The sequence below is a fragment of the Bradysia coprophila genome, unplaced genomic scaffold, assembly GCF_014529535.1.
Source record: "Bradysia coprophila strain Holo2 unplaced genomic scaffold, BU_Bcop_v1 contig_476, whole genome shotgun sequence".
In the NCBI taxonomy this organism is placed as follows: domain Eukaryota; kingdom Metazoa; phylum Arthropoda; class Insecta; order Diptera; family Sciaridae; genus Bradysia; species Bradysia coprophila.
This window is the reverse complement of record NW_023503727.1, coordinates 1,304,907-1,566,767: the sequence shown is the minus strand read 5'-3', so window position 1 is coordinate 1,566,767 and position 261,861 is coordinate 1,304,907. Positions and strand designations below refer to the sequence as shown.

Genomic DNA, 261,861 nt, shown 5'->3' with positions numbered 1-261,861 from the left:
GTTGTATTTAATCGATGATGCGAAGATCTTTACAGCAAATTGGAATGCATTTTGGGATCGGCAAAATATTTAGGCAAAGTTTCAGAAAACTATGTAGTTTATGTGGAAAATCAAATAGGAAAAGATTTCTTTTGAAGGTTGTTTTGAAGATTGTACTTAAAAAGGTGAGGCAACCATGCTGTTTTCGGTCAGTGAATTCAAGGCTGTATACTTTGGGTAGGTCACGGTCACGCAGATCGCCATTTTATTAGATACGCGGGAACACACCTTTTCCATACAAACAAATTCACCAAAATTGAATTTGTATGGCGTGGTGAATTTTTTGTATGAAACGTGGTGTGTAACCCGCGTATCTGCATCTGCGTGACCTCCCCAAAGTATACAGCCTTGAGTGAATTAGCTTGGCCACACTACAAACCACTTATGCCTCGGAATAGGTAGGTTTTTGACATGAAAATCAAAAACCTGATCTGACCTGACATGTTTTAAATTTAACCTGAAATAACCAAGATTGACCTGATTCATTTGCATATTTCTTGTTAGTTTCCTTTGCCGCTGAGTTCTAAAATCGTAATTTTCGTTTCGTAGTTTCACGGAGGATATTTGCATAATAGAAGTAACAAATTTCTCAAGATATTGTTAAAATAATTTGCGAAATAGGTCTGATAGAATTCACTTCAGGTCAGTGTCTGTATTTTCAGGTTCAACTCAAATCAGGTCAAGTCAAAATCTATCAGATCTGATCCAGATCATATCAGGTTTCAGGCTATTCCTATTCCAATGATTTTCGATTACACTCGTGGTGTCCTTCAAATTACTAACGAAAATACAATGAAGATGTGTCTGATGTTTATTGACACATGTTGGATTTTGTTTCTTCGCCGTTGGCTAAATTAAAGTCAAAGCTACAAAACATTTGTAATGTGCATGTGGAGAGGAGTTAGTAGTCTTAGCTTCATATTTTTGTTGATTTTCAGTAATGTAATTAGTAGTCAAAAGAGCCTGATGAAGAGCAAAGCCGAAGCTCGAAATATTGCGTAAACTAACGTCTTTTATTTACAAACCACCGCTATAGTCCAAGAAATCAACCAACTTTAGTTTATTGTCACGTAGCACATAATTCTGACAGAAAAACCAAAGAATATATTTAACGAAAAAAAGTTGAGCTACGGTTAGAGCTTAGAATTTTATTAAGATTTGAGATAAGCCTACGAGGTGTAGTAGTCAAGCCATTTTCTACACTCACATTTTCTGATATTTTTCAATTGTCCAAATTTGTTAATGTTTGACATTTACGCAGCATTTCGGAGATAGAAATATGAGATTTATTACATAATGCCATAGGTGAGGGATATTATTACCCACTGGATTAATAAATTATCAAGCAGCACTGCAAGGTATTTTTCTAAAAAAAGCAACGAAAAACCAAATAAAGAATGAATTAACTGAAGTAACGTACTTATTTCAAGAAGTTCAATACAAAGCGCTAAGAGTGCAATAAATTTATCAGATTTATCTTTTCGACTAATGGATTTTTTAAATCTTATTAAGAAGGGGTTGCTGAAATAATTCCTCCAAAGTGACTTGATAAGAATTTCTGTAGATACTTAAAAAGAGATTAGGTCAAAATTCAAAGATATTCAGTGAGCCCGGCTAACAGAACCCTTCTATTATTCAATATTAAAATAAAGATCCATTGAAATAGAGGAAAAAAACTTTTGAATCGAAAACATCTGCAACTTATTAGGAATTCCTAATATTTCTTTATTTTCGAGTAGATAAGTAGTCAAAACACATTTTAAATGAGAATGAATTAAAAACAGTATCGAACAAGCGAAGAACAATTTATATAAGTTCTTTAACTGTTTTTGATCAATAAATGTAAGTTTTATTAAAAAAAATCGATATCCGACACTTGCGGAGCATAACTTTTCTGAAAATAACTCCAGGAATAAAAAACATTGTTTTTTGTTTTCGATTTGTTGATTTTAAGAGCACTTTCCTTATTCGAAATTTATAAAAATTATCAATTGAAGCATCTTGTAAACAATTTATTGAATTGAATCGAAACAATTTCGGAAATATTGAGAGCTCTGGTTTAATAGGTAGGCAAACAACATTTTCACAAAAAAATCTAATGAGACAATGAAAACCGTTTGACGTTTGTTGATTGCGGATGTGAATGCGAACGAGCAGTGTATTTTTAGATTGACGAATTATCAGGATTGAATTATGAATTAAAAGTTGTGACGAATTAATGGAAAATTATTAATTTAGATACTTTGCCTACTGTCTTATCAATTTAATTAAATTTTTCTTTTAAAAAAGACAAGAACACAATAAGTTCTGTACGGAAACAAATCACTCAAACACAAAGCAAAATTCACGATTTAACGGCCTAATTAGGGCTTATTATATACGAACACATCTGAAACCTATAAAATTTAGAAGAGTTTGAAACAATTTTAACACAAAAGTAGAAGCTGTTTCAGTCCTTGTTACACCAAACCGAAAGAAAATGTTAAAATTGAAAAGCACTCGACAAAACCAACAAATCAACAAAAAAAACAATCAGATGTCAATTGCGTAGCAGTCGCTGTTTCTCCAAGCACTCGCGTTCCACGCATTCCACATGACATTTGGTATTTGTGTTAAATAAATTAACTACGATCATGACCATATTTGCATGTTACACATAGTATGAACCAAGTTTGTATCTGAATGAGAAAGTTACACAGACCGCCATTTTTCACACCATAAGTACGCTTCACAGTTCGAATTTTGCGTGAATCAGTGGACGCAACAGGTTAGGTTAACTTGAACCTGTACTGAAAATATCTGAACCTGTTTTGACCTGAAGCTGATTTAATTTGAGATTTTCTCGATGAGGTCTCACCCGACCGACTGAACTCAAATTTTATATGAAACAGGGATTCCACGCACTCACTTTTTCCAACTAATTTCAACATGTGAAAAAGTGAGAAACTATTTGCTCGATTTCTCACTTTTTTCAACAATTTTCAGTCCATTCACTCACTGTTTTCAAAACCACTTGAAACAGGTTGGCAAAATTTCGACTGCGGCGCTCGATACTCTCCTATTTTTCTAGTCTTATACATTAGCATTTATCAAAGTTACCTCTAGACTGCCGCAATTTGTAAGAAAAACAATTTCCAGTGGAAATAACAAAAGAATTTCCAGTATTTCTTTTGTTATTTTATTGGAAATGGTTTTTCTTCCGAATTACGGCAGTAAAGTTAGTGTACGCAGAAACGGCAGACGCAAGAACAAGAGGTACAAGAGTTTAGAAAAATGTTGAGATCTGAAATTGTTTGTTTATTGAAATCCTGATGATTGACCATAAAAATTACAGCAAAGTTCCTCACACGTAACCTTCATTAAAGTATTGCTGATTTCTCTTGAACGTTAAAAATTTGTGTCAAGCCTTCCCGACTGAGTCACAACAAATGTAAGATGGAGGTAACAGATTTCTCTAGCTCTCTCTATTTCCTTAGCCAGAATCATTAAATTCTCAATGTCTTCCACCTGGACACCTGGATGCTTTCTGAATTTACATCCATTTTCTCACAAAGACATTCATTCTAAAAGTGCTGTGACATAACAAAGTTATAGTTGAAAACTCACTTTTTTACCTACTTTTGATAAGAAAATCAACTATTTCTAAGTAACTAATTTCGTTACTTTTGCTCACTTTTCGACTATTTCACTTTATATTCTCCGTGGAATCCCTGACAGAAATTCCACGCACTCACTTTTCTCACTTTTTCCAACTAATTTCAACATGTGAAAAAGTGAGCAACTATTTGCTCGATTTCTCTCTTTTATCAACTATTTTAGGTCCATTTACTCACTTTTTTCAAAACCACTTAAAACAGGTTGGAAACCTTGATCGATTTGTGAAATTTCGAATGCGGCGCTCCTAAATCACCTATTTAACTAGTCTTGAACATTTAGCATTTAGAAATGTTCCTTCTAGAGTTGGTGTACGCAGAAACTTTGGGTCGATTCCAATCTACTTTTTTATCCCCACCACGAGCTTGTACTATCACTTGAATCATTTAAACATAAGTCACGCTTATTATAATGGAGGAATCTGATCAGAGGTTCAAACCTGTCAGGTGAGTTACAGGTAACCTGCAACTTTCACACAAACTTTCCTGGCAACTATCCGTGTTTCAGATCAGGTACGGATTAAGTTTTAGAGTTAAGCTCTAAAACAGTTAGTTTATGGAAATCCTGATGAAGGACGATAAAAGTCTGTTTGATTGACCATACAAATTACAGTAAAGTTCCACACGCAACCTCTATTAAAGTTCTGTGTAGCGCTTTAGTTGTTCTATCAATTTCCAACAGAAATGGTTTTCTTCTATGTATATCGGATCGGGTCCATAGTCTCAACAGAAATCGGAGCAAAAATAAAGTTCTGCTTTTTAGTCAATTCTATCAGCCGATTTCTGAGTTACACGAAATTTAAGATTGAGGTATCGGATTTTTTTAGCTCTCTGTTTCCGAAGCCTCAATCATTAAATTCTCAATGTCTTCCACCCAACAACATGCCGAATCCTAGATTCTTTCTGAATTTACAACCCTTTTCTTAAAATCACATTCATGATGATTAGAAAAGTGCTGTTACGCAACAAAGTTCTATTTGGGTTTGACGATTTTATAATTCTATAATTTCTAGCAACTTACTCACGGGTTGCTGAACTCAATCGTACTTTGCACATAGGTTTGGCCTTCATTAATAGGAGTTCTTTGTTAGAACCAACCGGTTTATTCCGAGATGACGGCAATAAACGTCCGAACGGCATTACATACACCGCTTGGGAGATGGGCAAGGCTCTAGTGGGGGATGCGACGTGTGCCGATTCATTGGCCGCATCGAATCTTACTGGCAGAACGAAGACAACGGGTATGGCGTCCGTAAAGGTCGCAATTCGAAAGCATACGAAATATTCCAAACTGAAACGAAACTACCATTTTGTCGCATTTGCGGTAGAAACACTGGGTCCTTGGGCGAAATAATCAGTGGATTTATTGAACAAGATTGTCGCTAATCTGATTCGCATAACTGGTGAACCGAAGTCTAGGACTTACCTGTTTCAGAGGGTTTCACTAGCCATCCAACATGGGAACGTAATGTGCATTATATCCAGCATACCGAAAAGCTTCAATCCCAACAAAAATCTCTTCGAGAAAAGTGTGACACAGTCTTTGAAGTACAATTTCTAAAATGACTGATATCGCTAGAGTTGACGCTTTCAGCTTCGTTACGCAAAAATTTAATTTTTGCGTAACGAAGCTGAAAGCGTCAACTCTAGCGATATCATTCATTTTAGAAATTGTACTTCAAAGACTGCGTCACACTTTTGTCGAAGAGATTTTTGTTGGGATATCAGTCGTTTTAGAAGTTTTAGAACACTGCTTTTTATAACAGTTTATAAAATAAATTCGGAAATTTGACGAAAATCGAAAATTTGACGAAAATCGAAAATTTGACGAAAATCGAAAATTTGACGAAAATTGAAAATTTGACGAAAATCGAAAATTTGACGAAAATCGAAAATTTGACGAAAATTGAAAATTTGACGAAAATCGAAAATTTGATGAAAATCGAAAATTTGACGAAAATCGAAAATTTGACGAAAATCGAAAATTTGACGAAAATCGAAAATTTGACAAAATTCGAAAATATGACGAAAATAGAAAATTTGACGAAATTCGAAAATTTGACGAAGAAAGTCTCTATCTGCCACCATTCAAGAAATATCTACAAAACCCCAATTGACCCACCCATTTCCAACTTTCGACATTTTTCACATATGCCCCTCTGTTCTACTCGTAAAACTCTGAGACTTTGCCGAAGAAAGTAATTCTCTATCTTTCATAACCCAAAAAAATATTAGTCCTTTCATCCTACGCTCGAGTAGCTCAAAATTTGGTCACTCTAATCACTCTAGCTCAAACGAATCTGCCCCGATTTTTTAAATTATTTTTTATTCGAATCGTGTTACGAATACCTTTCATTTGATGGGTCGCACGCCTCTGTAGGTTTCAATACAGCTAAGCTACAGCCGAAAACGCGTTCCCGACCCTCGAAAACCACACTCAGAAACCACTTCGAGGCCAATAAAACAAAATTCTGGTTTTTCCTGGGGTAGTGGCGTATCACATTTTCATTTTTATGCCCACCCTGAGGTTCCTGCAAAATTTCATGGAGATTGGCTGACTAGTTTCCGAGATCGACCGTCGATAGATAGACAGATAGAAACATACAGAGTAAGTTGAAAGATTTTGATTGTTTGGAAAACGTTAATTTGGTGCATTTTCTATCAAAATGACCAACTTCAAAACGATGTATCTCCGGCAATTTTAAACCTACATAGTCGAGTGATAGCTCGTTTTGCTCGTATTTGAAGCGAGAATTAGATAGATAATGTTTTGTGGTGATACAGGCCAAAGGAAAGAAACTTAAATTCTCGCCTATATATAGTTGCCGCGTCTCAAAAAAATTTCTTCGTTCTTTTTTTGGAAGTTAGACTGCGTCAAGTCCTCCGCTATCGCTCCGGACATGATCCTCCATTGGGGAAAAGTGTATTTCGTTCCGTAATTTTCTTTGCTTTTGTTTTTGTGTTTTTTTTTTCACAATTTAATTTTGATTGTTTGTACGTTAGCATGTTTACTGTAGAATGAATTGAAATAATGTTTTACATTTAGATGATATGTTCAATAATCTACTATTTATAGACAAAAAAACTCCGACACTTAATGTTGTACCCTAATTGACACACAATTCTGAATTGAAAAATAGTTTCTCTATGCTTTATGATCACTGATTGCCAATTATATTTTTAAAATACCTAAGCCACAAATTACGAACATACGGGTCCAGAATGATGAAGTACAAGAAAAGAACCAGCCCCTGTACGGTAGATGTTATGCAAAACAGATATGTGAACGTCAAGTAGCAATTCGGCAGTACATTCGACAAGAAACCAAAGATCCAGGTTAAACCTAGCGCGAAAAATAGAAAGGCGAATAATCTCATTTGAGACAATCTTCTTCTATACTTTGCTATGGTAGACGTGCATGTAGAATTACTGACTTCTTTATTAAGGCTAACTACCACTCTAAGGTAGACAATTGTATTTGCCAAAAAAATGAGACCAATTGGAGCCCACACTCCGTAATGCAGAGCCCATCCAGTTGGATAACAAAACTTTAGTTCGTCGTTTTCAATGGGAAGATACAGGGAATAATTGGTGGCCAGAACTACAATTACCGGTACCAATGGAACAACCCAGCCAAAAACTGTAGATTTAACTAACGTGTCGCTGACAACGGAATTGAAGACGACAACGTAGCGTTTGAATTGAAAGTAACCGATGATAAGCATCCAAAAGTGCATGACCAGAATGGAGTAGTGTTGCAACGACCCCATTGCAACGCATGCAATAACATTGTTTGCTACGACATCAACATTAGATACAATCACGAGACACATCTGCAAGGCAATGGAAGCGGAAAACTGAATTAAGGTTTGCGAACTGAGTCTCTGACGCCAGTTGGAAAACGTCGTTGCGGTTACAAATATCCCAAAAGATCCGAACAATGAAATTAATGAACCGATTATGGTGATGCTTGTCAACGCACGCTCATTTTTTTCAGTAATCTCATGCCTGTAGCTATCGACTAGGTAACCGAAATGTGTCAGATGGGTGCATTCGCACAAAGCCAGGTGATGGAAGTCGTTGAGCTGTCTTAAAGTACATCCTTTGGAGGACCAGACATCGGAAATCAGACTCCAATATCCACAGGTTGAACTGTCGATCTTACTTGCTTCAAAAAATATGGGAACTTTACCGGGAAGATCGTTTTCGAAAATTGTTATCGAAACGACCTTTCCGTTCGTCTTAAATAACGTTTTGCCTTGTGTTGTATCGGAGTTGGACTGGAATAATTTGTCATTGAAGAATATGATAATTGCAACGGTGATATTACGAAGACTGTTCAGCAAATCAGCGGGCAAATATGACCCCACAACCAAATCACCATCCGTTTCCCAATCAGAAAAAACTTCTTCGATTGATTCATTCGGATAGATGTAGCGAGTGGAATAATTTGTAAAATTGGCATCGAAATGCCTAAAATTTTGTGGTCTGTACAAAGCGACACCAGAAACGCCACCAACGAATGGACATAAAATAAACGTTTCCATTAACGGTGACTGGATGGCGACAATACCATCGGTAAATTGTGAATTTATGTAGCCTGAGAGAAGGATGCGGTCCAAAGAATCCAACAAAATATTGGTTGAGTTCAAGGATGCGGCAATGTTCAAAATTTGTTCGTCTACTTGCATAATACTGTTGAAAATCGAAGAAATCAATTCGAAACCCTGCATTGATACATTAGAGACTTTAGCAACTATTCGACTAGTTAGAAAGACGTCTATGGGCAGCAGAGCTTCAATGTTATCGTGAAGACTGCTATTCAAGTCTTCCAGATCTTGATGAGTATCATTAAAACGGATGGACAATTCGAGCAGAGATTTCGATACCTTTGAGTAGCAAAGGGGGTCATTCACTAAATCATTCCAATACGATCCATACACCGTGTCTGCGGAACAAGTTCGTGTCTTTATCTGACTGTCACGTCGTTTACATAACGAAGACGTTGGAATCGTTTCATTGATGTTTGATATCCCCCAAATTATTGCTCCCAACGACAATGTTGTTTCGTGCAGACAATACTCCATGGATGTTATCGATTCGATCTCCAATCCGTAAGCTTCATCATGTACCCACACTTCGTTCATACGTTCATGTATGAAAACCGTTTCTAACTGGCGCTGGGTCAGTGGACTGATTAAATTCGTATCCAAATTGACGATTACTTCGTCGTTTAGCACTACACGAACGTGCGCTACAAAGTGATATTCTGTATCGGATTCGATCGTGCCGTTATGAACAACTGCAGAGTTGAGAATTTTCACAAAATTGTAGCTCTGTTCGAGGACCATTTTTAAGTCTCTCGAATCATATTCACTGAAGGAGCAAGGGTACGAACATTTTCGAACAACCACAAAGACAAACATCATTCCATATACGTCGCACATATTCGAAACCAGCAAATCAGTGTATATTGTGTGACCGAAGCACCAGTACCGACCATCCCCTACATTTGTTATCAAATAATTGCTCTCAGCAACCGGATATACAGTCAAATTGAACAAGTATGTCTGGTTTACAAGCGCAAAGCAAATGAAACCGTGATCGGAACTCTCTTCTCTAAACAAATTGTCCTGATACGTGACTTCCAATTCAATTTCTTTACCCAAAAAGTCGTACGTGAGCGAAAGTGTCGGATATTCAAAACGATGATTTTCGAACATACAGACCACACACGATACTGCGATTGTGGCCCAAGTCCACAGGCCTTCTGAATTTACCGCTAGGTAACTATCGTTGCTCAGCAAACTGTAATCCATGGATTCATCCCATTTGAAATTGTTGACAGCAATATACGTCAGATCAATGTCATCCCAGTCTGAGTATTTAACCAAGTCATTTGTCGTGAGACCAAACAAACAGTGATGCCCATCGTTGAGACTGATTTCCCGGCTCATTTCCATGAACAAGAACATACTGTATTCGTCTGTCATTTGCATAATTTTCCCCTTGCAATAGGTTTCTATAATAGCTTTCGTTTCCACCTCTTGAACTGGGATCGCTTGGTCAAACATCTGAATTGAATAGCATGCGTCACGAGGATGTGGTGCTGAAATACGGTAACTGAATTCCATACGGTAATAGCCAAGAGGGCACTGATATTGGGCTATCAATGGACGAAAAATGTTCAACACAAATTCACCACATTTTTCTACTGTTACGACTCCGGATGCGGATGGTGGATCCGTGGTCAGGTCTTTCGTTATGTTCAACGATAAACACATGTCGCTGCATTCGTTAGTGGTGCAATGGACTGTTACCGCTTTTGTGTTAACATTTAATAGCAGTCCATATCTACCACATTTCGAATTTTGAAGATGAACTTCGCCACTATTGTAGTCCATTAACGAAAACATTTCACCAAACCACCAATAGATACTATCTCCATGAGCAAGCGACCATTGACTCCCGAAAAGAGAGAACATGTGTTCAAGGAGTAGTTGCTTTTCGTCAGTATTTAGATCAGTAAATGAAATGTGTCCCACATCGCAATATCCATCGGGAAGGTGAGGCAAAAGTTCGTAACAAAAAGTTTCTATCGTGGGCCCCTGAAGTTAAAATTTAATCAAAAAATCAGAAGAAAATTTTACGTATCCATCCAGCCACACTCAAACAATCGAGAGGTTAATTTTTGTACACACACCTTTATGTCGAAACTATAATAGGGTGGGCACGCGCTAAAGTCGGCTTTGTTCATCTTTCGCGTGCAGGATGACTGAAACTCTGTGTTGTCTGGTACCCATTCATCGCCTACACATTTTCTAAAAATTAGTTGATATTTGTCGTTCAAGCAGTTAGTTGGAATCCAAACTTCACTGCTCGGAGCTGGTGGCCAATTGAATGTTTCACCTGCGAGCATTTTAATTTTATTTTCACTCCGTTTAGTTATGCTGACATTGTCTTCAGCACCGTTTAACCTGTCTATTACTTCCATCGATCAAAGTATTTTCAATCAGTTGATTTCAAATCTTGTACTTCATTTTTTTTAACTTGTATTTTTCTATTATAAAGGTCCATATTAACCAGAGCTTGTCCTCGTTATCGATAACAGATGAATAGCAGTATGTGACAGGTTTAAACGGATTGCAAGACAGATTATTGTATCAATTTACAATCATTTCTAATAATTATTACTCACCGTCCACGGTGTAATCGTGATCTCCGCAGAACTAAAAATGTTAGTCAGTCCATCATATTATCAGAAAAAAGGATTAGAAAATACCGTTTCTCCTAGCATAAATGTCGTGGTTGCATGCAAAATAAGATGCAAAATTCGTTTCGTATTCCAGTCCATTTTTAGTGACAAATTTGATTTTTTACATATGACAATTCGACGAACTCGTTCCCACCTCTTCATCAAACGTATCGTGAAACTAAATTGAAAGCCCTATCACGAAATGGAACTCTAACAGCAAAATGAATCCCGCAAAAGATTTATGTGTCACAAGTCACTCCTTCGCATCCCAAATCCGTTAAGACATCAAATAGTTTGGACGTCATATATGATATAGTCTCGTCAAGGTTAGTGGTAAGAGAGTTTAGAAGGACATCCAATTAAATTTTCACTTTTTTTCGTTTCGTGCTTTAGTTCTTCCACATTCTCTTTCAGAGCGACCTACTAAATTCCTAACAATATTGTTGAATAGACAGTCGACTTGGATTCGGCACTAAAACATCGACGGTATCCTTTGAAAAAAATGTAAATTATTTTGTTCTATTTTTGGTCGTTCGGAACTTGCGTCACATCAGCTGTACTTCGGTATAGAAAAAGAGGCAAGATTTAGACAAAAATGTGGGCATTAAACATATATACACGCTGGTGTTTCATATATTGGTGACAATAACAGTATATTGCATAATAAAATCAATTAATTTTTTTTTGTCAAGTGTTCATCGACACAATTAGTTTTGATAAGACTTTGAGGAGATTTTCGTAAATTTACCACAATTGATGCCAGATCATATATACTTCGAACACCAAACAGTTTCTATGAATTAGTTTCCAATTTATTTTCTACACTTTCAACGTAACTTTCTCAGTAAACTACAGTTACTAGCTATGAACTTAGCGTTAGTGGAGTCCTTGACGCAGTTCCTACTTCCTAAAAGGAAGGAAGTGTCCAGTGCCAGGAACAAGCAGGGATCCCACTCAAAATTCGACCTCCTTTTTAAGGAATAAAGGAGGATATTTCGATAATTTAAGGAGCATTTCAGGAGTTTTAAAATATAAGATTTTGGATTGAATTTGATGAATTCGAAATTTTTTTGACTTTCCAAAGTCATATTAAGGATATGAAGTAGATTTTTTGGTATTTCCAAGATAATATTCTTTGGAAAATATTTTCCGAATTTTTCACAAATATTTTATCGAAGATTTTTCCAAAAAATGTTTATTCTAGATAAGATACCCAACGAACCCTAAGTTTCCGTAGTTAGATTTTTAAAAAAATTAGCCTAATTACTTAATTTTTTGTCTTTTTAGACCCGTACGAAGTACTGGGGTCTTATAGGTTTACGCATACGTTTGTAACACGTCGAATTGGACTCCCTGAGTAAGGGGAAACCTATTGTGGTTGTCTAGAGATGCCAAATCCGCGAAAAAAAAATGTCCGTCTGTCCGTCTGTCCGTCTGTCCGTCTGCACGATAACTTGAGTAAAACGCATCCGATTTTGAAAATTCTTTTTTTTCCCGTTTGGTAATGTCAAAAGACAGGCTAAGTTCGAAGATGAGTGATTTTGGATCGACCCCTCCCGAGCTGTGGCCCAATAAGTGCTTTACGGTTTTTCGAAGATATCTCCGGACATTTAAACGATAAACTTGTAAGTGATACGTCAAATAAAAGGTATTTACAATACCGATCGACAAAAAAAAAGTTTATGGCAATCGGATGACCGACTCGTGAGTTAGACCCCTTGGTGTGGAACAGGCACAGGGCGGCAAGCAGTTTTTGCTTCTAGGTCGGCCACATTTGAACATATTTCGTCTGTTTTAGCTTTATTAGATAGGTATTGACCGTACCAATCAGGGAAAATTTTATGAAATTATGTTCTCCGGAGCGTGAGCTAGGTCTCTTGGAGTGAGCTCTTATCTGGCTACTCGGCCGTACAGTGAACGTGGAGTATTTTGTCAATATCTCGAGTAAATTTTGACCGAATTTCATGAATTTTTTTTTTGTTTGAAAGATATTAACGAATGTAAAGCGTCGGTACTATTTCCGGTCTTCTAACAAAATGGCTGCCGGCGGCCATATTGGATTTTATTAAAAGTGATATAAAGTGGGAAAAATGATACATAGAGAGTTTCTGTTAACATGGAAATAATGTGTTAAGTGTGTGGGGTTTCAGGGATTCCATATATGGACATCTATATTTACCTATATACAGCTATATTGAGCTATATACAGGCATATAGAGCTATATAATAGCATATTCCTCTGTGAAATGTTTATTTACAGTGAAATATAGGTAAATATAGCGGTATATAGCTGTTTAAATAGGAATTTATGAAATTTGACTTCGTACGGGGCTGTCTATATTGCCTCCGGCAATTTAGTTGTATATGATAACAAGGCAAAGAGTGGATAATGTAAGTGATTTAAAAGGAAGAATAGTTTTTCAGCAGAGAAGAAAATGAAGTAAGAGAAATGAAGAGTTTCACATTAAAGGCTTTTGATACGAATAGGTGTTTCGTACGGGTCGGCGTTAGCTATGTTTTTATTTTTATTTTTTTTTGATTTTATCTTCTTGCTACTTGTAATGCCAGCATTTAAAATAATCTGTGCCTTGGCCACTGATGATTTATCTAATTTACGTTCGCTAACTACAGCTACAGAATTTTGGCAACGCACTGTCAGTGCGTTGATTTTGGCCTCTTTCTTATGCTTTTCGTTTTTGTCTTACTCGTTTTGTTTCGATTTTGCTAATAACGCCTTTCGCTCTTTTTCTGGTGTTAAAGAATCTCGCGCCACGTCATTCACAATAATTCACAAAGTGACATCTTCCTTATACAAAATGTGTCAAAATGTGAATTATTGTGAATGACGCGGCGCGAGATTCCTAGCAACCCTTTACATCTAAATGTAAAAAATATCTTTTAACAATTTTCGAATAATTGGAAAATCTTCCACTTAATCGTAGAAATACAAAGTAACTATCCGAATAGCCGCAATCGTTTCTTCTAAGAGCTGCTCCTTGAAATTTCGGGAAACACAAATTTATTTACGCTAAATCCTCGCTCAGGATCAGCATTCGTATGATTGAGGAATAAATACGCATTGGCTAACTTAACGCATTCAATTGGAAGGGCTGACATTTGGGGTTTAGCAAAATGTCAGGATTTCGCCCATTTCAAGGTAATCCGTTAACCAGATGGCCAAAATTTTCTCAAACACGATACACACCAGACGAAAGTTAACAATTGATTGACAATAAATGATTAAGTTGCCAGCAGCATCAACACAATCGATGAAAAGAACAATTGAAGCATTTGGGTTTTGCAAGTACCTATCGATCTCATTTGTTGAATTATGTAGGTTTCATGAGCTTTTTATGGTGAAGTAAGCGAGGAACGGTTTTGAATATTATATGGTTCCACAGTTAGAATTAAAATGTTAGATGTTTTAACTAAAGTGAAGCTAGAAATAAGGATTTTGAGGAGATTAAGGAGGTTTCAGGAGGATTTTTGAAAATCAAGGAGGTTTAAGGAATCAAGGAGGAGTGGGCTCCCTGAACAAGGCAATCATCATGAACTTAGCGTTAGCGGAGTCCTTGACACAGTTCCTACTTTCTAAAAAGAAGGAAGCGACCAGCGCCAGGAACAAGGAACATTTCAACTTTTCCAAATAGTCAAAATCGAGAAAAATTCCTTTTGATAATGATAAAAGGCTTCATTGCGAGTTCAACTAACTATAGATCACTAAAAACGGTGCATTAGAACTGGAGAAAACTCACTTCCAATTCGGTTGATTGCCACACGTTTCCGTACATTTTTCCTTCATCGAGTTAATATAAATGTTCCATGAAGATAATGTTGGTCACTTGGAAGAAAGTGTTTCAATTTTGGCCATAAGGGGTACGTAACACATAAGTAGTTATTACGATTAAACCGAACTCAGCAGATGTTGAAAGACTAATAAGTAAGATGTAGACCTCTGCCGAACGAAAGATAAGGATTTAGCTATTTGTTTGTTAAAGGTTTCTGCAACATATTCAACCTGTCACATACGGCTATTCATCTGTTATCGATAACGACGACAAAAATACTGACAAGCCCTGGGTTGAAATATGGTCCTTTATATAGTAAAATGCATGTTTAAAAAATTGAAGTACAAGATTTGAAATCAATCGATTAAAAATATTTTGATCGATGGAAGTAATAGACCTGATAATAATACTCTGTATTAAAGCTTTCTTCGGGAAGTTTGTAGCCAATTCCAATTCCTATACTTTACGCGATTAAAAAATTTAAATCGGTCAAAAACTTCAAGAGATACCCCGCATAGAGTGCACTTTTTCATAGGGTATTTCAAAAGTGTCAAAAATAATTTGTCAATTTTTTTGGTTATTTCGTTTTTAAATGACGTGTAATGGTAAAATAAGTAAATCGGTAAATCCTGCACATTTTTTAATTTTCGAAAAATGTCTAGAATGTCCAGAATACGAAAAAACCGAAATATCTCGTCGAACTTTGAACCACCCTGTAGCGCACTCAATTTATTTTACTGTCCAAAATTTAATTTTATCTGAAACTGTATTTCATCACCTTTGCAACGATACCCCACATAACGTATTTGAACTTAAATTACATTTTTGGCTGAGCCTGAAACGACCCAGAGTCGTGCTACTCGAATGGAGAAAGCATCTCAATAGTAATCCTTGCGGAAAACGCAATAGACCGTGTGCGATTTTGAGAAAAAAGTTTCATATTTCAATAAAAAGAAGATTTACTATGAAAACCATTGAAAAAAATATTAAATTATTTTTATAGAAATTATTGAAAAATATTGTTTCCATCCCACTTATTAGAATCTTAATAAGAATCCAATTAGAATGAATTAGAATGGTTCGGATATCCTTTTAGTTTCATACAAATTACAGCTTTTAAAGTGAGATATAAAATCAAGCAGACATTTTTCAAATATTCTGTTTACACTTTTGTTCTACAGAATAATAATCTACATCAATTAAAAATAAATTATTTATACTGCACACGGTCTATTCCTGTTCAAAAAAGTGTAGTTTTGTATTGTTTTGAAGGAAGTGGATTAGGCTGTAAGGAAAAAGATTGATCAATTCAGGGCGGCACAGGACCCTCAAAACGGAGGGACAAAGGTATAATTTTGATTTCATGAATCCTCCGAAAGAATTTGCCTGAGCTGTGGAAAATACAGGACATACGGAATCGAGTTTGTAGTGAATATGCAGTAGGGAATGCAATCCCGGTACCAATCCCGGTACCAGTACCGGAAAATCCGAGTCCCGAATCCCGGTATTGATCAAAAAATCCCGAGATTAGTACCGAAATTTAAAATCCAGTTTTCACTGACAAAAAAGTTTCGAAAAACTCACCTGTTGGAGGTAACTTTGTCTACAGGTAATCTAGATTATCTGCCACAGCTGTATTTTTTGCATGGGGCGCTACAGTTGTGGCAGCTATTGTATATTACCTGGAGACAAAGTTACCTGCAACAGGTGAGTTCGAATCTTTTTTGTCAGTGTTTTTTTTATAAAATTTTGAAATCGATCAACTTGTATGATTCAAACTACTATGGCAATATAAGATAAACATTGAAACATAGGATTAATTAACGTTTTTCTCTTATGTCGTATTATTTGCAAACACAGAAAAAGACGTTTTTAAAACTACGATGGCTAGCAACGCACTTCACGCATGCATGATCATAGTGGTCGGCTGCAGAAAGTACTCTATTTTACATGGAAATATTTTTATAGTGTTCTACGTTTGTATAATACACTGTCCAGTTTCAGTACTCTATTTAGAGTATCATCCATGCTCGAAGTGTTTAAAATCTTTCTGGTGAGTGTCTGCTGCTCATCAAACCAACTAGCGTTGAATCTGAACGTGCATTTCCGGCTTGCCGTTACTTGCGTAGTAAAGTATATTGTGGATTTAGGCGATATTTCACAAAACTGCCACTAATTGACGCTGTCGGAAAGTCGGTCTTCTGTCACTTCACACGATTTATATTTTCAAAGGCAGCGTGCTTGAAAATTTACATTACCTAACAAATCAATTAATTTTTAAATCACAAAGCACAAAAATTTGCGATTGTGACGACAACAAGTCCCACAACTTATACGTTCAAGATTGAACGATGATACGTTAAGTGCATTGTGAGCATTTTTCCAAAGAGAAAATTGAATTTACAATGTGACATCTACGCTGTTGCAAACATAAGTTAAAGTTACCCGGCCTTCACACAGCGACGTAAGTATCGAATTTCTTTTGTCGTAGTGTCAAATTTGATATTTAGAACAAAATAAATTCGATACGTGTTTCACTGTGAGTAAGCACACTTAACTGTACCATTAAAAAACTTAAAAAAATGAGAATAAAATGAAAATAATTTCTTTTACTGATAATTAATCCATATCTTTTCAGTACCGGAAATCCCGGTACTGGTACCGGTACTGAGTTTCTCAATCCCGAATCCCGGGATTCAAAAATCGGTACGGGATTGCATTCCCTAATATGCAGGACCAGACTGGGCAATAGGGAAAAAATACAGTCGCCCTGTTTTAGAAAGAGTGACATTTGTTATTTAATCATAAAAATATTTTTTTCTTTTGTACGCACCTAACATTTTACTATGGCGGTATTTATTGGACTATTCGTACGTTCATAGTATCAGACCTCCTTTTCTTTAATTCCAATATAAGATTGTGCCAGCATCAACCAACAGTTCTCTTGATACTCACCAACTATTAACCATTTTCCGGCTCAAGGTCTGATTTGCTTAAAATAGGGGCTTGGCTAATGTAAACGTCCGCAGCATTTTCATTTTATTTCATTTTTTTTTATTTATTTGTTTTCTTTCATTGGCAATACAATTTATTTAAATATATTTTTTATTGTTTGTGGTTGTGTATATATTCAATAAATTATAAATAAAATTCAATTTACATTTTACACAAAGAAATTTTTTTTTTTTTTTAAATTTTAAAACAATTTTTTTTCTCCCATCCTGTGTAGCGGTTTACGTTTGGCGCAATTGTTTAAAATTCCGTCTCTTCAAATTTTCTCTCTTGATTTACTTTCATAAAAGTTTAAAAAGAAATAATAATAAAATCACACTCCGCCCAGCACATGTTATAAATTAAAATTAATGACCAGAATTAATCAATAAAATTGCGTTAGGAAAAGTGAATTTGAAATTGAACAAAAAAAAATATTTTATAAAAATTTACCGACAACGCTTCAGAATCTATCACATTTACAATAGGGGAAACTAAAATTATTTCCGCAAATGCGATTTTAACAACAAAATCTGAGAATAATTTATTTTGGCTTCGTACATGTCTCGCACTGTTCTTCCATAATTTGTTTTTTCAAATTTTAATTTTAAAATTTTTTTCATTTTAAATATTTTCAAGTTAATTTTCCTCACAGTCAACGCTGTGCACTATAAAATGTGTAGTTTATTGATGTTAGCAATTTTTGTTTTGTAAGTTTTGTTGCATTTATAGGTATTGGTTGGTGTTTCCTTAATATTGACAGTTGGGATCAAACGTCGGTCTATTCCATCTGTCAAAGTGACGTTTTAAACGTCAAACCAACATTTTTATGTCAAATAGTTACGAAGTTAGTTATTTTTCCTCAATTATATCAATGGAATAGACGATTTTGTGACTATTCGGCTAAAAATTTTGGTTTGACGTTTTAAACGTCACTTTGATAGATGGAATAGACCGACGTTTGATCGCAACTGTCACAATTGATTCATTTAAAAAGTTTTTTCTTTCGTTTAAGTTTTTATGTTAACATTATTTTGTGTGTTTCATTTCAGAATGCACTATACGCTTTCAAGACCAATCTGCGACGTTTTTGCACACCTTTTCTAGTTATAGTTATTTGTTACCCAAGGGAAGAAAAGTAGGAATTTCGATGGTTTTGTTGAAAATATGATAGCACTGTTGATAAAACACTCTTCACTTGTTTTCCTATGAAATTATGTTCATTACAACGAGGCAATGTAATATAATACCCAAGACAATGGGCCACACAAAGAGTTTCGGTCGATTTTCAATGTTTTTAACGAGTAAGGAATGAATTCGTTTAAATGAGTGGCCAGGACGGATTTTTTTTTTGAAAAATAGGATATCGAAATCTACCAAATCCACTTTCAAAAAAACAGTTTCTCCAGTTACATGAAACGCAGAGTGTCGCAAAATCACACGAAGTCCAAAATGATTCAAACTATACAGGGGAATATCTGTTATCGACAGCTACGAAACATGTAAACGATGTGATTTGGGTGAATCGGCCTTTTATGGTAAAATTTCCATTAGCAGCTGACGAAGTAAAGATTTTTCGTGTCAATCAGGTAAAAAATACTTAGATCAAACGAAGTAACAGATTCGACAATTTCACTCATGGTATGATCGCGTCATTGAAATAGTTATCAACACAGCACATTCGATCCGTAATCGTTTCAACACAATTGTCCCTGGATTTGAATCGCTCGAAAAAAAAGGGTTACAAAAATCATCCAACATTCCGACGAGTCAGGGGCCTATTTTTGAGAAAATGTTTTCTCGAAATTTTCTCGAATTTTCTTGAATTTTCAAAAGTTACAAGCAAATCGATTTTTTTCCCTAATTTTCTCAAATTTCTCGATTTTCCTGAATTTATGCGAATTCGTAAAAATCAAAATTGATTTGATTTTCTCGAATTCGTTGAATTTTCTCGGAACTTAAAAATGGGCCATATATTTGTCAACTGGTCTAAATATCTCTGTACAATGATCTCTTCGGCAAAGTTTCATTCTATCTATTCTCTAATGTCTTGTGCAAGAGGACATCCTCTTCTGATTACGCTAAATCTAAATTTTGCTTTGTTTCATTTATTGGTTTTGATTTTGGTGTATACGTAACGTAGGTGAAAATTGCTAACATCGGTTAATTCATCATGTTTCTTGTTTGATATACATTTGTGTTTGTTTTGTTTGTGGGTGTGTGTTGTGTTTACAGTTGTAATAATGCACTTTAAATTTATAATACAAAGCGAACGAACGAACATTTATGGTGTAATTATAGCAGGGCCTTTTATTGGTAAATTTATTTACCGAAGCAAAGTTAGCAACATTCATCGACAGATAAATTTCCGGCAAACTTTTCGTAAGATTTCCGGTAAATGTCGAATAAACTGGCAAATTTTTGGAAAATTTTCGTTAAATTTCCTACAAATTGTCGGTAAGTTGACTGTAAACTTTTCGGTAAATTTCCGGTAAATTTTCGTTAAATTTCCGGTAAATTTTCGTTAAATTTCCGGTAAATTTCCGGTAAATTTTCGTTACATTTCCGTAAATTTTCGTTAAATTTCCGGTAACTTTTCGTTAAATTTCCGGTAAATTGTCGGTAAGTTGACTGTAAACTTTTCGTTAAATTTCCGGTAAATTTTCGTTAAATTTCCGGTAAATTTTCCATTAAATTTCCGGTAAATTTTCCATTAAATTTCCGGTAAATTTTCCATAAAATTTCCGGTAATTTTTCCATTAAATTTCCGGTAAATTTTCCATTAAATTTCCGGTAAATTTTCGTTAAATTTCTGGTAAATAAACTTGTCAATAATAGACCCTGAATTATAGTAGAAAAAGGGTCGAAAAATGAGTTTTAACTATAGATGATGATGACGAAAATGAACTTACCACTTAGTTTTCCTAACTGTTCTTCTTTTCATTTTTACAAACACGTATCCATCCATCATTCATTTACGTACAATAACTCCTCTATCATTCATTTATAAAAATGTCTATCAAAATGTTAATTTTTATATACTTGAAAATATCCTCGATTCGATACGAAAAAGACAACGAGAAAAAACATTTTTCTGTCTTTGTTCACTGTGTGTTTGTTATTACGCACATTTAATGAAACTTTTCAAAAAAGAAATGAAAAAGAAAATCAAAAATAATTGCGCATATATCAATTATAGGCACAAACGAAGCAGTTTTGTGTGTTTACTTTACTTTACTTTAGCAATTTATAATTTTCGATCGCCTTACACATTCGAACCGGCATCCGGCCACACACTCTATTCCGCTCCAGCCGAACTATCTTGCGTTATATTTGAATCAAGACTGGCACAGTCGGACTCTTGCTCTTGATTACCACTATAATTGGCGGCCTCTTGTAGTCGCATCAACATATTCAACTGTTGGGAACACAAATTTTGTTTTACTCATTTTCGTGACTTAATTCACTCAATTCACTTACCAAAGGATCCTGAGAATCCAAATTACCCGTAACACCACCTTCTAATCCAACATCTTCGGCATTTATTAATCTCAACGGAGGAATTGATCCGGAACCACTAGTTGTCCATGGATACGTTTCTGGTTGGAAAAAGAATTTATAAAAAATAGAATCGAAGCGCTGTGGCTAACTCTCAATGAATTATAGAATGTGTGTGTGTGCAGGGTCGGACTGGCTATCAAAACGAAGGCTTGGGCAAAATACTTGTGGGGGCCAATGTTACACCTTTCCATTTTTATTGGACTCAACAAAGAAGAAGCGCAAAATACAGAGGGTTGAATGCAGACACCCTCGATTCCACTGAATGACCATTCCGGCCTTATATATATGTGTGACATAGTGAAAGTCAACTTACCACGAATATAAGTAGACGGATCAACCCAAGCACCAACTCGTCTTCCGTATAACTGAACACCCTCTCTGACCGCTTCCACCAAGTACGGTTCCAAATGATAGTTCCAAATGTCGGTGAACCAAACCTGCGAATCGATAAGGTCTAGCGGACACGAGAGGAACAGTCGCGGTCCTATTGTAACGTCAGACGAACTGTGCGTTTCCAGAAAGCGATTAATGTGTTGCCACACAGTCGGAAGCCAGGCCAAAACGGCAGCCAATTGCGGCTGAACATTGTGTGTCGACAGTTCGAGAGAGTACAGACGACGACGCAAAAATCTAGCTAGAAAACCTTTGACTGGTTCCATGTGATTTGCTGTTAGAACCTGTTGCGCATGAGTTGAATGTTAAAATTGCGACTAAGTTTATGGAAGCGGGATGTTGCATACCCATCGAAAATTGTGATGCAACTGTAGATTGGTTGTATTGCACGTTGCTTGGGACATTGTTCCAATGATACAAGGCAGTTTAGCGGCTGGTCCAGCGCTTAATAGTACTTGAAACACGTCACCGAGTGCAGACGCATGATGTAAATTATCTAAAATTATTACTGACGGCAATTCTGAAGCACCATTGGACATTGAAGCCTGCTCTGCTATATGACCCAAATATTGTCGAAGTTCTTTTGATGACTTATGATCGACGCTGAAAATCAAAAATGGAAATTCATTTCCAACTCATCCACAGCTACTTCGGATGCTTCAAACGTTAGGAAGACTCACTTAAATGTAGCGATTGCCTCCGATGGATTTCCTCGTTGCGATCGAGCCACTAAAAATTCTGCCAATTTTCTAGCTAAATAAGACTTGCCGGTTCCACCTGTAAGAATCAGTTTCGTATACAAAAACTCGAAATTTTCGCTCTCGCTCTCGCCACTGTAACTTACTAGGTCCGCATAGTATTAGCCTCCGATGCTCCGTCAACAAACTAATGTAACGATGAACGATGCTCCTGGGAATCAATGAGTCAAAGGCCAAACTTCCAACACCTTGCAGACAAATGTACAATGACTTAACGTTGCCAACGATGTAACCGCACGGCAACAGTTCGGGAAAACCCATCTCTGGTCCTCGTTTCGCCTCACCCAAGTGATACGATGTGATGGAGTCTGTATTTAGTCCCAAATTCGTACCGGGATCAATGCGAGCAACATAGTCCTTGAACGTTTTTCGAACGATGTAGTCCAAATTTTGCCATGTTGTCTTGCCGGAGATGTAGGTGTAGGCTATCACAAATTCATTTCGATTCGAACCATTGAGTGACTTAATTTTGCTGTCAAACTCATCGTCTTGTCCATCATTTGCGTAATATTCGTCTGATTCGTGGACTTCTTCAGCGTATTTTGCAAACGATTCTGGTTGAGCGAGATAGACGGAAATGGCGATTTTCTTTCCATCCGTATGATCGGCAATGTCGTCAGCTGGCGTTGAAATGTGATCGGCTGCAGGCATATGATCGAGTGTGGGTGGTGGGGTGAGTTCAGAATGTGTTGACGGTGATTGTATCAAAGGTGGAGGTTCGGGCGCTGGGGCGGGTGGAATGTTCTCTTCTTCTGTTTCTTCTAGACTCTTTGGCAATTCTAGTGGCGGTCGTAAATTGCCGTCAGCTAAACTATATCTTCGTGGTTCTCCCATGGAACCACTTGGACTAATCGGCCCGCCAAGGGACACTTCACTTCCGGCAAGCGATCGACTTGTTACTAATTTTTGGAGCCTTTCGTTATTTTGCTTTAGGTTCATCATTTCTTGTCTCATCTTTGACACGGTATCCTTTAGGCTTTCCAACTGCGAAGCCGAACTCAATGCTTCCAGACGTATGTCAGTTAATACCAAATCTTTTTCGCGCAACTGCTTCTTCAGATCTTCAACAATTGGATTTCCATCCAAATCGACTGCATCGGCAGGTTTAGCGTTTTCTACTACCGTCACCATTTTCAGCGGACTTCTAGATGGTGATGGAGGTGGTAATGCTGACGTATCTAATCCTGATGAATTTGCCGACGACAAATGATCTAAATTACTTGCAGTACTGTGATGGCGATTAGTTTTGGATATTTTGGCGTTTCGTGAGAATGCTTTGGTAAAAGAGCTTCGTAACTAAATCAAGGAACGATCGGAATTCATTAGCACCGAAAATCAAACAAAGTTAACTGTTAACCGGTACTTACCCAACCCTTCTTCTTCTTTTTATCCTGTGCAGAACATCCCGAACTAACCGAATTCAAGGAGCACATCGAATCCGAACTCAAATGTCTCTGCATGGCTATTGTTCCCGTCGATGGTGGAGCATTTTCTGTAGATGTTGGCGGTGGTTGCGCTGGGATCGTTTCAGCAGGCCGAATCGGTTGTTCATTCATACTATGCATATGAGCACTAGTCAGTCCAGCTTGAATCGATTGCTTGCGAAGTAGTTCGATGGTTTGACGCATCTCAGTCAATTCACCATCCTTTCGGTCGGCTGTCGCAGATAGCTGTTGTAGACGCTGAGTCATGTTCGTTAGACTTTGCTCAAATGCCGCCACAACGTGAGCCTGAAATTTAAAAATACAAAATTTAGTAAACCAAAAACAAGTGTTAGTGAAGCAACACATTTAGACGACGTCGCTAAAAAAATGTAATGACATAGGAAAGTAGCGGAAATGAAGATTCGTCATGAATTCAATTTCCAATTACCAATTTGTAGTAATCGGTTATGAAGAATGTGTTACTATCGAGTGTTCAAAGGTCTAAAGGATTTGTCGAGGATAAAGAAGTTTTTGGAAAGTTTCCATAAAATTGCTTCTTATCCAGACAAGTGCCTTGGCTAACGTTTTCAACCTATAGCGGAACACAAATTGAAATTTCTGATATCAAAAACAAAACACTCAACGAAACATTATACAAGTGAAGTAGCAGATTTGATCACATTGCAGACGCAGCTGTAGCACATCTCAACGACATATCAAATTATTATAAATTTTGTTTGTAAAACATCCTTTAGTTGTTGGTTTAGCCAACGAGCCAAATTGAAGTAATTACCACTGTTACGTTGAAATACGTTTACCGTTGTTGTAAAGGGGTAAACAATGTTCAGTGGGCTGATTATAATGAATTGTAATTCTGAATAGTCCTGAAAACTCCTTAAAAAGTCTGAAGAATACGCTATTTTATCTACTGACGTCAAAATAATAACTTTTTCACTGCTATTATTTCACCTAGGGAAATAAAATCTTTTACTTCATTAGTTCAGACATCACATTTTTCTATAAAAGGTAACACTATCGATAGCTCATGGTTTATTTTTATTGTCGTTATCGATAACAGATGACGAAACGCATGAATTAATGAATTAATGACGCAAGTTCTCTACTACCAAATTTTCAAAAAAAAAAAATTAGGAACTTCACGGCAACTTTTTGACTGAGCCCTCGGCTTGGCTCCAATAACACCCAAACTTGGATATTTGGAATTTAGGCATCCATACGACAACAACGAGGATTTTGAGGAAGCTACTGTTAAGAAAATTGTTAAAATAGGGAAAAATATGTCCTGAAAGAATGGAGTTCAAACAGAACGCAATTTTTTCTAAATAAAAATTTGGGTCAATTTTTTATTGATAAAACTTTTGCGTACAGGCGTAGAATTAGCGATGTTAGCGATATTAGTCATTTTGTAAGTAGACAACAAGTACTTGCGTCACTTTCACCATTTAGGGTTTTTTGACTGATCTGACTTAACAATTCCTGTTGTCGAATTCTCATCGAAAATACAGGATATAACTAGAAATCATAAATTGATAACGCACGCTTCTACCAACTTTGGTACTGAAAATTACGAAAAATTCCAAATAATTCTAATAATAAGCCCTGCTGTCATTCGTCTGAATGTCTTGCAATGAACTTGCCAAAGTTAACTGAAGAAGACTTCACTTCATTAAACAAAAATTATGATCATATTAGAACACCCGATGAATGTCGTAAAAATGGTAATTGAATTTAACGAGCTTTAACTCCATCGTTCCATAAATTTACGATAAACTTTACAATTGACAGAATTCACCCTTTCCCATTCAGATAACATAAAAATAGTGATGCGACTGACCATAAGTCTATTTGTTAAATGAATTCCTAGTTCAACATTTTCAAGTTCAATATCAAATTCCAGGTAAAACGTGACAATTTTTAAAAAAATGTCATTTAGATAATCGTCTTAAAATTTAACGATTTTTTTTATGCATTTCTCAAGCTGTGCCATACATTTGAATTTTATGTTGAATTTATGGAAAACTTCCATCTACTGAATTTGAATTTCAATGTGTAAATAGTCAACGCTAATAAAGGGAATTAACTCGAATTATAAAATAAATTCTGTATTTTTGAACATAAAAAAAAAACGTTGGACATAAAAAACGCTACAAACACACACCTTCCTCCAATAAATCTTAAAGTCATCATTGACGGTATAAAGTCATAAAAAAAAATTAATTATTCTGATGGATATATTTGGTCATACGTAACCAACAATCAAAAACTAACATTCATTCGATGGTAAGTAACCAAAAAATTACTTCTTACAACAGAGTTAGAGTGACTGTGCAGAATATTCATTTCAATTTTCTATATTATTACAATGTTGAACATGTTTTCTCTCCTACACCGCAATTTTCAAAACACAAACCGGGTTGGTAATCTATACTATAGTAAATGCTATATACAACAACAACAAACGCGGCGGTCGGTATGCTGATTTCTGATCGAAAAAAGTGTTGTTTCCATTTAAATTAACAAATAACGAAAAGCCCGTAACGAATTCTCCTCGTCTTAATTAAATTATCGTAAAATATTCATGAGGCTGAATGTCGCTGAAAGGTCGATGTTATCAAACAATGAAATCAATCCATTGTTAGGGTTATATGTGTGCGCACAGTTACATAACGAAAGCAACGAAGAATAGAAGTGTGATAATCATGACATTTTATTTAGAGAAAAGAAATTTATATTTACGCTAAAATGGACCGGTTTCACGCCGAAATGTACAGAACAATTTCAGATGGGAGCACCAACACCATATCCCTAATTGGCAAAGCAGAAAATTGCCATTATACCGTGGTGTTGTTTAATAAAACGGATGGATGTCATTTGAACCGATCTCGGAATGAACATGACGGAAACAGTGGGAAGTGGGGGGTCTATAAACTTTAATTGATAAAATCGGAACAGCTTTGAACTTTACTTCTCATGCAGGATATGCTGATGCCGAGCACACCAACTAGCATGAACAATAAGAATTTTTGTCTCTATATTATGCATGTGAGAAACTACGGACCTCATTTTGCCTCAGTAAAATTTGTGTTACAACAAGTGAAGTACAAGATTTTGTATCTAGCAAAATCCGATATTTTAAACAAACGAGGTGGCAGATTTAATGAATTTACTAAGCCTAACAACACTACTGTTTGTATCTAACGGCAAGACAGGAAATAATACATTACGTCCGAACAAACCATACTTTACCTGCTCGTCGGTAAATGACATAATCGACATAAAAAAGTTCATTTACCGAGAAGAAGCACGTTAAATGTATGTTACAACAAATGAAGTACAAGATGTTGTATCGAACAAAGGCCGATTTTAAACACAATAGGTGGAAGATTTCAATTTAAAAGCCTAACAACACCACTGCTTGCCTCTCACGCCAAGACGGGACAATATACATTCAGTTTTCATCGAACCGAACCGAAAATTAAGTTCAATTACTTTGAATGATATGTGTCCTCTCTCCTATTCTTTAGTTCGGCATTAGAAAGGTCACAATTTCACTGAATTTTGCATAAATTTTATGTTATTGAGTCAAATGACAATTGATGCGAAAAGCAATTTAACAGATAAATTCATTCAAATTCATTGAGATGTATCGTTTATATTGTTTCAGCGAACATGCATATAATTTTGAACGAATAGATTAATTTCATTCCGTAGGTGTAAGCAATTTTGAATTTTATAGTTCAAGAAGAACTGGGTGAATTAAAACTTTTGATTGCGTTTGCTTCTTTGTTTGCTTCACAGTGGGAATAGTAACAAAGTTTCATGAGAATGAAATGCGATACGATTTGAAATTTGCCATTTTATGAGTGTTACCGGTGGCAACATCGACAAAAGTTGAAGGAACAATCAACAATATCAACAAAAACGAGCCATTGTAGTTAATGGTATAAGAAAGTAGAGCGGTAGTTTCTTCACAAACTGTTGAATTTTCCATTTTAATGTTATCAGAACCAGCTTTGAAGTTGTCAGTCTCGAGAGCTCAACTCTAAAGGAATTAGTCTGAAGTACTCAAAACAGTTGATGAGTTGTAACTACCGAGAAGGGTTGCTAGGAATCTCGCGCCGCGTCATTCACAATAATTCACATTTTGACACATTTTGTATAAGGAAAATGTCACTTTGTGAGTAATTGTGAATGACGCGGCGCGAGATTCCTTAACACCCCGAGAAGCCATAGGTCTAGTGTCTTGAAAGGTTGTGAAGCTTGCGTTAAACAATTTTGTTCGCCATGTTTTCTGTTAACAAATGTCGTCGAACCTAATTAGCTGAAAGACCTTTAATAAGGTGAATATTTCCCTACACAGATACCGGGGGTAATAACTGGCAACATTGTACGAAGTATAAAATGTAATGCCACATGTGTTACATCAAATATTAAATTTTACCATTACCAGGTAGCATAACATGACTCTTACAAAAGTTAATGAATTTTGGAATAATAAAGAGATTTCTCTAATGGTAAATGCACTTTTCGCTGGCGAAAATTAAGAGCACCGCTCAGAACGGTTCGTTTAACTCCAGTGCAAGCGAATGTTCGATTAATAAAAGTGTTGTGCTGATATCAAAGTAGAAAATGGTAATATAGAAGCAAAAGGTATATAACCAGCAGCGAATATCGTTTTGTTTCTAAAACAAAGAAGCAGTCTCTGCAATGCATAGTGGAACTCTTTTAAATAATTTTATCGAATTCATTGATGTAGAAAAACATCAGGTGCTGTGACCCACAAATTTTCCTTATTTTATCGGCTAACTTTTGGAGACTGTTAGCAGTGCATGTGAACATTTTCTCTATCTCAGGTCTTTACCACTCAAAAAAACCAACGAAAGAACGAAAACTGTTACTAACCATTATGCATTACGATTCGAAGGTCTGATTTGCTTCGGAATAAATTTGAATCAACATTAAAATGAAATGGTAAAATGCTAAATGAGTGGTCCCCTTGAGGCGCTTTGCATTTTTTCTCTCTCTCAACATGTCACAAAAACTAACTAACATTTTTTAATGATATTGAAGATACTGAAAAACCTTAAAATAATGAATGCAATGTTTATCTAAAATTACATGGTGGGCGAATGTAACAGCAAATATTTAATCGAACGATGAAAAAAATATAAATTGTACATCGAACTACAGAAAGTATAACAATTCTGTATATCTAATACGAACGTACGAACTTGATTATGATTTCGGAGTAAATATTTAATGTTGAATTATTTAAGACGATAGAGAACCACAAAAAACAACAACTCTTAAATGCACAACTGTGTCACATTTTCTGTGTGAGCACACCTACAATTTCGTATAGACAAAAAAATAATAATTGAATTCAATTAGTAATCTAAACATTATGCAGATGGAATGTAAAACATTTGAAATTAATTGAAACTTTATTCAGGTTTTTTTGGTCAACTGAAACTGAAAATGGGTCCGCTCCTTTATTGATTGGATGTAAACAAATCACACAGCAAAATGTTACAAGTATAAAATGAGAGTAAAGGAATAGTCCGTTACAATGGATGCTGCGAAAGTAGTTCATTACATGGGGCAGTGCCTATATTCGCGAAAATATTTTTACGAATTTTCTCAAATTTTCGCGATTTTCTCAAATTTGCACAAAAAACTTTTTTTAAACATAGCTAACGCCGACCCGTACGAAACACCTATTCGTATCAAAAGCCTTTAATGTGAAACTCTTCATTTCTCTTACTTCATTTTCTTCTCTGCTGAAAAACTATTCGCCCTTTAAAATCACTTACATTATCCACTCTTTGCCTTGTTATCATATACAACTAAATTTCCGGAGGCAATATAGACAGCCCCGTACGAAGTCAACTTTCATAAATTCCTATTTAAACAGCTATATACCGCTATATTTACCTATATTTCACTGTAAATAAACATTTCACAGATAAATATATGCTATTATATAGCTCTATATGCCTGTATATAGCTCAATATAGCTGTATATAGGTATATATAGATGTCCATATATGGAATCCCTGAAACCCCTCACACTTAACACATTATTTCCATGTTAACAGAAACTCTCTAAGCATCATTTTTCCCACTTTATATCACTTTTAATAAAATCCAATATGGCCGCCGGCAGCCATTTTGTTAGGAGACCGGAAATAGTACCGACGCTTTACATTCGTTAATACCTTTCAAACAAAAAAGAATTCATGAAATTCGGTCAAAATTTACTCGAGATATTGTCAAAATACTCCACGTTCACTGTACGGCCGAGTAGCCAGATAAGAGCTCACTCCAAGAGACCTAGCTCACGCTCCGGAGAACATAATTTCATAAACTTTTTTTTCCCTGATTGGTACGGTCAATACCTATCTAATAAAGCTAAAACAGACGAAATATGTTCAAATGTGGCCGACCTACAAGCAAAAACTGCTTGCCGCCCTGTGCCTGTTCCACACCAAGGGGTCTAACTCACGAGTCGGTCATCCGATTTCCATAAACTTTTTTTTTGTCGATCGGTATTGTAAATACCTTTTATTTGACGTATCACTTACAAGTTTAACGTTTAAATGTCCGGAGATATCTTCGAAAAACCGTAAAGCACTTATTGGGCCCCAGCTCAGGAGGGGTCGATCCAAAATCACTCATCTTCGAACTTAGCCTGTCTTTTGACATTACCAAACGAAGAAAAAAAAATTTTCAAAATCGGATGCGTTTTACTCAAGTTATCGTGCAGACAGACAGACGGACGGACGGACGGACATTTTTTTTCTTGCTGATTTGGCATCTCTGGACAACCACAATAGGTTTCCCCTTACTCAGGGAGTCCAATTCGACGTGTTACAAACGTATGCGTAAAACGATAAGACCCCAGTACTTCGTACGGGTCTAAAAATTTGAGAAAATTCGCGAAAATATTTTCGCGAATATAGGTTTCTTCAATCGTACGGTAAAAACGAATTTTGACAGGCCGAAAACAAACGACCGTCATCCATAGACGCAAACATATCTAAATCAAATTTGTTCGTTAAAACTTCAAAGTGAGGTTGTGTTGGCTTCTCTGTGGATGACGATTGACATTTTGAACGGCCTTGGAAGAGACCTATAGGCACTGACATGAAGTAATAATGCTGTGATAAAAGGAAACTCCCACGTGTGTTTTTGAGCAACAAGTTTCGATAACTGCCCTTCCGGCAAGTGTATAGTTTGAATATTCGAGCCGACGGGGAGCCATAAGTGCGGTCGAAATATAAAATATTTCTCACGCAAGCGTCATTTTCATACAAGGAAGCGTTGAAATGTATTTTTCGGTTCACTTTTTCATCAACTCGTTCACTTAAAATTCAAATTTTAGTCACACTTACGCCGTGAATTACAGCCGTCGAAAAATAGTTGCTCAAAAATACACGAGAGAGTTCGCGAACATCACAAAATTGTTTCCGAATTAATGATTTACGTCATAACATCCAATGTATTCAGTATTACTATCTACCACATGCGACAGTTCAATTTCACATAAAAATTAAAGAAAAATGAACCGAAAACTTTCCGGAATCAGTCATTTTCGCAAGGGGGAAATTGCTATGTAATGTTCAACTTTCGCATGGAACAGGCAGTAAATTGTTTACGTTCCGTGGTCATCGCTAGTTTCCTTCAGTAAATAAATTAACTGCCGCAGATCAATCATATTTTCTTAACCATATGATGAGCAACTAATGTGACATTGTCAGCCTAATATGGTAAGAGGTACAAAAAATAGTTCCACAACCATCACCATAAAAACATTCAGTTGCTGCTATTGGTCTCAGTCATAAAATGTATTAATCGCTACGCCATATCAACTCATCAAATCGTTGTGTCCAATTCACTGCGAATTGAGTCAACTTACGGACAATTTTATCGTCATTTATCTTAAAATTGTTAATTTGCTGTCGTTGTTATCATACAAATTCATTAATATCTGCCTATTAATTCAGCTAAGTAGCATCTCTGCAACAGCGTAATATTTATTGACTTCATCTTCAACATCTTGATTAATCTACATACAATTAAAAATTACAAATGAATTTATTTATAAGATTATTTATTGCGTGACGCGATCTCGACACTGAAATGCCGACACATACAGGAGAATTCAGGTTTTATGGAAATTAAAAAAAATATATTTTTTACGGTGTTGTGTAGCACAGAAAGTACAACATATAGGTAATTGTTTGCAACCAGTCAATGGTAGAGGAGTGCGTCACCAATCTATTATTTCTAACCATATCCTGTATTTCTGATGAAAACTTGACACTAGCATTTGTTCAATAGCGTCAGGTTCAGTTGTAACAAGGAAACTGAACCTTTTAAGAACGTTTTGTCATCTGTTGTCGATAACGGCCAATGAGCCATGAGGCCTCGATAGTGTTCTCTTTTATAGAAGACTGTCATGTCTGAACAAATGAAGTAAAAGATTTTGTGACCAATACTATTAATCTAAAGATTTACGATTGACACTTGTGAAAGACACTGTGTTTTAATGACAATTTAGAGTCTTTCGGTTTTTTACTTTCGTGAATCAATTTCCGGATATTTGACACTGCACCAACATTTTTCATGTATAACTAAGGGCGTATCAGCGACTGGTGCGACATGGACGAGCTGACAATAAATCCGGTAAAAACTAAAATGATCGTATTCACTAGGAAACATAAAGTGGACGGCATTAGAATTCCAAAAATTAAGGGAGTACCCATCCAATTTGTGCACATGGTGAAATACCTGGGCATTATTCTCGACAGCAGACTGCTCTGGATCGATAACCTCGACGTAAGATTACATAAGGCGACTGTAGCGCTATGGCAATGTAGGAATGCCTATGGCAAATCATGGGGCTTCTCTCCTAAAATTTTATTCTGGATTTATACCACAGTCATAAGACCCATGCTAACATATGCTTGCTTCCTTTGGAACCACAAATGTGACAGTCCACAGGTAATAAAAAAACTGGAGAAATTTCAGAGAATTGCATGTAAAGCGATAACAGGTTCGTGGAAATCGACACCAACAGCCGCTATGGAAGCTCTACTAAATCTCCCACCACTTCACATCTTTATTAAAACTGAAGCTATTAACGCATTACATACAATAACGGGTCAAGCGGATCACAATCTCAGAGAAACAGACCACTCCAAAGTTTGGTTCAAGACAATCAAAGATATACCGGCCTTAGGAATGCCTTCAGACAAGATTTTACCCAAGTACAAATTTGACAGGAAATTCAATGTTCATATACCACCGAGAGAAGACTGGGTGACCGGCAAACTTCCACCAACGGGTCAGGTAGTCTACACGGACGGATCACTGATAGAAAATCTGGCTGGTGCGGGTGTTCCAACACAGAGACTGAAGTATCCCTCTCCCTCGGGGAGTGCTCTTCGATTTTCCTAGCAGAGATTAGAGCTATCATGGAGGGCTGCCGCCTTGATTGGGAGGGAATCGCTATGGATTATACTTTATCAATATGCACTGACAGCCAAGCAGCTTTAAAGGCCCTATCGTCATTCAAAATCAGCTCGAAACTTACTTTGGAATGCTGGGAAGAGCTAAACAAAGTAGCATATAACAGACAGGCTAACTTAATCTGGGTCCCAGGTCACATTGGGATTAGCGGTAACGAAAGAGCGGACAAACTAGGCAGGATCGGCGCTAGTAGCAGACCGATTGGGCCGGAGCTAATCATGGGGAGTCCTCACTCGGCTACTAAACAGATAGTATATAAACTGAGAGACTATGCTTTCAAGAACTATTGGCACAAACTACCTAGTTGTCGTCAAGCAAAGTGCTGCATTAGTATCAGCAAGAAAAATTCAAAATTCCTACTAAACATCAGCCGCACAAGACTGAAGATTTTCACCGGTGTTACTACAGGACACTACGGCTTTAATAAACACTTAACTACCATCGGAAAAAGAACGGATCCAGGCTGTGACTTTTGTGGATCTGACATTGACACAGCTGAACATTACCTCTGCACCTGCCCAGCTTTTATCAACAGCAGGCGAACACACTTGGGCGGATACACTGTCAGGTATGACCTGATAAGAAATTTGCATCCTGAACTATATCTCTAGTATAGGTAGATTCCAATAAAATAAGATAAAGCGTTTCAAGCTAGCACAATGGGCCCACCGGAGGCCCCCGTGCGTGTTTCCTACTTAGGTAGAAACGGCTAACCATTAAAAAAAAGGGCGTATTCGAAGGAATTTTTAAAAATTAAATTCTTAAGAATAAGCCCTGTAGACAACATGAAAAAGCTGTAATTGACCTTATATCAAAAGGACTTAGAATTTATGAGTATGAGTATGACTGGATTTTCGAAAGCTTTTATTCGAACATACAAAAACATCCGCTTCGAAGGAATTTCGAATCGCCGCGCCGCCCATCTCTACCTGGCGACAAGTGGACAAAACATATTTTTTTAGCAGTTATATAAGCTGATCAACGTAAAGAATTCGAGTTATTTTTTGTGTAAGTTGAAATGAAAACTCTACATAGTGTAGAGTCTACACGTTATTAATTAAGTGTTTAACAGGAGCCGATAAGTAGGTGTTTTAATTGCATATTACAACCAAAACTACTTTTTTTTCCAATATTCCAATTGCATTCCATTAAAACAAAAATTATTTATTCTTTTGATTGATATTAATTTCCGAACTGACATAAGGTGGAAAGAGAAACAAGGTTAGCTAATTGAACAATCTCAGATTGATGTAAACCATAAAGACCTTTTAGTGATATTACAAGCAAGACAAAGAACAAAAGACATCATTTCTTCTATATAAAAATACGAAAAATCCGACTGACAACACAGCATTATAGACTTTTCTTCCAATTAGTTCAATTAACTCGGTAAAGATTTTCAATAAAAATAAATGATCCCGAAATTAAGCCATAAAAACGTTGTGTGTGTCGTCGTCGGTCGTCGGGTTTTATCTCGATAAAATTAAATGTGATGTCTGGGTGATGGTGAATGGGTTTAAAGAAAGGGATTAATTAATTCATCAAAGTCATTTCCAACAAGAATGCCTAAATCACCGACACAAAACGGTTATCGTTAGATAAGTGAGTGGAAGTGTTGTAAGATATTTGAAGAGTCTCTCAGAAAGTATTAACATTAATTTGCTGACCCGATGATCAATGGCGTTTTGAAATATCGACCTTATGTGTTTACAAGAGTGTATTGAGATAAACGCACGTTTTGATAATGGGACGGATACTTGGTGCCATGCGGCCATTGACAATTTTATGATTTTTTTTTTAATGATTTCGTAAAATTCATAGGTTTGGTGGATCATTAAAAATTGAAGAAAAAAAGGTAAAATGAATCATCAAACCTCAATGGGTGGACAGCTCTGGCGCCGATTATTTTTTCGAATAGCTAGCTCATACCACGGAATCTTCGGTTTACTCCTCAGCGTCGTCTGGCATCCAATTTTGCAATCCAGTGGATCCAGGTATTCGATATCACTTCGGTTGCTTTCATTTACTTTCGCTTGCTTCAATCTTTGCGCCTCTTTCGGATAGCTTAACGTAGCGTATCTCCTTTCGAAATTATTTAAGCGATGATTTTGTTCCAAACTCAAACCATCCAGTTCTTCAACGGCACTGCGATGCGAACCAGTGCTATCACTTATTTCGCTTGGATTGTAGTAGTTGGATGAATTGTAATATCGATCGGCTGGCGGTTTGTTGAATTTGGCCGGTAGAGTGGAATCTTCGTAAATTGTGTGACTCGGATGACTGTAGGATTTACGGTAGTACGAAGTATTTGATTTGATTGGTGGTTTTGAGGCAACTTTCAGCAAGGCATAGTCGCACGTGTCCACATCCTTACGATAGTAGGTAGGGGAAAAAAGTTTAGGTGAAGATTGGTACAAATCAACACTCTCCTGGCTGTTAGCCTTTCGACCAATTCTCCCATAAGGACTTTCCGGACGGGTGTACAAAAAATTTTCATTTTGCAATGAATCAGGTGATTTTGGTGTGTGAAATCCATTCGAGTGGGTTTCATACGATGAACTGGGCGTTGAGAAATTTGTGCTCAGCGCCGATGGTTCAATGTAGTCGAGTTTAAAGCTGTTGCACGTTGGCGATAGATTCATAAAATGTCTGTCGAATTCGTTGATTTCGTTTTGGATGCATAACTCTTTCAGGTCATGCGGAGGCGTCCGGGGATTGTACAGTAAATCATTATTGTTTTCGTACAAAGGCACTGAATCGCTTTTCGTTGAAATTGGTTTCAGTTTTTCCAATTGTTCGGCACGACTTCGACTACGATGTAGGCCGCGCGTTCGAATCGTGGCAAATCCATCATGGATTTGAGACTTTATCACAGACATAGTTTCTTCAGCAGGATTTTTTTTTCACTTTCTTCTGATTTCAATAGTTAGATGGTCTTCAGACACTTTCACATTATTGGTCATTTTGTTACACAAGGTTAACTATATCAGAACATAATGAACTGAGGTGATATTGTTCGCTTCATACTGTAAAGTAAATCATTTGGTTTAAGATGTGGTTGATTTACGAGTATTGTGTTTGGATAGGCGTAAATTAGTGATACAATTGGCGTAATTTAGTCATGTAAGGCGAATGGTTCCTGCCATTCTTTCGATTTAAGTGACAAGTGTTCATTTTATTTAGACATATAACTTCATACTACGCCATGGTGCCAATGGGATTCATACCTTAAGTGCCTATTTTTCAGATATTCTTTTCTTGAATTTTCAGATTTTCTTTTGAAACTCTTTTTCGAGAAAAAAAAAATTCATTCGAAAATAGGTACGGCATGAACATTTGTACAACTTTGGCGAATTTTAAACAAAATGAAAATTTCCTACATTTGTTGTTTTTTCACTTGAACACTTGTTCTATGTTCTATTTGACTTAATCATGTCCGGAGCGATAGCGGAGGACTTGACGCAGTCTAACTTCCAAAAAAAGAACGAAGATTTTTTTTTTAAACGCGGCAACTCTATATAGGCGAGAATTTAAGTTTCTTTCCTTTGGCCTGTATCACCACAAATCCTATTCTATCTTATTCGCGCTTCAAATACGAGCAAAACGAGCTATCACTCGACTATGTAACTTTAAAATTGCCGGAGATACATCGTTTTGAAGTTGGTCATTTTTCATACAAAATGCACCAAATTAACGTTTTCCAAACAATCAAAATCTTTCAACTTACTCTGTATGTTTCTACCTATCTGTCTATCTATCTGTCTATCTGTCTATCTATCGACGGTCGATCTCGGAAACTAGTCAGCCAATCTCCATGAAATTTTGCAGGAACCTCAGGGTGGGCATAAAAATGAATATGTGATACGCCATTACCCCAGGAAAAACCAGAATTTTGTTTTATTGGCCTCGAAGTGGTTTCTGAGTGTGGTTTTCGAGGGTCGGGAACGCGTTTTCGGCTGTAGTTTAGCTGTATTGAAACCTACAGAGGCGTGCGACCCATCAAATGAAAGGTATTCGTAACACGATTCGAACAAAAAAATAATTAAAAAAATCGGGGCAGATTCGTTTGAGCTAGAGTGATTAGAGTGACCAAATTTTGAGCTACTCGAGCGTAGGATGAAAGGACTAATATTTTTTTGGGTTATGAGAGATAGAGAATTACTTTCTTCGGCAAAGTCTCAGAGTTTTACGAGTAGAACAGAGGGGCATAGGTGAAAAATGTCGAAAGTTGGAAATGGGTGGGTCAATTATGTTTTTAGAGGTATTTCTTGAATGGTGGCAGATAGAGAGTTACTTTCTTCGGCAAAGTCTCAGAGTTTTACGAGTAGAAAAGAAGGGCATTTGTGAAAAATGTCGAAAGTTGGAAATGGGTGGGTCAATTGGGGTTTTAGAGATATTTCTTGAATGGTGGCAGATAGAGAATTACTTTCGATTTTCGTCAAATTTTCGATTTTCGTCGAATTTCGTCAAATTTTCGAATTTCGTCAAATTTTCGAATTTCGTCAAATTTTTGATTTTCGTCAAATTTTCGATTTTCGTCAAATTTCGAATTTAGTCAAATTTTCGATTTTCGTCAAATTTTCGAATTTCGTCAAATTTTCGAGTTTCGTCAAATTTTCAATTTTCGTCAAATTTTCGAATTTCGTCAAATTTTCGAATTTATGTTATAAACTGTTATAAAAAGTGTTCTAAAACTTCTAAAACGACTGATATCCCAACAAAAATCTCTTCGAGAAAAGTGTGACGCAGTCTTTGAAGTACAATTTCTAAAATGAATGATATCGCTAGAGCTGACGCTTTCAGCTTCGTTACGCAAAAATTAAATTTTTCACCCAATTAGTTCAAACAAGCTGGCTTAGTTTTTCTCATCATCTGCCAAATAATTTTTACCAAAAAAAATTTGACTGGAAACAACCAAAATTTTACCAAAAACGTCTGCGTCGCATGGGGCAGATAAATTTTCTTGCTGGTCTGTTCCTGAACATCTGCCACTTTGCGACGCAGATTTTTTTGGTAAAATTTTGGTTGTTTCCAGTCAAATTTTTTTTGGTAAAAATTATTTGGCAGATGATGAGAAAAACTAAGCCAGCTTGTTTGAACTAAAATTGGGTGTAAAATTTAATTTTTGCGTAACGAAGCTGAAAGCGCCAACTCTAGCGATATCATTCATTTTAGAAATTGTACTTCAAAGACTGCGTCACACTTTTCTCGAAGAGATTTTTGTTGGGATTTAACTCTTAATAGCCCCTGCCCTTTCGCTTATAATTTCGATTAAATTTGAGTAATTCAACAAAATTTCTAGCTCTCGTTAATTAGAAAGCAAAAAAAAACAAATTTTCTCTAGAACTAAACACATCCGATCCCATAAATAACAACGTCGTCGTACTTTAAAAACAAAAAATTGGAAAATTAAAAGGATTAACTAGATTTGTGTTACTCTCGAAACACAAGTGTTCCGTATGATGGTATATTACGAAGAGTGCACCATAAACGGATTATGTTGCAACTCGATATTTTATCTAAATGAAATTGCATTTTTTTTGCTGTTGTAAAGTCCGAAATTGCATTATAAAACTAATTTGCTGGAAAGCACAAATGTGATATATACACAATCGACAATGGATAGTGCTGATATGGAAAGAGTCTGTCTGTGTGCATGGAACGATGTGGCGCGACCGCAATCATAAATCAAATTACAGTCGATTCTTTCATCGAAAAAATAAAAAAAATTTAATTTTAATAAGCCATGCAATGGGTCATTAAAATCATTTAAACAAATTAATTATTGTGTTTATCAAGTCCGAACCGTTTCGATGCACATACAGACAGAACTCTATCCAATAAATAATAAACTGATTTTTGATTAATATAAATTACGGGGACCCATATACTATCTGCCTTGTTAACCATTTTGATTTCAATAATATTAACGTTTTCGACCTGAATCAAATTAACTTAAAACCCATCCCAATTATCTTTCGGAATCAAATTTATATCGTTAATTGATCTTAGAGTTTACGTTTCGTCTCCTACTCGCCATCAACTTTCTAATTCTAATTTCTTCCCAAATCAAATCAAAAAACCCAAAACTGTGGCCGTAAAAAATTTTCATTGAAATAACGAGTTTCGAAAGGAAATTGTAATATTATAAGCTCCGTCGTAGACTTACACGACAGAGAAGAAGAAAAAATAGATTATCATACCGCATAAAGAAATAGCTGTTTCATACATATAAATGCTAGTCGTCGACACTTTTTTAAGTACTTTAAATGCACAAACTTAGAAGATAGAAAAAACTGTAATAAAAAGAACGAATACGATGAGTAATGTAACTGCTTAACGCTCATAAAAGACCATAAGTTGTACAAAACGGCAATAAGAAAAAAATTAACAAAACAACAAACTATAAAACCATCATGAGTGGCTACAATGAGAAATAATTATGAGGCACATGAATCATTTTTTTTTTTCTATTTTGACAGTTTAACCGAAGAACTGTGATACGAAACACTTTTTTCCTACCAAGAATTTGTTGACCTTTTCAAAATGTTATCAATAGCGAAACATATTGACGAACACAGAAATGTTTTGGCCTTTTTTTCGTCTTTCTCTCAAACTATTTTTCCATACGAGATCGATTCACATTGATATGCTGAATTAATAGTTATTTGTTTACCGAGTGGAGTAGAAAACTCCAACAAGAATTATTCTGACGGCCAGAGTACTACAATTTCGCTCTAGCTGGATGTTGCTATTTCTCCCAGAGATGCGTTGTGTAGTAGGGCTGCTCTGACTCCGGGGAGTGTGGGATATTGGGCTCAATGAGGTGTTTTTCTGGTCCGAAAGGCTTAAATATTGGACCCATATCTTTTTTTAGAATTTTAAAAAATAGTTTAGGCATGGGGAGCGAGGCGTTTGTACAAATGTACGAAAGCGTTGTACAAACGCCTCGCTCCCCATGCCTAAACTATTTTTTAAAATTCTAAAAAAAGATATGGGTCCAATATTTAAGCCTTTCGGACCAGAAAAACACCTCATTGAGCCCAATATCCCACACTCCCCGGAGTCAGAGCAGGCCTAGGTGTAGTTAACCATGTCTCTATTCGTTTTTCGCCACGAAAAGAAAACGTCAAGTCGCCAAAGCATTTTTTTAAACATAAGTGACAGTTCAGATGAGAAAAGTTCTATTTTCTGCCCAATGGGAGAAAAAGTACTGCACTTTTCTCACTAGAAATGCCATTCGACTAATCGTAAACAAAACGCAATTTTCTCACTGTCTATTGAGGGTAGAAAATTAGGTTGAGCACACCACACGCATGATTTTTTTTGTTGTTTCAAATTGAATCGAATGTTCAATAAAAACTGTTTGTAGAGCGTGTTGTGTGATTGATAATGCAATTCAGCAACAACAACAACAAAATATAAATGAAAACAGAAAAAAGTGCATTATATGAGCGCCATCAAGTGTACTTATCGATTCGAATGTAATAAGTGATAGGAATTGAATAAATTGTTTCGATAAATGGATATTTCCGCGTTGGATGCATTCTGTACATAACTCAAATATTATTTATCGAGGAATTTTCTTAGCTAATTGGGATAAAAGTGGTGTTTGCTTTTAAGAGATGTGTGGTTCTGTTTCTAGGAATTTGAGAAGAAAAACTCAGTTAATTAAAATCAATTTAAAAGAACGAAGAGCAGGGTATCTGTATCACTACAAACAGTTGAGAATCGAAAAAAAAATGAAAAAGAAAAAATAACTAACGGAACTATTGCGGCGAGATCCATACATTAGACAGATTGTGGTTTTGTTCAACGTTAACATTTCGTAATATGGAAAAGTTTGAAAGTTACGCCTATTAAACTACCATCTGTGGCCGATAACGACGACAAAAGCAATCGACAAGAGTTGGCTGGTGTTCAATTATGTAGCAAAATGTTATGGTAAAACAAACGAAGTAAAAGATTTTGTGTCGAACATGAGACCATAATTTCATCGAAGGAAGTAACTTTCTTGACTACTACATGACGATATACGTTTACCAAACGGTTCACCAGATTATCCTTAACCTGTCACAGACAACAAGCATATTGACAGTTTTACTGTCTGATCTTTTACTTCATTTGATCGAAGATTTTCATAGGTTGATTTCATAAATCTTTTACTTCTTTTGTTTTGAACATGGTTTTTGCTATATAAGACCGTATCAGTCAGAGCTTGTCGTTTATTATTGCTGTCGTTGTCGATAACAGATGACAGCCGTCTGCAACAGGTTAACAAATCTGGCACACCGGAGGATAGTCGGCGTATGTCCAACATAGGGTTGTATAACTCTTCTATTGTGATTTTGGAAAGCGAATAATTTGTAATTTGTAATTTTCACAAACAAATTTTTAATAATGACAGACCCGAAAAACATTAAAATATTAATGAAATATCTGAAGGGAAAACGTTTGGGACAATATCCAGAAAAGTCACTATAGAAATACACATAAAGTCAAAGTCATTGGCTTGGCTTGACAGTGTTTTTAGAAGTAGTTCCACCTCGAAAATACCCTTCATTTCATTTCATTTATTTCTGATAAAATTATCTAAATACATGAATTGCGTTCATAATGTATTCACAATTCAAAGGAGCTACAAACCTTGAAGCCTATTGAGCAACTCTTCAGTATGATCGGTAGTATGAGGTCTATAACCCATTTTGATCTAATTATTTTCAAAAAATCTTTAAAAAATCTTTTACTTCATTTGTTGCAACCGTCATTTGGCCTCGTATTTTGCTGTATAAGATTGATCTAGCTAAAAATTGTCCGCTTATTTGTCTCCCTGCGGTCGATAACAGATGAAAAACTGCCTAAAGACACTATTACAAGACTATTTGAAAGAATATTGATTTTGTAAAATGATAGTGAATATGCCCAATGAGACCATAATTATATTTGTTCGCTTTTTTAACCTGTTAGAGACAGCAGGCACATGACCAGTATTATTATCGGGTCTATTACCTCCATCGATCAAAGTATTTTTAATCTGTTGATTTCAAATCTTGTACTTCAATTTTTTTAACATGCATTTTACTATATAAAGGACCGTATCACCCAGAGCTTGTCATTATTTTGTCGTCGTTATCGATAGCAGATGAATAGCCGTACGTGACAGGTTAAATATGATGTGTGATATCGTTACTTACATTCCACACATCATTCAAAAAACGAACTTCAAAAATCAAGGCGTCACCCTACGATCGCATATCTTTATCAGATACAATTTTACAATGTAGCTACTTGACGCTAACTAAACAAATCTCTGGACTATTTAACGATGTTAAACAAACCATAAACCTAGTTTACTTATCAACCGAACGAATTACAAACGAATTTCGTCAACACGATTAGTCTTAATCAAAAAAAAAAAGTTTCAAATAAAAGACAAAGAAATTTCCAAGCGATTAGTTGCTCAATTAGAATTGTATGTGTTTTCGTTCCGTATAGGTACAATCATCGCTCAAAATTGCCGTAGGTAATAACATACACTAAACTGAGTGCACGTGAATGACTAAGATAACGAACGTTACTATGTGGATTCGGTGGATTGTAGCAATAATTAATACCGAGAAATATCCAACTTGAGATAAAAATGAAATTACTTTTCGAGTGCCTTTGCGCAGACAGAAATGCTCTTATTTGGAGTCAATTTGTTTACCATTTAAAAATTGATAAAGTAAATGTTGGCTTAGCAATTCTTTATAAGCTTTAATACTGTTGACAAAACCAATAAATTTTTGTTGACGTTAGACATTTCCGAAAAGTTTGTTTCTTTAAATATTTACGGTTACGTGTAACTAAAGCTAAATTTGTGCAAATATTGCGATTTGTGGTCGAGTCGCCATATCCAGTTCAAATTTCAATCAATCAAACAATTTTCAATGATTTAGGTAGAGGTTAACCATAACCATTTAACCATTTATGGGGGGTCCTTGAACTATGAAACGAGACACTAATAGCATTCCTGTTAGGAACAAATAAAAGAAATGGTGGCGTTGATAAAATGCCATGCGAAACCTTCACGACGTTGCCATATGAAACATTAATAAGATTCCTGTAAATTCTTCTGATTCCTTCAACTCCATCCAATTCGTTTTCGCTTTGTTTCGAACAGTTGAGATCACCGGATAGCTTTACGACTATCCCCTCAACATATATTTTAGTGAAGGCGACATTCAAACGGCGATGCGATAATATTTATCGATCGACGTTTCCGTTAGTCATTTTTTTTTAAACTAAAAATATTTTCCTCCACGAATGGACGTCATACAATTCTGCCCTATTTTGAACGAAATCTATCGGTATGCATGCTGTGTGCCATACCTCTTCTATAGCATGTTCCAACCTTTTATACTGCCTAGCCTAACAGCATTATTGTTTTCTCTCATCTTTTTAGCCCCGTACGAAGTACGAAGGGGCTTATAGGATTACGATGCCGTGTGTAATTGATGGAATTCGAAGCAGACGGTAAGGGCAAAGTGTTTGCCTATGTTCATAGATGACGAATCTGCAATAAAAATTTGGGCCGTCTGTCCGTCTGTCCGTCTGTCTGTCACGTCGATATCTTGAGTAAATCAAATCCGATTTCAAAAAAAAAAAAATCCCTGAAAGATAGTCAAAATAGTGAGGCTAGGTTCGAAGATGGGCATATTCGGGTCGGCCCTTCGTGAGTTAGGGCCACCTAAGTGATTTAAGGTCTTTTGGTGATATTTATGGCAAAATAAACGATGGAAATGTAAATGACACGGCAAATGATAGGTATTGTCAATACCAATCCAGGAAAAAAAAGTTTTTTAAAATCGGGTGAGTGGACCGTGAGTTAGGGCCTTAGAAGTGAAAAGCTACTAGGGCCCTATGTGTATTTTACATAGAACTCAAGTAAATTTCATCCGTTTTTCGTAATTTTTGTTTCATTTGAAAGGTAATCGAACACCGAATAGAATGTTGTTGAAAAAAAATTAAATTTGGGTCCTTGGACTAAGGCCACTACTAGGGCCCTATGCGTATTTTACATACAACTCGAGTAAATTTCATTCGTTTTTCGTAATTTTTGTTTCATTTGAAAGATAATCGAACACCGAATAGAATGTTGTTGAAAAAAAAATTAAATTTAGGTCCTCGGACTAAGGCCGCTACTAGGGCCCTATGCGTATTTTACATATAACTCGAGCAAATTTCATCCGTTTTTCGTAATTTTTGTTTCATTTGGAAGGTAATCAAAGGCCCAATAGAATGTTGTTGAAAAAAAAATTAAATTTGGGTCCTCGGACAAAGGCCGCTACTAGGGCCCTATGTGTATTTTACATAGAACTCGAGCAAATTTCATCCGTTTTCCGTATTTTTTGTTTCATTTGGAGGGTAATCAAAGGCCGAATAGAATGTAGTTGAAAAAAAAAAATTTGGGTCCTCGGACTAAGGCTGGTACTAGGGCCCTATATGTATTTTACATACAACTCGCGTAAATTTCATCCGTTTGTCGTAATTTTTGTTTCATTTGGAAGGTAATCAAAGGCCGAATAGAATGTTGTTGAAAAAAATTTTTAATTTGGGTCCTCGGACTGAGGCCGATACTAGGCCCTTCAAAAAAATAAAATTTTTAGGGCGATTTGAAATTTTTGTTTCATTTGAAAGGAACGTCGTACGGGGCTTCGTAATTGCGCTATGCGCAATTTCTAAGATGTACACATTACATAATAATTTTACTTTAACTACATTAACCGGCGCAATAGGTTTACGGTCAAAGTAGGGTGAGAGACGCAATAGGGTCACGTACGCAATAGATATACGGGTTTGTACGGGGCTCAGTCGCAGCAAACGCTCCGACTGTTCTGACGGCTCGTTTTTTGTTTGTTTTGCGCAAAAATTGAAATAACTTTAAAGGAATGTATGTAACATTTAGCCCACATCACCACTGAATGCGAACATCTTTCAATGGTCGCGAAAAAAAAACCTGCTTAGCAGAACTAAATTGATATAATGAGAAGAAGAAAAAAAATTTTTTTTTTTCATTTATAGATAACGAAGTTCTCAAGGTTACAAATGACAGCAATCAAACAGGTCTCTCTATATCTCTCTACATTTGTTTGATTAAAGACGTTAAAAGAATGCTAAAAACGAGCGACTGCGATAAGATATGTCTTGTTCTGGTATTGGAAGAAAAGAGTTTTAATTGTGATTTCTCTACGAGTGTTGTTGAAATCTCCCGTGGTTGATTTAAATCATTCCAACCGCCAAAATCAGACAACAATTAGAGATTCTCTACTCGAATCGGTTGCGACATAGATGTCCTCAATACACACCGATGTCTGACTGGATGTTGTGAATGATGTCACAGATTTATTTATTTTATTTTATTTTATTTTTCGTCCGAATTATGTATACACCTCGAATGAATGGAGTCGAGCGAACAGGTATATAATTTTATAACAAAAAAAAGTCAGGTGATTTATGACATGTAATTTGAAAGAATTTTATTTTGTTCAAAAAAAAAGTTTACTTTTAGGACATTTAACAAATCTATCGACTTTTTCCGTCTCTCGACACTATTGAAACATGTCTATTGTACGGCTTAATTTTTTGAGGAAATCAATCTTAATTTGGTGTGACGTTAATTTCGAGACTTTTTTTTCGAGCTACCATAAATTTGTGGCGTAAATAATGAATGATTAGGGACAGGGATTCTCATTCGATTTTATTTAACATCCTCTCTTCAAAATGTATACACTCGTAACCATAGGTGGTAGGTGCAGATTATACATACTAGTATGATGGTGTATAGGAAATGCGATCAGGGGATTAAGAAACCGTGTAATTAAATTTTATTTAAAACGTTTCATCTACGTCCGATGCACTGAAATATTTGAAAGTACGAAATCAACCTTTGGTGTGGTACAATCAATGTCAGTCAATGAAATCCGTGAGAAATCATTAATTGTGTCAAATAGTGTTACATCTTAAATGGGACATCCACAAAGGACCTCCGTAGTTCAGTGTTGCCATACGGGTTTTAAATCATTGATAACTCCATAAATATGACTGTCTGATGTGTTAAATGTATGACCGACCCCAAAAAAAGCTGCGTAAATTTAACTGCCGGAAATGCGTATTTCTCGAGTTATTACTTTATGTGACAACTCTGAATAGCGGACGCCCTTCATGGATGATCCGTTATAATTTTAATTTTAAGAATTTTGAAGAATTTAATGAATTTAGTCTTGATTCAAGAGAGTTATCAAGTTTCAATCTCACGAAAATACCTACTGGTACAAATCTACTACTTCAACTGTTTGAACTGAATTTCTGGTACTTGATACGAAATCGTAACAAACAAAAGTTTAATTGAAAGGATATCACTGAAAGTTTTTTCAGACTCTTATGCAGTAGTTTCCTCAACCCACCACATGAGAATTTGTTTGTTTATAGCTTCGGCCGAAGTAATTGGTTGGGTAGATCCCTTTAGGTGTAATGTTTCATACAGAATGTTTTGGAACCGAACCAAAAATAAATTGAAAGCACTAAAAATGGGCTGTAAATCAACGAGAAATGCTATTAAGAGAAAGAGTAATGAAGGAGGAAGTAAAGGAGTTACCGAAGTTTCCTTTAGGTCTTTCGTTCATATTTTAGTTCAACTCTTTCTGACCGTCAGCAATTTTCTGGAAAATATTTTATTTATTTGAGTCGATTAGAGGGATTCTTTTGAAAAACAGCCGACCGAAATCGGACGCATTTTTATGGGAATTTCTTATATGTGCCTAGAAAGGTATTCGACCCTAGAAGACAAAACCACTTTCAACAAAATTCTTCGAAGTTTGTGTGGCTGGTGAAAGGTGATCAAAAACCGAAAACTTGCACTTTTCTTACCAAAAATGCTCCAGTTACACGAGCCGTACAGGGTCGTGTGGGGTGTCATTAGAAAGATAATCACATGTACTATTGAGCCGAATAGGGACTTATTGAGTTTAAAAGTCATTGACACTGAAATATGTGCAGTTGAAGTTTTCAACCGAAGACTTACACTGTTCTTACTGAAATTTCTCGAGGTACACAAAACGTACATGGTCGTGTGGGGTATCATTTGAAAGGTAATTTAATGTGCTTTTGGGCCAAATTGGGTCTTATGAAATTGAGATGCATCTACGATGAAAATCGGCACTTTAACATTTCAACTTCTATTTCATCGTAGATGCATCCAAACCACATAAAACCCTAATTGTCCCAAAAGCACATACAATTACCTTTCAAATGATACCCAACACGACCATGTACGTTTTGTGTACCTCGAGAAATTTCTGTAAGAACAGTTTAAGTCTTCGGTTGAAAACTTCAACTGCACACATTTCAGCGTGGATGAATTTTAAACTCAATAAGTCCCTATTCGGCTCAATAGTACATGTGATTATCTTTCTAATGACACCCCACACGACCCTGTACGGCTCGTGTAACTGGAACATTTTTTGTAAGAAAATTGAAATTTTTCGGTTTTTGCTCACCTTTCATCAGCCACACAAGCTTCAAAGAATTTTTTTGAAAGTGGTTTTGGCTTCTAGGGTCGAAGTCCTTTTTAGGCACATATAAAAAAGTCCACTGGAAAATGCGTCCGATTTCGGTAGGCTGTTTTTCAAAAGAATCCCTCTTACAACAATTCAACCGTCCTCGGTTCCAATAAATCTTTTGTGGTTCAAGTTTTATAGCCGATCATGCTTTATTGAGCGCCCGTTTATAATAATATTGAAATTTTGCCGGCAACGAGGACAATTTGCATTTATATTAATCCTCACGGTTTCTCTAAGAATTTCGAAAATTCATTTGAAAATTCCAACCGACAATATCCCATACAACACACTCTATTACACACAAAAGACATTTTGAATTTATTTATTCGAAATAAATTAACGTAAATAAAAACAAACAATTCTCGTCTCCTCAAACCGATGAAAAAAAATCGTTTCAAGGCGTGTTCAATAAATCGATAAATAATCGTTTTTGTTAAAGAAGAATCTCAAAAGTCATCGCACATTTTATTAATGCGACGATTCGTATGATAATAATAATTCTCCAGACGTTCAGTCTTTGTAACACATAGCATATTGACGGATATATACTCGTAATATATGTTTACAATAAATGCGATGTGACATCACTCCCAATTTGTCTCAATAAAACTTCTTCGATTTCAAATGCAATTACGGCAATGATGGAGAGAACTTCTCTTAATAAAAATATTTATTAACTTCAATTGAATGATTTGATATTTTTTCTTTCACAGCAGAAGCAAGACGACAACCACTCAGAGTTTATTTCGTTTGCGATTTCGTTGCATTATTTTAATTAGGTGTTAGATGTATCACGCCCAATTGCATCACTAAAAGTGCGTTCTATCCATATACTAAGTTCTTTTAAAATCCATTGTCTCGTCCATATAATGCATGATCGTCAATGAATAAGACTTGATATTATGTTAAGTTAACACTAAATTACACACGAGCTTGTAAACACTTGTTATTCATATCTTTATTACAGAATAACATGATTCTATTTTCTCAGTATAATAACAAACTCTACAATAAACACGCGTAATTGACGAGAATTACGCTTGTTGAGACGTCTCTCTTGTTCATTTCTTATCCATTTGATATATTACATAAAGGATGAGGGTAATTTAATACCAAAAACCATTTACAGATTATTAATAAGAGCATATGCTTTATTGAACCACATCTTAAAATGGGTTTTTCTTTTCGGAATAAAAACCACTTGAGAAAACACGCGCACAAAACGCACACAATGTTAAATGTTTCTTCTTTTCTTTTAATTTTTGTTTTCTCTCTATTTTTCCCGTATATTGAATTTAATAAACGAATATTGCGATAGTTCATAAATAAACAACAGCGCCGAAACGAACTATCAATAACAATAAGATTTTCTTCTATTCATCGGCATCGGTACTCGGAAATCATAGATACTATAAAACACAAACCGCTCGGTACGACGTCTAAAACAAAACTAAAGTTTATCTTGTCGTTTAATTTGGAAAATATAAAGAAACGGCCTTTTTATGACAAACTCGGTATGCTGCCAAGTATAAACGTTTTTTTTCTTCTCTCGGTTCCACTGTGTACACATCCATAGAACCAGCATAACATTACGTATTACATATATAGGTATATTCTGCATCAACCATACAGTCGAATCGTCGTAATAGTATTTTGTTTGGTGGACAGATACAGTCATAGGATGTTAAGTTAAGAGTAGCGAATGAATACAATGTAAGGAGGAAAATAAAACAACAAAAAACTATGAATCGAATGTCGTTCAGTTTGAAAACATTGTTTATTTGTAGTGATATTTTACGTTTGAAATGAAAATGAGTTGTGAATACACTCAAAGAAAAATCTGGCATCTTCAGTTGAATAATTTGATTTTTTTTTTAAATGTTAATTTTTTGCGGGTTTTGGAAGTGCGGAGTCTACAATGGAGGAGGGATGGACTTTAGCAATGCTAGTCATCTGTTGTTGAAAGCGTCGACGAAAATAAGCAAAGAGTAAGAGCAAGTGTGTTCTTATTTATAGAAAAATGGATGTTAAGGCCAATGAAGTAGTAGATTGACTTTCAAACATTAGAAAATATGTTAAATATCAGAAGTAGCAGATTCAAATATGCACAATTTGCAGAAAGAAAAACGTTATTTGAAAAATTTTAAAAATGTATTTCGGAAGCTATGTAGTACTGTAGGACAACAACAATAACAACAATCTGTCTGGTTTTTATTGAAAAACGAGCCATCAGAACAGTCGGAGCGTTTGCTGTCCGAGGACCCAAATTTATTTTTTTTTCAACTACATTCTATTCGGCCTTTGATTACATTCCAAATGAAACAAAAATTACGAAAAACGGATGAAATTTGCTCGAGTTCTATGTCAAATACACATAGGGCCCTAGTAGCATTTCACTTCTAAGGCCCTAACTCACGGTCCACTCACCCGATTTTAAAAAACTTTTTTTTCCTGGATTGGTATTGACCTATCATTTGCCGTGTCATTTACATTTCCATCGTTTATTTTGCCATAAATATCACCAAAAGACCTTAAATCACTTAGGTGGCCCTAACTCACGAAGGGTCGACCCAAAATCGCCCATCTTCGAGCTTAGCCTCACTATTTTGACTATCTTTCAGGGAAAAAAAAATTTTTGAAATCGGATTTGATTTACTCAAGATATCGACGTGACAGACGGACAGACGGACAGACAAAATTTTTATTGCAGATTCGTCATCTATGAGCATAGGTAAACACTTTGCCCTTACCGTCTGCTTCGAATTCCATCAATTACACACGGCATCGTAATCCTATAAGCCCCTTTGTACTTCGTACGGGGCTAAAAACGTGATGAAGAGAATGCACACAGAGAAAAGTGATATGTTGTCTGTTTTGGGAGTTGTTGTGGTTTGTAAATGATTCCACACAAAATTTGTTTAACAAATGAAAATCTAGATTTCTTTATTTCAGTATTTTGTTTGTATTGCGAGCGAGCGCCTAGCAAAAATTCGGATAATTAAAATCTAGATTTTATTTGCTAAACAGATTTTGTGTGGAATATTCCTTTGAATTTAATGGCTTAGGAAACGTGATGCTTGACATATGAAGAGTAAACAAGTCTGTCATGAGCACCGCTCCAATTTTTCGTGAGCCTTGTGAGTAACAGTGGAAACAACCAATGAAGTGCAGCACATTACATTGGGTCAGAATAGTTAATCCCTCTCCTTCGAAGAGAGTTAAAAATTCTAATTCGTCCATTTAGGTCGAACATTGTGTCAACTCTCACTTGTCTCTTGAAATTAGAAAACAAATTGCCATTAACCCACGAACCCACTAACGTAAGCAATTTTCACAGCCGACTAATAACAGCCGACAACTTTCGCGATCTGGTTTCTATTTTCGTTTAAAAGCAATGTACAACGCCCGATAAATCATTTCTGCTGGATAAAAGTTTCGTTCTTCTTTCTTTGAGTGTTTGCCGTACAATAACAATTCGACTGCATTGCGCTGCACTTTTCTAAATAACAAAACGCACACAACTTTAACGAATTGCAGAACTAAGTTTACAATTCAATTTAACATTTCAATGTACGATGGGTCCACTAATATCTTTGGCTATCTTGAACAATACAATTTTATGCGTTCGGTTGAACACAACGTCAACGTTTCGGTTCAAAATATTTACGTCATTATGTTGCATCTGTAACACTACATCGGCCATACATAAGTGGAATATACACCATGTGTGATTTAGTCTTCAATAACTCTTCTCATTTCGTACGATATTTTGGTCTTGTATTGCACATACAGATATATGGTTAATTGAAGACATTTTGTTTCGGACATATGGTTGAGGCTGAATCAAGACCATATTTTTATGATATTGTTGATGTATACAAATAATGATATACGTGCACGTCTTGGCGAAGAATTAACAACGTTGTGTTGTGTATAAAGTTGTATTGTATAATCGAAGTTAAAGACAAGGAACAAATTTATGTTTTTTGTTAAAAGACGTTGGTTGACAGTATATTGAATGTTTGGACTGACGACTGTTTAATCAATTGGTTTAGCTTTCGAACGTTTCTTACTAGTTCTGTTATCGAAACTATGGATGGATCCGTCTGAATTGTACATCAATTTACAGTTTATTGAAACAGATACCTAAACTTCAGTTGGTGGGTTTTTCATTGGAATTTCGAATAAAATTGGAAATTGACTGTAAGCGAGACTGTAAGTAGACGAAGAGTTAAACGGTTCGCAGTGAGTGCTACAAAGGATTTTGTGCCACCGAGAATTGAAATACGACTCTTTTCAGCACTCATTTTAGTGTTGTAAAGTGACTTATTTCCGCACCCGTTTGATGTGATATTACAACACTCAAAGCAGTGTTGAAATGGAATTTGCATGAGTTGTTACAGCATTCGTTTGAGAAAATGCAAAGCAATGTGATCGATCAAATTTGAAGAGTTTACAATGAAAATTATGATTTTTTGTGCTCTTGTCTATTTCAATTCTCGGTTGGCACAAAGCATGATGTGTTACACGTATTGTAATGAGATTTTTTCAGCACACGACCCAATTTTCCTTACTCGCTCCGCTCGTAAGGAAAACTTGGGTCTAGTGCTGAAAAAATCAACATTACAATACTTGTAACACAACATACTATTAAAAACTGTAAAAGAATTGCACAGATCTCGGCAAAGATAAATTAATAACTGGCGCAGCGTAGATGCAGATTTCTATTTAATTGGAATATTTCTGATGTCACGAGTCACGAGCCCGATCGGTTAACGTGTAATTACAATACGTTTCTTAAATGCAAATTTATTGTACGATCGGTTATTATTTATGCCGAAATTTGAATTTTTGTCGCTTCTAGGCACGGTAAAATTCAACCAGCAATAATTACCGATGGAAATAGAATTAAGTCTAAATAGCCTCCAACGCGAAACGAAAATTGAAATAAATAAATTTTCGTTTCCACTGGTTTTTACTAAACTGCTCGTTTAATATGACCGAATATGGGCGTGTTAATTGAGAACTAGACGAAAAATATCGCCAGATAAATATTTCAAAATCTTCTCATGATTTTAATGATTCTATCCCATGCGATAGATGGACACAGACTGGTTGGATGACTTATATCTTGTTATAGTTTGACAAGAACAACGGAAAAAATGCGACGACAGATTGCTGTTGATGGAATTTCAACGATTCCGTAAAAGATTAAGATAAAAACTCGTTTCCCATTATTTCCGATCGATAGTAATATATATGGCTCTGTGCCGGAGATTTTTCTTATTGTGCGATATAGGGAGTGGAGAGAGACATGTTGCATCGATTACTTCAATCATTATAAACCAACTTATTATTCCATTGTATATTGTTAACGAAATGCGTATACCTATTGGAACGAATTCTATTAAATTTATGGAATTATGAAATCACCAGCCTACACACACGCTGTTAGAAATACAAATTGCAAATAATTGTTTGACCGACGTTTACACTCCGTGTGGTGGAAGCAGATAAATAAATTAGAATGGAAATTGGCTGGGCAGCAGAGTGCGCTTCCTCAACTACAGTGAAGATATAAATTGCAAAATTGGATGCAAAAGAGATTTTCCGTCCAATGAAATAAAATTTCAATCAGTTGGAAGCAACAGATTTGACAATTATTCGTGATAAACACTGGTTGACATTGGATGCTGCGAAAGTAATTCATTACATGAGATGACAACTTTATGACAAAAGCATACTTAAAAGTGTGTTTTTGAACAAAAAACTGTCTTTTCGACAAGTGTAGAATTTGTTTATCCGAGCCGAAGGTGCATTGCTCAAAAATACACGGATAGGTTTGCGAGTATCAAAAAGTTGTTTCCAAATTAATGAAGTACACAGCAGCATCCAATGTATTCTGATTTACTGCGAAAGTTGATTTCCACATAGGAAAATGAAAAAATGGGGAACAAATTTACAAATTGCTGTGTAATGATCAACTTTCGCAAGTGGCAGACGGTAAAAGATTTTATTGCCTGTCCCATGCGAAAGTAGACCATTACATAGCATTTTGTCCCTGAGAAAATGATATATATTTTCAGTTCATTTTTGGTGACGTTTTGGCATGAGGCAGGCGATTAACCAGAACATATTGGATGCTAACCCGTAGATTATTAATTCAAAAAGACGTTCTGATATTCACAAACTCACTCGTGTGTGTTTGAATATCTCGCCTTCGGCTTGAACATATTTGTCGAAAAGACACTTATTGCTCAAAAAACACATTTTCGACTTTGCTTTTATCACAAAATTGTTATCCCATGTAATGAATAACTTTCGCAGCATCCAATGTAATTTACTAATCTTTCCAATACTTTATCACACTTTAAACAAAAGAAGTAATAGATTTACGCTAGTCGTTTCTAACAGATTTACGCTTAATTCTTACACGATCTCTGTAACTAGTGTATATAGCTCTACTTCAACAACAAAACGTCAAAAGAGCGATTCTGTGCTGTCTTTTCAAAATAATTTTTTTGCTCAAATTCAAAATCGTAAAACAGCCGTTACAGTGAGAGGAAAGTGAAATTTCACATGTACATATCTAATTTAAGGGCTGGCGATGCTTCATACCCCACTTTTATATATAAAATAGTCCAAATAGATCAAAATTTGGGTTCCAAGAACAACGTGAATACATCAATAAAAATTCTTTATTTTAGTTGATCTCACTCTTATCAGCAATAAATAATGAAGAGCCGCACAAAAAACCTCGAAAAAGCGAAAAACAAACGAAATAAAGGGATTAAATTTCGTCGACTTGGGGTGGACATCCACTAAAGTCGCTCCAACCCTTTGCAGTGAGACTTATCCAAAGAAGTTTTTGCATGTTATGGTACTACAGAGGCTAGGCTCTCTCACCATACATACCATGTCTCGGACCTATGCCAATGCAGCCGGTCAGGGACTTAGGAAAATCACCTATTTTTTCACCTAAAATGATTGATATCACCTACAGGTCAACATGGACCTCGGGTTGTGTATACTCAAAATGTGCGTCTCTTCAAGGCCTACAAGGCTAGCTAAAAATTTTTTTTCCCAAAATGGTTTTACTCGAATAATCGCGAGAAAACGATTTTGGGCCCCTTTTGGAAGACCCTTACTTCATGACCTCGAGCGTCGACAACAAAATAAAGTTCACCAAACGTAGTACTACGTTTTACTCGCAAAAGTTCAACGAATTGAATGAGCTATAAGTCAATAATATCTGTGACCCCTTGTCCCAAAATGTCTGATTTTGTTCGATGTTTTGGTGATATCACTCTTAAGTCATCAGATTACAATTTTAATACCGTAATATGAATACGTCTATAATTGATCAAGAAATAAAAGCACAGTCAGTAACTCAACATACGAAACTTTGACAATAGACCAATTAGTAACACCCAACGCGTGTGTCGTGTGATATACACAATAAAAACTTGGCTGTTTATTTGCACGACATAGAAAAACGTCTTTCTACACAGTCTGTCACGAAAATAACACAATTAGGATATGATATATACCGACTGGATAAACCATCTCTACGCTATAATTTGCATCCAAAACGAAATCATAAGATTAAGTTCCACCATTTTACTTATAAGAAATCTTTGAAAACCGTGTAAGATTAATGGAATCTAAATTCGTAAGCTGAATAACGAAAAATCCAAATAATGAGCTGGAAATGTAAAATGTTAACTTTATGTTTAAATACACACAAATTTGAATCAACATTTTCTGCCATTTATTCGCCAGCCCAACAAAAAGATTTTTTTTTCTTCATGAGTTCATGGTGGCATATAAAATGAAATTGAAAATGATCACAAGAGAAGGAAATGTTTGTATGGCGGACGCCACTTTTATGAATTTATTGTGGCTGCCTTGTGTGTAGCAAATCAAGTAATAAGCAATTTCTGTTTGGTTGTTATTTCATTTTCAATTGTTCGAAACGGTTTTCTGTTCGGTGAGCATAAAGACCGAGGACAGTTTATGTGATTGATATGACGGAAAAATTATTATATTCAATTAAACACAAAAACCGATTGCATTGTACAGTCAATGATCTGTCGTGATTGGTAATAAAGATTGAGTCTGTCACGAAACTCTGTCAGTTTTAGGGAAATTATGTGAAATTGTAGTTGCGCTTGTGGAGAACAAAATATTGCTGAATGTATCAGACAAACGATTGACAAAATGCTGGCGCATTTCAACATATTACGAATGACATAAATATCATCCAGTAACGACAGCTACGACGCAAATAAGTGTGGAAATTTACCTAATGTCCTCTTATAAGTGAAATGAGTGTTAAAACTGATGAAAAATCCTATTGAAAATACTATCCAGCAATCTCTAGAAAATATACTTAGCTACTGCTTATGGTATGCTTGTTGTGTGTGAAATCTATTTTAAGGAAACGGTATGTCTATCTGTGCCTAGCAACAGTTTCCATTGCAGCAATTTATGCAGAGTTGCTTTTTCTGTATAGTTACCCATTCTGCAGACTTGCCCATTCTGCAGATTTGCCTATTATGCCGAGTTGCCAATTCTGTAGAGTTGCCAATTCTGCAAAGTTGCCAATTCTGCAGAGTTGCCAATTCTGCCGATTTGTCTATTCTGCAGAGTTGCCAATTCTGCAGAGTTGGCCATTCTGCATGGTTGCCCATTATGCAGTGTTGCCCATTATGCAGTGTTGCCCATTCTGCAGTGTTGCCCATTCTGCAGTGTTGCCCATTCTGCAGTGTTGCCCATTATGCAGAGTTACGCATTCTGCAGAGTTACACATTCTGCAGAGTTACGCATTCTGCAGAGTTACGCATTCTGCAGAGTTACGCATTCTGCAGAGTTACGCATTCTGCAGAGTTACGCATTTTGCAGAGTTACGCATTCTGCAGAGTTACCCATTCTGCAGAGTTACCCATTCTGCAGATCTGCCTATTATGCCGAGTTGCCAATTCTGTAGAGTTGCCAATTATGTAGAGTTGCCAATTCTGCAAAGTTGCCAATTATGTAGAGTTGCCAATTCTGCAAAGTTGCCAATTCTGCAGAGTTGTCAATTCTGCAAAGTTGCCAATTCTGCAGAGTTGCCAATTCTGCAGAGTTATCCATTCTGCAGAGTTACCCATTCTGCAGAGTTACCCATTCTGCAGACTTGCCCATTCTGCAGATCTGCCTATTATGCCGAGTTGCCAATTCTGTAGAGTTGCCAATTCTGCAAAGTTGCCAATTCTGCCGAGTTGTCAATTCTGCAGAGTTTCCAATTCTGCAGAGTTGGCCATTCTGCAGTGTTGCCCATTCTGCAGTGTTGCTCATTCTGCAGAGTTACGCATTCTGCAGAGTTACCCATTCTGCAGAGTTACCCATTCTGCAGAGTTACCCATTCTGCAGAGTTACTCATTCTGCAGACTTGCCCATTCTGCAGATCTGCCTATTATGCCGAGTTGCCAATTCTGTAGAGTTGCCAATTCTGCAAAGTTGCCAATTCTGCAGAGTTGTCAATTCTGCAAAGTTGCCAATTCTGCAGAGTTGCCAATTCTGCAGAGTTACCCATTCTGCAGAGTTACCCATTCTGCAGAGTTACTCATTCTGCAGACCTGCCCATTCTGCAGATCTGCCTATTATGCCGAGTTGCCAATTCTGCAAAGTTGCCAATTCTGCCGAGTTGTCAATTCTGCAGAGTTTCCAATTCTGCAGAGTTGGCCATTCTGCATGGTTGCCCATTATGCAGTGTTGCCCATTCTGCAGTGTTGCCCATTATGCAGTGTTGTCCATTCTGCAGTGTTGCCCATTCTGCAGAGTTACCCATTCTGCAGAGTTACCCATTCTGCAGAGCTACCCATTCTGCAGACTTGCCCATTCTGCAGATCTGCCTATTATGCCGAGTTGCCAATTCTGTAAAGTTGCCAATTCTGTAAAGTTCCCAATTCTGCAGAGTTGTCAATTCTGCAAAGTTGCCAATTCTGCAGAGTTGCCAATTCTGTAAAGTTCCCAATTCTGCAGAGTTGTCAATTCTGCAAAGTTGCCAATTCTGCAGAGTTGCCTATTCTGTAAAGTTCCCAATTCTGCAGAGTTGCCAATTCTGCAGAGTTACCCATTCTGCAGAGTTACTCATTCTGCAGACTTGCCCATTCTGCAGATCTGCCTATTATGCCGAGTTGCCAATTCTGCAAAGTTTCCAATTCTGCCGAGTTGTCAATTCTGCAGAGTTTCCAATTCTGCAGAGTTGGCCATTCTGCATGGTTGCCCATTATGCAGTGTTGCCCATTCTGCAGTGTTGCCCATTCTGCAGAGTTACCAATTCTGCAGAGTTACCCATTCTGCAGAGCTACCCATTCTGCAGACTTGCCCATTCTGCAGATCTGCCTATTATGCCGAGTTGCCAATTCTGTAAAGTTGCCAATTCTGTAAAGTTCCCAATTCTGCAGAGTTGTCAATTCTGCAAAGTTGCCAATTCTGCAGAGTTGCCAATTCTGCAGAGTTACTCATTCTGCAGAGTCGCAACTCATCGATACATATGAGCCTCTCAGTGTAACAAATTCTGCATATGAATCCTTGGCAGCAACTGTTACACACTGTTACTCTTTCAAAAACATATTTCTCGAAGAGTGACGAGTGCTCAGGAGTTTAAAATCCTTTCGAAAACAACTCCAATGTATTTAATGATAAAATGGTAGATTTTATACTCATAAAAATACTCGTGAGATAATTCATATGCCAATAGGTTCATTTCTTTACACCCTCATGATTTACTCTGTCGTACCCAAAGACCATTTTTTTTTTATAATAACACAATCAATGCCCTGATTTTGTTATTAAGTTCTCAATTTACGGAAATCATAGAAAATAATAATTCAAAGAAAACATTGATTGGTGTGTTGGTATACTGATATGCTTTTTTGATAAATACCATGTTTTGTTGGTAGCATGCTGCTGTGTTCATGAAAATATAAATATATGCCCGGTGCTTTGTCTGTTCTGTATGCATTTATTGTATTATAATTCCTTAACTCAACCGTAAAAAAAAACTCTTTAGCTGTCTGTGCTGCATATTCTGTGTTTAAGTGCAAAGAAACATAAGAAATGTAAGATGAAAGTGCAAACAATTCTTCACGCGAATAAATAATATGACTTTGTTGTATTGTGATCAAAAACCGTAAGTGCACTTGGTGCACTTTTATTCTGATATACGTAGATATGCAGATGAAGAAGGAGTTTAACAACAAAAGAAAAATATATATTGGCCAAGATGCATTCTAAAGGGATACGGAAAATGTAACATAAATTTAGAATAATGGCTGTGTACATTGCTTGTGGCTGTTATGTCTTTTGTATTTACAAAATCACTTTATAGCGCCATGAATCGTTTGTTTGTTGTTGTTGGTTTTTTTCGGATACTTGTAAGTTTCACAATTGTTGTAACAAACGAATTGTCTTTTTTTCGCAATATGCAATTTTAGCGAATATTTTACGACTCTTGAAAACTTTTTACCTCCGACAGTAAAATCTATACTGCATTTTGCTCGGCGTTGCTGCAATTCGACAGCTGTGCCAAATGCATAAAACCGACATAAACATAACATCCCCTATTATGCTGAGCTATCGAAGCAAAGATGTATGTACGTAAAATCGAATCGACTTTTTACAGCTTATTTATGCAAATTTTTCATTAGGATAAATGTCAACTGCTATTATACAATGATTTCCGGATGTATCGAATTTATACGTTCGAGCATAAATCATCGATATTAATAAAATTCAAATTTTGTTATTAGATTAGCGTCGGAAGTTCGGTGTTTGATTCGAATTGATTTCTTCAGATTTCTGCGTTTCGTATTTCGTTTCTGAAATTAAAACCTATGAAGGCATGTATGTCTGCACTAAAGGTTTGTCGCGACGATCTGTTTGTGATAACCGAATTGACAGAAAAAATCTACTTTTACAAATGACTATTCATATTCATCGACAAAAACAACCGGTGAAATCTGGTTGGTGTTTTCTTCTAGTAGAAAAGTGAAGTTAAAACAAGCGAAGTAATAGATTTGGTATCAAACCAAGATAATATTTTCGACAATAGTCACAACAGATTTCATAATTACACGAGGGTACGTTTACTGTCTGTTAAGAGTGATATCGCCAAATCTTCAGGTGATTGGGAAACAAGCGGTCTCCGATTTTAATGAGTGATAGCTCGTTGGATTCGTCTTTGAATTCTAGGAAACACGTGTCTTTCACTTTTTCTTAAAAAAATTTGTTTTCTGTGAAAAGCGCTCAAAAGTGAAGACATGTCAGAGAGTACCGAAATCAGTTTTTCGACAATAACTCAAGAAAAAATTGTTTTAAATTGTTGTAATGTTGCACGATTGTCGGCCTTGAAAAGACCTACAGGTAGAGTATACGCACCGCTTGGTGCTAGTTGATCCACTAGAGTTATGACTAGAAATATAGTGAATGTTCGGAGAGTCCGCCTTCTCTGCAGCTTCGATGTACCACGGAACTGAGTATGGGGTGTTGTAGCTGGCCTCACCCGCTATCGTTGCACATATAAATGAACCCAGTACTTTTGGGCTGCAAGCCTGCAGAAGTCTTGAAAAAAAAGTTGGTGCCGAAATGTAGATTTTTTCCTTCTTTCTGAGGGCCCAACTGCCAGAAGAGCATCTGGAACGGTACTACGGCAATCATTTTTTATTGTCTACTATTCTTTCACCTTATCAATAGAAAAACGCTTCGCTATGTCGCGAATATATCAGATCCACTAAACCGTTTGCTCCCACTTGATTGTATCGTTTTTCCAAACTCCTGTCGCGTAGCAAATATTGGTCCAATTGAAAAACTAATTACTGTTCCGGACTCCTGAGGTCATTTGCTATACGCTAACACTTTATTTGACTAAAATCCTCCGAGAAAACTTTAATGATTTTTCACAAGAATTATAACACTGGATATGTTGTAACGACCTATATTCGAGTCAAAGTGAAGCGTATACGGTAAGGGAATAGTAGACGATACAAAATTACTCACGTAGAACCGTTCCAGACGCTGTTCTGGCAGTTGGGCCCTCAGACAGAAGGAAAAAATCTACATTTTGGCACCAACTTTTTTTTCAAGACTTCTGTAGGCTTGCAGCCCAAAAGTACTGGATTCATTTATATGTGCAACGATAGTGGGTGAGGCCAGCTACAACACCCCATACTCAGCTCCGTGGTACATCGAAGCTGCAGAAAAGGCGGACTCTCCGAACATTCACTATATTTCTCGTCATAACTCTAGTGGATCAACTAGCACGAAGCGGTGCGTATACTCCACCTGTAGGTCTTTTCAAGGCCGACAATCGTACAACATTACAACAATTTAAAAAAAAAATTTCTTGAGTTATTGCCGAAAAACTGTTTTCGGTACCCTCTGACATGTCTTCACTTTTGAGCGCTTTTCAAAGAAAACAATTTTTTTAAAGAAAAAGTGAAAGACACGTGTTTCCTAGAATTGAAAGACGAATCCAACGAGCTATCACTCATTAAAATCGGAGACCGCTTGTTTCCAAAGTTAAAAAAATCCCCTGAAGATTTGGCGATATCACTCTTAAAAGTTAACCTTCAAATCAACCGAATATCTTTTCAATTCTATTTTCATTTATTTCCGAAACAAATTTATTAAATTAAACGCATCGCAGCTCCAGAATGCGTTACAATTCTGAGGAAGAACAAGAGCTCAAACAGCTAGTCACATAGCTAGTCATCTGTTATCGAAAACGACGACAAAGCTATGGAACGAATTCTGGCTAGCGTTCTCTTATATAGCAAAAAGTCTAAGGAAACGAACGAAGTACAAGGGTAGACAATAATTTAACTAAAGAAGTAATAGATTTAAGTATTTACTGTTTTTTTCACATCGCTCAATGACTTTTTGTATATTTATTACCATTGACAATACTGGCAATAAATATACAAGAAGATATTGAGCGATACGGAGCGAACAAAATATTTTGTCTTCACGCTCATCGATCTCTAATAATTGTTTTAATCGTTACAATGACGATATGCTTGCCATTCATCAGTTTATGAGATGTTTTCATTCATTTGACGGTTTCTTCTGTCTCAATGAATTAATTCTCAGATCGTCTAAGAATACTGCACTATGTAGTCTTACAACAGTTTCAATGCATTCATCTTCACAATTTTTCTGTTTTGCACTTAAATAGCGTAACATCACAGCGATTACCTATAAGTCATTACTCATCTTCACGACATAACGTGAAGTGCAATAATGTATGTGAAGATGAACGGAAAACATTTTTCCTGGATCCTTGTCCTATTTTCACATTTTATAATTGATTTCGTTTCACATTCTACCAACAGTACAACTTGAATCACACGCTGAATGCATCTAAAAAAAAAATTCTAATTCTGTTTTTCCAAATGCGGTTTTATTTCGCTACACGAACATGTAACACCGAGAATAGAATTAAATCATAAATAGCATAAAACAGACAGCACTTCCAATAATAAGACATGATTCACGTGAACTGGCTTAGTCATAATCTGGACATAAGTATAACGGCTGGAAATATATCTCAGCTCTGAAACATCGTTACATAAATACAGCGATGATTAGAATTATGACAACCGAGCGTATTCGTGAAGAAAATCACAACTGGAAACCATAAAATATGAAAATTTAAAATCAATTTCATTTTCCATGGAATATTAAGCGACTTTAAATATTGCCAATCAATCCAATCAACGGAATATTTTAATAAAACCACAAAGAAAGGCTGGAAGTGGTTCAATGCACTTACATCAACTTATAATAAGAAGATTTATTTCGAAATGTATGCTTATCAGATACGAATTTGTGGGATACCTTACCGTTTGAAAAGAACATCGGAATTTTTTTCATTATGAAAATGAATGCGATATTGAACGCGGCACGTGATGTCGAATTAAAACCGGTGCTATTTTCGAAGTACTTGAGGTTATGAATCATTAATTAAGAATCATTTTATTGCATGCATATAAGAGCAGCACATTTTTGGTTTCATGTTCTCGTTCAAGATTCTGTTTTAATTCGGCTTCAATTAGGAATTATTTTGTGTGTGGCTGCACGAAACAAACCATTCTAATTTAATCGCTGGACAATTGACATCGCCAGACGTTAGGAAATTTTATTTATAGTGGCGCAACGTTAAAAGGAAAACAAGTTTCGGATCGCATTGACGAATTAAGATGCGGCCAGCGAACGGATCTAAATCATTTAAGTGAAATTTCGTTGCATTATGTAATGTATGTTAAACTCATCCTAATTGATATAATGGGAAGTGCTAATCAAGACTCTATACGATGTAGTCTAAGCCTAATGTTGTTTTCTTAAGATGTCATTTAGATACAATTTGTACTGAAATGCTGGTAGGAAATGATTGACTGATATGGCCCATTGAAACGAGCCATCAGAACAGTCGGAGCGTTTGCTGCGACTGAGCCCCGTACAAACCCGTATATCTATTGCGTACGTGACCCTAGTGCGTCTGTCACCCTACTTTGACCGTTAATGTAGTTAAAGTAAAATTATTATGTAATATGTACATCTTACAAATTGCGCATAGCGCAATTACGAAGCCCGGTACGACGTTCCTTTCAAATGAAACAAAAATTTCAAATCGCCCTAAAATTTTATTTTTTTGAAGGGCCTAGTATCGGCCTCAGTCCGAGGACCCAATTTTTTTTTTTTTCAACTACATTCTATTCGGCCTTTGATTACCTTCCAAATGAAACAAAAATTACGAAAAACGGATGAAATTTGCTCGAGTTATATGTAAAATACGCATAGGGCCCTAGTAGCGGCCTTAGTCCAAGGACCCAAATTTAATTTTTTTCAACTACATTCTATTCGGCCTTTGATTACCTTCCAAATGACACAAAAATTACGAAAAACGGATGAAATTTACTCGAATTCTATGTAAAATACACATAGGGCCCTAGTAGCGGCCTTAGGCCAAGGACCCAAATTTAATTTTTTTTCAACAACATTCTATTCGGCCTTTGATTACCTTCCAAATGACACAAAAATTACGAAAAACGGATGAAATTTACTCGAATTCTATGTAAAATACACATAGGGCCCTAGTATTGGCCTTAGTCCAAGGACCCAAATTTAATTTTTTTTCAACAACTTTCTATTCGGCGTTCGATTAACTTCCAAATGACACAAAAATTACGAAAAACGGATGAAATTTACTCGAATTCTATGTAAAATACACATAGGGCCCTAGTAGCTTTTCACTTCTAAGGCCCTAACTCACGGTCCACTCACCCGATTTTAAAAAACTTTTTTTTCCTGGATTGGTATTGACAATACCTATCATTTGCCGTGTCATTTACATTTCCATCGTTTATTTTGCCAAATATCACCAAAAGACCTTAAAGCACTTAGGCGGCCCTAACTCACGAAGGGCCGACCTAAATATGCCCATCTTCGAACTTAGCCTCACTATTTTGACTATCTTTCAGGGAAAAATTTTTTTGAAATTGGATTTGATTTACTCAAGATATCGACGTGACGGACAGACGGACAGACAAAATTTTTATTGCGGATTCGCCTCATCTATGAACATAGGTGAACACTTTGCCCTTACCGTCTGCTTCGAATTCCATCAATTACACACGGCATCGTAATCCTATAAGCCCCTTTGTACTTCGTACGGGGCTAAAAATTTGAAAATTGTAAAACAAGCAAGAATTACAACTTAACTTTGGTCATCTGTTCTCGACAATGAAGACAAAAAAGCAGTGACATCGAAGTAGTGCCCGACTATATAGCGAATTGTATGATAAAACTGATGAGATGAAAGATTTTGTATCAAATACCACAAGAAACACTTTGAACATAGGAAGTAAGAGATTATAATGATTTTGTGTGTTATTATTGAAACCTTGTGGGGGGACTGCTGTGAAAGTCTAAAGCACGATTTGCACGACTTTTGTTTCGTATTGGAATTTGTTTTCATTTCACTTATGATTCGCTAGATATGCACGTGCAAAATAGGTATAAGAACAATGACGTCACGAAATGTAGTTTTTTTGTTAATAATGTTTTACATCGCATATTGCTATTGTTACAGCATAACAATCATTTTTCTAAATGCCGAGCAAAACCACTATCGCTAATACAGATGTCAATCCAATATTCCTGATATTGCTGCCAAGTTGAATTACTACCATTTTTTCTGCATAATAGTAACGGCAAAAACTTTTACCATTTCGTACACGGCATTGTTTCCATCGTAAAGTAATTTGGCAAAAGTTCAATACCTTTAGAGCAGAGCTTCCCAGCGATTTATGATTTCATATTTCGGTTTTTCTGCATAGTTTTTTCTCTTCCATATCTGAAAACACCCTCCTCTGCCGAAAAAAAAGAGTTGCTGGCGCCAGCAAAAAATATAAAAAAAAACAGATTTCTGTTTCGTTCCGTTTTATTTCCAATTCATTTTTATCTATGTCAAGGGATTATTATGATTTTTTGTTTTGAGTAGCATTTACACACAGGGGGACGTCAAGTCTACGGCATTATAAGTCAAAATGGGAATTGAATGAGCAAGGACGACAATTGTGAAGAGTTACACAGACGTATGAGGAAGATAAACATGGAAAATATTTATGAACATCGAAAATGAATAATAAGTGGCCAACAGTCGAGATTTACGTTGCCAAACCGTTTCATAATACACAAATGTTTAGCATCTAGCCTATAGCATCACACAATACAATGATATACACAAGACAGTGATGGAATATAGAATTTTGTATTCTTGTATCTGGTAATTGGTAACATATCCTAGCGGAATATTTTTGCTGGAAATAATTTACATTTGCGAACAAGAAAATAGCATTGAGAATTCAATAAATTATGTCGTTACGTTTCGAACTGTAAGCAATTTTTAGGAACGCTTTTGCTACGAACTGAATCAGTCGAGTGTGTAGCGTGCGACTGGACAATAATAAGAGAAGAAAAAAAAAAAGTTGGATGAAAAACGTACGATGGTAAAATATAGACAAGTCGATGCAATGGTGAATACTGAATACACAAATAATGTTGAATGAAATTGATGTTTTGTACTGAATCCGTTCGATTGAAATTCAAAACACCATTGTGCTGTACATTGAAGAAGCTATACAAGGGAAAGTATCAATTTTATGTGCAAGATCAATAACCGAATGGTAAAACACTTTTGACACCGTTTGACTTTACAATAGGAGCCAGTCGATTCTTTGTACGAAAAGAGGAGATTCAACCAAATTTGAACTGTGTAAATAACAACGAAATTCTGGTGAGCTTAATTTTATCGAATTTTCATCAATTTATGTGAATGTGGACGACAGAGTCGTCATGGCTAGATGGTAAGTTTGCTCTTACTTACACATTTTCATTAATTATCGCATTCTCTGTCGGTTTAAAACAAATTTTCCTTGCAAAATAGCACAAAGATCTTTTTGGTTTTCCACAATTGCTGATGATGCGTAAAGGAAATAACCGTTAGTGAAATGATGGGTTTCTACTGTTACGAATTTATTAGTTTTTTGTGTGATGCCATAGGCGTCGTCGCGTCGGTGTTGTTTCTTTCCATAATATGATATTTTTCGGCATTGAATTAGGAATCATAGAAATGTATTGATTTAAGTGGCTGTGTCTCTTTGCTTCTAATTAAATAGGATTGTTGATACAATTCAGAGTCGAAATGATTTTTTTTTTCATTTTACGTCAAGTGTAAGAGTGATATCGCCAAGACTTCAGGCGATTGGGGAACATAAGCGGTCTCCGATTTTAATGAGTGATTGCTCGTTGGATTCGTCTTTCAATTCTAGGAAACACGCATCTTTCACCTTTTCAAAAAAAATTGTTTTCTGTGAAAAGTGTTCAAAAGTGAGCACATATCAGAGTGTACCGAAAACAGTTTTTCGGCAATAACGCAAGAAAGAATTATTTTAAATTGTTGTGATGTTGTTCGAATGTCGGCCTTGGAAAGACCTACAGGTAGAGTATACGCACCGCTTGGTGCTAGTTGATCCACGAGAGTTATTACTAAAAATATTGTGAATGTTCGGAGAGTCCGCCTTCCCTGCAGCTTCGATGTTCCGCGGAACTGAGTATGGGGTGTTGTAGCTGGCCTCACTATCGTTCCACATATAAATGAACCCAGCACTTTTGTGCTGCAAGCCTACAGAAGTCTTAGAAAAAAATTGGTGTAAAAAGCTAATTTTGTCCTTCTTTCTGAGGGCCCAATTGCCGGAACAGCGTCTGGAACGGTTCTACGGGAGTAATTTTTATACGCTTCGCTATGTCGCGAATATAGGTCGTAAAAACATAGCTAACGCCGACCCGTACGAAACACCTATTCGTATCAAAAGCCTTTAATGTGAAACTCTTCATTTCTCTTACTTCATTTTCTTCTCTGCTGAAAAACTATTCTTCCTTTTAAATCACTTACATTATCCACTCTTTGCCTTGTTATCATATACAATTAAATTGCCGGAGGCAATATAGACAGCCCCGTACGAAGTCAAATTTCATAAATTCCTATTTAAACAGCTATCTACCGCTATATTTACCTATATTTCACTGTAAATAAACATTTCACAGAGGAATATGCTATTATATAGCTCTATATGCCTGTATATAGCTCAATATAGCTTTATATAGGTATATATAGATGTCCATATATGGAATCCCTGAAACCCCTCACACTTAACACATTATTATTTCCATGTTAACAGAAACTCTCTAAGCATCATTTTTCCCACTTTATATCACTTTTATTAAAATCCAATATGGCCGCTGGCAGCCATTTTGTTAGGAAACCGAAAATAGTACCGACGCTTTACATTCGTTAATACCTTTCAAACAAAAAAAAAATCATGAAATTCGGTCAAAATTTACTCGAGATATTGACAAAATACTCACTGTACGGCCGAGTAGCCAGATAAGAGCTCACTTCAAGAGACCTAGCTCACGCTCCGGAGAACATAATTTCATGAACGTTTTTTTCCCTGATTGGTACGGTCAATACCTATCTAATAAAGTGAAAACAGACGAAATATGTTCAAATGTGGCCGACCTACAAGCAAAAACTGCTTGCCGCCCTGTGCCTGTTTCACACCAAGGGGTCTAACTCACAAGTCGGTCATCCGATTTCCATAAACTTTTTTTTTGTCGATCGGTATTGTAAATACCTTCTATTTGACGTATCACTTACAAGTTTAACGTTTAAATGTCCGGAGATATCTTCGAAAAACCGTAAAGCACTTATTGGGCCCCAGCTCAGGAGGGGTCGATCCAAAATCACTCATCTTCGAACTTAGCCTGTCTTTTGACATTACCAAACGGGAAAAAAAAGAATTTTCAAAATCGGATGCGTTTTACTCAAGTTATCGTGCAGACAGACAGACGGACAGACGGACGGACAGACGGACATTTTTTTTCTTGCTGATTTGGCATCTCTGGACAACCACAATAGGTTTCCCCTTACTCAGGGAGTCCAATTCGACGTGTTACAAACGTATGCGTAAACCTATAAGACCCCAGTACTTCGTACGGGTCTAAACAGTACAATGTTAGTAATATCAAGAGAAAAATTATTAGATTTTTCTCGGTGGATTTTACTCAAACAAAGTGTTACCGTATAGCGCATGATCTCAGGACTCCGAAACAGTAATTAGTTTCTCAACTGGACCAATATTTGCTACGGGATGGGAGTTTAGAAAAATGATATGATCAAGTGAGAGCAAATGGTTTTCCAAACTCCTGTCACGTAGCAAATATTGGTCCAATTGAAAAACTAATTATTGTTCCGGAGTTTGAGTTCGATTTCTACCAGTTCCTATTATTGGTGATTACCAAACATTTTCAGAATAATTTTCGAAATGTTATTCGCGCATTAGGCGAATAGTCGCTATATAATACTTTAGCTATTCGAACATTGTGCAACCAATAGCCAAAATCTACCATTCCGATCCGATGTGTTATTTAAGAAAATTTAAAGAAAGAAAAATAAGCAAACAGGCTCCGACAAAATCTTTGCGGCATTTCCAATACGAACCGTGGTTTAGTTTGTTGAGACATTGTGCGCGTACGAATTGGATGCTGTGAAAGTAATTCATTACATGAGGTAACCAAGTGTGGTTTTACGCGACGAACAAGTTTCGGCAACTGTCTAATCAATAAGTGTAGAGGTTGGATATCCGAGCCGAAGGCGAAGTATACAACTACAATCGTTGAAAAAATGGTTATCGAAGCAAGTTGCTCAAACAACGGGAAAGGTCATACTCATGTGTGAACACAATATATTTAGACGTTGCATGGTATTTTGATGTGGTAGTCATCTTTTGCTTATTGCTTTAGACAAACATTTTTTCAATCAAAATTTTATTGTACTAGACTTGCGCCAGTCCCACCGAAATTAAGTAACTGACAGTGAAAAACTTTTGTGTTATAGAATCACTATTTATTTTCCTTGAAAATTAGCCGAATTTCTCAAAAATCCGTCTACATTTACTCCTGATTTAATAATATCAAAGTTGAAAAAGTCTGCAAAAAAACGACTTCCATGAACTTCTTTTACTCCGGAAAACTTGGTTTTGATCGAATCTTTGTTATTTTATTGTTTTGATGTATTCCTTTAACCTTAACTTAAAAATTAATAGAAAAAAGGAAAAATTCACGCAATCTGTTGATTAGGAGTACCTACAGAGTACCGACACTTTCTGAAACTCAAAAATGTTCTAGAAAGTCGTCTTGGGCAAAGCATAGGACATTAAAAAAAAATTGGTTTTAAAATTATCTTGGTCGACCCTAAATCGATCGACCCTAATAGACAGTACAAGAAATGTATGCACGAGGAGGCTAACTCATCTGTTAACGACAACGCTGGTACGAAAGCGGTGGGGTGTCTTCAGATTTTTCTTATATAACATAATCAGCAGTTTAACAAACGAAGTAAAAGAATTCACATCAAACATTGGTTTATGCTTTAAACAAAAGAAGGAACAGATTTGTCGATTATATAGCCCATACACTTGCCATTCTGTATCACAAACAAACTTAGTTCTTAAAATATTCATAAATTTATAGAACGATACATAGACGCAACCGACAAAATCAATGGCGAAGTTTAACAACTGATCCTTCTCGTGTACGGTTTCGTTCACATAAATTATAGACTGAGCAGTACTTACATTGGTTGACAACTGGCTGGAAAGGCTCATAACTTGATCACGTGCATCAACCAGTTCTCGCTTTAATCGTCTCACTTCGTGTAGTTGTCTTTCCTCTGCCGAACCGTATAAAGATGAACCACCCGAAAGTAGTGATGCCGCACTTCCGTGAGCTGTAAATTGATTTTAAAACAACAAAATTAGTATGCCCAAGAAGCGTGGAAACGTTCCGTTCACTCACCGTCATCGTTTTTCTTAGGATATGTTAGTCGATGTCCAGCATGAGTGGGCGATAGTGGACCACCGAAACCGCGATTCGGTGGAGTAGGTGATGTCGGTTGACTCCAAGCGACTGGATTCGTCGATGGTACTGTTCCAACGGGTAAACAGTAATACGGTTCGATATCCACATCAGGACCGCGTGATAGCATCGATGGATACATTTTCTCCGATTTTGTTGATCTATACACGAAAATGTTGCTCGGTTCATTAAATGACTCAGTTTTTTCAAATTTTTCTTTGAATTAACAGTAAGCAGAAGCGGAAAAATAAGAACGAAATGAAGAAAAGCAGCAAAATTGCTAGCATAAATCGCAAGTCATTATTTTACTGTCGCAATGGGTGCATTAAAATACAAATTTACAGAATTTACATCGTTGCTGCATGACTCGAAAGATTATAATCTCAAAATCATAAACTGAAAATTCAGACAATGAGAAAATTAACTGCACTTAATTGAAGTAGACGAAGTGGAACAAATGCACGGAACAGTTTTCAATACTTCATTGGCTTTCGGAGTCTGGTTGATCTAAAATAAATTTGCATTATCAACGTAATGCCACACGGTGAATGCATAAATGTAATGCCCAGAAATGTTACTTTGTGCAAGATACATTGAGTGCATTTCATCCCAGTTATTTTTCATGAGAACATTTTTCGTCATTGTCCAGCTGTATAATTACGGTGGACATTTAGCAAATTGTTAAATCCGCGAATTGCAATTGGGCTTTCAACTTTTGCACAATATTTATATTTTCACAAGACTAGAGCATATGCACTCAAGTGTCCACTCGTCAACGGATACAAATTGGCATTGATACAAACACCTCAGTCAAGAGGATACTCAATCGAAATGTCGTAGCCACTTTAGTTTCAATATTTAATATACTGACCCCTCACATAGTCCGCACGATAAAGAAGACGATTTTCAGATCGACCTACGTACGCAATAATTGAATGATCCCTTAGTCGGGTAACAAGTAATCAGCAATAATAGTAGTGTTTCAGTATGTGTTGGCTCGCAAATACTGACGTGCTCAAGCAGGGATTATTCGGAAAAATATGGGGAAATGTTTTCCCAAAAATAGTCCCTGCGTTCGAGGGAAGAGTAAGATGTGGAAAGTGTAAAGAGATCCGACGGCGGGAGCATTGTTCGAGAGATAAAAATTGGAAAATTTCAAACTAAAAACTTTTTTGAATGAAAGCGAAGATTTAATAAAATTGTAATTCGATAATATGGATCATCACCAATGCTATCTCTAGCACCGAAGCCAATCGTGACATAAGTCAAACATTTTGATTTTTTTTTTTACATTTTGTGTTTTCCTTAATAGATCGTGGGTGTCCACCATTGGGGTGGGTCAAGTACCTCAACTCCTATAGTATATTTCGATGAAACGGTTATATGAAAAATAAATTGGTCAAATTCATTATTCGCTTTTCGAGAAGTCCAATTCCTTTGAAGATGTCAGAGTAATCGTGACATCAACAGAATAGGGAAAACGGTCCTTCGATAAGCAGTAGGATCTTGAAGGTACAGCTTGTAAACCAAAGGTTTATGCAGAATCAGCTGTTGCTGTTGCCCTTGGTTTAATAATTGTAATTCAACTTCAGTGAATTCAATGAAATAATCGGTGCACTTTAGAGACACGCCCAATGACACGTCGTAGAAATTGTGCAAAATTGTGGTGCGATAAGCCATTACATCTGTTATCGACAACAATACTTAAATAATCGATCAGCTCTGGCTAGCGTGCCTTTTATAGAAGAGCGCATATATGCTCAAAATATTGCAGTTATAGATCTTCTGTATGAAATACTAGGTGAACAAAAGAAGTAGCAGATCTAATGGTTATCGATCATCACTTCCAAATGTGGAGGATCCAATAGAAATGAACTTTTTTTATGCTAAAACAAGTGTTCTCTTTTAAAAAGTGGAAAAAATTTAGAATTCTTTTCTTCCAAAATCCAGAAAATCCTTCCTTGGATGTGCAACTAAAAACGTTTTCAACGAAAAGAATGTGAAATCTTTCATAAATAAAATTGCGTCCTCAGACAACATTTAATGTGTGTGCGCTCTAAAATAATATGCAATTCATAGTTACAACTGAATAGCCTCCAATAGTCACAGTCACACGCCACGGTGGGGCTGAGTAGGGATGGGCGATATTGATATTGATAATCGATAATTATCGATTATCGATAATCGATTATCGATAAATTTTTTTATCGAAAATTATCAAAAATAATATCGATAATCGATAATAATTGATATTTCGATAATTATCAAAATATCGATATCTCGATAATTATCAAAATATCGATATTTTGATAATTATCGAAAAATCGATATTTTGATAGCTACTCTAATATGAATATTTAGATAAATCAATACAAATGCATGCAGTTTTCAGCTGTAACTCTTCCATCTTTCCATTAGGATGATGATAAATTGGAAAGAGATCTCGAAAAGTTGCTGAGAACAGTTTTCAATTTCTTCACAGTAACATAACTTTATGAGTATCAATTATTTTCAGAAATATCAAAATTTGATAATTATCGAAAAATCGATATTTTGATAGCTACTCTAATATGAATATTTAGATAAATCAATACAAATGCATGCAGTTTTCAGCTGTAACTCTTCCATCTTTCCATTAGGATGATGATAAATTGGAAAGAGATCTCGAAAAGTTGCTGAGAACAGTTTTCAATTTCTTCACAGTAACATAACTTTATGAGTATCAATTATTTTCAGAAATATCAAAATTTGATAATTATCGAAATATCGATATTTTGATAATTATCGATACATTGATAATTATTGATAATTCGATAATTATCAAATTATCGATAATTCGATAATTATCGATAATTATCAAATTATCGATAACGATATGATATATCAATTATCGATAAATTGTTTTGATTGATATTATCGATAATATAAAAGGTCTCCCATCCCTAGGGCTGAGCGAACTTTAAATAAACATGTCGACTTCCATCTCGGTTCTTTTCATAGCTGAGTTAGGGGAGGCGTGTACTATCCAACGGCACATGTTGCAGGCGCAACCGCTGAGCCGTTTCTGAGAACTAGGAATATCGTCGCCTGGCTCCGCGGAAGTTGATGGACCAGTGTTTGAAACTGAAATCGGTAGAGGGACAAATTCTAAGAACAACCATGTAAAAATTATTGCTCTCGGTCATTTGGTCGCAGAGCAATAGAAGCGTAAAGTCGAAAATTCCTCCTCTTCAAGGGGTGATGCCTCCTCGCCGAAGTTCTCGATCCAGCACTTTAATAGCGTTTCTAGACAAAGTTAATGTGCTCTTTAGAATGGCAATAAAAGTTTTTTGAAAGTGGTCTCTTTTGGTACATTTTCAGAAAAGTCACTTTTTTGCAACCCCCGGTGAACTTTGGCTACTCCCATACCTTGCCGGTTAGAATATTTCCACACGACATACCTTGTAACAGTTAGCCTGAAGTCTAAGCTTTCCAATTATACCAAATATGCCATGTATGGTTCTCAGCAAGAACTATTTATGATAAAGATTTTGCGTCGAGGTCGGGCTACTAGCAAATTTAGGGTCATTGAAAACGAAATTTACAAATATTACAAAAATAATGTCTTTGAGTTATGTCTCATCGACTTACGTGAGTTATCCGTCGTATATTATGTTCTTATTTTGCCATAACAAACATAAGAATAGAAATTTCGTCTTCAATGACCCTAAATTTGGTAGTAGCCCGACCTCGACGCAAAATTTTTACCATAAATAGTTCTTGCTGAGAACCATACATGGCATATTTGGTATCATTGGAAAGCTTAGACTTCAGGCTAACTGCTACAAGGTATGGCGTGTTGAAATATTCCAACCGGCGAGGTATGGAAGCAGCCAAAGTTCACCGAGGGTAGGAAAAAAGTGACTTTTCTGAAAATGTACCAAAAGAGACCACTTTCAAAAAACTTTTATTGCCATTCTAAAGAGCACATTAACTTTGTCTAGAAACGCTATTAAAGTGCTGGATCGAGAACTTCGGCGAGGAGGCATCACCCCTTGAAGAGGTGGAATTTTCGACTTTCCGCTTCTATTGCTCTGCGACCAAATGACCGAGAGCAATAATTTTTACATGGTTGTTCTTAGAATTTGTCCCACTACCGATTTCAGTTTCAAACACTGGTCCATCAACTTCCGCGGAGCCAGGCGACGATATTCCTAGTTCTCAGAAACGGCTCAGCGGTTGCGCCTGCAACATGTGCCGTTGGATAGTACACGCCTCCCCTAACTCAGCTATGAAAAGAACCGAGATGGAAGTCGACATGTTTATTTAAAGTTCGTTCAGCCCCACCGTGACGCTGTCTACTCTACAAAGCATAAAAAACTTAGTGCAAAAGAGATGCAAGATTTTGTGAGAGTAAACGTATGATATTCTTTCACAGAATCATGCTGATCTTTTGCGCTAATTTTTTTATGCTTTACGGCTATAGTACGGGTGATAACGTCCAAAAGCTACGGAATATGTAACGTTATGGCATCCCTTCCAGAAATATTCATCCGCTAAAATTGAACATGTTGGGAACGGATGCAAAAAAACATTTTTTTGATACATATTCTGCAACTGTAGGATGGTTATCATCTGCATAGCATGGATGAACCTTCAAGACCGAGGGTCTTTTCCATGTAAATTTCATTTGGCCCCGAAAATTCATCGCTTAGTCAACGTTGTCCTTGTTTTTATTAGGCTATTCAGCAGTGACAACATGGATCAACGAAAAAAAAAATCTGATTGTGAGAGTGTGTGTCAATTGTAAAGCATAAAAGCACAAGTCCTAATAAAGCAGACGTTCATCGTTTTAACATTATCGCACACTAGGTACCTGGGATACGTCCTTTCTTTCAGATAGCTTTTGTTTCAGAAAGATAAAAGAAATTAATGTACAGTGAACGACATCTCAAATGTCTCACTGTCAAATTTTTCTGAGAATTTTATTGTGTCATTGCAAATTCACAATGACATTCTCTGAAAAAAATGACAGTGAGACATTTGAGATGTCGTTCACTGTAAAATATTTAAACGATTCAAATAGGGGCAAATTAGCGGAGACAAATTGCTAAGAGCAACAGGCTCAAAGTTTCTCTGTAATCTCAACTATCCGACTAACTAGTAAGTGAAGTATGACGTCACTGCAATATACCTTATGCTGTTGCTTCGGTTAAGGCGTGGACTATTCGAATAAGGTGATTCCCTGTGCATCATCTTATGTCCACGCGGCGATCCGATTCCTAAGCTCTCCAATGAATCCCCCTCGGACAAGCGACTAGAAGCCGTGTTACTGTGTTTCAACCACATCGCATAGCTGCTGTAGTCAGTCTTCACTTCTGCATAAGCTTGTGTGTCCGATAAACTGCCATCGGTTAGTTTGACGGATCCTCTGTTCGATATTCTACAAAAGGTAAAATTTCAAAAGGTGAAATTCAGATCACCGATCGATGGGACATGACCCCTGAAACACTCACCTATGTTGGAAGACATGTAAATCAGAGGCTTGTTTCGGTAAACTATGCGAACCGGTTGACAATCGTTCCCGGATCGATTGGCTCAGTTGTGCGGCACCTGGTCCGGTCAATGAGAAACTTCGGTGTTGAGTATTTGGCGGAATTTTCGATTGCAGATCGGCTGTACAGGTCTGAGTGCCTCCAGATACTTTGACTTTGTTCGATCGGGGTACAGCAGATACATGTGCCGTTCGGCCACCATTCATCATCATTGCTTGTTGAGCATCTGTAGCTGTAATAGTGCCTGCTGCCGATCCATTTGTTCGTTTCACATAACCGAAACTTTGTGGCACACCCTTGGTGCGGCTTTGACCACTTTTCGAAGACGAGGTACTGCGTCTTGAATGGCTTGGCGAGCCTTTATCTTTGCGACTTGACGTCGGACTGGATGGTGACTAAAACACAGAGACAATCGTTTTTAGAGAAGACGAACCAAGTTGGTATCGAAAATCAACTCACCTGATGATTGTGACCATTTTGCTGTTCCGGTATTTTGCCCCAATTCTCACGGTTACTGTTACGTTGTTGTGTACGATTGCAACCATTCAATTCCATCGTGTGTGGACTGGTTACCGTACCCATGCAATCTAAGTTCTCACCACGACTACTACGGCATCTGCAAAACGGAGAAACGTTTAAATGATATTCCGATATACGGTTATTGTTTTGCAAATTGTTTAATTAAATTTATTTGGGTAGGACAATGCCAGAGATAGTGAGCATAATGTTTAATTTGATTTATACAACAGCTAGCTAAATTTATGCGTTTGAATGATAATGGTTTCTGTTTCCTGTAGACGTAATTTCATTGCAAAAATATGCAAATGCCGTTTAGCAAATATAGCAATAACGAAGCTGTTATTGTCAATCGTTATGTCATTGCCGCAAAACCATATCATAAAGTGGTTTGTAAATGGAATAGAAAAATAAAAATTCATCGAAATTTGGGATGATTGAAGGGAGATAATATTCTAAGTGAAGTAAGCACTCATTGGTGGCTAAAAATTACGTCAAGGTGAGTGTATCCTTCCTTGTCGTAAACTAGAAGACAGAATACGAACCCCGCACATCGACATAGGTAGTCGTTCTTTGGAACTCTTTACTTTACCAAGTGTGCAGATCGAGCCAAAGAAGTATGCGAAGGCAATATACAAATTTCCAAATGTATTTTACTCACTAAGCCAAGAGAGAAAAGATAAATTTTTTGTTGGTCTGTTCCTGAACATTTGCCACTCTGCGACGCAGATTCTTTTGGTAAAATTTTGGTTGTTTCCATTCAAATTTTTTTTGGTAAAAATTATTTGGCAGATGATGAGAAAACCTAAGCCAGCTTGTTTCAACTAAAATTGGGTGTAAAATTTAATTTTTGCGTAACGAAGCTGAAAGCGTCAACTCTAGCGATATCATTCATTTTAGAAATTGTATTTCAAAGACTGCGTCACACTTTTCTCGAAGAGATTTTTGTTGGGATATCAGTCGTTTTAGAAGTGTAGTCAACACTGCTTTTTATAACAGTTTATAACAGAAATTCGGAAATTTGGCGAAATTCGAAAATTTGTCGAAATTCGAAAATTTGACGAAATTCGAAAATTTGACGAAATTCGAAAATTTGACGAAATTCGAAAATTTGACGAAATTTGACGAAAATCGAAAATTTGACAAAATTTGACGAAAATCGAAAATTTGACGAAAATCGAAAATTTGACGAAATTCGAAATTTGACGAAAATCTGCCACCATTCAAGAAATATCTCTAAAACTCCAATTGACCCACCCATTTCCAACTTTCGACATTTTTCACAAATGCCCTTCTTTTCTACTCGTAAAACTCTGAGACTTTGCCGAAGAAAGTAATTCTCTATCTCTCATAACCCAAAAAAATATTAGTCCTTTCATCCTACGCTCGAGTAGCTCAAAATTTGGTCACTCTAATCACTCTAGCTCAAACGAATCTGCCCCGATTTTTTTTAATTATTTTTTTGTTCGAATTGTGTTACGAATACCTTTCATTTGATGCGACCCACGCCTCTGTAGGTTTCAATACAGCTAAGCTACAGCCGAAAACGCGTTCCCGACCCTCGAAAACCACACTCAGAAACCACTTCGAGGCCAATAAAACAAAATTCTGGTTTTTCCTGGGGTAATGGCGTATCACATTTTCATTTTTATGCCCACCCTGAGGTTTCTGCAAAATTTCATGGAGATTGGCTGACTAGTTTCCGAGATCGACCGTCGATAGATAGACAGATAGATAGACAGATAGATAGAAACATACAGAGTAAGTTGAAAGATTTTGATTTTGATTGTCTGGAAAACGTCAATTTGGTGCATTTTCTATCAAAATGACCAACTTCAAAACGATGTATCTCCGGCAATTTTAAAGTTACATAGTCGAGTGATAGCTCGTTTTGCTCGTATTTGAAGCGCGAATAAGATAGAATAGGATTTGTGGTGATACAGGCCAAAGGAAAGAAACTTAAATTCTCGCATATATATAGTTGCCGCGTCTCAAAAAAATTTCTTCGTTCTTTTTTTGGAAGTTAGACTGCGTCAAGTCCTCCGCTATCGCTCCGGACATGATTACTGGAAGAAATTTAGAAGCTGTGTTTTCTCGCCTGAATTTTTAGCAAACAAACACCACCTTCGATATACAATTTCCAATTTTTGTTTCCCACGGTGAACAATACTTATTTACATGCTTCGCCGATTAACAAAATTCACGCGAAAATTCGACTTTTCAACTTTTTATCCCTTGTACATAACAATAGTCATAAAAAGATGAAAACTAGAGTTTTCGTGTGAGCTTTGTTTATCCGAGACGCAGGCGAGGCCTATAAACACACACGAAAACGAAAGTTATGTAATGGATTTCACATGGCTGAGGGTGTCGAAAGTAGTGCTTGAACATGACTCTTGCTCAACGAGTGAAAAAATTTAAAGGGTGTTGTTTGTGGCCAGAACGTCGTAAGGGACTCAAGTTTCCTGCCTTTTCCCGAAGTTTACACAACGTTTTTCTCAACAAACGCTTCCGAAGTTTCAACTGAGGTGAGGAAACGACTAGTTTCTCGCCTGCGTTGTGAAAACAACTATTTCCATTTAATGGTAAAATCGGCGTTTCAGAGTAAGAAACAAAGTCTCCTCAGTGGATGCACTTAATTAACACCTTTCCCAGTCCATTCACTTAGCATTCAAACTATTCATTTTACACTAAGACTAAATAACTCCAGGCGTACGAATATTATTGGATATTCCGTCAAGAAGAAGTACGAAGTAACAAAAAAAATAAAACATTTTTTCCGCTTCTCTTTACGTTGCCTTCGGCTACAAGATGGTTGCAAGTACACAAATGCATTAATTTTGTTACTTGAAACTTTACATTCCAAGGTGCGCTTTGTTCTCGAAAATATATTCATTCGCTAACACCTTTAGAGCTTACGGGAAAAAGAACATTGAATATATCTCCCGAATAAAATGTAATCCATCTGTACTTATTATATCTTCTTCAACCCCCCGATACACAATCACGTAAGGTACGACGATACGGGGCACGTTCCACCATCAACTGTGTTTTATCAAGACAATTCCAACGTGCAGACAAATTCGTATGTATGGTAGAGTGTGGAGCGTTCTGTGCAAACTATTTTATAAATTCACATAAAATTTGACTATACAAAAGTCGCCGAGAGACGTACTGAAAAAAATGTTCATTCCTTGTGCGGCTTTCAATTAACCGGAAATATTGACTCTCATACGAATGGAAATATGCGATAGCGAAGACAGTAACCTATACATAATAGGTACAACTGAATAATACACGAGCGACGAACAAATGAATGAATTTCCGCACAATAAAAGGGATGAAATGACAAAATCGGTATTTTGCAGGCACAACTATACATGGGTGACACTATCGTGAAAGCACTTTATAGCGAGAATTTCAAAAATGATCCATTGATAAGACTGCAACCATGGTGCCGTCAACGTGAATGTTCGGAATTACTGAAGTTAAATTGTTGGCAAAAAAAATCCTTCGATTCGTTTCATTTGATTATCAATAATAGAATTTTTGCGGCGACATACCGAACGTTTGGTATCGAAAAAAAATTTCCGCAAGCGTTTCCTCCGTAGAAACGTTTAATGGGAAATGATTTATGTCGAACGAAAGGAAAGATACGATTACTACAACGGATGGAGTTATTTTTTCCCAATTTTTTTTTCCACTCAATATCCAAACTTTTTCCATTGTGTCTATCCGTGGCTTTTCTCTAAAAGTTTGTTGTATTTCTATGAACTTCGAGGCGTAGGTGTGATGTAGACGGATAAAAACTTTTTTGTTGTTTAAAAACGAAGAAGAAAATTAAGACCAGACTACAAAGCCATTGTCAATTTTCCCTTAAAGTTGTAAAATTGTCGATTTTCGAGTTCATAGACGAACGCTTCATAATCCAATAAAATGAACAGTTTCGGCAATATTATTGGGAACATGGGAACATTAACTTTGTATTGATAACACAGAAATAACTTCCCAACAATGCTGACACATAAAGCAATAATAACGCTTCCTATTGCCTGACACCCATATAGAAACCCTTTCTGAAAATGCTGTCTATCTAAATTTGAATAAATATTTATTTGATATTCATGCTATAGCACATTTTCCGTACATCAATTTCCACGACAAACAGCTACGGATTCAACAACCATTTTCACTCGAATATCTACAAATATTTTCCCTGAGCCCGTTCGTAAAGGAGCTAATGTGAATTACGTAAAATATTGTCGTGCCATTTCTGTAAAATTCTTTGAAAATTGTGGTCAATAAAATTGTGTAACGACAACATGAATTTGGATATATCGTCTTATCCTAAGCCGAAAGGTAGTTGTAAGCGCGCCAACAATAAATACCTTGTGTAGGAAAATCGTAAAAGCCGGAAACCTGTCGAAAATCGTATAAACTCCGTGCACACTGAGAAATATTTTGTCATAAAATTGTGACGACTGTGAAAATGTTCCATTGTATTCGATGAAGATGAAAACTGAATCAATAAATGTGATGGGTAACGTTTGATTGACGCGGTATGGATTGATGTCGATGTGGATCTAAGTTTAGCTACAAAAATTATCAAGAAATTTTATCTGATCTGATTATCGTTTTGTTAGCAATTTAAGATAATCATGAGATATTAATACGGTTTTCGCCTTGACAGACACAGAGCTCATAAGCAGCGTAATATTCGAATCTGTTACTTCGTTTGATCTAAGTATTTTTAATAGATTGATTGCGAATCTATTACTTCATTAGTTTTAACATTAACTTTGCTACAGAACTGCAGATGACTTCACTGAATATTTTTTGGATTTTATCAGATCAGTGACGGTTGTTTGTAATTCACATCCATAGTTACTTTATATCAAATTGAATTTACAGCTTCATTTATTTGCAGCACGTTTTGTTAACACCTCAGCCTTGTCAGATAAAGAAAGATTACGGCCAAGTTACGAGCCTCTCTATCAGATTATTAAATTAATGTTACTTCCGAAAAACTTATTCCACCTGCGACGACACGTGCGAAATTAAAAGAATTTTTTTTTATGGAGAAATCAAACGAGCAGCGGTTTGTTTTGCGAGTGGTAATGTGGCAGTATGTTACAAGAGCATAAAAATCGTTAATTTTTAATGCACACCGAACGTTATGTTCTACTTAAATTCTACTTAAGTGCAAAAGTTATGCAACCGAATTGACGTCAAGCATAAACAAGTGCCATAAATTGCTTTACGTTGATGTTACAGAATTTTAATACTAGCAGAACTTTCATGAGAAAGTTTCTTTTTCGCTCTCGTGGTGTTTAGACCCGTACGAAGTACTGGGGTCTTATGGGTTTACGCATACGTTTGTAACACGTCGAATTGGACTCCCTGAGTAAGGGGAAACCTATTGTGGTTGTCTAGAGATGCCAAATCCGCGAAAAAAAAATGTCCGTCTGTCCGTCTGTCCGTCTGTCTGCACGATAACTTGAGTAAAACGCATCCGATTTTGAAAATTCTTTTTCTTTACCGTTTGGTAATGTCAAAAGACAGGCTAAGTTCGAAGATGAGTGATTTTGGATCGACCCCTCCCGAGCTGTGGCCCAATAAGTGCTTTACGGTTTTTCGAAGATATCTCCGGACATTTAAACGTTAAACTTGTAAGTGATACGTCAAATAAAAGGTATTTACAATACCGATCGACAAAAAAAAAGTTTATGGAAATCGGATGACCGACTCGTGAGTTAGACCCCTTGGTGTGGAACAGGCACAGGGCGGCAAGCAGTTTTTGCTTGTAGGTCGGCCACATTTGAACATATTTCGTCTGTTTTAGCTTTATTAGATAGGTATTGTACGTACCAATCAGGGAAAAAAAAATTTATGAAATTATGTTCTCCGGAGCGTGAGCTAGGTCTCTTGGAGTGAGCTCTTATCTGGCTACTCGGAAGTACAGTGAACGTGGTGTATTTTGACAATATCTCGAGTAAATTTTGACCGAATTTCATGAAATTTTTTTTGTTTGAAAGGTATTAACGAATGTAAAGCGTCGGTACTATTTCCGGTCTCCTAACAAAATGGCTGCCGGCGGCCATATTGGATTTTAGTAAAATAGAAATATCTTGGGAAAAATGATACTTAGAGAGTTTCTGTTAACATGGAAATAATGTGTTAAGTGTGAGGGGTTTCAGGGATTCCATATATGGACATCTATATATACCTATATACAGCTATATTGAGCTATATACAGGCATATAGAGCTATATAATAGCATATATTTATCTGTGAAATGTTTATTTATAGTGAAATATAGTTAAATATAGCGGTATATAGCTGTTTAAATAGGAATTTATGAAATTTGTCTTCGTACGGGGCTGTCTATATTGCCTCCGGCAATTTAGTTGTATATGATAACAAGGCAAAGAGTGGATAATGTAAGTGATTTTAAAGGGAGAATAGTTTTTCAGCAGAGAAGAAAATGAAGTAAGAGAAATGAAGAGTTTCACATTAAAGGCTTTTGATACGAATAGGTGTTTCGTACGGGTCGGCGTTAGCTATGTTTTTCCAAACGAAAATGCTTAATCTGAATAAGGCACAATCCACAACACAAACTGTTATTATAGGCTTTCGGTTTTGCGGTGTGTGTATACGCTATTGAACCGCAAAAATGTACAAGAAGCGAAACATTAAAGTTGTGAATTTAAATTTTACAGTCAATTAACAGCAAAGAAAAAAAAGAGTGAAAAATGTTCCAAGGTATGAGGGGTTATAACACGATTATAACATTAAGTAAATATATGTGTCTGACCTCGCCCATAAACTTAAACGATATATAAGAAACTTGTTGTAATATCCGGTGTAAGTTCACTTCTAAAGAAGAGGAAAACGAGTGCGAAAAACTTACACTGAAGACAATTTTCCAATTTTATTATTTATCGATTGGTAAACTGAAACTGAAGATGTGCTGGAGACTGAAACAATTAAACAACGTTGTTAAGTGTAACGAGTCTCCAAATTGGTTTAAACTTTTTTTTAATGATTCCGTTCGACAGCTGCTCGTCGATAGCATTCACCGATACAGACATTCAGGCAAAATTGATTGTCGACAAGTTTTTTTATCGCATCAACGAATTCAATTATACCAATCCCAACAAAAATCTCTTCGAGAAAAGTGTGACGCAGTCTTTGAAATACAATTTCTAAAATGAATGATATCGCTAGAGTTGACGCTTTCAGCTTCGTTACGCAAAAATTAAATTTTACACCCAATTAGTTCAAACAAGCTGGCTTAGGTTTTCTCATCATCTGCCAAATAATTTTTACAAAAAAAAAAATAGACTGGAAACAACCAAAATTTTACTAAAAAAATCTGCGTCGCAAAGTGGCAGATAAATTTTCTTGCTGGTCTGTTCCTGAACATTTGCCACTTTTCGACGCAGATTTTTTTGGTAAAATTTTGGTTGTTTCCAGTCTAAATTTTTTTTTGTAAAAATTATTTGGCAGATGATGAGAAAACCTAAGCCAGCTTGTTTGAACTAATTGGGTGTAAAATTTAATTTTTGCGTAACGAAGCTGAAAGCGTCAACTCTAGCGATATCATTCATTTTAGAAATTGTATTTCAAAGACTGCGTCACACTTTTCTCGAAGAGATTTTTGTTGGGATATCAGTCGTTTTAGAAGTGTAGTCAACACTGCTTTTTATAACAGTTTACAGTTTTAATTCAAAAATTTTACGAAATTCGAAAATTTGACGAAATTCGAAAGTTTGACGAAATTTGAAAATTTGACGAAATTTAACGAAATTCGAAAATTTGACGAAATTCAAAAACTTTACGAAATTTGAAAATTTGACGAAATTTGAAAATTTGATGAAATTTGAAAATTTGACGAAATTTGACGAAATTTGACGAAATTCGAAAATTTGACGAAAATCGAAAATTTGACGAACATCGAATATTTGACGAAATTCGAAAAATTGACGAAAATCGAAAATTTGACGAAATTTGACGAAAATCGAAAATTTGACGAAATTTGACGAAAATCGAAAATTTGACGAAAATCTAAAATTTGACGAAATTCGAAATTTGACGAAAATCTGCCACCATTCAAGAAATATCTCTAAAACCCCAATTGACACACCCATTTCCAACTTTCGACATTTTTCACAAATGCCCCTCTGTTCTACTCGTAAAACTCTGAGACTTTGCCGAAGAAAGTTACTCTCTATCTCTCATAACCCAAAAAAATATTAGTCCTTTCATCCTACGCTCGAGTAGCTCAAAATTTGGTCACTCTAATCACTCTAGCTCAAACGAATCTGCCCCGATTTTTTTAATTATTTTTTTGGTCGAATCGTGTTACGAATACCTTTCATTTGATGGGTCGCACGCCTCTGTAGGTTTCAATACAGCTAAGCTACAACCGAAAACGCGTTCCCGACCCTCGAAAACCTCACTCAGAAACCACTTCGAGGCCAATAAAACAAAATTCTGGTTTTTCCTGGGGTAATGGCGTATCACATTTTCATTTTTATGCCCACCCTGAGGTTACTGCAAAATTTCATGGAGATTGGCTGACTAGTTTCCGAGATCGTCCGTCGATAGATAGACAGATAGACAGATAGAAACATACAGAGTAAGTTGAAAGATTTTGATTGTTTGGGAAACGTTAATTTGGTGCATTTTCTATCAAAATGACCAACTTCAAAACGATGTATCTCCGGCAATTTTAAAGTTACATAGTCGAGTGATAGCTCGTTTTGCTCGTATTTGAAGCGCGAATAAGATAGAATAGGATTTGTGGTGATACAGGCCAAACGAAAGAAACCTAAATTCTCGCCTATAAATAGTTGCCGCGTCTCAAAAAAATTTCTTCGTTCTTTTTTTGGAAGTCAGACTGCGTCAAGTCCTCCGCTAACGCTCCGGACATGATGGAAGACGATTTACTGCGGCAAAATTCTCATTTACGTCACAACTGTGCTGAGGAATTGGTATGATTGAGATGTTTTTCAATTAATTTAAATTTGTTGCTCGAACTCATTCGTAAATCGATTAAATATCGACATTCCATTCGCATTCAACCAATCGAAAACAAGGGACCAACATACTATTACATCTCGACGAGGGAACATGAATTACATGAAACAAACTTTTGGAAAGTTTGAATGAACCACAACAGACAAAACTTTTAGCGCTGCTCGACAATACAATTACTTGTAGATTGGTAAAGGTTAGTTCGTTGTTCGAGAGTGAAATCATACAATTAATTAATCAAAGCAGCTAATTAGAGTGAAATATGAAAAAGTTCGGTTTTAATTAGCTCAAGTAACTCCAACCTTATCAAGTGGTATTTAGACAAAAGACGAGGAAAGTATAATTATGTCACGTCTGTCAACTCTATCGCAAAGCATTCACATTACCTACCCACCACTTCCAGCAAATCACTCTAGTCGTTCTATATTCAGCAATTTATATCCAATTTAAGTCAATTCAAAAATTAAGCTTGCCACTCCGCCTGTGTACACCTACTATACGATATCAATCATATATTTATTAGACACATTACCCCAATGATCTAACAGAACATTTGATTGATTTCAACCCGAATCAAACGTACTAAATAATTAAGCGTGTTGTACATTGTGTCTGGGAAATGGGTTTGACTGTTTCACAGAAAGAGTGTTGCAAATTGTGTGGCATTTTGATTTGGGGTCAACTCGAAAATGTAGGCCATAGTCCTTACCCAATTTGTGTTTAGCAAATTGACAGTAAAATATATTAAAACATTTAGCCAAACAATGTCGGAAATATGCTAATGTTATGGAGGGGAATCTAAATGTGAATTTTGAGAGTCGTCGTTGTCAGAACAACATAAAATGACTCGGGCAATAAATTGTTATTTAAAAGCCGAATTCGGTTAAATGCACTACAACATGCAATGCAGCCGCTGTTTGTTGAAATTCGTATTCCAGTTTTCAAGTATTGTCCGTTATTATAAATATAAATTTTGCCGTTTAGCCATATGTTAACGGGTAAATAATTACATGCCCCAATGAATGGTTTGTGAATTCAGTTTTTTCACCATTCCGAATGGCAATATCTATAATATAAAATTTAATGTTTGTTTCTTTGTTGGTTTGCTTGTTTGTATCTACATAGGATCTAAGATGTAAAGTCTTAGAGACTTAAAACTTGGGAAAATGAGGAAAATCAGGGCGGGCTCAAGCCCTTAGATTGAAAATTTATAAAAAGCTTTACGTGTATTGTGCTGAAGTAGATGTTAAAACGATTGTCGTAATTTATTATACTATTTTTGTTTGTGTTTACTAAAACTAGATTGTGTAAAGTATTAGTTGTGACAACGCGAGCGGAGCGAGCGAAAGTTTTTCAGTAACAATGATAGAGGCAATTTCAATTTTTATTTGATTTCTTTTGAACATAACATCGGTAGTCAGGAATCAGGATGGCCATTTGATGCCGACTTCACTATTGCAACAACGCCCTTTCATTTTTGAAAACTTAAAGAAATGGCCTGGCCATCCCCTCAAGAAAGACTCAAAGAATTGACTACAAAAAAATTAGATTTCGAAAACGTACTGCCTTTTTAAAATCCATGCTTGTATGTTAAATGTAGTTCTAAATTATAAATAAGAAGAGTGATGCTCTTTGGTATAACTGCAGAAGTCACTGCACTGCTTCATAAAAAAAAATTACTTCCAGCCAAAAATTGTACTCTTCTTTGAACTTTGTTAAGGATTGAAGAAAGTAAGGAAACACAAAATTCTCTGAATAGCTTCGATTTGTTCCAAACAAGAAACTACAGGCTGATCTAAAATTTTTACTTTCTGTCAGTGATCTTGAAGTCAGAAAGCTGAGGAAATATTTTAAATCAAAAACTTCCAAAAATTTTCTAGCGGTGCAACAGCCGTCTCAACTTGTCTATGAAAACCGCTGCCATGATCCGATATCTTTAGAAGCTTATCAGGTTTTAGTAGTTCAAGAACGAATGTTTTTTTTATGAGAAAGCAAATCGTACAGAAAAGCTGTTCAATGTCATTAACAAAGTCATGTAGCTACACTGGAAGTTACTTGTTGACGACCATTTAAAATTCAAAATGCGAAAAATGTAGCTACTGAGCCAAGTGAACGCTGAACATCTTTTATGACCTTCAGCTTTCAGCGTAGATCAGACCTAAAGCATTCATTTTTGACCTGAATTTACCCGATTCCGAGCCCTCAAACCTTGATCAGGATTTAGATGAACAAAAGTACTTGATGACTCAAAAAGGAAAAATTTCAAAAATTTCGTGTTTAAGCAACTAAACAAGTTTTTGTCTCAACACGTCCATCAAAGGTAATTCGGGATTAGGATAGCCAAAGGTTGAAGGAAAAAACGCTTTGAGCATCTTGAATGTTTTTCATACAACGTCCTGCATTAAAACTCAAAATTGTTTTAAGTCTCTACTATGTAAAAAGCCGCGCAGCGAGACTTTTTTTTATGAACTTAGAAGATATACACAGCAAATGAACAAACAGAATTAGGTTGATAAATACAGATGACATATGAGAGACATCAACTTCAATCGATATGTCTTTAAGTTAACAGAATTTCCAGATGAACTCTAGAAGTTCCAGGGCGGGCTCGCAAGATTCCAGGGCGGGCTCAGCCCGCCTAGGCCCATTAGTAGCTACGGCCCTGGTTAGGCAGGAAATTTGACGCATGAATTCTTGTCTGTTTGCATCGCGGATGCATTTTTTAAAAGGGTGAAATATTTTTGTAACGCGTGACCATTTTTGCCGCGTGAAAATAGGTTTCGTGAAAATTTATTTTTGAGAGAAAAATATTTAAATTCCTTAAATGCGTCGAAAATCGCACTTTTCATGTTTCAAGCACTAAGGGAAAACTTTTCACATTTTCCTTATTTTCCGGAATTTTCCTCATTTTGACGATTTTTCCCTATCTTCCAGATTTTCATTATTTTCGCTAAAATAGTCCCTGATTACATAAAAATATGAAAAGTCTCGTTTCCTTGTGTTCATTGACCTCGGCTACGCCTCAGATCGACAAAATTCACACGAAAACTCAACTTTTCACATTTTTATCCTTAGTCATCCCTAGTAAAATACGATTAAAATTCCCGATCGAGTTTGCTTGTCTCTCTATAGGAACACAGACGTACTGAAGTACTAGAGACTTGATACTTGACATACTGAGGATAAGTTAAGAAGGACTTTTTTTCATTTTCACACGTTATTTGACGCATGATTATTTTCGTCTGTTTGCGTCGTGGATAAATTGTTTAAATAATAATGGGTAAGCCTTCGTAACGCGTGAACATTTTTGACAGTACGTTTTGGGCAAACAGAAATTTGTTTCTGAAACTCTTAGGATTAAAAAAATAAAATATTTTGAAATTACAGTAATACCGCGCGAAGCCGGGGGTACTACACTAGTAGAAAATATAAAATTAATTATTAGCAAATGGTCCAATGAATAATGCGACATCGTTGGGGGATAGTATACGCCGTATGTACGGTGTACGTTTTCTACGAAATAGGTGATTCTGACATGAATAATTTAGCGTACGATACCTACGTACATACAACCCACCTTCGAATAAAAAATTTCTTTTTCTAAAAAAACAAACAAATATGTAAAGGGAGTGAAGCGGACGAAAATTGAGAGATTTTGTTCTTTGGAAAGTAAAAAAAAAAATTTTTTTTTTCTACTAAACGAAATTCTATGCAGATAACGAACTCGATTTGTACGGATGTGTATACGTACCGTCATTGTGTAGTATTTTCTTTTCTGTATAGTATATTCACAAGTTCATAATATATATTGCAGCAGCAGCAGTAGCGCTTCAACGAAACTCTTGAGTCTTTGAATAGTTTTTCTGCCGTGTGCAAGTAGTTTTCTCAAATGTATGCTCCACAAATTTTTCCTATTTTCTTACGAAACGAACTGGCAGGAATTAATCCATACTTATATGTCTACTCACTCACGAAATGATTGTTATTATATTTATGAGTATGGAGACATAGACTGTATACGTACTACGGTTTTAGTTTCGGGTACCACAAACATATTATGTATTTTATGTGGTGCAACCGAGCAGACACAACAAGAACAACACAATTTTTATTTTTTTACTTTAATCCATATACACACAGGCCAATATTATCCACTAATATTATGTTGAATTAACATATATATGTACAACAATGTATTCTATATGATTGTGGTGTATATATAATACAAAGTCAAAGAGGAAAAAAAAACTGTAATTTAGGGGTGGTTTTTATTGTTATTGATATGCACCACTATATGCCATACACTGCCGTTCCGAATACAAGTCAGAGTGCGTTAAACTGGGTGAACGAAATCTATCTGTCGGTTCAAAGGAAACTTTCTTTGTTGCAGAACCGAAATTCGGCTGAACAATACATTTGATTTTTCCTATTCCACTGTTTACAAACTACATATCACACAGCACATTGAACAGTGTTTGCTGGAAAACTTTCGACAACAAAGTGACGAAAATTGTTGGCACCACAACAACCGAGACACCGACGATACAAAATTCAATTACACAAAGTTAAAATACACTTTATCCGCACGGAACGATTTTAATTCGAAGTGACTGACTTGAGTGACTGGGATATTGCAATAACCAAATAAAAACCCGTCATCATTTGGGTGGTTTCGTATAAGGAGAAAAAAATTAATAATTTTCGACTTCTACATGACACGACGACGAGCGATATTCTGAGTCATCCTTTATGTGATATATACGAAATACTCAGTTGCGGGGAGAAATGGTGTATGTGAGATAATGAGTTTTGTGTTGATAGTCGTCGTTTGATAAAGTTTATATGTGCGGGAGAGTGTTCTTTATAGCGAAGGACGAATATTCAGGATATATATTTACGGAGTTTTATGCTCGTAGCGGAGAGTAACATCCTAGGAATTGAAGAGCGTAAAATTTGAGACGATGAGAATCGTTTTTTTTTACTTGTATGTTTGTAACCGGAGATAAGAAAACGTCTAACGGTGGAAACATCTTAGATTCAAGTTAAGATAATTCTGGTAATAGAAAAACGTCCATGAACTTTGGTTGACTGGTTTTTGGACTATTGTGGAATGACAACATTTTCGCCCTTACCATCTGTCACCGACCGCAGTGAGAAAGATGTACACTGATTTCTGACTGATATGAAAATACTTTCATCAAATGAAGTAATAGATTGGTAATGTTATCAGTCTGTGAGAGGGTAACATTATGATGATTCCTTATGTGGCAGCTGCAGTTCGCTAACTAATTCTAAACATAAATGCATTTTGTGTTCCCAAACACTTGCTCATTGTGCCAGACTATAACAGGGGAATTGGGTGTGAATCAATTCAGTATACGCGATAGAGTTTTCTTCTATAAATCGACTCTGAGCTCAGCAGGTAGAGACAAAAGGTAAAAGGATCAATCAACAAGTGGTGAAGTCATTTCCATTAAATATGTTCATCGTCAACAGAACAGTCACTCGGTTTCGATAATTTTCTAAGGAAAATGTAATCAATTTGGTATATCTGCCGATTTCATATGAACGTAATAATGCTTCACGAACCAATACCCACCCTTCGAATAAACACATCAGCTGGATCGTTTTTACGAATTCAACGGCGGCATTTTATGAGATGTTTGTTTGCTTATTGACATTGTATTAGTTTACCTTTCGTGTACAAAAATATGGAAAAGTTATACCATTTGTTTCTGTTTGTATAACAGCTCTTACCACCCTTACCCTTTTATAATCCCAATCCGTTGCACATTAGTTTTTAATTTCTTAGCCGTCAGAGAGAGATGTAGTTGGAGAGAAATACATTCGGGTTCTCACGGAGAAATAAAATGCCTCTCTTGATTCGCCAGTTTATGTGCTCTTGTTGAGCGAAAATGTAATACTTTGCGATTGATAGTCCAAAAATTCACTGTACAGAACATTGAACAATAATGGTTTTCGTTTTAAAAATGTATAGAGTCATGCAATCGATTGTTGGGAGATTTTCCATTCGCAAATTCTATGTTGTTGGGCGATTCTGAATAAATTGTGATTTTCGATTCATCAATTCATCATATACGTAACTAGACGTAACGATTACCGTGATCTTAATTGAAACATTCAGTCATCTGTTATCCACAACGATGACAGAAGTAAGCGATAAGCTTCAAACAGCGTTCTATTATATGGTACAATGAATGTTAAAATAAAGGAAGTAATAGATTTTTTATGAAACATATCGCAATACTTTGAATAAAAGAAGTAACAGATTTAGCTAATACATCGCTATACGTTTGCAGCGTCTAGAAGGAAGGAAGGAAGGAAGGAATAACCATGAAAAACAATAACAGGTCGTTGTATTGGATGGAAGAGATATTTTTTGTATTATTCCGAGAAAATTCTAAAATTCTTTTACTGATTACCTTTGTAGGTCTTTAGTAAATGTTGAAACTTACTTCATGTTGGTGAAAACAGTTTCAAATTTTTAGTCTCTACTCTCATTTGAGAAAGTTCTTTTGCTTTATAATTAGTCAGTGGTGAAAATAAGGTACATGTCGCTGGCACCGCCACCATTTAGGGCTGTGTCGAGTTATGGCTCATTTTAAAGGGCTCGTTTAGGGCTGACGAATAAAACCGGTCCCGAGTTTAGGGCTGTCGATTTACGTGAGTTATACCGTTTTGAAGTTTTCAAGCATGTCACTTAAGTGTTTTGTCATAAACTGAATAGGTTTTTGACTTTCCACTCAATCTATGATTTGGGGCTAGTTTAGGGCTGACGATTGAAACCGGTCCCGAGTTTAGGGCTGCTCAAATACCATAGTTATTCAATTTTTTCTCGAAAAAACATGTCATATTGGCAGTTTTGGATGTTATTCATAGTGTTCCTAGTTGAAAGTATATATTAACGTTTGGGGCTAGTTTAGGGCTGACAATTAAAGCCAATCCTGAGTTTAGGGCTGCTATCCCGCCAATGATATTCAGCTTTCTCTAAACACAAACATGTCATATTAGCTCTTTCAACGATATTCAAAAAGCGTCTGACTAAAATTATAGTCTATCGTTTAGGGCTCATTTAGGGCTGATGATTGAAACCGGTCCAGAGTTTGGAGCCGCTCAGTGACCAAAGTTATCCGATGATTAAGAAAAAAAGCGTGTCATAATGGGCGTTTTGTTGATATACAATGTGTTTCTTAATTAAATCATAGCTTCACGTTTAGGGCTCATTTAGGGCTGACAATTGAATCCGACCTCAAGTCTAGGGATCTTGAACGAGCAAAGTTATTCCAGTTATCACCCATCAACTGTTCCATTGGAAATTTTCAAGATTTTTGATGATCAGATTTCAAGTCTATGACGTGAATCCATCGTTGTCTCTGAGGTATTTGTCAACATTATTTCAAGAGCAACTACGGTATTAATTTTATTTGAACAGTTTCTCCTCTCGAAAACTAAGACCAAAGGCAGTGCTATTCTCTAGTCTTAAGTGCATTTTAGCATTGTTAGAACAATCATACTCAATAAGAGATTCAATAACTTTATCTGATTTGTAGCGATAAACAAGCCTCTACCCCTATCGCTTAATGCAACAATTTTATGGATTTTTAATATGAGAGTATTACTTTCAGAGTAAACCACCTCTCTTAGTTTTTGATGGATTGCTAACCTAAATACATGACTGGTTCCAAATTTTAGGAATAAACTAGCTCAAAATTGTTGATCAGTTGAAAATTAAAAATATTCTTCAGATATGCTAGAGCCCTCACAGTCCCTCTATCCTTTATCTCTACGGCTAGATTAGAACACAATACTACCAAGTCGTAACTTATTAGATATGGAATAACTTCATCCGCTAAGCGACACAAATTCGTTCTGTAGTTCCAGAAATACTAGAACAATCATAACTTAGTTTATGTCAAAGTTTTAAGAGTCATATCGCCCTGAAATCTTGGCGACATTCGTACAACATTCCAAAAATTAAAATAATTTTTTCTTGAGTTATTGGTTACCCACTGACATGTCTTTACTTTTGAACGCTTTTCACAGAAAATAATTTTTTGTTTCGAAAAATGAAAGATACGTGTTTGCTAGAATTGAAAGACGAATCCAATGAGCTATCACTCATTAAAATCGGAGACCGCTTGTTCCATAGTCGCCCGAAGTCTTGGCGATATGTCTTTGGTTGTGGTTTTCATTCAAATTAACTTTTTACAGATGATGACATAGCATACGTATTCAATCTACTACTTCATTCACTTAAATATTCGAATGATTCAATTGAACTCTTCATTAGTTGTTAAGGCTTCATAAACAATGTTTATTGGATATTCAGTAGTCGTTGTCAATTCAATTTTAATTATAAAAGAAAAGGTTGAGCTGAGCACACCGTGTCCATTAAAGAGTGTGAGAAGTTTCGGGTAAAACCGTATAGTGCTATATGCACTTACTTCAAAAATAAAACTTCGTCAAATGTTAGAGTTGGGCAGAATTAGCAAAATTAAGCTAGAGAACGTAAAAATTAAACGACAAAAAGAGCGACGAAGGGGATTGCGTAAAAATGCCAAAAATCGTCTTGACGTACTTTATGGACAACCCTCAAAAGCAAACACAGTATTTTCAACTAGTCAATTCGAATAACAATTCACTTTGGCAATTCTCTTAGAATAACCAAACCCAGGTGACGTTAATTGGTTATTGTAATGAATTTCACTAACAAATTATCATGGAACACGATTTTGAGACAAAACAGAGTTGGAAAACACCAGTCGTAATCTGAATTATTCAGCGTATATGGATGGTTTCAAGAAAATTTCCTTTTATGAATCATCGACATTAAAACAAATTAAAAGCATTTTGTAGTCTTGAGTTTACCGAATCTCGAGTTATTATTCAAATTTATGCACACACATTGGTATCCCCTTTTACGTTTGGTGGTGTCGAATTCTACTCGAATTTAACATTAAATCCAGGTCTAATACATGTGTATATCAAACACGCCAGATAAAGCCACATAAATCGAGGAAATGGTGGTGTGGTTGAATTAACATCGTTAAGCATCAGTAAATGCATAAAAAATGGATTTATTCACTTTCCACCCCTGGTACGGAGCGAACTACTGTTAAATAATTATGGAAATAGCTGACAAACTATCGTTCACACCATCGACACGTTTCCACCATGATCTCGAAAATTAATTCCAATACATGGTTTTTAGCAGTTGATATCATGACATCTTTCTGTCACTCACAAAATACACGATGTATACGTGTTCGTTTCGATTCGGTCGAACCCTCATCATTTTATCATGAAGTGAAAGCTTTTTTATGTGTGATGCAGGATTTGGTGAGATATATTGTCAATATTTTGTCATTCTACTGACGTTGTCATAGTAGGGTAGGGATGATTCTATTGAAATTGAAACTCAAGTTTATCGGCAAAAATTGGTTTCGACGCTGCAGTAAACTCTGACCTTAAAACATGAATATAATAATCAGGTTTTTGACCTGAAAGCTTGCAAGTTACCTGAAAAATACAGATTTAATAGAGGTTGCACTTACAACACTCTTTTGAAAACGAGTGGTCATCTATCTGTAGTCGACAACGACAACAAAAATAGGCGATAATGGATGGCCAGTGCCTTTCTATACAACATAATGTAATGTTAAGAAGGTGAAGTAATAGATTTTGTAGCAAATATGAGAGTTTACATTCATCGAAAGAAGTAATAGATTCAATGATTATATCGGAATGTTTCTTCTGTTTCTGAATGGGTAAAATCGGAATTACAATATAACGCTACCTTTGACTGGCTTTTGGCTCTGAAAAAAGTGAAATTCGACTTTATCACTGATTTAAGGGTTGTTATGGTTTGTAATTGATTCCACAATCTTTGAATCATGTATAAGCCACAATAACTACCAAATCAGAAAACAAGTCTGGCCCGACCAGAGATACCAAGAACATAGATCATTGGATTAGTTTTCATTGTTCTCCAATCCGAAACATTAGACCGTGGCACCCTAGCTACTTGAATTAGCATCATTAATATGAAACAACTGAACATTTCATGAACGTTTTTAAATATTTACAGGCTTTGGTGGCCAAGGGATTATTCCACAACAAACAACGTTTAATGTCTGCTGCTACGCTGACTATTTCAATGTATTTACACAGCTAACATCGCCCAATCTTGAATGAAAAATAAAATTAATTTTTAGACCCGTACGAAGTACTGGGGTCTTATAGGTTTACGCATACGTTTGTAACACGTCGAATTGGACTCCCTGAGTAAGGGGAAACCTATTGTGGTTGTCTAGAGATGCCAAATCCGCGAAAAAAAAATGTCCGTCTGTCTGTCCGTCTGTCTGTCTGTCTGTCTGCACGATAACTTGAGTAAAACGCATCCGATTTTGAAAATTCTTTTTTTTCTCGTTTGGTAATGTCAAAAGACAGGCTAAGTTCGAAGATGAGTGATTTTGGATCGACCCCTCCCGAGCTGTGGCCCAATAAGTGCTTTACGGTTTTTCGAAGATATCTCCGGACATTTAAACGTTAAACTTGTAAGTGATACGTCAAATAAAAGGTATTTACAATACCGATCGACAAAAAAAAAAGTTGTTGGAAATCGGATGACCGACTCGTGAGTTAGACCCCTTGGTGTGGAACAGGCACAGGGCGGCAAGCAGTTTTTGCTTGTAGGTCGGCCACATTTGAACATATTTCGTCTGTTTTAGCTTTATTAGATAGGTATTGACCGTACCAATCAGGGAAAAAAAAAATATGAAATTATGTTCTCCGGAGCGTGAGCTAGGTCTCTTGGAGTGACCTCTTATCTGGCTACTCGGAAGTACAGTGAACGTGGTGTATTTTGACAATATCTCGAGTAAATTTTGACCGAATTTCATGAATTTCTTTTTGTTTGAAAGGTATTAACGAATGTAAAGCGTCGGTACTATTTTCGGTTTCCTAACAAAATGGCTGCCCGCGGCCATATTGGATTTTATTAAAAGTGATATAAAGTGGGAAAAATGATACTTAGAGAGTTTCTGTTAACATGGAAATAATGTGTTAAGTGTGAGGGGTTTCAGGGATTCCATATATGGACATCTATATATACCTATATACAGCTATATTGAGCTATATACAGGCATATAGAGCTATATAATAGCATATTCCTCTGTGAAATGTTTATTTACAGTGAAATATAGGTAAATATAGCGGTATATAGCTGTTTAAATAGGAATTTATGAAATTTGACTTCGTACGGGGCTGTCTATGTTGCCTCCGGCAATTTAATTGTATATGATAACAAGGCAAAGAGTGGATAATGTAAGTGATTTAAAAGGAAGAATAGTTTTTCAGCAGAGAAGAAAATGAAGTAAGAGAAATGAAGAGTTTCACATTAAAGGCTTTTGATACGAATAGGTGTTTCGTACGGGTCGGCGTTAGCTATGTTTTTTTTTTAAATAATCCGACCCTTTGTCCCTTGTTTCCCGTAATCACTCTAACATTCATCTCATTCCCGTTTAATCCAAACTTTGCAAACCAATATTTGCGAAAACACACTGCTGGAAATTGACCAAAGTATAATGAGGGATTCGTTTGAAAACGTACCTACCGAAATCGGACGCATTTTCCGGCAGACTTTTTTATGTGTGCCTAAATAAGTATTGGTCCTTAGAAGCCAATTTTTTTTTCCTCGACGCTTGTGTGCCTAGCGAGAAATGGTAGAAAACCAAACATGTACTTTTCTTAAATAACGTTATCTCCAGATACACGAACGCTGCATAGTCGTGCGAGGTGTCGTTGGAAAGGTAATTACACGTATTTTCGGAACAAACGCTCACATTTTTACCCCTATTTTTAAATGCCCATTATCATAGTGTGGATGATTTTCTAACCCAACAAGACACTATTTGTCCGGAAAGTGTAAGCAATTACCTTTCCAACGACACCACGTATGACTATCAGTGTTCGTTTATCTTGAGATACAGTCAAAGGCAGTCAATTTTCAGCATAAATTAGCTTCAGCTGTTTTTCAGCTGATCCATATAAACAATCACAACCGTTTATACGTCTTTATACGGTTTTACCACTATTATGCGCGTGCGTGTAGCAGCTTCAACCGTATGAACAAGGAAAACCAGTTTTGATTGTATGTGTGGATCAGCTGAAAAACAGCTGAAGCAAATTTATGATGAAAATTGACTGCCTTTGACTGTACCTCCATATGAAAAATTCACATTTTCAATCGAGGAATTTCCAGAGAAATATTATTGGCTTCTAAGGACCAATACCTATTTACGCCAACACCAAAAAAGGTCGCTGGAAAATGCGTCCAATTTCGGTACGTACGTTTTCAAAAGAATCCCTCAATGGCAATGGTTGCACATGCTTTGTATCTTTCAATAAAATCACGCACTTACCCTCAGGGTATACAAATAAATAAACAGAACGGAACGGGCATTATAAACTTCAGTTCGTACAATATTGTAGCAATGAAGCTATTGCTGTAACTTCGATGCTTTCAGACATAGATAAATCGCTGAAATGTTTTACATGAAGTTTCGTAACCGGATGAGCGTTGGATAGTTCGTTTTTCTCGTTACACATCCCTGTACGTATATCCCCTGGGCAGGACATGCATCACTGTTACATATATATATGGTGGCAGAGAAACTTAACGTAAATGGTAAATCGAACAGCATGAATTTGTCTAGCGCAGAAGGTTCATAATGAATCAGTGTTGATGATTTTCCATAAAAGAAGCTGGGATTTTGTGCCCCGGAAGCAGGTAGATTATTTTAAATTTAAAGTCGCGAAAGTGACAGAAAAATGATTTATACTTTTTGAAGTGCGTATACTTACCTTTTGCAATGCAACAGTCACATTAGCACTCCCCCTAACAGCATTTAATATATTCTATTCAAATGAGACGACGATTATGCTTACGCAATACATTGAACATTGTGTTTAAAATTGAAAGGAAAATCGTTTAGAGTTGGGCAAAAGAAAAAAAAATTGAATAAAATGTATCCCGCAGGGATCGAAACGCAAAAACTTGGAGTGATTGAACTCTTTTGTGGTTTGAAAATTTTTTGTGTTAAAATGCAAAACGAGTTTGAGAACAACAAACACAAAATCGAACTCAAGAACCTTTGGAGGGAATTTAGAGAGCATTTGTTAATAAGTGGAAAAGCTTTGTTCACATGAATATGGTAAAATTGTGCGGGCGGTGGGACAGGAAACTCTTAGGTCGAAATGGCAATAAGGAGAAGTCCGTCGGCTTCTGAATTACATTTGTCAATCTACTACATCCCATACTAAAATCAACAAAATTACGCAACCACTCACCTCTCTTCAATGGTCGTCGGCAATTGTGTCCTAGTCCGCATAATGCTACTCATATGTTTCGCATGTATACCGCAACTGCCCCCCTCGGACATGTATCCATTCTCAATATCCGAATATCTTGACGGAATCTTCCTTAGCGCATCGCCATCGCTACAATATCCTTGTCCAATGTCTTCGCAATAATCTGACACCATGTTCTGTCCTCTCATGCCTCTGGTTGGCAGTGTAACATGGCTGTTGTAACCGCGTAATAGTGGTCTCATCGGCAGCACAGTCATTTGTCGTTCCTCTTCGAATATGACGCCGTTGCCATGCAGCATCTTTGACGGAACGGTATGGAATTTCTGCGCTTTCTCATTTGTCATCATCGGTTGCGGTGGATCGAAATTGTCGATTTTTCGATTTGGTATGACATTTTGATTGGGAGGAAGTGGTGACATTGCTGAACGAATGTACAGAGCATCCGATCCGGACTCAGAGCTCGGTCGGTAAATGACGCTTGATTCACTGGAGTTCGAATGTAGACCGGTGGACGAGCTGTGAGTAGATTTCGAATGACTGCTATCGGTCATTGATATGTTCTGACCGTTAAGCAGTTGTTGATGCATGTGATGAATTGTTTGATTTTCTACGGCAGATATTGGAGCGACAATTTGAAATTTGGAAGAGTCTTGACTTGTCGATATGTTCTGATTGGATATGTTCATTTTGTCAGGCTTGCCATCCGTCTGTTCGATTTTGATCGTTGGCTTGGTCGTACCTTTGATAAATGCCATGGGTTTCGGAATATTTGTACAGTTAGTAGGAGGTGGTGTCGGTTTCATTTGCATTTGTGATAGACTCGATTTGCTTTCGGAACGAGTTTCTAGCTTTTTCGGTGGAGGAATCGATTTGATTTTCGAGTCGACTTTTACGGTCGGAATTTTTTGTATTCGAGGCGGCACAATTTTCGTTTCACTTACTGGCTCTTCGGTTCTCGCTGGACTTTTGTCCTTTCTGTCACTTTTCGATTTACTTGAGACCGAATCTTTGCTGCCGCTCTTCGACGACAACAATTTCGATTTTGATTTGGCACTGCTCACATCTGGTTTCTTACTGCTAATTAACTTCGGAAGCTGTTGTTGCTGCCCGTCATTTAGACTTAGGCTAGAATCGCTTCGTTCGCTTCGAGCCGATGAGAATCCACTACTCGAACTTGTACGCTTCGAAGTCTGAGTTTTCGAAGATCGATCTGACTTTTCCTTGTTGAAGAGCTTCAGTTTGTCCAGCATTGAATGTTTCGTTGGACCATTTTGAACCACATTTCCATTCGTCAGGTGAGCCGGATTATTCTGTACTGAATATGGGCTCGCAGGAATTTTACATCCCTGGACAGGCCGGAAGCTGAGCAATCAAGAAAAATTGTTTTAAAAGACGTTCAAAATGGTTCTTAACATTTGTTACCTGTTGTTGCCTTTAGGAATATGCGTGGGAGTTCCATTACCAGGCGGACTAGCTGGGCGGCTATTTGCTTCTGAATTAACACCACTCGATTTCGATAAGCCAGGTACGGCTAAAATGGAAAAGATATTCGTTTTAGTATATTTCAGCAGATACAAAATTACCAAATTGCGGAATTTTTAAGGTACTAGACGCGTAAGTGTACAACAGTGTTAATCTGGTTTCGTTAGTTTAAGATTTTAAAATAAACAAAATAATAAAAGCAAATTAATAGGTCTGACAAAGAAACTGAAAGAAGTAGTTCGAGCACTAGTTGGTAAAGGACCAGCAGTTTCATATTCTGCATTTCAGTTCGATTTATTTTGTGTATGATATCACTAGAGTCACCGGAACTTATGGAATCTAGCACGGCAGAGTAAAAGTAAACTTTTACTTTTACTCTGCCGTGAATCTATTACTTTATTTCATCTAAATCATTTCGACAAAATGATACTCAATCTTTTACTTCATTTGTTTAAACATACATTTTGCTATAAAGATCTCATTGTGAATGTTCTTCTTTCATTGCTTAGCCTGCGTCGTTAACAGATGATACACATGCCTGAGAGTCATGATTAAATGTGTTTAGACAAGTGATCACACTGACTCATTGTGCTGAAGGTACAAGCGTATAGCACTCACAAAAAGTTAGCTCATCACTCCTTTTTTGCCAGAGAACTATCCGTTTTTATTTGGAATTGGCAGCGCCCGGTTTTTTAACGTTACGCTTTTGCAACGGACTAAATGCAACCTTAGACTAATCATACCTAGACAGGAATTACGTACGGCGAAAAGTGGCCCCTACATCAATTTGTATAATATTCATATTTCGTATGACTTTACACCAACACATGTAGGCGTTGACTATTCTGATAGTTGTCAATTTTCCATGTTGTTGTTTTTCTCGTCGTGACGTTGTGATTTTTAATTTTATTTAAACAATTTAAATATTCAATTCAATTCAATCATTCAAATTAAAATACGGTGCATTGTACAAGGTGGAAATATGTTTTATTAAGGACTGCCGAAGTAAGGAGCGTAAGAGGCAACAAATGTTCATTTTTCCGGTATAATTTTGTGCGCAGAGACCGTTGTTCCGAATTATTTGTGTGACGACAGGTATATTCAGCAAATTTATAAATTATGGATCTTAATTAGCGTTTTTACAGCCTTACCAATGTTCAGTTCATAGTCGGTTAATAATCTATAGAAATTTTTGATCAATTTCGATGTAATTCAATGTCCGACTAATATAATCATTTTAGTAAGCAAATTCAAATTCTACGCGCTAATTTTGGTGGGCAAATTAGTAGGCAAAAACTCACACTATCAAATATTTCGTATTTGATGTAGGGGCCACTTTTTTTGCGTAATTTTGTTCGTAATTTCCTCTCTAGGTATAATTACTCTAAGAATGCAACTATGTGACGCAAATTTTTAGGTCTTTTTTCTTTTAGAAAAAAACCCTATTGTGGACACTTCATCTGTCCGTCTGTCTGTCTGTCCGTCCATGTGTCTGTGTCACAAATAAAAAATGAGACGATAACAGCCTTGATTCAAAATTGCAATGCTACTATGAGCAAATCAACACCAGGCAAATAATAATTATTTGTTATCTGATAACCAATCGCTCATAGTTGGCATTGCAATTCGAAAATTTGGTAGTTGACTACCACGGTGATAGTTGACAACCGAATTAATTACCAGCGAGATGTTTACTTTTCGAGGGCTTTGCACCGACTGATGCAATCATTCTGACTGCTTGTCTATTTCCACACGAGAATTTGGTAGTTGGCTACCACGATGATAAATTGCAATGCTACTATGAGCAAATCTACACCAGGCAAATAATAATTATTTGTTATCTGATCACCGATAGCTCACAGTTAACATTGCAATTCGAAAATTTGGTAGTTGGTAGTTGGACTACCAAGGCTATAATTGACTACCAAACGTAATTTTCGGCAGAGATGTTTACTATTCGAGAGCTGCGCACCGACTGACAAAATTATTCTGCCTGCTTGCCTATTTAAAGCTTGAATTTTTGGTAGTTGATTACCAAACTGGTAGTTGACTACCATACTGATAGAGAGGTGGTAGAGATGTTAACTGTTTGAGAGCTGCACACCAACTGATGAGATTATTTAGGCTGCTTGCCTATTTATAATTCGATAATTTGGTAGTTGACTACCAAACTGGTAGTTGAATACAAAATTGGTAGTTGCCTACGAAACTGATAGAACGATGGTGGCGATGTTTACTGTTCAACAGCTGGATATCGACTGAAGAAACTATTCTTCCTGCTTGCCTATTTGTAACTCACGTATTTGGTAGCTGGTATCTCGAGAAGTGAGAAAATTGAGAGAAAGAAAAAAGACCTCACTAGGCTTATAGCCGGTCTATTCTTGTTTTTAAATGTATCGCCAACGACAAAGGACAGTATACTGCATTTTCCACGCAAGTCGAACCGATTCATATTTTGAACCTTGATCTTTGACTGCGACTCCTAACATATGCTACTCGTTTTCATGTACAAGTTCTATAGAACCTATAGGTGACATTGCAGACAGCATAAACCGGCTTATTAAAAATCCATCCGGTGTTGTCCATCTTTCAAATAATTCACGCGGAATTGCGATTCGGAATTTGAATTGGTAGATGCTATTCGCACAGTGTGGAAAGAGTCAATTTATAATACTGTAGGACTGTAGCTATTGCTATACTGTCCTAAAAACTAGGCCCCACCTTATGGGTGGGTCAGGTCCCTTGACTGACTGACTGATATTTTCTCAATAGATTTTTGTAATTGTTACAAAAATATCATAGATTGATCTTGATCAAAGTAGCTCTTTGTCTTGTTTTGTCATAAATTGTTCGCTCCTTTTATTTTATTGAAAAGAAAATTTCAGAATAAAGAAAGGGAGCTTATTTTCAAGGTTCTGAACCTTTGCTTGTTTCTACATTTTCAAACAAAAGATGCTTCGATATTACTGAATAAATTTAAACTCGTGTGAATACGGCCCTCGCTTCGCACTGGCGAATCAGCGTAGCTGAATGTTTCAAATCAAACGTCAAATATTTTCGACGTTCTACTGAAAATTGGCCCTATTTGCTTATGAATAAGGTATGCAACTCGTGTGATTACGGCCCTCGCTTCGCTCTGGCCGCAAAGTTCACACTCGTTAATTTTTTTTTCTAGCATAGATAGCAAGTTTTTTCGGAATAAATCGTAGATTATTACTCCAGTATTTCGATTAACGAACTTAGCCCGAGTAATTTCAGTACAAACGTTTTTGGAAAGCTGTGGAAAATTACACCGTATGATACGTAGACTATATAGACAGATGATGATCTGGTTAGCCTCACGAATTTCATTCTTAGTCGAATAATATTTTTTTTAGATCTGTTGAGGATTACTACCGTGCTATCAAGCTCTAAGATCAATCGTTCGTCCTCAAAATTAACCTCAGGAATTTAATTCCCATTCGAATAAAAAGAAGTTTTTGGAAATCCGTTAGGAATTACTCGAGTATTCGTGTTATCAAGCGATAAGACAAGAATTCTTTCAAGAATATCTCTAAGATCATCTGTCCGTTATAGCCCATCTTCAAAATTAACCTCAAAAATTCAATTCCCCTTCCCCTTCGAATAATTTTTTTTGGAAATCCGTTAAGAATTACTCGAGTTATCATGTTATCAAGCGATAACTCAAAAATTCTTTTAAGAATATCTCTAAGATCACCCGTCTGTTATAGCCCATCTTCGAACTTAACTTCAGGAATTTAATTCCTCGTCGAATAAAAAAAATGGAAATCCGTCGAAAACTGCTCGAGTTATCGTGGCATCAAGCGACAAGACAAAAATTCTTTTGGGAATATCTTTAAGATCATCGGTCCTTCATAGCCCATCTTCGAACTTGATCTGAGGAATTTAATTCCTCGTCGATTAAAAAAAATTATTTGGAAATCCATTGAGAATTACTCAAGTTATCGTGGCATCAAGGAATGAACAAAGTGTGAGAAACATTTTCTGTATTTAAGGTTTTTGGTCATACATTCCATGTATTTTCAATCATAGTGAACATTGTGTGACAAACATTTTAGAGTGTTTATCATTCGTACGACCCATGACTTTCAGTCAAGGGAATAATGTTTCTAAGAATTATATTCGTGTCCTAGGAAAACATACATTCTCTCGATTTTTCACTTGTCATAGCATATTATCAGACGATTTGAATTTTTTTTTTCAAATAGTTAAAAAAAATAAAATCCGCTCATAATTACCCCAATTATTGTGGTACCAATAAATAAGAGAATTTTTTTTTGTGAATAACTTTTAGATTGTTAGACCAATACAATCCAACTTAGAATTTAATTCCCAGTCGAATAAAAAAAAATATATTTGAAAATCAGTTGAGGATCAATCAAGTTATCGTGTTATCGATCGACGAGACGAAATTTCTTTTGAGAATATCACGGAGATCTCCCGTCCGTTATAGCCCATCTTTGAACCTAACCTGAGTAATTCAATTCCTCGTCGATTAAAAAAAAATTGGAAATCCGTCGAAAACTACTCGAGTTATCTAGGAATCAAGCGGCAAGACAAAAATTCTTTTGAGTATATCTTCAAGATCATCCATCCGTTCTAACCAATCTTCGAAATTACCCTCAGAAATTTGATTCCCCGTCGAATAAAAAAAAAAATTGGAAATCCGTTGAGGATTGCTCAAGTTATCGTGTTATCAAGCGACAAGGCAAAAATTCTTTTGGGAATATCTCTAAGATCACTTGTTCGTTCTATTCCATCTTCGAACTTAACCTCAGGAATTTAATTCCCCGTCGAATAAAAAAAAACGAGCCATCAGAACAGTCGGAGCGTTTGCTGCGACTGAGCCCCGTACAAACCCGTATATCTATTGCGTACGTGACCCTAGTGCGTCTGTCACCCTACTTTGACCGTAAGCCTATGCGCCAGTTAAAGTAGTTAAAGTAAAATTATTATGGAATGTGTACATCTTAGAAATTGCGCATAGCGCAATTACGAAGCCCCGTACGACGTTCCTTTCAAATAAAACAAAAATTTCAAATAGCCCTAAAATTTTAATTTATTGAGTATAAATACACATAGGGCCTCAGTCCGAGGATCCAAATTTAATTTTTTTTCAACAACATTCTATTCGGCCTTTGATAACCCCCCAAATGAAACAAAAATTACGAAAAACGGATGAAATTTGCTCGAGTTATATGTAAAATACACATAGGGCCCTAGTAACGGCCTTAGTCCGAGGACCCAAATTTAATTTATTTTTCAACTACATTCTATTCGGCCTTTGATTACGTTCCAAATGACACAAAAATTACGAAAAACGAATGAAATTTACTCGAGTTCAATGTAAAATACACATAGGGCCCTTGTAGTGGCCTTAGTCCAAGGACCCAAATTTAATTTTTTTTCAACAACTTTCTATTCGGCGTTCGATTACCTTCCAAATGAAACAAAAATTACGAAAAACGGATTAAATTTACTTGAGTTCTATGTAAAATACACATAGGGCCCTAGTAGCTTTTCACTTCTAAGGCCCTAACTCACGGTACACTCACCCGATTTTAAAAAACTTTTTTTTCCTGGATTGGTATTGACAATACCTATCATTTGCCGTGTCATTTACATTTCCATCGTTTATTTTGCCATAAATATCACCAAAAGACCTTAAATCACTTAGGTGGCCCTAACTCACGAAGGGTCGACCCGAATATGCCCATCTTCGAACTTAGCCTCACTATTTTGACTATCTTTCAGGGAAAAAAAAAATTTTGAAATCGGATTTGATTTACTCAAGATATCGACGTGACGGACAGACGGACAGACGGACAGACGGCCCAAATTTTTATTGCGGATTCGTCATCTATGAACATAGGCAAACACTTTGCCCTTACCGTCTGCTTCGAATTCCATCAATTACACACGGCATCGTAATCCTATAAGCCCCTTCGTACTTCGTACGGGGCTAAAAATTGGAAATCCATTGAGAATTACTCGAGTTATCGTGTTATCAAAGAATGAACAAAGTGTGACAAACATTTTCTGTATTTAAGGTTTTTGGTCATACATTCATGTATTTTCAATCATAGTGAACATTGTGTGACAAACATTTTAGAGTGTTTATCATCCGTAAGACCCATGACTTTTAGTCAAGGGAATAATATTTAAATTCTTCCATCTTACATTAAAATGTGCAAATAGTCCTTTTTTAACGCTTTGACTATTCGCATAATGTGCGAACAGCCGAAGTATTATATGGTGACTGACTATTGACACAATGTCCGAATAGCCAAAGTATTATAAAGCATTTTCGATTTGAATTTTGGGTAGTTAGTGGATGAATAAATAAATTGAAGAACAAATTTCAACACACTTTGACATGACACTTTCGTGAATGACGACGCTGCGTTCAAGCAATTGAATTGAATCTCGTTTTTGATATGTTACACAAACATGAAAAATTGTCTAACATTATGTGTGAAAAGAACGCTCGTTCTGATAAAACTGCTATTTGCAAAAGAAATTTCTTTTCTTTCGGTACTACAGAGGGATTCTTTTGAAAAACAACCTACCGAAATCGGACGCATTTTCCAGTGGACTTTTTGATACGTGCCTAGAAAGGTATTCGACCCTAGAAGCCAAAATCACTTTCAAGAAAATTCTTCGAAGTTTGTGTGGCTGGTGAAAGGTGATCAAAAACCGAAAACTTGCAATTTTCTTACAAAAATTTCTCACATTAAATTACCTGTCAAATGACACCCTACATGACCATGTACGTTTTGTGTACCTCGAGAAATTTCAGTAAGAACAGTGTAGGTCTTCGGTTTTTGATCACCTTTCACCAGCCACACAAACTTCGAAGATTTTTTTTGAAAGTGGTTCTGGCTTCTAAGGTCGAATACCTTTCTAGGCACATATAAAAAAGTCCACTGGAAAATGCGTCCGATTTCGGTAGGATGTTTTTCAAAAGAATCCCTCACATACTTTACGGTTGGAGACCTAAAAGAAGCGACAACTTCAATTCAATTCTTTCTGTTCATTCCACATGCTTTACCACATATTAGTATAACAGAACGACATATGTATGTGCTACAGTAACGTCAATATCGCATGTCGAATGAATAGCATAAATTGGATTGAAATTGTCGGTTCTTATAATTCTCACGCTGTATCGAAATTGTATTTGAGCGGAAATTGTTTGCTCATTGAGTTTCTGATTTCCTTATTTTGGTGTTTTCCATTTTGTCTGTAACGGTTATAACCGCACTTTGTGCATGGTTCAACGGCCATCACACATGAGCATTCTATAAAATCTTCTCTTTTTTTTGTTGCCAGATGCGTCGACAATAAATTTATTAAATTTGTTTTATTCGATTGCTATTTTCCAGATGAGTTGTGTAGTGATTCACATAAAATATGAGCTAAATTGCTGATAAACTGAAATGCAACGACATCGCAGTCACTTTCTTTACACAATTCTCTTGCATTATGCATCGATTGAAAATCATAAAATTATTTTATGGATGGTCAATATCAAGTCAAGTGTATGAAGTGTGATATAAAAGAGGAAGAAAAAATAAAAACATCAACCCATCGAAGTACAATTGTACCACATAGCAGCACATTCTTAATGTTCAGAGCGTGAAATAATCTGGTTATGCGATGAAAAATGAACGACATTCCGATAATAAAAACACAAAAAGAAAAGAAAAAAAATTCTAGAAAAACATAAACTTACATGGTGAATGACCAGGTGTGGGCGGTAATGGTCTCACTTTATCTGGCGGACAACGACGTTGCACCAGTACAGTGGCTGGTAGAGGAATTGCAGTTCCGCCATTAGCACCGACTTTTGAGTACGGCACCGGTAATTGTCTGAAATTAATGAAAAGGAAAAATTTAATTATTTTTGCATCCGTCATGTCTTATTTGCAAAATGGTTCAATAACCGTAATGTTCAGCGTTCAGTGTCGTAATTTCAATAATAACTAGCAATTTTACGCTTGATAAAAACAAATTATTTACATGCTACATGCGTCGAAAACCGTACTTTTCATGTTTCAAGCATTTCTTTCAACGCCCTCAGCATGTAAAATCCATTACATAAACTCGGCATAAAAATGAAAAGTCTCGTTTTCGTGTGTTTATTGACCTCGGCTACGCCTCGGATCAACAAAACTCACACGAAAACTCTACTTTTAATCTTTTTATCCCTAGTCATGTAAAATACTAGGTCCCACCTGTTGGGTGGGTCAGATCCCTTGACTGTCTGAACCTGAACTTCTTAACAGATTTTTTATTGGTAATAATGATTATTGGTTGATTAAGAAGAACTACTAGACGGGCTAAATTTCTCTTTAATAATTTAATTCGGTTTAGTTTTACTGAAAATCTTCGTAATGTCTTGAAACGTTACAAAACGATATTCATTTTTCATTCACAACTTTATTTTCTGTTACTGGTCTGGTTTTATGCTCATATTAGACCATTATTGTCTATAAAATGATGAATGTATTCATTAAAAATTAAACTCGCGTTTGCTGCGACTGAGCCCCGTACGAACCCGTACATCTATTGCGCACGTGACCCTAGTGCGTCTGTCACCCTAGTTGAAGTCAAATTATTATGAAATGTGTACATCTTACAAATTGCGCATAGCGCAATTACGAAGCCCCGTACGACGTTCCTTTCAAATGTAACACAAATTTCAAGTTGACCTAAAATTTTAATTTATTGAGAGGCCTAAGGCCTAGTTACGGCCTTAGTCCAACGACCCAAATTTAATTTTTTTTCAACATCATTATATTCGGCCTTCGATTACCTTCCAAATGAAACGAGCCGTCAGAACAGTCGGAGCGTTTGCTGCGACTGAGCCCCGTACATCTATTGCGCACGTGACCCTACTTCGTCCGTCGCCCTACTCTTACCGTAAGCCTATTGCGCCCGTAAACGTCGTAAAATTCTTATGCAATGTGTACGTCTTAAAAATTGCGCATAGCGCAATTACGAAGCCCCGTACGACGTTCCTTTCAAAAGTAACACAAACTACACTTCCCACTGATCAGTGATTTTGGAATTATCATTTTCACCTATTTATATTGATTTTACAAAAATCCAAAATGGCGGCCGACGGCCATTTTGTTAGGAGGTGGAAAGTACAACGGCTGCTTTACATTCGTTAGTACCTTTCAAACAAACAAAAATTCATGAAATTCGGTTAAATTTTACTCGAGATATTAACAAAAAACACCACCTTCACTGTACGGCCGAGTAGCCACATATAAGCTCACTCCAAGAGACCTAGCTCACGCTCCGGTAAACCGAATTTCATAAACTTTTTTTTCCCTGATTGGTATGGTCAATACCTATCTAATAAATCAAAATCTATCTAAATCCGTTCAAATTTGACTAACCTACAAGCAAAAACGGATTGCCGCCCTGTACCTAGTTCACACCAAGGGGTCTAACTCACGAGTCGGTCATCCAATTTCCATAAACTTTTTTTTTGTCGATCGGTATTGTAAATACCTTTCATTTGATGTATCACTTACAAGTGTAGCCTTTAAATGGCCAGAGAAATCTTTGGAAAACGTTAAAGCACTTATGGGGCCCCAGCTCTGGAGGGGTCGACCCAAAATCGCCCATCTTCGAACTTAGCCTCACTATTTCAACTACCTTTCAGGGAAAAAAAAAATTTTTGAAATCGGATTTGATTTACTCAAGATATCGACGTGACAGACGGACAGACGGACAGACGGACAGACAAAATTTTTATTGCGGATTCGTAATCTATGAACATAGGCAAACACTTTGCCCTTACCGTCTGCTTCGAATTCCATCAATTACACACGGCATCGTAATCCTATAAGCCCCTTCGTACTTCGTACGGGGCTAACAAAAATTAGCAAAATCGGATGAAATTTACTCGAGATATATGCAAAATACACTTAGGGCCGTGTAGCGGGCTTAGTCCAAGGACCCAAATTTAATTTTTTTTCCAACAACATTCTATTTGGTGTTCGATTACTTTTCAAATGAAACAAAAATTAGGAAAAACGGATGAAATTTACTCGAGTTATATGCAAAATACACTTAGGGCCGAGTAGCGGCTTTAGTCCAAGGACCCAAATTTAATTTTTTTTCAACATCATTATATTCGGCCTTCGATTACCTTCCAAATGAAACAAAAATTAGGAAAATTGGATGAAATTTACTCGAGATATATGCAAAATACACTTAGGGCCGAGTAGCGGCCTCAGTCCAAGGACCCAAATTTAAAACGTTCTTCGCCACATTATATTCGGCCTTCGATTACCTTTCAAATGAAAAAAAAATCACGAAAAAAGGATGAAATTTACTCGAGTTATATGCAAAATACACTTAGGGCCGAGTAGCCTTTCACTTCTAGGGCCCTAACTCACGGGCCATTCACCCGATTTTAATAAACTTTTTTTTCCTGGATCGGTATCAACATTACCTATCTTTTGCCGTTTCATTTCCCACGTTTTTTTTTGCCGTAAATATCCCCAAAAGACCTTAAAGCACTTAGGCGGCCCTAACTCACGAAGGGCCGACCTAAATATGTCCATCTTCGAACTTAGCCTCACTATTTTGACTATCTTTCAGGGGAAAAAAAATTTTTGAAATCGGATTTGATTTACTCAAGATATCGACGTGACGGACAGACGGACAGACGGACAGACAAAATTTTTATTGGGGATTCGTCATCTATGAACATTGCCCTTACCGTCTGCTTCGAATTCCATCAATTACACACGGCATCGTAATCCTATAAGCCCCTTTGTACTTCGTACGGGGCTAAAAAGTTTTTAAAAATCGGTTGAACTTTGCTCCAGTTATCGTGTTAACAAAGAGCAGAAAAGGCTTCTTTCGAGAACTACTACTAGATGGTTGAACCGATGCCACCCATTTTCGAACTTGACCTGAGGATTTCAACACTTCGTCGAATAAAAAAAAGTTTTTGAAAATCCGTTGAGATTTACTTAAGTTATCGTGTTAACAAAAAGCACAGAATGGTTACATTTAACGTTTTTTCATCAAATTTCTATACATTTTTAATCATAGTGAACGTGTTACCTACGGTGCACAGTGTTCCAAAACGTTACTGCCACATTCATAAATCTATTTTTGACATCAGTACGTCACTTTGCGACCCCTTTATGTCCGGAATTACCCTACAGTAACAGTAGACTTTCGAAAAACCAAGAAAAAATTTTGTTGGTTTTTTGGGTTTTGGAGCCCATTTTCCCCGTGAGGGGTTTGTAAATTTTCCATGTTAAATATAAAAATCCTAAGGACGTTGCAACTTGCATTGAGACACCTCAAGCATACTCCTTATGGTATTTTCTATGTTCCCCTGCCTCTCGCCTTCACTTACTACTGCAGAAATGTTAGAGACAACGATTTTATTTCATGAGGCTTTTTTGAATTTTTTTGGTTATTGATGAAAATGTGGAATAAGAGATCTGTTTTACAGCGATTGGTGAGCAGGTAGGTTCGGGAACATAGAAAATACCATAAGGAGTATGCTTGAGGTGTCTCAATGCAAGTTGCAACGTCCTTAGGATTTTTATATTTAACATGGAAAATTTACAAACCCCTCACGGGGAAAATGGGCTCCAAAACCCAAAAAACCAACAAAATTTTTTCTTGGTTTTTCGAAAGTCTACTGTTACTGTAGGGTAATTCCGGACATAAAGGGGTCGCAAAGTGACGTATAGATGTCAAAAATAGATTTATGAATGTGGCAGTAACGTTTTGGAACACTGTGCGGTGTGTTTGTTTCTGTAAAACCCATGACTTACAGTATATATATAAAGCTCAAATGGTACACAAATTAAATCTGTTATCATCTGTTATTGAAAAGTACGACCAAAGTGAGCAGTGAAATTTGACTAGAGGCCTCTTTATATGGTAAAAACATTATGTTGAAACTATAAATGAAGTAAAAGATTTCGTACGAAACACTTGTCGTTACTTTAAAAAATAGAAGTACCAGATTACATGACGATACGTTTGCAGTGTGTAGAAGAATAATTGAAAACATATACCTCGGAGATGGCTCTTTTACATTCCGCAGCACTTTCTTGACATGTTCGACATTTTCACTGACTCAGTTAACCGACAAAACCATTGCAAACCCACCAGCCTCACGCACTTTGAATGAGGCAACAAGACTCATATAATTTGAAAATAATTCCAAATGTTTTGACGTTAAAAGATGCTGTTATTGATTGATATCACTGGAGGATTGTACAATTTACATTCAATTAAGGACTGCGATTAACAAGAACAAAGTGTATTCAACAGAAATTTGAGTTCTATTCGAAGCGAAAGAGGATAAGTTTTGCTCTCATCTCAAATACGAAAATACTTCACTCGACTATTGAAACTACAGAACAACTGTACTCAATCCATCATCGAATCGTGCATTCATGTTCGTTGTATAAATAGTACAACTTGAAGTTTGAAAATGATTTTCCTTTGTGTTTCTGATAGGAGAAGATCCTCCTTTCAATTTTATTGTTTAAAAAAAAAACTTGGTTTCTACTTCTTACTATGATGCATAGCTACGGTGTCAGTTATATCGTATGCCATTTTTCTTTCAAATTTCGAGAAAGCATTACCATTTTAAATTAGTTATAATAATTTTTATTACATCCAACGTGGGGCTATAGATACGTATAATTCGATTGTATAACGTTCGCGCTCGGAAATATTATTTTTATTGAATTACATTTTCCAGATGGTAACAAGACTGTCTCGTCGAAAGTTTCAGACATTTTTATTTCAGAAAATTCCGTCCATATATATCTTCTCTAACCGTGAACTTCACAGTCTGATTGATTAATGGTTTTGTGCACTGTGGTTTCGAATTTCGTTCCATGTTCCCAGAAGAGAATAATTCGGTTATGTAAATGAAATGAGTTCAAATTGTATCTGCAACAAAAATTCTGCAGAATGACCTTTCAGACGTGGCGACTCATCTTTAAAAACAATAACTAATGAAGTAGTAGATCAAACATTCTGCGATTTTTTATTTTTAAAGAAGATTTAGTGATTTGTCCACACAATTGCTATTTGTCAAAGGCTTTGCAATGTGAGATGGATGGATGGTCTTCCCGCAGGCGAAACAAAATTGATTCCGTTGGTTTATATAACAGTATTCATTGTAGCTTTTCATTTGCACGTGCCGGTAGTACGATATCGTGTTCGGTAACCTTTGTAGCTATTTTCTCTGCAATTTTTCTTGGCTCGCTGCGAGGGATGATGTGAAGTTGGGTTTTGTATCTCAGTCAGAAAAATATACGATTTTGAAATGAAGTGGTAGTGCTACTTGAACAGGGTTTATTATTCAGAGTTTTTCAGAGTTTGGAACTTTTTAGAATTTTAGCGAATTTGAAGGATTAATTCTTGAAAGCTTTTGAAGTTTAAGAACTTTAAGAAATTCTTAAGAGCTTAAGAACTGAAATTCCAAATAATAAGCCCTGACTGGTAAAGAGCATATTCCTTCAACGATGTGCAGGCGAAGTATCACCCATTCAGGGCCTATTATTTGGGAATTAATTCCCAAAATTCCCAAATATTCCCAAATATTCCCAAATATTCCCAAATATTCTCAAATATTCCCAAATATTCTCAAATATTCCCAAATATTCCCAAAAATTCCCAAATATTGAACTGAAGTGAAGAAGTCGTCTGTGGAGACGCAGATGTCTTTTCACTCAGGAACTACCCTTTAAATATTTGAACGATCAGTGGATATTATCCTTATAAACTTTTTAATACACAAAATGACCTGTTTTAAGCCGATGGAGGAACCCCAAAATATTTAAGTGTTAAGTGCAATGAAAATAACACTTTGTTCATAAGGAATATGCATTGACATTGCCTAATCACGTCAAGCACATTACGTCCGAGGTTCCAAATTTTTGGGAATATTTGGAAATATTTGAGAATATTTGGGAATATTTGGGAATTTTTGGGAATTTTTGGGAATATTTGGGAATTTTGGGAATATTTGGGAATTTTTGGGAATATTTGGGAATATTTGGAAATATTTGGGAATTTTGGGAATATTTGGGAATATTTGGAAATATTTGAGAATTTTTGGGAATATTTGGGAATATTTGGGAATATTTGGGAATTTTTGGGAATATTTGGGAATATTTGGAAATATTTGGGAATTTTTGGGAATTTTTGGAAATATTTGGGAATTTTTGGGAATTTTTGGGAATATTTGGGAATATTTGGGAAGTAGAAGATTGAAGAAATGTATACGATAGAAAATACCTGCTGTAATGTCGCTGTATATTCCTAAGTCACTCGTGAACAGCTACTCTTAGCTTTCTTTTGAATTTCGACTGACCGAAATCAGCGTTTCTTTTCCGGGACTTTCTTATATACTACCACTACATATAAGAAAGTTCCGAAAAAAATGGGGCTGATTTCGGTCAGTCGAAATTCAAAAAAACTCTAAAAAAAACTTCTGATGGATGTCATTAAATGTCAGTGGCATTTAGACACGACTCATAAAGCCTGGTTGATAACAATACAAAAAAAGAAACCTAACATTTTGGCAGAATATATTCAAAAGAATTATTTTTTTGGATTCCTAAATATTCCCAAAAATTCCCAAATATTCCCAAAATTCCTAAATATTCCCAAAATTCCCAAATATTCCCAAATATTCTCAAATATTCCCAAATATTCCCAAAATCGATTCCCAAATAATAGGCCCTGCACCCATTTCATGGTTTGTTATACACTGATTATTCGGTTATAAAACATGTTTTCTCCAAGGATCAATTTACCACCTGGTATTTGAAAGGTCTTCAGCCTGAAATGTTATGAGAGATTGAATAATGATTAACCTTTAATTTGCAACTCATCGCAACGATAAGAACTTGCTTATGCTAAGCTATCATTAGCTTTTAAATTCATCATCTAAATTTAATCTTCTCCGGATAATTAACCGTAACGCCTACGCGTTGGAAACATTCTCGTTTTCGTAAAAAAAAAATGTTTAAGTAAAAAGAATGAAAATCCGATAAAAATTCCTGTTACATTCAAAACGAAATGTAAAACCATCGTCAAAGAAATTTTGTTTTTTTCTTTCTACAAAATGAAAATCCGTACACTGCTTTCAGACATTGCGGAGGTGAAATATGTTAACCAATAACATTTTGTTTCAGTTTTCGTCACTGGAAATAAACAACTTCTACCTATCAACGAGATGTTGTTGCAACCAGCAAGTTTGCCATAAATCTAATGTCTTTTTTAATTAAATTTATTTTCCATTAATAACAAACGACAATTTAATCTGAACTTCCACATATTTAACACACATTTCACTCTGCATGGTACCTGATTTTCGCTCAGCTGCTAATATTCATAATCGTAAATTACATTTTATAAAAATAAAATATTGACGCAATAAACAATAAATAAAGCATTGATTTGTGGTGGTTGCAACGCCAATAATGATAAGATAAAACTAACAAAAGAAAACGAACTTGTGTACCGTGAATGGTTTTCGAAAACATCGGTGCTGGTTGATCGTATACAACGACTAATTAAAAAAAAAAATCAAATTGTGTTTCAAAATGTAATTAAAACGATAAAACATTTGCTGACGCTGTACCTATCGTGCAAAATTTTGGACTTCGATAATTTTCTAAGGCAATGGCTCTGTTGTGGCTACTCAATAATTTCATATAAGTCACTGTTCTTTGAGTGCTTATGATAAGCATTCACTATTTGCCATCCGCAGGATCTCCACTGAAAATAACGTCAGAGGGATAATTGTTTTGTTGTCTGATATATTTAGCAATGAGTTGGAAGATTGCCCATTCTAGAATGCCTTTAACACAGTGAGTCTATGGACTAATAAAGGTATTAGAAAGAATTAAGACTAGAGAATACCAGGAATCAGTCAAAAAACCCTTAAAGGGTAAATGTGACGCAAGTCCTTTATCTTACTTACAAAATAACTGATATCGCTGAGGGTGACACATTGTGCGTCTTATGCAAAAGTTTCATCAACAAAAAATTGACTCAAAAAATTTGTGAAAGAAAATTTTACAACAAGAAATTTGCGTCACAAGTGGCAGATGATTCGGTTTTCTTTCGTTTAAATTCTTTCAGAACATTTTTCAACCATTTTCCTAACAATACGTTCCTCAACATCTGCCACTTGTGATGCAAATTTCTCACTCATGTCGAAAATAACCCAAATCCATCGAAAAATCCGATGGAAGTGCCAGCGGAATAATCTGTCATCCCAAAATTTAGGAACCAGCCTTGGAACACCTCACTCATGTCGAAATTAACCAAAATCCATCAAAAAATCCGATGGAAGTTAGCAAGTGCCAGAGGAATCATCTGTCATCCCAAAATTTAGGAACCAACCTTGCAACACCTCACTTATGTCGAAAATAACCAAAATCCATCAAAAAATCCGATGGAAGTTAGGAAGTGCCAGAGGAATCATCTGTCATCCCAAAATTTAGGAACCAACCTTGGAACATCTCACTCATGTCGAAATTAACCAAAATCCATCAAAAAATCCGATGGAAGTTAGCAAGTGCCAGAGGAATCATCTGTCATCCCAAAATTTAGGAACCAACCTTGGAACATCTCACTCATGTCGAAATTAACCAAAATCCATCAAAAAATCCGATGGAAGTTAGGAAGTGCCAGAGGAATCATCTGTCATCCCAAAATTTAGGAACCAACCTTGGAACATCTCACTCATGTCGAAAATAACCCAAATCCATGAAAAAATCCGATGGAAGTTAGGTAGAGCCAGAGTAGTCACCTGTCATCCCAAAATTTAGGAACCGACCTAGTGGAAGTTAATGCTTAATGATCCCAACAATTCCCAACAAGAAATATATCCCAAAATACACACATCATTCACCACATTACCATCCATATCATGCAACAAAATATACAACTCACACACACACATACAAATTGGCTTTTATATGGCATTTGTATGGAGACTTTGGGGAGCTCCAGCTCCCAAGATATGGGTTTTTCCAACTTTTGAAAATTCCATTCTTATTTTCGGGCCAATATTAGCTTATAACAAAAATTTCAGGAAAATCTATGGAAACGTTTAGGAGTTGCTGGATTCACTTTTCCATAGGAACTAACTAACTAACGTAGGCGATTTAAGTTATCTGAAAATTCGAAATTTTGCTTATTTTGCCAATTTTGAAGCTGCAGTAACGTGTGATAGCTCGTTGAGCTCGTATGGATTCCTAGATTGGGGTCGTTGGAGTTAACGGGGAGAAGTCAAAAAGTTGCTGTAAATATGCTCCGCCGTCTTCAAATTTTTTTTGTCAAAACATTTTTGGTAGTGGACTTGCGTCACGCCCGCTTACTAACGTGCGGGCACGATTACTGCCACCGCATAGTAGTTAGCCTTTGATAAAAACTGATAGAGATATGTGGACTGACAGAGTAGTGAAATGAAGCAATAAACTAATGAAGTAATAGATTTTCTTTCAATTTGGAAAATATGTTGTTATAGAAGAATGGGTGTCATAGTGTCGATCCCAATTTCCAACTAAAGTCGGCTTCAGTTTTGACAATGATTTTTTTTTGTATAAATTGTGATACGAGAAGTTTCATTATTCACTATTAACCTGTCACATACGGCTGTTCATCTGTTATCGACAACGACGACAAGCATAATGACAAGCTCTGGGCAATATGGTCCTTTATAAGGTAAAACGTATGTTAAAAAAAATTGAAGTACAAGATTTGAAATCAACCGCTTAAAAATACTTTGATCTATGGAAGTAATAGACCCGATAATAATACTGGGCATAGGCTTGCCGTCTGTAACAGGTTAAATAAATCAGTCAAAAGATAGAAGATGCACTAGACGTACATTCGGTTTAGATGACAATGAATTTCTTACTCTGAGGTCCAATTTCATGAATTTATTTTCAACGTTTTTATTGAAACACTGCTAAACTAACCAACAACCACTGCAATGTTGTAATCGACCTTTTATTATTTTTAACTACTTAAACAACACCCGTATTTATTCAATAAGTAATTAGACGTACAAGATTAATAAACAGCGTGTCTGATTCCGTTGAACTGAATTCGTTAAGATCAATAAATTCAGTGCTCATGCACTCAATTAAGTTTGCTTATTGGAATTATAAATTATTTTTTCTGCAAAGAACTAGTTGATTTTACGATGGTGATGGTGAAAGTGTATTTATTTTCGAACCGATGGTAAAATGCAACAAGCGTTCCCCAAGTGCATATTCGTTTCTAATACGTGTTTCTAATCCGATGTTCTTAATGTTTTTCAAAGAAATTCAAATCCGTAAATCTTTCTTCGTCAAATCATCGAATTTCCTCTAACATTTTCCCTTTAATGTTTTCATTTGATATTTTTTCATATTTTTGTTTACAGCAATAAAAACTGACAGAATAAGATCTTTTCGCCCTATAATACTCAAGTATCAATTCAAATATCATCATAATATCTTATCGTTCATGTACATAAAAACCGATCCTAATCCTAATAATGCTAACCAAACGTACGAAATGCAGTCTATATTCGTTTTACATTAACACTGATGCAGAAAGAGGCACTCTATGAGAATTTGTTTTTTTTAATTTATTTCATTCTCAAGTGTTTATGGTACGTCTATATACATTTTAGTTACTTTTGTTGGAACATCATCAGCATACATAACATACGATCTCATATATAATACGATCTCATATATAATTTGATACAATTCGAACGCTGGATATAATTAAATTGGTCGGAAAATATTTAATTATTTTCTGTTTATTTTACCGCGACGACAACTTTGTTATGGAAACATTTCACATAAACTGAAGGTTATAATTATTTGGAATTTTTTGATTGCATTCAAATCAAATATTGATTCGCTTTGAATGTAAAAAACGACAAAAAAAAAGAAAGAAAAATAATGTGAAGGCGAACCGGAGCGTGCCTCTTAGAAAAAATGTCATGTCACGTCGTGTCGAGCATAGCAATATCAATATATCATCCGTACCTTCGATTTATGTGGTTTTAATAAGCTAGATAAATTGATTCGGTTCTTTGATTATGGGCAGTGGGTGTATATTTGGACAAATATCCATCGATTGTAAGATTTGAATTTCGTTTAAAGTCAAGTGATACTTATTTTCATCGCTAACGATTCATTGATTGTTCAAACAATAAAATTAGTACAAAATAGCGGTCATTTCATTAAGTTGCGACATGGTGAAGTAGATAGCATTTATACTAGAAAAAAAAAGCTCTTTACGTCACAAGGACGGAAAAGTCGATACGTCTAATTTTGGTGTGAAATTTGTTGATCTGAGGCAAACTCGAGGTTAAAAATCACACCAAAACGTGACGTTTCATTTTTATTCCGACTTATTTAATGGATTTTACATGTCTCTGCTCCGAAACCCATTCGTTTCATCAATGAAGCACTTAATTCATCATGTAAAATATTGCCTCGACCTCGGCTTGGACTCGGATCAAGATCCTACAAGTGAAAACTCGACTTTTAACCTGTCACAGACGACAAGCATAGTAACAGTTTTACTCTCTGATCTATTACTTCATTTGATCGAAGATTTCCCTCTATTGATTTCGGAAATCTTTTACTTCATTTGTCTTGAACATGCTTTTTGCTATAGAAGACCTCTTTGGTCAGAGCTTGTCGTTTATTATCACTGTCGTTGTCGATAACAGATGACAGCCGTCTGTAACAGGTTAAATTGGATAAGTCATTGTGACATAATAGTATTTTACTGTGGACTTGGGATAAAAAGATGAAAAATAGAGTTTTCGTGTGAATTTTGTTGATCCAAGGCGAAGCCGAGGTCAACAAACACACGAAAACGAGACTTTCTTATTTTTATCCCGAGTCATGTAATGGATTTTACATGCTGAGGGCTTCGAAAGAAGTGCTTGAAACATGAAAAGTACGGTTTTCGACGCATGTAAATACCTATTACATGCTAAAATTTCCCAAACCAATTCTCTTGTTGGTAATATAATATGCAATTTTCGATATCAAAAGTATCTATAACACTTTTATGCTGTTGAAGAGAATGAAAAGGGTGTCACGCGAACTGCAACTGAAGGTTCTGCGATCATTCGTACTTCTATAAATTCTACTTCTACTTCTATCGTCCAAGTTCATCCAAATGATTTAGCACATTTTGTTAATTGATTAAAATAGAACAAGGCATCAGAACAGTCGGAGCGTTTGCTGCGACTTATCCCCGTACGACCCGTAATCCTATTTCGTCCGTAGCCGTAATACGCCCGGAACCCTAATACTTCTACAACCTTCTAATGCGTCTGTTACCAAAATGCAAGTCAAGTTGGGCATGGTCAAATTTACTAAAAGTGTTCATTTTTAAAATTGCGCATAGCGCAATTACGAAAGCCCGTACGAAGTACCTCTCAAATAAAACCAACAATTTACGACATTATTTTAGAAACCCAAAATTTTTTGCCAACTTTCTATTGGGTATTCAATTATCTCTCAAATGAAACCAAAACTAGCAAAATCGGATGAGATTTACTCGATTTATGTGCAAAAAACACTTAGGGCCGAGTAGCGGCCTTAGTCCAAGGGCCCAAATTTTAAAGTTTTTTTGCCATCATTCTATTCGGCATTCAATTATCTCTCAAATAAAACAAAATTTACTCGATTTATGTGCAAAAAACACTTAGGGCCGAGTAGCGGCCTTAGACCAAGGGCCCAGATTTGAACCTTTTTTCGCCACGTTATTTTCGGTATTCAATTACCTTCCATAAAAAACTAAATCTGGCAAAATCGGATGAGATTTACTCGATTTATGTGGAAAAAACACTTAGGGCCGAGTAGCGGCCTTAGTCCAAGGGCCCAAATTTTAAAGTTTTTTTGCCATCATTCTATTCGGCATTCAATTATCTCTCAAATAAAACAAAATTTACTCGATTTATGTGCAAAAAACACTTAGGGCCGAGTAGCGGCCTTAGTCCAAGGGCCCAAATTTGAAACATTTTTTGCCATCATTCTATTCGGTATTCAATTATCTCTCAAATAAAACAAAATCTAGCAAAATCGGATGAGATTTACTCGATTTATGTGCAAAAAACACTTAGGGCCGAGTAGCGGCCTTAGTCCAAGGGCCCAAATTTGAAACTTTTTTCGCCACGTTCTTTTCGGTATTCAATTACCTTCCATAAAAAACTAAATCTGGCAAAATCGGATGAGATTTACTCGATTTATGTGGAAAAAACACTTAGGGCCAAGTAACGACCTTTGAGCCCTCCCAACAAGCTCGCGTTGCATCCTACACAAAAACAATGTTCAGCAACTTTGTTCGACTCGTCAATACCTTTCATTTGATATATCACAAGCAGCTATTGCGTGCGTATTTCGGTAGATATCGTCGAAAGACTGAAAAACACCTATAGGGCCTTAGCTCTGGAAGGGCCGACCCTACCATGCCCATTTTCGAACTTGACCTTACTTTTGTCGATACCAATCGGGGAAAAAAAGAATTTTGAAAAAAGGTTGTGATTTGCTCAAGCTAGAGGGGTCACAGACAGACGGACGGACATTTTTTTTATTGCGGATTCGTCATCTATGAACATAACCAAATGCTTTGCCCTTACTGTCTGCTTCCAATTCGACGTGTTACAAACGGCATATTAATCTTATAAGCCCCCAGTACTTCGTACGGGGCTAAAAAGTGTAACGGGTCTTTTAATCATCTGTTATCGACAACGACCAAGAAGAGATTATCAGAGGCTAGTGTCCCCTTTTATAGCAAAATATATGTTAGAGTAATGAAGTAACAGATTTTGATTCAATTCCCACTGTCAAAAGAAGCAATAGATTCGATAATTACATCTGCCGTATGCTAAAGCTAGAATTAGTGCTATCAATCGAATTGTATATACACCTCGCCAAAACACCTGACTCGGACAATATTACCGAAAAGGTAATACCATTCGTCATGTGAGACAGGTAGACTCTACAAGTTTTGATTAATTTCAACATTTTAAACAGAGTTGACATGTTCTACACTAAACAAAAACATTTCAATAAATTCATAACATCTGCTAGATCTGTTAAACGTATCAATTTACTTAAGAAACTATTTGTTTTTGCCTCTACAGATATGCACATGAGCGGTCACAGTTACCAGTAAAATTTAAATGAGAACGCACTACACTACGATGAATTGGTTAGTGAAAACATTTTGTTTTAAAATAGTCATTTATGCTGGCATTATGTGGGGCCTATACGGATTACTGTGAACTCAGTTCAATGAGTTCTGGAAACGTGAAAAGTGTGAAAGACTAAGCAGTGTAACATTGTATGATACAAATGCGAGTGTAATAATGTTGAGCCTAAACCTCTAAACTGTATCATAAACTCCATTAATATCATATATGGGTTCTTCGATACACGTACTGGTAACATTGCATTACACCACGAGGAACTGTAACGTGATATTAGAATTTAACAATTTAAAGTGTAATTAAACCGAGACTTCATAATGTACTTACAAAGTATGTATTTCGAGTGCATAATTGATGTCTAAAGGGAGTTTAATACCTACGAATTGAGAATCGTGCAATAAACTAACGACAACGAAAATTGTTTGAATTAAAAAATAATTTTAGAATAATACCACCTCGCATACGTAAGTGAACCATCTGAATGTTAAGAGAGAAGAATAAGAATATGCATCCAATGATCCAATGCACATTGTAATCGTACAGGGAGTTGGTGCCTCTAAGTTTATATATTCAAAATCATGGACGCGCGTTAGCATAGCGCCCGTGACGCAAGTCCTATTACTAGAAAAAATTTCAAAAAAAATTTTTCGTCGTAGACTGCAGAACCATATATACAGCAAATATTGAAGTTCTACAATTCAAAGACAAATGACTCCAAATTACCATTAAAAAAAACTAGGCGTCCGTACGAGTTCAACGAGCTATCACACGTTCTTGCAGCTTAAAATTTGGCCACGCAAAAAATCTTCCAAGAAGCCCCATTTCCATACATTTTGGTCAATTTCAGTACTTTAAACGAAATGAAAAAATCCTACGTTACTTTGTTAGTCCGTCCGTCCGTCCGTCCGTCCGTGTTTCCTATCTTCTACAGTCTTCTTTAGATTTTGTTGAAATTTTGGGAGTAGATTCTAGTCGTCATTCTAAGATATTCTAGAAAAAAAAATTGGGGGGAACCGGCCTCGTTTCGGAGCTAGGGCTCCTCGAAGTTCCCATATAAGCCCCATATAAGAACACCTTTAAGTGTGTGTGTGTGTGTGGATGGGTATGGTAGAACAAATTTGTTCGCTTTTGGTAAGCTCTGCTCGCCGCAATTTTTTTTCCTAAATTAAGTATTTTTTAAATTTTTCAATTTTTTTAAATTTTTCAAATTTTTTTAAATTTTTCAAAATTTTAAAATTTTTTTAAAAGTTTTTAAATTTTTCAAAATTTTCAAAATTTTTCAAATTTTTCAAATTTTTTAAATTTTTTAAATTTTTCAAAATTTTCAAATTTTTCAAATTTTTTAAATTTTTTAAATTTTTCAAATTTTTTAAATTTTTAGAATTTTTCAAATTTTTTAAATTTTTAGAATTTTTAAAATCTTTAAAAAATTTTTATTTTCTTTTCAATTTTTTCAATTTTTTTCAATTTTTTCAATCTACTAATTCTTCCAAAAGAACTGATATCAGTCAAAAACACTCAAAAGAGTAAAAGTGACGCAAGTCCCTGTGCATACTTCCAAAACAACTGATATTTTAAAAAATTTCTTTAAAGTACTTTCCTCAACATCTGCCACTTGTGACGCAAAATTTTTTTGGTAAAATTTTGTTTCTAGAATTTCTTTGGTCAAATTTTTGCTGTTACAGTTTTTGCGTACAAGCACAGAATGCGTCACCTCCAGCGATATCAGTTGTTTTGGAAGTATGCACAGGGACTTGCGTCACTTTTACTCTTTTGAGTGTTTTTGACTGATTGGATTTATAAGCAATTAACCGACAAGATACAGGATTAGAACAATGGTGCCATTAATTTACATACAATACCATCTCAACAACAAATTAATGCAAATTATATAATTCGCCTGTTTGATTCGAATTGAAAGACAATTGTGGCTGCTAATTACATTATTCGAACAGATCTCAGAAAATGCAATGTCTTGTCTTCTCGTGTACAAATGCAATCCCGATATGACAAAAGGTAAGACAAGTTCTGCATAATATCATTGTGTCTTTTCATTGGCAACACTCAACAACACAAAACGTGTTAAACAGTCTGTGCTTATTGTCAATGTTGCATCCTTTATGTAGATTTCGTTTGCATGGAACGAAATGAGAATCCGTAGGTGGACAAACATGTTCGCAACCCACTTGTTCTTTTAGCTGATATATTGCTGTTGCATTTACGAAAATTACATAGTTGCGTCGTGCAACAACAAACACACCAAAAAGGCTTTCGTCGCCGTTTTGGTACAGAGAGATGTTTGCTAATGTACATTTTCAGGTCAGACAAGTGTCACGGGGCGGAAATGTTTACATTTTGGCAGCATATTATTTATGTGAATAGAATGGCTAGTCCCAGAAAGACATTGCAGAAGGAAGAACGGACACTTGACATCCGGAAAAATCTTTCCACAGAGTAAAATAGCTTCCAGTAAACTACCTACTGTAACGTAGATCTTGCGCATGTTGCATAAATAATCGAAAACATTTAACGGCCGTCTCACACATTTTCTTAAAAATTAAAATTAAATTTTAGACATGCTGCAGGTATGCGATAAATTGGAGAGAAATTGATTGACAATATGTTAAATCGTGATTGATTGGTCATTTGGTATTCAGTTTTCTTGTTTAAAATAATGGTGGAACTGCTGAGTCTGTTCATAGCAGTTTTATGCACATAAATGGTTAAATCATTACACTACTAAAAGTGAGATTGGAATGACCGAGTCAAATAAATTGCACGCATGACCATATAGAGAATGAGATGCTTACTTTCATTTAAAACATATTGTCAGTGTTTCAGTGACACGTTATATAATGTGACAATAAAATAGACCAATAAAAGGTCTTTTTAACAGACTAGCCACGAGTTAGCACGTTTGATGATGAGTTGAAGTTTCATTTTAAGTATGATTCGCTAGACTTGATCGTGAACAAATAGGTATAGTGTTCTTAGAGTATTGTATCAAGTACCATTGTAGCCATGGCCATTTCATTTCAAGTATGATTCGCTAGACTTGTTCGTGAGCAAATAGTTGTGGTGTTCTTAGTAGAATATTGTAACAAGTGCTCATCACTGTCACCATGGCCTGATGAGACCTTGTATTTTTGAAAGTATTCAATTTTCTCTCGGATCGAAACAGTGAGCGAATGTCTTGCTTACATAAATAGTGAAACAAAGAAAACGGTAGACTTTTGACTTGGAAGAATCGAAAATCAAAAAGTGGCAACCGAATCTACGATCGGTAGGTACAAGGCTGAAAAATGTTAAAAAAAAATCACGTAACCAACTACCAACAAATAATTTTATGAAAATGAGTGTTATATTCGTTGACGACATTTATTACCTTTTTACTTCCGGTGATGTCGGTAAACTACGACATTTTCGACTTTTATGTGAAGACGATGAATTGCCCATTATCTTATTTTAATGACTTTAAATAGTAAATGTTTTCCACTTCCATTCTTTCTGTTTCTCTCTTTAGATCCACGACATTTTTATTATATCGTTAAGGGTTAACGCCTACGAAACGTTCTTTTTTGTTTAACAATGCGCGATAAATAAACACAAAAAAGAAAAATTTATTAAGAAAATTTTTATGCGTCAACCAGTCACTGTACACATAATTTTTACGTATATTATGACTCGACGTCTCTTCTACGTAATAAACACTTAGTTTTATTGTTTATCAAATAATAAAACCTGTCAGCCCTTTTTATTATATGGAACAATTAAAAACATAGAGCACTTTATTCATCACAACGTTCTCTTCCTTACAAAATTCTTTTTTCTTCTTCTCAATTTTACTTCTCGCATACGGAACATCTGTTCAATTTATGTGCTTGACATTTTTCTAAAATATGAACTAATGTGGTGTGTGCGGTAGATATTTTGTGCTTGAAGCATAACAATTTTGCAAAGAAAAATTTCGTAAGAAAAAAAATTGGAATTTATGGGCTCATAGTCTAATATATATTGCTACTAGTATGACACCACAAATACCCATACCATGTGGAGAGCTGACAACTCTACTAAATCAAACATTTAGTCACAATGAAGCGTTTTAAGACGTTTAGTGAATTTGGATAAATTTGAAATCGGTAAAATAATACAATAAGTTGTGAATTAGGAGTCATCTGCTATGGACAACGACAACAAAAAATAATCGATGAGCTCTGTCAAGTGTTCTTTTATACAGCAAATCGAATGTTGAAACTAAGGAAGTAAAAGATTTTGTAGCAAGCACTACTATATACAAAAGAGGTAATAGATTATAGGTACACGTCGTTGACACCGCCACCATTTGGTGCTATTTTGGGATTAGTCCTATCGTTTAGTGCGCATTTAGTGCTCATTTAGTGCTGTCGAATGAGCCCTCACTCGAGTTTGGTGCTGGTCAGAGGCCGGAGAAAAACGTATTTGAAAGTATGACTTATGTCACATTGAACATTTGGACGTGGGTTATTATTATTACCAAGTGTAATAATATGTAAATTTTACAATGAACGGAAAAGACAGGCCCGGACTGACCAAGCTGTAAAGTCGGGTGATTCCCGAAGAGCCTTTTGAATTTTGGTTTGAAAATTTTTAATTTTTTGACCTTATACAAATGAGTTGTATGTAGGCTGCGAGGGACGTTTTCGAGCCAGTTCTGCCCTGGGAAAATATATCACGACAACTTCACATTAAACGAACAAACTTGTTATCATGTTACTTATTACAAAAGACAGTATTACCCGCCCACAATACCTCGGCCAACATGTAATTCTATTTTCCTTACAGCGATTCTCTTCAAATTGGCGAACATATTTTCTTTTGTCAGACAAAACATCTTAAATGATTGAATGTTTAATCGAAAAATGGGATCTTCTGGACGCATCGTAAACACACTCACTCCTAATCGACCGTCAATAGAAATACTCGATTGGTAATTTCGCAAAGATGATGGCTCACAAATCTTTCTATTGACAAAAGTTCCCTTGCATTATGGGGTTATTTCGTGGGTAATGCGTGCGGTATTGTACGTGAATTTGAAACGGGATACGCTCAACGGTTGAGGTTGTATTTTCATGAAATTGATGGGGAATTGTAATTATATTTCGTGTAACTAAGATTTATTGATTCTGAGAATTTCGTGATAATTAAGGAGAAAATAATTTACCTCGATGGCGGTAACTGAATGTAATACATCCATGTCCGAATCGAATTGAATCTGAGCAAAACATTTTTCAATTCCAGATTCTTGTAACTTGTTGTTCATAAGATGGTGTCGTGTACCAACTCCCACTCATACAAGCAACAGATTTTTTTTACAATTATTAAAATCGGAGGCCCATAAATTTGGAAAGTAAATTGTCACCTCGATTCGAAAATGTGATTCATTAAAAAGTTACCTCAACACCAGAGCTCTCCCATAGTCAATTAATATTAATAACACGAAATATCTGTTTCTTCCGGAAACAACAAAATCCCAGATAAATCTAATTTAATATGAAAATCCCCGTTCTGCTGCTTTAATGTCGAAATTTTTGTGCATGCATCGCTTCTAAGACGATACACACCGAAATAGCGTAAGTATTTCCTCCATTCTGTTTTTTTTCTACGTCTTCTCTACGTAGATTTATTTATCCCTCATTCTTTCGCTGAGGAAAATTAATTCAATCAATCATTTCATAAGATTGCTGTTTCTGAATTTTTGTTTTATGCGGCCTGGGTCTGTGTGTGTTGTTTACGTGCTTATATTTTTGTCTCATACTTTTCTATTCGGAAAGCCTAAGCGATTATTTTTCATTCTATACCAATGAGAATGGGAAAAGTTTGGACATCCAGCCGTACAGTTTATAGCTTTCTCTGCCAGTGCATGGCTTCTTTTTATACGAAGATTGTGATTCTTTTTATTAATTTTTTTTTTATTTTCGAGGTGGAAAATTCAGGTCGGACTCACCATCCTGTGTCACCAGTGACTGGTAAAGAAACATAGAAAAAATTAAAGAAGAAAGTTTTCGCATAAAATCTCCACGAGCAGTTAAATACCGTTCATATCTCAGTTTTTATTATCAGAAGCCCTAAATGCCATTGTCTTTACATTAAAACTGTGTAATGACTTAGCGTTTGTGAAGCGTAATGGCCGGTTTTAATAATGTTCATCACAGATTTTACGACTTTAATAAACAAGCAAACTCATTCAGTGTATGTTCAGTCTCCTCTCCATTTAGTCCATCTAACGCACTCGAATGTGACAAATCGAATTATTAACACACCAAAATAATTATTCAATTTTATGGACTCATTTTGGCAAACGAATCGAAATTTATGTTATTTACAGAAACGAAAACGCATGGAAGGCAACACTGAGTACATTGTAAATACCGGATAATTGCCGGATGAAAATACACTAAAATGAAACGAATAAATAATGTTCACGCTTCTTGGTCATTGTACACACATACTGAATAGCAGCTGACGATTAGATCATTCATCGTTTTGATGTTTTTATGTAAAAATAGATTTCAGATGCAGTGAATTGACCTTGTATGATATGTGTCTGTTGGAATCAAAGTTGGTCTTTTCCATCTGTCAAAATGACGTTTTAAACGTCAAACGAATATTTAAAAAACGGCATGGACCCAAAATTTTTTTATTTTTCCTCATTTCTATTTCGTTATTAGAATTGAGGAAAAATAAAACATTTTGCGACAATTTCGCAAATTTGTTTTCATTTGACGTTTAAAACGTCACTTTTGACAGATGTAAAAGACCGACTTTTAATTCTATCTGACACATATGCTCGGTGGAGAATTTCTAATTTTTTTCGTACTCAGAGCAAGATCAAGAATGAATCTGAAAAATAAACGATTTTTTTTCGAATCATTTATCAAAGACTGACCACGGAAATGAGCGATGACCTCTACTTGGTGTTGTCTTATATGAGAAAGCATATGTTGAAACGAATAAAGTAAAGGATTTAGTATCAAACACTATAGCGAATTCTTTGAACGAAAGATGTGACATAATCCACTTGTTGTTATGAAAAGAAAAGAAAAAAAAGTTTTCGGCACATTGAATCGGTCCATTGAACAATTTCAAAGGGACACTTATCCGTTTCCAAAGTTTTTCTACCTGATCTGTCTCGCTTTTGATTTCTTTTTTCATTCGAAATTGAATAATCGACCGCTATAAATAAATCAAAGTGTGGATAATACACACCGTACGGTGCTGATGGAACCATCATTAGTCAATTTTAATTACTCGATAAAGAAAATGTTTTAAAAGTAAATTCGCAGAAAACAAAACACAGAAAATGAATAAATCCAAAGTATAGGCAGGTTGGAAGAGTGGTCTTCAAATGGTCCTATGTCTGCCTTGATTCAAAATGAGTCACAAGTTTATTGCCACAGATCCACAGGGAATAAGATGTTGTCAATATTGTAACCAAATATCCTTTTATAGAGTTCTTATGTATTTTTTAACCGAATCTATTACTTCTATCATTCGAGGTATTAATACAAAATCTTTTACTTCATTTGTTTCAACATACCTCTGTTATATAAAGATTCAGTTGCATAGCTAATTGCTTCGTTTTGTCATGAGTATCAGATATCCATAGCATATGTTTATTGAGCGTTCTTTGTGCAAGATAAAATAAATTTGCCCACAAAAAGACTTAAAAAATATTCGGCAACTTTTGTTGAAGAATAATATTTCTTTTATGAGAGTAGACAAACAGTCAAAGTTACCTTATTCTTCATGGGCTTAGAAAGATGCCAAAAACTGTATTTAACAAATAAAACTCTTTGTCAAAAGTTCAGAATTTCTTCCATTCAACTAAAATGATTGTTGCAAAAACTGCATACAAACTTCCAATAAAATTTATTGTTCGTTCGATAGATATAGTATATGTGAACCCTTGCAACCTTGGCATATAAGTGATAATAAATTGATTCCCCATCGACGAGTTGAACGAATTAATAAGAAAATATTAGCTTGACTCAGCTTTGTTTATTGTTCAAATTGAATGAACTCTTCCGCAACAATTGATTAGACTATGATGAAGAATAACATTTTAATTGAATATGCAGCGAATTAATTGGTTTTCATAAACAAGACGATCGTCCACAACAGCAATAGATAGTGTTGGAATTGCAAATCAATAAAAAATTGTTTTTGCCACTCGTTTCGCATTGAAGAGATAAAAATCCCGGCAGACACAAATAGTTATTTATGAAACCCGAGGCGAAACCGAGGTTGACAAGACGTTTTATGCAATTCTGTGACGGAATGAACTCTTTCTATATGCCATACACAAAAAATGTTGCCTTGGCCGGATTCAAAAGTTTGTGACAGCAAATTGCTGAGATATTCACAAAAAATAAGTTGTCTTGGCTTTATACATGATCATGTTAAGCGAATCATAAGAAAATGTAGTTGTGCTTTCTAAGAAGATTTTCGCTGTACATTGTACAAATGTGTTACATTTTTCTTATGATTCGCTTAACATTCACGTACATACATCAATGACTATTCTTCTTATATTTGGATTATTTCTGCCAATGCAAAAACACTTGTTTTAGCACTCAAAGTTACACTCTGCAGAGTTCCCACTCCTCCTAAAATTCATAAAATGGACCAAATCCTCCTAAAATCTCCTAAAATCTTCTAAAACTCCTAAAATTCCTAAAATGAGCTCACACTCTCGAAGAAATTTTTTAATAATACTGAAAGACTAAAAACGGTAAAAACAGCAAAATTATGCGGCAATGAATTTGAACTTCTGTATGAACCTGACTCAACTTGCGAAAACACTCCTTTCTTTGAGTCATGCAAATAGCGATCCTGAACGTGGATTTAGCGAAAATAAATACATTATCGAGGATCGCAGTTTGTTAGAAGATGCGACTATCGTGTCACTTCGAACGTTTAAGAGTGATATCGCCAAATCTTCAGGTGATTGAAAAACAAGCGGTCTCCGATTTTAATGAGTGATAGCTCGTTGGATTCGTCTTTCAATTCTAAGAAACACGTGTCTTTCACTTTTTCTTAAAAAAAATTTGTTTTCTGTGAAAAGCGCTCAAAAGTGAAGATATGCCAGAGGGTACCGAAAACAGTTTTTCGGCAATAACTCAAGAAAAAATTATTTTAAATGGTTGTAATGTTGTACGATTGTCGGCCTTGAAAAGACCCACAGGTAGAGTATACGCACCGCTTGGTGCTAGTTGATCCACTAGAGTTATGACTAGAAATATAGTGAATGTTCGGAGAGTCCGCCTTCTCTGCAGCTTCGATGTACCACGGAACTGAGTATGGGGTGTTGTAGCTGGCCTCACCCACTATCGTTGCACATATAAATGAACCCAGTACTTTTGGGCTGCAAGCCTACAGAAGTCTTGAAAAAAAAGTTGGTGCCAAAATGCAGATTTTTTCCTTCTTTCCGGGGGCCCAACTGCAAGAAGAGCAGTAATATAAACGTCACTGACTTCCTAATGAATCGACGTATTTTCCAGATGTGCTCCAATGTACTTTACTTTTCTCGAACAACAAAAAGTCGAGAAGGTACTACTTCTTAAGAATAAAGAGTCGGAAGATAATCTCAATAAAGCATCTTCACAACAAAAAATCGAGTTCAGAAAAACTTTCCGATATCGAGAAATCTCTCCACATCCAGTAGAAAAAAAAACTTTTTAGTGCACAAGAGCTGATAAATGATGGAAACAAAATTATGGCGAATCTTGTTAATTCGAAAGGCGCAGTCGACAAGAAAAACCTGATAAAGGATCAGTTGCTGGCGAGTCGAGACTGGCGTCAGAAAAATATGTTTTGACAAAAAAAAATAACTTTTTGTCAATTTTCTTAAACATTTTTAGTATTTTACGAAGTGTATGAGAAACAGAGCAAAAATTCCTCCGGAAATTACTTCCCACATTTTAAAAAATTCCTCCTAAAATTCTCCTAAAATTACCTTCCAAATCTCCTAAAATTGCATTTAAAATTTCCTAAAATTCTTAATTTTAGGAGCCTTCCTAAGCCGTGGGAACTCTGACTCTGTTTTCCGTTTAATAATCTTCTTCTTCTCCTCAAATTAAAAAGAGGCAATAAACTGTTCAATTCCGTCATAGAATTGCATAAATGGAATTAAAATTGAACTGGATGCATTCGATGTTTACACAAAAAAATGGTCGAAATATTTGTTGTTTATTTTAAAGAGATTTCCGGATCTATGAGGAAGGAAGCCACAATCCTGAATTTTATTATTTACGTAAAACAATTGTTGTTTCGAGCATATCGCTTATTTAGACGGTAAAATGTTAGGAGTGTGCTTGAAAATGGTTGTTTATGTTATCCCGAGTTATAAATACACAAAGGTCAGTATATGTGTGTTTAATGTATCCATATAAATAGAGAGGACGATGAAGCCTCATTTTATTTACACTTAACAGAACCCTTCAAAATCTGTTATTAGAAATTACACTCCGCGTATGTAATACAGATGAGATGCTTTTGAGGGATAAAAAGGGATATTAAAAATTTCATTCACATATTATAATAGCACGACGTCGACGACGACATTGCCGCATGTATTCAAAAATTCTTTACATAAATAACGGGGTTGGTTAAATATTTCGTTCACAACATAATATTCGATTATGAGATGAGTTCATTTTATTGAAACATTTTACGAAAAATTTAATTAAATCAGCTCGACATCAACTGAACCGCACGAAACGAATCGTCCCGTCAATTTGCACAAAAAAAAATTAATTTTCGTTAATAGATTCTCTCAGTATCACTTCAATCAAAACCATCTGAAGTCAACATTTTCAAAATTCAAACTCATTTTTTGCTTGAGCTTTCCTTTTACCGAATGAAAATCTCATCATTTCACTTTATACCAAACTCTTGAAACAGTATACACGACACGCGTACGCACAGCACCGTTGCCGAATCGAAACTAAACTGTTGATGGTATATACAGCCAGCGCACGGCCTTTTAATGTGAATAGCGGTGTGGAAGACCATAGCAACGAACACATTGCTGGATGTTGTTACCATGGATTTAGACGGTTCTGTTAGCTTATTTTCAATGTTAAAATGTGGATGGAATATACAAAGGATTCGGGCTATGGTGGTAGCTATAAATCTATATAGACGAGGTATATGTTCCGTGTTGGGTTGGTCAGAGATTTTATTTGACATTGGTACGTGAACTGTGTGTACACCGTTGATGATTAAATACCAGATTCATAATGTCGTACGTTTTACACATTATTGTTAATTTTTTATGCATCCTCATAATATATATACAAACTACTGTATTGTTGTCTGACGTTGAACCCTGCCTATTTACATAGGAATAAAAGAAGAAGAAAAATTGCGAATCTAATGTTTACATGCTAAACATTCGGCTTCAAATAATTCCTTTTTTTCATTGCTGTTGATTTTGTTGGATATAAATATATAAACGCAAGGCAAGATTTTCCAACCTTGTCACATTCAGAACAATATTAAACTGAAAGGGAAACCAACAAGCGGTTGAACAATATTCTTTTTTCGTCGTTGTTTCCATAATGAAAGTACGATAACTCTTAAGTTTTTGGATTATAATTTTAATTTTAGAGAGAATTTTCTCTTGCCATTCTTTGTTATTTGTGCAATGGCGTGTACAATTATACCCAGCGCGTTTCGCATGGAAACGTGAATCAGGCAATAATTTTAAATTAAAATGAGAAAAGTGCAAGAGTATGGTGTACTACCGTTGGTGTGCACACAGTCTCGGGCTGTAATGAAAAATTTGAATATTTGTTCGAACAACAAATCTTTGTATCCTCGGAGAACGTTTCTCGGTCTCGTAAATTTGTCATTAAATGCTTGTGTTTGCATAATTCAGTTGCTAACCGTCTTCGTCGTTTCATTTGCTTATGATCGAGGTATAAAGTGTGGGATGGTTGTAGGTGTAGGTGTAGGCTTCACGACGACTCAACCACCTGCTTCCACTGACGTAATGGGAGATAAAAGTTTGATGTACTTTGTAGCATCAGCTGGTAAGTAAAGTCATCTGTACTACAAGAAGCATGACTGCAAAAGTGCAAATAGAAGGATGTAAACTGAACGTGCTTGAACGTTCAAACATTTCATGGGCTAGGGAAAAATCTCCGAGTGTATTATCGTCGGGGACGATAATATCGTTTTTGAAACGATAATATCGTCGCTGTGACGATATTATCGTTTCTGCAGCGATAATATCACCCGTGAAACGATATTATCGTCCAAGAAACAATATTAACATTTCTGATATTGTATTATCACCCGTGAAACAATATTATCGACCGAGCGACGATAATATCATATTAGAAGACAATAATATCGTTTTCCGGACGATAATATCGTTTTCTGGAACAATATTATCGTCCCTGCAACGATATTATCGCCCATGAAACGATATTATCGTTATACGTAGTCCAGTAGTCCAGTTAAATTATTCACTAAAAATTATTGAAAATTCCATTCATTTGTTATTTCCATTTCTAGTGATAATATCTCCAGAACCCATCTTTTATCTTTCTATGGCAAACCAAACACCTTTCTAATTGAAGGGTGAATTCAGTTGCCATCTATAATTTGCTTCTGTAAATTTAAATATTTTATATAAAAGTTACAAAGACTAATTATTAGACGATGCGAGAGAAAAAAAAATTAACACCTAAGTTACCAACACCGTTCCGGCGCCCGGCTCGCATTGCGGCCCTCCGCTTCGCTCCGGGGCAATGGGCCAGATCGCTCGGCGTGTTAAAACGCTTTTTATGTGCAATGAATTACATAGACTAACTATTGGACAATGTGAGAAAAAAAAAAATTATCAACTAAGTTTTAGAACGTTTGATCGACTAGACTAATCGGCAATAATATCGTCCGTGCAACGATATTATCGCCCATGAAACAGTATTATCGTCGATTGAAACGATATTATTGTTCTTGCGACGATAATATCGTTTCATGCAACAATATTATCGTTTCTGCAGTGATAATATCACCCGTGAAACGATATTATCATTTCTGATATGATATTATCACCCATGAAACAATATTATCGTCCAAGCGACGATAATATCGTATTAGACGACAATAATATCGTTTTCCGGACGATAATATCGTTTTCTGTAACAATATTATCGTCCGTGCAACGATATTATCGCCCATGAAACGATATTATCGCCGATTGAAACGATATTATTGTTTATGATACGATATTATCGTATCAGACGACAATAATATCGTTTTCTGAAACAATAATATCGTCCCAGCAACGATATTATCGTCCATGAAACGATATTATCGCCGCTGCAACGATAATACACTCGGAGATTTTTCCCGTCACCACATTTCATTTGTTACCGACAGAGACGACAAAAAGAAGCAAAGAGCACAGACCAATGATGTCTTATATAGTAAATCGTATGTTAACACTAATGAAGTAATAGATTTGGTAACAATCTGTTTGTAACGCTTGAATCAAAATAAGAGATTTGATAAATAGTTGTCTGCGAAATGAAGGGCTGATTTAGCAATAAAGTCTATCAATTCGTCATACACGCATGAATGGCTAGTCTCATTTTACAGTGTTTACACCCGTCTTGCATACGAAAGGTTGATCGCTATACGAAAACGGTTTAATAACCGAAGTGTATTAAGTATTATGCTATAAACGACAGACGTGTCTGTAGGAAGTGAAATTGGATGACATACAACTGTTATACCATTTCCTTTATCTTCAACCAATTTCGTATCGTTGTGATGAAATTTTACTACTTCTTCTGCACCAACAAGAATAACAACAACAAACAAATCATATTGGCTCAGTATGGTTACAATTCGATGTGAAAGCATTACGCTGCTGCATATACAAATAACACAGTTTACACATGTCACATGATTTACGGTAATAGGGCGCTACCTCTTAGGGGTTAATATTTTTTTTCGGGTATATTTCGGTACATAAATAAGTATATGGTGGATATGGCTGAAGGGATATATAGGTTGTATTCGATATATCGTACACACGAAAAATAAGTGGAAGTGAAAATGAAAGTATAGTGCGATGCATGCTGAATAGTGAGATTCGCCTATAAATCAAATATTGATTTTTCGATCAGATTTTTGTCTAAAAAAAAATTTGTCGTTTAATATAAATGGAGGTTCCGTTGGTACGTAAAATATGATTTTTATTTCATTGAGTTTAAACCGGTCATCATTCAGAGAGCAATAGGGTAATGGATGTTACAGTGGCTGAAATATATTATATTTACTCGTGCAAAAAGGAATAGACAGCTACGTAAAACAGTGAAATATTGAACTGTAAACAAAAATAGACCGAGAGCTCGCATGCACATCAGTTCTTTATACACGCTATACCACTGCACTGAGAAAAAAGATTACGTCTGACACATATAAAGTGTGGTAAGGTAGTTATACACCAGTCACGTATGCATACTTACACACGACACGTATTTCCATATATAGTCACTGTATAATATAGGATGGCTAAGGTAAGAAACATGCCACTCGTATTTTATACAAGACGTGTCGTACGTTAGCACGCATACGCGTCTGGCGTATAACTTCCTTACCACAGTTTATACGTGTCAGACGTAATCTTTTTTCTCAGTGTGTACAGTGTACATAAGCAAAATTTTGTTCGAACAATTCCGGTTTTGATTGCTTACTACTTAGTGTCGCTGACTTAGCCTATTCCAATTTCCAAAATTTGTAAAAAAAAAATATTTTTTTAAAGACCAATTCTCACTTGATGTCTTGGGCTCTCTGCCTAAAAGATGTATAGACAAGCTACTGCTACACATACCGTTTTGAGCCGCAAATGAATGGACTAACTTGAAAGATTTATGAAATTTTGTTACTCAATAGAATTTTTGCTAAATTACTCAGTCTCTTACACACCTAACTTATACCTTATACACAACTAAAGGAGAGCGAAGATCAGTTAAATTTAACTGACCTTGAGGGTAATGTCAAAAACTTATGAAAATAAATCGAAATTTTAAGTACAAATTTTCGAAATGAACATTTTGTGTTTCTTCTCACATTATGACATAACCATAAAGGTCAGTTACGTTTAACTGAGCAGAAACATCTCTTCGTTAACACTCTATTAAATTGAGATATCGATGACATGTGACTAAAAAAACTATCTAACTGCTTGTTACTGATAAGAAGAGTGAATCTCGTTTATGAACCGACTGTCCGGCAGCTAAGTGAATATCAGAAAATTCGATTAATCGGCAAAATTGCAGTTTAGTGGAACAACCCCGATTTGGACGAAAGTCGATGGGATCGACAGGGGAAGGTCACCTGATGACGAAACAACAAGATTTGGGGTGCGGAAGCTCCTCCCTGAACCACCAGGGCCCTCCAAATTTTTCACACTTTTTCGAATTTTTGCGTGTTTCTTTTGACGGAAACGACAGTTGAAGGTCCATTCATGACAAAACAAAAGAATGAAGAAGCAATAGCCTCTCCCCTGGCCGCCTGGATCCTCCAAAATTTTCACAGTGTTTCGAATTTTTGCGTTTTTTATACGGAATCGTCATTTTTTTGTGTTTTATATGTACTGATGCCCTTATTGCAATGAAATTACGAATGTATCTAGTTGCAGTCATTATATTCTTATTCCGTCTCTGAGTCGGTGGCAGTAGAGGGTTCTTCGTCTTTCGTTGTTTTCGTGGCGTCGTAAGCTTTAGTCTTCGGCATTTCGTACAAGGAAAATTTCTTCTGGGAGGCGGGACACCTTTGGAAGGACGTCGTGCGCGTCAATTCTTGTTGTTTTGTAATCAGTGGACCTCATACTGTCGATTCCTTCAAAAAAAAACGCAAAAAATGGAAAAAGTGTGAAAACTCTGGAGTGCTCTGGCGGCCACAGGAGAGGCTATTGCTTCCTAATTCTAGTTGTTTTGTCATCAGTGGACCTTCTACTGTCGATTCCGTCAAAAAAACACGAGAAAATTGGAAAAAAAGTGAAAACTTTGGAGGGCCCTGGCGGCTCAGGGAGGGGCTTCCGCGCCCAAAATCTTGTTGTTTCGTCATCAGGGGACCTCTGCCTGTCGATCCCATCTACTTTCGTTCAAATCGGGGTTGTTCCACTAAACTGCAATTTAGCCGATTAATCCACTTACGAAATTGGTCTTCCAATATTTTTGTCCTTTTCGAAACACACAAATTCCCACCCTTTATTTATCGATTAATTTCCGTTTATTTTTCACCCTTACAACTCCTACATTATTAGCTATAATACACACAGTGCGTGCATGTGATGCGTACACACATATATGTGTACGGTATCTTTGAAAGATTGTAACCAGAAATACAATAACTCATATTTTCCCTGCCGTATCGGAACTGTTATACTCATAGTAAACTGAAGATTGATGCATTTCACATTAAATTACGAAAATTTCATTGTTTTTTTGGGGTTGCTATGGAATTGCTTGTTGCAGAAGATGATTTTATGTAACTCACAACAATATTTCGAATAATTTAATTATCTTCTCTTGTTCAGCAAATTCAAATCGAGCGGTGTTGGTGTGGATTCACACAATCAACATGTAGTTTGGTGATGAGTTTGCTAAAATACTGTCGGTCGGTTTGTTGGTGTAAAAACAAATAGAAAATGTGAATTGAAAGGATAGTTGACGAGGAAAGTGTAATGGTTGGAGGCGAGATTCTGCAATCTCAGGAGAACTTAAGTTGGCCTGATGAAAGCGTCTTTGGGTTTGGTTCCGTTTTAGGCAGGAAGTAGTTGATGGTCACGGACCAATCAACAAAGTTTCAAAATAGATAGCCATGATGATGACTGGTGAAACCAGTCGACCGCAAAGCATCCAAAACCAATAAATTGTTTTCATAATTGGTTGCGGACGCTAAGCAACAACCAGAGACACCAACACCTCCTCTATGGTTTAATAATTTATCGTATCCGATCGGCCGTACAGAAGCGGACGACAACTAGTCCCCAGAAGCTTTCACTCGAGCTGAGTGTATTCTCATCTGTTATCGACAACTGTAAACAGCTAAAATTAAGCGTAGAAGCTCGACTTATTTGGACATACAACATGTATGTAACAACTAATGAAGTAAAAGATTTCAAATTAATCTGTAAAAAGAAGTACCAGATTCGTTACTAACAAACATACCGGTTGCTGCCGGTGAAAGGGTAATAAAATCAACGTAAGTTTCGACTAATGTTTGCGTATATTACAATAATCCAAATTTTCTCTGGATATGATGGTCGACCCTATATGCGCCCTATGCATAATGCGCGTACGCTATTCAACTGATTTCAAGATAATTTCTTTATGTCTTCCATTGTTAAAACCACACACTTCCGCAGATAATAACAATAAATTCTCCGAGACACGTTCAAGATTTACCATTGCATTGGCATGCCCTTCTTCTGTTACGTAAAATTATTTATTGAAGAATTGAAGAGTAATATCCACTCTTTTAACTCAAATGTATGGGAAAATTAAACATTAATTCCAATTGCAGCTGAAATCAGTCATGAAAACTACTATGACGCGTGCCGCTAAACTATACAAATCACTTAAAAATTAGGGGAGAACGTGATGTCTAGAGCCGCTTATATACCATTTATCACGTAATGCATTCGGATTTTTACTCGATTTTATTTGAAATATTACGACAAAACGAAATTGTTAGATTTGCGAGTTTTGTGTGTACTCGTTTTCATGCGCCGAAATTTTATTTATTGGTCTATGACAAAGTAAAGGTAGATTTTCGGTGATGTATGAGATGCGATCAATTCAACTGAGTGCATTTTCGAGAGGGTGAATCTTCGACATGGTTCTCAATCACATAACTTGCATGCGAAACGAGATTGTGACTGATGTCGATCAATAACATCACATGATGCACGCTTAGTTCTAATATACGAAGTACACCGGAGAAAGACTTAATCAAATGTGAAACAGGTTTTCGCTGACAAATTATACGAATAAACGCATCAAGGTGCACCTCTTATTCTTCCTAAATTCATACTGAATGCATGAATGCAGCGAATAAACACCCACGCATGCATTTATCATAGTTAATATATATAAACTCAGAAGAAGAAAACAAAATAAAAACAAAGAACGAAAGCTCGAAAAAGAAACTTACCGATTCGTCATATTATTTTCGCTGGTAGCATTGACAACAACCGGAGTTTGCTGAGTATGATTTTGGTAGATTTGCTGCTTAGCGGATGTACAAACCACTGACTTCTGCTTCGAAGCTTGTTTGTATCGACTGAGCGCAAAGAATAAAGCTAACACAGCTTGCAAACGACCAGTACAGATGTCAGTGGTGGTGACTGCCTCTAATCCACCAACATTCGATGCGGCCAACACTTTCAGACAGGAATTTACGTTATCGTACTGGAAAATAGAAAATCGTGTCGGTTAGTACTTTGCAGTTTTGATATCTTAAATACTCTGTCAATACTAAAAACGATGATCGTTGGGTTCCTATCATGTTCAGCTTATAAGAGAGGTTGCAAAAATTTTAGGTTTAAGAGTGATACCGCCAAATCTTCAGGTGATTTTTTTAACTTTGGAAACAAGCGGTCTCCGATTTTAATGAGTGATAGCTCGTTGGATTCGTCTTTCAATTCTAGGAAACACGTGTCTTTCACTTTTTCTTAAAAAAATTTGTTTTCTGTGAAAAGCGCTCAAAAGTGAAGACATGCCAGAGGGTACCGAAAACAGTTTTTCGGCAATAACTCAAGAAAAAATTATTTTAAATGGTTGTAATGTTGTACGATTGTCGGCCTTGAAAAGACCTACAGGTAGAGTATACGCACCGCTTGGTGCTAGTTGATCCACTAGAGTTATGACTAGAAATATAGTGCAGCTGTAATGTACCACGGAGCTGAGTATGGGGTGTTGTAGCTGGCCTCACCCACTATCGTTGCACATATAAATGAACCCAGTACTTTTGGGCTGCAAGCCTACAGAAGTCTTGAAAAAAAAAGTTGGTGCCAAAATGTAGATTTTTTCCTTCTTTCTGAGGGCCCAACTGCCAGAAGAGCATCTGGAACGGTACTTCTTCAATCATTGTTTATTGTCTACTATTCTTTCATCTTATCAATAGAAAAACGCTTCGCTATGTCGCGAATATATCAGATCCACTATTAGTAATATCAAGAGAAAAATCATTAAAGTTTTCTCCGAGAATTTTAGTCAAATAAAGTGTTAGCGTATAGCAAATGACCTCAGGACTACGGAACAGTAATTAGTTTTTCAATTGGACCAATATTTGCTACGTGACAGGAGTTTGGAAAACCGTTTGCTCCCACTTGATCGTATCGTTTTTCCAAACTCCTGTCGCGTAGCAAATATTGGTCCAATTGAAAAACTAATTACTGTTCCGGACTCCTGAGGTCATTTGCTATACGCTAACACTTTATTTGACTAAAATCCTCCGAGAAATATTTAATAATTTTTCACAAGAATTACTAACACTGGATATGTTGTAACGACCTATATTCGAGTCAAAGTGAAGCGTATACGGTAAGGGAATAGTAGACGATACAAAATTACTCACGTAGAACCGTTCCAGACGCTGTTCTGGCAGTTGGGCCCTCAGACAGAAGGAAAAAATCTGCATTTTGGCACCAACTTTTTTTTTCAAGACTTCTGTAGGCTTGCAGCCCAAAAGTACTGGGTTCATTTATATGTGCAACGATAGTGGGTGAGGCCAGCTACAACACCCCATACTCAGCTCCGTGGTACATTGAAGCTGCAGAAAAGGCGGACTCTCCGAACATTCACTATATTTCTAGTCATAACTCTAGTGGATCAACTAGCACCAAGCGGTGCGTATACTCCACCTGTAGGTCTTTTCAAGGCCGACAATCGTACAACATTACAACAATTTAAAATAATTTTTTCTTGAGTTATTGCCCTGACATGTCTTCACTTTTGAGCGCTTTTCAAAGAAAACAATTTTTTTTAAGAAAAAGTGAAAGACACGTGTTTCCTAGAATTGAAAGACGAATCCAACGAGCTATCACTCATTAAAATCGGAGACCGCTTGTTTCCAAAGTTAAAAAAATCACCTGAAGATTTGGCGATATCACTCTTAAGGAAAGAGAAATTTGAGGTAAATGTAGTGCTATGTTCGTCATTTTTCTTAACTATACAACTTTTTGGAAACTGTTAGTCACTTTCTATAAGATTGTGAAAAGGTAACAGAGTTGAATTATGAATATACCTCACATTTTTAATTGAATTATTTAATTAAATAAAAACGCCACAAGGTAACCATGCTAATTGGTAACACGAATTTAAGTTCAAAATATTTTGGTTTGAAGCGATATTATAGGTATTATGGAATAGAAGCCCGAGAGCCATCAACTAAGCATTTATTGATTTTCTAAAATCTTACTATTTTTAAAGATTTTTGTTTTGAAACTTTCTTCGATTTTCTTCAAGTTTTAAAGATTTTGTTTAATTTTATAATTCTTTAAGAATTTTGTATTGGACTTTCCATGGGATCTTTAAAATATCCGTTTCAAGAAAAAATCCGGGATCCCGGTTAGAAATTAAATACAAAATTTCTAAAAAAAATTTGGGGGCAACCATACAAATACTGTAGACTCTCTAGAATAACAGGATTGAGAAATTGACTCATCTGTTAACGACAATGACAACAAAGATACACAAAACGCTCTACCTTGTGATCTATTATATAGAAAAACCTTATGTTAAAAGTGATGAAGTAATAGAATATACATCCAATTTAACGATTCTTTAAACAATAGTTGTAATAGATTACTTTGCGGCAAGACGGAAAATACGCAGGGTATGAATTAGTTATATTCTCCACTCAGTGACGAAATGTAAAACTTTCTTTGTTTTTTTTAGAAACAAGCTGTATGCAACTCGGTCATAATGACTTTATAGGCACACGATGTGTATTGTCACACTCGGCCTATAAAGCCTAAAAACCATTAATAACTATTACTTATCTGTTGTGTACAGTAGATTTTAGGTGATATTGTAGTTGTAGTTTAAACGAAGTGACGGCGACAAGCGAAAATGTCTAATTAACGGGCCACAACAGATACTTATACTGAAATTTTGACGCGTGGTATGAAAAAGATTTCTGTTCCATTTCACCTGTTCGGACTTCGTATACCTTAGAGATTGTTTTACAAGTACCAAGCCTTATGTTAAAGCCATTGAAGTAGAAGATTTTGTATCAATTCTATGTAATAACAGATTTAGCTATGACACCATCTCTAGAAGGTGAAGAGCTCAAGTTCACTAAAATATATTTTCCTCATAAAATGAGAAGCGATACAGCAAAGATTAAGTGCAAACATGAACATGAAACCCCTTTTATCCCATGTCATATAACCAATAATCCATTGAAATCCTATTGGTCATCCGTTATGACAATTAATGAACTGATTTTCATCTCCCTAATTCTATTTGAATAATGGAGCTCCAGTCCACTCGTTTATCTATCATCTGTACAATATTGAGCGTAGATTAAGTCCTAAATCATACCGCATACCACACAATGTAAATCACATTAATTTCATCTCGAAAATAACCATCAATAATTTACCGAGAAGTAAAGTCATTAAATATGTATTGTGTGTAAGACTCAATGACACATCAACGTTTCGATTTAAATGCCAAATTTTGATATGTGTCAAAATATGTACGGTGTGTGGAGCGTACATTTATATACAACCGGCTAATCATTCGTATATATATATATACTGTGTGTGGTACTTGTACATTCTTTGGAGAGTAAAATTTATATACGCGCTGAGTGATGAGAAATTAAATAACATTCCAATCATCCTCCAGCCATGAAAATTGTGTACACAACTTAATTATACAAAATCAATATTGTTAATTGAACGAAATTGTTACTCCGAGGCAGACAGTGCCATATATGAACTGGTTCTTTTTTTTTGTGTATTGAGTTTACCAAAAATAAAAAAACTGAAAAATTTATTGTCAAGTATAAATGAGCGCAGCATTTCATCTGCAATTATAAAATAATTTTTGTTTTTAATTAAATTTAAAATAATAAAAAATCCGTCTGGCCCAATATCCGACACATCGACGACGTCATCAGACACACACATAATAATTATTTTGTTTGTTTTTATCTCAGCGTGGAGAATTTAAACATTTTTCTTGTGAGAAAAGCGAAAATGTATATATTTAACATACATTGCTCATCACAGCGTTCGATGTTATTCAAAGGATGAACGAACCGCACAAGAGTCAATATAAAGCATGTTAAGGTTGGTCGTCTCGTTGCGCGACTAAGCCATGAATTAAACTTTCGCTTAACTCGGATTATAAGTTATAAACAAAGTTTGTGTAAAAGAAGCTGCCGTTTATCGTATGGAAAACAGAAAATATTTTAATAAAGTTTAAGGTTTCTAGTCAATTACAGAGACTATAAGGTATGGGTGCATCTGTTCCGGAGCGAAAAGGAAGTGCATTTTAAAGTTTTTGTACCACGACGATTACCTGTAAAGTTATGCTTAAGTAAAGTCAAATAAAAACACTGGCAAATGTTGTCGAAAGCAGCTGGTTCGTATTTCAAACAATACATTCGACGATGTTTTTTATTGCGCTCTGGTTGCATAGCAAAACCACATAAAGAAGTAGTATGATATAAGGACTAGAAATTGTTACAAATTTTTTTAAATTTAGCGAAATCTAGCAAAATTTTTCAAATTTAACGAAATTCGAGAAATTTAACGAAATTTGTGAAATTTAACGAAATTTGTGAAATTTAACGAAACTTGTGAAATTTAACGAAACTTGTGAAATTTAACGAAATTTGTGAAATTTAACGAAATTTGTGAAATTTAACAAAATTCGAGAAATTTAACGAAATTTGTGAAATTTAACGAAATTTTTGAAGTTTAACAAAATCTAGCGAGATTTGTGAAATTTAACGAAATTCGAGAAATTCAACGAAACTTGTGAAATTTAACGAAATTTGTGAAATTTAACGAAATTTGTGAAATTTAACGAAATTTGTGAAATTTAAAGAAATTTGTGAAATTTAACAAAACTTGTGAAATTTAACGAAACTTGTGAAATTTAACGAAATTTGTGAAATTTAACGAAATTTGTGAAATTTAACGAAATTCGAGAAATTTAACGAAATTTGTGAAATTTAACGAAATTTTTGAAGTTTAACAAAATCTAGCGAGATTTGTGAAATTTAACGAAATTCGAGAAATTTAACGACATCCTTAGAAATCTGAAAAATGTAACGAAATTTTGTTCCATGCTTCACCACTAATTCAGTCCATGAAGTGCGTCACTAGTCATTGCAACACAAGGTACAGAGACACCTCCAACCTAGATAGGTGGGTTGAAATGTATATTTTACCCATGAGTAACAAAAATCTATAATTCTTAGTGAGTCTAACTCTATATATGCAGCTACAGCTTCATTGCAAAAACAATAAATAGTTTTTGTGAAATCCATGACACGATACGCCGAATCTATAATCATTTTTCAGTGGTCGACGTTAGAATGTCGCCAAATATATTTCGGTGTCCTTCATAGATAATTCATTTAAATGAATTACCGAATTCCCGAATCTAAACGCAGTTATGGTTCCGAGAAACAAAGATAAATAAATTCTTGAATAAATTTAAGACGAAATTAAATTGAAATAAAATAAAAATTAATCCAACAAATGGATTCGCTACAGCGGCTATGTGATCATGCAATGTAATGAATGAATGAAATGAATCTTCATATTTAAATAATTGTTATATCGTAGGCATGCCTGCACTGTCGTAAAATATTTTATGAATATTTAAAAGGAATTCCAATAACTGTCACATGACGCAATGCTAGAATGTTTATAAATGGTAAGCGAACCAAAATAGACGAGGTTATAGCACATTATATAGTTTTATCAAATTTACAGTAATGGCAGAGAGTAAGTGCTAAGAAGATCTTTTAAAACTTTGAGTTCTGAGTTCTATTGCATTTCGCAGTTCTTTAACTTTGGTGCGTCCTGCGTTTTTTAGAAAAGAACACATCATTTTTGCATATGACAAAAAGACAATTTCACTTAGACAAAAGCACTTTCAATGGAAATGGTAAGTCATTTGTTACTGTCATCATCCATAAAAATAAATGATGAACTGTAGATAGTGCCGTGTTTTATAATAACATAAATGTGAAAACTAATGAAGTAAAAGATTTTTGAAAACTCAAGTAAAAGAAAATCGGTATTTTCCTCGTAATTTTCTCACCTCAACTGAAACTTCAAATGTTATGAAATAATTATTTGTTTACCGAGGTTGACAGAACGAAGCAAGGATTGCAAATCGCTCGAGGTGAAATTTTTTATTTTCTTGAGAGGCGAACACAACATTTTTCATATGTGCTGTGTGTTTAACCTTATTTTCTCCACTCCTTGACTGATGACAGTTCGGGGGAGACAGGAAATTTTCTACACCGAATGCATTCCGAAGCGATTCTGAAGCGATTGTATTTTTGTGGGGTACATGTCTCCTTTGTTTTTGTTTTGAAAAATTGTGTTACAAATTGATGTTTTCGTTTCGTGGAGAAAAATTGTTAATCACGCCCTGCACATATGGAAACCGTTGTGTTCACCTCTGGAAGATAGAAAATGCCATCTCGAATAGTTTACGAAATAGTTTACGAAATAATTTACGAAATAGTTTACAAAATAGTTTACGAAATAGTTTACGAAATAGTTTACGAAAAGTGTACGAAATAGTTTACGAAATAGTTTACGAAAAGTTTACGAAATAGTTTACGAAATAGTTTACGAAAACTTTACGAAATAGTTTACGAAATAGATATTTACGTATCCGTGGACGGTATATTTTAGACAATTTCGCGAGTTGTAGCCCGAACGAAGTGAGGGCGACAATCAAAAGTCCACAACAGATGCGTATTCAACTTTCCATGCTAATGGCCCAAATTACGAGAAAAATTCCGTAATTTATGCCCAAGGCATGAAAACATCGTTTCTCTAAAAAGAAAATTTCTTCCCGGAATTCTCATCAGACAAAACAACAACAAAATGCCGTTTTTTCAAGGCATACTGAGAGAAAAGGATTAATCACACTGCACACATGACATAATGGTTTAACCTCGGGAACACTAAAACGAACACCAAAACAAGTTGGTTAAACAATTGGTTACACAACGTGATTATTGAAGAACATATGACTAATGGAAGGCTTCTGACTCAGCAGTTCTTAGTGTCTTTAACCTGTTACAGACGGCAAGCATATGACCAGTATTATTATCGGATCTATTACTTCAACGAAGTGCATTGATTACTTCCATCGATCAAAGTATTTTCAATCGATTGATTTCAAATCTTGTACTTCAATTTTTTTAACGTGTGTTTTACTATAAAGGTCCATATTACCAAGAGTTTGTCATAATTTTTGTCATCATCATCGATAACAGATGAATAGCTAGGGTATAGTTAAAGAAAGTTTTCTAAAAGAATCATGCAGGTGACCAAAGTGCGGCAACCTACGAGCGTGGGAACCTTAATGTTTACAAGACTTTAGTTGCGTATTTTTTCGCGAATTCAACAAACCGAACTGCACAAGTCTGTGCTTCTACATTTATAATTCAACATCGCATTTCCAAAAAAAAGAATAATTTTTTTGAATAATAATTTTAATCCACAAAAAAACCGTCCGTAATTTGTATCGTTCTATAACGCTTTAGGTAAAGGTAGAAAATTCGTGAGTATGCAATCATCAAATCATATTTGGAAACTGTGTGTGCTCGTTCATTCTCCGGTTTATAATATATTACATTTATGGTCATCGTAACATTTTCGTGTGCATTTAGAATGTTAAATTATCGCGCACCACAAAAAACTGATAGTTACACATTTTAAACGGCCACGGTGTATAATCATATATATGTATGTGAAACAATCATTAAATGGAGTGTCATGCAAAGCAGTAATAAATAAATTATTCAATTTATTTGTTTGAACGTTAATTACGGTTTTTAAGTAATAATCATGTAATTTGATTGTTTCTTTTTTCGTTGTTGCTCGTTCGTTTCTAATCCATTCGAAGTTATTTATTAGTCTTTAAAAGTTTTTTTTTTTTTTGTTTAAATCTATATACTCAATGTATAAGTAAGTATAGAGCGTACGAACAGCACAATTTAGTCTATCCATTCTCTTGCACAGAGAATGTTTTATGAAGTGAACTGAATTCGATTTTAGCCAACGAAACTTCAAAGAATTCTTTAAAGTCATGGTCTTAATTAAATAAAACAAAAGTTCCACCGATTTCATGCAAAAACATTCCGTACCTGCTTGACTTTTGTATAATTATTTTGGAACTTTTTTTTTTTCGTCTTCTGTGTTCATTTTCAAGCACAATAAATTTCGTGGGTTCTTAATTGCAAATGAGTTTAGACGGGTACTTGAAAAACGTATACGTTTAGTATGTATAAATGGCCATAAAAAGAATTTAGAACTTTGTTTCACAAAGTTCTTTTTTTATGTCTTAACCCAAATCTAATTTTGAACTTTTGGCTTTTTTTTATTAATCCAAGCTCTTGATTGATGTGTTAACGAACCCAATGTTAGAGATTTTTTTATTGTCGTGAATCGTATCAACTTTACTCGTACACAATGGTTGGGAATATCCACGTATTCAAGAAACGAATTTAATCGAAACATTTGGAAATAAATATCTCTGTGTAGTGGTATCATTGAAGAACGGAGAGCGTATGTGGCAGCAAAATGAAATATAATACACTTGGTGGCACCCTACTGATAATAATTACAACCGCACCGCACAAACCGATAAACTTCAAGAGTAGTTCATAGGAGGAATGTAAATAGCAACAATCAATAAAATTGCTTTTTAGAAAATAATTCTCTAGACGAATGTGTGTACGAAGATACGGATTTCAATTTACTGCAAACTATCATTCGAACCGAGCAAATATAATGAAAGAAAATGGGAAAGAAACGATAAAGGAACTGCTATTGACGATTTATTGCGGTTGCATCAAACTGTTGATGCTATATGCTATATGTCGGATTTCAGTTTTAAACGTCCATTAACATCACACAGAGAGAAAGAATTCTGTTAATTTTGAAAAGATGTGAAAAAAAAATTTATCAAAATTCCATTGTTGGATGGCGTGAACGCTTTAATCAAAAATGTTACACAATAAAAGTGTTTTTATCACGAACATGAGCTCGGCTTATTATAAACAGAGACAAAACTTATAGCGGACGGAGAAGAATTACACAAAAGACTCGTAGTCTGAGGGTAAATGTTCATTGTAATTTTCTCTAGTAATACGGAAGGAAGAACTTACTGAAGAATGCAATACAAAAGTCCAAACATTATTACGTGGTCCGTAACTTGTCCTGAGTAATATTATGTCTACCAGGTGGGTTGTATTACATACACACTCACTGTATAAAAGGCGTCAAGACGTACAACAGTTTGCATTTTCGCACAGTGTAGATACCTACAGTTTCTTAGGGGATTAGACAAAAGAGTGCGCTTCTGGCATTTTCGGAAAAAATGAGACATTTTTGCGTGCAAGTGAGAGGCGGGTCTAAAATTCTCCATTTTTAGTGTGCACACTTTATGAATGGACCAAAGCATCTCCACTGTTCTAACTAGTCTACATTGTTCTATCTTTGTTTTTTGCCCAGATTTCATAGAGTTGAGTAATAGTATGGTTCAATAGCTTTCGTTATAAGTTTTTTTATTGTTACGAGACTTGCCAAACTAAGCTGAAACTAGGGCTTATTATTCTGAATCGTCCAGATAGCTCAATCGGTAGAGCGATGGACTCACGCCCTATATGTCACGGGTTCGACTCCCGTGTCAGACATAGTTCATAGGGTTTTTCCCAATCGCAAATGATTAGTCTCTGCTGTTAGTTACGACTAGTCAGCTCTATCGACCGTAATAGGTCTCTAAGAAAACAACAAAAAAAAATGCTGAACACAGTTCTCATACGTCACATGCGTAAGTCACAACCGTGTTGTTAACCACTAGCGACACCTATGTTCTAATAGATAAATCATATGATTCACAACTGTAAAATCTCTCGAAAATATGGGTAGGGCCATTGGCGGTTTAGGTGCTTGGAAAGCATCAGCTTTACTGTCCATCTTATCCTATCCTATTATTCTGAATTGTTTTTGGGGATTCCTAAGAATGTAAAGAAAATTCTTAAAATTCTAAAATTCCTAATAATCAAATTTGAGAACTTTCAGAATTATTTCAAGAATTTAAGAATTAAAATTCCGAATAATAAGTCCTGAACCGACGCAAGAAAATCAACTTTTATCAAGCTGTACTATTCAGTAACTTTGAACAAACTTCAATCTCAACAGCATGAAATCTATTACTCCTTTTGTATAAATTGTTTGTTCAACTGTTTCACGCAAAATCTTCTAATTGAAATGTCAATATTTTAAACATACATTTTGCTATCTAAGAGAATACCAGCCAGAGCAGGTGGAAAACTTTGGTTGTCCATGTCGAGAACAGATGCGATAAGAAAATTATAAGAATCTAAAAATCGACAACTAGTTATAAGATCTTATTGGCTTATTGCAATGTGCAGTTCATTTTGATTCAGCTGAACACAAGAGCTGGTCTACAAACAAAGCACTGGCCAGAGATTTTACTTGCTATACATATTCACGTGTGTACATAGATGACGTCAACTTAACAAGGACACTCAGACATTGCGTGCTGCTTGACTTCGTTCACTGTACCCGTGATAGTTTGTGAACCAGCTGGTGAATTGGAAAATAATCTGATCAAATTATTTCTTATTTCTATGGAATACATTATCTTAACCAGAACCCCATCAGATCAGTTCACATCTAAGCAATTTTCTCTGTCATCGAAATGAAGAAAAAAATCTCTTCAAACATCACTGCGTCCGTGTTTCACTGCATTCTTTATGTTTAACTCTCATGATTGATATTCAGCCAACGACCTTCAATTTATTTAATTCATTTCAAAAATGCGGCATTGCATTCAATTCTTTTTTTATTTCTTCAGTTATACCATAAACGTGTATATAATATTGTTCGTTATGGGTTCCTTATTATTTAAATGCGACTAAACGGCTTAACAAAATACGAGCTCTCTGTTGCCTCGTCAGTTACTTCATCACTTTTTGATTTTGTAAATAGATTTTTATTTGTTCAGTTTTTGATTCTGGCAGTAACATTGTAACGTAGTTGAAGAACTTTTTAGCCCCGTACGAAGTACAAAGGGGCTTATAGGATTACGATGCCGTGTGTAATTGATGGAATTCGAAGCAGACGGTAAGGGCAAAGTGTTTGCCTATGTTCATAGATGACGAATCCGCCATAAAAATTTTGTCTGTCCGTCTGTCCGTCACGTCGATATCTTGAGTAAATCAAATCCGATTTCAAAAATTTTTTTTTCCCTGAAAGATAGTCGAAATAGTGAGGTTAAGTTCGAAGATGGGCATATTCGGGTCGGCCCTTCGTGAGTTAGGGCCACCTAAGTGATTTAAGGTCTTTTGGTGATATTTATGGCAAAACAAACGATGGAAATGTAAATGACATGGCAAGTGATAGGTATTGTCAATACCAATCCAGGAAAAAAAGTTTTTTTTAAATCGGGTGAGTGAACCGTGAGTTAGGGCCTTAGAAGTGAAATCCTACTAGGGCCCTATGTGTATTTTACATAGAACTCGAGTAAATTTCATTCGTTTTTCGTAATTTTGGTTTCATTTGGAAGGTAATCAAAGGCCGAATAGAATGTAGTTGAAATTTTTTTTAAATTTGGGTCCTCGGACTGTGGCCGATACTAGGGCCCTATGTGTATTTATACTCAAAAAAATTAAAATTTTAGGGCGATTTGAAATTTTTGTTTCATTTGAAAGGAACGTCGTACGGGACTTCGTAATTGCGCTATGCGCAATTTTTAAGATGTACACATTTCATAATAATTTTACTTTAACTACATTAACCGGCGCAATAGGCTTACGGTCAAAGTAGGGTGACAGACGCACTAGGGTCACGTACGCAATAGATATACGGGTTTGTACGGGGCTCAGTCGCAGCAAACGCTCCGACTGTTCTGATGGCTCGTTTTACATATATTTTAGTGGACATATCTCTATAAAAAGACACATGTCAATAAAAGTTTTTTAAAGAAAAAACTTTGATTTGGCAAGACAATAAAACGAATAAAATGGGATAGATCAAACAACATTCTTATTTAACAGACAAGGAGTTTCAATACGCATGCCAGTTTCGCCGTAATATTTTTGTGTGTGATTTACCGTCTTCATAAAATGTTAAATAATTCAAGGTTCATTGTTCTGTATTTTAATTATTTTGCTCATTTTTTTTTCGTGTGCAGCGATCGTATGACTAACCAATAAATTATTCTCTTTATGCAACAACAACAAGAAAATAAAGCACTTTTCTGTGTTAATTGCATATCTCTTTTCATATATGGTTAGAGAAGGAGTTGTTATTTTGCAAAGCAACCTATTGTCTGCATAAAACAGCTATTGGACATACTACCATATTTGGTTACAATATTACGCAAGTTTTTCTCTGCATTTTTTTCTTCTTTCGTTTTCTTTGAATGCAGTCGTTGTCTTCGGTAAAAAATAATGCAACAGTTTGTCCTTTGCAAACAATATACAGCTGGGCACTGGACTACGAATCACTTTTTAGAGATTCCTCTCCGTCGGGATCAGATCACTTCCACTATATCAGTAATAAACATCTGGTATCGACAAAGACGACAAATACTAAGCGATGAGCTCTGACTAGTGTTGTCATATATATATGACAAACATTGATACAAACATTGAAGTAATAGATTTTGCATATGAAACACTAGGTTGGTTCAATAAAACAAATACGCTGGCTATTGCAGTGTGATATTAGAAGTTCATTCTAACCTAAACAACGCACTAAGCTGTACAATCACAAAACTAAAACAAAGTGTACCTTATACGGAGTGCATTATAAAATCGTCGCATGGAACATTGAAATAAGAATTTGTTTTTTGTTTAATATTATTTTCATTATTTTCATAAGAGAAAGATATTATGCAAATTTGTATTTTATATTTTTTTGTTGAAATATTATGTTCGGAAATTGAGTTGAATTTTTAAAGATGCACATTAAAAAGTTAATGTTTTTGTAGGACTTTTTTTTATTAACTGCTGGGTGTTGCAGTACACAGAACTTTAACACTCTTTGGAGAGTAATTTTATGAAAAAAGTACAATGTTGCGTTGAGATTGCGTTTTTTTATTCGTTCGTAAAGTATAATTCCAAGGGAGTTCAAGTTTGTCATTAAAATTTTTTTGTAAATTTTTTGACATCTTTATAATTTCAGTGAAATGTTGGGCAGTTTTCGGGACAGGTTTTGTCTTTGTCATTCATGGCTTGTGTTTATTACTTGAAAGTACTTTCGAACGACGAATGGTGTTTCGAAAATCATAGGGGCAAGCTAATTGTTTATGATGGATAATTGCTGAGAGATTTAACTTTTCAGTCCTAAATGGGTTTTTCTTGACAAAAAAAAACCGAGAGTTAAGTCACTAAGATTTTCGTTTCTGAGTACTGAATTGGTGTATTGTAAGTCAGATTTTTAGACCCGTACGAAGTACTGGGGTCTTATAGGTTTACGCATACGTTTGTAGCACGTCGAATTGGACTCCCTGAGTAAGGGGAAACCTACTGTGGTTGTCTAGAGATGCCAAATCAGTGGAAAAAAAATGTCCGTCTGTCCGCCTGTCTGTCTGCACGATAACTTGAGTAAAACGCATCCGATTTTGAAAATTCTTTTTTTTCCCCGTTTGGTAATGTCAAAAGACAGGCTAAGTTCGAAGATGAGTGATTTTGGATCGACCCCTCCCGAGCTGTGGCCCAATAAGTGCTTTACGGTTTTTCGAAGATATCTCCGGACATTTAAACGTTAAACTTGTAAGTGATACGTCAAATAAAAGGTATTTACAATACCGATCGACAAAAAAAAAGTTTATGGAAATCGGATGACCGACTCGTGAGTTAGACCCCTTGGTGTGAAACAGGCACAGGAGGCAAGCAGTTTTTGCTTGTAGGTCGGCCACATTTCAACATATTTCGTCTGTTTTAGCTTTATTAGATAGGTATTGACCGTACCAATCAGGGAAATAAAAGTTTTTGAAATTATGTTCTCCGGAGCGTGAGCTAGGTCTCTTGGAGTGAGCTCTTATCTGGCTACTCGGCCGTACAATGAACGTGGAGTATTTTGTCAATATCTCGAGTAAATTTTGACCGAATTTCATGAATTTTTTTTTGTTTGAAAGGTATTAACGAATGTAAAGCGTCGGTAAAATTTCCGGTCTCCTAACAAAATGGCTGCCGGTGGCCATATTGGATTTTAATAAAAGTGATATATCTTGGGAAAAATGGTACTTAGAGTTTCTGTTAGCATGGAAATAATTTGTTACGTGTGTGAGGTGTTTCAGGCATTCAATATATGGACATCTATATATACCTATATTCACCTATATTGAGCTATATACAGGCATATAGAGCTATATAATAGCATATTCATCTGTGAAATGTTTATTTATAGGAAAATATAGGTAAATATAGCGGTATATAGCGGTATATAGCTGTTTAAATAGGAATTTATGAAAGTTGACTTCGTACGGGGCTGTCTATATTGCCTCCGGCAATTTATTTGTATATGCTAACAAGGCAAAGAAAGATAATGTAAGTGATTTTAAAGGGCGAATAGCTTTTCAGTAGAGAATGAAGTAAAAGAAATGAAGAGTTTCACAGTAAAGGCTTTTGATACAAATAGGTGTTTCGTACGGGTCGGCGTTAGTTATGTTATCATAAAAAATCCAGAAAATTGGTTTCAAAATGAATGCATTAGGTTCACCACATGAGCTATGAAATCTAGACCATCAACATTTGAGGAAAAATTCATAAGGTATGTCACACGTGACGACTATTAGCATCTCTTTCTTTCACATTTTTAACCATATCTCACATCTCTTTCGATTTGACATGCTTTATGAACAATCCCTGATAAGTAAAATCATAATGTCGTCGAACACGTCAGATCTTTGACTAAAAATTTTATTTTTAAAATTGCGCGGAAGGATCGAAGAAATGAGTATCGACGATTTTCTGAAGAAACCACGAGTTCTCGAAGAAATGGAGTGGTCAACTCCGTGAACTCATCATTCCTCAGTAAATTGCTGTTTCGTCTTCGCCTCCTTCGCCTCCTTCGCCTACCTAATTTTTTGTAGAATTTATATATAGAACATCTTAGGAAACAATTACTTCCTGATGAAACGGTGAGTACTTCGACTGCTCGTCATTTCTCCAAGAACTGACCGTTTCTTCTGAAAGTCGTTCATATTCATCTCGTCGAATTTACAGAGCAATACTTTTGAATCCGTTAGTGGAACAATACCTTCGTTTTGACACCAATTTGGCTTTTCTACTAAGAGTGTTGACTGACCCACCTTAGTTACGCTCTCCTAGGAATTAAAAAGCGAAAGTGTCAGAACAAACATTTTTGTCTTAGGTATATATAGGAACATGACATAGGTCTCAAACCACAGACTATGCAGACTAGTTTTCAGATAGCGCTAATTAATCATCAAAAAAAAAAAATTTACCTTGTGCATGTGCGGATATTCTAAGTTACCTAAAATTTTTACATTTTTTTGAAAATATAAAATTTAATTCTGAATAGGAATCGGAAACGAGTTCTGTGCTGCCTTCTCAAAACATTTTCTTACTAAAGCACACATCAAAGAATTGTTTACACATAAAATCAAAAGAAATTAAAAGAAAGAAGTGTGTCATAAGTCTTAAAAGCAACGATTCGATTGAGAAACACTGCAACGCAACATAAAATTTTTTATTTATGTAACATGCGAAATAGAATCAAAATTGACTGATGAAGACAAACCAATTTTTTTCTTTTATGTTTATACGTCTAGTGTAACAACGAAATGTTATTAATTTTGTGAAAGTTGATTGTATGTACAAGCGCGCTATAAATGTTAATTCAGTCAGGAGGGTCTTATCTACGACTACAAAACATAATTAAGTTTTTCAAAAAAAAAACTGACATGAAAGTAAATTGAAATGACAAACCGATAATACCGAAAAGAATTTTGTGGTTTCCGATGTATATTAAGCTTATCGTCTGACCACAATATTTTCCTTATAAACCAAACGATTCATCATGTCAGGTCGGTGTGTTTCTTTCAAACTGTAATGCACCGGTTAAGAAAAACTAAAATCCATGAGATAAAGGTTTTAAGTTTCATTTTATTGAAACATTATTTTATTGTAATCTGAGTAGAGTTTCATGCACTTGTTTGACAAGGTAAGTTAGTGTTTAATCAAGGTAAATCAAACAGGACTTTCATCCGTAGCGATCAAGTATTAAAAAATGAAATTCTTTAGTTTGATAAATATTTTCGTACTTTCTTTTAAAAAGAACCCCAACTCCACTCTACCCATTACTAGTATCTCGTTTAACGAACTTTTCATATGTGCTGTGTGATTAACCTTATTTTCTTCTATTTTCTCTACTCAAGGCCCGTCATTGAGAAATGACAGGACAGTTTCCCGAAAATGGGTGGAAAATTTTATCACAAAAATTCACCGGAAAAATTCAAAGAAACTCACCTTTTATGCTTTCCATTGTATACGGGCATAGTCTCTTTAGGTCGCCAAGGCATATTTGAACACTAAAACACGTTTTACTCGATGCAAAAACAAAAAGTTTTTTTTTTGTTTTGTCGCGACAAAAACACAGAAAATATTTCGACACAACTGTGATACTCCGCTACTATAGAACGAATGTTTGATGTGTTCACTTCGGCGGTAAAATATTTTCATTCAAAAAAGTGTCGGACATATTATAAAAATCATGAAACAGTTGACAAAGGGTAGCGTATACATCGTTGAAGTGTCGGACACTTTTTTGAATGAAAATATTTTACCGCCGAAGTGAACACAGCAAACATTCATTCTAGTACTTATAATAGCGGAGTGTCACAGTTGTGTCGAAATATTTTCTGTTTTTGTCACGACAAAAAAAAACTATTCGTTTTTGCATCGAGTAAAACGTGTTTAGTGTTCAAATATGCCTTGTCGACCTAAAGAGACTATGCCCGAATACAATGGAAAGCATAAGAGGTGAGTTTCTTTAAATTTTTTCGTTGAATTTTTGTGATAAAATTTTCCATACATTTTCGGGAAACTGTCCTGTCATTTTCCAATGACGGGTCTTAAAAGCCATGAGAAAATGTCGTTTTGTTATTGCTTTGTCTGACGCCAGTTCGGGGGAGAAAATATATAATTTCTCACCTTTTGTTTTGACAGGACAGAAAATAGACATTTTCTGCTCTGAACTGTCATCTTGGTTTTTGTTCAAAAAAATTGTGTAATAAATTGATGTGTGTCGTGGAGAAAAGCTGTTAATCACACTTCGCATATATGAAAAAAGTTGCGTTTACCTCTGGAAGAAAATAGGAAATTCCAACTCGGGCGTTTTGCAACCTTTTCCTCTTGTTGGAATTTCCTATTTTCTTCACGGGGTAGGTAAACAAATAATAATTTCAGTTGAGTCGAGTGAAAATCATCTTTAAATTGAAAACTGAAGCAAACGAATCTTTTGTTAGTTAGATATAAATTTAAGCAATTCTCTTCCACTGTACAAAAAGCAATTATGAACAACGGAAATGAGAGATACGAAATCCGAAACTGCAGGATCTCGCCAAATTTATTATGGAAAACTTAAAAGGCTAATATATTGTCGACGGGGTATCCGGATATGGTTATTATACCTATCTTATGCATCTGTTGCGCTCGCCAATAAGCCGAGACAATAGGTTCTTATCATTGGGATTCAATTGTTCGGTGAAGTCTTTGACTGAATTTTTTTTTTTCTTCAATGACACAGTCGAGGTTCGTCAAGGTAAACTGATATCGATATGTGTATCATTTGTAACAAAGAATAGTGAATATACTAAAGCGAAACGGCTTTTGTTTGGAGTCAACAACTAATAATATTACTTACAATGGAATCGTTGTTGTTTTGAAGGCATAGCAATGTGATTCAATTTTTTGATATCCAATACACACATGATCTCTTCAACTGAATTACAGAAATTTTATTTTGAAATAAAATTCAACAGCAATAACTCACAACACTGGTGGGTATTGATATTTATCTAAAAGCTAGTTATGCGTTAGAGCATAATGGACGTAGATAAAAAAGATAGCGCAGTGCACTTTACAATACCAACCGAAACTTTTTTAATAGACGAAAAAAATTATCTTTTTTGTTATTCACACTCGTAATGGTTTAACTCATTAAATGTTTCGGAAATTTTTTCGGTTTCTTTACCATAACACCACGGAAACAGACCTATCTCATCCACAGATCACACATTAATTTTTCTTTCTCAGATGCTGCTATAACCCCTTAGTAATTAACATATATATACCGATAAATTGACGCGCGCATAAGCATTTAAGCCGCATTTATAACACATTTTACTTGATATATCTTCCTATACGAAAGGCAACGTAAAAAAAAGTAACTTTAAATTTTTGTTAAAAGAATGACCGCCCGTGTGTGTGTTGTGATTTCTCAAACCGTTTTATATATCGATTGAACCTTTTCGTTTAACAGTTGGTTTGGAACTGAAACACAAACTTGACATGGTGTTTTTTTTAATACCGAACGAACATAAAAACCGACAACAACAACAACAATATTTTGGATCAAGCAGCATTTAGTTAATGTAAAACGTGAGCGAGCTACCCAATCATATATCTATATATCCATGTGTGTTGCGTGTAAGTATATAGTGGAGTATAAGAAAATGAAAAATTAAAAGAGTAACAAAAATAACAAAATATAAATATTGGAACATAACAATAGTTGACGTGTTTATTGTTTAAATATTGATTGTAAATAGTTGACTTTTAAGAAGTTCTTAATTCTTAATTCTTTCTTTCAAAAAAGAAGGTTAGACTATCTTTCCGATACATCGCTATATACCAATGCTATATTAAACGAAAATATTTTGAAATTTGAATAATAATAAATTCATAGAAGTCCATTCATCCGGTCAAAATAGGTTTATACCTCACACTCCGAACCGATGGGGGAATACACACAGGCCAGATCGGTAAACTTGTTTTGATGTTTGATTTATTTTATTATATTAAGTGAGAAATGTCAAAGACATCATTTTGGAGAATATTATATTTGTCAGGAATGGGACTCAACGAGTTATCAAACATTTATGGTCGGCTAACGTTAGAGTGCATTAGTTCTTATCTGGCAAATGTGCACGCTGAAATGAATTTCCGATAGTCGACTAAAAGTAGCGTATTAGTCACTGAAAGAACTGTTATAAAACCGTAGTTCCATCATGAGTCACTAGCACTTCAATTGCACCCACGTTTCGGTTCTAAGAAGTGGAAATTATGAAATTTGCTAAAGTAAAATTTAATTGAATAATTGTTAATCTGAGGAAATCCTTGGAAATAAAACCGATCATCACTAAGCTACAAGCTGCTGTAGCATCAGTAGAGTCCACTGAATGTAACATACTCACTTTCGTGAATTTGATTGTGCATTTATTTCTGTTCGATCTGATTCTCTATGAATCTTACAAAGAGATTGTTTTGGCAACGTGTCGCTGAAGTCTTTGTAACAAATATCTTATACTATTAACTAGGCCCCACCTTTTGGGCGGGTCAGGGCCCTTGACTGACAATTTTTTCAATATATTTTTAATCAATTTCATTTTATTTTCCGTTGTTAATCTTCCGAAACATCACAAATAACGGATATAAAACATTCGCTTGAGTACAAGTTCTTTGGAAAACCACTTTTTCTGTTCTCTATTTGCTTGTAAATTTGCGGCCAGATTTTTAATCAACAATACAAAAATAGACAAAGACTCGTGTGAATTACGGCCCTCGCTGCGCTCTGCCCGCAAACGTCCCACTCGTATAAGTCGTCTATTATTCAGTTTTATAGTCTTATTGTTAACGTTAAACAAAAGTAAAAGATGCGAATTTGGAACGATTAGAGGACTCTTTCACTTTGGTACAATATAAAATAGTACGATAGACGTTCTTCCCTTACACTTACGTACAAAAAGGAAGCCCCCCGGTACTTTCTACATTCACAAAACCTTTAATCATGAAAAAAATAGCACGACTCGTGCGAATTACGGCCCTCGCTTCGCTCTGGCCGCAAACTTCACACTCGTAGGAGTTTTAAAGTTTTCTGTATGATTGTTTTTTAATGTCATTTCATACATTTGAATAACGATTAAGAAATTGGTTTTTCATAAAATTTTATAAATATTTTATGTCATGGCTAGAAAACGATCATGCGTGATAGCTGACTTTCACCTGACTGTCCCTGACTATAGCCAACTATAACCGTGATAGCTGACTATCACCGTGATAGCTGACTATCACCGTGATAGCCAACTATAACCGTGATAGCTGACTATCACCGTGATAGCTGACTATCACCGTGATAGCTGACTATCACCGTGATAGCTGACTATCACCGTGATAGCTGACTATCACCGTGATAGCTGACTATCACCGTGATAGCTGACTATCACCGTGATAGCTGACTATCACCGTGATAGCTGACTATCACCGTGATAGCTGACTATCACCGTGATAGCTGACTATCACCGTGATAGCTGACTATCACCGTGATAGCTGACTATCACCGTGATAGCTGACTATCACCGTGATAGCTGACTATCACCGTGATAGCTGACTATCACCGTGATAGCTGACTATCACCGTGATAGCTGACTATCACCGTGATAGCTGACTATCACCGTGATAGCTGACTATCACCGTGATAGCTGACTATCCCTGACTATAGCCAACTATCACCGTGATAGCTGACTATCATGCATGCGTCATAGCTGGATATAACTAACCGACAAAATCAAATTCCATCAAAGTAATCTTTTTCGATTGATTGAATTTTCCAACAGTGGAAAATACTGTTTTTCTGGAATAACTTTCAGATCCTTAATCCCACATAGCCCATCTTCGAACTTAACCTCAGGAATTGATATCTGCGTCGATTAAAAAAATAAAATTGGTAATTGGTTGATAATTACTCAAGTTATCGTGTATACAAGCAAAATATTGGGACAAACAATTCCGTTTTTCATAACATTTCATACAACCTTTGGTATACAAATATTCTAGGGTATTTTCCGGCATAAGACCCTGACTTACAGTCAAGGGAACAAGTAAACTGCACTAACACGGCTAATGGAGTACGACTGTGAAGTTAAAGGTAGCCTAAGAGGTAAAGATTTTTTTTCGCAACTAGTGTCACAGACGCGTTCAAATTTCATTAATATTTCCCGCACTCCAAGAACGTCGACCGCCTATTTTTGGATACAAAACTACTGTCGAAAACTGTAAGATTTTCTTTAATTTGGTACAAAATTGGAAGCCGGGCAGAAAGAAGAACCGCATAGACATTTCCCAGTATACACCTTCGATTAGATTCCCCTTTACTTACTTACTTACTTAACAACAGCATTTCGCCATATTAGATGATCCTCGGCAACAACTTTCCAATTGCGAATACCCAGCTCACGTAGGTCATCTTCCACGCAGTCAATCCACCTTTTCTTTGGGCGGCCTCCGGGCCTAGTGCCCTCACAACAACTTTCTTTGCCACTCTATCATCGTTCCCCCCTTTCCTACACATAATTCTTAGTAGCCATTAACAACTGACATAATTGTATTACAGGGATGTTAGAAAGATAATGTTTCAGTGTATTTAACATTGAACATCTGTTATCGACAACAACAAATAAAAATAAGCAATGAACTCTTCCGCTGTGAACTTATATAGCAAAATGAATGTTAAAACTAATGAAGTACAAGATCCTTCTTGTGCAATATCTAAATCAGAAGATGTAAAAGAATCAATAGTTATAGTGGTGGTGTGCGAGTACTCGTCGTCTTTGTTAGGTTGAATAAATGCTTTTCAGAAGTAACATAAATCCCAACATTAATTCACATCAAACTTTGAGTGTCACATTACCAAACGAAACTATGTAATTTGAAGAAATAACTACATAACGAAAATACTAACTCCGTAAGTCATTTAACACCCGTATCTATCTATCTTTGTGCGTTCCGTTATGCTCTATTAACAGTTTTAAGTTGAAAACTTTTCAATTAAGCGTAGTTAATTCAATTCAAAAATCCAACCACATCTTGATTGTACTATAAAGTACAGTAAAATACATATCGCACATCGTCACAAAATGTTTATTAAATTATAAATTGAAGAATTTTGAAATCAAAATGTTTTTCAATTTGTTAATTAAATTGAATAAAGCGAGCATAGAGGAAGGAGTCTAGATATTGTGACGAATTGTCAGGGCTTATTTTCTCGAAAATGTTTTCAAAAATTTTTAGATTCTTTCTAGAATTTCAAAATTTATTTTGTAAATTTTAGAATGTGGTACAATCGTTAAACCGAACTGGTGTGCATACGTTATTTTGCACCAGCTGGTCACATACAATTCCAAATGGGACCAGCTGGTGCAAAATAACGTATGCACACCAATTCGGTTTAGCGATTGTAGAATTTGTAGAAATTTTTAGATTTTAGCCAAATTTTGTAGAAAATTCTATAAAGGGAATAGCAGGGTTAGCATGTAAAAAGTGCCCCCAAACGAACTAAAGCTTGTTATACATCATTCGAAAGGTCTTGGCCTAGAACTACTCCAAAACTCAAAAATGGAGTTATAGTGGAGTTATTGACGAAAATGTGAATTTTGTTTTTCATTTATTTCTATCTAATGTGTTGACGTAAAAATGTGTAAAAATTCTCAAAAAATGTCTGTATGAAGGGTAACATCTGAGATTTTTATCAGATTTTTTGGACCCCTATATAAGGGTGAAAAAATTCAGAGAAAAATTCGGCGATTTTTTTTCGGACGTTGGAGGTACAGAACTAACTCGGTATTTTGACCGTTGATCGGTCTTATGGGCATGTATTTTACATAATTTTTTCAGATTTTTCAAAATGGTGGAAAACACCCTAATTGATCATTGAATTTTTCTTTGAATTTGAGAGAAATAAATGAAAAACAAAATTCACGTTTCCGTCAATAACTCCATTATAACTCCATTTTGGAGTTTGATACTACACTAAAAGTAGTTCTAGGCCAAGACCTTTCGAATGATGTATCACAAGCTTTAGTTCCTTTGGGGGCACTTTTTACATGCTAACCCTGCTATGCCCTTTCTACAAATTCTAAAATTTATACAAATTAATAAAATACACAGGATTGACAAGTATAAGCAGTTTTGATTGTATGTATGGACTGTAGGACTGTTAGGAGAGACGCTAATTACAGGCTTACCTCCTATGAGTCTAGGTGTAAAACTCTCGGGATCGAGACTCTGTCGAGGCGAAGGATAAATCTGTACGCCTTTTTCGTGCACGATTTTCTCAACGGTCGTATTGATGCTCCCGACCTCGCTTTGAAGTTCATCGTTAACCGACCTTCCAGGTCCCTCCGTTTTCATGAGTTTTTGCACGTTCCAACTCATCGCACGTTTTATGGTTTTTTCGAACCGGTTTGCAATTTCTCCAGGATTTTTAACAATCTTAGTCGTTTAGTTAACCTGCGAGCCAATAGGGCCACGTATCTCCGTTTGATCAAGTCCCTGTCAATGGATTGTGAACTGAAATTCGCTGTTGGCTCTTATGTTTTCTGATACCATAGCCGTGTAGTTGGATGAATTTGGTTTCAGTATTGCTAAGACGCGATCGTTTATTTTTTTATTTAAGTTTTTTGTAGTAATTGTTGGTTTTCGTTCTAAGTTTCGTCAAGCTTCATTTGAGGAATTGTCTTGCTGTTTATAATTTTTAAGAGTTAGATTTTTAATCGTTGTAACCGTTCATCATTGGCAAACGTGCCGATGATTATTCCAAATAAATAAAATCAGCTGATTTTCACTTTCACTGTCTTTGACTGTATGTTATAGATTCTGAATTTTTCAAACATTTTCAATTTTGTAAAACTTGTAAAATTTGTAGAATAATTTCTTGGTACAGAGATAGAAACGTGAAATGCGACATGTTTTCTGTTCTGAGAGTTATAGTGGTTTGTAATTGGTTTAACAAATGAAGATCTAGATTTTTTGATTTTAGTTTTTCATTCTTGTTGCGAGCGCGAGGCTAATTAAAATTCAGATAATAAAAATCTAGATTTTCATTTGTTCAACGAAATTCTTATGGAATACATTTTGCTAGAATTTCTAAAAAAATCTTTAAAATAGGCCCAGCGAAATGTTATCGATTTCATCTTTTAGTTATAGGTAATGCTTCCTTTAATGCAATTTATTTCCAGATCTATAGTTTGTATTATGATTGAATTCGTTGACAATGTAATCGGAGATGGGATATGCTCTTCTCTCAAAATATCATCCATCTCTGTATTATGAAGACATTCATTCCGAATGGGCGTGCATAAATTTGCATTAGTCAAAAATAAAACAACAATCAAGCAAAACAAACAAAAAAATATCAAACGATTTATGGTTATTGAACCTACGACAATGTAGTCGAATGCAAACACGAAAGGTTCAAAATGTTTATTTGAAATGTTATTATTGTGTAAATATTCGTTAAATGGGTTGTTGACATTTCTTTTTCTATTCCCATTTTTTTTTATGAACCTTCTTAAAGTTGAAAAACGCATTAGAACTACATTTTGTTGCCAACATCCACATCCACATAGCAATACAATATATTGTTTGGTGAATGTGTTTGTTGTTATACAATAAGTTTTTGTTTGCACATTAGCCAAAAAAGGTATTTACTTCCGTTCTATAAAAGTTTGTTCTTTATCGTCGATGAAGTGGCCTGTACAAAGAATAAAGTTCTCATCCATCAAATTTTCGATCTTTGAAATGCGAATGGAACAGGAATTACCAGAGAGACATATTCGTTTCGACTACATAAATTGTATGGGAATCAATAACAATGGTTTTACAAGAAAAATGTTTTGCTGCAAAACTTTATATGCAGAGTGTGTATATTCATGTTTCACAATGTTTTTTATAATCTCCAATAAAAAGTCGCTTAAAGAGGGAAAAAGTTTATTTTACAAAAAAGAATTACCGAATATTGTAAAAGAACTTTGAAATTTGTTTTTTGTCAAGACAAAGTTGAACTTTAGGGGTGAACGAAGATGTAATTTCAGGGAAAAAACATGAAGAAAACATCGATATCTACAACTGAATGGAGATTTTCTTATATAAATGATCTTATTGGTATCAATGAGGACGTTTGTTAATACAAATTGACCTCAGAGTATATAGTTACAGGTGGGTAACTTTAGAGACGAGCACGGAACTTAGTTTTACCCCTTTCTTATCAAAATTTTATATTTATTTCAAAAATGTTGCATTTGTTCAAAAGACATTTAGAATTTGTGGAATTTACCTCTAACGAAATGCGCGAAGTGTTCCAGTAAAACCACCTAAGTATCATAAAATTGAATGTTAAGTCAATGGTCTTGCGTCAGAAAATACGACTCTACATGAAACGACTTTCAAAAATTTCAATCGACGAGGAATAAAGTTCCCAACGTTTTCATAGATGGACAATATGAACCGAATGATCTGGATCTGGGAGTTATTCCCAAATGAGTTTTTTTCCCTCATAATCTATGGGGCTAGGGAAAAATCTACGAGTGTATTATCGTCGGGGACGATAATATCGTTTTTGAAACGATAATATCGTCGCTGTGACGATATTATCGTTTTCTGTAACAATATTATCGTCCGAGTGACGATAATATCGTATTAGACGACAATAATATCGTTTTCCGGACGATAACATCGTTTTCTGTAACAATATTATCGTCCTAGCGACGATAATATCGTATTTGACGACAATAATATCGTTTTCCGGACGATAATATCGTTATCTGTAACAATATTATCGTCCGTGCAACAATATTATCGCTCATGAAACGATAATATCGTCCGATCGACGATAATATCGTATTAGACGACAATAATATCGTTTTCCGAACGATAATATCGTTTTCTGCAACAATATTATCGTCTCTACAACGATATTATCGCCCATGAAGCGATATTATCACAGATTGAAACGATATTATTGTTTTTGCGACGATAATATCGTTTCATGCAACAATATTATCGTTTCTGCAGTGATAATATCACCCGTGAAACGATATTATCATTTCTTATATTATATTATCACCAGTGAAACAATATTATCGTCCGAGCGACGATAATATCGTATTAGAAGACAATAATATCGTTTCATGGGCGATAATATCGTTTTCTGTAACAATATTATCGTCCTAGCGACGATAATATCGTATTTGACGACAATAATTACGTTTTCCGGACGATAATATCGTTTTCTGTAACAATATTATCGTCCTAGCGACGATAATATCGTATTTGACGACAATAATTACGTTTTCCGGACGATAATATCGTTTTCTGTAACAATATTATCGTCCGTGCAACGATATTATCGCTCATGAAACGATATTATCGTCCGAGCGACGATAATATCGTATTTGACGACAATAATATCGTTTTCCGGACGATAATATCGTTTTCTGTAACAATATTATCGTCCGTGCAACGATATTATCGCTCATGAGACGATATTATCGTCCGAGCGACGATAATATCGTATTTGACGACAATAATATCGTTTTCCGAACGATAATATCGTTTTCTGTAACAATATTATCGTCACTGCAACGATATTATCGCCCATGAAACGATAATATCGTCGATTGAAACGATATTATTGTTTTTGCGACGATAATATCGTTTCATGCAACACTATTATCGTTTCTGCAGTGATAATATCACCCGTGAAACGATATTATCGTCCAAGAAACGATATTATCATTTCTTATATTATATTATCACCAGTGAAACAATATTATCGTCCGAGCGACGATAATATCGTATTAGAAGACAATAATATCGTTTTCCGGACGATAATATCGTTTTCTGTAACAATATTATCGTCCCTGCAACGATATTATCGCCCATGAAACGATATTATCGTTATACGTAGTCCAGTAGTCCAGTTAAATTATTCACTAAAAATTATTGAAAATTCCATTCATTTGTTATTTCCATTTCTAGTTATAATATCTCCAGAACCCATATTTTATCTTTCTATGGCAAACCAAACACCTTTCTAATTGAAGGGTGAATTCAGTTGCCGTCTATAATTTCCTTTTGTAAATTTAAATATTATATATAAAAGTTACACAGACTAATTATTAGACGATGCGAGAGAAAAAAAATTAACACCTAAGTTACCAACACCGTTCCGGCGCCCGGCTTGCATTGCGGCCCTCCGCTTCGCTGCGGGGCAATGGGCCGGATCGCTCGGCGTGTTAAAACGCTTTTTAAGTGCAATGAATTACACAGACTAACTATTGGACAATGTGAGAAAAAACAATTAACACCTAAGTTTTAGAACGTTTGATCGACTAGACTAATCGGCAATAATATCGTCCGTGCAACGATATTATCGTCTATTGAAACGATATTATTGTTCTTGCGACGATAATATCGTTTCATGCAACAATATTATCGTTTCTGCAGTGATAATATCACCCGTGCAACGATATTATCGTACAGGAAACGATATTATCATTTCTGATATAATATTATCACCCGTGAAACAATATTATCGTCCGAGCGACGATAATATCGTTTTCCGGACGATAATATCTTTTCCGGACGATAATATCGTTTTCTGTAACAATATTATCGTCCGTGCAACGATATTATCGCTCATGAAACGATATTATCGTCCGAGCGACGATAATATCGTATTTGACGACAATAATATCGTTTTCCGGACGATAATATCGTTTTCTGTAACAATATTATCATCCGTGCAACAATATTATCGCCCATGAAACGATATTATCGCCGATTGAAACGATATTATTGTTTTTGCGACGACAATATCGTTTCATGCAACAATATTATCGTTTATGCAGTGATAATATCACCCGTGCAACGATATTATCGCCCATGAAACGATATTATCGTCTATTGAAACGATATTATTGTTCTTGCGACGATAATATCGTTTCATGCAACAATATTATCGTTTCTGCAGTGATAATATCACCTGTGAAACGATATTATCGCCAATTGAAACGATATTATTGCTTTTGATACGATATTATCGTATCAGACGACAATAATATCGTTTTCCGGACGATAATATCGTTTTCTGAAACAATAATATCGTCCTAGCAACGATATTATCGTCCATGAAACGATATTATCGCCGCTGCAACGATAATACACTCGGAGATTTTTCCCGTCACCTAATCTATGCCTTCGATTGTTCAGTTTTTCGTTTTCAACTCATTGCAGACTGAATGGGCTAATGCATTTATGAAGAATCTTGAAAAGAATGTTTTGACGTTTTTTGATAACTTCATCAGTCAAGGGACCTGACCCACCCATAATGTGGGACTCAGTAACATATATATCTCTATTATGCCATCTACTACTGCTATTCGACAATAAAAATGAGCAGTGATCTCTGGACTCCAGCTCATGTAGCAAAATGTACATTCAAATTAGTGAAGTAAAAGATTCTTCATCTATTATAACAATTATTATCAATCCACAGTGGACGTCAGTGAAATTTAGGCATGAATTTCCTTCAGCTGGTGTACTAATACAAACGTAACTGTTCATACGTCTTTAAACGGTTTTACCACTACCTCATAAGATGATATGATATGTTTGATGTATTTGGGAGGTTAGAAGATTAGAGTGAGCTGAAATAAATTTATTTGACTATTGAACCCGATTAAATCGTCCACAGAATTTTCATCAATGTACTAGACACAATCGACTCCAAACCTTTGTTCGATTAAAATAAAAGACAGGTTTTAAGACTCACGTCAAGCACCTGTTTTCATATTATTACGATTAACGAAATGAAAAATGGTAAATATCACAAAAAGGAACCGATTGATCTATTGATTTCATTATTCAAATACCAGGTTGTTTCTTTTCGTCTTCTCCAACTATTTTGTCTATAAATTTTTGCAAATTTCTATTCATTTTAATATTCACAGCACGTCTGTGAATGAAAATATTTTCGAATTTGTTGGATGAATTTTTGAAATATTCAAATCGAATATTATTGGCCCGGACACGTAAATTAGAGGTGAGCTTACGGTTAATGAAAATTTAACTTTAATTCGAAATTATGGTGCAGCTGTATAGTAATTTATTTATTTATTTATGCAATTGTTACATTTGGTTTTACAATGTTTAGATTCAATGGATAGTGCTCAGCTAGTTTGTGGTTTAAGCTTTTCATACTGATGATGTTTCAATTGGTTTTGAATTACTATTGGCGAAATTATTTGATTTAATTTGGGCAGAAGAAAATTTTCAATAAACTTCCAATGAATTTTGTATTTATTATTTCCTAATTTTTCGTGTTATTACTTCTATTCATATTTACATGGCTATTTACACAGGATTCAGTTGTTCAGTGAGATTTCTGATAATTGGATTTTCAGAGAAGATTAGTTTGTTTAGAAATTTTTGGGAAATTTTCGCAATTTGTTCGGTAATGGTTGGGATAGAGGCGAGTCTATGCAAGTCTGTAGTTTCATGATGATGTGGTAGATTCAGAATTATCTTTAGGCATTTGTTTTGTATAGTTTGAAGTTTTTGAATATGGCTTATGGCGCAACGTCCCCACACTGGGCATGCTGATAGTAGGCAACTTTGTATGATTGCTCTAAAGACACGAATTTTGTTGGTCGTATTTAATTTGGATCTTTTGTTCAAAATGGGGTACAATGCCCCGAGAAGTTTCAACGATTTGACCTGTACATTGTCAATGTGTGACCTGAACGTGAGTGTTTTGTCCAGGGTGACTCCCAGATACTTGAGAGAGTTTTTCCATGCAATCTCAGTATTCCGGTCCGTAATACCAGTGGAAGGGAGCCACTTTTGAGCTCTTCTTCTAGTGAAGAAGATGGCATTTGTTTTGGAGTCATTCAGTTTAATTTTCCACTTGGTGGTGAATTCGGTGAGTTGTTTACTGGCCGTGTTCAGGCTTTTAACGATTTTTGCTGGAGATTTCGCGGACTTGTATAGGGCAGTGTCGTCTGCAAAGAATGCTTTTTCGCTTTTGGTGATTTTCAGGTCCGAAGTAAAGATATTGTAAAGAGTGGGGCTGAGAACGCTACCTTGGGGAACTCCAGCAAGAATTAGGAAAACATTGGATTTATGATCATTGATTGATACGTAAAACGACCGCTTGTGTAGGAATGATTCAATGATCTTTATCAGATACAATGGAAATTTGAGAACAAACAATTTATGTATAAGACCTTTGTGCCATACACTATCGAATGCTTTTTCAATGTCGAAGGTCACCATGCCGGTCGAGTGTTTCTTCCTAAGTGCTTCTTTGATATGATTACAAACTCTGACAAGTTGGTGATTGGTCGATTGACCGGAGCGAAAGCCGAATTGCTCATTTGCGAGCAAGTTATTGGCTGATATATGTGATTTCAGCCTGCTAAGTATAGTCTTCTCTAGTACTTTACTAAGAGAGTTGAGTAAGGAAATTGGTCTGTAATTACAGGCTTGGGCATGGTCTTTTCCAGGCTTTGGAATTGGAACAACTTTTGCACATTTCCAGGAAGTAGGAAAATATGATAGCCTGAGGCAAGAACGAAATATGTGCATTATCATAATGATAGCCTTTTTTGGTAATTGTTTCAGCAAAGTGTTGGTAATTGAATCGTCACCAGGACTTTTCCTATTTTTGAGTCCACGTATCAATTTAGAGATTTCCCGTGGGGTTGGTAGATTCACTTCTTTGATTTCTGGGAGCAAGAATTTGACATTATTGCAAGACATACCAACTGCCATTTCTGTGGCGGGGTCACTCTTGTCGTTAAACGTAGTACTATGAGCCTTACAGAAGACACTACCGATTTCATTTGCCTTTTCTAGGTCTGTGGCTAGTAATTTGGAAGGGGTCTTGATTGGTGGAATTTTATTGATGGGGCTGCTTAGCATTTTTGTGACTTTCCATAATTGGCTCGAATGGCTTTTGATTTTGGATAGCTTAGCGCTCCATGTTTCATTACTGTGAGTTTTAATTCTGAATTTGATTTCCCTATTAAGAAAATTTACTTCTTTTTTCAGATTGCTTGAACCACTTCTTTGCCATTGTCTTCGTTTACAGTTTCTGAGAGAAATCAGATTTTTGGTTTCGTATAGTGTATAGTAACTAACGTCTAACGTAGAATAATATTATTCACCGGAATCATTGACTTGCAAGGAATTTCCATTGATGAAAGACTCGGTTTTACTATAAATAATCAAAGTTTTTTTTTGGAGGGTTTCTACCAATAATTAAATTTGTATTTATTTACTTAATCATTTTCCTGTGAGTCGCATAGAACAGTTAACATCTGTTGCATGTATTTCAAATTAGCTCTATAGCACATCCACGTTTGTTTCTTTATTTACAAAATATACTAGAGAAACGAATACAACGGCAGTATGGCTTTACTTTAACGACGAAAAAAGTAAATCGTGTTGGATGTTGATTGATCTAAAGCATATAGACATGACAACGATAGGCATAATTTTTAAAGAAAAATATTTCTCTTTTGAAACAGTGATCAATGTTTCGATATAATTCATATTGATCGGAATGGAATACAATGAAACGTTAGAAAACTTACCATTTGTTGGTGGCTTTTCGGTTTCTTAATTAAATCAGGTACTTTGAATGTTGTGACAGCCTCGATAACTTCAGCCAATAATAATCCATCTCGACAATCTGCTGATAAATCGGCAACCTTTTTCTTCGATTTAGCTCGTTCCAAATAGTGATTGGCCCAATCGGTATAGATCTATAAATAAATGTGTCAAATGGGAATTAGATTCCAGTTTATAGTCCATTCGTTTTTATTAAAAATTTTCAAAATAATTTAAAAGAAAAAAATGAAAGAAAACGACGATGTGAATGCCAAAAAAAAAATTATTTTTTTCCGTCAAAATGTTCTCCGCTGTTACACCAGCGGCAGCATTATGAAAAGAAAATTAAATTTTCCTAAAATTAGAATTCAATTGACCTAAAAAATGTTTAGAAAATTGAATGCATCTGGGCTGCCTATTTCCAATTTGGTTTCGATTTTTTTTTTCACTTCTGTTTTCAAGTTATTTTTGACTATTAAGATTTGTTTATTATTGAAACGTAATGTATAGGCTGATATTTGTAGTTCACATTATTCGACACACATTACAGACATGATAAATTACTTACATTGTGTAGTGTAATGTACCACGTTTATTAGACATATATGTACACAAGTAGCAGTGCCAAGCACATAAAAGTATAATACGAGCTACTACACGGTATTCTTCATGTAAGTAAATCAGGGCCGTAGCTGGTAGATTGTATCTATAAGGCTAACTCTTCTGAATGTTATTGGTATCGTGAGAAAACTGCACAAAAAAAAAAGATTTGGAAAGAATTGTTTGCTAGAAATATATTTATAGTTGTGACAAATATATTTATATTTGTCACAAAATTTCAGGTAATTTGCTTGTCATAATTATATTTAATTATTTGTGACAAATTATTTCAAAATATATTCGTTACAAATATATAAATATTTGTAGCAAATATGTAAATATTTGTTACAAATATATTTAATTATTTATGACGAATTATTAAAAAAATATTTGTGGCAAATAATTAAATATATTTCGGACAAATATTTATATATTTGTAACGAATATATTTTGAAATAATTTGTCACAAATAATTAAATATAATATAATATTATAATTATTAAATATCTAATATATTCGCCACAAATATTTATATATTCGATACCAATTTTTTACATTAAATTGGTATTGAATATTTCTTTTTTTTCCGTGTGGTAAGACCTAAGTTGAAGGATTTCAATTTACGTAAAAATCGAGCATGATTGTTCTTAAGTACGTTTTTTGCTACTAATTGCCAATTCTACATTTCCTTGTTAATGGTTGGCTTTGCCTAGTTTAATTTTATGATAATCAATCGTCATACATTTTTGTTCTCTCAATAAAACCAACGAAAATTTTACTTTTCGTCACTGATTCAGGGCCCATTATTGGGAAAATTATTTACTAAAATTTACCGAAATTTCCTAAATATTTACTGAAGTTATCGAAACATAATTTCGGTAAAATTCGGTCAATTTCTGTAAATTTCATTAAATTTGGTAATTTTCCGAATAATAGGCCCTGCTCAACTCAGTGCAAAAGATCTTTCAAATATCGTTATGAAACGACTAGTCATCTGCCATCGACAAAAGTATATAACGAGTTCAGACATGCATTTTCTTATATGGGTAATTCCATGGTTAGTTGCGTTACAAATTTCGTTAACTGTGAGTCATAAAGTTAATTGTGTTGGTTATGTTTTGCGGTAACAAATCAGTCTATAAATTTTCTAATACTCAGGAGACACAGTGCTTTCATACCAACAAGAATTGGAATTTTTAGCCTGCGAAGTCTGACTTGTGTGATCGCAAAAGTCGGCGGTTAGTTGCGTTACACGTTTGTGACTTTTCGAAATATTTTCACCAAATAAAAACTGATTTCGGTAAAGCTATGGTCAAGACGCGCAGTTTAAGCCCAATATGAGGTTGGTAACCCAAAATTTGGGGGAGATATGTCTAAAAAAGTGATATTTTTCGGAGGTCATAAATAGCCAGAAATATTTTTTTTCACAATTGGTGGTTGTTACCCCACAGAAAATGTTGTTTCGGCTCAAAACCGTTTAAAAAAATGGTTACAAAATTTTTTGAGATAATCTCGACGAGTTAAAATTCGAGGATGACTTTTATCACCGCTGGAAAGCTGTTTTCACCTACTTTAGTCACCCAACTAACCTGATTGACTCAAAGTTATTTTTCTCGTGAAGTCATATGCTGTAGCTTTCGAATGACACCGATCTTCAGTTTTTATTTGAAAAAATGTAATTTCGGCAACGTTTGGGTCGAAGTGATTTTACCTTACTTCGAAGCAGAATGAACCAAAAATCTTCAAAAAATTTAATTTTGTGTCATTTGGAGCAATTGTGGAATTATAGCGTTCACATCTACAGGAAAACAAATTTACAAAAATCATTTGAGATTTATTGAGAATATCTCGGAATGTCGAATACAAACAAACACTTTTTGGTCATGTCTCCCCGAGACCGCATTTTACAATAACCTCATATTGGTGTCAAACTACGCGTCTTGTCAATAGCTTTGAGCAAAAAAAAAGTTTAGTGAAATCGGTTCAGGTTTCGTGAAATTAACTAGAATTTTCAAAAAATTTCTGAAAACAAGCATACACTTTTATGGTTGTATCTCCCCGAGATTTTTGGCCACCGACGTAATATGGGGCTTAAACGACGCGTCTGGTCAACAGCTTTCAAGGAAAAAAAAGTTTGCTGAAATCGCATTTCAATTGGTGAAAATATTTCGAACAGTCACAAATTAGCTGGAATTACCCATATAGCAAAGCGTATGTTATAACGAGTGAAGTAATAGATTTTGTGTCAAAAACGTCACATTACTTTTTCCTTTTAAAAAAATCTAGCGGAAAATATCGATATAAGCTGAGGAAGTAGGATTACAGTGTCTCAAATATCACATCTTGGTGGAATGTACACTTAAGACGTGCAATTTTACGCCCTACTCCCAATCAACTATTGGTCTTCTCAAGGCCTTATCTTTGTTATTTGAACGACGCGAAGTATTTGAGTAGCAATTCTACATTTTTCCGATAAAAGATTGACAATCGCCTCTCCTACTGGGAGAAAAAACTGAAGTTCGACATGTTTTCAGATTTGGCAGTTGTTGTGGTTTTTAAATGATTTCACACAAAAATCGTTTAACAATTGAAAATCTAGATTTTGTATTTTAGTATTTCATTTTCGTTGCGAGTGATTGCCGTACAATAATTTAGACAATAAAAATCTAGTTTTTCATTTGTTTAACGAAATTCTTGTGGAATTATTTACAAGCCCAACAACTCCGAATTCAGAAAAAATGTCGATATTTCACTTCTCTCACTGTAACGGAAATGTGTGGTAAATACAAGGATCTAAGGCCACACTCTAGTGGACTGTTGAGTTTCAATGTCAGACTTACCATCGCCTCCATATAGTATAGCTACGGCCCTGACGTTAATGCATTGTTTAGAAGGAAAAATGTTTATCACCAGAGTATTGTAATGAACTAAGAAGTGAATCGGTAAAGTTTAACAAAATTTAGGGTTAAATCGACAACGTTGTTGGTGTTTTTTTCAAAAGAGTTTACATAACGTTTATTTGTCTTAAGCACAAAAGGAACAACATTTAAATAAGCAGCAATAAATATATTCAGCAGCTATACAGCCAACGAACTGAGAAAACCATTAGTTAATTAAAAGTTGCTAAAAGAGCGGCTAAATAAATAAATCTAAATAGTTGAATAAAAATGTCAAGAAAATCTCGACGAAAATATATTTAGAAATGTTTAATCAACAAAACAAAAGAGTTTTAAAATGGGTGCGCTATTTTCGGACAATCAAAACAATTCGTCGGATTTTTATCCCGTATATTTGTTGGTTATAAATTGATTATCAAATCGTTTGACATAATAAAAGCATTCAATTCGGACAATCAATAATCATTTGAAGGAATAACTGTCAGGATTGATGGTTACAAGCTCGGATAAAGGGATCAGACGAAGACGATGAATTTTCCCATAGAAATAGCTTGACAAAAGATAAACATTTTTCATGTGAAATTAGACTAGCATTGGATTGCCATGGAAACAGTGATGAGCCGGAAATGTCTGAGATATAATCGGAGAAAAATAAATTCCCGATCCGTTTCTCACGAATTATTCGCATATGTGAGATTTATAGAATTGTACATTTCGCTCTTTCATTTTAAAACGTAAACTCCGTGCACTTTTGAAATTGATGTTTTATGCAAAATTTCGTACGAATAAATCTAGAGAGTGATGTTCAATTCAATTACATGTTTCTTCAGGTGCGTTTGTTTATAGAACGTGCATAATTAGTGGGACGTAAAATGTGTTGCTAGTGGGGCTCTGCCTAAAAATACACACTTTGAGTCAGATGCAGAACAGGAGAAAATTTCATTTAATGAAGTATGAAATTCAGTCTGTTTGATTCAGCGATGAATAATTTGCGTACGAAATTAATCATATATTCAGAGTCAGCTCTGATCTAATTATATGGTTTTACGAGTTTCAAGTCAGCAAATTGCAATTAGTTATAGCTGATAGTAGAGCGCATCATGGGCGCGCGTTAGCATAGCGCCCGTGACGCAAGTCCTATTACTAGAAAAAATTTCAAAAAAAAATTTTCGTCGTAGACTGCAGAACCATATATACAGCAAATATTGAAGTTCTACAATTCAAAGACAAATGACTCCAAATTACCATTAAAAAAAACTAGGCGTCCGTACGAGTTCAACGAGCTATCACACGTTCTTGCAGCTTAAAATTTGGCCACGCAAAAAATCTTCCAAGAAGCCCCATTTCCATACATTTTGGTCAATTTCAGTACTTTAAACGAAATGAAAAAAATCCTACGTTACTTTGTTAGTCCGTCCGTCCGTCCGTGTCTAAAGTCTTCTTTAGATTTTGTTGAAATTTTGGGAGTAGATTCTAGTCGTCATTCTAAGACATTCCAGAAAAAAAATTTTGGGGGAACCGGCTTCGTTTCGGAGCTAGGGCTCCTCGAAGTTCCCATATAGGCCCCATATAAAAACACCTTTAAGTGTGTGTGTGTGGATGGGTATGGTAGAACAAATTTGTTCGCTTTTGGTATTTGGTAAAGCTCTGCTCGCCTCAATTTTTTTTCCTAAATTTAGTATTTTCTTAAATTTTTAAATTTTTCAAAATTTTTCAAAATTTTTAAAATTTTTCAAAATTTTTTAAATTTTTCAAAATTTTTAAAATTTTTCAAAATTTTTAAAATTTTTCAAAATTTTTTAAATTTTGAAATTTTTTTTAAATTTTTCAAAATTTTTTAATTTTTTTTAAATTTTTCAAATTTTTTTAAATTTTTCAATTTTTTTTTTAATTTTTCAAATTTTTCAAATTTTTTCAAATTTTTCAATTTTTTTTAAACTTTTCAAATTTTTCAAAATTTTTCAAAATTTTCAAAAATTTTCAAAATTTTCAAAATTTTTCAAAATTTTCAAAATTTTTCAAAATTTTCAAAATTTTCAAAATTTTTAAAATTAATATGTTTCAAATTTTTTAAATTTTTTAAATTTTTCAAATTTTTCAAATTTTTTTTTATCTACTAATTCTTCCAAAAGAACTGATATCAGTCAAAAACACTAAAAAGAGTAAAAGTGACGCAAGTCCCTGTGCATACTTCCAAAACAACTGATTCAGACAACACAATTGCATCCAAGTACAAAACTAAGACTCGGAACATGTCAGGTATATCTTGATCTGAGCCTTAATTTCAGGTGGACCTGAGAATATTTGAATCTGAATTGTCTGAATTATCTGACCTGAATTTACCTGAATTCTGAAAATCAGTAAAAGTTCAGGTATCACAGGTCGAGGTCACATTTTAGATATATCTGGGATTTTTTCAGGTGTACTTGACCGGATTTACCTGTATTGATTTTCAGATTTCAGGTAAATTCAGATCAGGTAAAAATGTTCAGTTCAGTTTCAATTCTAATCAGATGCAGATAATCTGAGATTCAAGTTCCACATCAACCTGACAAATCATTGAGTCAAATGAACCAAAAGTCCAATGACACATTTCAATATATGCCGCCCACCATCGCAAATCAAACTCATAGTTTCGAATAACGAGCCCATTTTCGTCATAAATTCATTTGAATCATAATAAAAACACAAAAATTTTCCACCAAATTACATTGATCTTCCTCCGTACCATAAAAGTTAATTTAGTCGAACAAATTCCTCAGGTTTATACATCAGAAAAATGCCGTCTCTTCCGCAAGTGTTCATTCATTTTTCAATAAATTTACCCAGCGTATGGCAGATTGTGCGATATATATATGTATACAAGATCCAGCAGACAAAATGTAGTTTATGAAGAGAAATATTTTCCAGTGTATGCGCTATACAAATAGTAGGCTTTCAGTGACAACGCTGGTTCGTAAATTCGTTATGAAATACCCAAATGTTTGCATTCTTTGTTAAAGGAAATTTTTTTTGTATTTTCTTTGGTAAATGTTTTGGGGAACTTGTCCGCCTTAAATAAATGTGAACGATGCGAAAGAAAAGGACGAAATGGAAAAGTCGCTTTAAGAGATAAAATAGAAAACCTTTTTAAACTGGAGAACCCATTAAGATACAATCACGGTATTGAATTTGAAGAAATTTATTTTTATTTTCTTTTCGTTCTTTTTGTGTGTATTTATGTTGTGACTGTCTCATTTTCCGAGACTTTATTTCTCTTTACTGTTCGAAGAAGACATAATGCATTCAAAGGGAATCAGATTAAAGTATTAAGAAATGAGTAAATGGGAATGGAATTGATAGTCCGGCTAGTCGGATATAATAGCGGGATATTTTGATTTGAATTCATAAGTGTATTTGCAAACATTTGATTTTTTTTTGGTTTGCTTGCATAAGCAATAAAAGTACTTAAGGCAGTCAAACGTAAAACGTCTTACAAAATTGATAAAAAATCTTTCACTTCGTTGGTTTTGGCAAACATTTTGTTATTTATAAGGAAAGTATTCAAGAGCTGGTATGGAATACGACACCAATCCTAACGTGGACCGTGGAAGACTAATAACCTGTGTCACGATTTGGCACTCTGGATCATGTGAGCTTTGATGAAAATAAAGATACCTGCTCATCTACGGATGTGATGGCTCTGCGGTTACGTACTTGCCTTCCACCAAAATGATCCGGGCTGGATTCCCGCGTCCGACAATTCCACGATGAATGTTTCATGTTACATGACATTGGTAACGTCCTTAAGTTCACTAAAGCTTCATAATTTTGGAAGTTGCAGTGTGTTTGGTGGCTGTAAAGATCTAATGGCTCTAATGGATCTAATGGCTCTAATGGATCTAATGGCTCTAATGGATCTAATGGCTCTAATGGCTCTAATGGATCTAATGGCTCTAATGGCTCTAATGGATCTAATGGCTCTAATGGATCTAATGGCTCTAATGGATCTAATGGCTCGTATGACACGCAACCCAAATACAATTAATTTGTGTCTAGCCTACATTTAGGCGGTATATCAATTAATAACCTAAATTTCCTCATATTAGCATACTTCGAGGCGTCGTTCAGAGATCACGTTCAGTCGGTGGTCAAGACTGTACTTGCTACTGGCCGTAAACGAATGTTAGAGAAAACAAACACATCAAATCAAACTCTGACGAGAGTTCAAAAGTTACCACCCAGAAGTGATAACAAATAGAAAGAGAACAGTGAAAGACGAAGCAAAAATAGCGAGACCCTCATAATACTCTGGAGAACCACTACGTCAAGATTGGAGCAGTGACGTCGCTTTATTGATCAGTGGCCGTTAAAGCTTCTGTTGACAATAAAAATGCTTTATATGATCAGCTACGACAAATCTATGATTTATGTCTTTTGCTCATTTATTTGATTTTTCTTCGACTACAGCTCCGGTCCACAACTACCTGGAGTCCACGGTATTGAAGGAAATGTGTCTAACGTCGCATTCTTAACAAACTCAAATTCGCCATATAAATCCAATTCGCCAAGTCTTAGCAGAGCAGTGTCGACAATACCAAAATCAATCCAAAAATTTGGTACTGCCCATGGATACGAATAAAAGTGATCCATGATGGTGGTGTCCCATTCAATGCTGAATGTCGTATTTGATCCGGTGAACGGTTGAAGTCGACCAAATGTCCACTCGCTCAAATATAATTGCAGTGTTGTGTTACCAGTTCCAGGTGCATACCTTATGCTAAGATCACCATTTATCGGATGTCCATATACACCCAAAACATCTGCTGGTTCGACTCTACTCCTTATTTGGCTATGATGTAAAGCTGTTGCGGCTCTATTTGTCTTGTGTTCTTTGAACAGTTGATGTTCAATGTTAGGCTTGGCAATATTGACTTTTTTAGATAAAAGTTCCGCTAGTGAAATGTTGGTTCCTCGTGCCAATTCAAAAATGTTTAAAATCACATTCTCGTGCATTGGGTAGTCAATAATAAGTCCTGGCCCATTGACACAAATAAAAACTCCGATTTGCGTTGCAGGGAAGAGACGCATCTCGCAGTGATACGGTGGCCAGTATCCATCATCTGCTCGATAAATAAGATTTGAGTTTTAACCAACAAAATACACATCTAGCAGTCTAACTCACGAAATATGACGCTCCATCCATCATATAAACCTGAAAACAGTCCTAATGCCGCTCCCAAATTACCGTAAACCATCGAATCATCTTCGGTCCTACCGCCTTGGAAATCAAATGCGTTCGAAGTAGAGTATAACCATCTCATCACATTCTGAATATCAATTTATCAAATTCGAATGAAATTCTCTGACCTCTTCAAAGACTGTATTACCTCTGGTACAATTTGTCTATCACCAACCCGTCCGTTATTTAGATGAAAATTCATATATTTGGCCATATCATTCGATGTGGACAGAACGCCACCAGTTCCCACGCCCATGTGAATTTTTCTAACTTGGAAAGTGTCAAACGCGACAATCGTGCCGTTCTTAAGAATATACGGTTGTGACATGCCTGGATGTGATTCATACGAACCATTAAGATCGATATAGGTTGTATTGGCCATGCCAAGATCTCTTGCAAGAGAAACTATCTGGAATGTTGTTTCTATTATAGAAAATAATCGGGAACTGTGTGTGCTATCTCATAAGAGTTGAAATTACTCTCTACACACTCATCATGTTAGAAAAAAGTGCCTTGGCGCCAAGTGCAATTTTTAAATGAGCGCCAGAGGGTCATTTCCGAACCAAAATCGCGATCGAAAAAGATTTTAAAACCGAAAGTCATGTTAGAACGACATTTACGTTTATCTGCGCCTCGATTGGGGCAGAATTAGCTGCTCAAATTCGAATATTCAGTATTACGATACGTTGCCCTTTATCTTATGTTTTTTCTACGACCAGTGCTCGAGATAATGAAAAGCGCCAATCATGAAATTTGATTGAACTTAATGATTTGGTTCAAAGTCTTGAAGAAATGATGAGTCAACACTACCATATTTTGTAAAGTTGTTCCCGCTATCGCTGCTATTATTTCGCCGGCAAGTGATATCATGTTACTGTTGTACACAAAACCACTTCTGAAATCACAATCTTGTGGAAGATACCTGGAACGACTAATAGTCTCTTTTCAGAGATTGTCTCTCACATGTTCCTCTGTAATATCCATTTACTATGCATATTCAGATGCCGATGGTAATGTACCGACAATTAGTTCAAATGCCCCATTCATCAAGCATGTACGGTGAGACAGAATATCTCTGAATGTCGCATGTTCAGCTCTATATCGGTCGCTTAATGTGAAATTGACTGTGGGTGGAATCAGTTGGGCTATCGGAATGTCTAGAACGCCAGCACCTTGATTGGGATGTAATTCATTCAATGTTTTGACAACCAAAACTGCTACAAAACTCTGATAATTTTGTATATAAATAAAGAATTTAAATGACCGGTGCTGGTGGCAAAGAAGTTTTTTTTTAACTTACTTTCGATATTGATCCGATCGAAAACAATGTGTTTCCGTCGGATGCAAGTCTAGCGGAAATATTTCTCATTCCGTATCCTTTCGACATTAGTACCGTGCCATTTCGAACTACAGACACACCTGCACCAGGAACCCGGTGGGTTGCCATAAACAAATCTTCCACTATGTAGTCAACTAATTGTTGTCTGTCAGCATCGAATGCAGAATTCGATGTCACAAACAGACTAACAATTAGACAGAAAAATGAAAACTTCATTTTTTTCGTAAAAATAAAATCTACGGCGGCGATTCAACAATCCAAAATTTTTATTAAACTGAATCAATCAGATCGGTCAACTGCTTATTTATTGTGAAACTCACAGTGTTATCTCTGTCTAACCGAGAGATTGTTATTATTATTAAGAAACACTTGTTTAATTCCATAGCTGTACACCTTCTACGAAATAAGCGGCTCGATGATAAATTATACGCTTACCTTAAGCCAAGTACACAAATCGAGGTAAGGTTTGAGTATTGTTTCAAATAAGGAAAAATTACTTCAGAAATCTACTTGTTGATTCGTCAACAGACGATCTGGCTACCAGTCAAAACCTTAGAATTGTGAACTTTGGGGCGGAGAATTGAACACTTTAATTCGGGCGTGTTGCCCTTTTCACTTCTATGTTTATTCGGACTTTCAATTCTGTCGTTCATACAAATCAGTGCCAATTCGATCTTCTCAATAATTTCCACGACGACTCTGATTTGTAACTATTACCGAGTAGAAACTACCGTTCGACATCCAACATCCTCCCACTATTTTTACGATAGTAAAAATACCAAAAATCTCGAACGGTTCTCAATTCATCCATCACGATCAATTGCACAGTGTCTCTATCGACGACCATTTGATCCAGTGTCTCTATCGACGACCATATTTGATTCAGTGTCTCTATCGACGATCAATAGTCCCGTATCTCTATCGACGACCATTTTTCCCATGTCTATACCACGACGAATTTTTTGGCTTATTATAACGACCATCAATTCTTGACTCGACCTGCCTTTTCTGTGGCTTATTTAATGACGACCAACAATTCTGGACTAGACCTGTCTTTCCTGTGCCTTATGTAATGACGACCATCATTTCTTGACTCGACCTGTCTTTTCTGTGGCTTTTTTAATGACGACCATCAATTCTTGACTCGACCTGCGTATTCTTTGATTCGTTTGACTGCAATCACCAATGTTACTTCTGGCCAAATTCTTCCTTTGTCGACTATTTGATTTTCTCCAATTCTTGCTCCATTGACCCAATCTGTGCACGCAGTGACATCCTCTTGTGTAGTCCAATTCGAAAGGCCAAAAGCAAAATTTACACATGCTATGAAGTCTTCATGCACAGCCCAATTCGTAGCCAATTTGATTTTCTCCAAAACAAAATCGCCCCAAAAGTCCACCCGGGAGCGCCAAATGTTGATTCTTCAACAGACGATCTGGCTACCAGTCAGATTTGTAGCTATTACCGAGTAGAAACTACCCTTCGACATCCAACACTACTATAATTCAAGGTAACGAGTAATTTCGCGCCGCGCGAGATCACACATATTATAGTGGAATTTCGCGCCCATACATTTTTCAATGGCTAACTTGATTTAGAGAATTTTTACGAGTACCTGGCGATAAATTGACGGTAGATTCAGTTGAGTATCAGGCACATAAATTTTGGAGATGCGAATTTTATTCTAACACCCTAGAGCTTTGTATCAGGGATACCGGTATCCCGACATAGAACGTGTGAATTTTCCTTTAACAAAACGTTAGGATACCGGTATCCCAACTGAGATACACATATTTTGCATCAATGATACCGGTATCCTTACTCAGAAAAAGTGGATTTTCCTTTTACAAAATGTTAGGATGCCTGCATCGCAACTGAGACGTTGCGAGATTCCTTCCAGCAAGAAATTCCTTATGGGCGCGAAATCACACTAATAAAGTAGGAATTTCGCGTGGCGCGAGATTCCTACTTTAATAGTGTAATTTCGCGCCCATACGCCGCGAAATTACTACTAGCCTAATTCAAGAAGGTGTCACAAACATCTTAGGAACGGCTAAAATCGACAGTATCAAAACAAAATCATTAAATCTGCTACTTCGCTTGTGTAAAGTATTTATATCCTATTGTTAGATACAAAATCTGTTACTTCGATTGTTTTATCATACATTTTGCTATATTCGAAATCACTTATTCTTGTTTTCATTGTCGGTAGCAGATGTTCAATTTTTAGAGCTAACTGCAACCGATTTAAGAAATTTTGACATACTCATTGTCAAAATATAAATTTCTATCTTTTTTGTCTTGTCACATACGGCTTTTTATCTGTTATCAATAACGATGACAAAAGTAATGACAAGCTATCAGGCATGAGCGCCGACGGAGAAACCTCGGCGGCGGCTAGCCGAAAAAAATTTCTCGGCGGCGGCGAAAAAGTCGGCTGGAGGTTCCTTTTAACTTTTTTTCAAAATAAAAACGTTTAGATAAATTCATGGAAAATGAACTAGTAAGCATGAAAATGAAATTGTACGGAAAGCGAAAATGTAGGTAGATTAGGTTGTTCAAAGTGCAAGTGGAACTGGTCTTGTTACAAGCAAGTCTCTAAGTCTAAGGTTCACTAACACGTCAAGTTTTATTGCCTCAAAACTTGAACTAAATGAAAAATCATGCTCCGGTACACTCATTTAACTCATTAAGAAAATGGTTTTCGAGAAGAAATCGAAAGCTCACGAAAATCAAGTAAATAAAAAAAATTCGCAAAGATCGATAAAGTTTTCTCAAATTTGTGAATTAACTGTTTGTGCGCCTTCGGCTCGTTCCGCAAAGGTCATACTTGCCAAAACAACAAACTTAGAAGCGAGGACGTAATATACCATTCTGGAAAATTCATGAAAATTCAAGAAAATTTTCAAAATTTTCTTAATTTTGGAAAAAAAAATTCAAAATGTACATGAGCTGCTTAGGATCAACAGGAATCTCGGTTTTCAAAATTATTTCACCCATTCACCTTTCGAAATCTTTATTTCATTTTCCAGCCGTTTCAAGCCGGCTTGAGCCGTGTTTTTGGCACCGGCTAAGCTGCGGCGCGGCTTGCTCAAAAATGGCCGGCGGCTTATTTTCGGCGGCGCTCATGCCTGCAAGCTATTACCCAGATCTTTATATAGTAAAATTCATGTTAAATGAAGTACAAGATTTAAAACCAACCGATAAATACTTTGATAGATGGAATTAATAGACCCGATTTACCGATTTGAGTGCAGCGCTGTACTAAAACGTACCAAAATTGCGGCCAAGTATTGAACAAATTCCACAATTTATTTCAAACAGTTACACTAAATCCCGGAATGTTGCAGGGCATACAACTGTACAAATATCGTCTTAAAATACAACAAACCTGAGGTAAATTCCTCGCCTGCACAATCGAAACATCATCATGCGATCCCTGTGCACTGACACATTTTCCTAACATATCGGTCTGTTTTCAGTCTGCAATGCAATGCAAACATCAACACTTTTCAGTGAAGAAAATGTGATGAACCGAACATTTTTCCTATAGTGTTGATGAACTGGCATTAACGTTACTTTTATTGAACAGTCATGTTTGTCGCTGCATTTCGTTCACAATGAAAACACAAGAATCGTAAATAAAATAACGAACACAAACATTTCCATGCCGTTGCTTCGTTTGAACAACATAATTTTCACTTTTTATTTTATCCTTTAATCTCACAAAAAAAGACGAAGAAATTTTCACAACAACTTTGCAACACCAAACGTTCACCGTATCGATTCAATATGCCCAATGATATAACGAACTAAAGACTGTAATCAACGTATCGTATCAACTCATCGATTATATTATTTGCATCCTATGATCAAACGAGGTTATATTGTCTTTCGATGTGCATCCATTCCGTTACCACAATATGGTTTGCGTGTTTTGAACACATTTTCCATTCAATAAACCACACAGTGGTATAAATTCTCCATCGTTACGTTGGATGTGTATAAAACAATTTTGTGTTAAACAGTGTTTCAAGAGATACTTTCGGCGTACCAAGTGGCAATTGTACCAGTGCTTGAACAGAGAAGCTTACTGAAAATGACATTAAACGATTTGTTTAATGAACATTTAATTAAAATTAATTAAGAGCAGATAGAGAGAGCCATGGACTAAGGAAAATTGTTTAATAAAAATTTCAATACTCTAAATGAATCAGGCTAAAAGACGATTTAGACAATCATGGGATAATAAATTACAGCCAACGAAGTATCAACATATGGCACCAAGATTTAAAAAAAATTTAGATTACAGAAACGCGTGACAAATTAAATGATGCATTTCCGACACCGCGCATTTTGTATCTTCTTTATGACGATCATCGAAATTTTTCTGTGTGTTCCATCTAGTTGATTTTCTCGAGCATGTTAAATAGCAGCGAAAGAAAATTATTTTTGACACAATACACAAAACAAATAACGAAAGAAGTTGGGTGAAAAAAAAGAAGAAGAAAGAAACAAGAGTGTCATAGCGAAATGTGTCTGTCGTCGGTTGAGTGGCGGAGTTCAGGAAAATTAGTATTCATATTCATACAATGGATTTTCGGGATTTATATGGCGAAGTAATAAAGTAATAAATCATAAAATAATCAGACGCTTAGTTGAATGGTATTTTTAGTTGAAGATCTAACAGACCACTTTTTTGTTCGTCTTCGTTACATTGGCGTTCGTGGCGTTATGCAATACGCATCGGTGCATGATGTTCTTACAAACTGATTCAATTTTATCCACTTGACTATTTCCTACGCATCCTCCCGTGATACTCTAGAAAATGACAATAGAGTCTGTGACTTCCATTGGTCTAAGTACTTTCAATATAATGAGAAATCTTTTACTTCATTTGTTTATCACACATTTTGTTATATATGATAGCCACATTAGTCAAGCACGAGGGGGAAACCACTCTTTTGAATTGACGTGATTAACATGATTAACCAGTGGTTAACATGATGACGAATCAGTAATTAATCAGCATTCAACCGGGGGAATCGTCTCAAAACTACATAGTGATACATGGTGGTTAATCATGGTTTATCACTGATTAACCGTGCGTATCATGTTGCTGATTAAATGATTAACTGATTAACCATGTTAATCACAATCAAGTGGTTTCAAGCGGTCAGGCATAATCACGTTTTTCCGGAACTGCTGCTGTAGTCGTTAACAGAGGAAGTAGTAGTCTTAATTTTTATACCCCGCACTGCCCTAAATGAAGGATATATTATAAATGAGAAATTTAGGTCTGAATTAGAGACTAGCGGTCTGAGTTTATTTCTTTGCAAAACCTGTCCGAACCAGACGGTAAATAAATTTACCAAAAATGGACTAGCTAGTAGAAACCGTTTATTATAGGTTTGTTCCAAATAACTGTAAACCCGAACTTTGACAACACGAACGCCGACGATTTCATCCACAGAGATGAACATAACCTAAACGTCAACAAATTTCTTTGTAAATTTTTCGTTAAAATATTCGTCAACCTGAAAGTTGAGGTTAAGTTGCCTTCTGTGGATGAAATTTGACATTTCGAAATGACCTTGTAACAAACAGCTGGGTAATTCCAGCCAATTTGTGACTGTTCGAAATATTTTAACCAATTGAAATGCGATTTCGGCAAACTTTTTTTTCCTTGAAAGCTGTTGACCAGACGCGTCGTTTAAGCCCCATATTAGGTCGGTGGCCAAAAATCTGGGGGAGATACCACCATAAAAATGTATGCTTGTTTTCAGCAAATTTTTGAAAATTCTAGTTTATTTCACGAAACCTGAACCGATTTCACTAAACTTTTTTTTTGCTGAAAGCTATTGACAAGACGCGTAGTTTGACACCAGTATGAGGTCATTGTAAAATGCGGTCTCGAAGAGATATGACCAAAAAGTGTTTGTTTGTATTCGACATTCCGAGATAAATTCTCAATAAATCTCAAATGATTTTTGTAAATTTGCTTTCCTGTAGATGTGAACGCTATAATTCCACAATTGCTCCAAATGGCACGAAATTTTTTTGAAGTTTTTCGGTACATTCTGCTTTGAAGTAAGGTAAAATCACTTCAACCCTAGCGGTGCCGAAATTACATTTTTTCAAATAAAAACTGAAGATCGGTGTCATTCGAAAGCTACAGCATATGACTTCACGAGAAAAATAACTTTGAGTCAATCAGGTTAGTTGGGTGAGGAAAGTAGGTGACAACAGCTTTCCAGTGGTGATAAAAGTCATCCTCGAATTTTAACTCGTCGAGATTATCTCAAAAAATTTTGTAACCATTTTTTTAAACGGTTTTGAGCCAAAGCACATTTTCTGTGGGGTAACAACCACCAATTGTGAAAAAAAAAATATTTCTGGCTATTTATGACCTCCGAAAAATATCACTTTTTTAGACATATCTCTCCCAAATTTTGGGTTACCAACCTCATATTGAGCTTAAACTGCGCGTCTTGTCAATAGCTTTCAGGGAAGTTTACCGAAATCAGTTTTTATTTGGTGAAAATATTTCGAAAAGTCACAAACGTGCAACGCAACTAACCGCCGACTTTTGCGATCACACAAGTCAGACTTCGCAGGCTAAAAATTCAAATTCTTGTTGGTATGAAAGCACTGTGTCTCCTGAGTATTAGAAAATTTATAGACTGATTTGTTACCGCAAAACATAGCCAGCACAATTAACTTTATGGCTCACAGTTAACGAAATTTGTAACGCAACTAACCATGGAATTACCCCTATAGGCTAATCATCTGCCATCGACAACGAAAACAAGAATAAGTGATGATCTCACACAGTATTCTCTAATATAACAAAATGTATGATAAAAATATCGAAGTAATAGATTTTGTATCGAATAATATGAGATAATTTACACAAATGAAGTAGCAGATTTTATGATTTTATTGTCCATTTCTAAATCTCAACCCAAAGATCTTACAACCCACCCGCCCGAAAAATCGAGCAGCCTGCTCATCTCTTGTCTGAATAAAATCGGTAACCATGAAAGTCGATTTGATAAACACTGACTGAATTTAGGTCGTCTGCATGAGGCTCATTGACTTTTACAATCAATTGGATTTACTAAAATGAGAGATCTCTGAATTTGAAATCAGAAGGTTCCCACGTAAACAGAAAAAGTATCGCCGAAAGGAATATATTGTCTCTTCCTCAACTATGAGTATGAGACGCGATATTTCGTCATACAACACAATACAACGTGTATGTATTCACTTCTCGTCATATAGCTCTCCATTTCTGTAAAGTTCATATGCGCCTAAGAGTATATATAAAACACCAGATAAAGATGGAAATAGGTAAATGTACACAAAAACAAACATATAACATGAAAATAAGGAAAAACAAAATTGACTTTCGGTGTATGCACGAATGTTAACTATGATATAGGCAGCAAGGAACAACCATATGGTTTATTTTCGTATTTGGTTAGGTAATTGAACTTTATTACGAGTTCTCAATTTAACAGAAAAGAAACAAAAAAATGTTTAATGGGCCTGTATGGTGTGGTTGAATTTGAAATTGATAAAAAAAAAAAACGATTTCTCGATAGATGAACTCATCGTTCAATTCAATTTAATTATTTCATTCAACCGAAAAAAAAGTAATTCAATTTGACCTTTTGCGAAAGAGTGTTTTTTTCATAAAGACTGTTCGGCGGAATACACATCGATATCGAACACAATAAACCTCATTAACATGATGCTTTCGGTACGACTACAATTATTTTGTTTATTTTTAAGTGGCAAAAAAAAATCCGTTTATCATCAATCGAAGTGGAAGCCGCCAATATTTCAAAGTAGAAACACAAGAGCGAAAAAAAACCTAATTATTTTAACGTCCGCGACAACACACCAGTCCGAATTCGATCGTAATTTTCTTCTTCTCGATCTCTCAAAATGAAAAACAAATTTTCCAACCCGTTTCAACGAAATAACGGCACACGACTAATGTTCTTTGGTTAGAGTCACATCAAAAACTGCAAGTAGAGACGATGATGATGATGATTTTTTTTTTTGTGTGGTTATGTGTAGGTTGGTTCTTGGATATACTTATTTATATATTTCATTCGATCGTACAAACAACTGAAGCAAGGAAAATATTATTGTCGGGTGTATATAGATGAGACATTATTCTCATCTGAAAAAAGATTCTTGAAGATATATGTACAGCCCGTCTCACAGCCAAATAGAATTAAATTGTAGATTACGAATGGCTTTTTGGTTCGTAGTATTTTGTTCAATGAGCATGACGTTAATACATACTATTAAAGCGAATATATAGATTAAAGAACGTGGAGCTCGTTGGATTCACTACGATTATTATTATGGGTTTTCATGGCACCATATGAAAGGAAAATTACGGTCGTATAAGGAAAAGTGGAACGGCATATAACATTTTCTGTGATATTGTCACAAAGATAAAGTGCCACGGAATAAGCTCATCATAAACCACAAAATAAACTCCTTTAAGTCTACGACTCAGAGCATTATTTACCCAACCAAAAAAATAGCAGAAAATATTGTCAGTGCTTCATGAGAGAGCAGTATTACATGATGGATATGCCTTTCATCATGTTATACGAATACTATACGCATTTTACGCTAAGATAAATGTTTGTGTGGTGTAAACAATTTCGCAGAAAATATGACGATGTTTAGCAAATAGAATAAAATTTTAATTATTTTATACTTTTCAATGAATGGCAACGAAACAAAAATATTTGAATAAGACGCAGCGAATTATTTCAAAGTAAATTACATTTTCGAAATGAATCGAGTGAGTATTCCAGCCTCATGAATAAAGTGGAATCTTTGTAGTCATTTTTGTACAATTTAACAGAATTTGCATATTGTCTTTGTATATCGTATGGTGGCGGGAAGCTAGAAGAATTATAATGAGTGATGTTCAAGTGATTCAAGCACTTAAATGGTAATTATGCAATTTCCCTTGTACCGACATACTTAGAAACGTTGATGATTATTTCCCCTTGCAATAAAGGTCTTCAGAAATGGTTGATTTATTACAGTACTCGTTTGCTTTAAGTGAATGAGTTTTGAGTAAGAAAATGTTGTTGTATACAAGATAGATATAATTAACAAGTAACACCTCAGCTTACGTCAGCCCCTTCACCGTAAAGCTGCTAAAAAAAACTGGGTAGAATTAGTAGCTTTGTCTGGACTTATCTTTAGATTTCAGATTTCTTATATTATTTCTTTAGAAACAAACCATTTGTTAGGGAGAATTACGACAAAAAAAACTATCGATCAGCTCTATCTATGTCTATATTGTCTTATAAAGCAAAAAAATGGATGTTAAAACAAATGAAGTAAAAGATTTTTAATGATTTACACAATTAAGCACTTGCCTTTAATGTCCTCTCTAATTCATAATACGTCACCATTGGCTACGTTACCATTAATACTAGGGTGGTCCTACTGACTAAAATCTACAATTAATTAAAAATCTCGAATGTGGACCGATCAATATAACTTCCAGACACTTTTGTCGCACACTCATGGTAAGATAAAAGTAATTAGACCCGTACGAAGTACTGGGGTCTTATGCGTTTACGCATACGTCCGTAACACGTCGAATTGGACTCCCTGAGTAAGGGGAAACCTATTGTGGTTGTCTAGAGATGCCAAATCCGCGAAAAAAAAATGTCCGTCTGTCTGTCCGTCTGTCCGTCTGTCTGTCTGCACGATAACTTGAGTAAAGCGCATCCGATTTTGAAAATTCTTTTTTTTCCCGTTTGGTAATGTCAAAAGACAGGCTAAGTCCGAAGATGAGTGATTTTGGATCGACCCCTCCCGAGCTGTGGCCCAATAAGTGCTTTACGGTTTTTCGAAGATATCTCCGGACATTTAAACGTTAAACTTGTAAGTGATACGTCAAATAAAAGGTATTTACAATACCGATCGACAAAAAAAAAGTTTATGGAAATCGGATGACCGACTCGTGAGTTAGACCCCTTGGTGTGAAACAGGCACAGGGCGGCAAGCAGTTTTTGCTTGTAGGTCGGCCACATTTCAACATATTTCGTCTGTTTTAGCTTTATTAGATAGGTATTGACCGTACCAATCAGGGAAAAAAAAGTTTTTGAAACTATGTTCTCCGGAGCGTGAGCTAGGTCTCTTGGAGTGAGCTCTTATCTGGCTACTCGGCCGTACAGTGAACGTGGAGTATTTTGTCAATATCTCGAGTAAATTTTGACCGAATTTCATGAATTTTTTTTTGTTTGAAAGGTATTAACGAATGTAAAGCGTCGGTAAAATTTCCGGTCTCCTAACAAAATGGCTGCCGGTGGCCATATTGGATTTTAATAAAAGTGGGAAAAATGGTACTTAGAGTGTTTCTGTTAACATAGAAATAATTTGTTATGTGTGTGGGGTGTTTCAGGCATTCCATATATGGACATCTATATATATATCTATATTCACCTATATTGAGCTATATACAGGCATATAGAGCTATATAATAGCATATTCCTCTGTGAAATGTTTATTTATAGTGAAATATAGTTAAATATAGGTAAATATAGCTGTTTAAATAGGAATTTATGAAATTTGTCGTCGTACGGGGCTGCCTATATTGCCTCCGGCAATTTATTTGTATATGATAACAAGGCAAAGAGTGGATAATGTAAGTGATTTTAAAGGGCGAATAGCTTTTCAGTAGAGAATGAAGTAAAAGAAATGAAGAGTTTCACAGTAAAGGCTTTTGATACGAATAGGTGTTTCGTACGGGTCGGCGTTAGCTATGTTTTTATTTCACATTCAAACCATCCCCATAAAACATTTAAAAATATTTCTTAATAAGCTTACGAAATGACTCTCTAAATGGCTGTTTGAGCATAGCTCGCCGTATGGTAATGTATGCCTTCATAAAATACGAAACGATATGATAATCGCAACCGTCGTTAAAACTGAACCCAGCTGTTTACAGCGAAAAAGAAAGAACAATCAATACATTACGGCCAATAAAGATCAGTGAACTGTGCAATACAACAGCGCATTGAATACACGATACCAGCAATTTATTCATAAATTTTTATTTAGTAAACAATATAGTTCACAATATCGTCGATCATTTTTTGTTTAAAAATTATAATTTTTTTCCATTTACTTATAACGAACATTGACTGGGAAACGTGAAGCTGAACGTAAATACTTTACATAAAAATCGTTTAATGTGTGGTATTCTTTGGTATCTCAAATCGAATCTAAGCCTTATAAAGAAAACTGAATGAAAATTACATGAGAGACACGATGAAGTAGATTATGTTGAAGACATTTGTACAAGAAACATTCTAGGACTAGGAGGAGTGAGAAAGTTGAGCTCAGGGAATTCGTGTGATTTTAATTGAGACTCTTGCTGAGACAACTGTTCTAGACTGAACGTATTACAATGAACTACAATCTTCACAAAATCATCCGCAATATTACAATTTTTGGAAATAATATTACGCATGGAACCGTGAAGAATTGGCGTTTCTTCGCATAATTGCGAAATTAAATTAATGAAAAAAAGTTTAATGATAATTTTCAATTAATTTTTGAGTATTTCAGTCATCTATTATCGACAATTACGACAATAACAGGCAATGCTTCTGGCTAGTGTTCTCTTATAAAACCAAACATTAGTTACAACAAATGAGGTAAAAGATTCTGTCAGAAGTTACTTGACACAATAGAAGCAATAGATTTTAGATCGAGCTGCGGATGTCGTTTATTGGTTATTTGGATCACAAGGGACGAAAGTAAAAAAATTCAACCGTGTGCGAAGTTTGCAGCCCGTGGCCGAAGGCCAGGGCGGCAATCGCACAGGTTGAATTTTTTTACGTCGTGCCATGTGATCCACACAACTTTTCATTACAACAACTACGAAAATTGTAATTTGAGCTTCCTTATAATGTTCCAACTGATGAAATTTACCGAAATAAGCTGAAATATGCGGGGGTCCAGGGGGCGGCAGCCTCCTGGTAAAAGAAAAATTTATAAATTATTGGCAACGTTCTTTTCTATCACAACAATCACAGTGATCACAACGAAACCAGACGGAACACATGTTGTTGCTGTCATTTACTTTCGCATCCTCGTTTAAGGGGCGGAAGTACTTTCGCTCCTCTGTTGGGAGGCGAAAGTATTTTCGCACCTCTTGTGATGTCGTGGCTAACTGAGAGTTGAATTTTTATACTTTCGCATCTCATTCGGGAAGCGAAAATTACAACTTTCGTAGTTGGCGTAATGAAAATCCCCTTTTCATGTGTCGGGGCCGAAAATGAGGGAGTTTCGAGATTTTTCTCGGGTTTTCGACCCCTTACATGACAATTTTTTTGAGTATCTGTTTTGGACGATTGATTTTAGGCACTTTCGCATGTAGCCCTCACTTCGTTCGGGCTACAACTCGCGAAATTGCCTAAAAACAATCGTCCAAAACAGATACACAAATAACTATTTCATGCTTCGGGGCCGAAAATCAGGGCAATTTTTCGAATTTTCTCGGGTTTCCGGCCCTCTGCATGAAAACTCACATGTGCACCTGTTTGGGACGGTTCATTTAAGGCACTTTCGCTTGTAGACCTCACTTCGTTCGGCCTACAATCCGCGAAATTGCCTAAAATCAATCGTCCAAAACAGGTACACAAATGACTATAGTAGAAAGTCGAAACAGACGAAAGTCGAAAGTGACATATTACAACCCTCGGGATGAAATAGTCATTTGTGTACCTGTTTTGGACGATTGATTTAAGGCAATTTCGCGGATTGTAGGCCGAACGAAGTGAGGTCTACAAGCGAAAGTGCCTTAAATCAACCGTCCCAAACAGGTGCACATGTGAGTTTTCATGCAGAGAGCCGGAAACCCGAGAAAATTCGAAAAATTGCCCTCATTTTCGGCCCCGAAGCATGAAAAGTAAATTGACGTAAAGATCAGAAGCATACGTGGTTCATGCGTCGAAATCCGTACTTTTCGTGTTTAAAGCATTTCTTCTGACGCCCTCAGCATGTGAAATCCATTGCACTACTCGGGATAAAAATGAAAAGTCTCGTTTTCGTGTGTTAATTGACCACTACCTCACCTCGGATCGATAAAGTTCACACTAAACTCTACTTTTCACCTTTGTTATGTACATAACTAATTATGATATCTGATGCCTTCGATAAATTCGTGCAATAGTTGATAGAACGTAGATTTTTTGAATGAAAGAAAAGTTCGAGTAGGTGGAAAATCGAGCTTCAAATGTGTACAAGACTTAACAAATCTGTAGTTCTTTTCAAGCATTTTCCTCCTCAATAACATTCAAAAACAGGGAAGTCTGAATGAAAATCAATCGATTTTTCATATCAAACTCATGGTGCACAAAACGATACCACATTTCCAATTTATTTTCGATTTTCCAAATTTTTTATGCGTTCGATATGAAGCGGTTCTTGCATTGAATACTAAGTGTATCCCATAAAAAAGTGGTATGACTCACAGGATTTCGGCGAAAAAATTCGGAACCGAAATGTTAATATTACTCACATAAGTGATGGTTGTATTGATACACAAGTAAACGTTAAAAGTGTGTTGTTATTGCATATGGATGGTGGATATACAACTCGGGATAACATATATGTATTTAAGACGAAAAGTAATTGAAAATCTTGTTATTTTTATAAAACGTCTGTCTAGACGCGGCGAGTGATTTTGAATGTTACGACACAAGTGATTATGTTGTCACGTCACGTTTTCTTTTTTTCTTTTCTTTAATTTTAGTTTTTTTTTATGTCTTTTTATTCTTGAACTAGTTATGTGTGGAGAAAAAAAAGTGTGTAAATAATATATCACACGTAATTTTCGCTTAAACAAGAAGTGTCTATTGGATCATTAATCTTATTCCGTTTGGGTGGCGTTTGAGAGTTAACATTTGAATGAAACGTTTATGAGCGCCAGATAAGATTAGATTTTGAAAAGTCAAAAATCCACACATAACATCATTAAGTGTACAACTGTACGTCATGCATGTTTTCCCTAGCGTATTGTCCGTATTTTTGAAACGGTTGATTGATATCCAGCAGAATACTGTTTTAGAATCGGAAAATTTATTTGAAAATTTTCTCGCAATTTTCGATATAAATAGATCCGTGGTCACACTTTCCTCGTTTCCATAAAACTTAATGTGATGTACAGTCATTTGGATGAACGTGTAATTGCATCTAGATGTACAAACATCTCGTCTATTTATATGGAAAACATTTCCGTTTTCATTTTAAGACATGCATTTCATGCAGAGGATGTAACGCATTTTTTTGTTGCAGTTTTCTTTCTCTTAATAATTTTCACGTCTATTCAGAAAACAGCAAAAATGTTTATTATAAAACTTGCAGCTAAACTGGATTTTTGAATTATATAATCCGACACTTGAATCGTATACATTTCAGCATACACTTGACTTTACCACATGTTTTACGGTGCGAAACTTTGCGAAAACTGGAATTTAATTATTTCATTGGTCAACGTACTGTCAAGGACACTAAAATTATTTCATTGAATCAACGAAACTTTGTTAATTAACTTTGTTTTTCTGAGATTCACCATAAGTATTGTATAGACGGTGCAAAGTAAATGACACAACGGATGTCGTTGATGATAATATTTCTACGGTGAAAACAACATGACAATTGTAATGATACGTTCGTTGATGGTCTTTAATTTAAAGTGTATACAGACCCTGACCCTGATCGTTGTGATGTGCATTGTGATGAAGCTGACTGGTGTTTTATGCTTTATGTGAAAAGTATCAATCGATTCTCGAATCGATTATAACCATAGTCCTGAACCAAGCACCAGAACAAGCAGAATTTGCAAGAGAGGCTTCCTCGACGCAGTAGTCAAAGTTTCTCGTCGCAATTTTATATTGAGAAGAAGACCGATTTTTCGTTGAAAAAACCTGTTCTAGCACTCGGTTCAGTGCTAAACGAACTGCCAGAAATCTAGTACATTTTCAGCTTCTCATACAAAAATTCATCCGAAAATGAATTCTCTGCAGTTCATTGCTGTAATCCCCAGGCAGCAATGAACTGCAGAGAATTCATTTTCGGATGAATTTTTGTATGAGAAGCTGAAAATGTACTAGATTTCTGACAGTTCGTTTAGAATGAATGAATGAATGAATTTATTGTCACCGCCAAAAAAACTGGCTGAATATAATGTTTACAATATTTACAACTAAAGTTACAGCGCTATTAAATTGCTTCTTAAAAAATTCAAAATCAAAAATACAAAACTCATTGGCTTTTCAACGCTTTAAAAACTCACGAGCAACAATGCCCTCGGGCCACAATTCACTGTCAACTACAGAGTCAAATATGTCAGAATTCACAGTGACCTTAAATGATACAAAGCTAACGAAGTTCATATTTTCATAGGGCGAAACCAATATCTTGCATGACACATCTTCAGCCGACGTTATTACATTCTTCCGTAGCAAATAGCTGACAATTTGCGATTCGGTAGTAGACGGATCAAATTGGGATAAATAAGCAACCTTATGTGTCTCTGTTGCCGGCGTAAAGGTACGTTGAGACCGAATCGAATCATTTTGCGGTTGAATTGTTGAGTCTTTGACTTCAGCGGGCATCGGTTTTGCAATGGACGATTTAGTTACCACCTCGGCAAAAGAACTAGAATTAGACGTCGGGTTTTCGATATCCGGTGGTACCTTGAGAGTTTCTTTGACATCTGCGGAGTCATTGCGATGCTTGGGTTGAGCGACATCTGAACGATTTATTGAAGGCGTAATCAGTTGATTCGATCCATGTGCACCAGGTGATTTGACTATACAATTTTCGGGTTGCGTCTCCGGCTTGGATTGAGCGACATCCGGACGATTTATTACAGATGAAATCCGTTGATTCGATCCATTTGCACCAAGAGATTTGACCATACGATTTTCGGGTTGCGTTTTGTTTACTGATGGGGTCTTTGAATCATTGACGTTTCTAATGACAAGTTTGTCGTTCGGCGATCGGTTTACCAAAAATACTGAACTATTCTTCGGTTTTGGATTAGACAACGGATTTCGATTACGCTTACGTTTGGCAGCAATAAGCAAACGTTGGGCGTACGATGGCGATGAGGTTCGATTAACAGCGGTCGAATTGAAATTATTGAATCGATAAGATGAAACGTCGGACGAGCGTGTTTGAATGATGCAGTCATCACATAACCATTGAAGATTCGGCATTTCTCTATAGCACAACAGTGCAGTTTTACTGAAGTTGACACATTCGGCATGAAAAGATTGGCGACAAATCCCATCGCAAATAATTTTATTTGGATTGTCATTTTGGAAACAGCCGTCGCACACCATACAATTGTTCATTTTCTCGATTTGATGCCAATGCTTTGATATAATGTAAACAATGAGGCGTTGAATTACGATGATGATGAACGATGGCAATACACACACACCGTCATAATTTGTTCAGGAGCACTAAAGCAATGCAACTTTTGTTTTCGATGATATTTGACACTTAATTGATACGAAAACAATTAGAAAACATTAGAAACACTTTCTATCGAAATTTAAAAACGAAAAAACATCAACAAACGAGCGCAAAACAGTCGAATTAAAGCAAAAACTTGAGCATGAAAAAAACGTGTGTCAACACATGACGTGTCAACTAGCCCCTCATCAATTTTGTCTGTTAAAGTTGACAATTGATAGTTGATTTGTATAGCATTAGTACGTATTTATGACTAGTACTACTAAAATCAACTTTGTTCCACTAAAACATTCATTCTATTGAAAATGTACGTTGTAACATATGTATCGCTGTAAAGCTGAGGTCCTCCACATTCATAATAAGTAATAATTTAATCAAATAATTGCATTAGTGAGGTCACAGAACTCATCAAAGTTCACCGAGGTTACATTGATTTTGAGAAATTTTCCGGAAGTCATATTTTCGTCCGATAATCAGCAAATTTTATGAAGTTAATATTTGCCCCAGGAGTACTTGACCTCAGCTTTCCAACGAACCCACACACGCCCGTGTCCTCGTCACCTTTCGGAAATGAAATCCGGACTACGAAATCCCATTTTTCGACTTTTGGCCACTTACCAACCAGGTAAGGAAGATCAAAAATATCTGAGACTGGTTTTGGGGCCTAGGCACCAAGGACTAACTAGGCATATATAAAAAAGTCGTGGAAAAAATAGTGCCGATTTCGGTCAGTCGAAATTCAAAAGAATCCATCTAACAGGTGACTAACAGGTAAAGTTTTCTAAATTGCAGTCACAGGCTTTTGAAAATTAAATTTATAAATTTATCCCAATTCCAACATCGGTAACCGACGGTCGGTTCGTCATGACTTGCTTTTGAACAAAGCTGACTCGCTCACTACTATCTATTAAATCAACCATCAAAATATAAATATTTCTCAGGTTCACTATCCAACTACCACGCTCTCTCGAGAATCAGGGATGACAAAAATTGATAAAAATCCATTTCAACCCGAAATTTAAATCGGGGAAAATGTCTACCCGGCTCTGTAATTTCTGTTCCATTAAAACTGCAGCAAAACTTTATTTAATTATACACTTTGCACACGCACAACCATTAAATTCCGATGGCAATGATAAACTAATAACAATATTAACTTGATTGACATAATTGTGATTAAACATCTAACCTCTGCACGAACAACATTTTGAAAATTTGTTTTTCCCGAAAAAAAAAATCCCTTCGCATTTCCACCCCCAAGGGATATCTTCGTGTACAATAAATAGCTAGATCGTCACAATCATTTGCGCATAAACAAATCAACAAATAAAATATTGATTAGCCCATAATTAATACAAAAGCTCTCATCACAATTTCATAAATAAATGAAATTTCAAAAAAGAAATATTCGCCGTACAAAACGGCTTATATGAAGCTATTGCATTAACAATAAATTTGCCCTACAGTAGTTGACAATCATGTACATACTGAATGTATACAGCCAAAGCAATAATTATAAATTCAATGTCTGACTCGCGTCGAGGGTGCATATCAAAGTCAGACAGGTTGCAGGTAGCAATTTATTATATGGGAAACACACCGAAAAAAAGTAACATTAATTTAATTGCATTTTCCATATTTTAGCCGATGTTTAATAACATGGATTTTTGGTCGGGTTGCTTCCGTTGTTGCTGTGTATTTGTTTAAATATAATTTTGTGCTTTTATTTGAGCAGACCAAGTTCAACGAGTAAATTGAATTTAAAAAGCTACCGAAGTTATTTATTTAGCAAATTTACTCTGTCAATTGGCCTACATGTTTTTATGATGATGCATCTCATTTCCATGATATGAACTAACGAAAATGCCGTAAATAATACGGTTCACAATGAAAAAATAATAATAATAAAACGCAGCACAGCAGGGCATTATTATAAAATGCAGACTCGTTTAAGGGAGTCATAAATTTATTCCTCCCATTAAACGCCTTTAAGATGACTGAAATGAATACCACCCAACAACCGGAAAAGAAACATTTTGACTTAATTTTGGTAAATTATTTTTTTTTCCGGGGATATAATTATGAAAGAGTGTTATTAATGTCGGTCGTCTAATTAAAAGCAATGGCAGTGAGAGCGAAAATGAATTTTTAAAGAGTTTCGATAGTTTAAAGGTTTTTCTTGGTGAAGATTTTGCTGTGTTAAAAAATGCAAAATTTAATTTTGCGTCAACAGTTTTGTTTAATCACTGACTTGTTTCAAGGAAGTGCAACTCGGTTCTGTATGTGAAATTGAAACAGGATTTCTTAAAGGTTCGTTGCCTGTGAAAACTTTAATTAACTTTTCATCGACGGCAGAATATCGTTAGCATTGTTGATAAAATAACAACTCAAGGTGAATCTCCTCTCTACGCTTCAATATTCTTCTCAGTTTATCCTCGCTCCTTTCAGGCCGAGACTGACCATAGTAACCATAGTAATGACATCAAAAAACATAGCTAACGCCGACCCGTACGAAACACCTATTCGTATCAAAAGCCTTTACTGTGAAACTCTTCATTTCTTTTACTTCATTCTCTACTGCAAAGCTATTCGCCCTTTAAAATCACTTACATTATCTTTCTTTGCCTTGTTAGCATATACAAATAAATTGCCGGAGGCAATATAGACAGCCCCGTACGAAGTCAACTTTCATAAATTCCTATTTAAACAGCTATATACCGCTATATTTACCTATATTTTCCTATAAATAAACATTTCACAGATGAATATGCTATTATATAGCTCTATATGCCTGTATATAGCTCAATATAGGTGAATATAGATATATATAGATGTCCATATATGGAATGCCTGAAACACCCCACACACATAACAAATTATTTCCATATTAACAGAAACACTCTAAGTACCATTTTTCCCAATATATATCACTTTTATTAAAATCCAATATGGCCACCGGCAGCCATTTTGTTAGGAGACCGGAAATTTTACCGACGCTTTACATTTGTTAATAACTTTCAAACAAAAAAAAAATTCATGAAATTCGGTCAAAATTTACTCGAGATATTGACAAAATACTCCACGTTCACTGTACGGCCGAGTAGCCAGATAAGAGCTCACTCCAAAAGACCTAGCTCACGCTCCGGAGAACATAATTTCAAAAACTTTTTTTTTCCCTGATTGGTACGGTCAATACCTATCTAATAAAGCTAAAACAGACGAAATATGTTCAAATGTGGCCGACCTACAAGCAAAAACTGCTTGCCGCCCTGTGCCTGTTCCACACCAAGGGGTCTAACTCACGAGTCGGTCATCCGATTTCCATAAACTTTTTTTTGTCGATCGGTATTGAAAATACCTTTTATTTAACGTATCACTTACAAGTGTAACGTTTGAATGTCCGGAGATATCTTCGAAAAACCGTAAAGCACTTATTGGGCCACAGCTCGGGAGGGGTCGATCCAAAATCACTCATCTTCGAACTTAGCCTGTCTTTTGACATTACCAAACGGGAAAAAAAAGAATTTTCAAAATCGGATGCGTTTTACTCAAGTTATCGTGCAGACGGACAGGCGGACAGACGGACATTTTTTTTTTCACTGATTTGGCATCTCTAGACAACCACAATAGGTTTCCCCTTACTCAGGGAGTCCGATTCGACGTGTTACGGACGTATGCGTAAACGCATAAGACCCCAGTACTTCGTACGGGTCTAATGAGCAATGATGAACTCTTGTTAATACCGTTTTATAAGAATAGTAAAATATTCGTTAAAACTAATGAAGTAAAAGATTTTGTCATTAATGTGTTGAGAATAATTACATCTACTGAAGTAATAGAATCCAAGTTTTGAATTGTTGATGTAGCATGCGATGCGATAGTTTCGAATTCGTGTTAGGAGACCGATGGAGTCGAGGATGGAGAGGTAGTATGAAAGCGCAAGGAAAATCATAGTTTTCAACATTTCGGCTGTTAATACTGGGAAAATTTAAAGATTCGCAACATCTGATGTCCAGAATTCTCGTCGTTTTATAAGAAATTCTTCAAATCATCAAAAAAATGTAGGAGGCAACATGACCCACTATTTGGTACACTAGCAAAACATGAGCCACCTTCATGGTCAAAAATACGTCACTAAATTCCATAGGTTTATGTAGCATGCGATGCGATAGTTTCGAATTCGTGTAAGGAAACCGATGGAGACGAGGATGGAGAGGTAGTATGAAAGCTCAAGGAAAATCATAATTTTCAACATTTCGGCTGTTAATACTGAGAAAATTTAAAGATCCGCAACATCTGTCCAGAATTCTCGTCGTTTTATAAGAAATTCTTCAAATCATCCGAAAAATGTAGGAGGCAACATGACCCACTATTTGGTACACTAGCAAAACATGAGTCACCTTCATGGTCAAAAATACGTCACTAAATTCCATAGGTTGATGTAGCATGTGATGCGATAGTTTCGAATTCGTGTTAGGAAACCGATGGAGACGAGGATGGAGAGGTAGTATGAAAGCGCAAGGAAAATCATAGTTTTCAATATTTCGGCTGTTAATACTGAGAAAATTTAAAGATTCGCAACATCTGTCCAGAATTCTCGTCGTTTTATAAGAAATTCTTCAAATCATCAAAAAAATGTAGGAGGCAACATGACCCACTATTTGGTACACTAGCAAAACATGAGTCACCTTCATGGTCAAAAATACGTCACTAAATTCCATAGGTTGATGTAGCATGCGATGCGATAGTTTCGAATTCGTGTTAGGAAACCGATGGAGACGAGGATGGAGAGGTAGTATGAAAGCGCAAGGAAAATCATAGTTTTCAACATTTCGGCTGTTAATACTGGGAAAATTGAAAGATTCGCAACATCTGTCCAGAATTCTCGTCGTTTTATAAGAAATTCTTCAAATCATCAAAAAAATGTAGGAGGCAACATGACCCACTATTTGGTACACTAGGAAAACATGAGTCACCTTCATGGTCAAAAATACGTCACTAAATTCCATAGGTTTATGTAGCATGCGATGCGATAGTTTCGAATTCGTGTAAGGAAACCGATGGAGACGAGGATGGAGAGGTAGTATGAAAGCGCAAGGAAAATCATAATTTTCAACATTTCGACTATTAATACTGAGAAAATTTAAAGATCCGCAACATCTGTCCAGAATTCTCGTCGTTTTATAAGAAATTCTTCAAATCATCCGAAAAATGTAGGAGGCAACATGACCCACTATTTGGTACACTAGCAAAACATGAGTCACCTTCATGGTCAAAAATACGTCACTAAATTCCATAGGTCTTTGATAATCAAAATTGTTATTGTTCATCCAAAGATATTAACGCTCTTCCAACTTTAATTTAGAGGAACCAGCTAAACCAATAAATTCGGAACACGGAACGATTTGTTAAAATTTCGCACAATTTTTCTATTTTAAAATGTGGTCAATAAATCATGAATATTTCTCGTATAATTTATATCCGGACTGGATGTCCATAAACTATGGGTATAGGCGTTTGCTGGTAGATAAAAGTTTGCCATATCCGAATAAAAAGCACTGACTTGCAAAGTCTGTTTATGTGTACAAATCCATGAAAAATGATGTTTCAGATGCTTGAGCGAATTCCGGCGACTATCACGTACGGAACTTCGACTACATTTATGCATCGCACATACTCAACAATAAATTGAAAGCTGAATAACCTACGAAGTATAAAGTCAATTCTCAAATTTGTGTCGGCCGGAGAAATAAAAAAAATATTTTGTTTTTGATAACAGCTTCCAGCGGAGTGGTATGCATAGCTAAACACAATGGAAACATAGACAATTTCACAATTTTCGCATATATGGAATGTGTAGCATAAAAAGTCGGTGGTGTATGTTGTCGAAATATAATGTAGTCGAAATCCGATAGGGTGTTTACGATGGGATTGCATGAATGATGGGAAGTATTATGTGCTTAACTGGTGTGCTTGCTCTGACGCGAAATTGTTTGGGGGGCGATAATGTTCACTGAATCGTACCGAAAAGGGACTTCATTTTGAGGTAGTAAATTAGAAATTATAGCGGATAAATTTGATTGAATTTCGGGCAGAAAAACGACGGTAATTGAAAAATTAGAGCGTTTCCCATGTTTCACATTGTGGAAAGGATTCATGTGTTTAAGACCGGAGTCAGTAATTAATTGGAATGGAAAAATGAACAGGAAACATTTTGGATTCGGTAGCAAAAACAAAAACTCGTAACATGCGTGCAGAGCAGAACAGACGAACCAATTTGGAAATGACAAATGTGAAACTCAAATACTCATTACTTATAACGGATAATGTCAGATGTGTTCTGTCCTAAGGCAATAGCTCTATCCATATTTTCTCATTTGCTCGACGCAAATAATAAAGCAAATTTGAATGTTGTCGACGCAAAGGTAATACTCTTTCAGATGCAGCATAAATCTACTGATATAAATCTACATGACAAAATGCTAAACGTACGACAACAGCACGTGCATAATTCAACGTCGTTTCGTATATCAAGTTTATGTGGAAAATGCACCGAGTCCATCAACATTTGTTATCATTTATGTTGGAGTTCATTAACAGAGGATGGCTAATGAAAGTGTAATCAGTTTTGAAATCAACCAAGTTGAGTCACCTGGGATAATGTAATTTGTTGGCAGCAGTGACGCCCTCAAACATTTTTGCATCGTTGGTTTCTTAAATTACTCAAGAAACGAGGTATCGTCTAACTTAATTACAAAATTCTCAGACTGCAAACGGTAAAAGTATCACCAGCACGATTATAGAATCTATTACTTCCTTGATACATCGTCTTCACAAAATCTTTTACTTCATTCGTTTTAACTTAGATCCCAACAAAAATCTCTTCGAGAATAGTGTGACGCAGTCTTTAAAATACAATTTCTAAAATGAATGATATCGCTAGAGTTGACGCTTTCTGCTTCGTTACGCAAAAATTAAATTTTACACCCAATTAGTTCAAACAAGCTGGCTTAGGTTTTCTCATCATCTGCCAAATAATTTTTACAAAAAAAAATTTTGACTGGAAACAACCAAAATTTTACCAAAAAAATCTGCGTCGCATGTGGCAGATAAATTTTCTTGCTGGTCTGTTCCTGAACATCTGCCACTTTGCGACGCAGATTTTTTTGGTAAAATTTTGGTTGCTTCCAGTCAAAAATTTTTTTTGTAAAAATTATTTGGCAGATGATGAGAAAACCTAAGCCAGCTTGTTTGAACTAATTGGGTGTAAAATTTAATTTTTGCGTAACGAAGCAGAAAGCGTCAACTCTAGCGATATCATTCATTTTAGAAATTGTATTTCAAAGACTGCGTCACACTTTTCTCGAAGAGATTTTTGTTGGGATATCAGTCGTTTTAGAAGTTTTATAACAGTTTATAACAGAAATTCGGAAATTTGGCAAAATTTGAAAATTTGGCGAAAATCGAAAATTTGGCGAAAATCGAAAATTTGACGAAATTCTAAAATTTGACGAAATTCGAAAATTTGACGAAAATTGAAAATTTGACGAAATTTGAAAATTTGACGAAAATCGAAAATTTGACGAAAATCGAAAATTTGACGAAAATCGAAAATTTGTCGAAATTCGAAAATTTGACGAAATTCGAAAATTTGACGAAATTCGAAAATTTGACGAAATTTGAAAATTTGACGAAATTCGAAAATTTGACGAAAATAGAAAATTTGACGAAATTCGAAAATTCGACGAAAATTCGAAAATTTGACGAAATTTAACGAAAATCGAAAATTTGACGAAATTCGAAAATTTGACGAAGAAAGTAATTCTCTATCTGCCACCATTCAAGAAATATCTCCAAAACCCCAATTGACCCACCCATTTCCAACTTTCGACATTTTTCGCAAATGCCCTTCTTTTCTACTCGTAAAACTCTGAGACTTTGCCGAAGAAAGTAACTCTCTATCTGCCACCATTCAAGAAATACCTCTAAAAACATAATTGACCCACCCATTTCCAACTTTCGACATGTTTCACATATGCCCCTCTGTTCTACTCGTAAAACTCTGAGACTTTGCCGAAGAAAGTAACTCTCTATCTCTCAAAAATATTAGTCCTTCCATCCTACGCTCGAGTAGCTCAAAATTTGGTCACTCTAATCACTCTAGCTCAAACGAATCTGCCCCGATTTTTTTAAAAAATTTTTTGTTCGAATCGTGTTACGAATACCTTTCATGTGATGGGTCGCACGCCTCTGTAGGTTTCAATACAGCTAAGCTACAGCCGAAAACGGTTCATTTCATTTTGTACACAAAAAATGAGTTCTGTACACAAAAAATGATTTTTATACACAAAAAAAAAATATTTTGTACACAAAAATATTCATTTTGTACACAAGATTGTTTACATTGTACACAATAAATGTATTCTGTACATAAAATTGAATATTTTGTACATTTTCATTTTTTATTTTGTACCCAGAGACAGTTATATTGTACAGAAAAAATATTTTTCGTACACATAAGAAAAACACTTTGTACTCTAGTATTATTTATATTGTATTAGGTGTTCGCGTGGTTTCTTTTCCGCAACAAAGTAGTGAATGGAAAAAACTAATTTTTTATAACTAACGACAAAAATAACTAACACCTTTCTGACTTAAGCACAAACAATTGGAGTCAAAAATTACTAAATACACAAATTACTCCCGTACAAAAATAATATGAATTTTCAGATAAAACACGTAGACAATCTCCTGAACATTCAAGGGGGGATACTCCCCCCTTGACCCCCCTTTGCGGGGGCTGCCGCCCCTCGACCCCGCTTTTTTATTTTTCCATTTTCTTCACGGCCTGCGGCGCTCACTATTCCCTAAAAATAATAATAGTGTTTAAATTGTTGATGCTGCACTTATTAGTATCAAGTGAATTCTGGTTACTCTATTCCATCGAATATGGTCGACCTTTTTTCGAATATAGTCGATATACTATCGAATATAGTCGATATATTCTCGAAAACTTTTGATATACTCGAAATAGTCGATATTCTCTCGAATATAGTCGATATATTCGAATATAGTTATTTTTGTCATTAGTTGTTTTGATACATTAGTTGATATGGCCTATAGTTATTTTTGTAGTTAGTTATAAAAAAATAGTTATTTCGACCGAACGCCGGTGAAAGAATAGGAAGTTTATGATTTGCACTGTATGTTCATATGGTTTTATTGTGTAAAAGGAAAATATTGAGACTTTGGTGCCACATTGTGTAAAAGGAAAATATTGATTCTCTCTGTGTCGTATATCAACTTTCGAATGCTATTTACTTAAAGGTAAAATTCAATTTTCCCCTACATTCACTCTGTGGTGTGTTACTCTGTTAAAGGAAATTATTGAGACTTTGGTGCCACACTGTGTAAAAGGAAAATATTGAGACTTTGGTGCCACATTGTGTAAAAGGAAAATATTGATTCTCTCCGTGTCGTATATCAACTTTCGAATGCTATTCACTTAAATGTAAAATCCAATTTTCACCTACAATCACTGTGATTACTCTGTTAAAGGAAAATATTGAGACTTTGGTGCCACACTGTGTAAAAGGAAAATATTGAGACTTTGATGCCACATTGTGTAACAGGAAAATATTGATTCTCGCCGTGTCGTATATCAACTTTCGAATGCTATTCACTTAAATGTAAAATCCAATTTTCACCTACATTCACTCTGTGGTGTGTTACTCTGTTAAAGGAAATTATTGAGACTTTGGTGCCACACTGTGTAAAAGGAAAATATTGAGACTTTGGTGCCACATTGTGTAAAAGGAAAATATTGATTCTCTCTGTGTCGTATATCAACTTTCGAATGCTATTTACTTAAAGGTAAAATTCAATTTTCCCCTACATTCACTCTGTGGTGTGTTACTCTGTTAAAGGAAATTATTGAGACTTTGGTGCCACATTGTGTAAAAGGAAAATATTGATTCTCTCTGTGTCGTATATCAACTTTCGAATGCTATTTACTTAAAGGTAAAATTCAATTTTCCCCTACATTCACTCTGTGGTGTGTTACTCTGTTAAAGGAAATTATTGAGACTTTGGTGCCACACTGTGTAAAAGGAAAATATTGAGACTTTGGTGCCACATTGTGTAAAAGGAAAATATTGATTCTCTCCGTGTCGTATATCAACTTTCGAATGCTATTCACTTAAATGTAAAATCCAATTTTCACCTACAATCACTCTGTGATTACTCTGTTAAAGGAAAATATTGAGACTTTGGTGCCACACTGTGTAAAAGGAAAATATTGAGACTTGATTCTCTCCGTGTCGTATATCAACTTTCGAATGCAATTCACTTAAAGGTAAAATTATATTTTCCCCTACATTCACTCTGTGATGCGTTACTCTGTTAAAGGAAAATATTGAGACTTTGGTGCCACACTGTGTAAAAGGAAAATATTGAGACTTTGGTGCCACATTGTGTAAAAGGAAAATATTGATTCTCTCCGTGTCGTATATCAACTTTCGAATGTTATTCACTTAAAGGTAAAATCCAATTTTCACCTACAATCACTCTGTGGTGCGTTACTCTGTTAAAGGAATATATTGAGATGGTTGCTGGGAATCTCGCGCCGCGTCATTCACAATAATTCAAATTTTGACACATTTTGTATAAGGAATATGTCACTTTGTGAATTATTGTGAATGACGCGGCGCGAGATTCCTTAACACCATTGAGATTGAGAATTTTGTGCCACACTGTGTATAAGGGATAATATCGAAAACTTTGGTGCCCTATTGTGTATAAGGATTATATTTATTCTTTCCGTGCCGTACATCTAGTTTCTTGTTCTTATGCTTGTGTACGAAATCTATTTTTTGTGTACAATATGTATTTATATGTGTATGAAAAAAAATATTAGTGTACAGTATCACTCTTTCTTTGTACAATGTATTAATTCTTATGTACAAAATATTTATTTTTTGTATTAATATTTATTTGTTATGTACAAAATAAACATTTTTGTGTACAATTAATTATTATTTAATGTACAAATTATTGGTTTTTTTGTACGAGAATTTTTTTTTGTGTACAGTTATTTTTTATTGTGTACAGATTTCATATTTTGTGTACAAATTAAATTAAACCGCCGAAAACGCGTTCCCAACCCTCGAAAACCACACTCAGAAACCACTTCGAGGCCAATAAAACAAAATTCTGGTTTTTCCTGGGGTAATGGCGTATCACATTTTCATTTTTATGCCCACCCTGAGGTTCCTGCAAAATTTCATGGAGACTGGCTGACTAGTTTCCGAGATCGACCGTCGATAGATAGACAGATAGAAACATACAGAGTAAGTGGAAAGATTTTGATTGTTTGGAAAACGTTAATTTGGTGCATTTTCCATCAAAATGACCAACTTCAAAACGATGTATCTCCGGCAATTTTAAAGTTACATAGTCAAGTGATAGCTCGTTTTGCTCGTATTTGAAGCGCGAATAAGATAGAATAGGATTTGTGGTGATACAGGTCAAAGGAAAGAAACTTAAATTCTCGCCTATATATAGTTGCCGCGTCTCCAAAAAAATTTCTTCGTTCTTTTTTTGGAAGTTAGACTGCGTCAAGTCCTCCGCTATCGCTCCGGACATGATGACCGCATTAGCCGGAGTTCATTGCTTATTATCGTCGTTCCTATCGATAACAGATGACATTCAGAATTTCAATCCCATCCAATTTCCTCGTTGGTAATGCTATGAACGACTACTCAGAATGTAGTGTCGATCCAGTACAAAAATTCTCATTCTCGAAGTAAAATTTCTCAATAAAATTTCCCTCGCCCTTCAGACGTAAAAAAATTTCCTTCTTTGAATCGGCTGCATCCCAGACGCAAAACCATAAAATTTCGTAACATTTCAAACATTCGTTTTGGTATGTACAACGCACGCCGTACAGATGAATAGGGGAGGAAAATATTCATAATTTCATTGGCATTTTCACCGACATTAAGAAAATATTTGCTCGCCAGCATTATTCAAACCCATTTGATATAAATTCGGTTTGCAAAGTACTGTTCCATGAAATTACAAAAGGGAGTGAATTGTGTATGCTCGAAAAACGCTCTAACTGCATGTCATGTATAGGTGAAACAACTTTTATTTTTCCCATTGCGAATTTTAAATTTTCTGTTGGAATTATTAAAGCATAAATCAGAGCGCGCCAACATTGTAACAAACTCTCTGTGTATTCGATAAGCGTTCGAAACGCTAACGCCTTTTATCGTATATTTTCCATCTACCATTAAATCTTTATCAATCTTTCATTGAGTGTGTATAGCTTCTGAACGGCGGATAATATGCTTTAAAAAAAAAAATCGTAAATTCCGATAAATGTTTAATGTGAAATCGTTGCGCTTCTCGCACCATAAAACTGTAGCTGGGTGCAGATTATTTCACTACCCGTAATAACAGCATTGTTCGCAACAATTATAGACAAACCTTTCCTGTTTATCCAACATGAAATGGCTTAATGGATGTTTATATATTCCAATAATCGCTTAAGTTATCCGTTGAATAACAAAATCGGTTCCTGATAATTCATCGTGTGTATAACAGGAACATATCAACGTAATGGAGCGCTTTGAACATACATGATTCGAACTCTAAACTTTGTGTGCTTATAAGTTTCGAGTTGAATCATTAAATCTTGTATAGAAAATGCTAAATGTGCAAACTTTGGTGCACTAATTCAAAGAGTAACATGAGTTCTTAAATTAGATAAGTTTGTGTGTTTAAAAGCCAGAAATGCATTTTTTTTGTGACTTCAACGAATTCGAAACACAATGGAAATGGCAGTGACAGTGCAATATAGTGAAATATATTTAGCCGGAAGTAAATCTTTAGTGTCGTAAATTTCATCGTGTTTCGTAAAACTATTTTAATTTTAGTCAAATTGCGTTAAAGTTTCGAGTCAAAGATTAAATCGCAGTAAAACAGTTTGAAACTTATCTGTCTGTCACGATATTTGCAATGAAAACTCTTTATTAAGACTAAATGTTCTAGATTCTATAGCACTGCTCCCGGCCAAGGAAATAATGCGGAAATCGAAAAAATCAGCGGGAAATGTATGTACCGGGAAGTCTGTTCCATGTTTTTGGTTACCGGGAAGAAAACATTATTTCCATACCCGCCTACTCCTAGCATAAAGATAGAAAATAGGTTGCCGATGACGGGCCGTCAATGATGGTATCAGAATAGTCTTTGCATTTCCTTCGGTAAGGCACGATTTTAACTTTCTTGGTGTTAGTTAAAGACACACAGAAAATTTGGTGGCCCTTTGACGTCTGGCATACGAGTGTTAATGCTAATAGTAATGCCATGCAGTTTCCCACTGCTATGTCATTCTTTGAGCGTTTTCTGTCTTTTTTATAGTAAATTGGTAGAATTTCGATGAAGTAAAAGATTTTGTTTAAGTTTGTCAAAAAAGCTTTGATCAAAAGAAGTAACAGATTCGAAAATAATATCGATGATGTAAAAAATGCATCAGCGTATTCGAGAGTCGTGACTCAAGAGGTTCGATATATATAGAAAGTGAAAGAACAGGTTATGTTCGTGTGGTATCAGAGCATTAGATTTTTTAAACAGAAAATCGTCCACTTTCCTCATTAGTAAAATTATGGCACAGCATTACATCAACCCCACATACTTAATTTAAATATATGAGAAATTTTGACTACTGTGTCGAAGAGCTCTCAAAGATACATCTTATTTGAAGACTACACAGCCGCGTATACCATTAGAAGTAATCGAAATGACCTTCCAGAAGACTAATTGTATTTTCCACTGAACGCTGTACATCAGATAAACAGTCCCAAAATTTAAGTTCGCACTCATTTCAGTTTGAATTGTAAAAGCTCCCCAAAGTGTACCTGGCGTGAAAAATTGTATGTTCAATCGACCACCTCGCATAGTCTGGTGTACAAATTGAACGATAAGATTCCATTGAAGGCAACATGTTCATATAATACTATTTTGGCAAATGTTTGAATTAAAATCATCATGAAAAGTACATTGAAACCTCGACACCTTCAATATCAATAACGCAATCAAAAGTTCACTCTAACTTACAACTTTCTTCTTTACTTCACAAATTACGTACAATGCGTGGAGATTGTAATCATATTTTAAATTAACGACTTTTCACTCGATAAAGCAATCATAACGACTAATTATCATAAATAATGAAAGTAAATGTTAATTTCCTTCATCTATCAACACGACACACGCCCACCACACATAACGGTTCCTAATTCAATTCCATTACGAAAAATGCCTTCCAGGCGCATGTTGCACGCAAATTTTTCCTATAAATCAACAGTCCAATTGAAACATTAGAAAACGGAATATAATGTAAAATGCACACGTGTGCATCAATTAAACAAATGTTGCACTGTACGTTCCACAATACGTGCAAGTGTGTACGACGATCGGATCAGTAAATCCATTGCGGATAAGAAATAAATTGTTCGTCCCGAGAATTCATCTAAAATGTGTAACGAATGTTTCCATAACTAAAATTTGGCACATATGGTAGGAGCCGTAAACTAACTGGAAATACATTAATGAAGAGGATATTGTATTATCCGACTATCCTGAATTGAAACGCTTCAACGAATTGAGACAATGGTGAAATAATGTTAAATTAATTCAATTACATTTTCGGGGAATGAAATATGGAGTGTTTCTCTCGTGTTGTACGTATGTTCTTCGAGTATGATATTGCTACGTTCGTTCATATGGTTCATATTAATTGGTTTTTCCATACACAAACAGCAAGCCTGTAGCTAGTCTAATTATCGACACTTGTACTTCTTTTGATTAACAGTTTTTTTACAGATCCAAAATCTGGTACTTCATTAGTTTCAACATGCCTTCATTTATGAATATAAAACCTCACTAGCTACAATTAACCATTTATTTCTACCATTTCTGTAGATAACAGATGATATAGCAGTAATAATTGCTGTCAAGGATTATATCGACCACTCGTATTTTGTCTATTTGCAGACGCCTGCAAATAGTGTCTTCAGTTATTTTGACTATATGCAGGTGCCTGCAAATACTCAAAATAATATTAACACACTATTTGCAGGCGTCTGCAGAAAGCATCTATTCTTATTTATGTTGAAGATTGAACCTAGCATTCTCATAAATTCTAATTGAGTTAAATCAATCAAGTTGGCACTTGAGGAAAGACAGTTATTATGTTTAATCTGTTAGAATCAGCGATTGAATAAACATCACTTTTTTGTATCACTGCTTTTGTTCCTCACCGCAAACTGGAACCTCTAACAGGTTATGGGCCCAGATCGGGGATAGGGCAGTGAAAAGTAGAAGATGAAGATGGAAATAAAATCGAGAATGAAAGTATGCTGACATGGACTGAAAACGGAGTAGGATTTGGAATATGATTTGGAAAGGAAAGAACGTTGACGACAGGACTAAAAATGGACGAAAGAATGGATTGCGAGCAATGACAGAACAAGAAACAAGTGTTATTTACGGCATCGATATTGGCAAAGTTTACCGGACGAAAGAAAAGAAAGGAAAAGAAAGGAAAAGAAAAGAGAAGAAAGTGGAACAGAGTTTGAGCAACAGAACTTGAGCGGAGAGCAACAAAGTTTGAGCAAAAGAAAAAGGATACAAAAGAAGAAGAAAACTATAAGAGAAGAAGAAGACAAAAGAAGATGAAGAAGATGGAGGAGAGGATGATAAACAGAACAAAAGAAGAAAACAGAAGGCGGAAGACGAAGACGGAAGGCAATAAGACGAAGGTGGAAGATTCATTGGGACAATGGTTGAGAAATCGGTCGCCGCAGAGTCGGTCGTTGGTGGCAAAGTTGCATGTGAAGGCTTCGATAGTTCTTCGTACGGCGTAGTGTATGGTTATGATGGAGAAGCTGGTTACGGCAGTCCATATGGTTCTGGTTAAGGAGGAAGTTAACGGAGACGAAGACTTAAGATAAAATTTGATTTATTATGTTGTCGCTATGCAACGGAGGATGATATTTATTCAAGTGGTAGAATTTATGGGAATGAGAAGAAGTGTTGAAGATTGAACTTAGCATTCTCATAAATTCTAATTGAGTTAAATCAATCAAGTTGGCACTTGAGGAAAGACAGTTTTTATGTTTATTCTGTTAGAATCAGCGATTGAATAAACATCACTTTTTTGTATCACTGCTTTTGTTCCTCACCGCAAACTGGAACCTCTAACAGGTTATGGGCCCAGATCGGGGATAGGGCAGTGAAAAGTAGAAGATGAAGATGGAAATAAAATCGAGAATGAAAGTATGCTGACATGGACTGAAAACGGAGTAGGATTTGGAATATGATTTGGAAAGGAAAGAACGTTGACGACAGGACTAAAAATGGACGAAAGAATGGATTGCGAGCAATGACAGAACAAGAAACAAGTGTTATTTACGGCATCGACATTGGCAAAGTTTACCGGACGAAAGAAAAGAAAAGAAAAGGAAAGAAAAGAAAAGAAAGGAAAAGAAAGGAAAGGAAAGGAAAAGAAAAGAGAAGAAAGTGGAACAGAGTTTGAGCACCAGAACTTGAGCGGAGAGCAACAAAGTTTGAGCAAAAGAAAAAGGATACAAAAGAAGAAGAAAACTATAAGAGAAGAAGAAGACAAAAGAAGATGAAGAAGATGGAGGAGAGGATGATAAACAGAACAAAAGAAGAAAACAGAAGGCGGAAGACGAAGACGGAAGGCAATAAGACGAAGGTGGAAGATTCATTGGGACAATGGTTGAGAAATCGGTCGCCGCAGAGTCGGTCGTTGGTGGCAAAGTTGCATGTGAAGGCTTCGATAGTTCTTCGTACGGCGGAGTGTATGGTTATGATGGAGAAGCTGGTTACGGCAGTCCATATGGTTCTGGTTAAGGAGGAAGTTAACGGAGACGAAGACTTAAGATAAAATTTGATTTATTATGTTGTCGCTATGCAACGGAGGATGATATTTATTCAAGTGGTAGAATTTGTGGGAATGAGAAGAAGTGTTGAAGATTGAACTTAGCATTCTCATAAATTCTAATTGAGTTAAATCAATCAAGTTGGCACTTGAGGAAAGACAGTTTTTATGTTTATTCTGTTAGAATCAGCGATTGAATAAACATCACTTCTTTGTATCACTGCTTTTATTTCTCACCGCAAACTGGAACCTCTAACAATTTAACGCTAACGAAGGTTAAGGCGTCACAGCTAAGAGAGACGTTCAACTCTCGTTATTATTACTTTATTTCTGAATTCAACGAATTTCGAAGTTTATTTCAGAAATTTCATCATCAGTAAAAACCCCATCAAAAAATGTCACGAATAATATTCCCAATAAAATGTTTAATGTTTCAAACTCCCCCCGCAACACCGAACTAAAAATCATATTGTTTCAAGCGTCATAAAATTGCTAAGCCTCTATAATAAATGACATGGCCTAACCCCACCTATAAAGAACATTCTAAATCATGTACCACATGCATTCGAAATTGCAGTTTTTCATCCCCCTCAGCCCAGCATTACAACATCATCGCATTTATCTGATTAGAATTATTATGGGCATATCCAACACAACACAACAAAACGTTGCAATATTCTAAATTAAAGAATTATAGGAATTCAAACCGGGGGGAGGGCTAGAACATTGGTTAATAAATGCTTATGCATGTAGGAACGTTCCCCTAAAAATTGTGTGTAAAAAAGAGGAATGCCATTAAAAGTGTAAATGAAATTTTGTTCATCTTTTCCACCATTTATCATTACACTCTACGTACAGATGCATGGAAATTTATGCATTGAATTCTTCGGGAATCGTAGTGTTTGAATAGGACGAACAAGAAGAATAAAATAAATGTTTTAAAGATGGTGCCAGAGCACACAAATCTACGTACTTCGAGAAACTAATAATGAATCCCCTACATTTAATGCAAAGTGCACTGTATCGTAGTTTCAGATGATTGCAGTAAAAATGTTTGAATAAGGGGTTGAGGGTGGTTTTTGATATCATATTTTTTCCATGTTTAATTCAAATGTGTCTCTGGGAATTTCAATTTATGATTAGGGGTTGGCTTGTTTGTTTTGGAATTATTACGTGTTGAAATGGAATAAGTAAAAAAATGTCGTGACTATTTACAGTGTGAGTTATTGGGGGTTGTTGTTCGAATGAAAATATTTTCGTTAAAAAAATGATGGGACATGGGACGAAGGAAATTTTTTATTTTTATCTAACAGTTCGATAGACTATCACCAACCTTCAACACGCATTTTTAGTAACCTATATCATCTGTTATTGCCAACGATGACAAAAATAAGCAAAGAATCATGGCTAATTCGATCTTTTATAGAAAAATAAATGTTGAAACAAATGAAGTAATAGATTTTGAATTTTGATTAAATTAGTTCCACTAAAAGAACTAAAAGACTCGAAATTATTACTGGTGAAATTCTTGCCGTCTACCAAAGAAGTAAACAAATTGTAAAACACCGAGTGCCTGTTAGCAACCCGATACGAAAAACATTTTTAGACCCGTACGAAGTACTGGGGTCTTATAGGTTTACGCATACGTTTGTAACACGTCGAATTGGACTCCCTGAGAAAGGGGAAACCTATTGTGGTTGTCTAGAGATGCCAAATCCGCGAAAAAAAAATGTCCGTCTGTCCGTCTGTCCGTCTGGGAGATGCGGGAAATCAGAAACAAAACTACATTTTTTATTTACATCTTTAAAAAAAAAAATTCTATTTAAAATCGCTTGATAAGATTTTAGTGTAGACAATTGAGTCGTACAACTTTACTATTGCATAGAAAAATAGGTCAGCATCCTCTTAAATTTTTTGTGTAACAGTAACTTATTAACCGTACGAAGAAACACCTTTGGATTTTTGGCTAAAACATGAAGAATCGATTTTTTTAACTGTGAAAATTCTATGTCTCCAGTTTCGTGGCTGATCACAATGTGAAAGTGAGATACTCTCAGAGTTCTACAACAACCAAATACAAAGTATACAGTAGAAGGTTCCAAAAATAACCAAATAAAATTGTACCAAGTCATACAAATCGAAACACTCCGATCCGAAACATGTTTCGAAGACTCTGCAGAATTCTGCGAATCTTGAAGACAGTGATACCGTGTCGGATACCGTACATCAAATGCAATGGAAGCGACGGGAAAATGAATTTTGCCTGGTTTATGGTCCTCATAGACAGAGGACCTCGGCATTGCACGATATTTGTTTCTAAATTTGGTCACCCATGTCAAAAATGGTCTAAAATATCAGTCGATACTGTCCAGAATCTGGAAATAATCTGCAATTCTGGAAAAATTGGTCACTTACATCAAACGCAATGCAGGCGAAACGAAATTTAATTTTGTCTGGTTTATGGCATACATAGACAGAGGACCTGGGCATTGCACGATATTTATTCCAAAACAGGGTCACCCATATCAAAAATAAGTCGAAATATTAGTTTGAAATCAGTCGATACCGTGCAATATTGCACGGTAACGACGGTTTATTTACCCATTTTTCACGCTATTTTTGATATGGGTGACCCTGTTTTGGAATAAATATCGTGCAATGCCCAGGTCCTCTGTCTATGTATGCCATAAACCAGACAAAATTAAATTTCGTTTCGCCTCCATTGCGTTTGATGTAAGTGACCAATTTTTCCAGAATTGCAGATTATTTCCAGATTCTGGACAGTATCGACTGATATTTTAGACCATTTTTGACATGGGTGACCAAATTTAGAAACAAATATCGTGCAATGCCGAGGTCCTCTGTCTATGAGGACCATAAACCAGGCAAAATTCATTTTCCCTTCGCTTCCATTGCATTTGATGTACGGTATCACTGTCTCCAAGATTCACAGAATTCTGCAGAGTCTTCGAAACATGTTTCGGATCGGAGTGTTTCGATTTGTATGACTTGGTACAATTTTATTTGGTTATTTTTGGAACCTTCTACTGTATTTTTTGTATTTGGTTGTTGTAGAACTCTGAGAGTATCTCACATTCACATTGTGGTCAGCCACGAAACTGGAGACATAGAATTTTCACAGTTAAAAAAATCGATTCTTCATGTTTTAGCCAAAAATACAAAGGTGTTTCTTCGTACGGTTAATAAGTTACTGTTACACAAAAAATTTAAGAGGATGCTGACCTATTTTTCTATGCAATAGTAAAGTTGTACGACTCAATTGTCTACACTAAAATCTTATCAAGCGATTTTATATAGAATTTTTTTTTAAAGATGTAAATAAAAATGTAGTTTTGTTTCTGATTTCCCGCATCTCCCAGCACGATAACTTGAGTAAAACGCATCCGATTTTGAAAATTCCCGTTTGGTAATGTCAAAAGACAGGCTAAGTTCGAAGATGAGTGATTTTGCATCGACCCCAATAAGTGCTTTACGGTTTTTCGAAGATATCTCCGGACATTTAAACGTTAAACTTGTAAGTGATACGTCAAATAAAAGGTATTTACAATACCGATCGACAAAAAAAAAGTTTATGGAAATCGGATGACCGACTCGTGAGTTAGACCCCTTGGTGTGGAACAGGCACAGGGCGGCAAGTAGTTTTTGCTTGTAGGTCGGCCACATTTGAACATATTTCGTCTGTTTTAGCTTTATTAGATAGGTATTGACCGTACCAATCAGGGAAAAAATGAAATTATGTTCTCCGGAGCGTGAGCTAGGTCTCTTGGAGTGAGCTCTTATCTGGCTACTCGGAAGTGCAGTGAACGTGGAGTATTTTGTCAATATCTCGAGTAAATTTTGACCGAATTTCATGAATTTTTTTTTGTTTGAAAGGTATTAACGAATGTAAAGCGTCGGTACTATTTTCGGTTTCCTAACAAAATGGCTGCCGGCGGCCATATTGGATTTTATTAAAAACGATATAAAGTGGGAAAATTTGTACTTAGATAGTTTCTGTTAACATGGAAATAATGTGTTAAGTGTGAGGGGTTTCAGGGATTCCATATATGGATATCTATATATACCTATATACAGCTATATTGAGCTATATACAGGCATATAGAGCTATATAATAGCATAATATATTCCTCTGTGAAATGTTTATTTACAGTGAAATATAGGTAAATATAGCGGTATATAGCTGTTTAAATAGGAATTTATGAAATTTGACTTCGTACGGGGCTGTCTATATTGCCTCCGGCAATTTAATTGTATATGATAACAAGGCAAAGAGTGGATAATGTAAGTGATTTAAAAGGAAGAATAGTTTTTCAGCAGAGAAGAAAATGAAGTAAGAGAAATGAAGAGTTTCACATTAAAGGCTTTTGATACGAATAGGTGTTTCGTACGGGTCGGCGTTAGCTATGTTTATCTAACAGTTCGATAGACTATCACCAACCTTCAACACGCATTTTTAGTAACCTATATCATCTGTTATTGCCAACGATGACAAAAAATAAGCAAAGAATCATGGCTAATTCGATCTTTTATAGAAAAATAAATGTTGAAACAAATGAAGTAATAGATTTTGAATTTTGATTAAATTAGTTCCACTAAAAGAACTAAAAGACTCGAAGAAGTCTACCAAAGAAGTAAACAAATTGTAAAACACCGAGTGCCTGTTAGCAACCCGATACGAAAAACATTTTTTATGATTTTTTGACGCTCAACATTGGGTTCATACCGCAGACTTATGTGAGACCGATATGTACACACTTTTAACGTCTACAAATTTACCTAATTAAAAGTTTATCCAAATGGTTAGATAAGTCAGAATTTGGAATAATTTTAATTAAATGTAGAGGCCATAAAAGTGATTCGTATCTCTCCAATTCACAATAGTGTTTCATTCTGAAAAATGTATAAATTCAAGCCCGTAAAATCTTATCGACCTAATTCTTACCTCAGATAAACCTTCATTGGAATCACATTGTTGCAGTACCAGCACGGGTGGGTCAAACTTCACTTCAGTCAGTCCATCCGGTGTAGCAGGACTCAAAAATCCGCTATCCGCATCACTATGCGTTGATGTGGGTCTCGGTGCCTTTATTTTGTATTGATTACGACTATGCACCGGCGCTGGATAAAAAAGCACGTAGTTCGATTCGATCAAGGGCAATGCCTTATTCGAACATTTGTATGACACATTTTGCAATTGAGGTGATGAAACACTTTGCTTAAGGGTATCTTTTTGCTCGTTTACCGTTGCTTCGGCAGTCGACGTTTTCGAGGGTGATAAATTGACTTCAATTTGATTTTCGATTCCAACATTTTCGCAAAATTTATTGGATTGATGCAGGAATGATTCATCGTACTTGTGACGAATTAATTTTGTGGATGTAGACGTCGGCAGGGATGAATGTCGATACAATTTGTCATTTCGTGAGCTTAGTTTTTTGTGTGTTACACCACTGAGCCGATGGGATTGATTTTGTGATGGTTTTTCATTCGTAATTGATTGTGACACTGTTGGTTCTGCAATTCCGTTGACTTCATCATTTTCTTCGATAGTGTCGATTGTGTCCGCATTTGTTAACTCTATTACCGAATCGATAATATTATCGCTGGTGCTCTGACTACCTGAAGACGTTGTTGCTTCGTCACTTGTAGTTTCCACATGACCGCAATATGTATTCATATCACAGTCATCCGATATAATCGCAAGTGCGTCGTGATCCTCATAAATTATCTCTTCAATAAACTCGTTCTCGTCCACTTCCAATAAATCGTCGTCACTGATTGGAACTCTCTTAATCTCTTTCTCATTCACAAAGTCTGTGCTCGGATCGAACAAACAATAGTTTTCTAAGTGCGGAATTCCTTTACGTGGCCGAACTGGTAAATTTTTAAAAACACTCGACGAAAATTCCGGCCTAGCCATTATGTCGTTGGGCGAACCTTTTGCGTAGTTCATTTTCGAGAAATTCTTTCGTGTCGGATTGAACATTACATAATCGTTTGCGTTGGCTCGTAAAATTTCCCGATTACCGTTCTTTTTGTAATTTGTCTCGCAGTCGGTTTTTGTCAATGCAAAGGACCGATTTCCGCTACGTTTCGGTGAGCGTTCAAATTTTGGTAAAGTAAATTTATTCCGAAGATGTTGCGAATCATTTGCATTTTGCTGAGTACAACAATCAACCCCAAATACGGTTGTATCTACAACAATATGATTCTTATGCTGAAGACTTTCATCTTCGTCGTCAAACCTAATTTTCTTTTGAGTTTCAATCAAAACGTTCTTTTGTTTGTATATGGTTGCCGATGAGGGTGATGCTGTGGGTGATGGTGGATTACAGTATGGCGGTGGTTGAACCCAAACGTTTCTATCTACTGTTGTCGATGCATAATTTGCTGGAAAATCTCGGTACAGTTCTGTAAATGTTGCGAAACCATCACCGTCTTGTTGGTTAGAAGAACTCGTTCTGTTATGCACTGTACCGACCCTTGAAACTCGTTTATTTCTCGTTTTATTTAATTCACTGTTATAGAATTGGTTTTTCACCTGTTTGCTTTCTACGGCCGTTGTTACCGTAGCAACAGCATTTTTGTTTACCTGAAGCGCTTTCGGGAAATTCGATTTTTGTTTTTCTTTTTCCACTGACTGACTTAATGGTAAAGTATATTTCGGTCTTTCAGCAGTTGCTGTTTTCTTTGCTTGCGATAATTTCGGTAAATTACTTTTCGAAACAATAACACTCACTGTAGATGTTGAGGGTAATAAATTACAGTTCTGATTAGCACTGCTTGAAGGAAGTTTTAGTTTCGATTTTCTACGGAGCGTTGAAATAATTGGCTTTGATTCTATTCGGTCGGATGTACCTACTGTAGACTGTGATTCATTCGAAATATGTCGCTTTCGTTCTGATAATTTGCTTCCTTTCCTTTTTTGAGCAGCAATATCATTTCCTTGTACAACTTCCTGGGGCGATATTTCATCATCTTTTGCATTTTGAATGATGTTACACACACTGGTTGGCCTGTCGCTTGATACATCATCGTATGAAATTGGTGTTTTCGGTGATTCGATGGAGGGCGGTCGACGTTTCACTGTGCCGGTATAGGAGCTCGGCGAATCCCAATCGGTTTGACTCGGTTTCTGTATTTCTTTCGGTAAACTTGTGGGTTTATCGGGAGGGATTAATAATACCCTCTTTGGTATCATCTGTTTATACACTTGATTTTACACATTTGGACACTGTTCGATTTCGATTATATCGGTGATTTAAGGAGAAATGTGGTCTGAAAGGTAGTTAGGTTGAATTTTCGTCGCATTTATTCAGGAACTATTTTCGGGAAAACGTATTTTCATATCTTCTTGAATTTTGCCGTATTTCCCTTAATTTTTCTAAAAAAATAATTTTGGGAAAATCTGGAAAAACTTAAGAAAATGTGAGAAAATTCGGGAAAATTTAGGAAGATATTCCACAAAAATTGTCACCGCATTTGTCTCTCTAAGCAGGTCGAACGTCTGAGTACATAAAGGCATGTTTTGTTGTCATTCAACATCGTATATCAAAAAGTTATCTCGTCTCGTTAGAGCAAATAAAATAATTTTCCTAATGAAAATATTGAAAAATCAATTTCGCTAAAATGCCATGACATCAATTCACAAATGGCAAATATTTACTGACTGACTGCAGGATTAGATCATACCATACCACCCTAAGGGTAAAACATAAAACCGAAGAAAAAATTGATTTTGTGTATTAATTCTGGTAAACTGAATTAAATGTTACGGTTTCATTTCCCGTCAGTACCATATCCCCATATATCCCCCAAGTAACATATGCGACTTAGTGACTTTGTGAAACAAACATTTGATTGAAAATGTGAACGCTCGAAATTAATATCTAGAAAAATGTACTCACGGTAAAACCGACGTGGAAAAACGTTATGAATATTTCATGCGGATATTGATTTGTGATAATTATATTACAACTGGCAGTGTCACAGATGATTCGTCTGAATCAAAGAACGGCTCTGGAACGAATTGAGAAAACTAGTCACGAAGGAAGAATTTTCTTAATCAAAAACGTTTTTCCGTACAATTTAATACAAAATTGAAGATTTTGTTACGTGACAAGTGTAGAATTCAATGTGGAAATCTATTCAATAAAATGTAATACCCGAAACATGAGTGTGAGTCAATTGAAAGAATTTGCAGTTAGTCTTTATAAAAAGCTTTATTTGAAGGTTAAACTTGTTACGATTGTACTATTGTATTCGGGGGGTACTCGAATCGGTAAATACAAGTATGAAGAGTAAGTACATGTGTGAGATTACGGGTAAAATTTGTAGGATGTTTCTGAGTTCATCATAGATCCCAAGGCCTCTCTTTGGTTTTAACGAAATTAACGAAATTGCAGTGAACGACATCTCAAATGTCTCACTGTCAAATTTTTCTGAGAATTTTATTGTGTCATTGCATGCAAATTCACAATGACATTCTCTGAAAAAAATGATAGTGAGACATTTGAGATGTCGTTCACTGTAAGGGAAAATTAACTATTTTGTAAAGCTCAGCATAACGAACCAATGGCTTTAGTTAAGTTTGATTTCAGGAATGCTTTCAACATGTTGTTTAGGAAGTTTATGTTAGGAGAAGTGAAAGATGTTTGTCCTGAGTTGCTAGCTTTGATGCAGCAGGCTTACAGGCTTTCTTCTAATCTTTATTTCCTTGATGAAACTTTGATTTCTGCTAGAGGGTTTCAACAAGGTGATCCGTTAGGGCCCCCTGGTTTCTGTATTGGTATTATGAAGATGACTCATTCTCTTTTGTCGAGGTTGAATGGTTGGTATTTAGATGATGGTTCCATAGGGGACGTGCTGTCAGTGGTTTTAGAAGATATAAAGAAAGTATTGACTTTTTGTGGTTTGTCGGGTTTGTCTTTGAATGCTGGAAAGTGTGAGGTGTTTTTTGTAAACGCTAGTGAGGAGGAAAAGGCTCATATGTATGGTGAAATTTCTTCTTTGCTGCCAGGGATTAGACAGGTTGATGAATCTTCTCTTGAGATTCTAGGCTCGCCTATTTTTGAGTTAGGTTTAGAAAGGATGTTTTCGTCGAAGGTTGAGAATATAAAGATGATGTGTGATCGCTTAAAGTTGATGGATGTGCACCCAGCTTTATGTGTATTTAGGAAGTCCTTGGGTAGCTGTAGGTTCAATTATTTGTTGCGTTCTTCTAAAGCGTATCTTTTAGTAGATCGTCTGAGGCAGGTTGATGAGATTTATCGATCAACACTTGGGGACATTGCGAATGATAAGGTTTCAGGTTTTGCTTGGGATCAGGCTTCTCTCCCTTTGATTTTGGGTGGCCTAGGTATTAGGAAAGTAGAAGATATTGCAGTGCCAGCTTATCTGTCTTCTGTCTATTCTTAGAGTTGTCGAATGAGATTTTGAGAAAATTCAGTTTTCCAATGATCGATTCAAATATTTTAGAGTTAATTGAGGAAATTCCTCGAGATTTCGTTCCAGAAAATGATGAAAAGAAAAAGAAACAAAAGAATTGCGGATAAGACGGAAAGAAGGTTGTATGGGGCCAGAAACTATGAAATTTGTTCAAAAATTGGGATCAATCATGAAGGCTGCTTCAGTAAAACCACGTTCAACAGATTATTTATTACAGAAAATTTCAATTGCCATTCGAAGAGGAAACGCGGCATGCATTTTGGGAACATTAGGAGTTAATAGAGTAGATGACTTTTGTTTATTGTAAAATTTATTTTTTGAAAAGATCGATTTTTTACTGGCTGCGCTACTGTGAGCAGTCTTTTTTTTCGCTTGTCAATAAAATATTTTCTCCCCTGAAAATTAACGTAATTTTGGCCAATTTCAAGAAATTTTACGAATTTAAGGAAGTTTAACGAAATCCTAACTTCATAAATCTCACAAACTCAAATAATAGCCCCTGATCGCTCCTCTAGTACTTTCTAACCGTGCAAGCATATCATTAGAAGAGAAGCTGGTTGAAAATCTTTAACTTTCGCCTATTTTTCCTCAATTCTATCAGTGAAAGAGACTTATAGAAAAATAAACGATTTTGCAATTATTTGGCTAAAATTTTTTGGTTTGACGTTTAAAACGTCACTTTGACAGATGGAATGGACCGACTTTTGATACCAACTGTTTGATCAATGTATTTTCAAAAATCTTTTACTTCACTTGTTTTTACATATATTTTGCTATTTATGACTACGTTAGCTGGAGCTTTTTATTTATTTTGTAGTTCCTATTGATATCGATTACAGGTGATCAAATCTGGTACTTCACACTGGGAAGAAGTTCCTGTATCAGAGTATTCGTTCATAGCATATTAGTTATAACATAAAATTTGCTCTGTACAAGGACGTAAGTCCGAGGTCATGGCTTATTTTAGTTGTCTGTATCAGAGATTGGATGAAATTATAATAAAAAAAATAAAAATGCAAATTTCCGGACCCGGATTTCCAACGATAAAATTGAATTCCTATTTTTTATCCCCACATAAATGGCTGCTAGCTTTGTGCTCACGTAACGTAGTCTTTATGCAGATCCTCTGAAGTAAAATAAGCATAAAAACGGGATATCAAAAATGTTTAATGTATTGTGACAATGAATTCATGTAAAAATATTTACGAAGAAAAAAAGCTGGGCAAAAAGGTTAAAAAAAACCTGAATCCGTTGGTGAAAAGAGTCGGCTACGGACTTCAATAAAAAAGCATCCCCCCGTATATGAAGTCAATTTCAATAAAAAATAAAATAATTTCTTTGATCCTGTATACAGTTTCTCTCTTTCTCTTCGTTTTATTTTGAAATTGTCGGGTGTGTTAAATTAGATTGTTAAAAAAATCTTGAAACGGAAACACAAACACAAAACGAAAACTTAAAGTTCAACGACAATCCTCCCAATTTGCGTTTGTGACATTAGCAAAGCAACACTAAAAAGAGACATTTCGGCTGAAATTGTATTAAATCTTAAGATGGGAACAGATAATTGTAAACGATGCCACCCTTTTCTGTTAATTTAATTTATGCATCAAAAAGCCACTTAACCCAAATGTTCATTGTTCACAGTGATGATGGGGAGAAGATCGGTTAAAGGAAATAACTGAATTAAGCTTTTACCAGGTATAACACAACCCAATTTTCCAAAGAAATAATTTTCAAATTTTCATATCTCTCACAAACATACATTCTTGATATTGGTTTCGGTGGTAAGCACTTTATATTGTACTGCTGCCATGTATATACACAAAACAAAATTCATATTTTTTTTCCGCATGAAAATCCGATTCAAAGGATACGATACACGGAACATCATATGGAAATTAGATGTGGGGATTTGTAAATATTTTGAAGCTTAAATTGAAGTGTTCTTTGAATTGTGGTGTAATGTTACCGCCAGCTGATACCAGTGGAGTCAAGAATTTGTATTTTGAAAATACATTTAAGACTGGTGTGTGTGTCTATATGAAGACTCGTTTTCAACTTAATTGATAATATGGTTAAATGTCGGTTGTGAATACAAATAGACGGCAACCGGCAATGGAAATGGTGGTTTTAAAACTGGAAAACGCAATGCGGTGAATAGGGAGAAAAAAAAACTTTCTAGTTAGTAGAGTTCGTGTTGAAAATCGAAATGAGTTGTAGGAGTGTGTAAATAAGGACCCGGATATACTATCTGTATTATAGTATGGCATGGGTATACTGTATTCGTTTTATTACCGTCACAATGGGAATATATATACCAAACAATGGTTTGCATCATTTTATTATCAGTCCTAGTTTACAGTTTTAGGTTGTTTATGAAACTGTAAAATATTCCGTTTCTGGATGCTGGCAGTAAAATGTTTATTCGATGCTATACCATCATATGGAAGAATTTTTTTTTTACACCACCGAGCACATGGAAGTGTTTTGCAAACGAAAATATTTTGTCAAAAGCATTAGACAAATTATAATGAATAAATGGGAATGAATACTCGCTGGGGTACTATTTTTCTCGTCGCAGCAATGAGCTTTTATCTGGGGTTTCTAGTCCCAAATGAATGCCATTTTTGGTTCAATGTTTCAGCTTTCTGTTGAGATAATTTCGCAATATGAATGGGAATGAAATCCGTAATTTTGTGTAAATGTCATCTCGTCAGAAACAAGCTTTACGATTTATTGTGAAAGTTTTCGATGGAATTGTGTTGCTGTTAGAAGTTGGTTAAATCAAGGGATTTTTGTTAATTAATTTGGACATGAAGATTTGTCGCAGCAGGCGAAACGTTTCGAACTCATAATTCATTACTAACATACCTAATTTGCGGAATTATTTTTAGCCCCGTACGAAGTACTGGGGGCTTATAAGATTAATATGCCGTTTGTAACACGTCGAATTGGAAGCAGACAGTAAGGGCAAAGCATTTGGTTATGTTAATAGATGACGAATCCGCAATAAAAAAAATGTCCGTCCGTCCGTCTGTGACCCCTCTAGCTTGAGCAAATCACAACCTTTTTTCAAAATTCTTTTTTTCCCCGATTGGTATCGACAAAAATAAGGTCAAGTTCGAAAATGGACATGGTAGGGTCGGCCCTTCCAGAGCTAGGGCCCTATAGGTGTTTTTCAGTCTTTCGACGATATCTACCGAAATACGCACGCAATAGCTGCTTGTGATATATCAAATGGAAGGTATTGACGAGTAGAACAAAGTTGCTGAACATTGTTTTTGGGTAAGATGCAACGCGGGCTTGTTGGGAGGGCTCAAAGGTCGTTACTCGGCCCTAAGTGTTTTTTGCACATAAATCGAGTAAATCTCAACCGATTTTGCTAGTTTTTGTTTCATTTGAGAGACAATTGAATGCCGAATAGAATGATGGCAAAAAAGTTTCAAATTTGGGTCCTTGGACTAAGGCCGCTACTCGGCCCTAAGTGTTTTTTGCACATAAATCGAGTAAATCTCATCCGATTTTGCTAGTTTTTGTTTCATTTGAGAGACAATTGAATGCCGAATAGAATGATGGCAAAAAAAGTTTCAAATTTGGTCCCTTGGACTAAGGCCGCTTCTCGGCCCTAAGTGTTTTTTGCACATAAATCGAGTAAATCTCATCTGATTTTGCTAGTTTTTGTTTCATTTGAGAGATAATTGAATGCCGAATAGAATGATGGCAAAAAAAGTTTCAAATTTGGGCCCTTGGACTAAGGCCGCTACTCGGCCCTAAGTGTTTTTTGCACATAAATCGAGTAAATCTCATCTGATTTTGCTAGTTTTTGTTTCATTTGAGAGATAATTGAATGCCGAATAGAATGATGGCAAAAAAAGTTTCAAATTGGGGCCCTTGGACTAAGGCCGCTACTCGGCCCTAAGTGTTTTTTGCACATAAATCGAGTAAATCTCATCCGATTTCGCTAGATTTTGTTCCATTTGAGAGATAATTGAATGCCGAATAGAATGATGGCAAAAAAAGTTTCAAATTTGGGCCCTTGGACTAAGGCCGCTACTCGGCCCTAAGTGTTTTTTGCACATAAATCGAGTAAATCTCATCCGATTTTGCTAGATTTTGTTCCATTTGAGAGATAATTGAATGCCGAATAGAATGATGGCAAAAAAAGTTTCAAATTGGGGCCCTTGGACTAAGGCCGCTACTCGGCCCTAAGTGTTTTTTGCACATAAATCGAGTAAATCTCATCCGATTTTGCTAGTTTTTGTTTCATTTGAGAGATAATTGAATGCCGAATAGAATGATGGCAAAAAAAGTTTCAAATTTGCGCCCTTGGACTAAGGCCGCTACTCGGCCCTAAGTGCTTTTTGCACATAAATCGAGTAAATCTCAACCGATTTTGCTAGTTTTTGTTTTATTTGAGAGGTAATTGAATACCCAATGGAAAGTTGGCAAAAAATTGAGGGTTTCTAAAATAATGTCGTAAATTGTTGGTTTTATTTGAGAGGTACTTCGTACGGGCTTTCGTAATTGCGCTATGCGCAATTTTAAAAATGAACACTTTCATTAAATTTGACCATGCTCAACTTGACTTGCATTTTGGTAACAGACGCATTAGAGGGTTGTAGACGTATTAAATAGATGTACGGGTTTGTACGGGGCTCAGTCGCAGCAAACGCTCCGACTGTTCTGACGGCTCGTTTTAAACACAGGGTCTACTTTAGAGAATCCGAAAAATTCCGCATATTTTGGAAAATATCCAAAAAAAATTCTTAATTTATTTTCTCGGATTTTTTTCAGAACGGAAGATTTCACAATCAAAATTCTACAATTCTCATTGCGGTCGTTCGTAAACCATTGAATTTGAACGCAATAAGTTTTAGTGTACAAAATAACACCTTTAATCGTTTTGTCATCTGTTATCAACAGCCACGACGAATATAAGCGACGAGCTCCAGTTAATGAACCTTATATAGCAAATTTATGTTTAAAAAAATGAAGTACAAGATTATGTATAAATCTTTTCTGTTCAAAGAACTTGATCAAAAGATGTAAAAGATTCGATACATATGTGAGTAATATGCTTGTCGTCATTGAATTATTGAAAGCTGACTGCGAATCAACTACAACTAGTGAAATTTTCAATTTATCCTTTATGGAAATGCCTAGTAGGTAGATCATTCAATATCTGAGTCAATTAGATCCTTGACAACAAGTACTGTTTGTTTGAATAACAATGGGCAATCCTTGAGAAGGGATGTATTCTCATGGAGCTTCAACCTAAATCAATTTTCGGTTCTGTTTTTGTAAGGAAACGCTAAAAAAACAACATCCAGCCGACTTCATCTCTCCCTCACAAAATGTATAAGTATTTACATTTTAGTTGAATAATTCCTTGCAGCCCTGTATACCCATTACCTACAAAGATTTATGTACCTGCTTACGATATTTTGATGGAGAAAATGCAACATTGAGATGTATGTTCCAATGCTTCTGTTATTTCAAGTCAGTTTCGTAATAAAATTAAAAATACGATTTTCTGGACCAGAAAAATTGGACTGCTGAAATACAACTTCAAACCAGCTCCGTTTAACATTAGTACCGTAAAACAAAAATGACGAAGGGCAGTAAAACAACAAAAGCATAAGATTCTGTAACAACAAACAATTCATCCTTTTATGTACTCAAAGCGGTATTCGCTCCCCTTAGATCCACACACAGTCTTTTTTGTTGGAAATTAATTATTCCTTTCCTTAAAATACATTCAACAACCAAACAAATTAATTTTCACTACATCAAATAGAGACGTTCCAAACTGCCAAGAGGCTGCAAACGCAAAAACGTAAGTGGTTGTTAAATGAACATGTGGGAACTGTGTAAATATTTACAAAATGTAAATCACATTCGGTCTTCGAGGTAGATGAATTATTACAGTCAAATATTTGCACTGACTGATGATTACACTTCACATCTAATGAAATCGTAAATTCAAAATTCTAATTCTAAAAATTCACATCACACATCGCATCCCGTATTTATGTTACGACCATTAGCAATCACTGATAATCCAAAATTGGTGTGAGACACATTATAAACATCGTCGTAACTATAACCCGCGGTATACCTACATATTCAACGACAAATTTTAGTATACTCCCGAGCACACGTAGACATTGGCCATACATTTAACTTCCCGCACTAACTGCTCATTTTACATCACTTTCGTCGTATATATCACAATGTTAGGTTACGACCTTTACCCTCTGCAATGTCGTTATAAACTAAACACAATTCACCGTCGTACGAAAACATAGAGCAATAGTTTCCAGCTAGACAGAAGCTTGCGTAGCACCCAACAAGCGAAAGAGAATTATCAGCACAACAACATCAAGGGAAAATCGAAAAATGTGTATAGATATGCGCAGAACGTGTCATGTATTATTGTATAGAATTTCAGTCATAACATCACTTTCCTCCGTCCACCACCCTCTTTCATATGAATTTCACCGAACAGTTGTACACCCATGACTCGGTTAAACATATACACCAACTTTCGGCATAATAAAATTCGTCCTAGACTGTACCGACAAACACATTGTATACCGTAGAAAAGCGACGACGAAATATAGAAATTGTGTGAGAGACGAAAAAGAAATTTAAAGTGAAAGCCCATTGTGTAATATGTGTGTATGATCTTTTGAATGTTACGTTGCCTAAATGCATCGTCGAGACCAAATACACATGTTGTAGGAAAATGTTTTCTTTCAAGATTTTTTTCTCGATTTCCTCTTCATTATTTTATTCTCATACAAAATTCAATACCTGTGTAACGCAGTGGCGTTCAACTTGTGCTGATTCCTTTTTTGAAATTGTTGAAATGACGAGAATAAACACTGAATCTATTACTTCCAAAAATGGGAATTTTAAGAAACGTTCCTTAAACAAGGCATCAGAACAGTCGTTTGCTGCGACTTAGCCCCGTTTATTAAAAAAAAATCGTAAAAAACGGAAATCGTTTGGCCTATGCAAGTTTCGGATTCAGTGTCTCCCGAACATTGCTTGTATGAGCGGTTGGTGAAAAGAAGAGTTTTTCTTACTTGAGTGTGACAGTTTTCTCCTTCTGAGTTTCCTTACATTTTTGCTTTCCTTTAGTATTCAGAAGATTTCTGCTCTTTAATTTTTCCTATTTAATTTTCATGTGCGATACTTTAAAATGAGTCAAGTTCAACGTAAAGTAGAAGGGTTTCCTTTGCCCACAATGATATGTTTTAGATTGTATTTGTTCTATTTAAACAAATAAAAAAAAAAAAAAAAAAAACTTAGCCCCGTACGACCCGTAATCCTATTTCGTCCGTAACCATAATACGTCCGTAGCCGTAATACGCCCGGAACCCTAATACGTCTACAACCCTCTAATGCGTCTGTTACCAAAATGCAAGTCAAGTTGAGCATGGTCAAATTTAATGAAAGTGTTCATTTTTAAAATTGCGCATAGCGCAATTACGAAAGCCCGTACGAAGTACCTCTCAAATAAAACCAACAATTTACGACATTATTTTAGAAACCCTCAATTTTTTGCCAACTTTCCATTGGGTATTCAATTACCACTCAAATAAAACATAAACTAGCAAAATCGGATGAGATTTATTCGATTTATGTGCAAAAAACACTTAGGGCCGAGTAGTGGCCTTAGTCCAAGGGCCCAAATTTGAAACTTTTTTCGCCACGTTATTTTCGGTATTCAATTACCTTCCATAAAAAACTAAGTCGAGCAAAATCGGATGAGATTTACTCGATTTATGTGCAAAAAACACTTAGGGCCGAGTAGCGGCCTTAGTCCAAGGGCCCAAATTTGAAACTTTTTTCGCCACGTTATTTTCGGTATTCAATTACCTTCCATAAAAAACTAAATTTAGCAAAATCGGATGAGATTTACTCGATTTATGTGCAAAAAACACTTAGGGCAGAGTAGCGGCCTTAGTCCAAGGGCCCAAATTTGAAACTTTTTTCGCCACGTTCTTTTCGGTATTCAATTACCTTCCATAAAAAACTAAATTTAGCAAAATCGGATAAGATTTACTCGATTTATGTGCAAAAAACACTTAGGGCAGAGTAGCGGCCTTAGTCCAAGGGCCCAAATTTGAAACTTTTTTTGCCATTATTCTATTCGGCATTCAATTATCTCTCAAATGAAACAAAAACTAGCAAAATCGGATGAGATTTACTCGATTTATGTGCAAAAAACACTTAGGGCCGAGTAGCGGCCTTAGTCCAAGGGCCCAAATTTGAAACTTTTTTTGCCATTATTCTATTCGGCATTCAATTATCTCTCAAATGAAACAAAAACTAGCAAAATCGGATAAGATTTACTCGATTTATGTGCAAAAAACACTTAGGGCCGAGTAGCGGCCTTAGTCCAAGGGCCCAAATTTGAAACTTTTTTTGCCATTATTCTATTCGGCATTCAATTATCTCTCAAATGAAACAAAAACTAGCAAAATCGGATAAGATTTACTCGATTTATGTGCAAAAAACACTTAGGGCCGAGTAGCGGCCTTAGTCCAAGGGCCCAAATTTGAAACTTTTTTTGTGCCATTATTCTATTCGGCATTCAATTATCTCTCAAATGAAACAAAAACTAGCAAAATCGGATGAGATTTACTCGATTTATGTGCAAAAAACACTTAGGGCCGAGTAACGACCTTTGAGCCCTCCCAACAAGCCCGCGTTGCATCTTACCCAAAAAAATGTTCAGCTACTTTGTTCTACTCGTCAATACCTTTCATTTGATATATCACAAGCAGCTATTGCGTGCGTATTTCGGTAGATATCGTCGAAAGACTGAAAAACACCTATAGGGCCCTAGCTCTGGAAGGGCCGACCCTACCATGCCCATTTTCGAACTTGACCTTACTTTTGTCGATACCAATCGGGGAAAAAAAAAATTTCAAAAAAGGTTGTGATTTGCTCAAGCTAGAGGGGTCACAGACGGACGGACGGACATTTTTTTTATTGCGGATTCGTCATCTATTAACATAACCAAATGCTTTGCCCTTACTGTCTGCTTCCAATTCGACATGTTACAAACGGCATATTAATCTTATAAGCCCCCAGTACTTCGTACGGGGCTAAAAAGGGCAAAAAAAGGAATTTTTGTAAAAGTTCACTGAAAATGTGCAAAAAATAGGAATTTTAAAAAAGTTCTCAGAAAACGAAAGTGTCACACACTAGCCACACAAGCTTCAAATAATTTTTTTGGTAGTGGTTTTGGCTTCTATGGTCGAATATACCTTTCTGGTCGGCTCTTTTTCAAAAGAATCCTTCAGTATAAAGGCTTCATCTCTGCCAATCTCGGCTTGATGTTTCACTTCTACGTTCTCTTTGTCTTTAACGTCAAAAGGCAAACGAATGTAATTTGGCAGCTACTACTTCACGCAAACATTAATCCAACAAGTACGCCACTGGAACTATGCGTATACCTATTCATGGTGTTGTAAATTTGATAACAAAAGCCTGTCATGATGCGTATACATATTATATGGAATGTTATTTACGTGGAACATATATATCCCCATCTGAGGGTAGCAATCATCTAAAATACACATTTTTATGGGCGATAATCTTCGGAAAAGCATAACTGCGGCTCAGTGAGATGTGAACATGAAAATATGTCGCCGTTGATTAGGGTAAAAAAATATGTTGTAACTTCGATGGATATTTTTAGAACTGAAACTGTGATCTGACAAACAGGTAACTACACAAGTTCAAATTCGATTTTGTAACAAAATATCAACCGACATTGGGTGGATTATGTACATACAGGTGTGTACAATATGTACTGAGGGGGTTTCCCGGTGAAAGTGACTAACGTATAAGTTAAAGAGAACATTATTTATACCGGCTGCTGACTCATGCGATTTAGTATATTATGTGTAGCCGGCGTTCCACCTATGTTCCTATGGAAAATTTTGGTGATAAATCGTTCTGATAGACTTTTCTGTGCAGTTTAGATTGTAATGTCGAATTTATTGCACCCAAACAGTGTCTTTGTTGGTCTTTTTCATTAAATATGTTACTTGAGCTATAACTCTTTCTCACCCCCATCTTCCCTGTCGGTAGGTTCAATTTTCATTTCAACGAACATCACATAGCACCACATGTGATAAAATACTAACGCTGCACACTCAGACGAATCCCTTAGATCAGCAATCAAACAATAATCACATTCAACGTTTCGTTCTCTCATTTTGCAACACATATTCCGAGCCAATATACTTACCACAAGTTTTATAAAAAAAATTTCTCGTGTAAGCAACACCAGAGACCAACGTCAACGAACATAAACGTCTCGAATATTTGATGCTGGAAATAGCACTGGAGTGGCAACCCTCTCTCCAATAATAAATCCAATAGTTGGAATCATTAGATTTCTTTCCTCCGGGGGATTGATGTATAATGCCTTCAAGCGATAAACATGTATTCGGTACAACGAAATTTTCGAAACTCGACAGTGAGAGTACCTCCTCCACACAATTGTATATCTCGACTTTTGTGCGTGACCCCGGAAAATATATGGCTCTTCTGTATTACATACGCACTGTGTGTATCGTATAATTAATGGTGTACTCTTAAGGGTGTTGCAGACGCTTTGAAGGTTAAATGCATTCTTTTTGTACCATGGATGGGTTCGTTTTTGTATATTTTACTAAATTGAACCGATGGATGTTCTTTTTAGGTGTTTGAATCGTTTATTATTTAAAATTTTGTAAGGGGTTGGATAAGTATCATGGAACGTATACAGTATACTATACTATACGTAACATAATTTGAAGGAATTATTGGGTAATGAAAGTGACGAAGAAATCAACCGGGTCACATTAGAATTTGTAACCTCATTTATTAGCTAATTGTTTTAGGTAACAAAATATCGGACTTTGAGAACTATTGATCAGATAGAACCCAGAACAAGATCAGATAGACCCAGAACAAGAATCCACAATTGTTTTTAAATTTTTAACTGTATTATTTGGTGCAGCGGCACCCATGGCACCTAAAGATGCAAGGGGTGTGTTGGAAAAGTGATTGGGATGTCAATCGATAGAGGCTGAAATTCTGCATATAACGGTTCAGAAAAAATAGTCCACTAGGTGCAAGCGAAGCGGGCGGATACTCGTTGAAGGCCAATATTTTAAATTTATTTTTAAATGTTATTCTTCGAATTTGGCGACTTATTACTTAAAGCCAGTACATCTGTTATTAACACCAACGACACAAATGAGCAACAAGCGCTCACATATTATATAGAAACTTTTTTCGTAGCTTCTTTGAATCGTTAAAATTGCGAATTGAAGCTACGCAGGCTAATTTTTCCTTTTTTGACTTATTCTTTTTGTTAACGTTTGCTTTAATGTTTTTTTTATGTAATAATTAGAGAAAGGAAACTGTGACCTTTATATTTTTTTTTTCTTGAAATAAATGGATAATAATAATAATAATGGTAAAACAAATGAAGTACTAGATTTTGTATCAAACGTTGGGCAATTCTTTTAACAAAATAAATAAAAATGCAATGATATTGTGAGGATCAGCTTGCAGTGTTCGTTCATAAATGAAGAAAAAATGAACCGAAAATTTTCTATTTGGGAAATGTCTTTTTGTGACGGTCAGTGCATAACTCTCCTCAAATGTTGAATTGGGTAAATTGTACCTAGCTTTTCGTAAGCCGTGCGGCTTGTCAATATTATAGATTCATTGACGTTTATTCTCAGGAACCGTCCGATTAGAAAGCATCAGCTACCGGTTCGTATATGTTTGTTGAACTCAAAATAACCAGTTCGTAATCAATATTTGTGAGCACAGTAACGTGCGAGGGTTGTCGTTTCCAAATTCCCAAAATTTCAATTGTGCCTCTATTCAAATTCTAGAAATAATATTTATTCGTGACAACACCTCCTGCAAGGAACTACTACTTGCTATGAAAATTCCATTAAAATAATTGAAACATTGATCCGCCGTATAAACCTTTTTCACGGAAAATAATATTTTTATGTTAATTTACCCAGTTTTCCCGGTTTTATTTCTACTTTAACTGCGAATGGGATATTTCAAGGCCACTAAATTACATTTTCAACGGGGGGAAGTGAAAAAAGGAATTCCGAATCGCCAATAAAACATTCGGGTTTCTGATATAATTCAACGAAAATTCCGTATAACAAAGTTGGTTTTTTTTATTGCCCATCAACGAAATTGAAGGTATGGTACACATCCAAAATTGCCGCAAACTAATGAACCGCAAAATATTTTTGTTTCACTGAAATCAATTAATCTCTCCACCAACTTAATTAATAAATTCTCAATTATGTTCAACCCACGTCATAGTATCCAACTGGAAAATATCCATCCATCATATGAACGTTTCTGCACCCTAAATATTAAATTTTATTGATATATCCAACATCTATTCACATTTTCCTTAGCGTCGCATAATTCCAATAAAGTCAAATAATAATTAAAACACCCCAATTCCGATGTGAGATCATCCCAGAAACAACACCTTGTTCTTATACTTCATTTGAAAACCACCCTGAAAATTTACCAAATCAAATTTTCTTTTGTGAAATGTGATGTAATATGCGATTAAAATCACCAAACGAAATTTGGCGCGACAACATTTCCCGCTATCGTTTATTTCCCCGCGTACAATACGAACATAAGTCGTTATTGTATTTTGTTTTGTTGTAAAGTGCAAAGAAGCTTTCAATTTAATGTTCTCTTACAAAAAGTCTATATTGTTATGGATGGAATGAGGTAGATGAAACAATGAACCTTAAATAAATACTTTGAAGCAAACAATATCGTTGTCCATTTTATATTTAGGAAAATTGTAATGTATGCATTACAATGTTAGTTAAACATAGAAACAGATATGCATCGACAAAGAGAGAGAGAGAGAATGAGAGACATTTGATTTTATAGGGCCAATATTTACATAGGGTTAAAAACACATTCTTACGGAATTTATGTGACCGTTGATATTGTTGCAATTTGCGTGTACAATTGGGGGGTGAATGAAAGAGATTGTTTTGTCGATTTCAACCCCTCGTTTCGTTGATTGGATCGTACTCCATCATAAAGTGCATGTTCAGAAATTAAATTAAAATCGTGATGAGACGTTTAAGTGCTTTCATAGAACTTGAGAAGTACTTTAACTGTGAAAGTATGGAAAGTGGTTTTTGCTTGACCTTGTTTTGGTGAAAGTATCCTTGAAACTTTACCGGAATTCGAAGCTTCGGTTTCATTCGTCGTCAAATTAATTTCAGAGAGAGAAATGTGAAATTAGACATGTTTAATGTTTTAGGAGTTGTTGTGGTTCGTAAATTTGTGTAACAAATGAAAGCCTAGATTTTTTATATTTAGTATTTCATTCTTGTTACGAGCGTGTGTCGAACCAAAATTCAGAAAATAGTATCTAAATTTTTATTTTTTCAACGAAATTCTTCTGGAATCAACAACAGACCACAACACATCCCAAATTAGAGATCATGTTGAATTTCACTTTTCTTAGATAATGTAAATCTAGTACTTCATCTGCTATGTTCCAGCTTTCACTTCAATTGTTTTAATAAACAGTTTGTTATGTGAAATCTAGAAGTTATTGCTTATACACATCGTTGTCGATAACAAATGTTGAAGTCGCTTGTATCGCATGATGTGCAATACTTATTCCGTCCAAAATGCAACAAGCTTGGTAGAGATTTCATTCGCTATTACCATTAAAAAACCATCATCCTGTCATAAAAGACACAACCATTGCTAATATACCTGACATTATCATAAAAATTACAATAATGGCTATGATACACTCTCTGCCAAACTCAATATAAATCATAAATCTTTGCGTCAGAGAAAATGTGAAATTTTCTTCCTATTTTCCCTAACAAATGATCCATTTCCGTTCAATCAAATCACAACCTTGTCACATCTAATCAACGTACAATATTTTTTGAACAAACGTTACGTATACCCTTCGTTATAAAACACAATGACAACTCAAGTGTGTATATGGTTTCACCGAATGCACATATTTGTTTTCTTTATATTTTCTAAGGAGATCCGCACAAGAAAGAGTCCTCGTCGAAATCAAACGAACTGCTAACCACACACACATATATTTCACTGCTTTTCGGCTATATTGCAAAGAAAATCCCTTGGGGAAACTACATGAACATAAATAAACATATTTTATGTTCACAAGCCTGCGTTGAGGAAATTGCTTAGTATATACATACGTACGTACACATAGATACCATATATAACCAGACCAAAACAGATGAGTCATCCTTCTCTACTTACCCCTTAAACACATTCTACAATGGATTTTCCATCAAATATACTACAAGGGCAGACATATATACATAACAACGGTGCGTAGCGTACATTCGCAATGTATAGATTCTACAAATCTACTTAGAGACACGTTAGACTCTGTCCGTTACAAAAATCCATATTCGCATTATGAATGGTTGTAGAAAGGGGAGATGCTGATTGTCAGTGTGTGGTATGGTGGAGGAGAAATGCACATGCTCGGAATGATAATAGCAAACTAAGTTCAAGACGATGGCATTGCGTCGCTTAGAATATGTGACCAAATATTCTTTTCGCAATTCGAGGTTGAGAGTGAGAGCGAAATCGGGAAAAGATATTATGCGAGAATGATGGTATGGTTTGGTAGTGTATTTTTGCCGGTCGGGAGAGTAGCACGTGGATTTTATTTGCGGTGTGTGTTCGCATTATGTTCGTCTAGTCGAAATAAAAATGATGATGCTGTTATTGCAGATGTTCGGGGGTTAGCCATGAGACAATGAATTTTATTGCAGGTTTCGGCGAAGACTATTTTCGATCTTAGGTGAATAGTTTCATTTACTTACATCGTTAACGTTATCTAGTTAATTTTATCTGGAGAGATACAAAAACCATACAGGAAAAACCAGTAGCTGACGTCACACTGCATCAAATTATTTGCTATCCTACTCTCTGAAATCAGCAAAACAAATAAGACACGACTCTGATGCCAATCAGGAAGAAAATGGTCTTATGAAAGCTAAACAAAAAAATGGACGATCTCGTTTAATATAAATCAGCTCGCTGTGAGTCGAGTCACGTTCTTTCTTCTCGTATATATCCCTTATTTACACTGAAAATAATGAAAAGCCTGCAAAATCTGTCTTTAATCAAATAGTCAAACACTGGAGTCACAAAATAAAATCATTTCAGGTCTCCCTTAACCGTTTTGGAGATTCCATTTTCTCTTCTTAGCTTAAACACTTGAATTATTCGTAAAAAATGAAAAGGAATTGCTTTATTTCTACATTATGGCCGACAACAATCACATCAAATTTTAGATTTGGGGATCTATTAAAACGGTGAATCTAGGTCATCAAATGTTAAATTTTGTGAATTGGAATTCTGGAACTGTCGTTACATATCCCATGTTGTGGTGATTCATAATAATTTATTCCAGTTAATTATCGATCAATTTTTGTGGCTCAGAAATACCCACTCACATCGGATACACCTCGATATTTGCAAAGACACTAAACAGTCGATAAGCAGTTGCCAAAATCTATATTTGTGAGAAGAAAAAAATCCTCATAAATTAAGCGCTAGATCGCACAGTCATTTCTTGAAGGTAAACAATCGAAGACAATTTCAAATTATAATTTGTGTCGTTACTTGAATCCACTTCCTTCTTACAATTAGGAACTTAGAAAATGTTTTACCTTCAGGAAATGACACAACCTGATTCAGTTTTCATCAAAATTACCGATGAGAATGTCTGCAAACTCAACGGAAACAGTTTTGCCACTCGAATGATGGTAGGTACTTGTAGTCGTTCCAACATAATCAAGGCAATTTGTCTAAATTTTAGCGATTGTTGTGTCCAGTTGGACTGATAGAGCAACACCCTCAGCTCGTCGCTCTTCTCAATGATTAAGTTACCAAAGTACATCGTTAGGAATATGTCGAAAATGTAATAGCCGATCAAGGCAATGTGAACGATTACTTGGAACTGATCGTCTTGTGGCGGTGACTGTGTAAATAGATGAAATTTTTAGAAAATATTTGTCCATAGTTGCAGAAACAAATTTGATGCTTACAAAGGCAAGAATGTATGCTCCACTGCAGATAACAATGCTGCTGCATGATATTTGCAGTAAAAAGATTCCCGAGAAATTTTTTTCGATTCGACGAATGTTTCTGAAAGTCACGAAACAGGGGAAATATTTATTTTAGGCTATCGGCTCAACCTGTTTGATCAGTTTCAATTTTTTGAAAGTACTAGCCATCTGTTACCGACAATGACGGCAAAAATAAGCGATGAGCGCTCAGGCTAATGTACTGTTATTATATAGAAATGTATGTTTTAACAAAATAAGTAAAAGATTTTGTGCCAAACACCAGGCAAAATGTTAAACAATTGAAGTAAAAGATTTGACGCGTTCATAGGCACACGAATGCTACTCGTAAAATTATAATTTTCTATCGATAGATCTGAACAAACTGAGTAAAAATTCGTTACCTGCCGTAGAACAGAATCAATATAAACAAGGCATCAGAACAGTCGGAGCGTTTGCTGCGACTTAGCCCCGTACGACCCGTAATCCTATTTCGTCCGTAACCATAATACGTCCGTAGCCGTAATACGCCCGGAACCCTAATACGTCTACAAGCCTCTAATGCGTCTGTAACCAAAATGCAAGTCAAGTTGGGCATGGTCAAATTTACTGAAAGTGTTCATTTTTAAAATTGCGCAGAGCGCAATTACGAAAGCCCGTACGAAGTACCTCTCAAATAAAACCAACAATTTACGATATTATTTTAGAAACCCAAATTTTTTTGCCAACTTTCCATTGGGTATTCAATTACCACTCAAATAAAACAAAAACTAGCAAAATCGGTTGAGATTTACTCGATTTATGTGCAAAAAGCACTTAGGGCCGAGTAGCGGCCTTAGTCCAAGGGCGCAAATTTGAAACTTTTTTTGCCATCATTCTATTCGGCATTCAATTATCTCTCAAATGAAACAAAAACTAGCAAAATCGGATGAGATTTACTCGATTTATGTGCAAAAAACACTTAGGGCCGAGTAGTGGCCTTAGTCCAAGGGCCCAAATTTGAGACTTTTTTTGCCATAATTCTATTCGGCATTCAATTATCTATCAAATGAAACAAAAACTAGCAAAATCGGATGAGATTTACTCGATTTATGTGCAAAAAACACTTAGGGCCGAGTAGTGGCCTTAGTCCAAGGGCCCAAATTTGAGACTTTTTTTGCCATAATTCTATTCGGCATTCAATTATCTATCAAATGAAACAAAAACTAGCAAAATCGGATGAGATTTATTCGATTTATGTGCAAAAAATACTTAGGGCCGAGTACCGGCCTTAGTCCAAGGGCTCAAATTTGAAACTTTTTGCGACACGTTCTTTTCGGTATTCAATTACCTTCCATAAAAAACTAAATCTAGCAAAATCGAATGAGATTTACTCGATTTATGTGCAAAAAACACTTAGGGCCGAGTACCGACCTTTGAGCCCTCCCAACAAGTCCACGTTGCATCTTACCCAAAAACAATGTTCTACTCGTCAATACCTTTCATTTGATATATCACAAGCAGCCATTGCGTGCGTATTTCGGTAGATATCGTTCAAAGACTGAAAAACACCTATAGGGCCCTAGCTCTGGAAGGGCCGACCCTACCATGCCCATTTTCGAACTTGACCTTACTTTTGTCGATACCAATCGGGGAAAAAAAGAATTTTGAAAAAAGGTTGTGATTTACTCAAGCTAGAGGGGTCACAGACGGACGGACGGACGGACGGACATTTTTTTTTATTGCGGATTCGTAGTCTATGAACATAACCAAATGCTTTGCCCTTACTGTCTGCTTCCAATTCGACGTGTTAGAAACAGCATATTAATCTTATAAGCCCCCAGTACTTCGTACGGGGCTAAAAATTACAAAAATAAAAGTCTCGTAATTGTCTTCCCATTTTGAACAGTTCAGTCCCTCTGGTCAGGAAAATGATTATTTTAAGAGAAGTTTCTATTCGAAAACAACTTTTACACATTAAACGTGATAGTCAATGGTCCACTGGAGTGCAATAAAACGATAACGTGATGTAAAAGCCCAGTTCAATTTCATACCCAACAATTTTCCTGTGACACTTCACACACTTGACCAAAGAATTGGTAAAATTATCATTCAGACCCTCGTCTTCCAATCCGCCGTTGACGTCACTACATCTCCAATCCGATTCGAAATATTGCTGATATCCCAAACGACTGAGCCGTAAGCCGAGTACTTCGAATTTCACCGTATTCATGAACATCAAATAACAAGTGAAGATTTGCAACAGCATGACCATATGACCGATAACAAATATTGCCATACTCGAATAGATGTAGACGATCCAGAAATGAAGTTTATTGTGTCGCCAATTCAACGGAAACCAAATGGGCAGAGGTAGTGTATCCTTTGTAAGGAACAGCGGAACAATCAATTGGGTGAACAAGCAGAAATAAATTGTCCCGGTGAATGCCAACGATAATTTGTTAAATCCTTTCAATCGACGGCCGATGAACATTTGCTCTTCACGAGTCCACAACTCGAAGGTATGAATTTCAGCTAGGCGCGCCTGCATCGACGCATTGTTGATAGAGAAATTGGCTATTCTTGCACAAATGATCACACAGGATAGACTTAAAGGGATCGAAACGGTTGCCTCTTGGAAATCAACGCTTTCGAAAACGGCACCACTCAGAGCAACGGTGTAACCAAAGGAGAAAGTAAATTGGAGAGCGTACGTGTAGTATTTGTAGAATATGGAATTTCTCGTTGAATTAACTTTTTTGGGCCACACACCGAACTTGTGGAGCAATGAAGTTAACTGGAGATCTTGTTTATTCCATCCGATTGTTACCATATTGTTCGGGTAGCTGCGTAAAACTAGTTTTGGACACGTTTAAATCGGAAGAAAATTCATCGAAGGCGATGTAAAATTAGAATTTGATTGGTGTTTACATTTTCAGAAAGGACATTTCCAAGATGAAGCCGCCGACAAGCGATCGATTTTGATTTTATAATCAATTAGCCTAAGACGTTACGTACTTTAAACGGGAAATCCTATATACAAAGCCCACATTATCAATTTATTTTTTCACTATCCAGTCAATAAACATTCAGTAAAAATAGAAAAATTAATACGAATCGCAAACCCAAGAATGGGGCCGAGGCGCATTTTATTCGGCTGCACTATCTGTTTCGCCTTAGAAAAGAAGTCAACCCCTTCACTAATATGGTCAAACATGAGAAAGAGAATTGATTAATTGTTTGTGAATTTCAAATTGTTGTCAGTTCTGCCGGCTATTTTTACGATGAAAGGGAATTTTTAAAGTTTCGATTTTTATTACTTTTTAATTTTCAGATTAATTTTACATTGTTTGTAAGCTCAAGTTGCGTGCAGGGTTCTCGTTTTTACATTTTTCATCATTTTTCTACGTAGACCTACTGTAGGTGATATTGCGATGTTATTATAAACCAATAATTTCAGAAGTACTTCCAGCACATTTTTTTGAATCAGAGACGAAATTAAACATTTTCTGAGACAGTTATTTTATTCAAAAGTCAGGGTTAGGGTTGCGTTCAGATGTTCAGGAACAGACCAGCAAGAAAATTTATCTGCCACATGCGACGCAGATTTTTTTGGTAAAATTTTGGTTGTTTCCAGTCTAATTTTTTTTTTGTAAAAATTATTTGGCAGATGATGAGAAAACCTAAGCCAGCTTGTTTGAACTAAAATTTTGCGTAACGAAGCTGAAATCGTCAACTCTAGCGATATCATTCATTTTAGAAATTGTATTTCAAAGACTGCGTCACACTTTTCTCGAAGAGATTTTTGTCGGGATATCAGTCGTTTTAGAAGTGTAGTCAACACTGCTTTTTATAACAGTTTACAGTTTTAATTCAAAAATTTTACGAAAATCGAAAATTTGACGAAATTTGACGAAATTCCAAAATTTGACGAAATTTCACGAAATTTGAAAATTTGACGAAATTTGACGAAATACGAAAATTTGACGAAATTTGACGAAATTCGAAAATTTGACGAAATTTGAAAATTTGACAAAATTCGAAAATTTGACGAAATTTGAAAATTTGATGAAATTCGAAAATTTGACGAAATTTGACTAAATTTGACGAAATTTGAAAATTTGATGAAATTCAGAAAATTTGACGAAAATCGAAAATTTGACGAAAGTAATTCTCTATCTGCCACCATTCAAGAAATATCTCCAAAACCCCAATTGACTCACCCATTTCCAACTTTCGACATTTTTCACATATGCCACTCTGTTCTACTCGTAAAACTCTGAGACTTTGCCGAAGAAAGTAACTCTCTATCTGTCACCATTCAAGAAATACCTCTAAAAACATAATTGACCCACCCATTTCCAACTTTCGCCATTTTTCACATATGCCCCTCTGTTCTACTCGTAAAACTCTGAGACTTTGCCGAAGAAAGTAATTCTCTATCTCTCATAACCCAAAAAAATATTAGTCCTTTCATCCTACGCTCGAGTAGCTCAAAATTTGGTCACTCTAATCACTCTAGCTCAAACGAATCTGCTCCGATTTTTTTAATTATTTTTTTGTTCGAATCGTGTTACGAATACCTTTCATTTGATGGGTCGCACGCCTCTGTAGGTTTCAATACAGGTAAGCTACAGCCGAAAACGCGTTCCCAACACTCGAAAACCACACTCAGAAACCACTTCGATAATCCACGCCAATAAAACCAAATTCTGGTTTTTCCTGGGGTAATGGCGTATCACATTTTCATTTTTATGCCCACCCTGAGGTTCCTGCAAAATTTCATGGAGATTGGCTGACTAGTTTCCGAGATCGACCGTCGATAGATAGACAGATAGACAGATAGACAGATAGAAACATACAGAGTAAGTTGAAAGATTTTGATTCTTTGGAAAACGTTAATTTGGTGCATTTTCTATCAATGATGTATCTCCGGCAATTTTAAAGTTACATAGTCGAGTGATAGCTCGTTTTGCTCGTATTTGAAGCGCGAATAAGATAAAATAGGATTTGTGGTGATACAGGCCAAAGGAAAGAAACTTAAATTCTCGCCTATATATAGTTGCCGCGTCTCAAAAAAATTTCTTCGTTCTTTTTTTGGAAGTTAGACTGCGTCAAGTCCTCCGCTAACGCTCCGGACATGATAATTTCAGAAGTACTTCCAGCACATTTTTTTGAATCAGAGACGAAATTAAACATTTTCTGAGACAGTTATTTTATTCAAAAGTTTTGGGACAGTTTTCCGAAAATGTATGACAAATTGTATCAAAAAAAATTCACCGAAAAAACTCATAAAAACTCACCTCTTAATAAGAGGCTCTTATGTTTTTCATTATATACGGGCATAGTCTCTTTAGGTCGCCAAGGCATATTTGAACACTGAACACGTTTTACTCGATGCAAAAACAAAAAGTTTTTTTTTTGTCGCGACAAAAAACACAGAAAATATTTCGACACAACTGTGACACTACGCTATTATAAGTACTAGAATGAATGTTTGCAGTGTTCATTTCGGCGGTAAAATATTTTCTTTTTATAAATATGTTGGACATTTTATAAAAATCAACAAACAGTTGACAAAAGTTATACATTTAATAATGTTCAGATTTCACACTAAGTACTTTAGTAAGCTAACAAGACGTCGCTAAGTCTAATTATGCCACCTCTTTGAATAAAAATATCGGCTGAGTTCTAATAATTCTCCGCTTGGCTTTGAGAAGTGTCCGTTAGGTACAAGCAAGTTGTAGTAAGCCTTAATGTAGCTAATCGGACACTTAATTAAAAGCGGAGATCTACCACAGCTAAGTGGAGTTTTATTAAATCATAGCAAACACTTATTAGGTATCCGCTGATGCTTATTGAGTGCTCGTCTAGCTTCATTGCCTTACTATAACGTGCTAAGGCCTGACAGACTCTTACTGAAGCCTAGCGGAGAATTATTAGAGCTCATTATAGGTTTGTCAAAGCTCAGCGGAGGTTTGTTAAAGCTCAGCGGAGAATTATTCGACCTCAGCCGATATTTTTATTCAAAGAGGTGGCATAATTAAACTCAGCGATTGTTAGCTTACTAAAGAAGTGGGAGAGGTTACAATTTTAATAAATGTCTCCCATCGTTGAAGTGTCCGACACTTTTTTGAATGAAAATATTTTACCGCCGAAGTGAACACAGCAAACATTCTAGTATGTACTTATGACAGCGAAGTGTCACAGTTGCGTCGAAATATTTTCCGTGTTTTTGTCGCGACAAAACAAAAAAAATGTTTTTTCATCGAGTAAAAAGTGTTTTAGTGTTCAAATATTCCTTGGCGACCTAAAGAGACTATGCCCGAATACAATGAAAAGCATAAGAGGTGAGTTTCTTTGAATTTTTTCGGTGAATTTTTGTGATTTTCGGGAAATTGTCCTGTCATTTCCCAATGACGGACCTTTTAACAAGTTGAGTTGGAAGTCCTTTCAACTTTAAAGACGGCTGCAAAATATCGTTTGGAAATGGGTGTTATCTGTTATCGACAGAAGCGACAAAAATGAGCGATGATATATGGTTACTTCGGCCTTTAAATGCGGAACGTCGGTCAAAACAAATGAAGTAATAGATTCTGTGTGAAACTCTCGGGCTGTATAAGAAAGTCTAATTATTTCAATTTATTTTAAACTTTGTGATCCTTTGTTCAGTGTGCTCTAAGGCGCTTACAGTCTTAGGACGACACTGATCGTCAGTAACAACTATTTTTGGCGAGTAGAAAACAAACGAGAACAACAAGCTCCGCACTTTCGTGGACGTTTCGTCAACAACATTATTTTGGTTATGTCTCTTTGACAGCTGAAATAACCTTGGAATAGACCAAGTCTGTTGTTTCTAAACGGTTATTATTAGGGGAAAGTTTAATTAAATTTGATTTGTTGAGGTGCAATTTCGCCTAAATGTAGGCTAGACGTATGAACAAAAATTCTTTCCCCTGAACTATCGCCCTGCTATTGTGAGTGGCGCGAGGTAATCTATACTTAAGAAACAAAGAAAAAACTCCGTTAAAAAAGACTTAGAAAATAATTACTTAATCAGATACCCCACTAACCTACTCGAAATCCAAAAGAAACAACGCTCACGAAGACAAAAACTTCTAAATGTTATTACTACAGAATTGGCTTCCATCCCCTTGCAATCGCTGTTTGGGTGATATGGATTTTACATTTTAATAGTATAGCGCATGCGAAGCACGTGGTATATTTGCCAAAAATTGCTATGCATGCATCTTGACACGATTTTGTAAAAATATTTTTCATTTCTAATACGGTAAGAGTAGGTATATGCTGAGGGCGTGAAAAGGATGAAATTATTTAATGTTTGGAATGTGTTTTCGAAAAACAAGGGGTGGTAGAGAGATATGCCGTTATTTTTGGTGTGAAGACGAATTTTATACTAAACGCTTTCATGCAACGGAACTTTTCGTATAATGGTTCGGTTGGTTATATTGCTCCCATTAGTTTGTACATGTAACTGTTGTCTACCTAACATTGAGCGTAAGCGTACGCTTTATAAATAACAGCAATGCTAAGAGGAAATTACTTTATCTAAACATTTCGAATGAATTTTGAAGGAAGATGATGATGCCTTTTAAATTACTTTTAGAAAAGCTGGTACTCTCGTTTATGATGCACAAGAGAATTGAATATGGCAGTCTTTTTACAGAGCGTAAGTAAAGTTTGGTGATTTCTTTTTCGTTGACTTTTTACGCTCGTAAGAATTTCATGTTTCTCAAGTTTATATAGTTAATGAGTTTTACGCAACAAAATTTGCTGGTTCATTAAGTTTTTGCAAGGACAATGAGGTTGTGGCGGTTTTCGCTATGAGAAGGGTTATGTGTGTAGAACGCTTTTAATGTCCCATAACAGATGTGTCTCATACACAAAATTATGAGAAAGTTAAATTGTCGTTGGTTATTAACGCATTCTCCGTAAATTGCCAAAATTTTCAAATTAATTGTGGAAGTTTTGTACAAAGAGTTGTATTAACGGGGATGTGTTTGAGAGAATAAATGTTGGTATGTTAGCAGCACAAAAAATACAAAACTGTAGCTCGACTCGATATTTGTTTACTGGCACTTTGTTCTTAGTTATTAAACCGTTCTGAACATCTACAAACTTTACAAAAGATCCCAGCGCGTTGGCTTTATACAAAATCTTTTAAATCGTTTGTAGCATACATTAGAGCCTGTAGCTCATTTTTGCCGTCGTTGTCGAGTATAACAAATAACTCACACCGTGACAGGGCCTATTTATGTTAAATCAATTCTACAAAAGTCTCAAATTTCCTGCAAGTCCATGAAATTCACAAAAATTATCGAACTAACAGTAAAGTTTTTCTCGAGAAAAAAAATGCTGAAAATAGGCCCTGTCATGTTATTTTAATTCGCTAAAGTTTCAGCTTCAAAGAAGTATAATTACGACTATTGCTAATCCGTAACTTATTTCAAGCCAAGGAAAGGACAATCCCAACAAAAATCTCTTCGAGAACAGTGTGACGCAGTCTTTGAAGTACAATTTCTAAAATGAATGATATCGCTAAAGTTGACGCTTTCAGCTTCGTTACGCAAAATTTTAGTTCAAACAAGCTGGCTTAGTTTTTCTCATCATCTGCCAAATAATTTTTACCAAAAAAAAATTTGACTGAAAACAACCAAAATTTTACCAAAAAAATCTGCGTCGCAAAGTGGCAAATGTTCAGGAACAGACCAGCAAGAAAATTTATCTGCCACATGCGACGCAGATTTTTTTGGTAAAATTTTGGTTGTTTCCAGTCAAATTTTTTTTTGGTAAAAATTATTTGGCAGATGATGAGAAAAACTAAGCCAGCTTGTTTGAACTAAAATTTTGCGTAACGAAGCTGAAAGCGTCAACTCTAGCGATATCATTCATTTTAGAAATTGTACTTCAAAGACTGCGTCACACTTTTCTCGAAGAGATTTTTGTTGGGATATCAGTCGTTTTAGAAGTTTTAGAACACTGCTTTTTATAACAGTTTAACAGTTTATAACAGAAATTCGAAAATTTGGCAAAATTTGAAAATTTGACGAAATTCGAAAATTTGACGAAATTCGAAAATTTGACGAAATTTGAAAATTTGACAAAAATCGAAAATTTGACGAAATTTGAAAATTTGACAAAAATCGAAAATTTGACGAAATTCAAAAATTTGACGAAGAAAGTAATTCTCTATCTGCCACCATTCAAGAATATCTCCAAAACCCCAATTGACCCACCTATTTCCATTTTTCGACATTTTTCACATATGCCCCTCTGTTCTACTCGTAAAACTCTGAGACTTTGCCGAAGAAAGTAACTCTATATCTTTCATAACCCAAAAAAATGTTAGTCCTTTCATCCTACGCTCGAGTAGCTCAAAATTTGGTCACTCTAATCACTCTAGCTCAAACGAATCTGCCCCGATTTTTTTAATTATTTTTTTGTTCGAATCGTGTTACGAATACCTTTCATTTTATGGGTCGCACGCCTATGTAGGTTTCAATACAGCTAAGCTACAGCCGAAAACGCGTTCCCGACCCTCGAAAACCACACTCAGAAACCACTTCGAGGCCAATAAAACAAAATTCTGGTTTTTCCTGGGGTAATGGCGTATCACATTTTCATTTTTATGCCCACCCTGAGGTTCCTGCAAAATTTCATGGAGATTGGCTGACTAGTTTCTGAGATCGACCGTCGCGTCGATAGACAGATAGATAGATAGAAACATACAGAGTAAGTTGAAAGATTTTGATTGTTTGGGAAACGTTAATTTGGTGTATTTTGTATGAAGAGTGACCAATTTCAAAACGATGTATCTCCGGCAATTTTAAACCTACATAGTCGAGTGATAGCTCGTTTTGCTCGTATTTGAAGCGAGAATATGATAGAATATGTTTTGTGGTGATATAAACTAAAGGGTAGAAACTGAAATGTTCGGCTATATATAGTTGCCGCGTCTCAAAAAATTTTCTTCGTTCTTTTTTTGGAAGTTAGACTGCGTCAAGTCCTCCGCTATCGCTCCGGACATGATGATACCCAGATTAACATAACTTCTTCAGCAGCAAGCAATGAATCAAGCAAGTAATCAATCAAACGTCATGGACAGATCATCTGTTACTGTCAAAACGATCACAAAATAAAGCGTTGAGGCATATGGCAAAGAGTTCAAGAAAACCACTGAAGTAAAAGATCTTGCATCATACTGAAGAAAATAGTTTGAACAATAGAAGTAGCAGATTTAATGATTGTACCATGATGGTGGCATTAGTCGTCTCATATCTTTTTGTTAGTAAAAACGTGTCAACCTATTGTAGAGAGACAATTTTCATTTACATGTAATTCGCTAAATATGAACAGCTGACTCTATAAACGTCATACATAAATGTCAATCAGCTGTGTATTTTTAGCGAATTATATGAAAATGAAAATTGTCTTGCTCGACTCGGAACGGAAAATTTTCATAAAGTTTCTTCTACGAACTTTTTCTAGATTGTGTTGAGTTGTGTTGAAAAACTTGATTTTCCGGCTGACACTGTCTATGTACACCATAGAGGTAGACTACCTAGAGGAATTATGACTCTTGTACACTATTAAATTAAAATTCTGAACAGTAAGCCCTGGCCCTGCGATGAATAGCCGTTTCTGAAAGATTAATTATCTGTTCACATCGTAGCAATTATGCTTTTGCCAGTAAATTCATCACCCATTACAATATTGTATATAATTGAACGCATGCATCGCAAATTTATTGAACTAATGGACTGAGCTGTAATTTCTAAAGTTAAGTGGAGGAAACCAAATAACAACCGCTTTGCAAGGGATTACATACGGGATATTTACGGATATATTGCTCTTTACAAGCGTATATGTATACGCCGATGCCATACCGAATAGATACAAACTCCAATAAACAAAACAGGCATGAAATCCCGATTCTAAAATAGGAAAAGTTAATCGCTTGTACAGCACATTCAACATTAAATGTTCTACATATGTAAAACATAAAATATCCCCATTAAGCGTTTAAATGTTTCGCATAATGAAGAACGGTAGTTGGTGGATTTCCGATCTGATTACATGCAGATTAATTGGGTTGTTATTGCAAGGGTATACGGCGTAAAGTGATGCTTTCTTGATAAAAGTCTTTCGTTGGCTTTTTTTTGGAGGATATTCTAAATTGTAAATATTTTTCCCTTTTTTCTAATTAAACAAAACGAATAATTCACAAGAAAAGTAGATTTCGGATTTCCAACAAAAATTTATTTTATTTTTGCTGACACACGATAAAAACAATCAAAAGTTGGTTCGAAATTCAAAGAAACTGAAAGACTTTTAACATCACCTGCGTTTCGATAACATTTTCGTTTTCGTATATATACACGGCAGACTGTTCTTATATCCGTAATTTACGAGCCATGTTTTATATACGGAAAATTTTCGAGAGGGGTTCTTTCGTGATTTATTAATTCGAATTTTACTTTACCCAGTTGTGTCCTTTGAGTTTGTGTATCTATTTTTCCTTAATGATTGAACATAATGGAATTTTCCTCTTTTTTATGTCTTTTCTGATTTTCGTTGTTTACTTTGTACTCTTTGCAATGAAATGGGTTTTTCATTTGGTGATGTCTGTTACGGATATACAAAATGTAACATTGAGTGTGTCGTATCTATCGAATTCATTTTTATTACCGTCGGTTTTTTTTCATTGATTTGATAACATTTTGGCGCGGTTCAACTTTGGGTTTGGTATGTTCAATGAACTGTTTCAACTATTATCAAATCTATTACTTCTTTTGATCCAACAATTTTAATTTACTTCGTTAGATACGTTTTCATACTTTTTCCTACAATTGGCTAAATTAGACGTCCAGAAACGCAGCACTGCTTATAGAATCACCACTGAATTGACAAGCACTCGAACGAAGACTATACCAATTTACACACCAAAAAGTCTAGCGAATCATAATCGAAATGAAATATCAATTCATCGCTAACCTTACAGACTCCTGGAGGATATGTGGTAAGCCACCAGACAGCTAAATCTTTGGGTTTTTTGTTTCAGACGTAATGCGAATTTATGCAAGTGTTTTCATACTTTCATAAGCCACCCACACAACTCTGAATGAATTACCTCTGTAGTTTCCCGAGACACTATTTACACATTTTCACTGGCTGTCGCGGCTGGAAAGCGTTATGGTAATTTGAAACCCAGCTATCATTGTCAATCACCCAACATTGTTAGACTGCAAATTTAAGCAATTTGAATAACCTCTTCAAATACGACACAATTCAATCGTAACAAATGCTCCGAAATTGATGCCGTTCCTTTTGTAACAGATTTAATCTTATTAAACCATTTTCCATGCCAGCTAACTTTGTCCAAAAAAACTTCGTCGAATGCAATAATGAGCCATGAAGACGGAGGTTTTCTTAATAACATGCAAAGCAAAGGACTTTAAAACTGTACTCAACAATTTAATCTAATTTTCATACGCTTTCAAGGGTTTAGTGTTTCAAAACGTTAAATATTGAAAAGTTAAATATTCTTCCTGTTGAATTGTTTTATGTGAAGGAAAATGATAATAGCATGGCACAAACGGCAATGCTATTTTTCTATGTTTTCAAATACAATGAAACGGGAAATTAAAAATGTAATCGTCCGGTTGTGTTAATTCAATTCGTAGGATTAACTTTTCCATAAAATGTCCCTTTCTAATCACAGCAGCAAAACCGTTTTTGGGTCTTTGCCAATGGAATTGTGTATGAATGGAACAAGTGGTTTTATGTATGTTGGCAGTTCGAAAACGTTGATAAACTAAAACATGGACAGGAAATGAAAAAATAAAAAGAAATTGTTACGGGTAATGGTAATGGTAATCGCTTCGGTTTTATTTTTCGGTGACTCCCCTATGTAGAACTTGCATAAAGTCAACTGAGCGTAATTAACATTTTACAAGTGGCAAGCGTATCAATGACAATCAAAAAATCTATTACTTCTTTTGTTAAAAATCTACTCTGTGTCGGCTGTTACACATCGTAGATCGGTATTCAAAGGAAGGCATTTGTGCCAATGGGACAAGTGGGTTGGCCTGTAGAGGCGCCAAATTTTTTTTTCATAGTACTTCATTCTCTCCGGCTTATTTTCATGTGAACCAACTTCACATTGGTCATTACAGAACAAATGTCACCATATGAAGTTGGTTCACATGAAAATAAGCGCAGTGACAGTAGTAATTTTATGACAGAATGTACTAAAATAGAGGAAAACTCTATTACATTTCTTATTAGTTTCTAATCATCATTCTCCTATTGAAGAATGTAATTGAAACTTCTCCTTTTTTATATGGCTGACACAGTTTCAAATTGTCTAGACACCAATTTCGATCATTTACAATGTGTGATAGCCTAGATACAGACAAATATTATTAGACTAAGATCTCGTTGGTGCACTTCTGGAGCTTTTTTTTTTATTAAAGTAAGCCGCTCTATTAGCGTAGAGCACGCACGGGGGCCTCCGTTTGGGCCCATTGTACTGGCTTTGGTACAAAGCGTATACAGAAGCCTGTACCGTTTGTACCGATAAAAATATCATTCTGCATTTCCAATGGAAATTTTCCTTACAAAACAAATTCACTGTTCAATATGAATTTTAACTTAGTTTTGCTCAAAAGAAGTCCAAGTACCGCTACAGCTGTAAATAACAATTAGATAGTTTACACATTCAATAATATCATGAGCCATCAGGCAAGAGATCCGTGGATCATTAGAATCAGGTTCATTAAGAGTCCCGACATAGAGCCATACGGCGAAGAGTTCTTGCGAACGATTGTACAACAATTGTACCAGAAATTTCATTGTAAATCCAAACAAAATCATCGCTGTTCATAAGCACATGTCCGTTAGCAAAAGAGAACAATAGAATTGTACAAGCCGTACATATTGATCAAAGAAAAAAAGTGGTTCACGTTCACGAGCAAACGATTTTGATTTTGTCAATAAATTTTAAATTATTTCACTATTTGACCACACATAATTAGCCAAAAAACATCGAAATCATCAAAAAGCAGCACAAAATTAGACGAAATCACAAATCTATTTACACAAAGAAGCACAAAAGAAACACTTTCAGAGAGCGACGTATAAACACGTCCGTTCACTTTTGGAGCTTAAAACTCTGAACAAATGTTTTACGTATCGGATACTGTTACAATTTGGCATAGGTTTTGAACAGGGGCCTTTTGAGGGAAGAATTTTATAAATCATTGGAATATTACAAACAGGAGAAGCAAATGATCAGTTAAAGAATTTTCGTGTATTTTGGTCGCTAAGTGTTTACTGTCATCAGCTCTAATTGAGTTTAAGTGCAGAGTGCAGGATGAATTGTTTTCTTTGTTCCGTTTGTTTCTTTCCACTTGTTTAGATATTTATACACAAAAAGCTAACGACCGACTGATTGAATATACTAACACTTCTGGTGTTATAAGAATCCATTCATCTTTCATTAACTATAAAAAATTTTAATTCCCTTTCCTATGCAGAAAATTTTTAGCAATTATTTCTCGCTGTTATTCGAGAAAAATTAAAAGATTAAATGTCTGCAATAAATTTTTATTAAAAATTGAAGCGGTTAAGTAATTGCATCGTAAATAAAATTGCATTTAAATTCCGTTGTCTGATAACATACAAACCAGCCAGCGCTGTACAGTCTATACACACATTTCCGAACGTTTTATTTCATAAACAACTAGCTAGACACAAAACATTTTAATGGTTTTTTGTTTGTACAAGTGAAATTCGTATACATAATATTGCAAAACTGTTAAGCGATGGGGTGGAGGTTTGCATAAAGAATCGAATAATGTAACTGCATGAAAAAACCGCCACATTAGTGGCTTTCTGTCATGAAAACGTTGTTTAGGTCGTAAATTAGACATTGTTCGGTTACATAAATACGATATCACTTCATCAAAGGCATGAAAAACGATGTGACAAAGAGCCGGGGAGAGGGAAAGAAAAACGGACGTTATGAGTTATTGTCAAAGTTTTCAAAGATTCCAGATGGTACAATAAGTTATTTTACTTGGGAGGAAGGAAATACGCACTTAAGTCAGGCTATAGCAATATTACTACATTTAGAAGCCGCAAGCTAATCGATTTGTGTACTTCTTTTGTTTAGCATATCGTTAGATGTTTTGTACAAAATCTAGTACGTCATAAGTATTTACATAAATTTTGTTATATATAAAAAGACAGATGCCAGATAATCGTTCATTTTTTCGCCGATGTCAATAACAGATGAAACTGTTACTTGAATCCCCCAAAAAACCCAGAAGGGTAAATGTGACGCAAGTCCTTTATCTTACTTACAAAATAACTGATATCGCTGAGGGTGAAACACCTCACTTATGTCAAAAATAACCCGAATCCATCAAAAAATCCGATGAAAGTTAGGAAGTGCCAGAGGAATCATCTGTCATCCCAAAATTTAGGAACCAACCTTGGAACACCTCACTTATGTCGAAAATAACCTGAATCCATCAAAAAATCCGATGGAAGTTAGGAAGTGCTAGAGGAATCATCTGTCATCCCAAAATTTAGGAGCCAACCTTGGAACACCTCACTTATGTCGAAAATAACCCGAATCCATCAAAAAAACCGATGTACGTTAGGAAGGGCCAGAGGAATCATCTGTCATCCCAAAATTTAGGAACCAACCTTGGAACACCTCACTTATGTCGAAAATAACCCAAAACCATCAAAAAATCCGATGGAAGTTAGGAAGTGCCAGAGGAATCATCTGTCATCCCAAAATTTAGGAACCAACCTTGGAACACCTCACTTATGTCGAAAATAACCCGAATCCATCAAAAAATCCGATGGAAGTTAGGAAGTGCCAGAGGAATCATCTGTCATCCCAAAATTTGGGAACCGACCTGGTGTAAGTTAATATTTAATAATCCACACAATTTCCAACAAGAAACACATCCAAAAACAACACACACCTTTCACCACATTACCATCCATATCATGCACTAAAATATACAAAACACACACACACACATACAAATTGGTTTTTATATGACATTTGTATATGGAGACTTTGAGGAGCTCCAGCTCCCAAGATATGAGCTTTTTCCAACTTTTGAAAATTCCATTCTTATTTTTGGGCCATTATTAGCCTATAACCAAAATTTCAGGAAAATCTATAGAAACGTTTAGGAGTTCCTGGATCCCGGAATCCTGGAACTAACTAACTAACTAACTAAGTAACTAACTAACTAACGTAGGCGATTTCAGTTATCTGAAAAAACGAAATTTTGCTTATTTTCATACAAACATCAATATTTCGAAGTTCAATATCTCGGCCAATTTTGAAGCTGCTGTAACGTGTGATAGCTCGTTGAACTCGTATGGATTCCTAGATTCCAGATATCCTAGTTTGGGGGTCGTTGGAGTTAAGGGGGAGAAGTCAAAAAGTTGCTGTAAATATGCTCCGCCGTCCCCAAAAAAATTTTTTTAAAACATTTTTGGTAGTGGACTTGCGTCACGCCCGCTAACTAACGTGCGGGCATGATTTCACATCACATCACATTTCAGAATAAAATAGTTATTTGTTTACCAAGGGGAAAAAAGTGGAAATTTCATTTCGACGGTTTCCACCTTGAGCGAAACTTTGGCTCTTGGTGAAATTTCCTATTTATTGGTTAACAAATAACTATTTCGAAACGAAAGCTCCTAAAGTTTCAGCTGAGGCGAGGAAATAACTATTTTCTCACCTGCGTTGGGAAAAATTCTCCTATTACCGAATTGAAATATTATGCTCGAAATTTAATTGTATTCCGAAGCCTAACATCTGAGCTTTCTGATGAAACCACACTGAATGTAATCCATTTTTGGAAAGTACGTTTTTCACATACAGAAGTTGGCATGGCCAAAACACTCTCCTTGGAAGCCAAGACTTGGCAAAATTCCTCTAATCTCACTCTAAGACGTTAATGCACAACGATTTAAGTGAAAGAAAACAGTCCAATAATTTCTGATTTATGCCAGTGATTTTTTCGAACAATTTTTCTCGTCCACAAAAATGTATAAACGTATCGCATGCCACGATAAAAAACGACTTCAATCAATTTTTGCGAAAATCGTTTCCCCATAGCGTATATAGCGTGCAATAAATCAGAAGAAAATAACCATTTGAAAGTATCACATTTGCTGGAATTATATGTAAAAGGAATGTATCTACTATTTACCATATAAATCATAGGATTATCGTCTGTCTATATATATATGCGTATTCGGCAGCAATAAAAATCGATTCCATATCTCTACTGGCGAAAAAACGACGTGGCACAAAACTCTTTTCCTCAGAGTGCAGCAAATTTATTTTAGCTTTGAACATTCTTAACTTTTGAATTTGTGCTTTTGTTGGAGATTTTCACAAAATATTGAAAAGAAAAGCAATTTCAAATATTTCATATAAGCAGCAGAAAAAAACCCGACCGTAAACAAAATATTCAAATTCCTTTTTAACACCAGCGCCTTTAAAAGCCAAAAAGATTTTATCTTTTGTAAAAGACTTAGACATTCAGATTTTCGTGCATGCACATAATATCCGAAGAATATCCACTGTGGAAACATCTGACACACATAAAGTATCTTTTCGTTTTGTATACAGAAATCGAGGTGGAAAATATTTTTCTCATTTTTTTTTTCCTTCCTTCTCTGCTGTTCATATAAATTCGTTTATCTAACTTCACCTCTTCAGACCAAAATGTACTAAAGTGTTAGACATAAAAAAAAGAATCATAACGCTCTGAGGGTTGAAACACCACATTTTCATTTATATTTGAACAGCTTTCTGTTGGAGCCGAAACAGTTTTTCTGTCCAAATTGCCTTTTGTTGGTTTTTTTTTACCTCAGCATATATGGCGAAATTTTGGTAACAATGTTGTGTAGTTGTATTCGATTGGGATGTGTTTCATTGGGTTGGAATTTGTTTTTGTTTTCTTTCAGAAAATTTTATTGGTCGTTATGGCTCATTAGGGGATGTTTTAATAGTTGTAGGAATTTCGTAATTATATTAAAAATGTTTATTAAAGATACTTTGCCGAATATAAAGCTAACTTTTCTGTGTCGTTGGGCTATATTAATCAATTTTTCTTTGTTTAACTGTCTTGTAGAACGTGTCCCTCGTCGGTAAAATAACATTTGCAAAACTCGAGACGAAGGCTTCCTCTAGCAGTTAGTCATTTAATTGCGTCACACAAAAATGAGAAGAAGAAAACTACATGGGGCAATACTACCACAAGTTTAGATAAATACAAAGCGAATGTTTAAGAAAAACGAGTTTTCATAAAGTTGGATTTTCTTGTAAATAAAACAATTTTCCTAGAAGTTGACAGTTCTGTGAAGTGTTATATATATCAGGTAAATTGATATAGATTCCGACACAGTTTGTGAGACTTTCTACTTTTACTAGACGTTTTCACATCGGAAAAATGGATGAACAAAACTTACCTGAATAGTTTCCTGCGCAGAATACATCTTCTTGTCAGTCGCCATTTCGTATCCGTTTCGCTGATCTTATCCATTTAGTGAAACATATCTGAAACGAGCAAGAATTTAAATATTTGAATTAGTGATTGGAATTAACTGTAGAGTCTTTAACTTTAAACGTTCAAAGACATTATCATACCATCGCCGTAATATTTAAATCCACTACTTCACTTGATCTAAACATTTTCAACAAATTCGATCTTTTACTTCTTCTGTTTCAAAATCTTGCTATAAAGACATCATTAATCCAAGTTCCAAGTAAATAATTTATTTTTGCCATCACTGACGTTAACAGATGTCAGATGTGTCAGAGCTATAAAAAAGACGAATTTCAAAATTATTTTTGAAGCCATTTACAGACGACACTTTTTCGTCTTAGTAATAATATGGCGCGGTATGACTATAGAAACAATAAATGTTGTCAATCTAGGAACGCCTCCATAACACAATACATAGTAATCAAATTGTGCATAGATCATACAGAGTACACTCATTACTTTTCATGCTAAAACAAATCTGAACTAGTGAACGTTAATCATCGATTATGAATGGTTACTGCTCTGCCACTCTAAATTATTGGTTGTATTTGTACACCGAGCTTCAGTTGATTATATGGCTTTATAAATAATGTCGATCGAGCACCCTTAAAAAGCAACACAACAAGAACAAAACACGCATCCATTGTCAGTATATGGGTAACTCCAGGGTTAGTTGCGTTACAAATTTCGTCATTTCTGAGACATAAAGCTGTGTAGGCTATGTTTTGCGGTAACAAGTCAGTCTATAAATTTTCTAATACTCAGGAGACTCATCATACCAACAAGAATTGGAATTTTTAGCCTGCGAAGTGTGACTTGTGTGATCGAAGAAGTCGGCGGTTAGTTGCGTTACACGTTTGTGACTTTTCGAAATATTTTCACCAAATGTAAACTGATTTCTGTAAACTTTTTTTTTTCCCTGAAAGCTATGGTCAACACACGCAGTTTAAGCCCAATATGAGGTTGGTAACCCAAAATTTGGGGGAGATATGTCTAAGAAAGTGATATTTTTCGGTGGTCAGATTTTTTTTTTTTTTTCGAAATTGGTGGTTGTTGCCTCACAGGAAATGTGCTTTGGCTCAAAAGCGTTAAAAAAATTACAAAATTTTTCGAGATAACCTCGACGAATCAAAATTCGAGGATGACACTTTTCACCCCTGGGAATCTGATTTCACCTACTTCACTCGCCCAACTAACCTGATCGAGCCAAAGTTATTTTTCTCGTGAAGTCATATGCTGTAGCTTTCGAATGGGAATG

General features: G+C 35.6%; 2 protein-coding genes and 2 long non-coding RNA genes across 10 annotated transcripts; 2 read left to right on the top strand and 2 right to left on the bottom strand.

The window, feature by feature from the left end:
- Positions 1-20,954: 20,954 nt before the first annotated feature.
- LOC119082548 (protein sickie) lies at positions 20,955-260,592 on the bottom strand. 7 transcript variants are annotated; one of them, XM_037192062.1, is made up of 19 exons: positions 260,527-260,592; positions 172,784-172,954; positions 141,009-141,265; positions 108,261-108,397; positions 100,445-100,553; positions 99,002-100,384; positions 76,535-76,691; positions 76,037-76,470; positions 75,715-75,963; positions 75,397-75,423; positions 70,482-70,702; positions 70,262-70,413; positions 23,806-24,168; positions 22,525-23,734; positions 22,361-22,457; positions 22,028-22,283; positions 21,601-21,964; positions 21,207-21,325; positions 20,955-21,144 (listed from the first exon to the last, which is right to left on the bottom strand). In XM_037192062.1, the coding sequence occupies exons 1-19, from the start codon at positions 260,569-260,571 to the stop codon at positions 21,025-21,027; spliced, it is 5,871 nt and encodes a 1,956-aa protein (XP_037047957.1). In that variant the 5' UTR covers positions 260,572-260,592; the 3' UTR covers positions 20,955-21,024. The 7 variants fall into 7 exon arrangements, with proteins under 7 accessions (XP_037047957.1, XP_037047954.1, XP_037047956.1 ...); XM_037192059.1 differs by lacking the exon at positions 260,527-260,592 and adding an exon at positions 221,337-223,635; XM_037192061.1 differs by lacking the exon at positions 260,527-260,592 and adding an exon at positions 186,248-186,672.
- LOC119082551 lies at positions 40,187-49,746 on the top strand. The gene is made up of 4 exons (XR_005088657.1): positions 40,187-40,355; positions 41,740-41,743; positions 45,622-45,627; positions 49,736-49,746. It is a non-coding gene; the product is annotated as an uncharacterized LOC119082551 (long non-coding RNA).
- LOC119082550 lies at positions 180,648-183,129 on the bottom strand. Its single transcript, XM_037192066.1, has 6 exons — positions 182,818-183,129; positions 182,506-182,744; positions 182,328-182,448; positions 181,666-181,926; positions 181,461-181,605; positions 180,648-181,398 (listed from the first exon to the last, which is right to left on the bottom strand). The coding sequence occupies exons 1-6, from the start codon at positions 183,070-183,072 to the stop codon at positions 180,740-180,742; spliced, it is 1,680 nt and encodes a 559-aa protein (XP_037047961.1). The 5' UTR covers positions 183,073-183,129; the 3' UTR covers positions 180,648-180,739.
- LOC119082552 lies at positions 225,014-247,853 on the top strand. The gene is made up of 3 exons (XR_005088658.1): positions 225,014-225,027; positions 228,956-228,960; positions 247,720-247,853. It is a non-coding gene; the product is annotated as an uncharacterized LOC119082552 (long non-coding RNA).
- Positions 260,593-261,861: the final 1,269 nt, after the last annotated feature.

Coding starts and splice junctions, on each gene's coding strand:
- LOC119082550 (XM_037192066.1), bottom strand. CDS start 183,072: ATGAAGTTTTCATTTTTCTGTCTAATTGTTAGTCTGTTTGTGACATCG. Junction 182,449..182,505: donor TCGGCATCTGAATATGCATA/GTAAATGGATAT, acceptor AGAGACTATTAG/TCGTTCCAGGTATCTTCCAC. Junction 181,399..181,460: donor TGGATGGAGCGTCATATTTC/GTGAGTTAGACT, acceptor TTTATCGAGCAG/ATGATGGATACTGGCCACCG.
- LOC119082548 (XM_037192059.1), bottom strand. CDS start 223,595: ATGATACCAAAGAGGGTATTATTAATCCCTCCCGATAAACCCACAAGT. Junction 75,964..76,036: donor TTACATGTCTTCCAACATAG/GTGAGTGTTTCA, acceptor TACCTTTTGTAG/AATATCGAACAGAGGATCCG. Junction 70,703..75,396: donor AAAGAAAGGACGTATCCCAG/GTACCTAGTGTG, acceptor TTTCGTGTATAG/ATCAACAAAATCGGAGAAAA.